Below are 286,553 nucleotides of genomic sequence, written 5' to 3'. Positions count from 1 at the left end.
CCCCAGCATTATTTATTTACAACACACAGCCGTGACCTCGGTGGTGGCAGAAGGGGACATGCAGCAGGCAGCCCTCCCCTTTAAACACACACACACCCCCCTTTAAACGCGTCACTCGCCAGGCTGGCTGGCTGGCTGGCTAGTGTTTGGCGGTGTGTGTGCGGTCGGACTGTGGTTGTGTTTCAGGTCTGGTCGTGTTGATAACGACACTCTTCGGACTCATTTCATCGTGGAGAGATGGGAATTTTGAAGAAATGCCTCTAAAAGAAATGACCCTGACGCTGCTGGCCCTGCTCGCGTTAGTGGCTGTCGGTAATGGTAAGTTTCATCTGAGCACCTCTCCGGCTTTTGTCTCGATGTGTTTTCTGGACGGGGCATCGCCTGTTGTCGCTCATCGTCATGGCGCGCTGTATCGGGGATTTGGCTAACCGTATCAAGCTAGCGTCGACCTCAATACCACGGTTGTTGTTTGTCCGATTCAAAAGTCACACTGTTTTGTTTGTTTGTGGTTGATTTTAGATTTGTATAGACTGCCGTGTGACTGGTCGTTATTGAACAAGTAGCTAAACCACAACAACAACAACAACATGGTGGTGTTTGTTTCGAGGCGCCAGCTAACGTCGGCTATCGCTAACTGGATAATGAACTATTTAAAGTTGAGTACTGGGCTTCGTTTGTGAGCTACAATACTTAATTAAACATAATTTTATTAGGGTGATAGGTACACCCAGTGGCGAATAATAACCTAGTCTAATAATGATGAAGTTATCTGTTGCTGTGACGCTAACTTAGTTACAAAACAATCTCTTGTTGGATAATGACTGCTTATCACTGTATTGTCTGGATACAACACTTTGTAGTGATCGCAGTCTGGTTAAACGTATGCAATGTGGTCAGTTTCGTCACATGTTGTGTGCTCTGGATCGAGCAGAAAGGAGTCGCTGAATGAAGGCCTAACCTACTTTGTGCATGAAATGTGTTTTTGAGAGTAAACACTGGCAGCTCTTCCATTGGTGTCCATTTGTAAGGAGTGAAAAGGCTGCTTAGTGGCCTCCAGCAGAAAGTGAATGCTGGCATAGGGTGACAACAGCCGTGCATTCAGCCATCCCAGACAGAAGTCAGAGTTGAAGTCTGGGTTTATTGTGATGGAAATGTAGCAAGTGGGTTCTTTTGAGGCGCCAGTTATGGGGCTGCTTCAGTCTGAAGCCTCCCTGTCTGCTGGGGCAGCTGATACCCAGCTCCACAGTCTCAGATGGGCATATGTTGTACTAAACTTGTGTTTGCCTCTACAGCATGTCTACTCCTCTTTACTCTAAACACTGTACTTTTTACACAAGCATTTTGAGGGTTTCCAAACCTTGTTGTTTGTATGCCATTTGTCATACCATGTTGCAACTCGCCACTCAACAGATTAACTAAGTAATAAAAAACAACTGTGTGCTAGAATAAATAGTCAGCCTAATCGCCTATTAAAGTGCATGTTGTGCTTTAAACAGTTGAGTCATCATTCCAAGAATCGTATAAATATTCCCCCCCGCTTAGTTTAGACAAGGGTACACCCAGGTGGATCAGTTAATTTAAAGCATGCTGGAAAGATTATCACACCTGAGTGGTGTGTTTGTTTGACTGGGTTGGTCAAATAGTAACAGTGAGGGGAGAGTGGGGGTGGGTGTGTGGCCTGAGCAGACAGGGGGTGATGATGGGTTTGTCCAGCTGGCGGGGTCTGCCGTTTAGGGGGCCCACAAGTCTGTCTGGAGCCAGTTTCACACCGTATAATGGATTACACCATGCAAGGACCGAAACCAGACAAACCTGAAATAAGCTGCGCTACAGCAGATTCCAGGTCTGTGGCGAGTGTAGTATATTTCTGTGAGACTACTCGCATGTTTTATGAATGTGTCACACGTTGACTTCATACTGATTTAGGAGTCACCATTGTTATCGGCCATATATGTCTGTTTGACGCAGCCTTCCTGGGTGCATTGAGCACAATAGCAATGTGATATGGGCACTGTCAACCACACTGCCGCGAGGTAGGGCGCGTCCCTCTCTTTCTCCTTTTCCCCCGCCCTCCTTATTCTCTATTTCTGTCATATAAAAGTCCTGGTGCTTTATCAGAATTTAGTCTGTACTTTTCTCTGTGGTCTCACTTCGGCTTTCACTTACTCACTGCCACCATCAGGTCCTGAATCAAGACTTAGTAGGGAATAGGTTTTGTAGGTTTCCCCGCCCTAGGTTAAAGGGAGGCCTTTGGTTCGATGCGATCCTGCTATCTCTTTAACTCTGCACTCACTTTTAGTAGCCCTTACACACACTATCAAGACAATACCAGAGCCTTGTCATTCCCTGATGTGCCACTGTGTAAAATCAAAGACGAGGCGACTAGAAAAAGAAAAGTCCTTATTTCTCAATTTGTTCTGAGAACTGCCTGTGCAAACACTGCTACAGGTGCCGTTTAATGTCATGATGTGCATGAGTTCAGGCAGAGGAAGTGTGAGCTATTCAGATTGGAACATGTGTACACCTGCCCATTAGTTCAGAGCCAAGGGAATGTACGGAAGACTTATTGTGTGTGTGTGTGTGTGTGTGTGTGTTTTAGATGGGTGGTGGTAATATTTCCAGGCTTAAGCTTGAAAAGGAGAAAGTTGTTTTTGTTTTTTCCCTAAATGTGTAGCCGTTGTCGAGGCCTGTTCTGGAGAGACGGATGTTTTGGCTGCTGGATCCCTGCAGCTACATTCTGATGATTTGAGGTTTCATGTCCTCAGTATAAAATGTCTGGTTATTCCCTGGGCTGGAAAGCTCTTTTCTTTAAAAAAAAAAAAAAAAATGTGTTTACCAACCAAGTTTCTATGTTGTGGCACTGAGACGGTCAGAGTCAGGTCTGGGGTGGTCTAGTTTTCCCTCCATAAGGACCAGTGTTGTTAATGACCTCCGTTGGTCCGGAGGCTCCGGGCCCTAATTGCTGCAGCAGACAGCGCAGCCTCTGACTGACCCAGCTCGGCCATTACTGATGTTTGACCACAAGGGATTATTAGCACCGCAGAGCCAGCAATTTCACCTTCCGCTGCCCACTTATCCATGCTGTTAATTTACTCAGAACATTTTGTCTTGGTTTAAATGTTTTTTTGTAGTGTATGCATCTGTGGTAAAGTGCCATACCTTAAATGTACTTAGAGTTGTTATTGTCACAGTACACCCAGACAGACCCTGGTAGCTATGTGAGTTCATGTCTATAGGGCTGAACCTGACACCCGCCCTCCCTTACATATCTCTTTGAAGAAGTGTTTGATTTGTTTTTTTGGCTGTTGTTGGAATTCAGATTAGACCGGCTCTGCCTTGTAATTTTATACTTTGAGGTGTGCAGTCTACACATTGGTGTGATCCAGGGAAGGTCACTTTGCAATAAATATTTTGCTTGGGGATATAGTGTGAGTGTATATCTTCTTACTAGTGCTTTAAATGCAAAACAATACAAAAGTACAACATAAACCTCCATCTCTCTGCTTTCTCAGGCCTCCATGTTGGCGATGGCTTAAACAAAGTCTGTGGGTCTCACTTTGCAGTTAAGTTATCACCTTTGCCATAAACTCCAATATGCGAAATGGCTAAATCTTTAAGTGGCAGATGTAATTTTATTTGGAGCATAAGTCTCTGTGACTGTCCCTGTGTATTTCCCTACATCAACACAGCGTGAAGCAGAAGAAGTTGTTTTGGTGTCTGAACATCATCTGATTAGGCATTGTATGTAAAATAAGGGTAGTCAGTCATTGTTTGTTTTTTCATACATGCCATTGTTATTAAGTTTTGGTTTTTTTAAAATGGTATTCATGCACTCTTGTCAATTGTCCTTTATTGAAACCATGTTGTTTCTGTTGGTTAGACAATCAAAGTATGGATCAACGATACTAATTTGTACTTTTTTCTCTTATAATGAGAAATATAATTGTTTTTCTATAAAATATGTTTTAATTTGGGAAGTTATTTGATCAAAGATTAAATTAACAACTTTTGATGTCAGCTTTTGGTACTTCAGGTTCTTTTGGTCTGTACCAAAACATTGTTGAGGTTTGATACCCTGCCGTAACAATAGCAAGAGTACAAACTTTTTCAACAGTTATATAAATACAGAAAAAGTAGTAATTGTTAAGTCTCTGGTCTGCTAATACTCAGGAGGGTTTTTAATCTCAAGTCGCATAGGCTCACAGTACTGCAACATACTGTTGCATTATAGAGGCGACATTGACCATTTTGGGAATTTGAGCAGCAGCATAAAATCCAAAGTGAGCCTGCACTCATACTTGTGTGGCTTTGAACTCACCCGAGGCAGCAGACAGGATGGGATGTAGCCTAGAGGGTGGTTGGTAGAGATAGTAGAAGCAGCCTCAGCCCCAGAGACTTCACTTAAGAATCAGATCAGTAATCTGACCCTGAGATGCAGACAAAGGTAATGACTTTCCTCCATCCCGTGTGTGTGCTCGCTCACACACACACACACTGTCTGGTGGCGTCTGCTTGTCTTGATCAGCTCTGTCTGGTATCTGTATGGATCTAATTTCAGCCAGTGCATTTTGGTAATGGTGCTCTGCTCCCCATACCCGACTGTCTCTGTCTGCGTCGCTTAGTCCCAGAAACCCACTGTGTTTGTGTAACTCTGCTGCCCTGCGGCCAGCACGCGTATGTTCCATAGACTTTATTATCTTACTAAACTAAAAGGTTCACCTCCTGTTTTGCCTGGGTTGCTCCGCATGAGTAGAGTGAATGACACATACTTGTATACACACAAAACGCCGTCATCAAGGTTAATGAGTAAAGGTTTTGAGAGAGGGACTGTGCTGTGGTTTAGTTGGGTCCAAGTTAAAGCGATGCTGGTCCTGTCTAAACATGAACGGAATGATAGAAACTTCACACACCAGCAGCTCAAAGGAGTCACTCTTTGCGCTGTGCTCGCCCCTTTTTCTCCAATGTTCCCTTTTCCTGTTATTTACCCCCTCCCGTAAGTCAAAGTCTAGACTGGGTTTTAATGACGGTCGCAGCTGGCCACTTGGGCAGACCCCAAGCGCAGCTGGGGGGCCCTGTAAGTCCCGCTCCTTATCCCCACTGCCCCCTCCCTCCATATTGTCCTGACCAACTTGGGGCCAGCCCCCATCCTGTCTGGCCCAGTGCAGCCCCCAAACATCGGGGTTGTTACTGTTAACCCTGGTCTGTCCTCTGTGCGCCACCCATCCCCCCTCGCTGCTCCACGCAGAAGTGCGCTCCCCCACTCCACTCTGCTCTTTGTTCATGCAGGGCCAGTCCAATCCCTCCTCATGTCGTCTTAATCTCCACACAAAGGACCAGTGTAAAGACCACCAATTATGTGGATACAAGAGCAGAGTTCACTCAAACTGCATACACCCGGCCTCCACTCGGATCCATGTGTGTTTAGGCTGGATATTATTCCTTCAAGTCTAGCTTTGTAACACTTCTGCTCTGAATCCAGTGAGATATGCAGAGCCCTGTGCACACAACACAGCGTATCAGTAAATGCCAGTGGGCCAGGAGGCATTTCTTAGATATTGTTTGATTTAGTTATGTGCCAGTGCCCTGACTTGACATTCACTTTTTAATTTGCGGTTTTGTGTTCACATTGAGCATTTATTTGTTGTTATGGGCTGGGTGATGTGAAAATATCACAGTTTGTATACAGAAGTTCCCCTCTTAATATTTCTGATTGTGTTGTAATAATGGGCAATGTAGCAAATCAATGAGCAGTTTTGTGGCAGGATTGGATTTGTGCTTTAACATGATGAATGACCATAATTTGTTAAATATAAGGGAACAGGATCACATACATTTCCCCCCCTAAAATGTTTTTTTATTTCTATCAATGTAAAAAATGACATTGTGTCAGATTTTGTCCATCTTGGCTACCCATAATGCTTGTTTGTGTGGAGCAGGCTACATATGTTATATTCACATGGTAGCCTTTAACAAAAGGGAAGACTTGTCCACAAACCAAACTCTTGGTTGACCACAAACCATCCATGGCAGACATGAGAAGGGAATGTGTGTGTTTTCAGCCATGTTTGGTTTCCTTCCTGAATTTCAGTCTGTAAATGTGTGTACCATCTGTCTTACCACACACGGAGTCTCCATGATGGACGCGCCTGTTCATTTCAGATCATGGTGTTCTTATCAGATTGCTGTTGTTGATTTGTCGCTGTATATTGGTACAACGTGTAAGTCGTAAGAAGTGTTTTACAGCCTTCAGTTTGAGTCCTATGAGAAAGATGAAGGACATTACATCTAGTTTACAGTAGTGTGGTGTGGACGACTGTTTCCCTCAAAAATGTCCGTTTTTCTTTTTTTATACATCACTCTTACTTTGAGGATGTTTTGATCAAAATGGCTCCTGTCTGGACTCAATAGATTGATTAATTTCACTTAGAACCAGCAAACATCAGGCCTAAAGGAGAGGAGCCTAATGGAAGAAGTTCACTGAATATGATGATGGATATTGAGCGTCATCCATCGTTCTAACCTGCAGCTGTTACTCCTGTCGTTCGTTTTATTTTGGCTAAACTATTTGCTCCATTAACGCTGCAGATTAGCACACGGCTTGTTTTTCTCTCTTATCGGGCCCGGCCTGCTTCACCTCTGTGTAATCTGCAGGAAATTCCATTTGCATGCAAACTGTGATGAATTTGGACACTCCGCCAAGACTCCCTGCCACGTTCCTGATAACCTCGTGGAGAGCAAGACACTCACGCAAACACCAAACGGATGAGAAATATTACTGAAACAAGTTTTCCACATTTCCAGTTACTACTTAGTGGACAAGCATAGACACATCAGCATACACGCTACATGCGGAAAATGCTCCCACGCAGAACGCAACCTCCCGGAGTTCAGTTTAATGGAAACCACTCCTATGACACAGGGGTTTGTGGTTTTAGCCTCCTGGATGTTGCATGCTGATCGTGTAATCAGTGTATCAGTCATTTAAAAAAAATGCTTGTATTTTATTTAAAAAATGTTAAAGAACTGAACTGAACAAAAGCTTAATCGTGTGACGACTCAGTTTGTTCAAGAATGTGCTCAAATCAGCTGACACCCAGTTGTTACAAACAGCGGAGATCAGTGAGCTCATCTGGTCAAAGAAACCCTCAGGATAAGACACAGAGGATTAGTGGAAGCTTGCCACTCTTAAAATCTTTTCTTTCCTCTGAGCCAGACATTGTCAGTGGTCCAACCGCTGCTGAGCCTCCTCTTCTTGAAGGAGAATAGGGATTGAAATTCTTCTCTGCTTAGTGTCTCCTCCTGTGTTTTTGGTGCGACGATCTTGTCTTCGCCAAGTCCAGTGTTTAGTCTCGAGTAGTTTAGCCTTTTTGTTTTTTGGCCTGTCACGCCTCACTCGCAGCCCTGTTGTCAGTACAGACAGTTTGTTATTTACCACTGACAGGGGTTTGGTTGAGCTTAGCTGCTTCCCTTGTTTTTCCCACGTGGAAACTAGCCCCACAATCACCTAGCCTTGCTTGATCCTGCTATGCACTCTTAGAAAACCTTGGAAGAAGCCTTTTGTGCTGACCTTACTCTAAATGAGAAGCATGTGTACTATGACTCAAAAACCACATTTGACTCCAAATCTAATCAGTTTGCAGTTTCTTCCTTTCTGGATTGCCCAACCAACTCTGGTTCTGTTTGGGATGTGACAGATTGTTGTGGACTTTCTGGCACTGCCCTTATTTGAGTGTGTAGATGGACTACAGTAGTTTTATTATGGCGGCGGCAGGAGTTCCATTGTGTCCACTTTAATAGGTCCCCGAGCAGGAGTGGGCTGTGTTCAATAAAACTCCTGTTTCATTAGCTTAAACAGTGGCAGCTCTCTGTCCGTGTGAGAGACGCGGAGGAGAGGAATGGAGCAGAATGCTGCATTGGGGATTTGGCAGGATCCCTCTACCCTTGTTGGGTTTCACTTTGTCTGTCCCACTGGGGCAGGTCCGTCTCCACCCTGCGTGTTTGGGTTCATCTGCAGTGAAGGATCTGATTTCAGGGCCGTCTGGCTACTGCAGCTCTACTCCGTGCTCCGTGTCGGCACCTCGCACAAAATGCCTACAACTGAATGGACACTACACGCTTTAGATCCTGTCTTGTAACTGTGGTGTTAGCTTGCCCCCTGCTGGACACAATGCGAATGTTAAATGGATGTTTTTTTTAACCTCATGGCTCTATCTGATCAATCGATATTTATTCTGTCTTCTCCCGCAGCTCTGCGTTGTAACTGCACAAACTGCGAGAAGACCGGCTTTGAGTGCGAAACAGATGGCGCCTGCATGGCCTCCACATACTACATCCAGGAGAAGAAGCAACATGTACGCATCTGTATCAACCGGGACGATCTGGTCCCCCCAGGACAACCTTTCTACTGTTTGAGCGCTGAAGGCCTGCTCAACACACATTGCTGCTATTTAGATTACTGCAATAGTATTGAAGTCCCCGGTAAGGCTCCGCCATCAAACATCAGAGCTCTTTCAGTTCAACAGTGGCACTGTTTCTATTTAAAGTAACCACCTCTGCTTCTCCATCTCTTCTGTTTTGCCCTCCTAGTCCCAACAAAGGAGGGGGACAGGTCAGCCTCAGCGAGCTCCTGGGGCCCGGTGGAGCTGGTGGCGGTCATCGCCGGGCCGGTGTTCCTTCTCTGTGTGCTGCTGATGGTCGGCGTGTTCCTATTCCAGTATCACCAGAGGGCCTATAGCCACAGGCAGAGGCTAGAGGTAGAGGACCCATCCTGTGACCATCTGTACTTGGCCAAGGACAAGACCCTGCAGGACCTCATCTATGACATGTCCACCTCCGGCTCAGGCTCTGGTCAGTACATGCTGCCCACTTAATGTGACATTCTGATGTAATGAAAAAAAAGTGTTCGACTTTGGAAAACAAGTTTTCTTAAAAGCCTATGTGTCCTTTCCTGTCAGCAAGCACAGTAGCAGAACAGTCTTCTATATGTCATTCTATAAATACAAATGCAACACTTAGTGAAAATGATCCTGACCTACAATGTGCTGAGGGTACATCCACCAAACCACACGTAGAACACAAGTCTACAAGGAATGTTGGATAATGTGTTTTTTGTCTCTACTTCCCTTTGCAGGTTTGCCCCTGTTTGTTCAGCGGACGGTGGCTAGGACCATCGTGCTGCAGGAGATAATAGGAAAGGGTCGGTTTGGTGAGGTGTGGAGAGGGAAGTGGAGGGGAGGAGATGTGGCGGTGAAGATCTTCTCATCCAGAGAAGAGCGCTCCTGGTTCAGAGAGGCTGAGATCTACCAGACAATCATGCTGCGCCACGAAAACATCCTGGGATTCATTGCAGCAGACAATAAAGGTGAGAATGTTTGTTTGTGGGCTGTGTGGAGACTTGGACACATTTCTAGACCCACCCACATTACGAGAAAGTGACAGTAAGAATAAGTCATTTCAAAGGAAAAAGGAAGTAAAGATGGTTAAAAAGGCATCATATTTCATTTGCTGAAGTTCTCTTTTGTTCTATCTTGTACTGCCCAGTTTTAATTTAAAGGCTGAGTCCTTGCCGCAGCGGCCCGGGGTTTGAATCCCATCCGTGGCCATTTGCTGCATGTCATCCCCCGTCTCTCTCCCCCTTTCACAATCTCAACTGCACTATCATTAAAGGCATAAAAAGCCCCAAAAATAGTATTATTATTGTTGGGGCTGCGGTCACAAAGACAACCGGATCACTGACTGTTTTTTTGCTCTCTTTCAGACAATGGTACTTGGACTCAGCTGTGGCTGGTGTCAGACTATCATGAGCACGGCTCTCTCTTCGACTACCTGAACCGCTACTCTGTCACCATTGAGGGTATGATCAAACTGGCACTGTCTGCTGCCAGCGGACTGGCACATCTACACATGGAGATCCTCGGCACTCAGGGTGAGATGAACTGTCACGCTAAAGTGCAGAACACAATGCATAAACAAATGATGCATATGCATAATACAGTAGTTATTTACATTCAGCGAGCACGTTGCTATTTCGGCTGAGCTCTCGAAGCAAATGTAATGATGTGTTGTTTGCTGTCCTGCAGGTAAGCCGGGCATTGCTCACCGTGACCTCAAGTCTAAAAATATCCTGGTTAAGAAGAACGGCATGTGTGCCATAGCTGACCTCGGCCTGGCAGTCCGCCACGAGTCCATCACAGACACAATCGATATAGCACCGAACCAGCGCGTGGGCACTAAGAGGTAAATGTTTCTATACTCATTCACTTAAAAGCACACAGATGGAGTTGTTTATTTATGTGGATATAGACCTTTTACCAGTGACGTATATTATTATCCAAAAGCATTACAATTTGGATTCCTTGAACCTTGAATTTGACTTAATAAGATAATTATTTAAGTAAAAATTCTCATTGATGACATTACTCATTGCTGCCCTGTGTGTCTACCTTTTTAGGTATATGGCTCCAGAGGTCCTGGACGAAACCATCAACATGAAACACTTTGATTCCTTCAAGTGTGCGGACATTTACGCGTTGGGCCTGGTGTACTGGGAGATTGCGCGACGCTGCAATGCAGGAGGTATGACTACAAACAACAGCTGCTTGTGTATATATACATACATTGGTCTAACAAACAGGATGATGAAACCAGAGACTTAAGCTTCCTCTTTGTGTATTGCAGGTATCCACGAGGAGTACCAGCTGCCCTATTACGACCTTGTGCCCTCTGACCCCTCCATAGAGGAGATGAGGAAGGTGGTGTGTGACCAGAAACTGAGGCCCAATGTGCCCAACTGGTGGCAGAGCTACGAGGTATTTCACACTCTATATACACCAACAGCTGATGAATTTCTAAAATTACATTCAGTGGCTGTATATAAAGGAAGTTGGGCAGGACATCCTGACTTGAGTACATGAACATATTTATATATATGAATATATTTCTAAATCAATATTGTGTGATGTTGGCAACAATGTTTGTGGTTTTGTTTTCAAAACGGGAAATATTTATGAAATGATAGATCATCACGTCATTATCAGTCGTATATTTTGGATGAACACTATTGTTTTGGTAAATCAAACCTATGTTCCCGTTCCTGCAGTCGCTGCGTGTGATGGGGAAGATCATGAGGGAGTGCTGGTACGCCAATGGAGCAGCCAGACTGACGGCCCTGCGTATCAAGAAGACCCTGTCTCAGCTCAGCGTGGAGGAGGACGTCAAGATGTGAGCGGCCAGGCATTGACCTCCAGACTACACTCCCATAGGAAACAAACACTAAAGACAGACTGCAAATGAAAACCCTGCCAGTTTTAAAGCCACACTCCAAGTTGTGACGAGGCCTACCTCACCTTTTTAGCCAAAACTACTGAGTCACCCATCCCCTTTTTGACTTTTCTCTCCCTCCGCCTCCCTTTTTTGTTCCTTGTGTCTTCTCCCTGTTCCCTTTGACATCCCCTCCTCCATGGGCCACAACACTACCACTGTTAATATCATCACAATCAAACCTCTTTCGGTTTTCATTTCCCATGGCAGGAATTATTACAATTGTACAGTGACGGGATATTTTTTGTTTGATCTTTTTTTACCTCTCTGAAATCTGTCCCGTGACAGAATTACAGTGTCCAGAAAAGCGGAGAAAGTTTTAAGTTTAAGAATAATAACCTTCACATTCTGTTGGCCATGCGACATCACATTGTGTTGCTATGAGTGTGTGTGAAGGGGGGAAAGATGCTGAAGCACTGTTTCTAGTCGTGTGTAAAAGGTGTCTGGACTACTAGCATGTTTCTAAGACACTAAGATGTCGTCTGTTATAGGCTGTAGCTCGTTAGACAAATCCAGTAATGGGACATTTGGTAATTAAGCATGAAAAGCCATTTTTTGCTTTTTGAACTTACAGAAACAAGTTGCACTCAACTGTAGCTTCCTCATAATGTGTGACACCTGCAGGTATCGCATAAAGGATGTGGTCCGGTCCTTGCGTTAGTTTGAAATTTGGCAGGGAAAATGTTTTGGGATAGTTTTACCCTTTTTTTTTTTATTTATTTGTTGATAGTTCTTATTTCATATTGATGAACACTGTGAGATGAGATGTGACAAGCCAGAGTCTAATATGATATGAAAATTAACGTTGTAGTTCAGACCAAGTCTTCACCATCTTTCAGAGCTTAGATTAAGGGGTTGTTGCATTCATTTTATTAAAATATGGATATAGCTATACCCCCGTGTTAGTGACGGTGATGACATTGTGCACACTGAGCAAATAAGAGGCGTATGAAATGGCAATGAAAAAATGTGTTTCTTTTTAAATATATTTTTGTGTTTTGTGTAAAGAAATCATGATGGGTGTTTTTCTTTTGACGCTGACATTAGACACTACTGATGATGGGTACATATGATTTGTATATAAAACATGCATTATTTTCCTTTTTATGCCACAAGTACCAGTGTGACATCTGAACAGTGATTTTGCTTGAATGGTACTTTCAGAAGTCTGTTTTGATCTGTCTGCATGGTTTCTAACTGTGCCAGGAAATGGACTGTCATCTGCTGGAATTTGTTTTTAACTTGCTCCTCTCATGGCAATTTGGTGGTACTACTGATCCCAGATAATTTTGCTGCAACCTGTTTTTGTTTTTTATGTATAATTGTTGGAATTGCTTGTGGAGTTCTTTTCAGAGCTCAATGATGCAGATCTGTTTCTACATAACGTCCTTCGGCGTGACATCTTTTTCTCATTGACACTGGAATATTTAGGAGTCATGTAACCTTAAATTCTGATTCTGCCAGAAATAAAAAAGGCTGCTGACCGTTCACACACAGGGAACATACGGTTAGATGTGAAAAGTAGTTGAGACGTTTTACCTTCAAAGACTGACATGCTGTAAAGTGAAACTGCATGTTTTCGTTCTACTTCTGCAGGTACAAGTCTGTCTGCAGACAAAACTATGAAAGTATTACACTGACATTTGTCACCGTTGGGCTCTGCACTGTTATGTCCACATGGACTTTAGTTAATGTTAGTTATGTCATCACTTGATCCAGAATCCATGTCATGTTCAAATCCATTTTGCATGCTGTCTCAAACACTGGGTCTTCTGCACTGAGGTAGATGAACTTAAGACTTGTCTTTTCCCTCTTCCTACCTGTTGTTTGCTTCCTTTTTTTTTTCGGGTCGTTTGCTGTGTACCCCAGAAATGTTGCTGCTACTGTTAACATGGGTGGAAGTTCAGCATGCAGATTGGAGAAGGAGTGCTGGTAGAGAAATAGGGAGACTGCTGTCAGTTGAACCAAAATTGTCAAAACACTCCTATTCATGTTTGGTTTGTTGCCATGGGTATATGACTATCAGACATCCTTTCATAAGTAATACTTCAAGATTTCAAAAATCATTGTGCAAATCTTTTCAGAATTAGTTGAAAAGTGTATATAGATGATATACAATAAATTCCTCTTTTTCTTATCTGTGTCTTCAACTGTGGTGCTCATTCAACATGAATTGTCATTGTCAACTGCTGCTCGAGTTATACATTTACATGCATTACATTACAGTTCATTTAGCTGAAGCTTTTGTCCAAAGCAACGTACAAAAAGTGCAAACAATCATGGAGATACAACTCCGACCAGCAATAATCTTGTAAGTACAATAGCTGCAAATAGGTACATTCGTATAAGTGAACACTGTCTTCAAATAAGCCAGTTTGCAAGTGCAACATACAGAAACAATAGAATACAAATTCAACTATTAGATATAAATAAGCCAAACCAATATAAGTGCAACATACAAAGAACAGTTTTTTGTTTTCTTCATTCGCCGAGGTGCAGTCGAAACAGGTGAGTTTTCAGTCTGCGACGGAAGGTGTGAAGACTGTCTGCTGTCCTGACATCAATGGGGAGGTCGTTCCACCATTTTGGAGCCAGGATAGCAAACAGGCGGGTTTTGTTTGAGGGAAATCTGGGTCCCACTCGTAGTGAGGGAGTGGCGAGCCCATTGGTCGACGCAGAGCGAAGTGAACGCGCTGGGTGTATGGTTCGACCATGGCCTGGATGTAGGAAGGGGCTGATCCAGTCACAGCACGGTAGGCCAGCACCAGAGTATTGAAGGGATAAAAAAACAAAAACATTTAGGATTAACGGATAGGTTCACACATTTTCAAGTCTGTTAAAAAACGGGTGTTTTTTGTAATCATTCCTCTGTTCAGGCCCTTTTTTATAGGGGTACTACACCGATTAGCATTGCACTGCAGCAGAACCAGAGATATCGTCTTCTTTATTTCATACATTCTTCTAGTCAAAACCTGGCACCTACATTTCCCACGACTGTGTATACATTAATTATAGCTAAATATCTTTTAAATGTGTATCCATTACTTTTAGCTAACTTACTAGTTCAACTGTTTATCCCTTTTATTTTAAGCTAACTATTTCAACTAATTATCCATTACTTTTAGCATACTATATGAACGGTTTATCTACTACTTTTTGGGGATTTTTGTACCTTATTTTTCTGAACATCTTTACGACCGTCGCCTTCATGTAACCTTTACAGTTATTTTCCCACACGGTGTCGCTTTGTATTTCTCTAGCAGGTTTTCAACAGGTGTAAAGTGTTATCTTCCGCCGCAAAGTGTCGCTGTTGCCTCCGCCATTTTTTCCATAATGTAAAATGTATTTAACCCATAATGCATTGCGCGATTGATTATACCCATGCATTTGTCACACATGCAGTCTCACTTAGTTATGTTTAAGACAGACTAAGTCTATTTTTAACTTACTGGCCCCACAGTTATCAGTTGTTTTAACCTGGAGGCCAGAATAAATCTCAGCGCTTTGACAAAATTCATCGCTCATGGTTTGGTAGATTTGTTTAGCTGCATCTTATGGTTTTACTCGGCCGACCACATAACCATCTATCACATGACCACAAAAGAGCCATCTCCATGACGAGCTGTCAAGCAGCTCCACTGAAAAGCAAACAAGTGGATCTAGTTTTGTAAATTTATTTAAAGAATAAAGATCATTATCAATTCTGCTTGAAGTTCTAAAAAAGAAAAGAAAATGAGCACATATTTAAAATGCATTTTATTTTCCTTTACAAGAAAAAAGCAGACAAAGAAATAAGATGAAGGGGGAAAGGAGTGGGAAAGCTGTATATAAAGAGATGCAACCTCTGGCGTCCTGAAAAAAATATGTACAATTCAAAATAATATCCATACAAAACATGCCACATACAATAAAAATTATCATTATATTTATTCATATTCCCTAAAAGTATCTCTGCTGTACAGATGCAACATCTTTTTATAAAGTAGGTGAGGTTAAAAAAAACCTTCAATTTGAGCAAACTTTATTAAATTATAAGATATGCAGAGAACTTAAAATTAAGTTTCAGAGAAGTTAAAAATTATTCAGGCTAAAATCCAGTGAGCGGCATAATGTCTCGTCATGGTCTTCCCTTGAAATAGAAACATACCAAAAAATATATATATCACTGCTTCGGATACTTGATCAATATCTACCACTTTAGAGAAGTTCTCCGTTATACTATGAGAGTGCAATTCATTACCAGGTTAAGTATGGGATTAACTTTGAGTATTACATCATAACATACATTAGGCCAAGAAACCATTTCACAAGGTTTACCAACACATTCACTTCTATAGGGAAGATATAAAAAAGCGAAACACTAACAATATTCTAGGGAATTCAAGATTTTCCATTCAAGAGTATATTAATCCAATTGTGACCGATTAAGGGACAGGTTTTGGTAATCAACAAGCAGTAGCATAAATAAAAATAAAAAGAAACACGAACAATATTACATAAATACAAATGCTATGCACCATTGTACTGCTTTACGCAAGAAGTGATTTTCATGTCTAATTAACGACGCTCCACATGAATCCAAACAGTTTTGTAATCACACCGGCTTCTCGTCGCAATTGATTGGAGAAGACCAGACATTGTTGTCAAACCTATTTTAACAAACTTTTCTCTGAGAGCTTATAGCAAAAACACTAATAGAAAAACAGGTAAATGCAAAACACTCTGGTTCATATACATAAAGATATTAGTTTGCCATTTTATTTATATTTATATACAGCTTTATCTTTGTTAAAATGATATCCAGTGGTTGATTTCTTTCAATTTTATTTCTCTACACTTTTGACTTTATTGATTACAAAGGGGCTTGATAAAGAGTTGCTGTCCCCTAATGCATATACTATATATACAGTTTGTACAACTTTGCATTTTTAAATCATGTGAGGTCTTAGGTTAGGGGAAGGAGGAAACAAAGTAGTATGGGAAGGTGGAGTTTTAGTAAAGCTCCCTTTAAAGACTTTTTTCATTCATCTTACAAAGAAATGAAAACAAATGCCCTTTTTTCCAATAAGTCTTTCCCTGCCATCAGTTCAGCCTTGAGAGGACAGTACCAGCACTAGAAAAGCACACTACAGGGGAAGTAGAAACACTGCAGGCCATACTCAGGCAGAGGAAGACTTACTACAGTAAAGTTTAACAACAGTCCACTAAATAATACAGAGAGGAAGAGGCATGATTCAAAGTTCAAGGTTGAGTTGTGGGGAGAATAAAAGCATTTCATGGGACAGTAGTCATGCATCCACCAGCTGGTTTTCAAGTGGAAATTCAATGTATGAAGCAACAAGCAAATGAGTAATTGGTTAATTTCGGACTCTGTAGTCTTCTTCAAAGACTGCATGTCCTGTGATCCTAGAGCCATTCACTCACACCATTACAGTCTTTAAGCAACTTAAAAAGGTGGATGTTATTGTGCTTTCACACAGCTGATAACATGGTTTTTGAGACGCATAAATAAAAACAAAACAAAAAAAGGAAAAAGCTACATCAATATCCAGGAGGATTTGGTGGCATACAAGACACCTGCTAAGCTTCTGATTGTGATTTTTAATGCAATATCTTATCAAAACTGTCATATATTTCCTCTGTATAAACAATTCATGAATAATAATTATGTTGGCTCATTATTGTAAATCATCATCAGCATAGAGTAGATAGCGCAAACCTGCTGCTTAAGATTCCCTGCTTGTCCGAGAAGGCTTAGCCCATAAAAACATTCCCCCTTTCCCCCCCGTTCCACAGTAGCAGTTAACAGTTTTTATACAAAGCAGTCACTTCCCGCTAAATCAATGAGGTAGACTGGGTCCAACTAACCCACCTTGGGACTCCACACAGTCAGAACATCTGGTGCCACTGGAGCCACAGATCAATAGCATCTCAAATTTTATATTAACTTCATCTTTTCTTTTTCCATCAATCATATGTAGTTCTTACACAGAGCCACATCAAGATTGTCTAGCTAGCCAATATCCGTGTTGTCTTCATTGATGACTTGATGGGAAAGTGCCTTTTCTGGGAGATGAGGGGGAGGTGTGGTCAGATGGGACAGGAAATAGGTCCGACTTAAAACATAAAAATGCATCATTAGTTCATTCTTAGTATTTTAAAATGGCTTTTTGTCGAAGCTCCAGGGGAGCTCTGCACTACAAGTATTGATATCTGAGGGTCATAATCATTTGGTAGATGTTGAGGATTGTTTTCCAGCCACTGTAAGATTATTGAGAACAGTCGAGGGGGGAAAGGGTTTTGGCTGAGGAAACGGTGATTCACTAGTCCAAACATGAAAGTTAGTCCCACCATCAAGCTGCTGTTGATGGAGGTGGTCGGTTGCTTTTATTGATTAATGCTCTTCAAACCTTTGGCTACAGGTGTCAACGCTTGAGTCTTTCAATGACGGAGGCCGGCCTTCCTCCACATCTTTCAGAACAGCTTATGCACTGGCTATGTAGGATTTCAAAGGCTTTGGCGCAGGAGTGTTCTGGCACCAGTGAGAGGGGAATTCTCCATTTTTCTTTCTTCTGGTTAGTTCATCCACTTTCGGCAATTCCAGGCTCCACAATGGCAAGGGATCTTGTGCTGATCGTCCTCAAAATCAAACTGGTAATCGTAGGTCAGCTGGAAGTAAGAAACGGAGGCTGTTAATGGCTGCTGAGACTTTAAAAATAACTTCAAAAACATACAAAAGGTAGTAAAATCAAGGGGAATGTGTAAGAGTGAGAAGAACTGCACCTCTTCTCCCTTGGGGATCCTGCGGCTGGAAATGATGATAATTTTGTCTTCTTTGTCAAATGTTACAACTTCTGCAACACAGTTCGGGGCACAGGAATGGTTGACGTAGCTGCAAAGGAGTAAAAAGAAAAGAAAAAGGCAGTTAAAATACATACTTGACCCAATGCTTTACAATGAGGCAACTAATCACAAGTCAACACTTACCGAGCTGGGCCTCCTGTCAGAGTGGCATCAATCACCTGCTCATTGTTGATGCGGAACATGTAGATCCCACGGTTCTAAGTTGGAAGAAGAAAAAAATAAAAGCAGAAAAAAGGTTGATACACTTTCCAAATAATAATCTTCTTGCGAGTTCTGAATATTGAATGTATTATTCCACTCTTTTGTGCATTCCTTAAATTTTAACCCAAAGAAAAGCTTTTTGTGTGCTTTGCATTTAAGTGTTAGATTGGCGTACCTGCTCCTCGTAGATCTTCTCACGGCGATTGGCTACTTCATTGCGTATGACGGTGCCAATGTACTCAATGACCATGGTGTGCTTCTCCAAATCCTTAGCAGCGTACAGACCCAGGCCCTGAATGCGGGATCGTGCCAGATACACGTTATTCTTCCACTCGGTCTTCAGGCGTCGATACTGGGACGACTTGGAGTGGACAAACTGCTTGCTGTATGGTGTGTTGAGCTCTCCAGTGAAGGTGCTCTGGTAGGCCTTTGACACGCTGGTGCTATTTAGAGTGTGAGGCCTTGGGACAAACAGAAAAGAAACTGTGAGTGCTCTCCAGTCATTTGTAAGATGCTTTTAGAAATTCAAGGTTCTTTGTAAACAACTGTACTACAAATAATTAGTTAAGATAGCTGTGCTTTAGTTTCTCGACTGCTTTACTTAATATTTAACATGAGTTAAATATTAAGGCACCAACTGAAAATCACCTTGTACTATTCGATTTGAGCCAAGCTCACTTTTGTGAATGTTGTACAAACTTTATTATTACTTAAATAATAAATAAACACTGTATTGTTATGCTTTGCTGATAATATTGCAGTAAGTTTCAAAACAAAAGTATTCACATTAAAATAAACAAGCCTCTTGAACAAGACGTCAAGCTTCAAACAAGTTCAGAATGATCACACAGGTTTTACTCTGCTCGATAACGTGCCAACCAGAACAGCTGTACTGTTAAGTTCACTGTAAACCTCTTGTGGCTTCGTGCTAAAATAATGCTGCTTTACCTCTTGCACTGTGTGGGGACTTTGGGTTCAGAACGAGCCGAGCCAGTAGGATTGATCATAAGAGGGAGCTCCATCAGAGGATGACGGCCGTATCGAAACTGGTAGTTCTGGCAGTTCTCCACTCCAGGCAACTAAACCACAACAAACACAACAACATGTCTGCTTGTGAAGTTTGCTTTAGTCTAGAACAATCAATCAAGTGATTTCTTTTCAGCTTTTGCCAGCTTTTCAAATACTGTAATGATTAGGCAGTTAAACTTAAAAAACACTTCATTTTATAAATGCACCAGAATTACATGATTTAAATGATTGGAATTAAATTTGAATGCACCAATTTACAAGTTTACCATTAAGAAGATATCAACCCCCAGTACTTGTAAATATTGGTTTGCAAAGTGCTTAATTTTCGACTGGGAGACAAAGACCAAATTAAACGGGGACACAGCGATACTGTTTCTTGCTACATTTTCTTACCGACTCAGTGATACGCATGACAGCATGAATAGTGAGGCCATACATCTCCTCTCCCTTGACATGTTCAGTGAACAGCTTCAACATAGATGAGTCGTCTCGGAGTTTAGCCACCTGCTGAACCACCCGCTCCCAGATTCCTAAAGACAAGGGTGGTGAATTAAACACGGCTCAAGAGTTATTTCAAGTGGACAAGTACAACACAGAGCTACTATGTAACTTAAAGTAGGAGTTGAGTATGAGTTCTTACCCTCTGGAGTAGTGTCACGGTACTGCAAATCCTCCATGCCATGCTCCAGAACACGCACCTCGAACAGGGGGCGACTGTCATCCTCGTTGATGCGGCAGCGGTAGCGACAGCGTTTGTTGGGCACACGCGTGCTCCAGTAGATGCGTGTGGCCTCATAGCCAACAGGGAAGATGGCAGTGGGTGAGTGGAAGTTGGCCATCTGGGATGGTAGCAACTGGCCAACAGCATGAAAGATGAGACCACCAACACGGAACAGGTGGATACGGTCACCTCGCTGTAAGATGCTGGCTATCTGCTTTACCTCATCACGCTCAATGTAGACGCGCCGTAAAACAGCAAACATGCTGAGTTCGTCTTCACTGGGGCCCTTTAGCTTATGTTGGGTACACAACATGGTCTTGTCCTTAAAGAACATGCACCGTGCCCGGATGGCGCAGGCAAAGTGGTAGACATTCGGGCATCGCATTCTGTTGCAGCTGTTTGTGGCACCTGTTTTCTGGCAGTATGCGCAAAGAGTCCGCAATCCGCGACGGAGTGCTACCTCCACATTGATAAGGGCACCCCCCTGTGTCTCATACACCTCTGTGGACCACAGGGCACAGTTGAGGTGCACCCACAAGTCCACATCAATGTTAAGCAACCGGGCAGGCCCATCTGTGGCTCCATCGCCTTCCTCATGGCAGAAGCAGCATTTACGTTTATCACGAGGCAGCCTGTCTGGTCGAAGAGTAATGCGGAGGCGTTCCATTAGCTCAGACACCTCACGGCTGCTTTCTTTCTTAGACCCACCCTTACGTATTGTGATGACAATCTGAAGACGTTTCCAACGAATCCCCTTCCATTTTTTCATTTTGGGATGTATTACCTCATCAGGGGAGAGAGGCCTGCGCTGCTTGACAGCCTTTGGGGAAGACTCAATGTTTGGAGAATCTTTAGGAGGTTGGGCTACATCAGTGGCCAAGTCCTCCTCCTTGATAGCAGGACTCAGACGGTCTTCAGTAGGAGTAGTAGGATCTGAAGCTGCAGAGGCAGTTTTTGGATCAGTAAATGACTCTGGAGCAACATCTTTAGACTCTGGAGCAACATCTTTAGATTCTGGAGCAACTTCTTTAGATTCTGGAGCAACTTCTTTAGATTCCGGAGCAACTTCTTTAGATTCTGGAGCAACTTCTTTAGATTCTGGAGCAACTTCTTTAGACTCTGGAGCAACTTCTTTAGATTCTGGAGCAACCTCTTTAGATTCTGGAGCAACCTCTTTAGATTCTGGAGCAACCTCTTTAGATTCTGGAGCAACATCTTTAGATTCTGGAGCAACATCTTTAGATTCTGGAGCAACATCTTTAGATTCTGGAGCAACATCTTTAGATTCTGGAGCAACATCTTTAGATTCTGGAGCAACCTCTTTAGATTCTGTGACATCAGTTGGTTGAGTAGCATCAATAGAAGGACCATCATCCTGTTCAGGCTCAGTCTTGATCTGGACAATGGTGGGACTGGAGGGAGTCGGGGATGGAGAAGTGGATTTTTTTGAGGGTTCAGCTTCACTGATTAGAACTGGGACAGATGGGGGACGATGTGGAGGGGATGGTGATGGGGGTGGAGATTCTTCCACTGGTATAGCAGGAAGGTGGCGCACATCCAAGTCAGAGACTTTGGTTGTGTAACAGTGCTGAGCCGGTTTGTCTTCTCTGTCTGGGAATTCCTGAGAGAAAAATGCACATATGAGGTCTACCGCTTTCAAGAAATATGTAATGATTAATATGATATGATTAAAATTAATAATTCACAAAGTTCTAAAAACTGTTATGACTGACCTGTTTAATAAGAGCCAGAATGTCCACTTGTTTCTTCAACGTACAGCCTGGTAGAGAGACATCAAATTGCCTGAGCCACTCATCCTGACTGGGTGAAGCACCATCTTTTGTACACAGAGCCCCTGCAAAAGATGACCATCTTAATATTAGTCTTTATTTATGGATTAATAAACATAAAAGTATTGCATTCCTGTTTGAGAGCAATGTAAACATGAGTGTGTCCCTAGCAGTGTAGTCACTCTACTAGAGTGGCAAAACTTTGTTTTTGAAGCGCAACTTTCCTCAACTCGCATGCTCAAGCTAAACGCAAAGGATTAACAAGAGGCTTAAAAAACAGGCCAAAACTGACATTTTGTTCCCTTTAATAGGTTTTCTAAATTAGAAGCAAATGGTTCAGGACATTTGTCGCATGACTTGGTGTGACATGAAAATGAGCCCATAGACAGTAAGAGGTTGACGTAGTAAATGCAACCTCACTTATTTGTTTGTGGACTATCACTATTAAGCCTCGACTTAGCCATGTTGGTGGAGATATTTTTAGGCGACTAAAATTTTACAATTAAGTTTAATGAACTGAAAACACACGATGAAAGCATTAAAGTTTTAAAACAAAAACATGGACAACACGTAAACTGGACAACATCATGGTAGCGATCACAAGGTAGCCCACCCTAAAGCATATCCTGCTTTATTGTCTATTTTACACTAAATGTGACGATAATTTACAAAACCAACATCATGCTGTATTGGAAAAGACAATCCAAATGAACAATGATCTCTAAATGCATACCCGACTGCTCGGGTCCTTTTCCAGGCCCATCCACTCCAGGCACGTCAGGGTTTTGGGGAGGGAAAGTCACTTCATAAGAACCTGGCATCCTAATATTAAGCAGCTGGGCCATGGCCAACATGACGTGGTTCAGTTTCTGGGGAAAAAAAGTCAGTTAAAGTTTGTGTTAACTGCATGAAAATAAAGAAAGGTCAAAACAGGGTGCAATGATATCATGGCTCAGTACCTTGGCTGCAGCAGAGGACAGTGTGAAGGTAACAGACACTTCGTTGTTTTTGGCCTTGTCCCATTGGTTGGATGTGGAAACTATCTTGCCATCGGTTGCTTCAAATGGTTTGTTTTCTGGGAATGCTACAAAAGAAAATGTATACATTAGGTTTTTTTGGCAGTTTGTATTTTAGCTGACATTTAAAGTGATATAAATGGATTTATTGGTAACAATTAAATTAGACTTTAATAATAAAACAATAAAAATACATATATGTATGTTTCGGTAAAACATTTAAAATGTTTTATAATACCTGGGATGGCAGTGCGAGGTATGAGGGGGATGATGGGGGATATTGCTCTCTCTATCTCCTCCTCTTTAGGCTCCCGTAGGTGAGGGAAACGTGGCGTTTCATCTCCGACGTTACTCTCAGGGGATGATGCTGGGATGATGCTTTCTGGAGCGTCCTCGTCATCACTCTCCATCCTGTTAGAAAGACATTTCCTACATTTATAGCCACTCGGCAACAAGAAATCCATTTATTCTGGTTGACTCAAGATAATTATCCTTATGTACCTGATGTCCTCATTCTGGTTATGTGGTGGAGTGGGGAGAGCTGCCAGAATGTCTACACTTTTCACCTCCTCTTTAACAGAATCTGCAGGGACATTTATAAAGTATTTAGAAGCAAATTACTGTTCAACTGCAGATCAAATTCAAATTCAATATTTGTGAAAATATTTATTTAAATCCAAATCCCTCATTGTTTACCCATTGGCTCTTCTGCTGTCTCTGTGTCTTTCTGACCCTCAGACAGCTCCTCCCCAGGAGTCACCCCATTCAGCAGCTTGTGCTGTACTGAAGGTGGAGGAGTAGGTGGCAGAGAGGATGGAGGTGTTGGTGGGTTGCTGAGGTTACTCTGTAAAGGCAAAAAACATTATCCCCATAAAACAACTTTGTTTTTAAAGACTTTGTTCTTGAAGTAGTATTAATTAGAGCAGCAACAATTAATCTAGAAAAATATTCTGCAGATGAATGGATAACAAAATGAATCGTTAAATTGCAGTCCTAGAATTAATTAGCAACCAAATGTTGTCACAGCCTGAAGCAGCTAACTGTTGATAGATGTTGTAGCTTAGTTATACCTTTGTGAGCAACTGAGAATAATAGTCGGGGATATTGTCCAGCACTGCATTTCCAAAAGATCCTTTGAGCTGGGTTTTGCCATTGGCTGGGCTGCTTCCAAAAGGGGCAAAGAGATCCAGACTGGCAGTGATTGAAGGCTCCATCAGAGGCAGTAGTGAGAGACCCTGCAGGGTAATTGTCCGTTAGTCTACCTGACTGAGAACCTCATCAAAACATCAATGGCTAATGTAATTCAGGAAAATCATTTTTTACATCCTTTTACCTGTTTGAGTTGCTTTATTAGGGCTTCAGCACTTTTACCAACTTCTTCCTTCTTATTTTTCTTCCGTGCATTAGGCCCTCTGTCTCCAGCTGCCTTATTAGTGCGCTTTGGCTTTTGAGCAGGAGCCCTTTTTGTTATAGACTGTAAATCCTGTAAGGGTCAAATAAAGGAATGAGAGGTTCTTTCCCCACCAACAACAACATGAAGAGGGCAAAAAAAAAAGCACTAAAAAGGAAAACATACCTCCATATTTCGTGGCGTCCCTTGAAGTTTTTGTTCCAGCATTGCTAGTTTGCTGTTAATGTGGCCATTGATTTCATTGTGGATGCCTTCAGAGGGCCTCTGAGCACCAAGCTGAAGGTTCTTGGTTCTCAGGAGTTTCTGTAATAGTTGCTGTCCCGTTTCAGTACGAGGGCCTTGAGTCCCAGGATCCCCAGCCATGTTTCCAGCATTAATAAAGCTAGTGTTGTTTGCAGAAGAAATTGCCTCACCCGTTGCTTCTCGCTTTATAGCCCCAGGATGAGCCTCTGGCATACCATCACACTGAACCTCCCTTGGTTCCTGTTTAATGTTCTGTAGGGTCATCTTGCATATCTCTCCTACTCTAGAGCCATGTTGTGTGTGAGGACCAAGGCTCTCTGTGACCTGCTGCAACTGTTGCTGGACATTCATGCCTTTCTGTGGACCATTGGGGATAACTGACGCTGAGTAACATGTTTCATTGCCTGATGTCTGAGCTTCTATTTTCATTCCTGGACAATCAAGCGGACTCTTGGCTCCAGGTGACCTGAGTGGAGATGCCTTGATATGGCTGTACGGACTCCCCCTTCCAGCCCTACTGTCAGCTATAGAAGGTGAGGAGACATGGGAGGAATGAGGTGAGGCCGGGTGGGCCGGGCTCATGCCGAAGGGACCTCTTGGTGAATATGCATGAGATGGAGAACCCTGCATGCGGCCTGCTGCAGCTGCCATTAGTACTTGTTGGTTCTGGTTAGGAGTGGGTGGGCGCATCCCCATAGCTTGATTAAATGGGTGCCCAGGAGAGTTGGCTATTGGCTGACGTGGAGATGTTGGTCTTACCATACGGCCCTGGTCCATGGGGGAAGGCGGCACTGGTACCTGGCCTCTCATAATATGTTGCTGCATCATCTCCCCTACTTGTGGCTGTTGTTGCCCAGGGACCATCATCCCTTGCTGCATCTGGGGAGCAACACTTGGTTGTTGGCCCAACATGCCCGATTGTTGCTGAGTGCCTACTGCTCCTGGCTTCCCCATGGCTCCATATGGCATCTGCTGCACAACCTGTGGCATCTGTCCTGGTGGCATGTGAGGCCTCAACTGACCTTGTGGGCCTTGACCCATTGACATCCGCAGCATCTGTCCCTGCTGGAGCTGCCTCTGGGCAATCATGGCCTGGATGTGCTGTATCTGCTGGTTTGGGGGAAGATTGCGTAGCTGAGGATTCTGAGCAATAATGGCCTGGATGTTGATAGGGGTGCGGATCTGTCCAGGTGGAACCACAGGCCTCTGTGCAATCATCCCTTGCTGTTGGGCTCTCATCATGCCCATCATGGCCTGTTGCTTTTGCTGCTGGGCCATTAGGGCTTGTTGTTGTTGTGGAGTATGGCCCATCACAACAGGCTGTGGCTGGCCAGGATGGTTCTGGCTTATGATCTGCTGCTGGATGTTGGGATCTTGTGGTTGCTGCATGGCATTTTGAACAGTTTGCTGTTGTTGCTGCTGAGATAAGAAATCAATTGGTTTCCCTTCCTCTTTAACGGTCATCAAAATGGGCTTGTCAACACCGATGGAACCTTGCCTCTGAAGAGTGAGTGGATGCTGTTGCTGATGTTGCTGAAGAACACCAGTTTGTTGGTTTCCAACCAAACCTGTTTGTTGCTCAGGTACAGATTGAGGATTTGATTGTTGCTGCTGGGTCATATAAATCTGGTTTTGATGCTGCTGCTGCTGTTGTAATTGTTGTCGCCCCAAGTCAGTTTGATGATCATTTGCAGGGCCTAGTTGGGACATCTGATTGGGTGTGGAGGGTCCACTCTGCTGTGGTGGAGTTCTTGAATCAGGGCTGAGGATCCCACCCTCTTTGGGGCCTGAGTTCTGGTTGTCTGTACATCCCTGTGGCTGGGGCGTGATACTTCCTGCTGAAGGCAAGGAGCCCATCTGTGGGGTAGAGGGTTGGGAGAGCACTCCTTGTTCTTGGTTGGAATGACTGATCAACTGTATTTGTTGTCTTTGCTGTGCCAGCTGCTGCTGCTGCTGAAGATGGGCCAAATTCTTTGCAACATTTTGCTGCTGCTGCTGTTGTTGCTGAGATGCAAGCATGCGTTGGGCCAGAATGTTCTGTTGTTGTGGAGTCAATTGGCCCTGGGGACCCCTGAGGCCAGGATGACCTGGAGATCCAACCATTCCCTGCTGACTCATCATCAACTGAGGCCTCTGTTGTTGTGATGATGCAACTGGTGGGTTCGCCATAATCCCTGGTTGAACTGCCATCATGGCTTGAGCATGGTTCATAGGTTGGCCTCCTGCAAGGTTCTGTGGCAGTGGAGCCACAGACTGGCCTCCAACCATTCCTTGTGGAACCTGCACCATGCTCAGCTGATTGGCCTGGTTGACTAGCATTCCCTGTTGAGCGTTTGCTTGTTGTTGGGCCATAAGTGGGTTTCCCATCATGCCGGACGGTGGCTGAGCGATTAAGCCAGGCTGTTGATTTGGGTGTGGTAGCGGTTGCTGGCCTATCATCACCTGCTGCTGCTGCTGCTGTTGTTGTTGCTGGAGCTTTGCCATCTGCATCCTATGTTGAAGCTGTCTTTCTTGGAGAAGCCTGGGGTCTGCACCTTGTATTCCAGGCCCCTGTGGGAAGAATCCTGTTGGAGCCCCAGGAGGACCTGGAGCCCTGGCACCACTGGCTCCCAGAGCTGCAGGAAGCTGGGGTTGGGGTCCACCAATAAAAGGCTGCCCTTGGGGCATCCTGACGGGCATTCCACCTTGGGGAATCACACCAGGGTGCTGGCCCATTACTGGTGTTCCCTGTTGGCCCATTACTGGTGTTCCCTGTTGGCCCATCATCATCTGGCTAGGCATCTTGGGAAACATGTGAGGAGGGGCCCCCTGTGCAGAATGACCTGGGGTAAGAATACCTGAGCTTTGCTGATGCTGTTGTTGCTTGCTTCTGTACTCTGCAATGAGATTGGTGTGCTCCTTCTGCTGCTTACGTACCTAGAGCAGAATAATAATGAACAGATATGAATTTCCATATCAAAATACCATGTTCCATTACTGTTGCAGTTTTCACATTCTTTAAAATCTACACACCTGGTCAAGCTGTTTCTGAATTTTGCTCTGCTCTTCAGTTACCAACTTTAGTTTCTCTGCATCTGCCTCAGCAAACTCCCTGCCAGCCTTCTTAGCAGTGCGTTGCTTAGCACACAGTGCCTTGCGTGATTTGCGGTGAACTCCAATTTGTTCCTCCAAAAATTTCAACTGCATTTGAAGTAACTGCTGGGTGTGAAGAAGCCATTCTTCATATTGGTGCTGTTCTGCATCATCTGTAACAGAAAGGTATAACTTACCACAACCATTTAAGAGTTTGGGGACAGCAATATAACATTTCCTAATGACTAAATACATTATTAACAAGAGGCAGTATAACAGTAGGCATAACATACTGATGATTCCTTGCACAAATTGGGGAGGGTTAGGTCTTGACTGGGTAGGATCACTTGTTTCTCCCTCCTAAACATAAAAAGAAAGCATTTAAATTAATCAGCTACATAAGACTTCAAATGAAAGTAAATTAATAATTACTGACAAGCCTGGGAGCATACCTTTGGAGGTCCAGATGTAAGTTGATTTGGATCTGTGCCCGGGGCAGAGGAAAGCCTCTGAGCAAGCAGAGAAACTTGTTGCCTGAAGAGAAAACAAATCAGAAAACATATTACTATAACTGCAACGTATTGAAGAATGGTTTGTAATGACATGTCGTTTCCAAACCATTGAGCAAAAAAGTAGCAAATTAACTTGATGTTACAACCACTTGATAGGGGTCTTGTGATGATAATAGATAATATTAGGATAATATTAATACTAGGGGGAGCATGACTAAGTTTTTTTTAGTTTTTTTAAATCATAAAATGATTAACTGTTGGAAGTGCGAGGATATAATAGTTACAAGTTTATCTGGCTGTATTAATACAAGACAAGGTGGCTAAACAACTTGCATATGCAGAGCCTAAAACCATTGGTGACCGATGTCGAAAGGGTATGTTTGTTTTTATAAATACAGACTATAAGACAGCCTAAGCTAAAACTTCCTTCCCATTAGTTGGATATCTTGTCGTATAAAAGTTTTATACAACAAAAATACCTGTTAATGCCAGGGGGAACAACCATTGGATCCTGTGCCAACACTCTCTTGATACCCTTAAGTGCCACCACCTTTGCCTTGGCAATGGGATCCATGAGGTCATCAGTAGCAAATTTGTCTAAATCTGCAATAAAAGAATAAGAATAAAAGTGGTTATAGTATGAAAATAACATCATTACGTAGGGCGATAACAAGCACAATAACTACTTTTGTTGAATGATATATTGTACAAGAAATAATTGTGATAAAATATGTTATAGCCATTTATAGATTAATAATAATAATAATAATAATTAGCATAATAATTCAAATATAACCTTTTAAAAGAGCAATGAACTTTTAATTCTTAAAGAATATTCAGACATTGGATTTAAAATATGAAAAAAAAACTAAAATAAAAGACTATAATAAATAAAATAGAATCTCGGGCTCTGTTAAACAAAAATGTAGTGTGCAATGCCCAGTCTTATAATGGGAGGGAAAACCCTGCAGTTAATTCGGGCATCATGTTGGCTAAAATGTTGGTAACATTCTTATGTAAACAAACATGTATGTAAACGCAACAGGCTTTATTGAGGTGAAAAAAAATTATTGCGGTCATGTATTGTACATTAAGTTGATAACGTAATTATCATAAACCTTAACTTAAAATAGCCTAGCACTTACCTTTATCTGGGAAGAAGTTGTTGACCAGAGGTGGTTTTACCCCTGGCTGCGGTGGATGACTGACTCCTGTATGGATCCCTGGCTGCCCCATCCTCACCATGGCTTGCTGCTGGGCCATGTTCATGTGAGGTGGAGGTGCCATTCCAGTTCCCATTATTCTTTGCTGCTGCTGCTGCTGCTGCTGCTGCTGCTGCTGCTGCTGCTGCTGCTGCTGCTGCTGCTGCTGCTGCTGCAACATGTGCGGAGAACGGGGAACCATTCCTGGCTGAGCCATCATTCCTTGGGGTGGTGGACGATGGTGATGTGGCAGCATTATATGTCCAGGTGCCTGTGGGTTTGGCTGTTGTTGACTTGCGAGGCCAGGAAAATGAGGCGCCATAACTCCCTGGTGGAGGGAACTGAGCTGCTGTTGCTGCTGCTGCTGCTTCTGTAGTTCCTTCTTCTCGTGCTCCAACAGATCCTGTATTAGAAGGGGAAGCTCACCATCTAAAGAGCTCTCTACCTTTGCCAAATCAACAGCAGGGGAGTGCTGTCCCCCTACATCAGGCAGCCCCAGCGGATCATCACTAATATCTGCATGTGGAGCAGCTGAAGGAAAAGGCAATGCATCAGCTTGTCCTGGCAGGGGGTACGGATGTCCCCCTAATCGAACTGAACTGAGTGAAGCCGACTGGTTTTCATGTTGTGCAGGCTTGGAAGATGGTGTGCTCCCACCAAGAAGCATTGACACAGCCTCTCCAATTTCATCTTTCACCACAGTCTGTCCTGGATGCAGCAGAGTCAGACCTCTGTCTTCTATTTTGATCTTGGAGGTATCAACAGTTTCTGCAGAGGGTGGCAGTTGGGTAGCAGACCCTCTTGCAGTGGAAGCAGCTGTTGTGAGACACTTCTGCCCTGGCTCCGCTTTTGTTTTTCCTTCCACTTTAACAAGTGCAGATCCAGAGGAAGATAAAGGCGCTTCACTTTCTGCTTCCACCAACCGCAGCTGGTCTGAGAAGACATCTTTAGGGTCTCCTTGGTCCAGTTCAGGGTCAGTGTAAGCCAGCAGGTCAAACTCATCACTGTTAAGCAGGTCGTCTAGATGTGGATCATTGGTCTCAAGGTTGTCGAGGTTGCCCAAGTCATCATCTCCTTTGTCGGGGTCCAAGTCTAGAGCCAAATCGTCCTCATCCTCCACACCTCCATCCCCTGGGGCATCCCCAAGCCCCTCAAGGTCAGGCTCTGGCAGCTCCTCACTATTTACTGCCGTGGCAGACTGGTGCTGTGTGACTAGGCTTGGTTGTCGAAGATGATGCTGCTCAGTGCTTGGAATGTTTGGAGTGGAAGCAGCTGCCGGGGGCTGCAGGTGGGGCTGGTGTGTTACTGGGCCTGTAGACTGCTGAGGCAGTAAAACTGACAGCCCACCCTGCTGTAACCTAAGATGCGAGTTGCTGACCCCCTCCGTTTGAATACCACCAGCTTGACCTATGGGATGTTGCTGCACAAAAGGTGCTGCCATATCTTGCTGCGGGACAAAGAGACGTTGTCTGGGCTGGGGTCCACGGGGCATAAACTGAGGTCGTAAAGGTAGTCTCTGTGAGTTGTGTCTCAATTCAATGAACTGTGGTGGGGGTCCTTGACCCATTGGCTGCATGGTCTCTCCTCCATGTCCTGGTATCATGGTGTGAGGGTTACTCATGCCTTCCATACCCTGGATGTTGACATTAGGGTTGAGATTGTGCCTTATGCCCATAGCCTCTATGCCAGGCTGGGGGAACCTCCTTGGACCTGGAGCCTGGCCCTGCCACTGAGGAGGGAATGGTGGACGGACAAACATGCCCTGAGGTCTGGTGGGCCCTGGTGGCCTGAAGGATAGAAACACACAAAAGAAAAAATATAATTCAATTTAAACATTTAGACAATACCAAGCCTATTATTTTATTAACTTTTTTAGAAGGGCTGGATGGTAAATTGTATGGTAAATTACATAGTGGGCTTCTACCTGGATGTTAGTTTAAACAAACATTGTGATTATTTGTGAATCTATCTGTGGTTGAAGTGGTTACCTTAGTGCACTAGTATCCATAATGGCAGGGGTTCCTAAAGGTGGTGGGCGAATGAGCTTGTCCGCCATGCCTCCAACAGCCATGGGCATCTTTGCTGCCACAGAAGCCTGAGGTCCAGGAGTAGTGCCAGCAACACGATCCTAAAGGATGTAATAATGGCAAAAAGAGACAAAGATAACATTCCTTTAATTTGTAATAAACGGTTGCATTTATACAGTGCTTTTATGCCAAACTCTTTACAATTTGACTCCCATTCATCCACATGCTCCCACACTGAGTGAGGTAGTGAGTGACAAAAAAAAGGCCCTGATCTGACCATCTGGAGCAATTTGTGGTTTAGAGTTTTGCCTAAAGACACGTCGACAGAAGGAGCTGGAGATCGAACCACAGAACCCTGTGATTATGACTTACACACAGCACCCCCGCTTACTTTGTTACTTTTTCATTTAACTTTCACCAGCCAACACTGAGGTCAAAAAACACCCTCAGCTATAAAATGGTGCACTTTAAATTGTTTTTTTCATGACCTCTTCAGCAGAGCAAGTATTTGTTTGGATTGAACACATGCCATAAAAAGGCAACTTCCTAATTGCTATATCTCACTGTTGAGCAATTCTGTTGTGAAGATGTTATATTTGTGAGGTCGACGGCATATTGCTCAAGGTGCGTACCTGTGGATAAGGTGGTGGTGCTCTGTGGGCCTTGTCTTGTGTAAAGACTCCCATCTCTCCTCCAGACCAGCCAGGGGATGCACTGCCAGCAGCAGCAGCTGCAGCAGCCTCCTTCTCTTGTCTAATGGTATTTCTCTGCATTTTTTGTCTGATTAAGAATTCCCGTAGTCTCAGTCGCTAAAAAAGAAAAGAAGAAGAATGAATTAGCAAAACACCTAGGAAGTGCACAGCATGATTGTTCAATGACTGAAACGTTGATACCTGTTGGTGTTTCTCCAGCTCAGAGGGGCTAAGGCCTACTAAGGCAGGGTCCTGCACTGCTGAAATTTCGGGCATTTCTTGAGTGCCTGGCAAAGCTGGCTGATGAGGTGCGTCTGGAGGCCGAACAGCTTGCAGTTTGTGAGATCCAGAAAGAGGTGGCACCCTGGAGCTGAAGACGTCTGCCCCCATAGTCTGTTGAGTTTGTGGCTGTTGTTGCTGAAGCTGACCCTGTAACATCTGACTCTGCTGTTGGGTCATTTGGAAGCCTCCCGTGTTGGGGCTGCGGCTAAAAGTAAGAGGTGCTGACGGTTTACCAGAGAGAGGGTCCCCTATGGAACTGTTGGTGGGATGTGGTGGAGGCGTCTGGTTAGGATGAGGTGAGCTTTTGTAACTTGCTGTTCCCTCCGGTGCAACAGAGGGGGGACGGGGGGGTTTGTGGATAGTAGCAAAAGGGTCTCTAGATTGTGGCCTTGAAGGTGGCTGAGAACAAGGGTCTGAGGATTGGAAACGAGGCGTAGCAGGAGAATGGACAGAGTAAGCATCATTGGAGAGGCCTCCAGGAGTGTGGGGAGACTGAGAGCTTCCCTGGGAATTTGGGCTGGAGGGCACTCGAGGGCAAAGTTCCTGTTGAGCTACAGGGTGTCTCTGGGGTCCAAGAGAACAATTGTCGCCTGACTGTGGCCTGGGAGTCAGTGGTGACAGAGCGTGGGGGTCAGAGAAAGGGTGGGAGGGAGACTGCCTGTAGCCTTCAGAGGGGTGACCTGGGGATGCTCCAGGATGCGCCTCACCTTGGTGCATTCGTGGAGTCATAGGTGCCTTAAATAAACCATCCCCACACTCCAGCATCCCAGCAGGAGAGCCAGTAGATAGATCAGGTCTTCCAACTGCAGAGGAGCGTGGAGAAGGTGCACTCATATCAGCCCTGTACTGCCCTGTGCTTGCAGGTGAGGAAGCCACTGCGGAGGGTGAAGGGGATAAACCATATTCTGGCCGTCCCATCCCTTGCTGGATTCTAAAAGGGTCTCCATAGTGGGTATTGTGGGGTGGCGAGAATATGGGCGACTCCCCAAGCCCTGCGCCTCTTGAATGAGGACTTTCTGGATGTCCGAGGGACTCCTGGGAGCCCTGCTGTGATTGTGGTAGATGACCCTGTTGCTGCTGCAGCTGTGATCTGAAGTAGGGGTCAACCTGCTGAGCCCGTCTGGGGGTTCCAGGAGTTCCTGGTTGCATGTCAAAGGGGCCAAGACTGGCTGGCCGTCCCTGAGGAGGACCCTGTGGGCCGGAAGTGGAATAACCTGAGGAAGAGGCCTGTAAGGGGCTGGCCCCAGCATGGGAGAAAGGTGTGGTTGGGTGAGAATGAGAATGGGGTGACTGAGGAGGAAGCTTGGCCAAGGGATCTGTCCGTATTTCAGCTGACCCGGGGGTCCTAACAGGCCCATCTGAGAAAAAGACAGAGGATGATCCTGAATCTGGAGGGAAGGGAAATGGGCTTTCTGCAGAGCTGGGCTGGGAAGAGATTGACGTAGAGCCTGAAGGTGGAGGGATCTGGAGGTGTAAACTGGGCCGTTCTGTCTTCACACGCACTCCCTCCGTCTTGACTGGCCTGCACACCTGACTCTCTGCCTGCTGTGGGAAGAGAAGAGGAGAGTACGGAGGAAGCATGAACAATCTGCACTACAACGAAAGGTGCAAAACCTTGCATTCACGTTGATAATACAAAAAGGATTGTGCTACTTTAATCACCTTCTGTGCCTTGTTGATCCTCTGAGCTGCTCGGTTATCTTTGGCCTTTTGCTACAGAAAGAAATTAAATAAGGAAAAAGAATATTAAAAATGCAATTTAAAATTCTGCATAACAAGAAAATATAAGTTGTTTTTTTTGCTGAGCATTAATATAGTAACAAACTGTTTGCTATGTACAAGATATAGTGGAGCAATGTCATCCTGAGCAGAAAATTAAGATCGTGTGTTTTGTAAACAGTTTCTCTGTGCTATGCTTAGGTAGCCGGTACATTTGAGACATTGTGTTACAGGAGAACTGCAGGAAACTATTGTTGAGTTAATACAAAATCAAATCAAAAAAATTTTTTTAAACTGAACGTACCAGATATGGAACCTTGTCAGCTGCCGACACCTTCCTCCAGACCTTCATGATTTGCTTACAGCGATTAGCCCAGTCTGTGACAGGAGAAATAATTAAAAGGCTGCTCAATATGTAACAAGAGATATAAACCTTACTTTGAAAAGCATCAGGTCTAATAATTAGGACTAATAATAGGTTGTGTCCATATCGGTATAGTATTTTTTCCACACTCACCTGGGTAGTCCTGTTTGAGAGTGGGAAAGTTGGTGTTGGCATAAAGCACAGGGGAAATGGTTGAGAGTTCTCTCAGCTCCTCATCTTTCTCCCAGCGTTGGAGACTGCGCTGGTTGTAGGACAGCCCATCACCCTCTGCCTCAGTGGGTGTCGGTGGGGAGGAAGGAGTTGCTGGGTTCGAGGGATTGGCCCATGGGCTCTCCTCACTTCCATCTGGACTGAAGAGTCCTCCTCGCTCCCTGTACACCACACAAGACATGTTATAGTCTTTCATGTGTCAACAACAATGGAAAAAAAATAAGTGTGTGTGTGCGCTTTTCTACTAGGATCTACAACATGAGTTGTTACAGAGCTACAAAGTAACAGTTGTTGTAAAATATAATGCACAAGGCAATTGAGTATTATTCCTACCGTATATCAAAGAACGGTGACTGAGAGAGGCCAGGAAAGGCATCCATCATTCCAGCTGAGGGCAGGGACCCTGCAAGTGATTTTCAATGTTTGAATGAATCCCAACCAAACTTCGCATAAACCTTACTTGCGTAAATATTTCTTACAAAGTCCACAGTCATACAACAAATATGGTTTTGAACTTCTAACTTTTAATTAGAGCTGCATCAATTGGAATTATCTTGGCCGATGTCTGATTTTTGAAAAGTCTGACCTGCCGATTGTGATTTTTTATAATTGACAGCATACAAACACGTTTGTAACTTTAATAGAAATGAAATTGTATGTTCATAAGTATATAGTCAAATATTTGTTATCCATCTAAAACTACGTAGTTATTTATACAAACCATTTATTAAATCAGTATCTATTTAGAAGAATGTAAAAGTGTGTGCATTATATTATATCCTACTCCCGCAGCCAGCGGTGTCCACACAGTGCAAGAGGAGAGGAGAGACTGTTGGCTGCTGGCAGAAGAGCCGGTCACTGCGATTACTCTGAGCATGCTGCATGGGAATGAATTACAATATAATATATTTCAATATATGTCTTGCTTTTTCCCTGATTGCTAGACGCTTTTTAGAAATAAAGTCTAGCGAGAAAGTCAACACGTTGGCATTTTGTGCGTTTGTGTGACTGTGACTATAGTCCGTTACTGTCTGCGCCGCATCTGAGAGTGATCGATCGATCAGTGCATCTCTAGTTTCAAAGACATGATTATCATGCAGACATGTCCTTGTACACACCTGAGAGGAGAGCTCTCTGCGGCAGAGCGCTACGATTGAGTTCTCCCTTACTGCCCTCCAAGATGGGCTTCATGCCCCCCAAAGAGGAGCCGTCTGACACTCCCAGAACCTTTCTGAAGAACTGCTCAGAGTCCTGACTCTCCACCCCTTGCGGAAGACCTGTCATGCAAGGACAAAAGCATGTAAGGTATAGCGTTACCATCAGGTATTAAATCTTTCTCTAAGTTAATGTTGCATACAGTATAGACCAAAGTATCCTCTCAGGGGACTACCTTCAGTTTTTTCTGCATCAGAGTCATGAGGATCAGTTGACACCTGGTCCTTCAGCGATGAGGATGGTGCAAAACCTAAAAAAATTATAATTTTAAACCAACCTGCAATTACCTCAAGACCATGACAATAAACCAAAAGCAAAGGTTCCAAACAGACACTCACCTGCACCTTCTCCCTGAGCCGGAGGGACAGTCAACTGCTTCTTGCTTGAGAAAAAAATGATCCTTCACCACACGATCCTCAGCTAGTGAGAGAAGCACAAAAGGTCAATAAGGTACTAACCTTTTCCACACCCAGTGTCACAAACAATTTGCATAGTTTTCATATGTTATAGGTCAAGTTAGTGTCATTACCCTCTGGGGCAGTAGTTTTGACCCCTGGCAGTGCTGGTAATGAAGGTCGGACAAGGCATGCGCCTGGCCTCTGCCCCGGAGGTATCATCACAGCTTTCTTACTCAGGTCTATTAGCGTCTTCCCAAAGAAAGCCTCCTGCAGAGAATTATCAACAATTTTAGACATGAACATTATGTACCCGGATACCATAAGTTTCAAAACTGTTTATAGCATGGGGTATAGAGAGATTTCAAACCTGGAGATAAGCTGGGAACATGTCCTCAAGTTTGCTCTTCTTCCGTCCTCGACGTTTCTTGGCCTGTTCCTCGCCCTCCACTGGTTTAGGATCCATTATGTTATCTGTGTCAGGATGAGGTCCTACACATATAATCATGCAATTCAGTTTCCCAAATGTACAATATTCACAAAAAACAAATGCAGTAACGCTGCACCTAGTAAAGGAAGGATGATGAGAGGGCGTTCAGACCAAAAACAGCCATGTGTTAAAAAAAGCAAGAGTTTGCATTGGTAGATGACATGGCATTGAGGCAAAAGTTAAGCCAGGATCAACTTTTTATGTCTTAATGAACATTACTTGTTTTGGCCTGAGGCCTCTACATTGGCACCCCTGCTGTGTGAATGGAATGGCATTTTTTCGTGCGAGTCTAATGCCAGCCTGAAGGAGGTTATATGTTCAATAACTGTTGATGTTCTTAAGTAAAGCACTGAACCCTCACTCAGTATTTATTAGAACATTAATGTTAGGTGAAATTAAATTCTACAGTCTGCTGTTGTCACCAACCTTCGTCAATGGATCTCTCAATTGGCTGTCCATCTAATGTAGTCTCTCCAGCCAACTGGGCAAAAAATTCTTTCTTCATCCGTGTGTGACACTTCCTTTGTCGCACCATGAAGCCTCCAATTCCTGGTACAATTTAGAAATAAATATTTGTTAATATTTTGTGGATACTCAAGAAATCTTTGTGAGTTGTTTTGTGAAATTCTGGTTAGTTTACCAGGCCTGTAAGGTTTCCGCTTTCTTTTTTTGCTATCATCAGTCTCCTCTGCTCCTCCTTTGAGACCCTCGCAGTCAGCCATGCCTTCAGCGCCTCCCTCTGCCCCTCCTTCTCTGTCAGGGCTCCCAGGGTTCTCCATCTTGGATTCACACTCCATGGGCTCCCCACAGCCTAGATATACAAGATAACATTGAGATGAGTCTTACATTAAAACAAAAAAAAGGGCAAAACCCCCCTGAAAAATATTAATACACCAATGGATGAGCGGAAAGTGTGCAAACCTTTTCCATCCTCCCCTTCTTCGACCTCCCTCAGATCCATTCCATCAGGGCCTCCTTCACAACACAGAGTGCCGAGCCGGGAACGACGCTGCCGTCTCTTGTGTAGAGGAGACATAGAGATGCTGCGAAGCAGGGACATACCCGACTCTGTCAACCACACACCCTCCAACCGGTAGAACTGGGGTTCTGTAAAGTGACATTTGTAAATATGAGTGACTTACAGTAAAAGCAAACAAAGGATGACCATGAGAATAAACATGATTGAACAAAATCCACTCACCTGGCTCTTTGATCTTTATTGAAGCCATAATGGCTGACTCTACTACTGTGAACAAAGGCAAAAAGCAGGTAGAGAAAGCCAAATCATGTTATCAGCAAATACGAGAATATCCTGTGTATATTTTTTGAAAGTGTAAACTTTGAGTGTTCAGTTCCGTTTTGAAATGGCGTCTTACCCACGGGTTTTGGAACATATGCGCTGCAGGATGTGCATGCAAAGCCCTCATCAGAAGCTTGTTCCACCTCATCCTCTGTGTACAAACTCTCACAGACAGCATGGACCCATCTGCACAGGCACACAGAAATAAATACATTGATACACGTATTTTTCATAACAAATCACACCGCAAATCAAAGATGTTATAGAATAATTCATGATATGAAAAATACATAAATAATCCATTCCCCGCTCGTCTTCATTAGCTGCAGTCTCATGAATACCTCAGTTCTGTTTCTGGCGTGTGCGTGTGTAGTTCTAATGAGCAGTACCCACCGATCGCAGTACTGACACTGCAGCAGCAGCTCCTCCTCCATGAAGTTCTCTCTGCATACTGGACAAGTGACGAGGCTGGCACAGGGGCCACAGTGGGTGTAGTTGTTCTGCCACTCACAGTGGAAACCCGGGGTGTTGGAACCACACTGCACACAGCACACACACCTGCACAGAAATAGTGAAGCACTTTGTAACAACTATAGGGCTAATCTTCAACATTTATAAAACAAAAATACAGAAACCATTTTAAGTGCTGCAACATTGTTTCTGTTGCTACAGAAGCAAAGGGAGGCAGAGTGATGGGCCTCTGAATTGCTAATGCAGGCTGTGTTATGTGAGTATTTTACATAATATGCAAATGTACATGTATTAATTTCCATTTGGCCCCATTCAAAGCTACAAAGCTGAATGAAACACTGTGCTCTTATGCTATATTTCCACTGCATGGTACGGCACGACTCACTCGTGTATTGGTTTTACATTAGAAAAAGTTGTGGATAGTAATCCCGTTACTTTTTCTGGTACCACCTCGGTCGAGGTTCCAAGCAAACTGAGCTGATACTAGAAAGTAGAGTTAAAACACTGCAGACCACTGATTGGTCAATTGTCAACAGCACGACACAGGACTTGCACAGACATGCACTTTTTAAATAACCAAGCTACTGTCCATAGTGGCGGCAATGTTTTAATTCACTCTACCCATTTTTATTTTTATTTTTTTAATGTCAGCCCGCAAAGCTACGGCATACAATTCAAAGTTCAGATGTTCTTCTATTTGGTTGCCGATGAAAGGATCCGGCGTGTGTCGCGTTTAAAATGATATAACAGCAGTTTCACGCGGCGTCGCAATGATGGTCAGCTAAGAATCCCGCCTACACTGAGGGGGTACTATCCGCAGTGGAAAATTAAATGGTGAAAAGTACCAGAGCCAAACCATGCAGTGTAAATTAGGCATTATAGTAAACATTTTTCTTACCATTTGCACTTCCAACCACCCTTGGGAACATTGTGCAGGGGCGGGTCCAAGCAGTAGGTGTGATAGCTGACATCACAGTCATCACATAGCAGCAGACGGGAGGGATCCGAAGCCTTTCCACACATCTCACACACAATACATTCCAAACAGCGCCAACCCTTACGGAGCATCGTCTTGGTGATCTACAGAAGATATCAGGTTTAATCTATATGGATTTTGTTTTTAAATGCATTGATGGAAAAAAAAAAAATTCGAAAAAAAGGATAATGTAATAATAATAATCCTTACTTTGCTGTTCACACAGTAAGGATGGTAACACTGGGCACACTGAGCACAAGCCAACAACTGCCCCTCCGCACCCTTTCCAAAACTGCCACACACGACACACATGTCCTATACAAACAGGAGACAATGAGACGGAAAAATAAAAGAGACGAAACAAAGAGTATTTGCATTGCATTTGAAAGTGTCAACTGTAATGTTACAGTACACCTGGAGCTGTACCTGAAGCAGGACAAATTTATCAGTGTTGGAGAAAAGAACAACTGTGTTCTGCATGGTGTCATCTTCCTCCTCTTCTTCCTCTTTACTTATTCCAGTGTCTGTGGTCATGCTTAGCTGTGAACAAGGAGATAAACAGTTATAAACCAAATTATGTAATTAAATGACAAATTATGAAAAGAGTGATTATGACCACATTATAAAAGAATGTAAAAAAAGTAAATTACAGCTCACCAAGAAAGCATCAATGCAGGAGGCCATGGCTTTGAGGCGTGACCTCCCACCACGCCCTCTCCCTCCACCACCTCCTCGAGGTCGACGCTTCCCAGGAAAACTATTGCTTCGCCCCTACAAGCCGAGGAGAAACCATTTCAATGTCAAGTCGTGTTGTGACAATGCTTTCTTAAAAACAACTAGAGTTAAAGCAAAATGTCCAAAGCAAACATAGACCAACTTGTAAATGGTGACCTCACCTGTTTGACCCGTGAGCGGCCTGGGGATCCTCTGCGTTTCGCCTTCTCTCTGTCGCTTCTGAGGGGTTCGAAGGGAAGCGAGTCATCAGTCTCAGTAAGCAGGTTATCTGTGTGTGAGCGGCCAGCAGGTACAAGGCCAAGCTCCATGGAGAGCTGAGCATCTGGTTCTCCTGGAGAGCCCAGAAAGCCACTGCTGCTCTCATCTCCATGGCTCAAGTAGGACATGTCATCCAGCAGAGAGTCCGGCTTACAGTCTTGCTCCTGTGGTTCCTGTTTTATGTCCTCATTCAGTCCTTCACCTTTCATTTGCTCATCATACTCTTCATCATCCTCCTCCTCCTCAGAGTGAGTTAGTAACCTCCCCTCCATTTCCATAGAAGAGAGGAGGGCCTCTTGTGTGTCTACTGATAAGGAAAGAGGAGAAGGAGATTGGGGGTCCTGGCATGGACTTCTTTCCTGCCTATTATCCATGGGCAAATGCTCCGTTTTGTCCACAGAGGCAGGAGAAGCTGGTAACTTTGGTGGATCCTTACTGAATGGTTCTGTGATAGGAGTGCCATCAGAGTCATTGCTTAATAACTCTGATGATACTTCTTGTTCCACTGATGGAGTGGCCTCTAGCTTCTCCTCCTCCACCTCCATATTTTCAGGAGCCTGCTGTGACACCAGTGTTGGTTCTTCTTTAGGGTTGTCAGCCTCCGTCTCTCCTGTGGGGTCCTGGGAGGGGGTGGCTTGAGTCACCTGGCTGACCGCCTCTTCTGCTCTCTCTTCATCAGCAGGTAGACAAGAGGCCCTCTGTTCTTTTGTTGCACATTCTACATTTGAGTTTAAGGAATGGGTGGTTATTAGTGTCAACGTTTCTAAATCTATCATTAGTTACGGCACACCATCATACAAATAATAAAGTACTGCTTTGTGTTCATTTTCAAATATGTGTACAGTGTGTTCCGAGTTTACCTGTGGACTCAAGTGGAGCAGCGAGCGCCTCAGAAGTCAATCCTTCTGTTGCTACCTGCGGCTCGTCCTGCATGATTTTCTCTCCAATGACTGTTGTCTCAACAACCGCAGACTCCACCCCTTAAGCCAAAAGTAGTTAATTTTCAGAGGCACATAACTCAACTTCATCAAATATGCTGATCTACTTAAAGTGCTACAATTAAAAACAACAAGAGATGGTGAAAAAAGTTGTTTTTTTATGGGCCAAGAAGCAGTCATAATAAACAAGGTGCATTCTTTTACTTGTCCAATAAAAGTCATGACAAGCATGTCTCGTAAGCTTTGTATTATGTGTCAGACTCAGACTTACCTAAGTCCATGGGTGTCTCTTTATCAGTTGTGGCTTCATCCTGACCCATCTCGGATGTGCCTCTGTCTCCTGGTGTCAGCTCTGATAAGTCTTTGTGCCTTTCTGTCACCAGGTTTGCATCTGTTTGGATTGTCATCTCCACCAAATCCATGTGTCCTTCAGTCTCCTCAGACGCCTCTCTGGTTTGCATCTCTGCTGTGTATGGTTTAATGACAGGCTGCTGATGTTCCTCCTTGCAAAGCCGGCAAATGCACTTGGCTTCAGGAAGCTCCTCCGGTAAAGCACACTCACTGTGCACCCATCTAAGACAATAAAGATATTTAATGACAATATGAGCAACAAGCCCACACAAATGAACGCTATTGCGCTTCAGCATCAAACTAACCTGCGGCACATGCTGCAGCATTGCAGAGTGACAGATGGGTTGGCAGTTTTGCTGCATACTCCACACACAGAGCTGCGGTGACGCTGGCAGCCATCGCACACGGTGTAGTTGTCGAACCACTGGGCCGATCCGGGCAGCCCTAGTCCATGGACACCACACTCCGTACATATGCGACATCTCTGACAAAATACAGATAATAGGTGTAAAATGTAAACCAATGATGAAAGAATCACATGAAAAAATGTCTCTTTCAAATATCCTGGTAAAGGTTCCGTTTTTAAAATGCAAGTAAACTTTTGGGAGGTAGAGCCATTTTCCTCAAAGGTGACTTACTCTGCATTTCCATGGGTCAGAGGGAAGAGAATCCATGGCTGGTTGGAGACAGAAGGTGTGGTAGCCCTTATCACAGGCATCGCATACCAACATTTTGGAGTCTTCTCCTGGTTGTCTACAACAATGAAAAATAAAGACCTTAATTTTAAAAATGGAAAATAAAGCTCAAGTAAAAAAGATAAATGTGTTTTCTTTTCTTTTTAAAGTAGCACTAAATCTGATAGGTTGCAGTTTGACTCACCTGCAAGTCTGGCACACTTTACACTCTGGGCACTGCCATCCTGCCCGCTGGATGGGCGTGGCACCAATCTCCAGACAGGCCGCATGATAATGTTGGCCACAACCCGTACAGAACAGCAAGTCTGTGAGCTCCCCTGCTGAGTCACACACTGCACACCAAGACTCCTCACCTGCTGAAAAAAATAAATGTTCAAATACATGAATGGTATTAGCACAATAACCACAAGATTGGAAGTGAGTAGACACTTTTTAAAAGATACTTGGTGTTTCGTTAAGCAAAGCAAGTATTACTTTTTGAAACTCTTTCAACATTTTAGCAAAGACAGATTACCACGGATTCCTTTTTCAATGTTCAGGTTACGCAGGCAGATGACGTTGTATGACAACAAAGAACATATAAATGTACAGTCCACAGTAGATCAACCAAAATCAGTATGGAGCACACAATTTGTCTTACAGGAATTCTGAGAAAGGGTTAAAGTAAGTAAGTAAAGCTTTATTTATATAGCACTTTTTAAAAACACACAATTACAAAGTGCTTCACAGACACACAATATAAAACAGAGATCTATACAAATGCTTGCCTATAAAAGATGGGTTTTAAAAGCATTGTACTTGTTTGATGATGTTTGAAGCTGGACATCATCTTTGTACTTAGGTCTTTCGTGAAGTTGACGATCGTTAAACTATATATTGTGAAGCCCTGAGATATTGCACTCAGGGATTTTTTAATTAGTTGAAAGAGTATCAGCAAAAAACTGCCTTTTGTGTTTAGTTCAATTTTTTAAATACAAGAATGTTGAAAATCACTTCCTTTTAATTCTACAATTTGGTATATTTTAGCAGTATATTGAAATCAACAGAAAAGCAGAATTGAGTATACTTTAATACAAGTTATAACAATAAATAATATTGTTATTGCGATAATCAACAATGTTATAGCTTTTTTTTCTTAATTCCTTATATCATGCAAACCTATTTGTAATGTGTGCTTAGCACACGCCTTGCTATGAGCATGCCCTAAGTAATGACAACGCAATTTTGACAAAGATATCTGGTTCTCTTACCCAACTCCTCTGCCTTGTCTATGTGCTCTGGACAAAGGAGGACCAACTGCTTCATGGACTGGAAGGATCCACTGGCTGCCGAGCAGGGGAAGTGGTAGAACCGCGAGCAGCCCTCAGCATGGCATTGAATGGTTGCACCCAGTCTTTTGCAGTATTCGCAAAGCTGGAACAAACCAATGATAACAACAAGTAAGATTTTGTGAAGGAAGCCTGTTAATCCCTATATTCTCCCCTGATACCATCCAATCCAAGTCTATGTGAACTTACCCGCTGTGTCCCTGAGATAACGGCCTTATCCACGTTCTCCAGCTCCTCATTCTCCATCCGTTTAACTCCCTCCGACCACGCCGCACACCAGTGATGAACCAAACAACCCCCTGTTCATTATAAAGCACGACATCAGTAATTAAATTCTACACTTCTAATGTATTTCTAGTAGATGGAACCTATTGTACGATTAATTTATAAATGCACTTATTGAATGTACACAAATTACATATAATAGCAAAATGTTTTGAGTTCAACCTGAGTCGTCAAAGAATGATGCCAGACATGGGGAATCGGAAAATCCAATGGAAGACAGGTCATCATTCCCGGGCTGTGGCAGTGGGGGAGCTAATGGCTTGAGGATCGTCCGCTCAGAAGATGGCCCAAAGTGTCTCAGTTCCCGCTGTCCATGCAGGCTCCGCTCCACACAGTTGCAAAGCGCACAGGCTCGAACGCTCTCACTGTGGAGTCAAAAAACAAAATTGTTCAAAACACAAATAGAGATTTGGTTGTTGGTGTTGCCAACAATTCGCAGCTGGTTGAGATATAGACCACAACACTGTGGATAATATAATTAATGGTTGGAATTAATAACTTACACAGGTGTGCTAGACGAGGCTGCTGTAGCACCAGACAGGTCTTCAGTAGCAGGAAGGGCTTTGGACTCCTCCTCAGATGATACAAACTGCTTCGAAGGGGCATTGTCATCAGCTAGAAAATGAAAAAAAAAAAAAATCACTTTCAACCATGGAAATAAGTGGCTTTCACTAAACTCATATGTATTGACCTGCTATTCTCTCCTCTAATAAAGTATGTTTATTAATTTTTAAAAGTATTTTCTTCTCTTTCAGAGCAAAGACAAATTAAGATATTAATAATCTTCTTGCAGAATAGTGTACAGTCATAATGGATGACGTTTGGACATGGTGTAACTAAAAAAAATAAAAAACATTACCTGTTGGTTCAGAGTCATTTTCTTCGCAGTTTGATTTCTGCTCGTCCATCCCCCGTATTGATTTTGACCTCCTTGACAGAGATCTGCTATTTAAAAACATAAGTAGAATCAACTTGTAAATGTTAATCAGAAATACAATAGTTTAATAAAAGATTTCACAGCGTGCAAACAGTCAGTGGTCATTTTATCTGATAACTGGCTATACCCGACATCAGGTCTGTTATCACTGCTTAATGAATGTAGAGAATAGATCTGATAATGTTATGAAAAAATTAGTAAATGCATAATATTTATATTTCTGCAGATAAAAAAAATAACAGCTAAGTAGTATGTAGGTCCCCACATATCAAACATATTTTAAAATGCCATTTTCATTAGCCAACATATGTTTATCATCATAAACAAATGTATTCCAAAATGCATTTTTCTTTTCCACAACATAGTACACAGTAGCCTCCATACCTATCCAAAAGCACTTTTCACATAAAGACCAACAACAAACAATGCAACCAATTAAACATGGCTGTTGTGTGCTCACTTTAGATGATTTCCTTGTGTTAATCTGACTAACGTTAGCACTAAAGCAACCGAGCTTCCTCGCAAACTCATGAAAATAGCGCGAGCGTTACAGGAGACAGATCAATCGGAAACCGCTTTAACAATTCAAGTTAGCATTTACCCAGCAATGCATAATCCAAATCGGTGAAACTGCTGCGTGAAAAAGCACAAAATGATCAAACTAAAATGGTGTTTTCCCCAAATAAAACAACCATAAATCGGGATACACAAAGAAAACACAACTTCCGTATGTAGAACTTCCTGTTGCAGCGGAGCTCCTTTCGTGCAGAACATTTGTCGCTCGCTTCATAGTTCCGCTGTGAGATTCACGGCATTAACAAAAATAATACTGTGAAACGAACAACGCATGACGGGACGGGCTCACTATGTCTCTCATCCATACAGTTAATAATATGAAGTCATGTTTTTAACGTTAAAATGCCATTAATAGACGACATTAAAAAAGGAGCCAATCGGCTTCGATTGCCAGGGTACATTTTACTTATCACAGCCTTGCCAGTTTGTGTTAACATAGTCGTGAATCTCCAAATGTTAGAAAGCAATAGACAAACCCGAACGCAATGCGAGGCTGTGTCTCCCGATATAATAGGTCTTAAAAGACAATAAATGAGACGGTGGCTTTGAAATATAGATCTAGCTGTGTTTCGTCAGTTACAAAACAAAAACTGTGCCACCATACTCAGTAAATCATCCTCTGAGCTAACGCACACATTTCGACATGTTTCCTATTCAATCTCACTGAAGCAGCTGGGAGCAGATCCCAGTCCGAGGACGGGTGCGCTTTTCCAAGTGATTTTAACCCATAGAAGCAGAGTTATTCGCAAATTAAGTTCAGAATGCAATTCATTATAACACCAAACCAAATACAGTGTGTATGCATCTTTGTCAAAATTATTTAGAAGTGTTTTGAATGCCTGTCCAGCCAAAGCTCCAAAAATAAAAAGCAACATACTTACACTATTAACCGAACTTACACCATTTATGGCGCTGCATTAAAACGCTGTTTAGCAAACAGCACAAAAAACTGTTAACGCCATAATGCAACTAAGCGGACGGACTAAATTAATTTCTCTATGAAGCGTTAACGTTAAATCTTCGTCACCAACGTATTCGCTGGCAGCAACACTAGAAACGCACTCTCCTCTCGACAACAAACTAACGTCAAATTCAAGTCCTACAAAACACAACTGGTACTTTATTGCAGATAATGAAGACACTAAATAGGCGATGTCTCCAAAATGAAGTTCGCAACGTTCAAAGAAAAAGTGATGACATGATGGCTAAGTTAACGTCTTAACACCCAGCTAGCTAAGTTAACGTTAAAAGTGTTAACGCTACAAATTAACTTTCACGGCGAACGTATTTGTTCTTATTGTGTAATGTTAGCTAATAGCAGCAGCTATTTGGTTTATTGAAAAGGCAGAAGCTAATTATATTTTACAATAGAATTATTGCAAAGCTAAGCACTATTCCTCAATGTAAACACCGACTTCAAAGGGTCGGTTCTGTCCAGCAAATAGCCATGTCTGTGACCCAGCGACAGGCTGAAACGGAAAAGCTAACAACAACCAATGGTGACGTAGCAACAAAGTGTCCCGAAGAGGCAAAACTACGAGAAATACACTCAATCTCATGCACAGGCACATGTACTTCTAAAATGTCAACCGACTACTCCATGACTAATACCTTGAACACAGCCAACTTCAAACATAATTCAACCTAAAGTTAGCACTCAGGTAACATAGCTCGTTCTCCAGCAAGTAGACATCTCCATCTGGTCGAAGCTAACAGCTAAATGTTCCCGATAGCAGCGCTAACATTACCCGGTCTAAGGTCAGGGTTGATGTGTCTTTAGGTATGTCTGTTGCAAGAAGTTCAAAGAGGCCATAATAAAAACACGCTCACCTCACAAAAACAATATCGTCTCCTCATACATCAGCAAAATCCAAACCGCCACACAGCTTCCCAAAACGCTGATGGTCGCTTCATTTTATGTACCGGACTAACGCTGCGGCTAGCCGGCTGGAGGGAGAGTGGGGGAAGTGCACCTCGACGGAAGGCAGGCTGTGCGGTGCTGTTAGCTAGCTCCTTAACTAGATGGATAGTTAGCTAGCTAACCAGCAACTTGAGCTTTGTGTCGAGTGGTCGTATACTACCGGGGAACTATAAATCACTGAGACAAGTCTTCAACCAGTCCAAACAAAGGCGCCACAGCTTCATGGTGTGGATCCAAAAAGTAACCAGGCAGCTATCTGGCTCCTTGCTTGTGGATTTAGCTTGAATGCTAACAGTAGCTAGCTTCTGCTCTGTTCTGGAATCTCGCTCGCGAGGTCGTTAAAGCTACTGCAAGTTTGCACAAAATAGTGCATCCGAAAACTACAGCACAAAACTTTGTTGACACGACAGTAAATCTTTTTTTTTTTTAGTTTTAGTCCACTGCAAACAATCATCTATCTAAATTAGCAGTTCAACTTTGCATGGGTAGTACCCTTGTATGGGTCACTAGCATCGCTTCACTTCGCTGAACTGCGTTGCGTCTGCATACGGCTGTTCCGCCAAGTGGCTAGCGGCTGCTAACAGAGTTAGCTAATAACAACTACGTCAAAAATTAATTCATGCAAAATAACGAGCAAAACATGTGTTTTCTAACTAGATACTAGCACACGGTGTTACAGCTTTATTGTAGCGATGAATAACTTTGTGCAAATGTGATATTTAGCACACAGCACACGATTTTAACCTGAAGAGCGCGGACCACTGAAATATGGTGGATATTAGATATTAGGTCATTAGATTTTCGGATCCATGGAAGCCATTTTTCATTAGATTGTTATGATTGTAGAACAAAAGCTACGTTGACATGTCTACGGATGAATGCATATGTGTTGACAATCAAAAGCGATTTAATTGAGTTCGATTAGGCTCTTATTTCTTAGTGCAAATTAATTTTGTAATTAACATAACAGATGTGTACTGTGCCGTTCATCGTGGTTGCTAATTACTTATTCCGCCCCTGTTACTGTACTCTCCTACTGTTACTATACTGCTATGCATTGCGCATTTGGCTGGAATGACTGAGAGCGATTGGGAAGAGACTATTTTAAACTACCATGACATAAAATAAATCTCGACCGAGTTTTCGGCAGGTTCACTCATAATTACTTAAATGCGCCAGAAGACCTGGCGATTTGTAGCCTCATAGTTTTGTCTTATTTCCGAGGCAAATAGTTACCATCCACCTAGGTCCTAGGTGGTATTTGACATTTTGTGTACGAATAATCAAAATAAAATAACTTTAAAACTTGTATAATATTGTGTTAGAAATGTTGACATACTAAATACTTGACAAGTGTCAGTGTCAGACCTTTCCATTTTTAAATGATCAATAACTATTTGTTCATGTAATACATGTTCAAATCTGGTTTTCAACTAAGAATAAGTATCAATCATAATAAATACTGTGGGTGAACATAATGCAGATCCTATGGGGGGCGGGAATGAGAGGTGGGTTATCAATAGGTTGCCTTATCGCTGTGAGACAATCACAGTGGCATGGGGGACTCAGGACGGATGGGTTCAACAAAGTTATTCTCAATTCTTAAATGTTAGCTTTTAGTTAAACTACTACTGAGTGACTGCATGTTGGATCCTTATATTTTGCATATGGAAACTTTTGTTTTATTTTTTCAGAAAGTATGGAACAACCCAAAATACGTTTTGGTGCAAAAGTATTTTGTTCAGTTCTTCCAAATCCTCTTATGTGTATTCTTCTGAAATCACGACACTAACCTCCCCATGTCACCCTTTCATGGGCCACACTGTGAACAAAAAGCCTGACGCAGTACATGCAGTAACACTTGCCTGTCATTGGAATGATCTTGTGAACTTACACAAAATTAGGTTGTGTAACACTCTGCCCCATTGTGAGAAGGTCACACGTTTAATCCACATCAGCTACAGTATATCTTCTGTCATGCCCTAGAGAAAAACTGTTACTGGTAAGTAGCTTATTTTGGATATAACTCAACACTTATAAGTAGAAAGGAGCATCTGCTAAACGTCTCAAATGTAAAGGTAATGTTAGTGATCATACCCGAATGCCTGACAATACATTGTGTGCTTGGTAAGCAGTGAACGAGCACCTGCTGCAGGGGGTGATCTGCAGTTGACCCTGCACTGTGAAACGTCTCTGGTAATGCATATGTGCAGAGGCATCTTGAGGCCGCTGAAGAGAAGAAATGTTACAATAATTCCTTCAACTGGATAAATGCAGATGGCCCTCTAAAGCTTCATGCAACTAAATAAAGAATTGTCTTTCAAATGCGACCTGAATCTAAAACTTGAATTATGCTGATACAGACCTAAATAATCTAGTTTAAAGCACGATGGTGGGGAAGAGACTAAAAAAAATGGTATCATATTGACTTAAGTCTTGTGTTTTTTGATAATTGTTAATTGGATTAGACAATAAATAACTGTTTCCTAAAGTGTTATATTGACTGAAAAATAGCCGATTAAATGTCAATTGCCACTTAAGGTCAAGGTTTCTATCACATATGGAGTGAATATGCTCTATTGTTTGTGATACAGAAACACTTGATTTGTTTAGGCATGTGAGGAAAATTCTATAATGTTTGGGAAGATGTTCTGTGGCCTTCAATTATTTTCACATTCATTACACACCCATTACAAATATCCACTGATGCATCCTTCTCTTTTTCTCATTAAATATTGTCATACAAACAGAAGTACATTTTGATCAGAAAATGTGTGCTTCTCAGTGTCTGAATGTGGGGTGTGCAGGTTTTAATTTTGAAAATAGGTTATTACTAGTCCCCCTGACAGGATTAGTTAACTCCCCATTCAGCTTTAGCAAGATTGGATTAGATTTTGAGACTGTTTAAAAGGCAGGGACTGATTGGCCGATGGATGTAAATAGAGGGTGGTATTAAGAAACCAGGCTTTTCCTATTGGCCAGTCAGCGGAGCCGGTGCTTTCCCATCTGCCTCCTGTATCTCAAGGATAATCCCCTAGAATACCTCCACAGATGTTTACAACAGAACATAAACCTGAAGAAGATACTACAGTTTGGGTGCTCAATATTTAATATGTTACAGTTGTATACCTTAAAGAGCACAGGGGGGAAACAGTGTAGGATGCAGTTTGTGGTTTGTTTTCTTGTTATCCTATCTGTTTTTAGGTTTATAGTTCTGATAACATTATGTTGAGTCAAATATTTGCTGTATTCTTAGTGCTATAAAATGACAAATTAATGACATCTCATTGTATTTACTGACAAATAACTACAAGTATCACAAAAGACAAATGAAATCAAGGTGTGTTGAAATACCTAAAGTAGTTATTATACGTACGAGGGCATTCTTTTGAGAAATGATATTAAATAAAATGCAAAGGCTTAATATCAGTTCCTCCACAAGGGGGTGTATAACCCTATACTGCATGTCCTGAGTATGGCCTTACACATGACTATAGCCTTCCAAAAGTAGGTTTGCATGACAAAATAATTAAACTAAATGTTTACTAGTAACTGGAGTAACACATTTGTATAATCACAACATTGTATAGTGCAGACTGGTAGACATAGAAAGTGGTGTAAACATGAAGTGTACTATGCCACCAACAGATATACATGTGACCCAATCTGACCAGTGGAAATGAATAAAACAGTGTCCTTTAAGATTGTAAGAAACTCGAACACTCCCTTGAAGCAGCTATTTGATAAAGTCTGTGATAAAGTCAAGGTGGTGGCACAGTGTGGGGAATATTAAGTACGTCTGGGCTTTTCATTAACCTGCCAGCCAGCTGGACTAGATTTCCACTAAGCTCTTGAACACTTGAACATACAGTACATAATACTAGGATCTTTTTGCATACGTCTCAAATGTTTCAAACTCAGTTTTGCTCAACAAGCAAAAGGCAAATCAGCTTAACAGACACAATTTACTCCAGAGATGAAGAAAGTGTTGCTTAATAAAATGACATTTTAATTTGTTTTACGACATGGCAACATGCGAGGACATACAATACATGTAGTGTAGGAATTATTATAATAAAATTAAACATTTATATATTATGATTCAGAAAGTACAAAAATAAAGATTCTATTGTTGTGGGAAAATTAATTCCTATCCCATTAGAATAATATATTTTTTAACATATATAACTGAAATAATTAAAAGAAATAACATGATGTACAAATAGACCATTATACAGTCATGGAATGACCATAGTTTACAGTAACCTGCTCAGATTGTCATCTCTTACAAAATATCGCTTAAGTATTAGCATGTATATCATTATGATAGATTATAAGGAAAACACAGGGGGGGAAGCAATCAAGCCATTCCTGTGCTTTTAATTTATTGAAAAAGAGAACAAGAAGTGTTAGTGTAAATGCCTCAAAGCTTTAACATTGAACAGTTCTGAGCATAGTTTCAGGCTTTTAAGGATAAAATGAGCTGGAGTCTAAAAAGATACATCCAAAACTGTACAGTAATCTAGCATACCAGTGCACATCTGATGTCTGCTGCTCTTCCATTTCCATCCTCAGAGCTTCACTCAGATTGTCTTGTTTGTTCAAAGTGCCATTATTCACATACACACCTGCTTTGTCCGTTGTGGTCAAAGTGCTACAATGAAATGGAGTCTCAGTGCAAGCTGTCTCACTGTCTGTGGTCTGCTGTCTGCTCATGTCCCCCCAAAGTAGCTGGTTGAATGAGGAGAGGAGTCGAACAGGTACAAATGCCCAGTGTGCAAGTCTGTGGTCCTCCACCAGAGCATAGCTGGATGCCAGCACCCCATCAACAAACACAGTTCCAGCTTCTGTCAAGGGTGCATACACTCCCACACTCTCCTCTACTGAAACTGAGATGATTCGAGATGGACGTACTTGACCCTGCGCTGTATGGATGAGAACACATTCTCCTGGTTTGGCTCTGCTAGCAAACTGAGCCTGATACTCACTGCTGTCAAGTCTGCAATGGGGGGCTAAAAAGACCAAGTGATGTGGAGTGAGGGCCAATCTATGACCTTCTTCTGTCTCCAGAGACAGAAAAGTAGACCAGCTTTCTTGATCCCGGTGCAGAAACAAGAGGACTTGGCTAAACACGACTTGGCCTGTTCCAGACAAGGCCATGACTCTGTCCCCGGGAGCCAGGGACGACAGGCTTTTCTGCAGCCCTCCAGCAACAGTCACCCGGGCCCAGCCTGGGAAACAGCCACCTTTTTCCACTGCAACAGAGTGATCTGCAGGAAGAGCAGCACAAGAGGCCAAGATGAATATACCTGTCCCGTCTTAAATGTCCTGATACACCATCCGGTGAAGTGATATCATTTGACCAGTGGTAGAATGTAGCTAAGAACATTTAGTATTGTATAAGCAGCCTACAAATTTAAGGTAATTGTACTTTACTTGAGTATTTCATGAAAATGTATACTTCTACTCCACTACATCCCAGAGGGAAATATTGTACTTTTTACTCAAATTTGTCTGACAGCTTTAGTTACTTTTCAGATTACAAATTCTCATAGCTTTCCTGGATGAAGTGTTCCTTGATGGGTTTAGAACATTGTCCTACTTCTTCAGCTAATTAAACTATTTAAAAACTGATTTTACGGACAGTTTACTGCACAATGAGTACCTTTACTTTTCATACTTAAAGTACATTTAGCTGATAATACTTACTTTTACGTAAGTACAGTTTCGAATGCTGGACTTTTACTTGTAGTGGAGTATTTTCACAATCCTATTAGTACTTTTACTTAAATAAAGGATCTGAATACTTCTTCCGTAACTGTATTTGACACCATGATTTTCTATAAAAGCTCCCTTCTTAAACTTACCAGCTTTTACTGAGCAGTGGATGTGATATTTGGACTCATAGTGGACCCAGTCAAAGCCAGCCTCCACAGCCAGCTGGGCGAGAAGACCATACTTCTCCGTTTCTCTGTCGTCCGTGGTTATATCCACGGCCCGGCCTTCATAGTGCAGAGAGCTGGCAGGGTGGTGGCCGTCCTCATCCCAAGCCTCCGTCACACGCAGGTGTACCCCTGGCCACTGGTTCATCACTGCGATAGCCAGCCTGTTCAAACTGTCCTTACAGCGCTACAAACAGAATGAGACAGAGGGAAGGTTGAAACAGTATTAACGGGTAAAACAGCCAATTTCACAGATAAATTGGTTTTGGCACATATGTCTTTCGAGAACTAACAAGAAATTGCTGTAAAAAAATACCACGGATATGTTTGAGGTCCTTTAGAAACCATTCGCAATTATTGTCCAACTGCAACATTTGCCACCCAGTAGATATCTTATCACAGTTCTTTTGAAACACATTTGAGGGATCCTTATCAAACATGTTAGTTTTTGTTATGAATTAAATCTTTATGTAAATAATTATGTAAAACATCTGTCAAAATATAATTCAATCAGAACTCTCAAATATCAATATCAGTACTGATTTTAAAAAGTATCCAGTATCAGTCGGGTCTCGTATAACATTTTTCTAAAGAAATGTGTAGGATTGGATCAGATAACTGGTTTGTATTAAATATTAAAAATGATCCTCTTTCCTAATAGCAAAATATAATGTACAAAACTTTCCAGTAGCCATTTAGATATATATCAAATATGTACTGTATTATACACTTAGTTCTTAAATATTAAACTATATATGGTTGTAGCTTATAGAAAGATACAATAAAAATAAAATAGAATAAATGAAAAGGTATTCAAAAAGATAAAGTCATAATAGGGGACTAATAGTAGCCTTTATGCGTAGGAATATAATTATTTTAATCCCTCTTTTAGTTTATTATTTTGCCTTTTAAAATGCATTGTTTGTTGGGGAGGGCTAATAAGTGTTGGGTTGTTGTTATGTGTATTATACTTTGAGTTTTGCTCTTCTATTTTTGGATTAAAAAAGTACATAAAATAATATAAATTTTGATTTTAAAGACATCGTTTATATTTTATCACTCTGCAGCATGTGCCATGTATAGTAAAAGAACCCCTCTCAAGTAGAAGTAACACTTGTAATCATTTACTAACAGAGCACAGCCTAAGTGTACAAGAAGTATGTCCAGTATGTAAGCCTACTGTACACCTCAGTGCACTGACTGATTTTAGTACAACTTGGAAGAAAAAGATGTATTTCAACACCATCTCTTTCTCCCAGGTTATGATTGTTTGCCTGCTGGCATAATCACACAATTCCTCCTCTAGTCTGCTAAAGGCCATCTCCACCTTGCTCTAGCAATCAGAGTACAAGAACAAAGCTACTGTAGCCAGTTTGACACATTCCTTGGCCTTTTCGACAGGGTGACAGAATAATCAAGGCCATTCTCTGCCTTTTCCAGTTTGTTCCAGGCATGAGTTTTCTCAGTTTCACCCGAGACATTTGATCAGAAATGTGCACAGTGACTCTCTACACCCCCGCTGGCCGAGATGTTACGAACTGTGTCAGCATTGTCACAAAATAGCAGGCTTAAAAAAAAATGATGGAGTCAGCAACCGAGGCGATACACTCATTATTCTCTCCTGTACGCGTATTTCTCTTGTGACTTGTGATGTGGCAGGACTTGTGGCCCTTTAATTGATGGAATAAAGCTTTTTTTTTGCAACTGAGTAGGGTTGGGAAAGAAAGTTATGAGGATGTGAGTGGGAGAAAAAGTTAGGGGAGAAGAAAGTAGTGAGGCGGAGGGCCGAGGTTGGGAGTAAAGACAGAGAGAGGGCAGAGGGGAAGAATGTATGGGCATGGACTTGGGAATGTGACAGCAAGAGTGAGAAAGCGAGAGGGACAGAAAACAAACTGGGTACATTTTTCTCGCAATGCCATTGAAGAGAGGCGTTTCATTGTCAGAACTACAATAGTCGCTTTTCCGACGGTGCCATTACTTCAGCAGGCGGGAATTTTGTATAGGCGACCCCTCAGAGTCGCCAAATGACGCACAAAGAGCGTCTTTCACATCTGGGCGAAAGAGGGGCACAGACACACAGACACACAGACACACACTCAAACTGGGCATCAGCAGGGCACACATATACGACCGCAGATTTCCATCACATACAATCACCCGGGCAGGGGAAGGAACACAGATTTGTATCCTAAACAATCACAGAAAGCCGCAGCATCCAGAGCAGAGCGACATCTTAGTGTCAAGAAACCCTGTGGTCATATTCAGCAGTGTGGCGTTCAAAATGTTTTGTCAAAAAGCTTTTTAAATCCTCTATGCCACCGGTTGTCTTTTCTACGCATGAGATTTGAATTTGGATAGCTATCCCCAGTAAACATTAAGGCATTCAAGTTTAAGTGGCACTCAGAACCTGTCATAGCTTAGTTTGATTTCCAATAACAAAGACTTTGGTTAAAGATTAAAAGGAAGTGTTCCTAAAGGGGAAGGCAATCTCTTTAAGAGGCAGTGTTGAATTACATCCTGATCTTCTTATCTCAAGAAAAGGGAGGGGAAGTATGGTTAAAACTTACACACTGTGTGGAACATTTGTCATTTGGCAGGTACGGCAAACAATGAATGATTTGATTTGAAGGTGCCATGCTGGGTGGCAGGATGTGAGCTGTAAACTGCTGCCTGTCCCTTCATGTGAATGTAGTTAATCAATCATCTAGAAGAGGGGTTGGCTTGAAAAGGTTCAAGAGACACCAGAGAGAGCATCCTTGAGTCAATCTGTAGGTTACTCTCGGCCCTGGATGCCCATTTCGTTGTACTTACCAAACAACTGTCACCGGGTATCACTAGGGTTAGTGGAGACAAGAGATCCAGTGTCTCATCCTATTCAACAGCATCCTTAAAACCTAAGATGATGGAACTGGATTAACCACAACACACCAGTCTCACCTTGGTCATGAAGCGGTCTGCGTTGGTGTTCTCTTCATCCTTGAAGACAATGTCTGGGTTGTAGTTGCACACAAGTTCATTGAAGCGCTCAGAGTTGCGTGTGATCTTGCCCTCTGCTCTCCCGCTGGCACCGAGGTTGTTTTCTGAGAAGTTGGGGAAAAACTGCTTGTAGTGCATGGCTGTGAGTTTCCTGGGCCTTGAGCGGATGCCGTACCCAGGGCCCGGTCCGCATCCCTGGACCAGCCATATGCAGGTCCACACAGCGAGCAGGCCGAGCTGCACCAGACGGGCCCACCAGGACTGCTTCATTGGGGAGGGTTGGGGCTCCCAGGAGTCAGTGGCTCACAGTGATACCCCAGGTCCAGGTGTGTGATAGCATGTGAATGAGGGTCAAATCTTGGTCCATTCCAAATCATGTGGTATTAGAGCAGATGATGAACAGGAAGAACAGGAACTTCTTTTTAATGTATTTCATCTGGATAAATAAAAGAGAGAAAAAGAGCTTTATAGTACAAAGTGTGTTGTTCTGACTTTACAATTGTACTGTTTTGATGACCAAAAGTTAAAGCTGAAATGAATGATCTGATGTTTAGAGTTTCTGAACTTTAGTACCAGCTATTAAAACAAAAGAAGACAGACTAGATCTTTAAGGTTTCTGTCCAAAATATATCGCCAACTATCAGCTGCTTTAAAGTCTCTTGTGAGCTCAAAGTCATCTTCATAGGTACCCGTCTAGACGCAGGTGTTTTTCTCGGGTTTCTGGTCACTTACCGCTTCTCTCTCCACGCAGTTCCTTTGACATTGCACACAAACTGACGCACAACGAAAGCCCCACGCACGGTTCCCTGCAGCTCCTATGGACGCTCCCGCGGCGCTGTCATCCTATTTGTTCATCCAGAAATGTCTCTCCAGAGATTTTTTTTTCTTCTTCTTCTCTCCTTCGTCCACCGTCTTCTTCTGTCGCGTTGCAGAGCTCCTGGCCACCTTGCACCAGCCATTGGGTCTTATTAGCGTCCAGACAAGATTGCCCTCCCTTCCTCTGCGCGCTCCCACCGCGACAGCACACGCCTCCAATTCAACCTTACAAAAGACATATGATTAGCCTACTTATGTTAACACAATGACCCCCACCCTCCAACCCCATTAAACATTTAAGGGTAGTTAAAGATAGTTTCGGAACTTTTTTCACATCAAACTGCAAAGTTAAATCAATTATACTTAACCCTGAATTCTCTAAAACACATTATAATTTAGAGCACTTACACTATATTTACAGTTTAAAAAAAAGTACTTATGTCAATTGAATTACTATGAACCAGAATGCCCTTGCTTCTGTCAGCTCATCCCACCCATCACAAGTGGATGGGTCAACTGTGATGTCCCTGTGCTGATGTTATTAATAGACACAGTTGAAGGTTAGGGTCTATGAGCGAACACAAGTGTTCAGCCTTGACACCCCTGACTGAGACTTACGGTGCTGCCTTCCTGTGTTTGGGGAGCCATCTTGACCCCCCTGAACCCTATGCACCCAAGACCTCCACCACTGGAAACACCCGCTGGCAACATCAACATATTATTTTTATCCGTCTCAGAACAATAGCTGGGAGAATCATAAAAATGTGTCAGATAATTCCAAAGAGGGGGAAGAAAAGAAAGAAATGGTTGTGTCTCTGACATGTGTAATCACATACGGAAGCCTAAATTAATGGCGGATTAAAAGGTCGAAGTGTGTCATCCTATCTGGAGCTTCCTGGAACTCAATGCATCACGGTCAGTTTCTTCACAGTGCCTTTGTTTCAAAGAATCTTTAGCCCACTCACAACAGCACTGCTGCGTACTTTCAGGGTGTTTATATGAATAGATGTGTGCAGATATGTGTCAGTACATATCTCAGTCTGCTGTGATTACATGCTAAAGATGCTTCAAGATGAAATCACTAAAAAAAACACTGGGCTCCAATGAGCACAGAGGAAATCTAAAAAGGACCTTTGAATTTCTCATACTGTGCCTGATCTAAAACAGCCCTTAAAGGAATACTCACCCCGTCTGGCAACTAAAAATTTAAGAAATCCTTCATCCCAAGTGCCATTAATTTTCTTAATTAATGTGTAATATGACCTGGCTATATTTGTTCTTACTAACAGCCTTTTTTTTATGCTGTTGTTTGATTAGCAGAAGACACATTATGACGCTGCTGGACAATAAAATGTATTGTATTGTATATCAGTTACTCACCATGAACCTTGAATTGAGAAAAAAACTTTCTTTTTCTCACATACCTCCAGAACTGGTGCAGTATAATCCAAGTCTTCCACATAAATACTACTCTGACGTATGAGGAGCACTTCAGCGCACGCTTGAGACTGTTTTAATGTTTCTAAAGTACGTTTTCAGTGAGAATACATTTAGAATGTATGTGATTATACTGTGCGAGTTGTGTGAGAGTTTGTAAACAGTTTTGATTTATTTTTCTGTTGTTAAACATGGTCCCCATTTATTTCAATTGATCAAGAATTAGAGTTTTTTTGGATTCTTCGTTCACCATGGACTCATGTGAGAAGAAAATTAAGTTTTCAAAGATTCAAGGTAACACAGGGTGAGTAATTGATACAAATGATCATTTTGGGAGTGGTGTTCCTTTAAAGATGAAGCACAGGTCACTGAGCTCCATGGTGACCATAGAAAGGCATCCTTGTTAGGGAAGTTTCCAGAAGATCCCAGGATGTTGTAGGGAGGGGTGGTAAGGCGAAGCTGCATCTTCCTGTCCTTATGATAAACACGGAAGAATGCTCAAGTCTGGCCCAAGCTACACAGATGAGAGATATCAGCCTTCATGACAAATGCAGGGAATTAATCAAAAAAAAAGAAAAGAAAAAAACACTTTCACATCTACAATTACCCGCAACAATGTTTCTCTTCAAAGTCGTACAAGAGAGGAGATTTCCATCTGACATGAAAGGGAAAGGAAGGAAGCAAACATCTGCGGGTTGGAGATGGGAATAAAGTCATTCTTATTCTTATTAGTTTTTATTTTGGTGCCCCCCATCCTCCTGCCTCCCCCTGCGTCCTTCTGGCTCTTAGCATTTCACTCCCCCATTTCAGGATGGGAGTACATGGCCGGGTGAATGGTTGGGTTTCCTGCAAAGCCAAAGCGCAGAAAGCGAGATCTTTCCTGCCAGGGTTAGCCTCCCCTGCTTTGTTCCTTCCAAATGGACGCTTGTGCTTGCAACTGGAGTCGTAGTCAAATACCTGCAAGCTGTGTTTTTCTTCTGTGGAGTTTTACTTCTGGACAGGAACAATAAAAGACCTGAACACATGCAGACGAGAATAAGATTAGGATTAAAAAGATCCTTTTAAAAGATGCAATCATTTAAAACAGAATTTAGGTTCTGAGACAATGCTAGCTTTGACATCTCAAGTGTTTGTCTTGTTTCTCGGAGCTGAATAGACACTCTGCAGGATCCACTTCCTTTAGATGGAGGCCGAGGAAAAGGAAAGTCAAGGAACTGACACCTAACCACTTCCCTCCCCTCTCCCAAACACACACACACTCAATGTCCTTTCTCTCTGCCCACCACGACAGCGCCAAACTGTCTCTCACCATGTTATCAGTGCAGGAAGAGGCAGGGTGGTGCATTCTGATGTGGCTGCACGCTGGATGATTCTGGGTTTATGTATTGTAACTTTGTGTTGGTAGTTACTCGCTTCACCTTTAGGAACACACCTATCCCTGCATGTGTCATGTAATGACTTTAGGCGTACCACACAGTGATGTAAAAATGTGTACACTAAGTCCAGGTTTAAGTTGCGTTGCTCAGTCTTGATTTGGCCTTTGAAAGAGAACATCAGTGAGCCGAGGTTGAGGCGATGCTGCACTGAAGTGGACAATAGACTGAGAAGGGTGGAACTTCCTGGCACCAGACAAGCAGGTCAAAGGTCAGGTATGATGCTATACCTCGTTTTGTGAACCTGACCAAAAAAAAAAAAAAGTTTTACATTGTATAGATAACGATACTGTATGTTCAAAGAGTTGAATTGAATAGAATATTGTGATATACCGCCTTTAAAATAACATCCCACCATTCCCCCAAAGTTACCCAATGAAACAAAGGCCTGCGGCAGTCAACTGTGTAGAGCAAGTGTGCCGCGAGTGTGCACGCAGGATGGCGGGCAGCTATGGCAAACGGACAGTGTGACCCATTATCAGTTGATTAGCGGGCAAGTCTCGCCTTTTCCTGTGAGTGGTTCTGTATTTGCGAGCGCACAAACGAGAGAATAACAGCCCCTAATGCACTTTGGCACAAACTTCAAACGGCCGACTGTCAGGAAAGCTAATCTGTGTCTTTTTCCCCCCCCTTCATTCTTATGTTTTGACAATAAAGATAGCCTATCTCATCCCATTACAAGCTGCCCGTCTCCCGCCTTGTCCCCCATATGCCCGACAGCCAGTCCAATAGTGTTACCCAATGGGACTGCTGGGACACTTTGATTGCACTGCTATCGACCTTTATATTTTTCTGCAGGGAGAGGTGCTATCCTAGTGTTTCCCCCAACTAAATCCAAGCTTTGAGGGATATGTGAAGTTGTTAAATGCAGTGTTTGTACACAATGTACTTTGATCTCACTTGTGACAGCATCGGTCTGCGTTTGTTCCAAAATTAAATCACAATGAAAAAATCTCTTTCAAGACTCACTGATCCCTATCCTCTCCCTCTCTCCCCCTCTCTCACACCTTATATCTGACTTATGTCACTTCCTCAGAGGATAACCAGTCTCCAGATGTGCAAGTAATGTTACAGCGACATTAGAGTTCATTTCCTTTTAGCAAAGGAAACACAGTGCAAAACAAAACCTAAACCAAATAAGCTTAATTAAAACATCCAACAAAACAAAACAAGAAATGCAAACAAAAATCAAGAGGGAGAAATTAATCAGATACGGAGTTTTCTTGAACTGACTTCAGAATAATGTGATGAGGAAATGAATAATAGGCAGGGAAAGGGATGGAAGAAAGGAGGTGGGTGGTGGGGACGTGAGGAGTGACTGTGAGCGGACGTCGCTTCTCCTCCTGATTTGCAGGATCTTTTATCTGGCGGTTGCATCAGAGTGAGGAAAGCGTGGGCTACGGCTGTAGTGGCGTCGCTTCTGGACACCGCTGACAGACAGGCCAAAATACGGCTTTCTTCTGCCACTGATTAAAGAAGTGCAACAAAAAGGGTGGAGGGAAGTATAGGACAGACACACTCACCAGTCACACTCACCCACCACATCAGATCACTCACAATGTAGTTACATTTCATGAAATGTAACGGCATCAAAGAAAGAGTTTACAGTAAAAGTCACCTTGATGTGCATTCGGAAAGGACACAAGAGAAGGTAGAAACATACGACGGCTTTTATTGCTTTCTGCTCAACAACAGCGAAGATTTAAAATTCTGTTAAGAAAACCTAATACCTCGGAGCATGTCAAAAGTAAACAATAAACATTACTGTATTTTCTTTTCTTTGAGAATTTTTTTTGTCTTAACCGTATCACATTCAACATTTTTAACAACTGTCAAAAACCCTAATAGTTGAAGTGAAGCATAGATCCCAAAATGCCCATAAATAGTAATAACAGCACATTACAAACTTTGAGTTCCAGAATACCAAAAGAAATTTCCAGAAAAAGTAAAAATAAGTAAACCTCAGAGTGATCGATTATATATATATATATATATATATATATATATATATATATATATATATATATATATATATATATATATATATATATATATATATATATATATATATATATATATATATATATATATATATATATAAAAACATATAATAACTAAGCAGAGAGAGACTCCCCCAACACAGAGGCTGGTGTTGGGTTTAAGAGACACTGTCCCCTGCTGGTCAAACCAACAGCTAATAACCTGCTGATACAGCAGCCGAGGCAAACAGTGACACAGGGTCACCAACACATTGAAGATGATGAGATTCAGCTTTTAAACATAATTGAATTTAGGTTATCAAAATATAAAAACTGACACCGAAAACGATTGCATGGATTGATGGTCACATTCGCTTTTTTGAAAACATTCCAGAAACTATTATAAGCTTTCACCCAGCGTAAGAATGAGATGAAAATATACTTCACAGAAAATTAAAAGAAAGCATAAAAGAAGATTTAGAAATGACTTTTGGTAAAGTTAAAACATGTGCGTTTACTTATAAAATATTGCACTTCCCCACATCAATTCTTAATTCACAGTTTAATTGGTCAAAGGCAGAAGTTCCTCCTAGCGAGTGTCACATGGCCTTTAAAAGTCTTACATAAGACAAAGTGTAAAGCTTTCTTTTTAGTGTATTTTTGTAAATGAATGAGTAATTCCCATACTCAGTAAACTTACTGTCATCTACCAATTTTTTTAAAACCCTGCTTAATGATCACCACAGCAAATGCTCCTAATTCTACTTGTAAACTGAGTTTGTAGAAGAGCTCCAACACTGAGCTTATTACTCGCATATTCCCTGTGTAACCTGCAGATCCATAGATAGAGAAGGTACTCTGTGTCCTATTTCCTCCCAATAACAACTTCCTTTCATTAACTAACATAACACTGGTTCAGACTGGACCACCAAACACATGGAAGTAAGAGCCCCAATCTTAAAATAGTGGTAAAACCAAAGAGGGGAAAGCGTGGGGAAGCCACAGAGAAAGAGAGAGCACTCAAGTGACCTGGAGCAGGAAGAGGAAATTACGTCACAGTTACAATGTAATATTTCAAAATAACTCTGCTGACATTCTCATGTGTCAACCGAACAACAGCTATCCACTGGATCCTCTTTCCATGAGGCATCAGGCTTTGTGGGGGGATTGCTCTCTTATTGTCCACTATGGCAGAACCAATATTATCCAATATGGCTTAAATTCCTTTTCGCCTTGTTCTAGTCATAACCATGTTACCATGCTAACCGCAGAAGATAACTGCACAAAATTGGACCCTGATATATTGCTCATCAAACACAGCTTAAAGTAAAGCTCCCACTGGACACGGTGCAGAAGGACTCGTCACCTTCTCCGGTTTCTTCACACTGGGCGAACCTGAACTGAGTACCAACTGGCAAAGGGACTGAATTGCAAGTGCCTTTAATCTAATAGGTGCACATTTGAAGTAGCCGAGTTTCTAAATGTCAAGAAAGTCAGTAGTGAGGAGGAAAAGTCATTGGATTTTAGACAGTCCACTGGCCAGGAGGAGTCTGAAGGGGACGGTGGAGCGTGACACAGTTAAAGGCAGTCTGTGGAGACCTGAAAAAGAAAAGAAAAAAGGATCTTAACATCACACACACAATCACAAGGTGGAGCACTTAACTTACAAAGCTAAGAAAAATAGTGATTTAGATTAAATGAAAGTCTATTAATCACAGAACAAAAGTGAGTTGGGAGGCAATGGGAAAGTGCAGGAGAACTACCATGGTGCAGAGATGCTATCTGTACTGTGAGGAAGGGGCCTGTGTGTATGTGTGTGTGCGTTTGGCGTGTCCATGCTCCGAGCGCTTGTTTGTGTTGGGTGGAGGGGTAGAGGGTGTGTGTGCGGTGAAGGGTCTAGGGCGGTGTGCCTGAAGGTCCCCAAAGAGACCTGACTCTCCTCTTGTCCCTTTACACTTTCCTGAAAGAATTGTATTCTTTCTATCTGAGGAAGAGAGACCAGCCCATGGGAATGGGGCCAAAGGTGGGAAAACTTATGACATGAGTGCAATGAATTTCAGCTCAACACAATGCCACAGACAGAAACATATATGCATACAAAAGTACTTTCACCTTGCTTCATAAAATAAAAATAAAAGTAGACTGACCAAAGGCACGGATGAGCTCTCTCTGCACTGCCCAGGTGACCGTCTTGATCAGAGATGCCGAGGTGAGACCAGCAAACAGCATGTTATACAGGAAGACGATGTAGAAGTTCCCAAGCCAGTTAAAGCGACCAAAGTCTCCCAGTAGATCGAAGCGGGTGATCCCTAACACAATGGAAGAGAAGCAGATTTTACAAACCAGGCCTCACCTGCAGCTACAGTATTCATGGCCTTCAGACGCCCTCTTGTGGGCATCACTAAAACTACAAGTACAATGTTGATTCAGCAACTCTTGTCATTACATACTGCTGTGTCCCAATTCCATACTAAAATAAACACTAATATATATCTATAAATATAAGATGCATTATTGTCCAAATGTATTAATTTTACAAGAAATCAATTCAGAAAAAGAAAGAGCAGACTTTTTTCCCCACAGATTTATTTCTTGTTTTTAGCATCATCTTTTTTGAACTCTCACAATTTAATTCAATGTTTCGCAGCTGTAAGTGGCTGATTTAATCTGTGCGTTGCCTTGTGGGACAATAGAGTAAAACAACAACACACTCAAATATCAAGCATGTTTTGTTATGCATCCTGAATGTTACACTATAAACACACCACAAACTCAAAACCTGCTAAGAATCAGTATGCAATATAGAATTGGGACATGGCTGTAGTCTTTTATAGATAAATGTCCTTACCAAGTGTGCGTGAGAAGACCGGCAGTGCTGAGCTCAGGATAAGCAGTGAAACGCAGTTTGCAATTATCTGAAAAGAACAGAAATGTATTATAGGTAATCTCTATGTTACTATAATGAATAAACACAGAGCATCAGTAGTGAGATAAGATGCAAAGGTTAGCCGTCATTTACCTGTGTGAGGTTAGTGTCCTGTGCACGAGGCAGGAGGCCAGTGAAGAGAGGAGAACTGTAGAAGCCCACCACTGAGGACACCATCAGGTAGCTGATATTCAATTTAAGGACAACATTGGAAAGAGATGGTAAATAATATCTATTATCTAAAGTAAATTATCGTTATGCGTTATGCGTTTTATATGTATGGATGTAACTGCATGAGTCAACATAACAAACTAATCAAATATCAAGGACTGACTGTAAGTGGCTGAGTCAGAGACACACACACACACACACACGCGGTTCAACGGCACAAAAGGATACAGGATAAGGACTACTTGAACTGCAGCGCCCAGTGAGCCGAACATGGAGAAGGAGGCCATCCCCAGATGAGGGTCCTGAAAGATAGACAATAAACAATGATCAGTGTACACAGATGATTGGCTGTGGCCCACCAAGCATGACATGTTCACAAGTTCTTTCTGAATGAATCCTCACCTCCATTCCTCTGGGCATGGCTGTGTCATCCAGGAGCAACTCCAACACATTAAAACAGACCATCAGTACACACATCACCTGAAGAGACATAAACAGTAATTATACAACAATTAAAACAACCATCTATGTTAATAAATGAGTCAAAACAGGCTGTGAGAATATATCAATAAATAAGTCTGTACCGTCAGTGCGAGGAGCATAAGCATGGCCAGTGGATAGCCCAGGTTTCTCTGCCACGGGGACGCTTTCCTACGCATTTCTGTGAGGAAAGCAAGAAGAATAAAAAGAGAAAAGGCACAACAATAAATGAGTGTACAGCAACAAATGACTTTACAATGCAATCACTGTGAGATGAGCCCAGCAGAGAGCAGCCTGTTCAAACAGTCTTACCCAGGGCAATGCGCTTGCTCCGGAGTGTTTGGTGCTCTTTTTTCATCGCCTCCATGTTCAGCTTGACCCAGCATGATGTCGTAGTGCCACCTTCAAATCAGACAACACACGATAGAGACAAAAGTCAAATCAGTCAGCTTTAAATTGAATCATCAGAAAATGGCAAAGGATTGTGTCCATGGTGAGGCACTCACAGTTCAGTTTCCTGGAGAGCGAGTCTTCCTCGAATGTAGTGCAGCTCAAAGTCTCTTCTACATCTTCCAACAGCTGAGGGGGATAAGAGACGTCAATCAATTTGGAAACTACAGTTCACAATCACAAGACAACTGTTAATGTAGTCACTGGGTCTCACCCGCGGTTTGACCAATAGGCTTCCGGTCACACTGAACATTCGGGACAACCCAAAGGGAGTGCACACTGAGGAAGGAAACACACAGATGGTGATATGAAAGTGTCATATGCTGTAGCCTTTAGCTGCTCAAGTAATTGTGATTAAGATACTTACACAAAAGCAGCAACACTCCAAACAGAGAGATGCCCGAGTACAGGTAGGGGAGGTAATACTCCCACAGGTCTGAAATTCAGAGAAGGACAGTTTAAGCAACTTTATAAAAAAAGAAAGTGTAAAACCAATAGTTACGCAGGGATATTCAGGTATTATGCATATGACTCACCGTAGAGGCTCTTCCTGGCTATGTTGTCGTGGAGGAGGGCTGATGCCACCCACACAATGCCCAGCACAAGCAGAGCCAGCAGCAACAGCAGCACAACAGCTTCATACACTCGTGCCATAACCCCCTACACAAACAAAACAGATACTCTGATGTGTTGTAGAGTTGCAACAATTACTCAAAATCGACTACTAAATAATTGGCTACTATTTTGATAATCGATTAACCGCCAAAGTAATTTTCAGGCAAAAATGGCTGAACATCTCTGGTTAAATAATATTACAACTGAATATCTTTGGGTTTTGGAGTGACAAAACAAAACTGTGAAAGACTTCCCCTTGGACTTTGAGAAACTGGGATGGACATTTTACACAATCTGACATTTTATAGGCCAAACTATTAATTGATAATTAGAAAATAATCGTCAGATTAATCGATAATTAAAATGAATAGTTACGTCTTTAAATGGTTATTAAATGGTTGTAGTCTAGAGGTGCCATTTGTAAGGGAATGCCAAAATGGGTACCTTTCTGGACCCTGCAAATCCCTCAGACTCTGTGAAGAAGTAGGCAAACGGCATGAGGAAGACCAGGGACAAATTGGAGAAAAGGAAAACTAGGTTCCACAATCCTGACAAGAGAGGAAGAGAGAAGTTCCACATGTTAGTTTTCAGTGCGAACATTCATTAGGGATACAATTGTTGTGAAGCAGTTCAGCAGTTCGACGAGTTATAGTCCTACCAACTCACATGTGCAACAAATAAAAAAAATAAAAAGTGAAAAGCTGAGATCATCAACAAATAATTTTGAACATGAAACAACTAATTACTTTACATCTTTAGTTGATCAATTGAAAATAAATAACTTATTAGATTGGAGTTAGATGGCTCGACTGAGGTAAACAGCAGCAACTGGGAACCATTTGAACAGGCACTGCAAACAGCAAGGTCACAGCCACTCTGTCCATAATAATTATCTGTTTGGACGCACGCCTGCAGTGTATTGATGAGGGGGTTATTAATAGTGATCCTTAAAAAGAGGAACACAACCTAAATTAAGACTTTCAATATGTTATGTCCATGGCCTAGGAAAGTTCAATCAATATTTGTGAACACAAGCTACTCTTCCCCCAAAGCCAGAGTTACTCTCAAACTTGTGAAGTCACCAAGTATAAAGTGTGCTCCATAGACAATGAACGGGAGATCGATTTTGTAGACCCCCGGCATGTTTCATTCTTTATACCCCAACGAGCTTGATGAATGCATGCATTTTGAAAATGGCCGTAATTCTTTTAATAAATCTGAACCATTTTTAGACGAACGTCAACGGACAAAGAGGCTTTGATGTTCTCTGCCTCTGCAGCCTGGAACTGCTTGCAAACAGATTTGCTGTTACATAGGCTGAACATTCAGTGAAGGGTTTGGGGGTTAATTCAAGTCGAGTTTGTAATTTCTTCCTTAGCTCGAAGCGTTTCCTCCGGTCCGTCTTCCTGGTCATATTACGTATTTTAGATGTTTGTGTGTCTTGTTTCAAACACTATGGCAGATATGTTTTAATCTCAGTGGGAATTAACAGATTCAATTATTTATTTATTTTTATTATGCCTTCTGCTGTTTGAAAGGTTTTCATGATTTTGAACCATTTGGTGTTGTTGACTAATAAAAACATTAAGATATACCGTGGATAAGAGATCCATTGAGCCACTGCATGTAGTAGCTCTGTGGGAAGGTGAGCAGCACCTCGTTGGACAGAATGGAGATGGGGAGAAGGAGCACAGCACACACTGCAACAGACAGGGTGAACGTACACAGCCACAGCCTGGTAGAAGCAGAAAGACAAGCCATCAGTGAAGTCATATCTGTGTCTGTGTTTAGTCTAACAGCACAGCCTAGGTGAAAGGCTACAGTGGTTAAGGTAATACAGTGCCAGCGTGTAGGGACAAAGGGCGAAGTGACACCGAAGTGTCCTCATCCCAACCAACAACCACATAAACACATAAGACAGGGCAATAAATCTACAGCTAAATTACCTCAGACCACTACCGACTAAGGTATGTGATCAATCATCCACACGGACACTAATAAGAGTGAGAACAGATTGCTGTGAATCAGTCAATTATTGAAGGTTTTCACTTACGCAATTTTGTTGACGGTGGCATCTTCAATATCATCTGAAAGAAAGTAGAGAAATAAGTAGTATTAAATCTGTTACAACAGTGATTCAGACCATTTATTTGTACATCTATTAAAGGGTGCACAAAATGGATTAATTTTTTTCTTAGCCGATACAATAACTGATAAATACCTGCTTCTCATGGACGACACCAATAATTTCAAATTTCGGTATTTTTCTGATAAATTATTGGCTATAATATAATTTTCATAATATTAAATTATATTATAAATTTCACATTATTGGCCGATAATTTATGGGCCCCGATATATAGCGTGCACCCCTAACATCTATGTTTTAACACGGGTAAGTTGCCAGACATAGACAATGTATTTGCTATAACTCTGAGCAGGGTTATTCAAAGTGAAATCACATAAAGTGCGGAATCATTAACAAATAGCAAGTCTGTGATACTACAAGCTGTCTGGGGCAGAATGTGTGTGTACTGTATATACATAGTCTCAATGGCCTCAGAAGTGGGGAGTGAGTGGAGGGGGGGCGAGCATGTTAGGAACATTCTGTTCAAGCAAGACCAACCTTCACTAGTGAAAACTGAATTACCTATGAGAAGGAAACTGCAAAGAGCAAAGTATTTGTATGAAAAGAGACCCATCTGTAAATGTTACTATATGCCCAATACACTGAAAACACCCCAACAACTGTGAAATATCATGCAACACATCTCTAAAACTATACTGTGTGAATTGCAACACTTTTTTATCCACAGTACATGCGACAGTATTTTCTTCTTGTGCAAATATTGGCACAGTTTTCTAATAAAAAACCCTGGGGAGGAGCAAAAACCAGTTCCTTGCAACTCATTGTCAAAAACAACTCAGTTGAGAGATATTGCACAATCGGCATTTAGCTGCAGGACACAACTGTTCTGCTGCTGTTGATGCACACATAACAACAGTGGGCTAATACATAGCAGGTCCTCCCCCTCAAAAAAAAAAAAAAAAGAGCTGGCCATCTCCCAGGTTTTATCCCAGCCCTGCCACAGTGGAGCAGAGACCTCACTAGTTGGACATCCGACATCTGCTTCCAATAGTGGCAAGTTATTGGATTTATTATGTTACTGGCAGCCCTGTCACCAAGCAGAACTTTAAACATTTTCTTAGTTTTAATAATAGAGAACATATTGTAGATGTAAGTACACGAGGTATGTTTCTCTCATGAAGATGCTTGTCGGCAGCAATTTGTAAATTGGCAAGACTGTGTTGACCAAAACATATTTTTCTCTCAAAACTCAAAAGTAAAACTGTTCGTGTGGAATTTTTACACCACCCCTCCACCACCATCATGATCTGCAGGGATACCCCCTGAAGACGTGCGTTATGTTACTATACAAACATTCTTCACCCCTGAAATGCTCCAGGCAAGGTCCAGAGCCTTGGGTTGAAATGTGCAAACCTGGCATTGTGTCAACTAAACCCATTATAAATCTATTTCAAAAATAAAAATATCTATGCATAATATAATATATTTTTAATAACATTCTTTAAAAGTGTGATGACATTAAGAACATTTTGTTTAAAAAAAAACAGTAAGGTTTGGGAAATGGGAGATTTTCATTTTATTGCTCGTCTGAGATTTAGCTTTAAGATGAATCTACAAGTAAGGCTAAAAGGAGACCCTGTTGCCTCCTGCATCCATATAGCCCCCACAAACTAGAAGAGCCTATTTACTCAAAATAGAAGTGTAGTGTTCGAGCAACACCTGTGCTTACTTGTAAAGTTTGGCCAACATGCTCTGTGGAAAACAATTCCAACAAAGATGTAATCAGTCTACTTGTCAACACCATCAATTCCCCTCCCGGCAACTCTTCATAAGCCTTTGATGGAATTCTTTCTCACAGAGCAGTCTTTGTGTAGTGCACCTGTTAATATCCAGGATAAGAGTGATATTAAAACTTACCTGTGACAAACTCAGCAGTCTTCTTGAAATGGGTAAGTATGAGGTAGGACACCATGTAAAGGCATGTAAACAGGAGTACACAAATCTGCAGAAGAGACAGAGGGGAAAAAGTAGATAGTTATTTTTTTGTTGCAGCCGTGTAAACAATGTCATGTTCTGTCCAATACTACAGATGAGCCAAACATTTATTTAGGTTGGCTCATATCTCTGATTTTGTATATTCTGATAAGTCTTAAAAGTGGAGGTGGGTATGCAGCAGCGTTACCAAAACAATCCAAAGAGATCGATAAAGCGTACGGTCGTGGCTGCAACAGATTTGTTCCTCATAGAATATTCTGGTTTGTTTTGTGCAGATAAACAGCCGGAAGTAATTTAATAAGATGCAAACAGCCAAAACACATTCACCATTCTGCCAAGGTCAAGAGAGGCAGATGGAGTCTGAAGATTACCACTTTATTCCAACAAAGAGTGAAATGTGTGACAGTGATAAACTAGGAGGGATTAAGGAGTAAAATACCAGTGACGGATCGGCCCCATGCTGCTTGTAAAGATCATCTTTTGACATTGCACTAAATCTACTAACGCATTTAGGCTAAACCTATATTCACTCCGCAATCTGTTGTCTGGCAAAGCTAAACATTTTATTCTAAACACTGAAGTAAATCCCTTGTATGACCATCACACAAAACATGAGATAATAGTTACATTAAAAGAAAGAACCACATATTGGCATCTTTCAGCTGAACTCTAGTTCTGTCCACTCTGACAGTCTGCAAACACCGAATCATTGCTGAAACACACATTCAAATAAATACTCTCAACTGTCTGAACCTGTCACGACAAATAAAGTTACGTTGTCAAAGCAAACAAATTGACAAGACACATCCCAAACATATCTGTGCTCAATGCCAAACTTGTGCTTCAAGTATGAATATACAATAGAGCGATAACAGTTCCTGGGCGAGGTGGAAATCAAAGCTAACCCTGTGAGTGTTTAAGTCTGACAGCTCATGTCCCACAAAGTGCTTCTTAAGCAAAACGATAATTTTACCAATTTAACGTTTTTACCAAAATAGCCAACTAGAAAAGACTAAAAGCCTATAGCGGCGTTTGCTGCCCCACAAAGGCAGTAGTGCTCATTTCACACCAGAAAACTTTACTATTCACTAATTACCCCTGCTGGACAAAAATGGGCCTTGCCGTCAAAATCAAATGGTTTACTCTCATTAGAATCGGAATCAGAATCAGAAATCCTTTATTTATCCCAAGACGGGGAAATGTACGTGGTTACAGCAGGCGTTTTAGGCTACGTCACTCTCAGCTCGTCTGGCTGAGCTGTACGTTGTCAGTTATGTTGAGGCCCTGTCCCACATAGCCGTATGACAGAAATGTATGCCGGCACATAAGAACATTTTTCAGAGTCCAAATACTTCCAACTTTTCATCGGATCGGAAAAGTGAACATATACAGATACGCATGTCTAACCTATTGATAGAGCATCACTTACTTATACAAAATGTATGAATGTATACAAAATATGGGCAACACGCTGGTGTACGTTGATATAAGGTAAGGTATAAGTAGTATTCGTTAAGAGCTCACTGTGTTACGCTGGGGTGCGTTGTTGAACGCTGAAGTTTTGAGCATGTTCAAAATTACGAGTGGATAACCTATTCCTACCCTATGTTAAGATGATGCCTGACGACGATACAGTACAGCTAGCGTTCAGCATGTTCTCCAGCATCAGCATGACGTGAACCAAATGGCACTTTTCCAGCTCTGTTGGCCAGACGCTCCGTTGGCCAGTCTGCGTCCTTCAAACGATCACAACTTACCCTTAACTTATATCAACCTATTGCCGATATTTCATATGCGCCAGCATACGTTTCTGTCATACGGATATGTGTGACAGGGCCTTTAGCAAGTTAGTATGTTGGTTGTGTGGGAGACACATTCACTCAATGTGTAAATTACACTTAATTTGAGCAATAACAATTACCATCTTAAATAATCCATTGGCATGTACTGTAGCATGCTACATATAATGTGCTAGAATGCTATGTTAGCATTAGCTATCATGGTACAGCTGAGGCTGAAATGTTGTACTTAATTTAATCCATTCAATAGTAGAGATGAAGTGCACCAAAGTGTTGGACTGACAGATGAATGAAATGGTGTTGCTAGATCAGAAAGCATGTCCACCTGGCAGCTCAGAGGGAGCCCAGTACGGGTGACAGCATGTAGAAGTTTGTCCCCGATGTAACAACAGCAGAAGCAAACAAAGAGAGAGTCTCTATGGAGAACCACAGAAATGTGACGACATACTTACAGGTGCAAAACCAGCGTCTTAAATGGATGCAAATATAAGCATGACAACTTCCTTGGAAGAACAAAGAGGGCCACGTCAAAACTATTCATGTTGAGAAAGTGTGCACTTACATTAGTGTTTCTAAGTTCATAACAAAAGGGTATTTCAAAATGGATCACTGGGACATACGGACATGGTCCAATAACAACAGAGTGGGGGTACGGGCATACACCCCTCCTCCTGTATGGCTCCAGGAAGTTGACCCACTTTAGAACATAAACAAAGCCTTGTTGTATATGGCTATGAAAGTATTTTATTCAAACTAACATACAATTTCATCTGTGGGAATGATCATCAGAAACATACCGGCTGCATCACACAAACACCAATGGCCTGTACAACTAATCAGCTCAGTCTATAAAATTGTTGTATTATGCAGACTAATTTGCTGTGGCTAATCCAACAAAGGGAAAACATAAAGGATGGGTTTTGGGTGAGAAATAGATGGAGGAGTAGAATAACACCCTTTTAGTCCACGTATGTGCAGACACGTGCAGATTCGCAATGTTGAGAGCCAGCAACACATAGCAGGCCACTGAGAGGAGAGTTTAAAAGAATTCAGCATCCAGTGGGACATCTTTGTGCTGAACACAAAGTCCCGGGGCTCAGAGTTCATGCAGAGCATTTTAAAATTCACAGAGTAACCTAAACATCTTTGTGCTGATTCAAGCAAAACACAATGAAGCTCAAATGTTTTCACATCTTGCCTAACCCTGTAGGTCCTGTAAAAGTTCAAAAGGAATGGGGGGTGGGGGGTGGGGTTTGGCAGTGGCGCAGCACATCCTGGCAAAATGTCTAGTGGACTCCCTAGTAGTGTTATTTCAGGGGCACCCAGCCTCTTGTTGAACTAAACACGTTCAGACAAAGCATGACGACCTTTGTTTATAAGTAAGAGGATAGATTAGGCAAGACCTATTCTAGATTTATTCAACAGCCAGAAATAACTTTAAATGTTGCACAGGCAAAGCCATCCTAATCCAAAAGAAGGTGGGAAGCTGCAGAATGTTTTTATCATTTTACTGGAATTTATCGTGCAATATTTGATAGCTTAGTGATATAAGATTTCAGACTGAACTGAAATTGCATCTAGGTAATTTTGTTCTTGAGAATAGAAAATGAATGACAACAGAGACAATGTGCTGTCATTTTTCCCACCAACAAAGCCTTAATACAGCAGCCTCTCCTTAAAAACTAAACTAAAACAAAGTAAGAACCAGATTTTATCCAACGCTCCCATAAAATTACAATCGTTGATGTCTCAAAACTCTTACAGAAAGTGATTCCTAACAACAGCAACTTTAAATATTCTAATAAGTCTTAACCATGTCTTTTAAAAGGTATCATGGTACTCAAACAACCTTTCTCAGGGTGACGTGACTTGATATCTTAATGCTTGCTGCTGCTGCTGGGTGTTCCATGTCTACTTATTATGACCTTTTATTCTGCTGAACATTGATCCTTCTTGATCCCTCGAGGCTCAGGGTGTAGGCTATGGGTGTGTACCGCTGGCTCTAATATATCTCACAATGACAATTTATTTAATCTACACCCGTTACACTTGCCAGATGCTCTGATCTAAGATGATAGACAATGTTGCATTAGCTCAAGTGAAGGCAGGCGTTTGACCTCAATCAAATGTTCCTAGTCATAAGCTAGAGGGCCACCTTTGGCCAATGTTTGAATTTTGAGCTGCGTGTTTACTTGGTATTGTTTCTTCCAACTAAGGTTTAGCCAATAGTATCTATTCATAATTTGTAAAACTAAAAAATATTTTGATTTACAGCTATCGGTCACCAACTGGTGCTACTGTGGGGCTTCTGACTAAAAGCTGTGTAAAGTCAAAACAAAAATACTGCCAGTCAAGCACAAAGTTTGACCATTTGTCAGTGCTCCAACAACATATTACTCACAGTACTATGATTATGTAAATAGAGATCATGGCAGGCGCTCTTCTGGCCTTTGTAACTTCAGTTTTGGACCCCCAAAATAGGGTCGCTGATTATAAGAATGAATTAAAAACACCCCCCTCCGCCCTTTTTAAATATCCAAATGGTTTTCAAATGTATTGGAAAAAGACCTTCAGCCGGATCAGTTTCTGGATGCTGAGACATAACATGCTCGGAAATGTAATATTAACTTACGTTATTTATTTATATTGTTTAAGAGAATGCATATATTAAGATTTTGCGATACGTTTCCTGTTCATTTAATTTGTGATTAGTCTTATTTTGTGTACTTATTTGTGACTTTTTCAAAATAAATAAAATGTATCTGAAAATCTTCTTTAGTTATCACCAATATCTTTTTTCAAAACATACGTGGTTTACTGAGATGCTTATAATTATTAAAAATAGATTAAAATGCAATATTCAAAAACACACAGCTCATGCTTGTCATTCTCATACTCTGCCATGTTATCGCTGCTGTGTCTAGCTACAGTATCTAGTTGGTCTTTTAATGTGTTTAACTGTTGTATCAATTGTATGCTTTGCTATGTGAAATACTACAACTGTGTTTACACTGCTGCCACGTACTCTTCTCTTCATAATGAGCTGACAAATGATAAGCTTGGCCTAAAGCCATTAATGACCAGAGATGCAGGGGCAGCTGAGGAGCCCGACAGGGAGCACTGAGAAGAGATGGTAAACTGGAGGCCAGCCAGTGGCTTAAGAAGGTGGGGTCGACTAATAGCATTAGGTGAAAGGGACAATGACAAAACAAGGGCATAAGATTACACATGGGTACTTTATATGTGGCTCGTGTAAAGTTAATTATACACAATTGAAAATGTGATTGGTACTAAGTGCGCTTTTTGACATGGGATTGTCTAGGAGATGTAATCAGCTCTGCCTGTCATACCTCATGTGGGCAGACTGATCTAGTCACTAATATCTTTACATTTGGAAATATCCTATACTGCCACTTACAAACTAAAATGGAGAAAGACAATTTCTGGTGTTTTGGAGCAAAGTCAGTTTCAAAAACACCTTAAGATTGCCTGACTATTTTGTTTTGGATGTTTTTACAATTGAAAAGTGATTTCACAGAAGAAATGTTTATTTGTCACTCAGTCCCATTAACTAACCAATATAATATCAGAGCCCAATATTGTTAGGTGTTGGAAACTGCAACACCTAAATATAATCTGTCGTTATTGATGTTATTAGTTACACCTGTGGTTTTGCTGCTAAGATGATAGATCTCTGCTCTGAAAAAGGCATTTGGCATTTTAATATTTCAAAATTCATCCATAAATATGCACCAGTTTGCTGGCCTAATCTACAGCTGCACAGGTTCTGCTCATCCTATAGTACAACTTGAGTTTTTTCTTATCTATTTACAGTTGAGCAAAACCAGGACAAATTGATAGGTACTACAGATTCTATGCAGCAGAAAATATGTTTAACATTGTCCCTTATGCAACACTGTATCAGCAATATCTGAACTGCCTATGCAATCTGACTGTACTTTTTTTTTTAGGGTTAAAGGTCAGTATCCATTTGCCTTGCTGTAACTGAACTGACCTTTCTCGTAAGTCTGAAGTTCAACAGAGTGTTGGTGTTGCACACAACACAGCACATGAAAAGTAAAAGGCCTAATTAACGGTGAAGTCGAACTAAAAAATGTGAAGCAAGATGATCCAAATCCAAACCATGGTAAACAGAAAATGGAGATTTGAGAAGAGGTCCGGAAAAACTCAAAAGGAAGAGCCAACAGATGCTGAGTAAGCTCCTTGACGTCACTGTGTCACCCCGTAGTGACCAGCTGCATAGGTGCATTAATTGTTTACATACGTTTAGCCAACTGCCTCAAACATTAAACCACAGAAGTCACGTTAAACTTATCGTTACAGATACTGTTACTCAATGCTGAAATTAGACTTTGTGAACTTAAATTGGAGAGTTGAGCAACCGCCAAATCACGGGAAACAGTCATTTAATTAAACTACGTGGCTTTCTTGTCCTGTGTGGCTGCTTGTAGTGTCAGATGCTTCATTTGCATAATAACCGACGGTTACATTAGCACAGCGTTATCGTTACTTACTATGGTCTCCCGGACACGGTTGTGGAAAAGTTGCTCTCTAACCGACACGTCGTCCGTTTCCATTCTCCGAAACCATAACAGTATCCTCAGGCTTAAAAGCGCTGGAGGGGGGGGGGGGGGGGGAATTGTTAAAAAGTTAAAACACGGGGCATTTTGTTAGTAATGCCGTGGATGTGTGGCTGTCTAGCCCGGCTGCATTTAAACTGCTGAGCTAGCCTGCGTGTTGCTAGCTTCACTCACTCTGATAAAAGACAAACAAGGAGGGGTCGTCAGGGGGCGGGGCCACATCGAGGGGAGGAAGCCCGGAGAGCGCTGCAAGTAGCTGTCAATCATCACTATAATACGTTAGCCTCATCGTCAACGTGTTAATGTTATTTATATCCAAAGGTGTGTGTACATAATTAACATGCCAGAGATGCCGATTTAAATGTTCATCATTTTGGGATGTGCACTCGTACAGTAGGCTATTGCACGTGCTCTATGTACAAGTAATGGAAAGATAATACATAATACATTTATAAATTGTAACAGTTTTTGCTGAAGTACATCTGTAAGTACAGTAAGTACAGTCCTTCTGAGGTACTAAGTCTGCTTTACTTGAGTATTTTCATTTTATGGCACTTTATACTTCTACTGCACTACATTTGAGAGGGGATTATTGTATTTTTGGAAGCACTGAGGCAAGTGAAAAAATAAACAATTCTGGTGATCCATTTTCTAATCTAAATGGTTTTCTCCACTGTGTTTATGACTTATGAACAGGTGAATAAAAGTACTTTTTTTTTCCATCTATGAAACCGATTTGGGAAAAAAGGTTTGGCAGGTGAATTTTGTGTTGTTGTCAAGTACTACTTTACTGGTGCTAATCTTCCGCCTTCACTCCTATTTAGAACATGTGGTAGTAGTGCACTTCAGGCTCCTTTGGCCGAAATGTATTACAACAACAAAAAACTTTTTTTCTCCTGTTCTTAAATGATAAACAAAGGGGGAAATTTAGATCAGATTTATAAAATGGATCACCAGAATGAGTTTTTCTCACTTGCCTCTCGAGGCTTCCGTATACAGTATATATGGACACTATAAAGCATATGAATTATGTTGCACAGTTATAAAGCAAAGTAATTAATCCATCAGCAGTTCAAATTAGCTCCACAATCACATTGCATTCATCTGTAAGAATAATCCAACATCATAATAATAACAATAATAATAATAATAATAATAATAATAATAATAATAATAATAATAATAATAATAATAATAATAATAATAATATAACACTGGCCATTCTGTCTGCACAAGAACACTTTCCTCATCATACTTATGTACTTTTGACTAAAACATTGTGGTATTGTTACTTTTACTTCAATAGGTAAAAAACTTGAATACTTCTTCCACGCCTTGTTTTTATATCGTTTTCAGGGAAACGTTTTAGGTTTTCTATGATATCTTTTCATTATTGATTATTATTCTGGGAATTTAATACAAGGCTTTAATTTGAGGATTAAGGTTTTTTATTTGTGTATACCTCTGTGTTTACAATACAGTATTCTTTAAAAGTTTTACAGAACCTATTGTCCTATTGCTCACACATGTCCCTTTTAGACCTTTTACCTACCTTATCTGTCCAGATTAGAGATCTAAATGTTGATGAGGCCACAGTGTAATTTCATAGTCATGATTCAAAGTCCAAATGTTGCAATAACATGCAACAACTTCAAATATGGAAAGGACAGGAAAGGATTTATCGGGATAAGGATTTAAAAATCATGGGCTCGGTAAGTAACCTAGTTTTTATTAGTTAAAATAAAAAATAAAAATAGATCTTAAATGTATTTTAAAAAGTAAGTACATTGAACGGTCAGTCAGCCTTTTCATTAACTGTGATTGGTTTATAGAGAAAGGTTGATGCATACCATTTCAAATTCTGACTTGTGATGTGTTTGCTCTCAAAAAACACATCTCATAACATGGACAGTTACAGCCTGCTATATTTTGGATCACGCAATGGCTTAAAAGGACAATGCCCATCATGAGCTAAAATAAATCCCTCTTATATAATATATTATTTAACCAGGGAAGAGATTAAAATTCCTTTGCCAAGATACCAGCTGCACACAGATCATAGACAACACTGACTTGTAATGAAAAAGGTAAAACACACAAAAGGGATGGTGGGACATGGGATCAAAATGTGAGATGTGATCAAAAGCATAATGTAAAATTAGCAGCCAATAAAGCACAACAACGAATGAGAGAAGGTGACATCTGGCAAATGTACTTAACATGTCATGTTAATACTGTTGCTTTGATTAACCTTAGTTTAATGGTTATTGTTTATTTGCTTTTATTCATCTTTTAGTATTAGTCAATCCTCACCTATTGTATTTTATTAATACTTGTTTTCTTGTGTCTGGTGTTATTCAGGGATTGTGCTGTTGGGTTTTCTATGATGTGGTTTTGTGTTTTTGAAAATTGAAATGTAATACACTCCTCCCTTCCTTAATTGCAGGTACTCATGAAGGATGACTAACATTCACCTGTACATGGACTGATCCACTGAGGCCAAAGGATGGTAAAAAGTGTCATGGTAGCATATGCCCTGTGGGCAGTCGGTGGGCCTTTGGGCCTTCACCATTTATATTTAGGCAGAGACAGCCACGCTCTGTTATGGATGCTGACCCTGGGAGGATTTGGGTTTGGCTGGGTCAGAGAGGTCATGCGCATTCCTGCATATGTTGGGGAGGCCAATCGAGATGCAGAGAAAGAGAGAAAAGCACCTCCCACCATGGTCCCCCCACCTGTAGGCCCTGTCAGATTTGTTGGACAGGTGTTTGTTGGGATCTACTTTGGCACTGTGGCTCTGATTGGACTGAACTCCCTTGGTTTCTTCTACTTGATCGTCCTGCCTCTATGTGTGGGTGCAGGGGTACATCTGGTGTCCTGTATTGGTCTGCAGACTTCTGATCTCCAGAAAACTTTGACTGCTTGTCTCATCACCTCCCCAATATTCTATGGCAGCTCTTTATCACCTCTCCCTATAAGCCTGGCTGCCAGTGTCACTGCTGCACAGCACCGCAGGGTCAAACCTCCACAGACACCCGGGAGCACACAGAAACTAGGTGAGATGATCTCACAAATACAACAACTCTATTGGATTTACTTTTACTCCATCATAACACTGTTTCTCTCTAAATCTTTAAGATCCATTAAAATTACATTTCCTTCTGTCTTTTATCCAGGTCCACGGCTTTACAGGCTCGGTCTAGCCTGGCTGGCCTTCTCTGCTCCGCTGGGTTACTGTATTTTCCATAACACCACAGCCACACTGTACTACCTGTCTGATTGTTTAGCAGCACTGCTGGATATTTTCTGGTTCCTGCCTTGGCTCAGAAATGTGTTGGAGTACATTCTTTTAATGCCTTATAAGCTCTTGTGTGTAATTACTGGAGGAGGGTACTATGATGACGCTTGGAAGAAGGTGCTGGAAATACTTCTCAAAGAATACTCTGAGAAAGAAAAAGAGGCACTGCGGGTGAGTAAACTCATAACTCTGGAAAGGAAACTTATTACATGAGTGTGTGAGGTGTGTACTGTGCATCAGTCTGAACCTTTTCAGCAGGTAAAGTCATTTCTCCGGCTTTGTCATAATCTCAACACTGTGTCTCTGGATATATTTGTGTTGCAGGTATTGTCATTGGAGGCAGAGGCCTCACTAGAAGACATAACTCACAGCTATAGGGAGCTGGCTAAGACATGGCATCCAGACCATAATCCTGGCAAGGATGCAGAGGCCATGTTCGTGAAGATCAATGAGGCTTATGAGGTTCTTCTACAACGGCACAAACCTCGTCGATTCATATAGTTTTCCCTCCATTCCTCACTGACTGACTATTTTTCAGTCATTGTTTATAATGTTCATGGAACATAAATCAAAAGCATGGACAGAGACTTGCACGGTATTTCACAGATGTCTGATTGGTTACTTGGTAGTTTGTCTCAAGCAGCACTTTGCTGCCACCTGGTGTTGCTACAGATGTAATGTCACCATAAACTATTTCATCACAACAATTGTACTTGTATTTTAACGTTTGTTTGCTTGCTATTAAACGCTCAACTAACACCACCAAGTACATATCATTTAATAATTGAATCCTGGATATTAAAATAAATTATCAAATGATGTAATATTCATGTAATAATAGTATATAGACAGATGTCAAAGAGAGAGAGAAATTGTGAAATAACCCGCCAACTCCATCCTCTAGCATTTCCGGATAGGCCTTGATAATAAACTGTCTGAATTTACATTGAATACTTTGATAACATGTAGCAGGCTTGCTGGCCATCTTGTTGCCAGTATGTCTTTATCCAAACAGATATTAATGCGCAGCAGCCTTTAATAGTCTTCTGTTGAGCCTATTAGTTCTTCTCATGGCATACATGTCATCACATTTTTACCACCTGTCCCCGGAGCTGACATGCATCGATGCATTCGACAATCACTGAATCAAGAGCTCTGTTGTACAATTATTCGGTCTGTATCCCAGCATGGGCCCGGAAGTTGTTTGGGATTCCCAGGTAAAAAAAAAAAAAAAAATCCCGGAGATGCTGTCGTCGCCTGGGAAAACAAACAGCCACCCAGACAATTAAAAAGGAAAACACCGATCGGTCGCCAGGTAAGGAGGAGGCTTGTGGACTTCACCGCGGCGCTTGGTAAGACCATCCATCGGTTTTTAATGTGGAAGTACGGCATGTTTTTGACTAGTTGGTGGGGTGAATGCCATTTGTCGTGTGGTCGGGTGCCATAGCAACGGCTCATGAGAAACATTGTATAGCCCTGGCCAGTTTGACGTGCTCGATGTCGGATGACAGTTCATGCGGACAATTTGGACTGTGGCAACTCCTGCAACAAATTGCCGTTGTGTCTAGCCGCTGTCTCGACCGTCCATGAGCTGATTGGTGTCATACATAACGGACCAAATCCACCGAGCAGCTAAAACATGGAGAAGAAGCATGATAGTTATTTGAACATGTAACGCAATATGTCTTACAGCACAGTCGCCCAGAAAAGATTGCCAGGCAAGGGTCGGCGCTGGTGCGCGTCCCCCTATTTTTTATTTATTTATCGCCGTGCCCTGGTGTGACTGGCGCGTCTCCCGGCTGCATCAGCGCCTGTTGCTCCCCATGCGCGGCCAATGCCAGGATATTAATTTTCCCTGCGATTCGTTGTCTCCGCCCCCCATCCCCACCCTCCCCTCGCCCACCCTCCCCACAGTCTCCTCTGTCCATTGTTGTTGTCATCCATTTGAGCAAAAGGTGCAGCACTGTACATCTGGGTATTTTTTCTGTCTATATTTTTTCAACATGAAAATAAACAGAGCATCACCTTAACTCTGGTCACATAAAATCAACATGTTCTCTGTCTGGAAACCTTGTAACTCAGCACCGCCAGTGTTGGAAATTGGTTTAGTCTCCATATCTCTTTGCACTTTGATGTTTGCTGTGGAGTAATTGCACCATGTAACCTACAAAAAAAAATGCCCCCATGATTAATTATTAGCCTATTACACGTATACAGAGGGTGGACAAAATAACAGGAACAATTAATAAAAAACCGCACAAAATAAATATAGCCTATGAACTTAAACTCAACAAAATGTAACATTTTAAGATTTGTGAAGCTATATATGTACAGTATATATGATATTAGATCAGAAAACTGCACTAGTTAGGGTAATGTACTATATATAGCTTTCTAACTTGATACATTTTTTTATCTGTATATTATATTGTAGTTTTTTATACTTATCTGTATTATTTTCCACTCTGGTTGTCTTCTTGTTCTGCTGTAATGTTAAATTTCCCTCCTGGGATCAATAAAGTTGGTTCTTAATATCTTAATATTGCATTTTGTTGAGATTACGTCAATAATGTAAGGTGTTTCAGCTATTTTGTTCACCCCCAGTAGTTTGAACTCCTCCTCCAACACTCTTGGCCATTACCTTTATAAATGTAGGGCCTCGCATATTCATTTGCTGGCCATGGTGCAGAGGAATCTACATAATACAGAAATAGCAGTGCAGAAGTTTATCAAATTAGTTTAATACAGTGAACTTATTGTTAGACATTTGGATCTGAAAGCATATAGTTATCTATTTCCTGGCCTTATTATTGTAACAACAAACAGCTGGTAAGTATATTTTATATGGTAAGCATCAAAGGTGTTGTTTGCGATTCTCATGTGAATAAGATTTGGAAAATTGTATCTTCTCAAAAATGATCATTTTGAATGGGAAAAAAGTAACATTAACAATCTGTTTTTAAATCATATTTCTGTAGGCATCTGGTGAGAGAATGAATGCTGATGACTGCAATGGACGCTCATATGCACAAGGTAAGTTTATATGTAAAGGAGAAACTATACATTTGTGTGCACAGTCTCAAGGCTTTAATGTTTACTTTAATAACATGGGCATATTTGTGTTTCAGGTAATGGAGGAGAGTCATCAACGGAACAGGATTTTTATGGCAGGTTGCAGGGCCCTTCAGTGACATCTCCAAACAGTCAGCAGTCCTCACCACACCGCTCCCTGAGTGGTCAGTTATTATTTCTTTTAATTGTGGCCACATGGTGTGTATATAATTCTTCATTGACATTATGACAGTAAATGTGTTTTTCCCCTAACTCTCTCTACACAGCAAACTCCATCAAGGTTGAGCTGTGCAGCGACGATGAGTCACCAGGTGCTCCACAGCCAGAGAACAGAGAGGCTGTGACGGATGATAGCGGGAGGGAAGACAGAGGGGACCCCATGGAAGAAGGGAGCGCAGAGTACCCAGGGGCAGGAAGAGACAGTGGGAGCATTTACAATGAGATGGCCAGTCCAAATGCTGCTTCACCAGGACCTATCCGGCTGCCCAATGGGAAGCTCCAGTGTGAGGTGTGTGGGATGATCTGCATCGGACCCAACGTGCTGATGGTGCACAAGCGTAGCCACACAGGTGAGAACAAGCCAGCAAGTCAGTGACAAGTATAAGCAATACTTCAAATGATTTACCTCTAAAATCCTCTGTCCATGCATCCATGTGTCCATAGGTGAGAGGCCTTTCCAGTGTAACCAGTGTGGAGCTTCCTTCACCCAGAAGGGGAACTTGTTGCGCCACATCAAGTTACATTCGGGAGAAAAGCCTTTCAAATGTCCCGTTTGCAACTACGCTTGTCGCCGGAGAGATGCCCTGGCTGGACATCTACGCACACATGCAGGTAAATCAGTGAGCTTTAAGTGCAAGACAACAGGACCTAACACATCAAACATAAGTTATGAAGAGTTTTTAATAAATCTACCTAATCATTTATTGAAACTGATGGATGCAGTTGTATCATAACAGTATTCCTTATTATGATGACGCATAATGTATGAAACAACGGTAAGCAGTAGAAGTGGGGATTCATTAGAACGGCCCCCTTTTGTGAAGTTCAGAGGAAATAGGTCTTCTTTACCAGAATGTTCTGTAAAACACATGACAAAATATGACATTTAGCCGTTTATGAAAACAGGAAATCCTGTGCATTCAATTTCTCAACACACATTCAACAGGTGTTGACACACAGTCTTGTTACACTAGGTCTTGTTTGGTGGATCTCCACCGGTCACAGGTTCATTTTCGAAGAAAAAGATTCTTGCAAACTGGATTCCAGCGAATTGACGTCAGTCTTACCGACGGTTTATTAAGAGGAAACGTTGCGGTGAAGGAATAGGCGTTGTCTGACGTCATTGGCGAGCAATATAGAACGATTTCAGGAATTGCCAATCAATGGGGAAATACATTCTCTCATACCTAGCCAATAATAAGTGGTTCTTTACTAAAAAAAGATCCCCTCCCTGTAACACAATATTAAACAACACTATAGTAGTTTACACGATATTTCTCAGCAAATGACATTTGATCAGCAGAATCCGTTGTCTAGGTAAAATCTAGGCCGTTTTGTCTCATTCAAATATTTCTTCTCTGAATTGCAGCTTCTTCTCCAACGGTGGGAAAACCTTTCAAGTGCAGCTACTGTAGTCGCAGCTACAAACAACAGAGCACACTCGAGGAACACCTAGAGCGCTGCCATAGTTATCTGAAGAGTCTAGACCACCAGACAGCAGTCAACGCACAGACAGCACAGGGTAACACATCACACAAAAATGACACTCACTTCCTAAGCTTATAAGTTTCTACAAGATTGTAAATACAAATAGATTGAATAAAGCATGTTTAACATATTTATACATATCATGAGTTAGTATATTGATGACAAAAGGCTTTCTGTTTTCAGGTGAAGAGTCAGTAAATATGGAGACATTATCTAAACCTGTGCTCGAGCCATCCAATGAAAAACTCCAGTTTGTGGATAGACTGGCTATCAGCATTACCAAACGCAAGAGGTCAACGCCACAGAAGTTTTTAGGTGAGCAATCCATGTTATTCATATTTAGTACGATTGTATAACCTATTATACATGCTATTCTATTTTTAATTTCAAGCATACGATAATAATGATATATCTTTAACATGATAAAGTACAGAAATAATAATTCGTACTCGTGAACGTGAACGTGAAATCTCAGGAACAAGTAGGAGATTTTCTTCAAACTTGGCATAAAAACGTCCACTTTGACCGAAGGACGAAATTGATTGGATTTTGGTGATCAAAGGTCAGGGTCACAGTGACCTCACAAAACATGTTTTTGGCCATAACTCAAGAATTCATATGCTAATGACAATTACACACACAACAACAATCACATGAAATACTAAAAGGTGATGATATTTTGGACAGACATGGATCTAGACTGCAATTTAACTGGTTGGCTGTAATTCTAGTTTATAATTGATATTCCTTTTCATAGGTGAAAAGCACATGCACCTTGACCTACCCGAAGCACCTTACGAATTGTCCTCTGGCTCTGAGAAGGAGGGGGACCTCATGAGCTCTCGGCCTGCCGGGGACTCTGCTGGGTTGGCTGGTTCACATCACCAAGGCGGCAGGGGTAAAGGGGAGAACCATGAGCCGCCTGCACTGTCTCAGCTCCATCCTGCCTTCCTGTCGGAGCTACGCACGGTTATGGGCTCCATCAAAAGCAACGTGACTCCTCAGGGCCCCCGAGCACATGGTGGAGGTGGGCTGGCAGCAGTGTCCCTTGGCCTGGCTGGGAGGGAGGCAGGTGAAGGCCGTGATGACCAACGCTCAGCCCATAGCCACACCGCCTCGCCCAACGGCTGCCCCGACTCTACAGACACAGAGAGCACAGCAGAAGACCAGAGCACAAGGGCTACAGCCCCGACAAGTACCTCCAACAACCACCACCTCCACTACCAAACCCCAGCACTGCCCCGCAGCCATCCCACTTCCAGCCCCAGGCAGGCCAAAGACTTGGAGTGGGAGAGAGCGTGTCCTGTGCCCCCCACCATAGCAAAGAGGAGCCCTGTCACACCCCTTTCTTCCAGGAGAGACTGTGCAGGTGTTAGACAGGGATGGCCGGCCTGTGCGCTCCTTCCACTGCCGGCACTGTCGCATCCTCTTCCTGGACCATGTCATGTTCACCATCCACATGGGTTGCCACGGCTTCCGCCAACCCTTTGAGTGCAACATCTGTGGCCACCGCAGCCAGGACCGCTACGAGTTCTCGTCTCACATCAGCCGCGGAGAGCATCAGGTGGGCTGAGGAGAGGGGATAGTGGTCGGACGATGAGAGGTGACTGTTGCTCTCTAAAGTTGTAGGCTCCTGTTTGTTCTGCACCAGATCAGTTGCTTTAAATCCCAAGTGTAAGTAAAAGGATTTGTGATTTTATCGTGAGATTATTTATTAAACTAAAGTGAGTGAAAAATCCTTTCACCGCACCATTTAAAGTTTAGTGGAGGCAAATTACATTCTATGATTGATTGCACTCCCATATCAAATCATCTGGCAAAACTACTGGTTTTGCTTCAAAAGTGCCTTCTTTGGGGATTTCCTCTTAACAAAAAAAAACTGGAAGGGAACTGGTGCTCTAAAATCTTGACTAGCCATCTTTTGCTAAGTGATTTTGTTAGCACCTTTTAGAGGTCATGTGCACAGGCAGTTAAGGAAAGCATGGCATGTACATTTTAAGTACTCTATTTGGTATGCTTAGTATGCACTAAGAGCTTTGTTTTTGTGGTTGAGGAGGGTACTTTGTGTCGTGTGTCAGGTAAGCTTAATATGCACTGAGAGCTTTGTACCTCTGGGTTTGGGAAGAGCTTTTGTCACAGACGAAGCACAGAAATGGATTGCCTTAACTCCTACAGTAGTACGCTGCTGGAGGAATACATTGTTTACAGCACGTGTGAAGTCACCTCAGAAGAGAATATTTGCAGCTGCACAGTGAGACTATCAGGACAAAGCGAAATCATGAGGGAAATGAACTTGAAAACATTCAGGGCCTTCAGGCCTCAGATGTAAAATAGGTTTTTGGATTTTAAAGTGAGTCTTAGAATACTGGTGCAGATCAGACCACGAGCCATGTAGTGTACAGTAGAGCCTGACTGAGATGGCCCAGGGTGCTATACCTATACAGGATTGCACTTTTAGGTTCCCTGCTTATATATGAACATCTTTGCCGAAGCACTTGATGGCTTTACAATTTTTTTTCTGTGATTGTTCTACTGCACTGATAAATCGCATAATACTCACAATAATTGATCATTTAATTTGCAACACCAGTGTATTTTTAACGGAGCTGGCCTTCTACAGAATCCCACAGCGTTGCACTGGTTCTGCGGTTCTACACTCAAGTTTGCTGCAATGTGTGACTGAGAATTAAATATCAGTTCAACTACACAAATAATTTTGTGGTTTTGCACTCAGCAGTTAAGGCTGAGATTTTAAACACTTTGCGTAATGTAAGTGAATTAACAAATTAATTATTTAAAAAGGAATTAACAAATCAGTTTGGATCTGTTTGGTTATCACTTGTGATTATCTATTTAGTGTTGTTTGTTTCAGCCTTGGTGTATTTAATCAGCTATATTCCAAATCTTATCCAGCATATTCCTCAAGTCCATGAAATGTTACCTCCTGCTTCTTTATAGCACCCAAATACCTTATTGCTACAGTATGGTGAGTTATCTGATAATGTTAATATTGGGAACGTGAATGAGACCAAACTCAGTATTCTTACTTGTTATTGTGGGTTTGCTGCTTCATAGTTTAACTTAATTTCCTTCGATCGCAGGCAAAAAATATACTTGAAACTGTTTGAGAAAAAAAGTAACCTAAAAATGCACTTGGTTTGATAAGTAGAGAAATGTGTGTGAATGGAATATAGCATGTGTGCTTGTCATTTTCTGCTTTTCCCTGAATTGTGAATTATTTTTGAAATGTGAAGTAATTTCAAGAAGTGAAAATGAGGCATGGATTTTTGTCTCCTTGTGTGGACTTTTCAATGTTATAAGATATTTTGTGAATGATGTAACATGACAAAACACTTTACCTCAAAGTTAAAGATGTACAACTGCCTCATTATTTCAACAAGTCATGTTGCTTTCCAAGATGTTCTTGCAGTTACAAACGCGTGCCCCTTCGATATTCTCAAAACTTTTTACTGTCAATAAAGTTGAGTTTATTGTAAAAGTGATTTTCTCTAGTTCGACTATGATGGCATTCACATCATTGTGCTTGTTTCTCACTAGAAGAACATTTTCATTCAGTTTCCCACGTCTCCTATGTGAAAATACAAAAAAAACAAGCAGATATTTAAGGTTTTATTTCACAAAAATAACACATTTTAAATTCCACACCATACAGGCTTTGCAGGTACTCACAGGACGCGACTGATATAGTGAGACTATTCCTTTAACTGTGCTTACTACTAAAAATATATTTTAATTTCTACAGCTGTGTCCATCGATTCATGTCAGATTATAGGATGTAAAGAACTGGGTAGCCGACTGTAATCTGTACGGTATATTTAGTTAACAATGAGAGAAAGGCTTATTGTTTATTACATTACTACTTGTCTATCCCCCGGAGACTAAACACCCCATAATTATAACAGTTGGAGCAGATTTTCTAGTGTTACTTAATGTAATTTATCAAAAGGTCCATGAATATTTTAAATAGTTTGCCTTCTTAGATGCAAGATGCCATGCCACGCAGATCCATGACATCTAAGAAGCCAAATCATGTATTTATCTTGAAACTTTCAAATTTAACTTTAGTTCATTTTCCTTTTAAAAATGATTTTACATCTTAAATTATTAATTACAAATTTCAAATTGTAAAAAAAACTATATTGTAAGCCTTAGTAAGAAAAGTAAAGATATACTTTTTATACATAAATAAAGTGTCACTGTATATTGAGTGTTAATACTTCAGAGATACGGGTAAGCAGTGAATTTCTGCTGAGAAATACATTTGAAATAGATAAAGTGTTAACACTGAACAGAGTGTGTTCATGTGACAGTTTTCAGGTTGGTTTCACCTTTTTTTCCTCTGCAGTGGAAATTCTGTTGTGGCTGCTCCTATATACAAATACCAGGTGCACTTCAAAAAGTACACAAACAAAGCCACCCCTATAGCATTCAGAAGTACAAATAAACCTAATATGTAACAGTCAAATATGTCTATACAGAGTATTCTTTCTCCCTTTGACAACACACACTTAGCAAGGTGCAGACCGGTGTGACCTTAAATGTTGTACTGAAGCGTACTGAAGGCGACTTCTCGATGTCTTTTAATTTAAAAGACAATTTTCTAAGCCTTGACTACATGTGTAATTCAAAACCACTTCATAGTGCAACTGTCACTAGATTAAAAAACCAAACAAGAAACAACTCACGAAAATACTTGAGCACTTGTTTGGGGGGGGTTACCATTTACAGTCTGCCGCTCACTGCCTTTAAAAACTGTTTACATTTTCAAAGGGTGAAAGAAGTTTATTTTTCACTAGAAGTACATTAAGAGTTGTTTATTCAGATTCTCACTGTCCTCTGAGTGACAATACAAAAAACAAGCAGACTAGATATTTAAGAGATTTATGTATTTATTTTTAAAAAATAACATATTAAATTTCACACCATACTCACAGGACATTACTCGATAGATATAGTGAGACTATTCCTTTTACTGTGCTTACTACTATAAAATAATTCTTATTTATACAGCTGGTACATTTAGTTAAATAATAAGAGAAAGGTTCACTGTATATTACATGACTACCTGCCTATATGAACCCCTCCAGACTAAAAACCCCATAATTATAACAGTTGGAGTAAATATTCCAGTGTTACTTAATGTGATTTATCAAAAAAGAGTTTGCCATGACAAGCCAAATCATTTATCTTGAAACTTTCAAATTCAACTTTTAGTTATTATTCCTTTTTAAAACATGTTTACATCTTAAATTAGTATATATATATATATATATATATATATATATATATATATATATATATATATATATATATATATATATATATATATATATATATATATATATGGATATACATGTATATAAAGTGTCACTTTTAATCTATCTAAAATAGTTTGACATTTTTGCACTGTGTATTGAATGTTTAGACTTAAAAAAATACAGGCAAGCAGTAAAATTCTTCTGAGAAAGAACTTTTGAAATAGGTAAAGTGTTAACGATGAATAGAGCTAAACTTAGACTGCTTTATATTCACGTGACATTTGGCTTCAGGTTGTTTTTCACCTTTTCTTTCCTCTGCAGTGGAACATTATTTTGTGGCTGCTCCTTCATACAAATTCCATGTGCAACTCAGAAAGTACACTAAGAAAGCCGCCCCTGCAGTGAATGACAGCATTCAGAAGTACAAATAATCATAATAGGTGCAGACCTGTGTGACCTTGAATGCACCCATCTGTACTATTGTGTATTAAAGGAGAGTTTTACGATGTGAATTCATTTTGATAGACCATTTTCTAAGTCTTGACTACATTTGCAATTCAAAACCACTTATTAGTGCAACCGTTACAAGTTTAAAAAACAAAACAAAAAGCTCACAAAAATACCAAATCAATTTATCACCGCTTCTGCCATTACATTTTTTATTTTTACAGGATGAACTAAGTCTGCTGTGAAACAATGCCATGTACACAAGATGGGGCTTTTCAATCATCGTTCTTTACTTTTAAAGCAATCTTTCTATTTGCAATGCAGCCACAGCTTCCCAATGTGTTTCTGTATTGTTTGAGCTCGTCAAATGTTAGGATGTGCTGCTCTACTCGCTTTTATATAATTGTAAATTGAATATATTTGGGTTTTGGGCTGCTTATTGGACTAAACAAGTATTCTAAAAATGTCACCTCAGCTCTTGGACATTATCATTACCATTTTCTGGCATTTTATAGACTAATAATCAATTGATTAATCAAATAAATTATAGATGGATTAATTAATTAAGGAAAGAAAATTAATAAATTAGAAAAAAAGTTGGTAATAGTGTAAAAACTGTATGTGATTTGTAATTAATATAGTCTAAAAGCGCAAAAACAGCAGTGTGGTCATTTTATCTCTTAACTTCAGACAGTTGAAACAGGTCATCTTCATCTCTGATTTGTTAATCATGAATACAGTTTACCGTGAATAAAGAGAGACAACTACTGCATGTTTCTGTGTCATCCACGTGCACTGTGACTGTTTTGAGGGGATGTTCCACAGCCAACACAAGAAAGGACGGGATTTCATTTGACTCACATGTGGTTTGTCGTCTATCTTCCACTGAGGGCTGCAGTAGGAGGACACGCAGCATCCGGGCCTTTGACTTTGGTAGCAGCCACTATGTCCCTCAAAACAAACTGTTGATGATGTTCTTTCACTGGACAGTCACTGGACCTCCCTCTGGGCCACATCTCATGGTTGTTCTCTCTGGTTTGGTCTTTGGGATACAGCAACGTGAACAATTGATCCGAGATCTTGTCATCAACAAACATTGTAACTACACTAAACACAGCTGCACATTGTCGACCATGAAACAAGCCGATTTCAGTTTTAAATTGTGTAAGAAGTTGTTTTATTTTGTCTCCCCTTCTTCTTCTCCTCACAATATCCTGCCACATAGTCTATAAACAGTTTGCGTTAGTTCACGTTACCTGCTAAATCTACCCAGGATGTGATGCTTCCTGTGTTTTAGCTAACGTTAGCTTAAATGCTGCATTTATCTACGTAGGAAGCGATTCAAAGCTTCAGGTAAGGTAACTTCAGTCGTTAACTTCACTGTTATCAACTGTTCATTTAACAGCTCTTAACGTCTTTTTTTTTTTAAACCGGTAGACTAACGTTAACCATGTTCTGGTAATGAATATCAAGATTGTACAGCTCACTTAAATTAAGTTATGACAATCTCGTGCAGCTAATGTAAAACCCATTATTCCTGCCTAAAATGTACTAATAACTGTTAGCTAAAAAATAAGAAGTTAGCAATTCAACCTATCTTCTTGTGTTCGCCTTATTTTTTATAACGTTAACTAATGTAACAGGTGGGTTGCTATTGCATTTGCAGAAGATTGTTTTGTTTTAAAGAGCCAATTTAAAGATTGTAATTCGACACTTATTCCACTAGATGGCAGCACTGCTCCTTAACGCTGACTTGATTTGTCAGCACGGCTCCGGGCAGCACTACTCAGCATCAGTGATGACTTATGACTGCACAGTAGTAAAAACACACAATGACTGACAGTTATGTGTTTAGCTTATACTTAGTGCATGTTTCTTCACACTCAACATGAAGGTTAATTCAAAGATGCTTTGGAAAACTGAAATGTAAATTGAGTTCAGCAGTCACATTGCATATAAAATCTACAACTCCCTTAGGTATGAGTAAAGGCTTATTAGTTAGCATCATTGTCTCAAGAAGGTTCTGTGTTAACACTCTCAAATATATCTCCACCCCTGCAGTAAAAACACAGGTGAAAACTCACACACCGTTTATACCTGAACTAATATGTGAACACAATAGTGTACAATTCACTTGACATACATCTTCCCTGCACCTCACAGTTCTTCATAAGCCACATCATTCATCTTTCTTCCAAACAATAAATCAAGCTGAAATCTAACAAACTTGTTTATATCCCAGAGGATTTTCGAAAAGAAATCTTCTGGCTGCTAGATAAACGTGTAGCTGGTAGCCTATCGAAATCATAAAAATTATTCTATCAAGCTAACGCACCCATTTGTCTTTTAGACGATCCAGATGCCAGAAAGGTTTATGATTAGCAGCCAAGCAAAACAAAGATGTCTCCCAATCTGCTGCTCACTGCAGCTGTAACCTGAATGGGCTGCAATATGCATGTGATATGAATTAATGCATTTATTGTGCCATTTCAATTATACAAAGAATGTGTTTATTTTTCGGCAGCTAAGTATCAGCCAAGGACACATTCAGGTGAACTTAGGGTGCAATTTATATTTCAGTGGTCTCATCTGCAATGCAATGTTGAGGGTTCAGTGTCATTCAGCATGTGTTTATAGTTGTAGCACCCCAATTGATGACATTTGCAATTTTCATAATTTAACTTTGCACTTTGGACACTGCCCATGTCAACAACGTGCCACATTTAATGTCCCTAAATTAAACACATTTGTACATAAAATCAGAGAACTTCTGCTGTGTAGCTCACCCAGTTCGTGTATTACACTCGCACAATATTCATTTAGGGGCCAGAAGGAACATTTTAGGGTGCAAAATGTACTGAAAGCTTACTGGCACAGTTTGTAGGACAGCTCTGGCTCTGGAAGTGATTAGCCCTCAAAGCTTGGGTGAGTATATTGTAGAGAGAGAGTATGGAAGCAGTATTGTGTGATTCTGTCTGTGTGTGTGTGTGTGTGTCTGTGTCTGTGTGTGCGCGTATGTGTGTCATAGAGAAAGAACTTGCGTGTGTTTTGAGAGAGAGAGGGAGATTGGGGCGGTTCTGTTATGCAAGCAGTTCTCAGTATGCATGTAGATTGGAAGATGTGTGGCTCCTGTGGTTGGCTGTCCCCTGTGTCACTGCCTTTAAAAAACAGTTGCCAAGAGAAATGTCTTCTTTACAGGCTTTGGCTGCCAGATGCTGGGGATAATGGATAGAACTGTAGAGGGAAAGATGGAGAGGTGTGTGCAGCCAGCCACGCGTGCATATTAACACACACACACATGCACGTTTGCACACTTTGTGGGCAGGGATCACCATAATGCTGAAGTAATGCGTGAATAATTCATTTTCAAGTCACTGTTGTACTACTGCCACACACACACACACACACACTGTGACACACAGGGGAAGTATTAGGACTTGTAAGTCATGTCACACTAAGTCGCTTTGAATGAGCATATGGTTTGGGCATGCTTACAGATTCCAGAGGTGCCACATTTTGTGGATGTGTGTAGGAGGAAATAGTTGCGTGTGTCTGTGCAGCTGTGAACCAACACATGGGGCGCCAGTGTGTGAATGCGATAGTGTGTCTGCGAGCGGGATAGCCAGTGACACAGGAATGTGTCATAGTGCCTGCAAGCCACTCAGCTCCTAAACTGTAGCAAATAAACATTCCTCGACTGCTGTGTCAGTGCTGAGCCCTCGCCCACTGTCGCTGTAAAACACAGCTTGTAATTAAAACCAAAAACTGAGCATTTTTCCTTTTGTTTCCAAAAGTATTACTACATTAGAGATAATGGCCCCATGTCTTCAGACATTTCTCAGTACAGTTTATTGACTCAAAAATGGCATGTTGTGGTCCAGATGATGTCAACGTGGGCCAACTGATAATAAAACCATCAGAATCATCAAGTGCAGATACAATAATTCTGACTTGCTGTGGTTAGTCACATTTCACTGTGTAGCACAATGATCTCACGTCTAGTAAGTAAGTCAGTAACTGTACAAAAAACATCATACATTTTGACAGTCTGAGATACATTAGGATGAAGATTAGTGTTAACATTGATACGGCCAGACACATATTTCTGTAATTTATCACTATTCTGTTTGATTTTAATAAATGCAGGCGTCATACCTGCTGACAGGTGAAATAATGCGCAGCCTTATTTTGTGTCACATAAGTTCCACCACAGTTTGGGCTCATATTTCATATGGATCTCAGAGCTGAAACGTTGCTGTACCCATACATTGTCAGATGTCTGTAAACATATTTTACTGTTGGTTGTTCTTGCCCAACGTCTGCCCCTGTCATTACGGCTCTGTTTACAGGAAGGCTAACAGTGTTTGCTAGCATATGATCTCCCCCAGAATATACAGTGGTTTAAAGTCGCACTCTGACGCACAGTTTTCCACCTAAAACACTTAATCCCTGTGGAACCGATTCTGACATGTCACTTTATCTGTTTGTTGTCTCTCGTCTGGTCTTGCCAGGTTAACCATTCACAGATGTGTGATTGGGGATTTTAACCCTTTCTTGTTGGATAACTACTGCCTGTGCAATCCAATTTTTTGGTCCCATGGTACTTAAAGCTGACCATTAAGTGTTTGCAATAGACTGAAGAGCACTTTTAGGTATTTAGTTAGAGGTGATGTTTCACTGCGATGAGGTGTTTATCTCAGCAGTCGTGGTTAAGAAAAGTATTAAATATCAACAAAATGGGCCAGCAGAGAAAAGGGCCGTCAAGCCAAGACAATCAAGAGGCCATGCTGTGTAAGTGCAGAGGGTGGGGAGTGTCGATAAATATATTATCACTGTGTGTGTTCGCACACAGGAGGCTCCTATTCACGACATCTTTATACACATGTGAAGAGTGCTGGCATATCACGAACACGCACACACACACACAAACACCACAAAGTTATATCCCTCCCACCTTTTACTGCAGGGCTCGCTCTCCATCTCGCTCCACAGGGGCACAGACCCTGACCACAGACATCATACTGATTGCTCACCATGGTCGAGTGGTCTGTCCACATTCCCACCCTGATTCACTATGTGCAGAAAACCCAACAGCGGAAAACAGTGGTTTGAGAGTGTCTGGAGGTTTGCGGACAGCAGTGAGTGTCCGCTGTGTTTCTCCTAACTCTATCCTCCTCTCATCCCCTTCGACTGCCCTGCTGCTTACCCCAGGAACATGGGAACAGTGGAGGGCAGACCCAAACTGATGTGTGTGGAATGTTCTGGACTTGCAGCGAGAGGATTCAAAAAAACAAAAAGAGGACAGTTGAGTGTGTCTATGCGTGCTTTGATGAATGTAACCTTCCCTCTCTCCTGTGTGTGACAGGTTGTGGCAGGCCGGTAGATGATGAAGTGATGGAGATGTTAGGAGGCCACAGCCATTGTGATGCTGGGTGGCTGTTACTCTAGAACTGCCATCTGCCGAAAAAGGTCAGTTGCTAGGGGACGATTCTCCTGGACCGTGTCTGCCTCCCAGCTGCCATCCACACACACACACACACACACACACACACACACACACTCTCACGTACACGATTGCCCACTCACACTCTTTTCATTATTTCCTATAAATCTGAATTGAATTTGCGTAAATTTGACCAAATGTATTGACCGCTATTAATCCACTCTAGTGTTCTGTAACTTTGGGTGAGGTTTAGTTGATTATAATTCTTTCTGTGTGTGATGAGGCTATAAATGCATCTTATTAAAGCCCTGTGGTCACTTAATGGCACCAAACAAATGCTTCAGATTATTACACGGGGGTGTAAGGGTGTTTCCGTCCTAACAATGCCCTAATTAATTGGAACTTGGCCCACAATCGAATGCTACAATGAAATGCTGAGGCAGAACGGAAATCAAATCAGTATTGTGCGCCAGATCCAAGCCATGCCACATTGTCTCTCACAACCACAGTGAGCAGCCTATCATTCAGTGCGGTGACCCAGACCCAATTCTGAATTCTTATCATACGCCCTTCATATTAAAGCCAACTCCACCCAACGGGCAAACATTTTTCCACAATTTAGCAGGAATTTTAATATGAAGCTGCTGTGCCTTCATTATGCCGTATAATCTTCTTTGCATGTTCTGTTGTGATTGACCTGATTATTGTAAGCAGCGCAATGCGGTAAAGTGAAAACTGTTTCCTTTCTCAAGCTTAAATCGTGAAGATCGGGGTTTTTTTTTTAAGTGACACACACTCTCAGGTCAAATGCAGGCAGTGTGGCTGTATTTCTCAGTGTCAACTTACTTAACCCCGTCTTTCTCCCTGTAGTGTTGCTGCTGAAGTTAAGGGTCCGATAAAGACGGCACCAGAAAGCTTATTGCTGATAAAATGGGAAAAAAGATTTCATGATCCTGGAAGGGAATTGACCATGTACCAATTAGTGAACCCCAGGACCAAAGTATTTTTTGACAGACAGTTCTGAAAGAGACAAAGCAAATATTGCTGCATGTTTGTTGTACTAACATTTTGATACAAGCTGCAAGTGGATGTCAATGAGTTATTATCTTAAGATATTGGCAATACAATAACTGACAGGATTTTGTGCTATCCATTTTTTTTCTTCTTCCGGTCACACTTTCCTGCTCTCCTTCTCTTTTTCCCCTCCTCACACTGTCACCTCCAGCCTGCGCTTCTCCACCAGCCTTCCATAAACAGTGACTTTTGTGCAGTGGAGCTGTTGTTTTTGTTTGTGCCCTTCTCACCATGGCTGCCTGCTCGCCGCCTGGCAGCCCCGTGTGTCAAAGGTGGCTGCAGCTGAACAGACTGTGGGAACAGCCGGTTAGCCTCCCCTGGTCCCCTGCTCCCCAACCAGAGGGGCAGCCATCAATCCAGCACTCCCCCTGCCCCTGCACACACAAAATGCCCAACCAAACACACACTCACACAAAAAGCCTACAACGCTCACACCCTCTCCCAATAATCCTCGGAAGCAATTTCATCTCGACTCGGGTGGCGGCCCATTGTCGCCAGCCCCTTCAATCTTTCCTTATTAACTCTCGCTTTGTCCTGCATCCGAGCTTCTGGACTCATCTCTCCTACATTCCGATCGGTGCTGCTCCCAGCACTCCCAGGCAACCTCCATTCGCTAATCCCACTGCCTCCCCCACCAGCCGCCCCACCCCAAGGAACTCTTACTGCTTTTTTTTCTCCAACCTGCCGATCACCTACTTACAGAGTAAGGTAGGGGCATTAACTCCATGGGTTTTCTGAAGGCAGAGCGTGAAGGCGGGGTGGGTGAAGGAGGAGGCGGCCACAAAGTGACTCCAGCCCAGACAATTAGAACAATGAGCTGGGCCTGTAGGGGGCTAACTCGCTGCGTCACGCCTGGACGGTGGGGTATTTTGTCAGTTTAATGAATTGTCCGTCAGGCCAGGGCCACATCGCAGGCTGCGCAGGGAGAGGCCAGCAGGGACCCAGACACTAAGTCGGTATTTATTACACTGCCTTTGTCACTAATTGAGCTAATTATCACTGACTCCTCAGCGCTCCCACAGGCAGCACCCCCTCCACTCACTCTCTCCACCAACTCTCCCACCTCACTCTCACGCCTGGGATTTGAACTCTGCCTTCCCTCTTCTTTTCTTGAATCTGTTTGCCACTTTCTCTTTCTTTTGTTTCTCTCTGTGTATCCACGATCACCTATTAATTCTCTCTCAAGCCAGGATTGTATTATTTTCACATTTGTGACCTTTTGCTTTCTCCTGACCTTTTCTCTATTTGTTTTTCTTTATATCGTACTTAAAGCCAAATCATGTGTTCGTCCGTCATCCAGTAATACAAGAGACTATTAGGGTTTTGAAGCAATCGGGAGTGTTACTATACTTTTTAAGTTTTCATATTTCTGTTTTGGTAGGCCGTCCAACCTCATGTGACCCCATCCTTTGCAGTATTTTGATTCATTTTGCTTTGTTTGGTTCTTTTTATCCTCTTAATCCTCCTTGGTCTACATGCTTTCTACTTTCTTTGAGATGCTGCCCAACTTCTGCTAAATGTATTAATTTATTGCTTAACCTTTTGCTCTCTTCAGGCAAAGGAGCCCCTCACTTTTGTCGTGTAACAGAAGATTTCTCATCCCTGTCCTTGGTAGTATGTCATCCTCTCTGCCGTTACAGCTACAACTTTGTTGCTCTGTTATTAGGACCCTTTGGTTTTTTGGGTGCGTGTCGGTGGCCTTACTGTGCTCTATCTGGATGACCTGGCTGCTCCTGTGCTGTGGTGAAAGTGCAAATCTCTCCAAACTCCTGTGGTTAGTCAGGTTGCCAGGGGCTCGGGGAGACTAAGTTTTCATTATTTTTCACGCTATTTCTTTATTTATTTCTGACATTAAGCAAATGAAGCAAAACATTCAAAGCGGTAAAGTCCTATACTGTATAAAATAAGGTATGTGGCTGAATAAGCAGGGGCCGTCTCTTGTGGTTGGGAGCACAGATGCAGGGATGTTTTGTGAGCCGGAGAAAGAGGCTGCTTTGGTGGTGGTAATAGGATTAGTCAAAGGACACCCAGGGACAGGCTTATATGTTCACTTGGTTGCTTGTCAAAACTATCTCAAACACAGACTACAACAGACATAATAGCATCTTTTGACACATTCAGGAGGGCAACTTAATTGAAAATATAGACTTTATTGTTCTATCATACAATACAAAACCAACTGGAGCCTAAATCTTTTGATTAAAATCTAAACACAAATGTCTTCTCTTACATCTCTCTATAACAGTATAAAAATGCTCAGAAATAAATATTTTGTATTTACACTAATAAAAAAAGAAAGTAAATATTCAGTGCATGAACACAAGTGTTTTTACAGGAAACAAGCAAAGACGTGATAATGTTCTGTTTCTAGTAAGAGTCGGTTTTGTGTCAGCTGCATTACACCAAAATAGAAAAAGGCATAAGATCAAAACATCTGCTAACTTGACACTAATGATAGCATATTCTCCAGCCACTGACAGGTGCATAAATCATTCAGCAAACCCACCAATGACGTCATTATAAATATATTCATATATTTTAATATTTACAGCATTTTGGTTCTTATAGCTGATACTCAGAATGATCTCTTCTGCAGAGGCAAAATAAAACGTGTATCTGCTGTTTACAGCCTAGCCTAAAGTAATACACATACGCCTACTTTAAACTTGGACCAGTTTAATGCTACACTCATGTATTAACAGGAGTTTTATGTCTTTTTGTTCAATGGACGTCTCAGAATGGCATTAGTTGCATGGTGAGATTCTGCAGGTCACATTTCATTTTTCTTTTTTTTTATATTGACCCCTCAGATTTGCCAAACTACATCTAGTCATGCCATGATATTCAGTGTATTGATAATACATTCAAATTACATTGCCTCAGTTAGATTTGTTCACTCGGTTTCTATTTTCCTTGGCGAACACCGAGCCCCAGTCGTGTAACATCAGGACCATCTTGTGGTAAGTTAGAGTGGCAAATCAGGATTGAGGTGTATTCAACTCTAGAGAAATCTAAATAAAAAGGGCAAATGTGGTGAGGAAATTATAAGTGGTTGGGCTGCATCCAGGGCCTAAGTACACAAGTTGGGAACGGGCGGCCCATCCCCGGAGATAATCTTCACACAGTTTCATGTGAGAGAAGCCAAACTTCAGCAAAAGGAAAACAAAACACTGACTTTTTTTTTTTTTTTTTTTTTTTTTAAATAACTCCCCTCTTGTTAGAGGTCTTCACCAGTTTATGAGAGCACATGTTTGTGGCTCTCTGGCCACAAGAACATCTGTGAAACATTGTGTCCAGTCTCTGCCCTCAGTGGGGGAGAAGAAGGCTCTGTAGTACCTGGTTACGGCGATCAATTCTCCACCACATAATTTCATCCCTTTACTTCTAAATCTATTTATCCACAGTGTAAACACTTGTGTGGATGATTTCCAGTCTACATGGTTGGTTGTAGTGTTTAAATACCCTCTTAATACTGTTAAGCAGAAAAAGGCGAGGAGCAAGTACATATACTCTCTCTATACCCTGTTCATATATTTGTGCTTTTCTCCCTCTTTCAAAAACACTGATTGATATTTTGTGTCGGAAAGTTCCCTGTATCAGTTTACCCGCCTTGAAGCTTCTCTAGCTTCTACCTAACATCTCAAACCACCTGCGTGCTAGTGGCTTTCTCAGCCAACTACCTCTTTTGCTATGAAGTTCTTCTTTGCCTTTCATATATTCCTAAATATTCACTTGGTGATCATAGACACTGGTGTAACGTTCGTGTACTGGTGCAGTTCAAGCAGCTGACATGACAGCACCAGTGGAAGGTGCAGTGGCAACGTTCAGTCACACTCTCAGTCCGGGTCTTTAACCCACGTCCACAGCAGAGCAGCTCACATCCGTCCAGGCCTGGAGAAGAGCTGTTGCATGTTCTCCCAGAAGTTCCCAAAGTGCCAGTTTTGCCATTGTAAGAGCAGAAATTTGGCGATTTCTCAAAATACACCAGGTCCATGGCAGAAGGGGGTTTGTGAGCCGAGTTTTCAGGCTCCAGATGTCGGGGGTCGGCTCTGTGAGAAGCACGGTTGCTTCCCTTGTTGGCATAAACAACTCTGGAAGCACCATCAAACCGGTCCTTAAGGAAGTCTCCCACTGTGCGGAAGCTGGGGAGGCGCATCCAACAGGTGCGCACGGTGCAGGAGCCTGACATGCCGTGGCACTTACACTCCTGACGCATCTCTGATGAAACAGTCTGCAGAGAGAAAGACCAAAGCCTACTGATGAAATCTTACAAAGTGGAAATCACAAATGTTTTTGAAACTTCTGGGAATTCTGACAAAAACAAGACAATTGTGGCATCTTTGAGTATAAAATTCTTACCATTCTGCCAGCCTCATTATTGTGTAGGTTGGTGAGGTAGCGCAGATCTCTGCCCCTCTCGCTGGAGTCCACAAACTCACGGCTGAACATCCGGCCAAAGTCTACATTGTCACTGCAGCCCCCCCAGTGCCAGTCTGGCCCTCCAGGACCTCTGCGGCGGTAATCGCATGTGCACGACTCAATGGCCCCTTCTGAGCAGGAGCGAGCCACAGCGTGGGTCACCCCTGCACTGGTAATGGCGAATAGAAATGCTGTCTCTCGGCAACCTGAAGAAACAACATCAAACTTCCATCAGAACCAATTCCAGCCTTTTAGGCTTGGCTTTGCCAATTTTTGCCCAAAATTGGAAAATATTTACAAACAAAGCCTTTTAAATGTGTACAAGAGATTCCATTACATCCTGGCCAAAATTGTCCAAATAGTGCCTGGTGAGAAAGACAAGAGAGGCTCACCACGATTGACAATTTTCCCAAAGACTGCTGGGCTGTGGGTGGTCGGGCAGTTCCAGCGGCGGTTGCGGAACTGCCACTTGCACTCCTTTATGGCAGTGTGCAGCCCAGCGGCGATGGCATGCAAGATGCCAGGATTCTGCCGAATCAGCCGGCGCTGGCGACGACTCAGTAGAGCCAGGCTCGGGTCCAGGACCAACTGCACGTTCTTGGAATTGGTGAGGAGGTTGGAAGAGGAGGCCACATTGACAATACCCCTGGCACAACAGAAGAACAAGGGAAATCAGAGTCAAGGAGCTGGCAGTTTATACATGTAGCTCATTCTGTCACCCTTTAAACTCTTAAAATGATGCGTCTACAGTTTTCATCATGTACAGCAGTGGCACAAACCGTCTCAAGACAATGAGGGGACTGTGAGTCTCTGAGTCACGATGCAGGTTTCTGGCTTGGAAATAACATGAAACTTGATTTTTATCTGTAAATCAGTTTGATCTGAACTAGAAACAATGACGCTTCAATTTCATTGTTAGAACTTGTAGCCATATTCTTTTGCTAAGTATTCAGCCTCTGCCATATAGCTGAGTGCTACGCTCACAGGAAATCCTTGCAGGTTTGCGTCTGCATTGTCCTGTTGAACATCATTCTCTTTTCTTTTCTGTTTATTTTCCATGTCCACTGTCCAATGTAATAAACCAAAAGCTGAAGAGAAGTGAGCTACACGTTTAGATTAGAGTGTCCAATCTCACTTTAAGATATGACCATCCTGCCAAAATGTCATTACACATTAAAAACTCATATTATGCAAACTATGCTTTATGCCAAGACTAGCATTTAACAATTATTATAACCATTCTGCTTTTTTATAATATTAATAACTCTAGGTTGCTTGTCCCTTTGCCACATGATATCAGAAAATATTCTGGTATTTGGCTTTATAACAGTTCGTATCCAAATATGGCACCTGCTCCTCCAGTTTTATACATATTTCAGATCACTGAACATGACTTAAATGCACTCATTTTGGTAGTCAGTTTTCAGAACAGTTCTAGTTTCAATGTTTCCGTAAACAGGCTGTATAATTTTCTACTTTATCTTCTGGCAATTTCTGTGATTTTGATTCACATGTAGTGTAATGGATGCGTCTCCTGTTACGCATTATCATCCGTAAAAGCGGGCTAGTCTTGGCCTGTTAGAGGGCTGACCCAGACAGTTGTGTGGTGAGGCCTGGGAACATTAATAATAATGTCGTCTTTTGGGTTATTTTTTTTCATTCCAATAACTCCGCGGTGTCTTTTTTTCCCTCCCTGGATGTTTTCTTGGATTTCAGCTGACATTTTAAATATTTGAAAACGCCTGATGTTGTGCGCAAATACTGTCCATCTAATGACACCGCATAAAGGACAAAAATATTTCGTTAAATCATTACCTCAACAAACCCAACCCACAGTTTATAGATTTTTAAACAAAAGCAAGGCAATATGCCCACTGACGCAAAACTATACAGATTCCATTATATTGTTGTTCTGCAACAAACTATTGTGGAATTGGACAGTTTTAAGGTTTAGGTCAGAGACGGATTTACAGTATTAGATCAACATGACCCTGGATAAGACCTCGAATGGTATTCAGCTATGAAATAAATCCATATTTAATTTATCCCACATTGGACTGCAAAATGTTGTCTCGTGTTCAAACCACAATGTCCAAATGACAGGGAAGTAGCGAGAAGGGGAGTAAATTAAATCCACCGCAAATAAAAGATAATCCTGTAATTATTACAAATGTAATTCGTTGTTAAATAGACAGTCTAATTACAATGAAAGGGCAATGCATTAAAATAAATCCCACACGCTTTAATATCATGCGGTTACTCTTTTTTTTTCAAAGGCTGAACAGAAGTTGTGAACGGTGCCAAAACTAACACATTATTTCGAGCATGCAGCCTGGAATGTGGCAGCCCAATGAAACACCGTTACACGGTAGCGCAGGGTCTTCCCGCCCAAAGCAGCGTTGAATATAAAGTTCCCAATGCTCGGATGCTGATAACTGAATGTATGTACAGTAGATATCTGGTGAACTCACCACCACCGGCCGCTGTTGTTGACGGCCCCTGTGCCTGAGAGCGAGGACACCAGCAGGATGCAGGCGGCTTTCACCCCTAACAGCAGCGCCAGACTCCTCATCGTGTCTTTATGTCAAATATGAGGAGGAAAATGTCAAATGCATTTTGCTCAGACAAAGTTATATAAGTTCCAAATATCTTTGACAGTGATTCATTTGAACAGTCCAGTATAAATATGAACATTTTAGAGCCTTAAAAAAAAGAAGGGAAAATAGCCTTAAAATAAACCATCAGCCTAAAAACAAGAAGAAATAGACAAGAGTCTGGCATTGCATTTCTTTTCTGCATCGCGGTTGCTTACAACAGATTACTTGTAATAATATATTTTAATCATTATGATCTATTAAATTATGATTAAAATGCTGCAAGGTGAATACTCACCACGCCACAGTCCGGAGAGAGGACTTGAAAGGTGAGAGAAGCAGTCAGCCCTAATTGACTTAAATGGATCTTGAGTGGAGACAGGTTGCTAAATGATGTGAAGTGTCCAGGAAGGATGCTACTGCTGCTGCAGTCCTCTTCACTCTGTCTCTCTCAGTGATGCTCTGCACGGCGCATTGAACGCGTGGGACAGTCCCGAAGACTTGATCCCCTCGGTGACTGATAGGCAACACATTCTTCTCTTATTGAGCGCTACGAGGGGAATAAAAAAGGGATTTGCTGCTCTCATCTCCCTCTGTTTTTTTCGGAGCCTTTTCAATAGGATTGGAGGGAGGGATAGTTAATGCTCTTCATAGGGCGCACAATGAATAAGGAAACACAACTGGGCAGAAAGGAGAAAGGAAGAGAAAAAAAATAGGGCAATCCAAAGAGTTGCGCATATTACTTGTGGAATCTCACGGTCATCACATAATCGATTCCCTTTAAATGTGTGCGGCTGCGAGTATTTTCCCACTGGCCGTGCGTTTGCTTCCACATCCAGTCTTGGAGAAAGGAGAAGTGCCCCTTGAAGCAGTGATGTGTTGGTACAGATGCTGTGGGTGCGCCCCGTTTGGTGCTCCGCCGCTGCTCAAAGCTGGTGTCACGGTGCAATACAGTTACAGCGGAATATGAGCCATCTAAAACTGCCCTTTTTACCCGGTGGTTGGATTAGCCTACTCCCTAACCGCATCTCCTCCTCCTTTCTCCAAATGCGCTCTAAAAATGTGCAGTGACTAAGGACATTTCTGTTCATTTCTTTTCCTTTTTAAACTAATCCCTTTACAAATACACCCTTGTTGAACATTATTTCACCAATTAAAAAATAACATGTAATTAAAACCTTTTATGAGGTTCTCTTAACAGGCTATATTAAGATACTAATTTAGATTAGGCCCAATAAACAACACTATTATCAACAGTCTTTGTAGCCCAAAACGCGCGTGCACGCACAACGAAAGTTGCATGAAGAAAGACGAAATAATAAGCTCTTAGTTGTCATATAACTCACACTGCCTGCTGGGCTACTTAAATGTTTTTTCGAGCGCAGGAGAGATGAAATATGTTCTCCAATCAGAAGTTTGATGTATGATGAACCAGGAAAAGAGGGGGACGAGTAAGAATAAAAACCATTCCAAACATCTGGCCTGCACACCTCCCTCGACGCACATGTAGCCCAGTGTAATCACAGCTTGAGCCACTTTGCGGCATCTCCATCTAACCCCAGACTAGGAGCAGGCTTCAATGTCCCCAAACTTCTCCATGTTGGTTCATGGGGGAATGTTTCATTATGTGACATTTATCTGCTAATTTGCATGTTCCACATTAGTCACTGCAGTGGTTTTAGTTTTAATAATCTCTCTCCCCTCCCCTCCTATCCATCCCTCTCTCTCTCTCTCTCTCTCTCTCTCTCTCTCTCTCTCTCTCTCTCTCTCTCTCTCTCTCTCTCTCTCTCTCTCTCTCTCTCTCTCTCTCTCTCTCCCTCAGATGACAGTAAAAGGAAGTGGGCTTTTGTAAAAAAGGATTTAATGACAGCCATCCTACGTTTATACTCCAGCCTTATATGAAGGTGCTCAAACGAGTTTCCTGGAGCAGTCATGCGACACCGAGCAGATTAGAGCTTCAATCCGGATAAAGGGGGCCTTTTATATACAAATCAACTTCAAATCACTTTTTAAGCCACTTAGATATACACGCCAAGGCAGAATGCTAATGCACTTTTCATTGCTGCAGCTTAGGGAATGGAAGGAGATTAGATGAATTGGTGTCACTATGCGAACCGTGTTCGAGGGGGGTTTTAACTTAATTTTATGAAAGTAGCCCACTGCACCTTCTCGATTCCAACAGCAGTGTCTCTTATTGTTTAAAGTCTGGTCGACAAAACATTTTTAATTTGTGAGAAAATTATATGAGTGATGGACCTGTTGATTATTGAGTATTGGTGTTCTTAATACGGATCAATATGCTGATTATTTCGATGCCAACCTGCCACAGCATCCTAACTAAGTCCTAACAGAAGGCCTGAGTATAGGCCTTGTCATTACTGAGCAGGAAAAACGGATTTGAATAGATAAGTGAGATGCTGTTTGGTATTCTTTAATATGCATAACATGTTTTAAAGACCATCAACCATCATCACATACCAATTTTAATAAACCCGTAAGTGTTATTTGCCATTTCATTTTTGTAGAAGCATGTGACGCCATAACATAGTAAATCATGACAAAAAAAATCCGACCTGTCACTCTCGTAATTTATGTATATAATGTTATACTCTGAAATAAAGACTTTAGAGTGACAAAGTGAAGTTGTTTCAAACACAACAATGAGGAACAGCCGCTCTGGTGGAGGTGGGAGGAAGGGGGACCACATGACTAAAAACAGTATTGTTGGAGGGTCTGTTAGCGGAGCCGCCTGCCTGCTGCTGCCTCCCTGTCGTACAGTGGAACCAGCAGCTCTCCCCTCCCCCCATTCATCATTTAACTCACCCCTTTATGAACAAAATCTTGTTTGACTTTCCATATTTCATTTCACTCCGCGTTCTTTCTCCTCAAACATTTAAGTCTATACTACATAATCTACCGACCCACCAATTAAAAAAGCATGTCTAAATACATTCATGTTTCTATATGCTATTAAATACGTCTATATAGGATCCAGTATTTTAGATTACCTACCAAAACGTGAGACCATTGTGTGCGGCTTGGCGTGGTGCTTGTGCGTAAAAATTTGGAGACGTCATTTTACGCTCGGACGAATGATCACACTCTCAAATGATACAATGATCAACTGGTGATCCAACTCTCATGTTGGTCAATATTTTGTAAACCGCCGCCTGTGGAGGCATCTCCTCCCCTCCTCTCTTTCTCTCACTCAACCCCCCCCCCCCCCCCCTCCTCCCGTTTACTCTCGCCCCGAGCTCCTCTGTTCTCCGTCTTCACTCTTCGGTCGTTTGGCGGTGCATCGATAATACCCCACTCTTCTTCTTTTTGTTGATATTCTTATTCAATACAGGACTTTATTACGAGTGTTTTAATGTCACGTCGCGAAAGACGCTTAACAAAATGGAGCTATCAAACAAACTCCGTTGGGACCAATTCCTGATTTTGGCAGCAGCACTTATGTCACCTGCATTAACGTGAGTGCACTTGAGAGCGTCAGGAGAGTTGATGTTGCATGCGGGTTCCTGCTACATAGAATTCGGCAAGAGTTTTGGGAAGTTACTGTGTATGACTGTATGATTTAAACGAATATTTAACATATTTAGTTTAAAAGTGAAACATCTGCCTCTGATTTTACAGGCTGATTTCCTGTAATATTGAAACATTACAATGAATGTTCACTGATTTTGTAGCGACATGTCTGAGCTTTGCCTCAAACAATTCAATACACTGTAAATCCCACTATTGTTATTTCTCCATAAGATTTATTTGGCAAGTAACTGTCTGCTTTTGGGACTTCACAGCTAGATGATCTGGTTAGAATTATTTCCCCCCTTTTTTAAGCAACATCTGTAAAAACTCTGTAGTAAATACGTGCAATTCATTAACACATGTTATTGCTAAGTGTTGCCGATTCAGCAAATCCCTTAGAGATGAGACATTGTTTTGTATATCCATCTTTAATCTTCCCAGTTTTGTATTTTTCTGATTTTTCTTGAGTATCCAAAACATCTTTCGAAATACCAGCTCTGATGGCCCCCCAACTCTCTCTCTCTCTCGCTCCCTCCCTTTCTCTCTCTCCCTCTCTTTCTCTCTCTCTGCAGGGTGCTGTGTAATGATATTCTCAGCCTGAAGGTGGCAGGAGATCCAGTGCTAACCCCTAACTCAGTGTGCCTGAGGCTGGCAGGCCTCAGTAAACGTCAGATGCGGATGTGTGTGCGGAGCCCCGATGTGACAGCCTCTGCTCTGCAGGGCATCCAGGTGGCCATCCACGAATGCCAGCACCAGCTCCGGGATCAGCGATGGAACTGCTCCTCGCTGGAGGGCCTTGGCAAGCTTCCCCACCACAACACCATTCTCAACAGGGGTGAGAGCAGGAGGCAAGCTAATGATGGGCGAAATGTGACCTGGGTTTATGGGGGGGTGGAGGTGTAGGTATGAGAGTAGAGGTTGCTCTGCACACAGACGCACGACTGTTTATCATTATCAACTCTTTAAATGTTTATCTGCTGCTCCCAGGTTTTCGCGAGAGTGCTTTCTCTCTGGCCTTGGTGGCAGCGGGTGTGGCTCACTCTGTGGCCTCAGCCTGCAGCATGGGCAAGCTGCGGGGGTGTGGCTGCGAGGCCAAGCGTCGCCAGGACGATGACAAGATCCGGCTGAAACTCACACAGCTGCAGCTGCAGACCCTGCAGAAGGGTGGAGTAGGCCTCGCCATGACACGGTCATTACCCTCAGAGCTAAATGGTCACCATGACGACCTGCCCGCTAACCTGCGCTCCACCCACCCCTCCACCCTGCTCAAGCCTATACCAGATGAGCTGAGCTCCATGCAGGACACGTGGGAGTGGGGGGGCTGCAGTCATGACGTCCGTTTTGGGGACCGTTTTTCTAGGGACTGGCTCGACTCCCGCGGGTCTCCAAGAGACATCCACGCTCGCATGAGGATACATAACAACCGGGTGGGACGACAGGTGAGTGTGCTTATCCACTTTGTCCTGAACGTTGCTCTGCAGTCTTACTTCTCACTGGCACGTATCATCCTTAGGGTCATTGTTTCATTTCTGATTTGTTACATCACTTACCTTTCTCTACACAGATAGTGACTGACAACATGAAGAGGAAGTGCAAATGTCACGGCACATCAGGGAGCTGTCAGTTTAAGACCTGCTGGCATGTGTCTCCAGAGTTCCGGCTGGTGGGTTCTGTACTCAAGGAAAAGTTCCTGTCAGCCATCTTTGTCAACTCCCAGAACAAGAACAATGGGGTTTTCAACCCTCGAGCAGGAAACGGCGCCAGCGGGAGCACAGGCGGACCCAACAGAGGTCGCCGTCGAACCATATCCAGAGAGCTGGTGTACTTTGAGAAGTCTCCTGATTTCTGTGACCGTGATGCGTCCGTAGACTCTCCAGGTACACAAGGACGCATCTGCAACAAAACTAGCTACAGCACAGACAGCTGCGGCTCGCTGTGCTGCGGCCGTGGACACAACATCCTGAAACAAACACGCAGCGAGCGCTGCAATTGCAGGTTCCACTGGTGTTGCTACGTGCTGTGTGAGGAGTGTCGTCTCACAGAGTGGGTCAATGTGTGCAAGTAGATTCCACTTCTCCCAGTCCCAGCTGCCTTTACTCGTCCTGGACTCAAGATGGCGAGCCTGTCCCTTCGCCCACTCCTTTTGTTCCAGCGTTTGTTTTGCTCCTTGTGTAACTCTCCCAGAGACTCTGTTTATCCCCCCCTTTCCTTTTTTTGGGTCCATCATCTGGGATCTATTTTCTTTGTAGCCGCTGTTATTCTCAAAATGCCAAGTCAGAGATTGAAGAGGTGACTCATGACATTTGTCCTGCCATGGTCTGTTTAGACGCTGCCCTCTCAGCCATGAAAACAGCCTATACCCAATCTTTTCTATCCCACAAAACTTCTAGTTCAATGTCTACATGCTGACTCATCTCATTGTACAGTAGCTGTGTATTTGAATGTGTATATTTGTAAATGTATTATTAATAATATTATTGTGTTGGAGCCTGTCTTTTTGGTTGTAGTTACTGACAGACTTATGCTGACGACTGGCTCAGGATGGTAAACCAGTGCTGTTAGACAACAAAGCAATTTATCTTACATTTACCTGCGCTCTTCTGATGATCTCACAGATGTTTACTCCATTTGTATATTTTGCTCCTGTGACTCAGACAGAGCAACAATACTTACTTGGGGGTCAGTCACAAAATCTTTCTAGACAAGTGTTTTACTAATAGAAGCGTTTTTGAGTTTTTTGAAGGACTGATAGATATCAGGACAGAAAGCACACTTATATACTTGTAAAACTCAATGGTAACGTTTTTGAGACGAATTCAGTCCTTCCTAACGCTGAACAACTAATCATTCTGATTTATTTACACCATTGTAACAATAGTAGTTACTTTCTGAAAGTGGTCGCTAGTGGTCATGTTTTTCATGAATATAACTGTGATGTGATGTGTGTCACTTCTCCTATGAAATCATGACGAGCTCTGCTTATTCTGCGCTTGCTTTTGTCCATTTCATCAGTCCGAGCACTCCTTAGATTCTTCCCACATGTAGAACATGTCAAAGTGAGAGATGGACCTGCTTTAGTCTTCAACTGATGCGGAAGGATGTGTGTATGTTTGAGTGTGTGTGTCTGTTGCTGTGTAGATGGGGGGGGGCGGGGGTCAAGTTCTATGCACTACAGGTTTGGGAGGTGAGAGCCTTTTTTATGACCACTTCATGCTGAGAGAAGGACTTTTTATGGCTGCAGGATATTGTTTCCTTAAAGTATGACTTTTATTACTGGAGAGAAGCATCAAGAGAGCAGAGAGTGGGGGTGATTATACCAGTCTTTGCTGTGCGAGCATCTGAGGGGATCATCTGTCCCAGAGTTCATAGCCAAGGAAGGGACTCGCTAAACCACGTGGGACGCCGTGTCCCTGTTACCTGGGAGACAGACTACACAAACGTAAACACATGCATGTGTTTATGCACAAAGACACTTAGATTTAGGAATACTCGTACTGATGCACAATCAAAAACATGCATGCTGGTGCACACATATGAACTGTCAGACAGAACTCCTGGTGACCCGAGACACTGCCGATTTAGCAAAATTCCCATGTCAACACCTGACTGAATTTATGATAGCTGCATTCCTAGACATCTTGGATGATCCAAACTCTGACAAAATAAGATTTAATGCCAATTAAGTGTTGTTTGTATGGACTTCTGTAAATATCCCTCAACTCCTGAGGAATGGCAGTGCCGGTGGCTAAATCGACTGTTCTGTCTGTTTGGTATTTAGTGAGGGAATAAAAGGGAGACAGCGACTCGTATGGAATGATAAAGGAAAAGGATTTCTGGTTTTTGCATTTCTTCATTCCTTTATCATTTCACCCTGGAGCTGCTGCGAAAGGGAATTTCCTGTCACTGTTTCTCCCATGTGTGAGACAGAGGTTGGTGGACAGCCTGGGATTGGTTTCTCTCTCCCTCTCTGCGCTCTTTTTCTCTCTTTCCCATTCTCCCCCTCATCGCTGCAGACATAGACACATGCATAGCAACACATTGACTGCCCCCCGAGTAATGACAACCAGACGACTGGGCTGAAATTAAAGAGAGGGAGGCCGAGAGAGGAAGTTAGGAGAGATAAAAGTTACCCACTTTGATTGACAGGATGATTATATGTATAAAGTAAGGCGATTTAGCATGTTTAGTTGGATATAACGATGGGGAGATAGATCCTTGCTGTACGTACAGCGGCGATGCAGAAGCAAAGGACAAATGGAGTATGGAGAAGGGGGTGAATAAAGTGTACTCTGTATAAATACATGCCTCAAAACATCTGCTTCTCAACTCCCCTTTCATTTTTGATGTGGGACAGGCAGAGAAGGAGAGCGGGAGAGAAAACACAAGGAGCCAGCTACCCAGAACATCAAAGCCCCTGCCCTCAACGCACAGGCCCTCATTAGTTCAGCTAGCAGAACCAACGAGACTTGTGATTGTGTTTGCTGGGGTGCACGCTGGCAGACACTTCAGAGAAAAGGCTCCTTTAAGTCATAGCTCCCGCACCCCACCTCTCCCTGCCACCGCCCGAGCCCGCTGTAACCCCCCTGTAACCCTCCCAAAACTCCCCGCGCACACAAACTCGGCAGGCTCCCCCACTATCCACTCCACCCCATAATCTGGTCTGCAGCTGCAAACATCTGCTCCCCTCTTTATTCCTCTGCCTTCACCACTGAGTTGATAAACACATCTATCACTGGACCGCTGACTGACATACAACAGAGAGGAAGAAGGAGACAAATGTTGGATTCACCTATGGCTGTGGGGCTGCTCTCAGGCGTGTCATTTAATCACACTGATGGGTTTTTTTAATGGTTAATGGGTTAAACCCACACCTAGTATAGGGAGGTTCCTTCCTAACTCTGACATGTATTTCCACCTGCAGAAAAAACATAAATGCAGTGGTGAAATGTAATTTAGTACATTTAATCAAGTCACACATTTTGAGATACTTGTACTTAACTTTAGTATTACAATTGTATACAACTGTATACCTCTGCTCCACTACATCTCAGAGGGAAACATGGTACTTTTTCTCCACTGAATCTGTCTGACAGCTTTAGTTACTTTACAGATTACAAATTTCCTTCCTGACCAGTGTAAACCATGTATCTCCAGATGTGGTGATGTTGAATGTTTGTGATAAACTGAAGGCTGAAGTGTTCCTTTATGGGCTGAGAAAACTCTCCTACTTCTTAAGCTAAATAAAGAACTAAAATTAAAAACTATCTTGAATCAAATCACAAAGCTACAAACATATGCTGATTTTATAGAATATAATGCTGTAAATTAAACTACCGAACAGTATATAAAGGAGTTAGGAGCACAACCTTCAACATCTACGGTAATAAAATGCAATATACACAAAAACCCAGCAGTAATTTTAATTCAAAAACATCATATATAATAGTAAAACACTGATAGGGGACATTTTACGTACTTTTACTTTTATAATATAAGTACATTTTGCAGATAATACTTGCACACTTTTACTTGCATAAAGTTTTGAATGCAGAACTTGTACTTGTAGTGGAGTATTTTCACAATGTGATATTTGTAGTTTTACTTAAATAATGGATCTGAATACTAAAAAATCAGTACTGAAGGTTAGAAACCTGCTATAATATTGATTCAGACAATGTTTTGTTGCCTCCTGTCATCTCATTATCTTTGACACAGGCCAGGAAGTATCACTTGGCATCCTATTACAGTCAGCCATTTACTTATTCATTAACATGATTCCTGTTTTAATTATTCAAGCATGTTTGCCTACAGACACCCTGGTACATTTCATACTGGTTTAGTTGTTGGCCTCCTGCTGTAATACTACACAAATAAGATGTAATCACATGCAATGTCTTTTGTCAGAAAGGAGGATATTATTTGTGAATAAAGCTGGACACTATTTGATCTAAGGTTAAGTCTCAAAGCAGGTCAATGCTGATGTTGCACACAATTGTTCATGTTAAAGAGACTAAACTAAATTACAGTTGCCCTGCAGCAGTGCTCCTGGCTTTTAACAAGTCATGGCAAACGTGAGAGGTGCTCTTGAGAGTCCAACTATCGCGAGAATACAACGTTTCACACCCGTTGCTTATCGCGAGACTTTTATCCAGTCCTCTCCTCTGCTTGAATCCAGCTGGTAGCCTGCCTGCCGTGGACGGGTAAGTGTGAATGAGATGCAAATGTTGAAAATGCTCAAAGATGTATCCAAGTTTTAAAGGTGACCGCAGCGTATGTGTCACTGTTTTCACGTCTTGTAACGCTTTTCGGTAAATTAACCGCCGTTAATCGACGACATCAGGCCGACTGGTGCGCTGCCTTGTCGTGACTGTACGAGGGGGATTACAGCACACAAATTGACCCGGACAATTATCTTCTTTCAAATGTGAAGACGTGGTTTTGTCGCTTAACTACGTACGAATAATTAGTGTTTTACGCTATTAAAACGACATATTGTCTCATTCAAATTCATCGCCTGCTTGGACTGCAGCATCAGGCGTCTTCCCCTCGCGTTATGACAGATGCACTGCAGCTGTAACAGGCTATGCTAGCAGCTACAGCCTGTGCATTTAATGTCAACGAATGGATCCGAAAACTGCCCATGTGCCTCACACTTGGCTGTGTGTGCATTTATTTATACTAATCTTTGAATATCCCTAAATTAGCACCAACAAATTCCCCTCGGGTAGAAAATGTTAGCACAAGTTGACAGTTGGCCTGTTAAAGGAGCCATACCAAGACAGTAAAGTACAATTCAAAGCCTCTCACCTTAAAGCTTTTGTTTTTACATTTTTTAATTTTCACAGGTTTTTTTCTTAAAGATCCTATATATAATGTCAAGAGACTGTGAAGGACAATTGCTTAAAAAGCCTCCAGGGGCTTGAAAAGTGTCACTCTCCATGCAGCAAATTACAGGAATAATAATTTCATTAATAAAATAACAATTTGGATGCATCTATAATTATAATTTCTACACACAGTAAAACACAGAGACATCATTTAGTATAGGACATATTTGACAGCAATACCAGCCATAAACACCCATCTGTTACCCAAGTATAATGGATCAGTCAGAGTCATAAGACACACACACACACATACACACACATACACACACATACACACACATACACAAACACTCACAAAGAGATAGGCTGTGTGCACCACACATTCTCACATCCTGAGGTTATGTGTGATTTAATGTAATACAAATTGTTACACTGGCATTTATTCAATTGCCAGCAAACAGCATAAAAGGTGGTTACTCTGCCCCACATGAAAGCTAATCCACATAACATCTAATATGGCGGTCAGTTTCCCCTGCTAGCTGCCGAAGTGTAGAGCAACAGCCTTTATGTCAGGTCAGCCGCCTGCCGAGGTGTGAAGTTTGCTTTTACTGGCTCTCCTCTGAGGTGGCTTCAAGCCCTAACGAGGTGGTAATGTTGAGAGTTGCTTTTGAAGAGCTACTGTGTCTCACCGCATGATTTTTCTTTGTGGTTTTGTACTTTCTATATATGGTTCACAGGTTTGTTTTATTGCTATATATGGAAAGTAATCTCTTCAGTACCCTGTGTTAACAGTTCTGTTGCAGTTGAGGTGAGAGCCGTCAGACATCATGGGGAACATCTTTGGGAATCTGTTGAAGAGCCTGATAGGCAAGAAGGAGATGAGGATTCTCATGGTGGGGCTGGACGCTGCTGGAAAAACCACCATCCTCTACAAGCTGAAGCTGGGGGAGATTGTTACCACCATCCCAACAATCGGTGCGTGAGGAAAGGGTTCATTATGGATAGTGTTAGGTGAAACATCTGTCTCTGAGAGGGTTTAACTCATTTTGATTTGCTTTTCATTCAGGTTTTAATGTAGAGACGGTGGAGTACAAGAACATCAGCTTCACCGTGTGGGATGTCGGTGGCCAGGACAAGATCCGTCCCCTGTGGAGGCACTACTTCCAGAACACCCAGGGTGAGCCGGGCCAGCAGCCTCTTTGATGACGCACATGTCGGCCATGTTGGAGTTAACAGGGTCCAGTGGCAGATCCTGCAGCACACACTCGCCCCCAGCACCTGAGGGCATATCTGACTAATGTTTTAGATGAGGTCATTTGAACACAGCCTCCAACTGTTTCAAATTATTATCAGCTTAGTCATGTTGAAAGCCTTGGCAATGAATAAACTTGGTTTAGCAATGTGTGTTTTTTTTTTAACTATGACGTCAGCGTATTGTTAAACGGTGAGATGAAAGTGATTCTGGGATAGTAGAGCTGAACCCTTAAACAAGACACTTATCTCTGCCTGCAGGTTTGATCTTTGTGGTGGACAGCAATGACCGTGAGAGGGTGAACGAAGCTCGGGAGGAGCTGATGAGGATGCTGGCTGAGGACGAGCTGCGGGATGCCGTTCTTCTCGTCTTTGCCAACAAACAGGTATAGCCTTCCTTGTGTCTCCTCTATGTGTTCAATTCTTTCTGCGCTTTTGAACGTACTCAGGCCTTGAGATTGACACACCTGATGTGATAAATGTTTTCAGGACTTGCCCAATGCCATGAATGCTGCAGAGATCACTGACAAGCTGGGCCTGCACTCCCTACGCCATCGCAACTGGTACATTCAGGCCACCTGCGCCACCAGTGGAGACGGTCTGTACGAGGGCCTTGACTGGCTGGCCAATCAGCTGAAGAACAAAAAGTGAAGGGTTCAGTCAGTAGAGTGGGGAAGAGCCTGGGTGTCAGCTCCAGGTTAGGGTTATAGTGGATCCATTGTGTTTACATGGAGAGGCTGCTGAAAAGCTCCCAGGGGGTGACTCTTAATGCCCCCTCCCCCGGAAAAAAAATACTTTTTTTATTTTGATTAATTTAATTTGTTTGGATATGCAGTGAGCGTTTTTAAATATTTACAAACCAATGGTGTTGACCCAAATGACTTACATTCTACATGCTAAATGCATAATTATTGGGATGTAATAGTATAATGTTACTGTAAAGGCATATGTATTTCCCCTACTTTGAAGTCTCTTTGACCTCCATCACCTTTTCATTTGTTCAGAAAACGTGATGATGTGGACTCATGATGGCAGAGCAACCATCCGATAATTTAAACTTAATGTAAATTATAAAGAATGTCATAATAGTATAAGTGGGAGTACTACTACTATCTCAGAATAATATCACATTGTTCGAACAGTATACTCATACAGGCTCAGATAAATGTAAAGTTTTCTGTTTCTGTTTTACCACCAATGTATGTGCTATAAAACTATTTATTTATTCTTAATTGTATTAGACACACAACTTGATGACATACTAGATAGTCTTAAACAATTTATATTTTTGTCAAGATGTATTTATTTATTCGTGAGTTTGTTTTAGTTTTTTACAAGTGCATCATATGGTTTCTCTCCCTTAATCGCAATGTGCGTTTACTACTAAGGCAGCTAGTGTAAAAGAAGCCCTGGTATTACTGTATATTACCGCTTCCCAATTCTGCATGGAGATGGAGAAGATCCCAGTACCGGCTTCTGGGCTTGTAAGAGCTGTGAACTACTGCAGGCCGCTGCTGTAAATAAAGATTTGTTCTTAGTTGACGTGCCTGGCTCAATAAGGGTTAAAACAATTTGTCTGGCGTCAGCGAGGTGTGATAGCTGAACTGATACAGATGACAGAACAGGTGCACTGTACCAGCTCTGTGGCTTAGGAAAATAAATGCTGCTATTGGCCTGTGGAGAGTGATGCAGCAGAGCATGTGATTGGCAATATCAGAGCGCTAACGTGGTTTTCGAATGTTTCTTTTTTAAGTCAGTTTGTGCGAGCAGCTGCACTATATCTGTCAAAAGAACTCCCATAGCCTGTCATCCTGATTTATTCATCCCTAATTGCTGTGACGTGTGTTTCTTGTGTTAACCTTATCTCTTTGTATTATGTTGCACAAAATAACTCTAGATGCATTATTGTTGTACAAAATGTAATGTCTGTTTGAATGGAGTATTTATTTATTTTGGACCAGAAGGCAAGTGTTGAATTTAGTGTTTTTCTTCATTTGCTAACTAGATTTGAGTGTTCACACAAATCACATGATTTGAAAAAATAAGAGAGAGGATGATAGTAATACTGCATCATAAGGCATGTTAATACTGTACAAGATCTGTAATAAAAGTGAATTATAATAGCCTGTTTCCTCAGACTATATTTGTTAGTCTAAATTACTGCTGCTGGTTGGAACAATGCTGTACTGATAAATGTTATGGATTTAGTGTAAAGTTTACCGAACGACCTTCTAATATGCAAAAGCATGCTTTTCTATGTCAGCGCAAATGTATATATGTTTATGTAACAAGAAAAGTATACCATGGTATTCGCTGTCAAATTGAAAGTGTTGTTGATACACCTGTAGATATCGGGGTCAGTGTGTTGGCAGATATGTATAACTGACAGTAGCTTGTGTGTGTGTGTGTGTGTGTGTGTGTGTGTGTGATGTGCCCTCTACTATGTTCGGTTTGGTGTGAACATTGTTTTTGTGGCCTTATATTGCCAGTGGTTTATTTCTCTTTGATAACATGTTTGTTCGTAGGAATGTCCAACATTCAATATCTCACCTATGATCTGTAACACTGATGCATTCACAGTACTGTGTTGGCTAATCATCCTTCTTTCAATGACTATTGGCAAATTTTAACTAAAAGAATACAGAAAAGCGAGACTGCAGAACATTCCAACCGATAAAGTTTATTCAAAAAGGAGCAAACTGAGAATGGATTTATTAAATATTATCAAGAGGAGGAAGTAAAAACAACACAAACTGGTGCAAAAGTGTTGAATGATTTAATGATTCCTGGCACTACGTCGATAAATCAATAAAAAGACCAAAACACAAATTGGCTTTGTGCTACTCATTTTTTTGCCACACTTGATTTTTTGGCTCCTCAGTTTTAGACCTTATAAGATGGTGCTTATTTATCTGTTTGTTTGGATCTCGGCCTTTCCCCATTTTGATCAAACCCCATTTAAAGATCATCTTCATGTATGATTTGAACTAAAAAGAATGCTCTCTTTTAATAATAATGTGATCTGTGATCTTGTTCTGTTATCTAAATGTTCTTATAATTACATCCACTCCTCCCTTATTTAAAACCCCAGAATATATTGAATAAAAATGTCCTAGATTTTGACTTCAAATATTCATTCATAGCAGTTGCCAACTAAGACTAAAGCCAGATTAGATAACAGCTTAATATTTGAAAATGTACTGGTGGACACAGGCTGGGAGAGAGCAGGTCGAATAGGTGGGAAGGACATGGATCTTTGTCGTCTTTCTCTTTTGGCCTTTTCTAACTGCTGCCATCAAGAGAAGTTTGGCACAATCAGGTAGTTTCCCTGTGGAATTGCAGCACTCCACAGAGAGAGTCATTTTGTCTGGGCCAATCAGAGGTCCATGAAGAGGAGAGTGCCGCTGTGTCTCCAGGGGTGTGACAGCAGTATGTGGGTCAGAGCTGCTCCCGGGGCCACCAGCCCCCAGGGCCCCCTGCAGGACGGCCACAATAGTAGCCCCAGGGCGGATGCCATAGCTGGGATTCCCACCCGTAACCGGGACGCCTTCACCCAGGGCACAGACACACTGGCAGCAGCCCCACAATCAATTCATCAATCTCTGAAGGGAGTGGCAACTGCAAAAGGCCACAACAGTCACCCCCACGGCTCGCCTGGGAAGGGACAGGGCCACCAGGGCTGACACTGAGGCTGACACCATGGTAGCGACGTGAAACTGCCAGACTCTGCATAAACCGTGAAATCGTCAGGCCTTCATTGAAGCCACTTTTCTTGACCTGACAATAGAGTATGTGAAAATAATCACTAAAACTTTTATTTGTTAAATTCCCACTGTCACTTTCACGTTATACTTATTTACTGAGCAAGAGTGAAACATTCACACTGACTTGTGTTTATGTAACTGGCTCAAGTTGTGAAAATGTCTTCCAACTTACTCTGTAATGTTGCTCTGTAAAGATTTCCTTCATTCAATAATCAACTGGACACATCTCAACTAATTTTATTAGAAGAGTTTGTTCTAAAACTTATGGGTCATAGAAAAATCATGTAAAAACAAACATGTAGGTGCAAACAGTGTCTGAGAGTCCTCCTCCCACCGGCCCTGCAGCAGCTCTGATGTCTTAGCTCTGAATTCTCTGTCTCTGTCTCCTCCTGCTGGACGACAGTTATGACTACAAGCTGATACATAGATATTGAATGTGTACTTAAACCATGCTACAATAAAGGGAACTTTATTTCTATAGTTTTACTATTTTATTTAGTGGCTTAGTGAACATAACAGATAGATTAAGAGATAAACATTACAATCACATTCTCATTGAAAATAGTTATTAATGATAATTGAATAGTCTCACTATTATTCAAATTCCCACATGGCGATACTTACAGACAAACAGCAACTGTTCAGCTATCTCTTTCTCATACAAAATAAGATTAACAGTACATGTGTCACAATCAGTTACTGATTATCCATCCATTAGGGAGTCGTCCCCTTTTCACTCGCAGCTCCATGTTCAGGAATCTTAGCTGCTCTGAGGCCATTTTCTCAAATTAAGCATTTTCTTGTTTAGGGTTCAGAAGTCACTTGACCATCTGACAATGTGCCCCATTGTGAAAGGCTGCTGCACACGCATCAAAGAGGTGATTAACCAGTTGACAGGGCTGCGGGGACAATACTGCTCTTTACAGGGAAAACAGTGCAGCCACTCACTGCACTGGGTTGCTGACTGGGAGACCACAACACTGCTTCCACATGCAGCAGCTGACAACATGAAACCAAAATAACTGCACATAAAGGGACATATAGGGTGCATGGTGTTCACATTAAGGCACGTGCAAAATGATTGGATCACAAGCATTTGTTTGCTGTATTAGAAGCTGCATCATAGTATTAATGTAACACAAATGCAACTTGGCATACTAAAGGTAAACGTGTTTTAATTAAAAATTATATTCAGCTTTATATTTCCTATGTAGACCTAATGTGTTTGTATTTTATCTGTTATTAAATATTCCACCTAAATATAACAGGATTTTCCCGTTTTGATGCTCAGTGCAACAATTGAGGATGCAGCGCGTAAAATAAAATGACGGACCAGCCTCTGATTGGTGAATACATCAGGCTCCTGGCCAATCACGTGCCCCTCTCTGGGAGGGGGAACCCAGCGTCAAAATAAACTGCCACTTGTTCGTTGTTTTCAGTTTCGCAATTGGCGCGATTTATTTGCTCTTAATATGTCTGATGTTGTGTACGAAGTTTATAAAGAAGGAGTTGCATTTCTCCTTCACTTTGACTAAATGATATTGGATTTTTCTCTCTCTCTCTCTCTCGTCTTCTAGTGACGGAGCGTGGGACCTAAACATTTTTATTTTTTACACCCATACTTTCCTACACAACATTGGCTCCTCGAAGGACTACCTAAACGTGTGTGATATGATAACCTTTAACTAAATAGATTCGACATCAACATGATGATCCAGCGGGGAGTCATATTACTGTGTTTGACATTATCATGGAGGCTACAAACAGCGTCACTCCAAACACATGAAGGTAGGGGAATTTATCATTTCATATCAGGCACCTTGTCTACCCTGTTAAATAGTTTCATAATAAGAGATGATTTGTTATTATTTCACTGCTTGAATTCACCTGTTGGTAGTTACTCGTCAGCTTTTACCTGCCTTGAAAGGTCACAGCTTTTAACTTGATATGTAACTAGATTTTCTCGAATAGTATAAGATATAATACAATGTGATAGAATAGAATAGAATAATTAACAAAGATGTAAACTACAATTGTCAGAGGTTAAGAGGGCTGCATTTAATAAACTATTCACCCTCATCTCTTGGTTTCTTTGTCTCAGATCGCACAGTACTTACTGTGCTCTCCTCCTTGAGAGCTTTTTTTACTGTTATTACTGGGCTCTTATCAAGGCCCTTAATGCAACAATATATCACAACTTTATATACTGCAAGTGATGACTGGCGGTAGTGGAGACAAAATAGCCTGAATGGTAATGATCCAAGTTGTAAAAAGCTACTGAGGACAATTGGTTCTGTTAATGTTGATATGTACAATCTGCAAATGATTGTTTTGTTTGAATGAAAATCCCTTATTGTCTTTTCAGAAGGTTATTTAGTTGTATTGATTAGGCAGGTGTGCTTGTGCATGTGTTTTGTGCATGCATCATGTGAGGTTTAAATGCCCTAATGGTAAGAATTGTCATGCAACTCTCTCAGATAAGCCGTGTCTCTTATATGTTTACTCAATAGACCCATGCTTAAGCATGTAAGTGCATGAATATATTGGTTATGCTGCAATCTTCCATTAGAACCAGCCTAAAACGTTGTTTATAGAGATTATCAACTTTTCTTAAGTGTTGCTGGAAGATTCTGGTTTACACCTCTGCATGTTCCCAATGAAGACAGAAAATGTGACTTGTGTTGACGGCTGCAGGTGCCTAATTTCTGCTGATAAAGGGCCATGCCACAATTTCTGTTGGTCAGTACAAGATGCTGTGCATGTCTCCTTCCGTCCACGATATTTCCCTTCCCTCTGCCAGAAAGTCCTACTCACACATGGCCCATTGTCTGTTGGTATGATCTCAGCAATGCAGACCCCTCAGACATACACACATACATACGCACATGCACACACACACAGAAGTCACTGTCTGTCACTGCATCACTCTTCAGTCACTGGGACACACTGTCCACATTTATAGCTTCATCACAATGAGGAACTTTGTCTGAGAAAAGCCCCTCTGCCTCGACCCTTGGCCTCCACTCTATCAGCCGCGGGCCTGCTCCATGTACCAGGGTTACAGCCTGCCTGTTTTACTGTGCTTCACATCAAACTCTCCATCCAACACAGCAGCACACACAGTATCAGGAAGACTCAGCAAGCCTATAAATACTGCAGGAACTAAATAACCCCAACACACAAATATTCACCATTTGTTCACTTTTAAAGGACCATACACGTGTTGCTGTTAGTTTTATCTCCTTTGCCAATCATTTCAACTGTATGCTATATTTTGGAGTTTTTATTTTCTGCAATTTCAAACTTCCATTGGTTTCCATTCATTTCATTCTGGCTTAATACAAACGTATATGATTAAAATAAATCAGCAGACAGCAACTATTTGAAGTTCTTTGAATTGTGTGATGCATCGCAGTCTGCATTAATCTTTTAAAAATCACATAATATAGTCGCATTTTAACGCAGTGCATCATGTTGCAATGATAATGTAACTCTGACAAAACATGATACACACTTGGTCTTAACTGTGGTGAATTACCCGATTCAAAAACGTTACAAGAGTCTGCTAATTGATTTTCAAGCGTTACAGAAATAAGCAGAAACCAGAAAGGAAAAATACATCCAAAAACACAAGGGCGTAGTTTGTCTGTGACATAAAGTATATGTGATCTATAGTAAATAGGTGAAACATGCAAAACCTCTGACATAGTTCTTGAACATGTAGTCGAGTAAAAGAACAGTTCTCTTCACCTGTCCTAAAATCACCCTTCAAGTAATATGTGTCTCTCTTGTATGTCAGTGGTGTGTCCCGGTACACAGAACGGACTGAGCTCCACAGGTTCTCATGAGATTCAGTACAACCTGATTAAGGACCGGTATGATGGCTGTGAGATCATCATGGGAAACCTGGAGATCACTCAGATTGAGAGTAACTCGGACTTCTCCTACCTCAAGGTAAAACATCATCCTTCCTCTCTCTGCCTTGTCTTTCACCTGATTTGTATGTACGAGGTGAAGTGTGCTCTTCTTCTTTTCCCCCTCCAGACAATCCGCGAGGTGACTGGCTACGTCCTTATTGCCATGAATCATTTTCAGGAGATTCCTTTGGGGCAACTACGGGTCATCAGAGGAAACAGCCTTTATGAGAGACGCTTTGCTCTCTCTGTCTTCTTGAACTACCCCAAGGACGGCTCCAACGGCCTGCGGCAGCTGGGGCTCGCTAATCTGACAGGTAAACAATAAAACAGAAGCATCCACTAAAGATGTCCTACATACAAGGTGTAAAATGTGCTTTTGTGAGATTTGAGGTATTCAAAAAAGTGAGAACAAAGACATTTAAAATCAACAGCACCAAAAGAGGTTGTGCTGTTCTTATTTTGTTCATTTTATGGGCAAAGTAAGATAGATGTTGACAGATCTTATAGCTGACAGTTACTCATTCTAAGAAAAATATTGGAAACATTTAGGGAATTCAGTCTCAACTGATACCCATAGTCAGCCATTTATTGATGTCTTTTTAAGTGGTATAAAAACTAGAGGTTGTGATTTATGGCAAGGAGAGCAGGGACACAGTTTTAGTCTCTCCTCCGCAATTCCCATAATCTCTGACACCCTAGGACAGCACTTTATCTAAGGTCCATCTAAGAGGCCTTTTTTTCATCGTAGCAGGAAAAGCACAGGAAACATTAACGATGTTCTAATCAAGTGTCTCAGTAAGCTGTGACAGTGTGCATGCACAATACTAGGACCAGGGCATTGTTGATGTAGCTATAACATGTATATGTTTATACATATGATACATACATACATACAATGATGATACACTACTGGGGAATAGTGCAGTTTGGAGCCCAATGTAAGATCTGATGATAAAAACTGATGTTAGAAAGAATTTACAGTTGCTCCAGTTTTCATGACATTGCTTTTATACAAGGATATCATTTCTCATCATTTCTTCACAGAGATTCTGGAAGGAGGAGTGCAGATTATCCAAAACAAGTACCTGAGTTATAGCCCCTGGATCTTTTGGCAAGATATCATTAGGGACAACAGTGCTCCTATTGACATTCAGTACAATGGAGAGAGAGGTCGGTGTTGGGATAGTCCTGTTACACATATCCCCATATTATCTCTAGATTATCTCTTTCTTATAAGTACTGCCTCTCTTTCTCTCTCTTAGGCCCCTGCCACAAATCTTGTGGAGATTACTGCTGGGGGCCAAATGAGGACCAATGTCAGATCTGTGAGTGTCCAATTGTTCTGTTTCCCTGATTTTCTCTCTGTATTTTCTCTCTCTTCTCCTCATTATTTCTCCACACTGACTGACAAAAATAAAGAAGAACAGAAAAAACAGAGAGAGGCACAAACAAAATGACAACACACACACATGCACTGTGTTTAACCCGTCTCTCCTGTGTGTCTCAGTGACTAAGACGGTGTGCGCTCCGCAGTGTAATGGCCGCTGTTTTGGGACGAGCCCCAGGGACTGCTGTCACATAGAGTGTGCAGCGGGATGTAAAGGCCCTCTGGACGTGGACTGTTTTGTAAGTACTCCATCTTTGATAAACTGAGTAGAAAGGCAGTCTTTGCAGACTCTGTACTGTAGGTTTTTCATTCTTCAGTAACAAAGGTGGCTGAAAAGAAGACTTTTCCCCAAACTGCTTTATCTCTTTTATCAAAAACTACTTTGCATCCTAATTTCAAGTATATGCTTCTAATCACATTTTATTTTACTGTAGAAAACATACTTGAACGTTGAAGTTTTTAAGGACTTTCCAGGTGAATTATTTTACAATTAGAAACTATGGGCGGTATTTAGATTTTCCAGGCAACTATTGGTTTCTGTTACAGTAATACTGTACAATAGTGTGGTTTGGAAATTCCCTTGCTGACACACTCTGCACATTCAACCCACTTTATTTTTTGTTATCAATTTACGGTTGGACAGTTGTGCGTGGGAACTGTAACCTAAACCCTCTTTTTTTTTTGGTTCATCTGATATTTGAGGCAGCTGCTAAACAGAAACAACTTGACATTATTATTTTTTAGACATTCCCTTATTTTCTATCTTCTGGGTTTTATTTTTTATAACAACATAACTTGTGAATACAAACAGCTGTCTTTAAAACCCAGGGTGCCTGGAGGGTAAACAAGACCGAGAGTCCAAAGCCAGGCTAGCAGCTGGTTGTAGGCCTACTAGGGACAGCAGTGCCTTGAGCTAAAGGCTAACTTTTAGTATGCTTTCATGTTCACAAAATCAGTGCTAACATGCTGATGTTTAGCAGATACAATTTTTAATCTTTCCATCGCCCTACGTTCTTTCTCAATTTGAACTGCAAAGAATGCCTTTACCAATCTCTTACAAGGAATTACATGTAATTGCCTGTGTGTGTGTGTGTGTGTGCGTGCTGTGTGTGTGTGGTGTGTGTGTGTGTGTGTGTGTGTGTGTGTGTATAGGCTTGTCGTCATTTCAACGACTCTGGAGCCTGTGTGCCCCAGTGCCCCCAGACTTTGATCTATAACAAGCAGACGTTTCAAATGGAGACCAACCCTAATGCCAAATATCAGTACGGATCCATCTGTGTCTCCCAGTGTCCCAGTAAGTGTTTAATCCTCATCGCGTTACTTTTGTTGCAACATGGAACAAATAATCTTCCTGATATTGCAAACCTGTGCCATAATGTTTTTGTTTTCGTTCTCCCTGTAGCACATTTCTTGGTGGACGGTAGCTCCTGTGTGAGCGTTTGTCCTCCAGACAAGATGGAGGTGGAAAGAGAAGGCCAGAAGCAGTGTGAGCTCTGCAGCGGACTCTGCCCGAAAGGTTGACGCTTAATACTTTCTACTTCTTTCACTGAGTTTATTTTTCAGTCATCAGAGCTAATGATGGTGTTTGGTCATCTCTGTAGTGTGTGAAGGCACTGGCGCTGAACACAGGACAGACGGTAGGACTCCACCAACATCGACAGCTTCATCAACTGCACCAAGATCCAGGGCAGCCTTCACTTCCTGGTTACAGGGATTCTTGGGTAATTCTTGTCCGCCCTGGCTGAAGGATCTCCCAGTGCAGTGATGTACAGTCAGCTTGTTCATATTATGTGTTTTTATTCTTCATAGAGATGACTTTAAAAGCATCCTGCCCCTGGACGCCAAAAAGCTGGAAGTGTTTCACACCGTCAGAGAAATAACAGGTTTGTATGTTCAGTAAAGTCTGTTGATGTTAATAATGGAATCATTAGGCTTGGTATTGGTTTTGCATCAAACAATGTTTGAGAAGGAGCGCTGAATTGAAATAGAATTAGTTTGAGGTACTATTTGGACATGGATACATGTAGACAAAAATACCAATAAAGCTCCAAGACACTCTCTTTTAAAACAATTAATAAGAAGATCGTCATGGCATCGTGACAATTGTTTTCAATTAATGTAAGTTCAATTCAATTAATGCCAATTTCCTTAGACTGCTCAATATTCTGGTCAAAGTTACATTCGGTCACATAGTTATACAGCTATTTATAAATATATACAGTCCAGAGCAATAAGTCTTGGACACATGTCAGCAGAGTGTGTGTTGTTATCCATCTAATAATATGGAAAAACGTCATTACAATATATGCAATGTGTGGTAATGGCCTCACGGTCACGGTGTTTGTGTTTTAATGTTCTCACTGTGTTTGATTTTCAGACATCCTAAACATCCAGTCGTGGCCCAAAGAACTGAATGATCTGTCTGTTTTCTCGAGTCTCACAACCATTCAAGGGAGGTCGCTCCACACGTAAGACTTGTTTACGCACACTGGTGTGCATGTTTGTTAACAGGACAGTTACCGGTTAATGTGTCAGCCCGGACGAAGTTGATGTACCCGAAAATTAAATCAGTAAAAGACGATAAAACAAATAATCTGTCAACAAGACTTTCTTCTATATGGACAGAGCAGATATTTAAACGGGATTGAAGCCACTATGATTTAATGTTATGTACATTAAGTCTGATTTATGCCTTAGGCTGGTTCTGAATGTTGTGTTCTTGCCTAAACTCATCTATATCTGTATTACATGTTAAGTGTGTTGCATAAGCATGTGTCATCCCTGCTCTCTCACACTCTACACCTCCTATCTGCTACAAGCTGCTCTCTGTGTTAATACCTGATTACACTGTGTGTGTGTGTGTGTGTGTGTGTGTGTGTGTGTGTGTGTGTGTGTATGTGTGTGTGTGTGTGTGTGTGTGTGTGTGTGTGTGTGTGTGTGTGTGTGTGTGTGATCCCTATAACACAGACCCAAAGAATGATCTGTCTGCTGCAGCATGCCGCTTGGCTTAGAGCTAAAACCAGCGTAACACTCGATAATTTAAGAATGATCTGTTTTCTCCTCCTCCATCATCCAACCCTCCAACCAAAGGCATTTTTCTCTAATGGTGATGCGCATCCACACTCTTACCTCACTGGGTCTGCGCTCTCTCCGGGAGATCAGTGACGGCAGTGTGTACATCAGTCAGAACAACAACCTCTGTTACCACCACACTGTGAACTGGACAAAGCTAGTCAGAGGCCACAGTGTTCGAATCAACAACCTCAACAATAACAGGCCGCTGGCTGAGTGTGGTGAGACAGAATAAACCTGCCTATAATCCAAATGAAACATGTCATCTTTTGTTATTCTTTTAAAAGAACAAATTATACTTTATACTTTGCCAATCTCTATATTAATTTATCACATAGGCCAATACTTTGGTCAGAAATAAAGTATTTCCACCTGCATCATCTTCTTTTCGTTTCCAGTTTTTTCTTACATTGTTGTGTGCAGTGGTGCAATGTAACTAAATACTTTTACTCTCAATTACTGTACTTAAGTTAAATGTTGCAGGATGCATTGCTATACTACTAATCTACACAGTAGTACACAGTAGTACATAACGTTTCTAAACTTAGCTCCAAGTTGACGAACTACCACATTAAAATACTCAATAAAACAGAATAATGTAATAATAACACTGTAGGCCTACTTTTAATGTTGATACTCTAAAGACATTTAGCTGATAATACTTCTGTACTTAAGAAACATTTTAAATTCAGGACTTTAACTTGTAATGGAGTATTTTTAGACTGTGGTATTTCTACTTTTACTTAAGTAAAGGGTCTGAATACTTGTTCTACCTCTGGCTGTGTGTGCAGTTGCAGAGGGCCGTGTGTGTGACCCGCTGTGTTCAGACTCAGGCTGCTGGGGCCCGGGGCCCGACCAGTGTCTCTCCTGTAGGAACTTCAGCCGAGACGGCACATGTGTGGGCAGCTGTAACTTTAACACTGGGTCAGTAGCTACATGTAGTGTGTTTATATTCTTACTGATGTTGTTCGTGTCTTGAATTTTATTTTTATTTTTTTTATACTGTCTCCCCAGAGCTCCGAGGGAATTTGCAGGACCTGATGGTGAGTGTGTCGCGTGTCATCCAGAGTGTAAGCCTCAGAGGGGGAAAGCCAGCTGTACTGGACAGGTAATTATTTTCTTTAATAGTAAACTGTGGCCCAAATGCCTTTGTATGTATTATATATACCCACTCATTATACTTTTGGGAGATTTGACTATTTTGTCATGTTTTATTGATGTAGTTATTTGTATACAGTCGTACCTTTACTACAGTACAAAGGTGTAACTTCCGCTGGGGATGGGGGGACATGCCACACCCTCACACACGCTCATAATCTTATTTTTAAACCTTTGATGACCCTGAGACACCTTCGGCCCAAAAATCTCAACAAAATGCTGACAAAGTTGCTGCTTTCTTCCATTAGGACATTGTTTTATCGACTCTCTGCCACTCCTTACCCATTATATAAAAAATCAACTTCAGTCGCTAATGGTCTACATCATTATTGGAATCAATCTATAAGTACTATACACAGGCAGTTTCCTGCACTATGTCTTGGTTCACTACAAGTTACAATTCTCAATGTCTCAATTTCTCCCATATTTTTCTGTTTTCCTTTTTTTCATTGCCAGGGTGCAGACAAGTGTGTGACGTGTGCCAACCTTCGAGATGGTCCTTACTGCATGTCCTCTTGTCCCACTGGGGTGAACGATGGACAGAGGGGACTTATATTCAAATACCCGAACAGGGAGGGTCACTGTGAACCATGTCATCACAACTGCACACAGGGGTGAGACTGGACTCAAAGTACATGTGTGTATTTTCATGTGTCCATCTGTGCAACAATTATCAAATTAATAATGTGTTTTATGTGTAACAGATGCTCAGGCCCAGGATTAAGTGACTGTATCGAGGCAGCCAGGCTGGCAGCTAGCAGGTAAGTGTTTCCCCCTGCTGGTGAATATAAAACATTACACAGCAATGTGTGTGATCTATCAACATCTCACTGTGAAAACACAGACCAATTAACTTCACAAACCTCTCATGTTGTTCCCAGACTTTCACTTTAGTCAGAGATTTCATAAACACACAAAAAAATTGAAACTGAAACTAGTGAGTATAGTGATATTTGTACAGCAATGTAACACCATGAAAAACCTTTCTATCTTTCACATATGTTATAATTCACATATGATATTTGAGTGCTACCAGTTAGTGCCTGTGACCTTTGACATCATCATTGAGAAGTTGTTATATCCTAGAATTCATTCACAAAACTAAACTGTGAATAATTAGCCACATTTCTGATGTTTCCCCCTGTATCCCTTGTATCTCCCTGCTTCACTCTGCAGTGGTCAGATTACAGGCATAGCTTTAGGAGTCCCGGCTGGCTTGATTTTCTGCCTGGTGTTGTTTTTCCTGGGCGTGCTGTACCACAGAGGTCTGGCCATCCGCCGCAAGAGAGCCATGAGGAGATACCTGGAGAGCGGAGAGGTGAGACTTTAGAGACCACCTCATGAGCTGCCTTTGCTTTGACTACATGCATTTGTTTTCAAAGAGAAAATCATCTTGGAAATATTCTTGTTGTTTTGGCAGAGCTTTGAGCCACTGGGTCCCGGAGAGAAAGGTACCAAGGTTCATGCTCGTATCCTGAGGCCCTCAGAGCTGAAAAAAATCAAAATCCTTGGCTCGGGAGTTTTTGGCACTGTCCACAAGGTGTTTATTAACCTTTTTGTCTTTGAGCACATCCACTGATTTATGTGCCATTACTTAATTACTTCATCACTTTACTTTATACATTAATTATGCCGTTTTTAAAGCATTTGAGAGCATGATAATCAGCCCTGTTCTTATAGCTCCCTCCTGTAGCATAACAAATGGATTTGTGATCGTTTTGTATGTATTTACCCAAACCTCTACATAGTTTTACTTTGAGACGTATACCTGTTTCACAGACTAATGTGAACTGATGAGACTGCTGCTGTACATTTCATTGTGTTTAAGGGTTTTTGGACTCCGGAGGGCGAGACAGTGAAGATCCCTGTAGCTATTAAGACCATCCAGGACAGCTCAGGCCGACAGACCTTCACTGAGATCACTGATGTGAGAATCAGAGCGTCTTACACTCTTGAAAGACGTTATAACACCACATTTTTCATTACAAAAATTCATAACAAAAATCTATATAAGTATCATAAAATTGTCAAAATTGCTCTCTGTGTAGCACATGCTGTCCATGGGCAGCCTGGACCATTCCTACATCGTTAGGCTGTTGGGCGTCTGTCCAGGTCCCAGTCTGCAACTGGTGACCCAGCTTAGTTCACAGGGCTCTTTACTGGAGCACATCAGGCAGCACAAGAGCAGCCTGGACCCCCAGCGCCTGCTCAACTGGTGTGTGCAGATTGCTAAAGTGAGTACAGTCAGAATTACAGACCTTTTTGAGCAACCAAATATAAAGAACAAGATGTCAGATTATATATAGGTGATGTATGTTTGTGTCTCAGGGTATGTACTACCTGGAGGAGCATTGCATGGTCCACAGGAACCTGGCTGCCCGCAACATCCTGCTGAAGAACGACTACCAGGTCCAGATCTCGGACTACAGTGTAGCAGACCTCCTTTATCCCGACGACAAGAAATACGTCTTCACTGACACCAAGGTTGTTATGACTCATTCAGTTTGAGATACACTTTGAATTGCTAAGTCACAGTTGAAAGGATTGTACTGTCTCTTCCAGTGATGTAAACAAAACAATCAGTATGTCTTGTCTGTAATTTGTGTCTTTATCCAGACACCCATAAAATGGATGGCACTGGAAAGCATTTTGTTTCGAAGATACACTCATCAAAGTGATGTTTGGAGTTATGGTAAGAGGCTGTGTGTGTGTGTGTGTGTGTGTGTGTGTAGTGTCGTACAGTATGTGCCAATAAAGTGAACTTTTGGCAGGGAGCTTCTAAATGTAGCATCTCTCTTCCCGGACAGGGGTGACAGTGTGGGAGATGATGTCATTCGGGGCGGAGCCATACGCATCTGTGCAGCCTCAGGAGGTGCCGAGTCTGCTGGAGAAGGGCGAACGACTGTCACAGCCCCACATGTGTACCATAGACGTCTACATGGTCATGGTGAAATGTGAGTGTGATAAAACATCGCACGAGTATGCTCAAAGACTTCATTAAATGTTCAATTAAATTCAACAGGCATTGCCTGTTGCACCGTGTTTGTTTCTGCTCAGACTTACTTAGTTTGGTTGCCATGTATTCAGTATTGTTTTTGTTTTTTTGGGACATCCATACTTTCTCAATGAAGTGAGATCAAAGCCAGTACTGAATGTAAACCTATAGTTCATTTTCTGTTTCTGTGTTGCCCAATTATGATTATGAAAGAAAATGAATGAAATCAACAAACAAAGTGGAAAACAATATTTGTTAACGGAATAAAATAGATCATGAAATAAGTAAAGGAAAAAAAACAGGACACATATAAGTAATATACGTTATCAAGTTAGTATTTGTACAATTTCAATGCAAACAAATACAATTAAAGTTTTAATCTACTGATTATAACATAAAGTAAATATATATGTAATATATGAAATATAATATAACATAAATGATCTAAATTGTTTCATTTCTTGTCTTGAGGCTGGATGATTGATGAAAACATAAGGCCGACCTTCAAAGAGCTGGCCAGTGACTTTACTCGCATGGCAAGAGACCCACCTAGATACCTCGTCATCAAGGTGAGGCTATCATCGTCACTGATTGTAAAGCTCAGTCTCTCTGGCGGCTTACTTAGACCTAAACCCTGTTCTTCCATGTTAATCTGTAGTTGGAAGGAGGCGAAGCTGCCTCGGTAGAGATCCATCGAAGGGAATCAGAGCGAGGGCTTCTGGATGCAGATTTGGAAGATCAAGACGAGGAGGGACTGGAGGACGGTTTGACTACTCCTCCTCTCCAACACTCTCCCTCTTGGAGTCTGTCTCGTTCACGGATTAATTCTTACAGGGTAATGAAATATACCTTCGATTTGAGACTTAGACTCCTTTAGGACCGTTGTGATGAGATCAGAGGCAAAGGAAACTAGCACATTAAAAGTTTTCTACCCTGATTTGTAGAGCGGTACCTCTCAGGCCGGACACGTTGGATACCTTCCAATGACCCCCAGTCCTGTGGACAGCATCCGCCAGGTGATACAGACTCACACGTTCAAAAATGAAGCTTCTCCTTTACCAGCTGCAACATTAAAGTGATGAACACATTAATGCATCAATATTTATAATTCAAGAATAAAATATATATTGTTGTGAAATTCTGACGATGCTAATACTTTTATACATAAGTACATTTTTTAATACACTTTACTTTGCAACCTTGTAACAGAGTATTTCTACACTGTGGTATTACTACTTTTGCTTAAGGAAAAGATCTGAGTACATCGTCCACCACTGCAGGTGATACAGTGGACAATCAAAAATCAATATTATGACCGAGTACTGCCAGCAGGTCGTTACGTCAGGAACTCAATAACTGTGTCATTCTGGTCCCACTGGTCTCGTTTCAAAATAATGTGATTGGTTTAAAGAGCTGCTGCATTAGTTCATGTATTTCATTTTCTGTCTCAGCTGTGGCTTCAAAGGACTCGACTGAGCTCGGTGCGGACGCTGCCCGAGAGGTCAGAGTTCAGGGAGAGCAGCAGAGAGGCAGAGCTGCGAGAGGAAGGTTTACGGACTGGGAGTCTTCACAGGGCCAGGTTTGGCTCCGAGAGGGGAACTCCGCGTATAGCCATCAGCCGGAACAGGAAACTCTCATCAGCATCAAGTCCATCCTCGTATAAGGTGTGGACTGCATGAGGAAGAGGAGGAGGTGGACAACTATGGCTATGTCCTGGCCGGGTCACCTGTGACCCCAGAGAGAGGTAAACTATCAGCATGCTGACTAATCATATTATCTGCTTGACTGTTTTGTAAATTATTTAAGTTACATTGTAGCATTAACAATAAATAATTAAGGCTTCTTCCCCCTGATCTTCTTCCTTTTACACATTCTGTCATGGCTCACAGTCAGAGAGTCTCTTTCTGGGCGACGAAACTCAAGACTCAAGAATAATCTGTCTCTCGTGGTGATGCATCCCTCCCAGGAGTATGAGATCATGAGCAAAGAGTCTGCTGCTCATCCTTGCTCGAGCAGCGGCCTCTTATCACTGGCCGAAGCCCCTTCTGTGGCCGTTTGTCGTAAAACCTCACCTTTACCTTCGCCAACCTTCATGGCTCTGTTACCTGTAGAGGACACAGCACGTGTAGAAACTCTGACACCAGTCTCAGCTGTAACGAGTAAGAAAGTAGATGAGGATTGTGGAGGAGGTGTTGCAGAGCAGAGAGACTCCACAGAGAAACATCAGCTCGCTGTTGACTCTGATACTGGCATCAGAGATGCAGATGAAGAGGCAGCCCAAGGGATAGGCAGGTATGAATACATGGACATCAGGCGATCCGACTCTACAGAGGCACAGCATCCGGAGTGGGAGAGACGTGGGAGTCAAACATCTGCAAAGAGTGCAGCAAAGGAAACAGACCAAACAGTGGAGGTGTTGAAAAAAGAGTTAGAGGAGGAAGAGGAAGAGGAGAATTATAACGCAAATAAACAACCCGCACTTCAGGGACATCTGAGCGGTATAGTCATGCCCAGGCCAGATGTGCTCACAGCTGGGGGAGAAATGGTGGAGGAGTATGAGGAGATGACCAGATTTGGAGCGGTGCCCAGTGGGTGGGAGCAGGCAGACTACCAGAACCTCCCAGTGAAGGGGAGAGCTGTTTCTGAGGAGATGGGCAGTGGCAGGTGTGCAGGGATCGGGGGATACATCAAGGTGTGTGCTGGCATGGGGGAGCCTGGCAGTAACACATCATTTGACAACCCAGACTACTGGCACAGCAGACTGTTCCTCAAGCCAGATGCTGTACGTACCTAATAATGCGGACTGGGACACACAGTAACGGTTGAAGTTACTTTAGTTCCTGTCATAAAAGTTTTTGTAAAGAGTTCCAGCATCCATCAAACTTTGAAAGATAAAAGTGAACAAATATGTACACCTGTGTCTCTTTTCACATTTTTATACTGTAAATAAATGTTTATGAAACCAACTGTGAGTTGGTACAGAACCACAAAATAAAGGTTAAGCAGGCAAAACATGTGGCGTTTGCTTTAAAATGTATGGTGAGGTATATAAAGTTTACCTCACGACTGTAACTGTGTGTACTGTTTTTGATTGATTGATTTGTTTATTTGAGCGTCCTGTACCATAAGGTGCCCAACCCATATGGGCTTTCAAGACACTGAACAGCAACAACAACTACATGATGAACGACCAATCATAACAGACATTTAAAAAAATTGCATTTCCACAACAAAAAGTATTATGTTGGATAATGTTTTCTGTCTTCTTTCACGTGCATTTTCTATACATATGTGTGTAACTTGCTTCATTGTTACAAAACTTGTGTAATTTGTAGCAGTATGATGAGGTGACCATGAGGTCCCATTTCTCTAGAACAGTCTTTTTGTAAAATATATTATAGCCAAATATGAATAATTACATAAAAGAATAAATGCGATTATTTTGCAAATATCAATTGATTTGTGTAGTAAAACAATAAAATTGACTTGAAAATATTAATTCACTTTATTTATTTTGTATCATGTTGCAGCATGATATATTGTGATAAGTAATTGTTGCACACCTTGTATGCGGTGACCATAGACCAGGGGTAGCCTGGTCGCTCGCAGGGACTATGTGAGTCTGTACATGTTCTAAAAATAGCACTAGTCACCATAAAGCTCCGTTTAAAGTTTGTATTTAATTGTTTTGCTGATAAAAAAAAAAATCAATAACACTTTATTTTAAAATGACAAGAAGCTAGCGGGAGCAGCTACGATGGGGCGCTAGGTGCGTTTTTTTTTACGCTAAAAATACGCTAAAAATAACTATTTTCACAATGATCGGGAGGAAGAATTATTTTTTACAACAGTGAAAGAAAAATGTGTATGTCTCATTTGCGGGGCGACGGTAAAGCGGCACATTGTGGAGAGACACTTCGGTACGTGTCACAGAAGCTACCATGCTAACTACCCACCTGGCAGCACTGCGGGCAGAACAAGCCGAGAGTTTAGGGACAAGATACTGTTTTCTCATTTGACGTAGGGCATTTTTTGGGGTCTGTTCTGTCCCAGGAGGTGGAGGGGGGTCGACCACTCCGTAGTGTACATTAGCCGGAAGCTGGCTCAGTGGGAGGTGGAAAAAGAGTGCCTCGCCATAGGGTGGGCGGTCGCCGCCCTGCGTTATTACCTCCTGGGACGCTCTTTCACCCTCTGGTCGGACCATGCCCCGCTCCAGTTGCTCCATCGCATGAAGGATGCCAATGCCCGGATCACATCACATCACACACACACACACACACACACACACACACACACACACACACACACACACACACACACACACACACACACACACACACATACAGAACTACAACAGAAGCATCCAATCACAGAGCTTTAAATTCTGTTTCCTGCTCTCTAATGGCGGCTGTAGCTAAATATTGCGCTGATGGGAAGATTTAGGATTCAGGGTCAATTTTGGAGGAATTCAGCAATTAATTTGTTTAAATTCAGAATAAATGACTTTAAATGCTCTACAGAGACACAGTGAATGTTAGATTTTCTTCTATTTTCTCAATAAACTCAATGGTAACAAATCTCTTTGCCAGCAGAAAGGTATTTTTAGTTAATAGTCTATTTATTGTAAATCATGAATTCTTCATAAATAGTGAGTTCCTACTCTTCCACACTTAATAAATACTTATGGACAAATCAGATAAAGTTTGGTACATAACAAGCAGCTGAAATAAGCTGTGTACTGGCGGACCCCGCCACATCCCGCTTGCTGAGGTGAGACGGAGGAAATTGATTTTAAACAAACAACAAAATAAAATGTGACTTAATAAGTGAGACATCCTTCATAGCTGACAGGATTCTCTGTTTGCAACTCTGGTGGAGAAAGTCTCGTTCCCAAATCTCGAGAGATCGACTTGTTTTGGAAGTCAGGGGTTTAAACCTGAGTGAGGAGAGTTGGCGAGTTTGTTGTGTTGTAGTACAGAAAGCGTAGTTTAGTGTTATCCAAAAGATTTGACATGTCATGGCTGGATGCAACGCGAGATTTGAGAACGAGACTTCTCCTTGAGCGATACTTAAGTCACAAGAACAAAAAGGTAAAGAAAATAATTGTATTGATGACTGCAGCGCACACCAGGGTGTTCCCGAGCAGCGTGGACGCGATCAGCACGCAGCCGGTCAGCGCGCGGAGGCTGAGCCCACAAGGTGCTCTGGCTCTGGCAAAAAAAAATAAAAAAATTGTAAACTTAAAGACATTTTTATTTTTGGCGTTTTATTATCTGGAGTTAAAAATGAAGCATGTTGTTAGAAAAGCTTGAAAATCCACAAACTGACTGAAGGAAAGTGAATCCTGACCTCTAGTGGACAAAACACAGCAACATGCACAATACACTATACATTTAATATAATATGCATAAATATACATCTAAAATACATATAGAAATATTTGTTTAATATATGAATATAATATGCATATTTAAATATTATGGTAATATACAAATATAAAATGCATATATTCCTTTTAACAAACATTTGCATGCTTCAAAAACAGAAAATATAACAAATAAGAACGGGGAGTGACACAAAACATCTTGAGTCTGGAATTATTCTATTATTATTATTATTATTATTATTATTATTATTATTATTATATTTCCCCATCACTTTATAAAAGTGTAAAAATATCCTACAATAATGTAAATATACTGAAAATGTTTATCAAGGAGGCAGACACATTAAATGTATATTTGATTGCTTTTTTATTTAGAAGTCATTTAGAGTGTCCAAATAGCCCAAAGTGTTTTGTAATGTGAGAGTAAAAGACATACACAGTGAAATTACATTTGCTTGATTTTATTTGCAAATTTATATATATATAAATATATATATATATATATATATATATAATTAAAAATATATATATATATATGAAATGTGGGAGAACCTGAGCACCAGGAGAAAACCCAAAATGAAAGTGAATTCATATTACTGACATTGCTCATCAAATTTTAAATGACATTTTCTTTTTTTTGGGCTATTTGTGAACAATTTAGATTGTCCAGTCAGTATCAAGTTTCTATATTCTATATTCTTCTTCTTCTTCTTCTTCTTCTTCTTCTTCTTCCTCTTCCTCTTCCTCTTCCTCCTCCTCCTCCTCCTCCTCCTCCTCTTCCTCCTCCTCCAGGCTGACACATCTCCAGCCCTCAACGAACTGTACATGAAGGATGCTCCATCCTTCTGTTGCCTGCAGGCACAAACTAAAACAGGATGGTGTAATGGTAATTTTTTTATCTTGTCATATACTGTCTTATTCTTCATATGCTCATCTAAGATTTGTCCTTGTTAGGCTGACCATTAGCGGTCCAGACCATAAGCAAGGAGGCAGAGGCAGGAGAACAAGCAAACCACAAACGTGGGCATTTATTTACAAGATATATATATATATATATATATATATATATATATATATAATATATATACATACATACATACATATATATATATATTTATATATATATATAGATATATATATATATTATATATATATATATATAATATATATATATATATAATATACATACATATATATATACACATATAGTATATACTATATATATATATATATATATATATATACATATATACATATATATATATATATATATATATATATATATACATATATATATATATATCTATCTATAGTATATATATCATATATCATCTAATATCCTAATAATATATATCTCTATCTCTCCTACTCTATCCTCTATATACTCTATCTCGCATCTACACCTCTCTATCTCTCTATCTATATATATATATATATATATATATATATATATATATATATACACAGTGTCACAAACCGGTGGTCACAATTGGGTAGGATAAACAGACGATAAGGACACCAAATGGCAAAATATATAAGGTATTTATTTGTAAACAAATGACATAACTTGCGCAGCAAGGTATGCAAACCAAAGACAGAGCCGAAAACCCGTGGTTTCCTGGCTCAGGCAGGGAGAGACCGCAGCATCGCGGATGCCGGGCCTTTTATGGTCGTGAGATGCGCTGCCCCCAGGTGCTCCAAATCAGGCAGTGTCCGTCTGATCTGGGATTCTGGGAGTCATTTATGGGAACTTGTTCTTATTGTCGCACCTTCATACATAACTATGCCCTTCTCGAAGCTCCATTAGGTGCTCTCATCCATGGAAAGAATTTGTCTTCTTCAAGCTCTGTGGAATGGACACCCGAGGCCGAGCAGGCTTTTTCTGACCTTAAAGTGGCCGTCCAGAGGAAGCCCACCCTAGGTCTTCCCTACCAAACCATTTACACAAGCCGTAGACGAAAGAGAAGGTTGTATGACAGTTATTTTACAGTCTCATTGCGACAGGCTGAGCGGCCTGAGGCGTATTTCTCTGCTAAACTTGATTCTGTATGTGGACGGCTCTGCTTCTAGAGACCCCGCCACAGGATCTAATCGTGTTGGTTTTTCTGTCATTGCAGATACTGCCGTACTTATGGCAGGCCCGCTCTCTCAGCACCTCTCGGCACAGGCAGCTTATTGCACTCACAGAGGCCTGCAAATTGGCAACAGATAATTCTGTAAATATTTACACAGACTCAAGAAACATTGCGCAGTTCTGCTTCCCAAAGCCCTCTCTGTGTGTAAATGTGCAGCACACACACGAGCCGGTGACCCTGTATCTCAGGGGAATCCCAGAGCGGATGCAGCGGCTAAAGCTGCTGCCCATCAGAAGGCAAATCTCATCGCCTTGTGATGGTGGACATGTGGTCCAAGTGGGTGGAGGTATTTCCGACGTCAAAACAAACTGCCAGCGTGGTAGCAAAGGCTCTTCTGACTGAGATACTCCCTCGTTGGGGCATTCCAGCCAGAGTATCAAGTGACAACGGGTCACATTTTGTCAACAAAGCTATAACACAAGTAAGCTCATGCGTGGGCATTGACCTAAAGACACATTTTGCATACCATCCAGCAAGTGGAGGCGCTGTTAAGAGAGAGAGAGAGAGAGAGAGAGAGCGAGAGCGAGAGAGAATGGAACACTCATATACAAACTGGCCAAATGTTGTGAGGAGACAGGTCTCCCATGGACCAAGGCACTGCCTATTGTGCTGATGTACCTGAGAATGTACATTCCACCCTTTGAAGTCCTGTTTGCGATCCCTCCTCACATTGGTGTGAGACTTCCAACCTCACCCCCTCCCTCCACTACTCTCGGTGAACATGACATGCTAACCTATTGTATCAAACTGTCTTCCACTCTCTCCTCTATCAGAAAACAGGTTGAAGCAGCCCTACCCCAACCGGCCACACAGCCACTACTACAGCCTGGTGACTGTGGTAGTGAAAGACTTCAGGAGAAAGAATTGGCTGAGGATAATCAACCTCACTCAGGTCGTATGATAGACAGACTGATTGAAAAAGGTTTGAACCCTCCAATTGCACCATGGAGTACGATACTATGTGCTGCATTTGTATTAACTATTCTGTTGACACCAATAATATGGTTTTGCCGACCTATAAAGTTTCCACACCTAGAAATCCCCACCACCACCATGTCTATTACCACGAGCTGACAAAAGCACAACACCCAATGATTCAACTCTGCCCCATTTTGGTGTAACAGCAGCCTGCACGATAATATTCTTTTTACTCCTAAAGTTCACCGTAAGGATAATTCAACGTTTACAACAATGTCCCCGCACCCGAGAGCAGAGACAGAGAGCACTGGGACATTATGACACAACAACACCCCTTTTCCTCTGCTGCCTATTCGTCACATTGACTAATCCGTCACAGGTAGATGCAAAACCAGTAACAATTACTCTCATTAAAGGCAGCTTTGAGCAGCAGCATCTCTTCTCACGAGGCCGGTCAACAAGTCACAGAAAGCAACGGAAGCTTCATTTAGAGCCGCACATTTTTAATAAAGAACGAGAAAGCCTTTTCGGACGGAGAAGGTCTTGAAAGGTGCAATGATGGTTATTGAAAACACTGACTTCTAAGACGAGAAGAAAGGTTCAGATGTGATCTCCACTCTCTGATGTTACAAAGTTAGTGTTTGTACAAACAGGATATGATTTGAAGATGTGACAGTTAATGATTTCCTAATTTTTTTACAGAAGTGATACTTAAAAATATAACCGGTGTGATTTTGAACAAAATGCTACAAATGTGCTCATTCATACAAAACTGTCAATAAAGATATTTACAAAAATATCAGAGATGTGATAACTCTGACTTTCAAATGTTGAAATAGATTGAGAACATAAATAAATAATGTTAAAATATATACTGTGTTTCCTACCATGGTAAATCATTGTTAATAATCATTGTGAGGAATAATTAACATTAACATGTGATCAGACAGTCTCTTCAAATATATTAATATTTATTATGATTATTATTAATAATGATAATATTATCATTAAAGGTGAACCGTGCAACTATGTTATTCAGGAAGTTTGTATCAAACAAGTATTATTCAGTACCCTTGAAGTAGCTCTGAGTTTCAAAAAGGTTGGTGACCCCTGCCATAGATGTATAAAGAGGAAGGCTGTGACGGATAAACAGCAGAAAATGAGATGGAGGCATGAGAAAGCGTCGGCGACGAACTCACGCGGGATTTGGTCGGAGGACAATCAAAGATGATTAGAGAAGTGAGAGATTTACATTTTTCGTTCAAATCCAGTTTTTTGGCTAATGGGTTTACCACAATTTATAGTGTGAAGGAGTTAGGATTTGAAATACCTATTGAAAAGATGAGGGATGCACTAATGTACTTTGTCCCAACAAAGTAATGCGAACTTTATGATGAATAGGTTGGTTTTAGATCTATATTTCCATAAATTAATTTAAATGTAACGTTTCTATTCTTACAGAAGGGCCTCTGGAGCTTTCCAGTCCATTGTGCCACTTCCTCATGAATTAAATCACTTAGGTCAGTGGGTAAGGGATTTATAAGTGTCTGCCATGCATTTTTGAAGCTGCTCTTATTTCCTTTCATGTTGGCATCGTTCCCATTCCTATTATTTCAATTTTGTTCCTAATAGCCTCTCTGAAACAAGAGTTTTAGAATGTATCCACTAACCGCCCCCTTTATTTAATCTACCAGTCACGTTAGTTTTTGCAAGCCTTGTTATTTGTGTTTTTTTAATATATGTAATAAAGACAGAAGGCATAAACGAACAGCTGTATATCAGCAGAATATCCTGTTGGCTATGAATACTCGTTCATGGTCTAATTTTAAATGCTGATATGATTTCAAATATCAACCTACCTTTTTCGGGTGTAACACTCAAAGCACCACGCTATGCAGGGAACTAGCTTGACGGCAGAGTGTGTCTTGGGCAGCAGGCGGGATCTAGAGATCGCAGGCTGCCTGACGGAGTCGGGCGGGCCGATGCAGAGAGCAGCGTGGTCCATCCAGTGACTGACTGACTGACAACCGCCGTGGAAAAAAGTTACTCTGAGTTCGCGTACACACTGCCAACATGTCTGGAGATGACGAGACACAGGAGCAGACCATCGCTGATGACTTGGTGGTCACCAAGTATAAGATGGGGGCCGAGATTGCCAATCGTAAGTTAAATGCAGCGTTAACGTGCCGTTTTGACTCAACGGTCCATAAGTATCAGGATCGGTCTAATGTTAGCTAGCAGTGTCAGCTAGTCATACCCAGGCAGCTGCTGTGCCATGTGCCGCATCAGTGCCAGTGGTAGATCATATTATGAAGCGGGCCTTTGTTCAATATGAATGAAACATAAAGTGTGTTATATATTTAGGTCGAGCTTTTCTATAAAGTAGCCCATATTTGTTTAACGAACGGTTGCTGTCAAGTTAGCCTGGTGAGCTAGCTAAGCAGCTATGTGGCTTAGCTATCTTACTAGCAAGTGTTAGCTAGCTGCAACTGCTAACGTAACGGATAACAATGACAAGTATAAAATTGAATGACTGTATGGGATTGTTGCAAATACTGAGTATCTTAAATTTGAATGTAAACAGACAGCTTATTCAAATGGACACAAATACAATTGTTATGTAACTTAGGTAACTGAAAATCTGAATGTCTTAAATTGTGTCATTTAAAGTCATAAGTATGCAAAGTATGCAAGTATTAGTTAGTTAAATGCCAGATACTTTATGTTAAATAACGTCAAATGAAAACTGTTTATTGAACTTTGAAGAACGAAACGAATTCATATAATCAATGTTAAGTCACCATCATAAATTGTAAATGTTACATGCTGTTATTATTTGGTGGTTGAAGCAAATGTATTACGCAATATAATATTTTCACGGCCACGTGCATGCATCATTATTGTGCAATTGAAATAATAATTGGGAGTTGTTGTTGTTGTAGTGTAAATGCGGTTTAAATCTAACAAACCTAAAAGCATCTAAAGTCTGTTTGCACCTACCTTTTTACTTTCAGTATATTAATATTTTGGCATTTTAAACACAAATATATAATTTTTAACTTGCATTAATCCAGTTAAAAGGCTTGCGAAGACATGCTTTGTTCAACAGTGCACCTTCACACTCAAAGGTTACACTCACTCACACCTATCAGTTGCCCAGTTCAACCACAGTCTTTATGTTTGGCCATCTGCCAGTCTGGGGATTGAACAGCTGACCTTTCAGCCACATAAAGTTTAAATACACCTATAGTAAAACCAATAACCTTCAAATGACTGCCACAGTTAATCAGTTACACAGATAATGTATTAGTTGTGCTAGGGAATCAGGCTGCCCTAGAATATCAAATTATCCCAAACTCTACAAAATAAATGATATGGCTCAATGTCCATTTTAGTGACTGGTCGTTTTTCATTCACAGTCCGTCTTTGGACTCCTGCTAGGTTGTGTAGATGATCCCATGCAGTAGGAGCTTCACACTCTGTGTCCTTGTGATTTTGTATTGTAGCTTATCACAACTGACCTACTTATTTGAAGTTAAGACATCTAATTTACTACTAGCATCGTGCTATTTCAAGCTGATATACAGCTGTCAGACAATCTGCCACATATTTATCTTCTACTTGATGTTACACCAGTTTAGTCAACATCAAATTAGTTGTTTACTGTGTAATTTGCTGTAAACACTCACAAGCCATTAAATTGAGCCTTAAACAGTGAGCAAGAGTCTTTCTTCATGTTAATGTTGACCAAACTGTCCATCCTGTCTACAATGGTGGGAGCCTGGCACCTGTTCATTTAATCACAAACATTTACAAACTATAATAGTTCATTATAATCGAATCAATGGATACAAAATTAATTGATGGTTTTTGATTTGATTGGACAAAAACTTAAAGATGTTACCTCGGACATGGAAAATTCAAATGTGCATTTTTCACTTTTCCGACATTTTACAGAACAAATGATTCATCGACTGACTCGGAAATAACAAACTAACTATAATAAAAATCATTAGGTGCAGCCCACTAAATGCATTTTGTTACCGTCCTCCCATTTTAACTTTGTCATCGCTCATATTATCTCTTGTCTTGCAGAGGCTCTGAAGACAGGTGGTTGGGGCCGCTATGACTGGAGTCTCCGTTCTCAGCCTTTGTGAAAAGGGAGATGCCTTCATCATGGCAGAAACTGGGAAAATTTTCAAGAAAGAAAAAGACATGAAGAAGGGTACGTCTTTTGTTGCATTTCATCAGTCACCATCGATGTCTGACTCGGCGCTCTCCCCTCATTCACACTCTTTCTCTTGCAGGTATCGCTTTTCCTACTTGTGTGTCAGTTAACAACTGTGTATGTCATCACTCTCCTCTGAAGAGTGACCCTGAAGTCATACTGAAGGATGGGGACATTGTCAAAATGTAAGCTACAAAATGTTTCCCTTTCCATCCTGTGTACTAGATAAAATATATCTTTGGCTTATGTTTTGCTGTTCTGTTTGTTCACAGTGATCTTGGTGTGCACGTTGATGGCTTCATCTCAAATGTGGCTCACACCTTTGTTGTTGGAGTGACCAAGGTATGTCACCTTTTAATTCATACCTGCACTGTTAGTTTATTTTCAACATCCATGATTTGTATGTAATTGACTTGATTACAGGTAAACGCACCATTAACAGCTTGTAACACTTTAAGTCACCTCTTGTAACTCTTAAATGTTCCTCCGGTGTCGTTTCAGGACAACCCACTGACCGGACGCAAGGCGGACGTTCTCAAAGCAGCTCACCTCTGTGCTGAGGCTGCTCTGCGTCTTGTGAAGCCAGGAAACCAGGTACAACTCGCCTACCATGACCACTGATTTGAGCGACGGCATCTCTGCCGACGCCTCGTCTAATAAGCATCATTATGTCTCTTCCATTAGAACTCACAGGTCACAGAAGCCTGGAACAAGATTGCAAAGTCATTCAAGTGCTCTCCTATTGAAGGTTGGTGTTTGTGATCATTTGGCCCCTTCAAGCTCTTTGTTTCCAAAGGTATACATGACATGCTTGACTCATCTTATTCCTTCAATGTGTGCAGGCATGCTGTCCCATCAGCTCAAACAACATGTGATCGATGGGGAGAAAACTATCATCCAAAACCCAACAGACCAGCAAAAGTGAGTTTACCCAGCAAGGGCTTCCTAATGCACTGACCTAATGTGAGTTTTAATCTGAGGCTGATCTTGTCACTTTGTTTTTTTGTAGAAAGGACCATGAGAAGGCTGAGTTTGAGGTGCATGAGGTATATGCAGTGGATGTTCTTATCAGCACTGGAGAGGGAAAGGTGAGAAATCTGTTATGAATTTGATTGTTTCTCTTCATTTTGAAAATGTATTTATAATGTAATGTTTTGCATTTCAGGCAAAGGATGGAGGTCAGAGGACCACCGTGTACAAACGAGACCCAAACAAGGTGTACGGCTTAAAGATGAAGACATCTCGGACATTCTTCAGTGAGATGGAGAGGCGCTTTGATACAATGCCTTTCACTCTGAGGTAGCATCTCTCATCTCCACATCAAATATTTCACATACTTTTCATTGTATCTAATTAAAGTCAGGTTTCACCTCATTATTCTTTGTTTGTGTCCTCAGAGCGTTTGAGGATGAAGCCAAGGCCAGGTTGGGCGTGGTGGAGTGTGCCAAACACGAGCTGCTGCAGCCATTCAACGTGCTGCATGAGAAAGAGAGTGAGTGGAACAATGAGGGGTTTAATTATGGGATTTGGTGACCATGACCAATCTTAAAGGTTTTTTTATATGTGAACAAAATGAAGTGAGGTCTGAACGTTTCTCTGAATCGTTGAAGATTTTAGGCCCAGTCACACTGAACTAGTGGCGGCGGAGCAGACTGCTGCGTCGCCTCACGTTGCCTGAATCTTGGCCAAAAATGTGCCTTTGGACACACCACAAAGACAACAGCCAACTAGCACATACGTTCTGTGCATGCGGGAGAGGAAATTACTCTCAAACAGCAGGCGGCAATAGTCTGTATTCTTCATTAAAAAAGGGAAACTGGAAGACCTGACGGTGAAATATACAAGCCGTTGTTAACATGCACACATTAAAACAAAGCAGCGTTTGCCGACCATTTTCACATCACTCTCGCTGATCACTGAGTATCATTGCAGATGGCCATGTTGTTGTGAAAATATCCGTGCACTGAAATGATCAGACGAGATGAAGATGAAAAATAAAAAGAGCCTCGGTGTGTGTCCTCTTGGCTCGCGTCCGTTTCTGTTAAATAAGCTAAAAAGCCAATCAGTGTTTTTTTTAAAAACGCCACAAAAACAAGGCCGACAGATGCTCACGACGGTCTGACATTAACCACGTCCGACGACATCTGCTTGGTGTGTCACGGCTGATTTTTTTTTTTTTTTAAAGGAATAGCCATTCGGGTGCCTGGTCCTCTTTTGTTAGAAAGACAAAAACTAAACCAAAATACTTCAGAGATGAGAGTTATCATCCATTGTCCGTCACAGTCTCCACAAAAAGAATTGCATTTGCAGCAGCACGCCACTCTCCTACTCTGTTTCTATCCTCTGGCCCTCAAAATGGAAACCTGTGACCATTAAACATATATGGCAACATGTAATGCAATAAAAAATATCCGTTAATAATAAAAAGAGTAAATAAAAGGTTATTTTATCATGTAAACAATTTCCTTCCTGTCTCATGGAAAATAACTGAGCGACAACTGCACTCTCAAAAGAATAGTGACCTTTTTCATTTTAATTTAAGTTATTGCAAAGTCATCCAGGACCAAACTGCATTGGCTTGTCAAATATGTCCAAGTGCACATTACTGATGGCTTTCTTTATAAAGTGAATTGCATAAAATGATTGTTGCTGGAGTTGTAAAATCCTCTCATAGTATTATAAATTGTTTGTGTGTGATCAGCATTAAAACTCACCTGTATTCACATGTATTGTTCCGACTAGACTTCCTAGATTGTATATCAGTCATTTTTATGCTTTCTTTCAGTTTGGGCACCTGTTATGTCATAACATTTCATTAACTAATTATTTCATTTATTTAAAAAGTTTCTCCAGCATTATTGTCCTTCTGCAAAATAATCTCTTAAATTATAGTGCCTATTTTTATAATTATAATAATACAATATAACTGATTGACGATGTTGATAAGAATCAACCTATGTCTCTTCTAATATGCAATTCTAAGGGAAGTCCTTATGAATTAGTTTGAACCATGCCATGTTAATCAACAGCACTAAAGTCTAGAGATGTCACAATACCAGAAATGTTGATATCAGTACTAGTGAAATGTAATGATTCTTGATATCGCAGTCAAAAACAAACCAATAAATCCAATGTACTTCAACATACACTTTAATGCCATTTGCATACTTTTTTCTTGAGGAAGTTTAACAGGTCAAGTGGGACCGTTTAATAATGTTTGAATCTCATCTTTGTCCAGGTGAAGTTGTTGCCCAGTTCAAATTCACCGTGCTGCTCATGGCCAATGGACCTCTGCGAATCACAAACAGTCTCTTTGAGCCAGAACTCTACAAGTCTGAGCATGAAGTGGAGGACGCAGAGCTGAAGGTATGAAGTGTTAACGCGGCATTCTCAAAGCCATTACGTGTCGATGTATTTTGTGAGGTTATGAAAGTCCTTTTTGTCTTTTTTTTTTGTCTTTTTAAAGACTTTGCTTCAAAGCTCAGCCAGCCGTAAGACTCAGAAGAAGAAGAAAAAGAAGGTGCGTTACAGGGCAGCAGGTTTTTTGAAATAAACAAAATGCATTCTCAAAATATTTTCCTCTAATTTCAATTTTCTTTTTTTTAAGGCTTCAAAGACTGTTGAGACTGCAACCGGACAGGCAATGGAGACTGAAGCTGCAGAATAAATTTCTCTGACAGACATCTGATGACCCAAAGAACAGACGTCATGAATCCTTCTGTCCCAGCTGTCTGAGGCACTTGCGGGCATAGCCGCTGTGAATACCTCTGAATCTAACTGATGTCAGTCTGGGATGATGCTGCTCCTAAATTCTGTCACTCCACCTATAACACAAACATACACACGTAAATCCCATTGTCCTTGAGACAGCCTTCTCCTCTTAACAGTGGACAATTCTGCTATAAAAGAGGATGTTTTGTACAAGGGCATAACTCACTGGAACATTTAACCATTCGACTGACTTTGAGCCTTTGTCCCTTTCTCCACAATAACTGTAGTGAAAGATATGGAAAATAAAATGAGTTTGACAGAGCGGCCACGGATGATGAATGCACAATTCTGTGTCAGCGTAATTGTGTTGCATATGGATAACTTCCTTGAGGTCATAAACCTGAAGCCATGCATTTTGAAATGAGTGTTAACTTGTCGTGGGCAAAATTGTATTACACCCATTTTGAACCCTGAAGTTGAAGCATGACATTATTATTATTATTGATTGACATTAGTCATTGTTGTTGAATTCAGCATAAATTCTGCATTTATACTTCTCTCGCTTAGTCCGTCTACTAGTACATTGTGTACACTTCTAGGAATCTACTGTAGGTTACTCAGCTACCAATTTCTAACACTGACAATTTAAGACCTTCTAGTTGGGTAATTTAACTAGTAAAACATTTCTCAGTTGTGGATGGTCTAACTTGCCAAGGGTTCAGCATTCAGTCTTCTGGTGCCACCATCGAGTCTGACAGTCTGTGTTTACATAAGAATTCCATACCTGTTAGATATATGGATGCTTTTGTAAAACAAATCCCAGTTTCAGAGACTATTTTTGGAAACATTAAAAAGCCACCTGACATCATTTGTGTTGTGTTTTTGAACTGCGTGTATTTAGCTGATTTGTCCTTATTTATGAAAGATTTTTCATGATTTTTGACTTCTATATGCATATACACAATGAAGTCTGTAAACTAAGACTGGTACAGAGTGAAAAGGTTGCTGGAATAAATGAGGAATGATTAATGTACATGAGGTGGGTGAATATGACGGTGTGCTTAGTTATATTTGACAGTGATATTTACATCTTAAAATATATAATTTACAAGCTTAGGAACTTGAGAGAGAACGCCAATAGTTGAACAACCAGTAAAAATGAAATGGCAACTTATGTTATCCAAACATAATTGTTAAGCACAGGCAGGGCTGTAGACTGAATTTTAGAAATGAGGTCATTATAAACATAAATATTCAGATTGATAGCTTCATTTACTTTCTGTACAAATAAAATTCCAGCATGAATGTCTAAAGGCTGTGACAAAGCCTTCACCTCTGCCAGGAATATAATGTTGAGTAATTCAGAAGCATTAACATATTTAATTTCTTGGAAAAGAGCATAAAAATACTTTAAATGCATATAAACATGATATGGACATGACTTGTTCTTAATGGTAGACAGGGCCCTACAGACAATATCTATTAAGCAATACAGTATCACAAATCACATTTATGAGGTGAGATTCTCTACTTAAATATAGGCTAAGTTATAATATATTATCAGAATCAGAAATCCTTTATTAGTCCCACAACGGGGAAATGTACATTGTTACAGCAAAATAACATGAAGTAAAGTGGCGATCACACGATAATTAAATAAAATAAGAATTAATATAAGTACAAAGTGGTTGAGTAGTTTATAAAAAATAATATTGCACATGGCAGTGATAATTGCACAACAGTGGAAAGGGCGTACGGTATCTCTCCGTGAGACACCGCGTGTGAAGCAGCGTATCGCTGAATGAGCTGCACAGTGCGGACAAAGTGTCCTGCGGGGGAGGGGGGACATGGTGTCCAATACAGATGACGTGTTATATATTATTATATAATTATTTTGTAGTATATAATGCAAGGACCAGCAAGATCTGCTGGACATGTACACAGTACATATTACTGTATACATGAACTGAAACAATGATATTAAAAGCAATAGCTTCATAAATCACAAAGTATTGTTTGTATAAGCTTACTTATTGTAAGTCGCTTTGGACAAAAGCGTCAGCTAAATGAACTGTAATATAATGTAATAAGCTTTTTTTTTTTAAACTACATTTCCCATGTTTGGTTACGGTCGAATAAAAGTGACGTATGAAAGCCCTATAAATACGTCGTCGCTAGAATTTGACGATCTTCGCGCACTCTGTTCCTTTGCTGTGGGTAAGTGTCTTTAGCTGGTATCACAATCCAGGTTAATCAGCGTGTTTTGTTATCAATCCAACTCATCCTTTGTATGTTCCCTTCTGTTTTCAGCCTTCCCGTCTCAACATGAGAGCTAAGGTTTGTATTTTATATCTGTATGATTAAATAATCATTGTTCGTAATTGTGCTAGCAATAGCTAGCTAGCGAGCGTGATCATGTCGACGGACCAGCACAGCACGCGCATTAGCTTTCAGCTGTTAAACTCGTGGTTCGTCATTTGTATGTCTATGTAGTTAAAGAGAGTACATTTGTGTTTTAAAAAATGCATTGGACTTTAACAAAAGTAATGTTGAATTTCTTTTTTGCAGTGGCGAAAGAAGCGCATGCGCAGGTAAGAATGCATGGCGCATGTTTTTCATGCAGTGGTCTCAATTCTACCTTTTTACACTCCGATGAAAATTATTTTAGTCTGATTGGCTCTTTTAATCATTATTACAGGCTGAAGCGTAAAAGGAGGAAGATGAGGCAGAGGTCCAAGTAAGCTGTCTTCTCCGCCATGGCTGTGACAGCACGTGTTGCCAACAACCAGTCGGTGAGCAGCTGAAGACCCAGGCCAGGGCCCTCCCGGTGTCAAGTCTGTCAGTGGAGCCTATATCAACCTGAGGCCGCTGGGCTGCAGCAGCTGATGGATGCTGGAGAGCTGATTAAAGACCTGCTGGATGACGGGCTTCTCCTCGGGGACATTCTGGACTCATAGTTCTTAATTCCTCAACTTTTGTCTTTTGTTTATACTGTGATTAAAGGTTTTGGTTTCTAAATAATCGGCAGCTCTTGTGTGTTTTATCAAAATACTGTCTAATCTAATGCATTACAAATTATTCATTGACCGGTTTAGTATTCTAATATTAAATGTAGTTTATTAAAACTAAAGTATCATAAAATGGAAATACTCAAGTGTTTAAATGTAGTTAACAAGCCACCATTGCAGTGATTTTTCCTATTATGACAGCCAACATGTGTGCTGTGAGGCCTATTGGAACAGTCTTCAAACTGCGCTGACACGCCTTCAGAGGGCAACTAACCAGTAGCAGAAGTTTAAGTGTTAAGTAGTCCATTACAAGTAAATGGTCTCCATTCAAAAAAAGTATGCAACAAAATGTATGGGTGAGCATAATGCAGAACAGCCACTTGACTCACTTTTGGACAATATTACTAATGCATTGATGGGTAAGAATTAAATGTTTTGTGGTGCTACTTTTAACTGATAGTTCTGGGCAGTTTAAGCTGCAGTAATGCATCTGATAAATTGTGGGCAAATTTTTCTAAAACATTTCAGATTCCATCCACATCCTATGACTTAAGTGGGTGTGTAAATACTATAACCTTTTTATGGAGCTTACTCAAGAAAAACAAGTCTACATCTGGTCTTTACCCTTGAAGGTGGCCATTAATTCATCCTGTACTCAGCCAAAGTGATTAGAATCAGGCTCTTGCTGGAAATCAGAGGATGGCATCCCTATTCTTTTACAACTTCATTTCCGTGAGCTGTCAGTATTAGCCTATATTTAATACATCACACCTAATTGAATCACAAGAAAAATGTCCCATATTCAAAGCAGAAATAAGAATTATGACACAAAACTGTACAATGCAATACTATATATCTTCTGAACAGGAGAAAAAGCACACCTAAACATGGAGTTGCAGTGTTCTGTTGTTTTAGAAGACGCATTCTGTGTCTGATCCTGTCATTCAGAGTAGCTCGATTGTACTCCGATAAGAAATGACTGATGCACAGTATCATCATCTGTAGCTGTAACTTGATTTATAGTCCTTTTGTTTTTTCATCCCCCAGGTGGTGATGATGTGAGTGTGTCCTGGCAAAACTCCAAGATCCTGTCTCTTAGCACTGACCTAAACAAAGTGGATGATGTAGGATCATACATAGACGATGTAACTTAAAGGGCACCGAATAAACACTGCTAACTCTGGCCTGATCAGTGAAAGCAGAATCTGTCTGGAGGCAGCATGGCCCAGCAAACACTTTACATTATCTATTAACTGTTTGGTTAAGGTAATAATAGTGGCACAATGATCTGAAGTCCTAGTCTTGAAACACTCCAAATAGCATCTGATGAGTTTGCAATTGCAGCCTCTGAAAACGTTAAGTAGAAGACGCAGTTTACACTCTTCTTAATACATAAATGCCCAGAAAACCAACATTATAGTACTCACATTACCCTTATTAAAGAGGCTGCCTTAAATAATTCACAAAGTCCCACTTATTATTAAACATTACATTGGGAAATGGAAAAGCATATTTAAGCATGAAAATGTGAATTGCAGGATTGATGACTATTTCATGAAGTCATCACCATTATGAACATCGGTACTATTCGTTGTACTTAAACACTTCTTGTCTATTCGATAAACAGTTTTTAATGCGGCCCTAAATACATTTGCATTGTTGACTATAAATCCATGTGAATAATTATTGGCAAACACCAAAGTGACAGCTGACTGTCTGGAGACCCAGATTGAACCCTGATGTTACTTGATGTGTATCATTTCAACATCACAGATAGACTCATCACCATGTGACGGCTACTTCTGCTTCTATAGAACAAAACAGCTGTTTTCATTAGTAATGTTGTTTCATTACTGAGATGCAGTGATGTTGCTGGTCATTATTGCTGACAGCCTTGCTAAACATGTGAACATGTGGGTTGTAGTTGCATTGTGTGGGCTTGGAGGCATTTTTGGTGAAAGGTTTCTATCACACAGACCAGTGAAGTATGACAACTCATGATGTTAAAGCAGAAAACATTAGACTTATTAGCAAACAAATAACATTTTACAGATGGTACAAAAAGATCTACAATGACTGGTTTACAGCCATTATACATGTCTAAATTCCAGTTGTAAACAAGGCACCTGACAGATTTGGAAATACAAAACTCCTGTGGCTTCTAAGTTGTATGAGCGGACCAGACAGAGGGTGCTACTTTTTTTCTTTCTTGCAGGAAAACGCCAATATTTTTAGTTGCAAACCAGATAGACAAAACATTGTAATACCAGTTTGGAGGTTTGCTATATCAACAAAACGGTCATGTGACAATCCTGTGTCGAGCTGGTACCACATCTTTACAATAACATTTCTGAGATAATGCCAAATCATTTAGGATACAAAAACAGCAATATAAAAAGCCTATACATGTACAATATAGAAGTATTGAATGTAAAATAACAAATTGCACAAGAAAGACAGCTCCTGAATGAAGAGAAGGAAATAGCATAAGTATAAATATCAAAATATACATGTCAAAATGTAGTTATAAAGTGAGTTGAAGAGAGAGAATGGTTGTAAGAAAATGTGGTAGTGTGGGACAAGAAAAAAAATGTTTTGCATTGGTCATTTGCGTGTATGCAGCCTATATCATTGTTGTATTGCACATGCTGGGAATCAGATAAACCATATTGCACGTTAGCTAATTTCATTGAATCTCATTTTCAAATTTAAAATCTCAAAATTGTAATTATATGTAGGCCTACAGTTTATGTGACATAGTTAGTGTCGCTTAACTGACTGAATGACTGTGTCTTCATGTGTCTGTTTACATAAAGGATCGTTAAAGTCTTTAGCCTCTGAGCAAATACAGTTATACTTGACTGTATCCAGGCAACCAGGGAGCCTGCTGTTTCAGTTGCCAAGCATACATGAAGCTATTAATGAAAAACGTAGAAAACCACCACCCAAATTGCACCTGAATGACAAATCCTAGGCTGGGCTAATGTAGAATGACCTGCATTTTGCTGGTGCGTAAACATTGCGTCGTGACATTTGGCGCAGATTCTGCCGCTTGGATTTTCTCTTGTAGAAACTGATCACCTGGGAAGATGATGTATGCTAATCGATAAAACAGCAAAGCTTATAAGCCCACGCCTTTCTGTCAACAAACCTGTTGGCGCTGTCATGCTCAATTGTAGTAGCTGCTGCAGTGGAGATGAGCGCTTGCGCATGCAGCAGGGTTTCACCCGGTTATGTAAAAAAGATAACGGGTTGAGCAGCTTGTGCATTAGCAGTGTCCGCAGCCTTTTGGACGGAGTGGTTCTTTTAGATGACACGGAGATGATAATGTTACTCTGAGAAAAAAGTGTCATTAGATGTATTTAGGTAAAATAAACATTCGTTCACTTTGCACATAAATCGTAATACGCTCGACTCCAAGTCGGTGCATGACGCCACAAGTTAATTATAGGGTTTAGGTTTCTACTGGATTTCAAGGGAAGGAGGGATTGAAGAAGAGCCCGCCCTCACGGGACTTGGGCTCTGCTTGCCCTGCACTGTGAGAGAAGCTGCACACGTAAATGAAACACGGAATAGCCAGCTTTAGTGCCCTGCGGAACTGAGGGGGACGGCAGTGGAGAGAAGCCGTGATCATGATTTAACCGATCGATTCCCGCAGTTTATCGGTGATTTATCGATGGTTTCTATATTAAATCGGTGGTAAGTCTTCAGTGGCGTTTGCCACTCTGTCGTAGACGCATTGAAGCTGAAAGCCAGCTGGAGACAGTGAAGTCAAACGAATCTTGCGATGCCAACCGCGGAGGCAGAGCCTGGCATGAGCGGAGACACTGCGTTTGCAGCCCCGGCCTTACCAAGCCAGCCCCCAGGTGAACGCGCATTGAGTGTGCTATGGTCGTTTGGAAAATGCCTCGGTGCTCTTCTACCGGTGTACCTTGCCGGATATTATGGCTTCAGCATCAGTGTTGTCCTTTTCGGTCTGATGATCTACATGGGATGGAAACACAGTCGACTGGAGAAAGTGATGAAGCTCAAGTCTGCCATGTACCTTCTGGAGAACGAGAAGACATTCACCACCGAGAAGGCTTTCAGAGCCAAAAGGGATTTACCTCCCTGGGTAAGCACTGGCTGCATGCCATTCTGCATGTTTGTATCACCTGTCACATCTGTTAGGTTGTACTTAACCTGCATCTCAGCTACTTTGCATCACTGTGATAGGCTCTCACGTGCATATTACTCATTAGTAGGTGCTTGCTGTTTATTTAGAAGCTCCAGACTTGATAAAGTGAACACATTTACTCATAAAAAGAGAGAGACGATTGCTTCATTACAACCCTCAGATAAATGCGTCCAAAACTGTCCTTTTTGTTCACAGTATTTTCTTCCTGTCCCAATCCAGCCCCATATTTAGACATTCCTAATGTGCAGTGCCTGGAGAATTAGTCTGAACTGCAGCCGCACTGAGGAATGTGCATTTAAATGTCAGATGAGAGAGTGGAAAGGTGGAAAGAATGACACTAGCATTGAGGAGACCTTACACTAAGTAGACGGCGAAATGCATGTCTATAATGAAAACATTTAAAATAGGAGAGATTATCTGTGTGTGTTTCCTTATCCCGTTTCACAACAGTAGCGCTGCCTTTGACCTTATCTGGCTCCAAAAAAGTGATGACTCATAAACATACTTCAGGGCAGAGGCAGTGACCAGGACCACCATATCTGGAGAGAGAGCACGAGAGAATAAACTGTGTGTGTGTGTGTGTGTGTGTGTGTGTGTGTGTGTGTGTGTGTGTGTGTGTGTGTGTGTGTGTGTGTGTGTGTGTGTGTGTGTGTGTGTGTGTGTGTGTGTGTTTTAGGGAAAATAGGTCTAATCTTCAGATCTCATGTCTCTGTGGTTTAGAGGAAGGGCTGATGTGCATGTGGTTGATGGTTTCCTGAAATTGTCATCTAAGTTTTTAGGTCGGTGTTTTCTCTCTATAGAGAGAAAACACCGACCTAAAAACTTAGATGAAAAGTATACTTGAAATTTAAATATGTAAATAGAAACATTACATAATGTTTAGGTATAAAGCCTGAGGAATTGTTTAAGCAATAATATCTTCTAATATTAAACTACTGTAAGAATGCAGAATCTCAAAATGACTCACGAAAATAAAACTACTCTATTAGAACTTTACAGCAGCATCTACTTCAGGTTATTCCACACGCCCAAAAACATAGTGCTAAAACAGTACTAAAATAATCATCTCAAGCATTTTACTACTCTGCTCAGAGCTGGAGGTCATTTTACGCAGCCACGTTGTATTTGAGTTCACGCCTGATCAATATTACTTGTCCACAGGTGAACTTTCCCGATGTTGAAAAAGTGGAGTGGCTGAATAAGGTATGTTTTCCCCCCCTATGAGACTTTCCATATGTGCAGCAGTGTATTTATTGGAACTAATTACTAAGAATCATCTGTTTCAACATGCTTGTATGATGATGGACTGCTCTGCTCCATTCAGCTGAACTCTTCAACAACAATGATTCCAAGATAAAGTGTTCATGTTTCACTTCAATAACTCCCACAGTAGCTGCAATGCCTCACATTTAATATGGAGATAACTTGTGTGGACTTTAACTGACCCGGCCCCCGTAGCAGACTCTCCATCGGAGCAGATTATCTGCCGGTGTAATTAAGAGGCAGAGAGAGTGGCTCAGATCATATCTCAGCACTCAGTCTCTGTCAGTACAGTAACCTCGCATCAGCACAGGCCAAGTGTGCATGTGAATACTAATAATACAAAGCGCCCTTCTGGAGAGAAAAATGTAATGAACTCAGTGACAGGAGCCCAGATTGTGGGATGGCAATTTGCTGGACTCCAGCCCACGTCTGGCTTCCTGACATGTGATCTAACTGCTCACACTCCTCAATTGTAAACAAACATACATCCGCCCTGAAACGTTCCCACCTTTTATTATATTTGATTACTTGTATAAGCTGCAAATAAAAGGAGCTGGTAAAGTCTGTGAGTAACGCACCTGCGAGGAGTTGCACTTTGATAAAATGTAATGTAACTGTATCATAAATATTATAGGACACTCTTCTGTAGCTGTAGCCATTAGCACTCCCAGTCTCACAGGACGTTTGGATGTCAGAGGGTCAGTTAAAAGACGCTGACAGGACTTTGCACCTCCCTCTTAACATCTCACACTGAAATGCTGACGATAACACCCGTGTGATCTGTGTGGAGTGAAACATTGATTCAATTCATCACTCACAATTGCAAATGACATTGCTCTTTCTGGAAAACCTCCTCGGAAATGATTGAGCCATGAAATAAAGCATTAGCGATTGTATTTACTTTATAATATTACTTCAGTGAGAGATGCACTTGATTCATTCATTTCACAACTGTCCTGCTGAATTATTGATGGTTGATCAATTGTTCACTGTTTAGCTTCCGTCCTCTTTTAACTGCAAGATAAACAGTCTGTCGTCATGTGTTTATGGTTCTTTGTTATTTTATATCATATTCTGGTAATGATTTCTTATTCTAAGTGTTTTGCCATGACTAAGGATATTTCCTTGTTACTCACAGAATTATATTACCACGGATGCAAACATGAACCACATTTGACGACTTGTACATTTGATTACTTGTATTTATTCATTACTTAATACTATCCTATGTATCTTATGTATAACAAAACATTGGATCTCGTCTGTCATGTAGATCCTGCAGCAGGCTTGGCCCTTTGTAGGCCAGTATCTGGAGAAGTTGCTGGTGGAAAGCATTGCTCCTGCCATCCGGGCCTCCAGCATTCATCTGCAGACTCTCAGCTTCACCAAGGTCAACATAGGAGACAAGGTATCTGAATGGCCTGTCATAAACGCAGCATTACTCTGTATATGTTCTACGACATGTTAATGTGAGTAATATGTATGTAGGTCTGGTAATGCAGGGCTGGTCTCACTAGCCTGTTAATTACAAGCATAAAGATTTAATCACAGGAAACGAGTCTTCATGTGCATCTTTGTTAATGTTATTGCATAAGTCTATCAGTCTTATTTCCTTTGTTTAATAGCAGCTGTTGTGTTCACAGGCTTTGAAGGTGGTTGGTGTAAAGGCTCACACAGAACACGATAAGAGACAAGTTATGTTGGATTTGTACCTGAGGTAATGCATCGCAGCTTTTGTTTTTGCCTGTGTACAAGTACGCAGTCAGTCAAGTCAGACACTGAAATATTCCTGAGTCACTATGAAGTGTCCAACACTTTACTACGGTGTATCCATGTCAGAAGATCATTGTTTACTTAACACAGCTTCTATTTTACAGCTCTTGTATCATCATTTTGTCACTGCTCTTCTTGCAGCTACGCCGGTGATGTGGAAATTAATGTAGAAATCAAGAAGTACTTTTGCAAAGCCGGAGTGAAAGGAGTCCAGGTATAAGAATACTTAGTAAGATAATCTTACATTTTTAGTGATAGTTAAGTGACCTGAAGACGTCCTTTCAATATTACATGTTCTCTTTGTAGCTCCATGGGAAGCTGCGTGTGATCCTCGAGCCTCTGATCGGAGACATGCCGCTGGTTGGAGCCATCACAATGTTCTTCATCCGCAAGCCTGTGAGTGTAGCACCCGTGAACCACGTCTGATTATGCACTGCATTGTTATCTGAGGTCAGCACTTACGTATTCATGAGTGTTATTTGTATCTGTGTCATAGAAACTGGACATCAACTGGACCGGGCTTACCAACCTGTTAGATATCCCTGGGCTGAAGTGAGTTTATATGATAGAGTTCTACGTGAATAGATTTCTGTTTCAATAAGGAGTGCCTGATTGTGGAGTTAGGCTGATGAAGTTTTGACATGCAGAAAAGTGTGGGTGGTGCACTTTGTGTGTCGTATAAGTGAAAAAACAAACAAATATTATATTAGTATTAGCGTTAATATTTCTGTCTGTTAGTGACAGATCTGTGTGTACACATCCTTAAAGGGTAAGTGTGGCGTTGTCCTATATTTTTGTTTTTGTCAACAAATCCTGTGAAAAGACCAAAACCAGCAGTGAATTGATCGCAACTTAACAAGGAGCCAAAGCCTGATATAACTTATTCCTGTGTGCCACAGAGCTTTTAAAAACACATAAATGAGTCACGCTGTTGCACGGGGAAACATGTTCCTCTCTTACGATGAACAGGGGCACTGTACTTTATATTGAGTCAATATACACACACACACACACACACACACACACACACACACACACACACACACACACACACACACACACACACACACACACACACACACACTGTCATGCTGCCTTAAATACTCAATAGAGCCCTCTTTTGTAAAAATGTAAGTCTTGGTCTCAAGTACCACGGACGGGGTAGAAAGTTATTTTATGGCACTTGTTGATAATAAGAAAAATATAGAACAATGCCGAATTATCCTTTTGCTTGTTCAACCTTATGACATACTGGTGTACTTGTTATGTAATTATTCAGTATATATGTTATGACAACATGCATTTATATGAAGGTAGTTTTTTAAGGCCCAATATGTAAGGTCAAAATGCAAACAATGTAGAATCAATTATGGTACAATTAAACAGAATATGAACATAAAGTGATGGTTTGACAAATGGGAATGATCAGATGAACATATTCAGTGTAATTGTATGGTGTCTGATTCTACACTGTGTGTGTTATGATCTTATGTAATTCACTTTTGTGAAAATACAATTAAAGCATTGTCAGAGGTGTACATTTATTGCTGCCACATCAGTTCCCTCTGGCGATGCTTTCAATGACAGTTTGTCATTATTTCTTAATTGTATTCCTCCTTTAGACGACATTAGCCAACATGATATCACAGAGAACTGTCCTCATCGTTAGCCAATGGGAGCTTCCTGTTGGTTCTGTTGCTGAGAACATGGATATCATGTTATTTATGCATGTTCATATTGTCAGCAGTAGTATATAGACTCTGTCTGTTTGTCTGTGTCCCTCCTGTGTGTCCCCAACATCGTCCTTGCATTCATTTGCAGTGCCATATCGGACACTATGATAATGGATGCAATTGCCTCTCACCTGGTGCTCCCCAACCGTCTAACTATTCCCCTGGTGGCCGACCTGCACGTTGCGCAGCTCCGCTCCCCTCTCCCACGGGTAACTGTCTCAATTATGAATGGACTGGAGAAACATGGATCCACACAGACTCAAACTGTCGCAGCATATAAGCTGCAAGCAAACACATAGCCTGAAAGTCATACAGCAAATTCACACTGTGAATGAAAAACATATTTTGTGAGGAAGCTAGTTGACTAACATTTAGATTTTCTTTGTGCATGTGTTTTCCTGCATGTGTATGCACATGCTAGGGAGTCGTGCGTATCCACCTGCTGGAGGCTGAGGACCTGACCGCCAAGGATACAATCATCAAGGGCTTAATCGACGGGAAGTCGGACCCGTATGCCGTTCTGCGTGTAGGAACCCAGATCTTCACCTCTCATCACGTGGACAGCAACCTGAACCCACAGTGGAGGGAGATGTATGAGGTGAGAGGAGGGTGGGAGGGAAGAGAATATATCCGAAACTGGGCTGAAAGAAACACGAGATATATGGCTTTGCCTTGATATTAAAGTGCTGCACTCCCCACCAGTTTGTGTGCTAACAGTTATAGCTTGCGGCTGGTATCCTTGCTTCATAGGGATTGCGTAGTTAAGCAGTTACGTAGTAAATATGGCAAACATTGATAGACAGTTCTGTGGAGATTGTATCTGTTTCTGTGGAAGCAGAAAGCTCCTGTGTCCGAGCAGCTCTTGCGAAAACTGCTTGCTCAGGGACACATTTGTCTTTCTTCGTGGTTAATGACATTTGAGCCACTGAATACTTATTAAATTACTAACATCTACCGAGCACAAAAAGGAAAAGTTCTTGCCATTGTGATTCTGTGTGCATGTCCTTGTGTTATTGTGCCATGTGTGGTTGTATCTATATTTGTATATTGTCGTGTGTATTGCGTATTTGTCCATTTATTTGTGTGTGTGTATGTGTGTGTGTGTGTGTGTGTGTGTGTGTCAGGTGATTGTCCATGAAGTACCTGGTCAGGAGTTGGAAGTGGAAGTTTTTGACAAAGACCCAGACCAGGATGACTTCCTGGGGAGGTAGCTTACTCATTCATCACTATGTGCTTCTCATGTCATTCCCATCTCTGCTATTGCCATGCTGGGCCACGATTCTGTCGAAATTTGATTAGTCTCTTTGATTCATGGCTTCATTGATTCTCCCTCTATCTCTCTTTATCTGTCTCTCTTTCAGGGTCAAGGTGGATCTTGATATTGTAAAGAAGGCCAGAGTTGTGGATGATGTAAGTAGTGTTATGCATATGTTAGACAAGTATTCACCATTACATTTAGCATATTTTCCTCATCATATAATAATCTGCCAGCACAATAATGTAATTAATTATATTTCCTCACTCTGGAAAACATCTGAGGAATTATGTTAGCATGTGACATTGCAGACCTCATGTGCCGCCTCGTGATCTGCTCTGATCTCACCGTCTCCATCCTGAAATCAGCCAGAGGAGAAAAAAATGTGTTGTTTTTGTAAACAGTGGTTCAATCTGAGGGATGTCCCGTCCGGCAGCGTTCACCTCCGGCTGGAGTGGCTCTCTCTGCTGTCCTCTGCTGACAGACTGAGTGAGGTTAGTCTAATGCATTAAGCCTAATGCAACTCAATGGATACTTTCTTTGCCCGATCAGGGGCAAGGCTTTGGGAAGTGAGGTGGACAAAATTGAAAGATCAGAACATTATTTTTATATTTTTATGCCATCTTATTTTTTGGGAAGAGAGGATGATGACAGGCAACAAAGGTTTCTGGCCAGAAGTGAAACCGGGAACATTGCAGTTACATGATTACACCCTGTGCCATCATATTTATTTAAGTGTCAAAAATCACAAAGTAAAAAGTCAAATGTTATTTTTGATCAAAATAATCCTACTATTTGAAGTTTAGTTTTACTTGAAGAAATCCCATAATCTGAAGTTAATAGCAGACGCCACAGCGTGAAGATTTCATATCTATTCATCATGAGTGTCCTTGTCAAGATACTCGTGAAAAAGAGCAATGACAATAAGTTACAGATTGGCAACATAAAACAGATAACACAAAATGTCACGAAGGTCAGAGTTAAACAACAAGTTTATTGTAATTTCATCGATAAAGAATCACATAAATGATTACACCCTAGAAACAATCCAAGGTGGCATGTCTTTCAGATTTTATGTTATGCTGTCACCTGATGTACATTGCTTTATTATGTATTATTATTATGAATCTTATTTTGCTTTATGTATTTTTGTCTCAAGGACAATACATTTAAATTAAAGACAATCTAAGAGCAATCTAAAAACATCAATCTAAAACTGTCAAACTGAATCAATAACACATTCTTCATCAACTTGTTATCAATAATATCAAAATATTACAATCGGTAGTGGCCCCTGGTTGGTCATTGGGCTTTTAGGGTCTCCGATCATTTTCCTCACAAGCTCTTTGATTCTGTTCATTGTTCTTCTACCAGGTCATCCAGAAGAACCAGAACTTGACCAGTAAGACGGCTGATCCTCCATCTGCCGCCATTCTAGCCATTTATCTTGATCAAGCTCACGCACTGCCCGTAAGTTCATCATAATTTAATTCTCTCTCGTGTGGTGTGCATGTAATTCTGGTCTGGTTACCCACATCGATGTATTTCATATATCGTAGATGAGAAAAGGAAATAAGGACCCGAGCCCAATGGTGCAGATTTCCATTCAGGATGCAACAAAAGAGAGCAAGGTAAAGATGCAACTTTGACCTTTTCTAAGTACATTGAACCAAACTCTGAGCACATTAATGAAATCTCCCTCTTTTCTGCAGACTTGCTACGGGACCAACAGCCCTATGTGGGAGGATGCCTTTACCTTCTTTATTCAGGATCCTCGCAAACAAGACATTGACATTCAAGTAGGTCATTATGAGTAACAATTGAACAAATCGATCAAGCTAGCTGCAAAGACTTAACATAAATTACTCCCAAGGTGTCGAGGTAATTAGTACACTAAACACCTTATTGATTTTCCATCGTTTGAATCAATTTTTCCTCTTATTGTCTGTAATTTCTGTAAATTACATTCGCCTCTCATCTTTTTCCCTTTTACCTCCATGGTATGCCTTTATCCTAACGCCACATTTTCTGTCCCTGTGTTTATCAATCAGGTGAAAGATGATGACCGTGCTCTGACCCTGGGCAGTCTGACCATCCCTCTGGCCCGTATTCTGGCGACCTCTGAACTCACCATGGACCAATGGTTTCAGCTGGAGAATTCTGGTTCTGCCAGCCGCATCTACATCAAAATCGTGCTCAGGGTTGGTATTTCACACATGAACTCTTTTTTTCTCCACACTCACATGTGTCAGGTACTGTAGTAAATAAGATGTAAAGCCCTTTATTGGCAAAAATCAAATCTGCTGAAGGGTCTTTCTGTGTGAAAGGCTTTGAAATCCTACCAGCTCACAAAGGACTGCATTGGCCTCAGGAAACTATCACCAGACACATGCTTCAGTATCACGCTCACAACCACCCTTCAAAACTGAGATCTCAAATTTAAACTCACCATCAATGGCTCTGTGTGTGTCTTTTATCCGTGGAAATTAGATCCTGTTGAACATTACACCCTGAGATTAAAGAATGTGGGATACTGGAGAGGTTATAGAGTACTCTGGCAACTCTTAACTCCTCCCCTTTGCATGCCTGAATTTAACCCTAACACAAATGAAACCTAAAGGAGATTATCTACTTCTTTCTGCCTCGTCTTTCTAGCCTTGTGAGAACAGAGAAACCTGCATTTAATTTAATGCTCAGCAGTGCCTCACCATTACCTGTTATTTGTTTCCTATTAGGTTTTGTGGCTAAGTGATGATGCCACACCTACAACTCCATCTCCTCGGCCTTTGGCTCCTGGACCCGGGATAGGTCAAGGCGGAATCTCATCAGAACTAAACCCTATGGGACCCGGTGGGTTAGGTAAACCTCAACCAATACGACCACAGCAAACCACACCCGACCCAGAGTTTGCAACTGAGGTAAAAACCTAGAGTCCAACACACACACACACACACACACACACACACACACACACACACACACACACACACACACACACACACACACACACACACACACTATAGTAGCATTGCCTGTCCTTGATGTTGCCTACAGGGAGTGCTGCGTATCCATCTGGTGGAGGCCCAAAATCTGATAGCGAAGGACAACTTCATGGGGGGCATGGTGAAAGGAAAGAGCGACCCCTACGTCAAGATCCGTGTGGCTGGAATCACCTTCCGCAGCCACACCATCAAAGAAAACCTCAATCCCATCTGGAATGAACTCTATGAGGTATTACCTTGGTTTAATGCTCTTCTACTCATCTGATGAAACGATTATGCTTTAGCTTAGATTTGATGTTTTTCTTCTATGATTTAGGTGATCTTGACTCAGCTTCCTGGTCAGGAGATCCAGTTTGAGTTGTTTGACAAGGACATCGATCAGGATGACTTCCTCGGAAGGTGTGTCCTGAGATTACGAATAAAACGTTCACAGTATTTCTGAAAGGAAAAGTATTTAAATGAAAAGAAAGATAAAGTATTGAATGAGTCCTGTCTTTGCAGGTTCAAGCTTAACCTACGAGATATCATCAGCTCACAATTTATCGATACGGTGTGTGACAAATAGTGAACAGATAATTTAACAAATAATATTTGTATTCATATTGTAACCTGGAGATTTCTGTGCCACTCTTGTTACAGTGGTACACACTAAATGATGTGAAGTCAGGCAGAGTTCACCTGATGCTGGAGTGGCTGCCCAGAGTCTCTGACCTTCCCAGACTGGAGCAGGTAAGACATTTACTCTCTTTGGTTGATCTTTTATTCAGTTTTCATTTGGAGGCAAGATACACATAATGTAGTATTTGCAATAAAACCAAGAAGCCTTTCTGAATACCTCTTTTTAAATAATTGCAAAAAGGGATAATAATACATTGAGTAACAAGTAATACAAAAGTATACTAGAAGGGCACTCTGAGAGGGCAGACCTCTGCCAAGGCCATGCCCTATTTTGCAATGTTAATGAAGGTGAAAAATAATTTGTGTATCCGCACCTTGGTTCGGATCCGCTCTAAAATTGTATCGGTTCTTCCTTGTCCCATGATGAAAATCGGGACAGTAGTTTTTCCGTAATCCTGCTAACAAACAAACAAACCAAACAAACAAGATAACCTGCATGGCTGAGGTAATAAAAAAATTAAATATATATATATATATATATATATATATATATATATATATATATTTATAAAATTACTAATAAAAAGGGCGTAATCAAATAGAAAAACTAGTAATTAGAACCAGCACCTTGGATGTGGAGCCTGATGATACTATCTTCACATTAGACAAATTATAGATTTACAGGCTTAATGTACAAGATCCAATATTCCCACATTTGTACAAATGTATCCTGTTGCATTCTTGGGGAGAAGGTTTTCTTGAAATGAGTTGAAAGTATTTCTTCAGCCACTTTCGAGTTATGGCTTTGTTGCCTGCAGCCAGATTGACACCAGAGTTAACATTTTCCGGGGCCCAAATTTAAAAACCTCAAATTTACGACATGAACTCTACCAGGAGTAGTTTTTGCAAGACTTCATGAACCTCCTACCTGAAAGTTCAACTCTAAAGTATGCTGAAGCCTAATATTAACTTGAGAATGTTTTTTTGCACTGAACGAGGACTGTGGCATCTTTTAGAGAGGAGTTGTGCTAGGAAGGGACTGCTTCACAGCCAATATGGACCGGTGGAATGAAAAAGAACAAATGAACAAATCCAAACCTAACCTTTAAATGATGAATCTTGTGCTGTGACAGCCTGGTGCCCTTGTTTTTTTTAATTTTTATGAATTTGGTCGCTTTGGCAGATACATCAACAGGGTAGAGAACAACTTTCACAGTGAGAGACTTGAGATTCGTTAAGTCCTAGATAATAAACTTATCTTTGCAGATTATAAATGCTCATATCTTTGTTGGTAGTGTTGCGAAGGAAGTTTGAATGACAGCTTTTCTTATTGCACAATAAGTCTCACTCTTTTTCTCTCGCTGTGCAACATTTTGTGCCACTTCTTACAGATCTTGCAGTACCAGTCACAGCAGTCTTACCACAACAAGGTTGTGCCATCAACAGCTGTGCTGTTTGTGTATGTGGAACGTGCCCATGGCCTGCCGGTGAGATCATATCTATGTGCCCTTGGGGCTCGTTTATTGTGGCGTGTGTGTGTGTGTGTATGTGTGTGTGTGTGTGTGTGTGTGTGTGTGTGTGTGTGTGTGTGTGTGCACAATGGTTGCTTCTTGTAGCAGTGTTTTGCACAAGACACTGTAGTGTCCCAATACTGTTGCATTCTCATTTGTACATAACATAACTGGTGATGTAATGTGTGTTTTAAACTCTGTAGATGCTTTTGATTACAATGTTCGTATTACAATATTCTTTGCTTGTAATTTCAGTTGAAGAAGAATGGGAAGGAGCCGAAAGTCGGGGCTGAGATTATCCTCAAAAGCATTTCACACAAAACCAAGGTAGGATCGTGGCTTCCTAGATGAGCTTGTGAATGCAACAAAAGAAAAGTGCTTTTTGAAAAGTCATTAAATTCCTGTCTTCGTTCTTTCCTAAGATTTGTGAGCGTTCCACATCCCCTCGATGGGACGAAGCCTTTCATTTTCTGGTTCGCGACCCCGGAGATGAAACACTCACAGTGAAGGTGACCGTCATAAATATCAGCAGCATTTCCATTTTTTGTCTGAACTATGTAGCTGTAAAGCAGATCAAATGAATTCATACTATTTATTTTTGCATGAGAAGCAGTCTGAATTTTGGTTGTATAACTATGCATGGTTGTATCTAGCTCTCCCACAGCTGGGGCCAGGCCCTTGGGACCGTCACGCTTCCTCTCAGAGAGGTGCTGTTTGAGCCGGGCTTGGTGCTCGACCGCTGGATCAATCTGGATGGAGCACTGCCAGAAAGCCAGATACTGCTGAGGGCCACGCTCAAGGTACTGACAATATATCCTGCTTTCTCTACACTACCAATATACTGCAGTATGTGACCCTGTGAGTAATGTCCTGATAGTTCTGTACTGTATCACTTGTGTTTCTCTGTGCAGAGCCAACTTTGCAACTACACAATGAATACTGTACTTTACTGATGGTCCAACAACATTACATTACATCACAGTTCATTTAGCTGGTGCTTTTGTCCAAAGCGAAGTACAACAAGTGCAAACAATCATGGGGATGTGTTGAACATGTTGTACAGCACTTACTTAATTCCTTTACTGAATATCATGTGCTGTAGACTGAATGATAACAGATATCCTGCACAATGTCTCTCCACTTAAACTGTGTTTTGCTAAGTAGGTCAGCTTAAAGCTGGGGTGGCCAAACTATGGCGTGTCACAAATATATGCCTTGAATCTCCGCTCCCAAAATGTAAAACTATTCCTTTAACAACTAAAATACATTACCACCATATACACAGTGTATGTGGCAAGGTGTCCATCAACACAGGGGTGTTGAAAGTCATCTTGTGGATGTAGGAGATCACAGATTGATGCCTTATATTTCCGTACCAGTGTCTTACTTTGGATTTCCCCTTCAAAAGCAGTTGCAACACAGCCAACTTCAAGTCTTGCTGCTTAGCTAATCTGTAAAATGAAATCTTTATTTAGACATGAGATAAAAGATTATTATGCAGCAGCAATGTCATGATGAACTATGATCCGTATGTCTTGCAGGTCTTGGACACTCAGCTAGCGGTGTGTCGTAGGGCTCCAGGGGAGGCAGGAAATGATGGCGGAGAAGAAGTCATTCCCAGATGGGTTCCTTCTCATCTCGACCTCAGACGGAGAAGTGGATACACCATGTGAGTCACACATGCTGCATCGATGCCCCATTGTGAAGTCACTGCCTCGACTCTGAAGATAGCAGTTATCAGGGTTTCCTTAGTCGACTGTTTTCCTGTTTATTTGAGCCTTTTTTGCCTTAAATATTCAAAGACATCATAATGTTATTAATCCAATTTTCTACACTGTGTCTTTAGGGCTGAGAACGCAAACTCAGCAGGCCAGGTGAAGCTCTCCGTCAGCTACTCCATTGAGGAGAGCAGGCTTTTCATCACCGTTCACGCCTGCAGGTCTTTATATGATATACGTTCACTCTTTATCATCACATTTTTGACCTAGAGCTCTTGATACCAACACGTGTTGTGAATGTGATCCCACAGAGCCCTGGCAGCCTGCTCCAAGGACGGTGCAGACCCTTATGTTTCCTTCATCCTGCTGCCTGACAAGAAGGCTACCACCAAGAGGAGGACTGTCACCAAGAAGAGAGACCTCAACCCAGAATTCAGTGAGAGGTAAGAGAAACAAATGAGGCTAATGATGGCAAAGGAAGTGCGAGGATATTAATTGACTTCTCTCTCTTTCCGTAGGTTTGACTTTGACTTCTCTCTCGAGGAGTCCACACAGAGAAGACTGGACCTGTCTGTGAAGAACAGCGTCTCCTTCATGAGCAGAGAGAGGGAGCTTATCGGCAAGGTATATATCATCGTCTGAAATGCAGTTAGTTATTGCAGAGCCTCGCATAAATTCCTTGGTGTCGACGTAGTGATTATGGATGGACATTAAACATCATCTTTTGCTTTGTTCGTTGCCCGCAGTTGCAGCTGGACCTGGACCAAATTGACCTGAAGACTGGTGTCACACAATGGTAATAATTTAAACAGCCACTCAACAATATTGCATACAATAAAGTTGTATCAACAAATGTAAGGTCATATATTACTTTCTTCAACATTATTGAAACATCAAAATGTTATGCTTTGTGTTTTTCCAGGTACGATTTGGTTGCAGAGGCCAACTAGAGGAATCGCGGTTGGTCTTAAGTACTATATAATGTTAAGTGTTGCTTCTGTGATCTGTGATTTGTGTGTTTGTATATTCAGCTTAAATGAACATTTCCACCATACCTGAAGAAAAAAACGACGACATATCTGCTCCACAAAAACAGTCCATCAGTATTTGTGAAACTTTACATGTAGCTTATCATCCGTAAAGTGTTAACTGTGGTGAAATATTGCTGTCTTGGACAGATTCTTCAGTAGAATATTTTGGCTGAATAGATATTTGATAATAATGCAACTATGTTGCACAACCTACCGAGTTTATAGGTGTTCAAAAGCATGTTTAAGTCCTCTTTGAATTTTATTCAGAAAAAGGGCTTATGCTGTGGTCGATATCTTAAGGTATGATATGTTTTATGGATTTACAGCATCCAAGACAACTGAGAGAAATTGCTTAGAATTTTATTTTTTACAATTTTCAAATAATTCCCGAGATTACTTTGTTTATATACGTTTATATGATTGCCTTAAGTATTACACAATTGTGCATATTTTGTCAGTGTTTATGAATTATGTTCCAAAAGAAGTTTTATATGTTTTAACCAGAGCTCTATTAAAGTTGCTTTTATAAATCAAAGTATTACAAACCTAGACCCTCACATTTACCACTGAAAACAGAGGTATGATACTGTAAGCAGAGTCTAAATCACTGTGCTTTTATGAAGAGAAAACTTTGTAGATACTGAAAACACATTGCTGGTGTTCTTACACCCATGCTTCTTTGTGTTTGAACGTGTTTGTGGCGCTAAAGGCAACAGGCCGAAGCTGTCGGCCATATTTAGACTTAATTTTTCAAGCAAAACAGTTTATGACCTTATGAGAAGCAAGCTAATATTGTACGCCAGCAGTGGGACAGCTTCTATGTACCAACACTGTCACCTCACCACGCAGGGCTGGGCACTGATTTGTGGTGAAGGAAAGAAAGTAAAGTGTCAGAACTGAAGAAGAAAACCGCTGAGCTTTGACATTATTTGAACATATCATCATGTATCTGCTGGAGTTGTTGATTAAAGTTTGCACTCTCATGAACCAAACAAGTTTTGTGATTTATTGTTTTTGTAAAAGTTTTGTTTTACTAAATGTATACATGTATTACATTTCTGGGAGGTGTTTTGATTAAATGTCATACTCATATCTGGCCACCAGGTCGCGACAGAATGCAGACAAGTGCACATTTTTCAGTCCAGTTGTATGTGGGCTCACTGCCTGCAGATGTGAGAGGTGGGTAAAAAAAAGAGATGCAGTGATTGACATGTCTCTTAACCAATAGGAGCACCGCTTCCCCCAGCTAGGGGCGGGGCAAGAGCAGAAAACCTGCCCTCTGAGTGGAGGCAACAGCAAAGACTTTAATCAGGATCACACAACAATAATGAATGGAAACACGTCGTAGCCAAGAAAGTTGAGCAGCAACTCAAAGTAACAGTTGGGTCGGCATTTGAAAGTTTTTAGTCGCGAGGGGGAATCTGTTTGAAGTAATGGAGTGGCCAGGCAAATTAGAAATTACTTTCTGGAAGAGAAAGCAGCTGCACTTTGATTGTTACTTTTGAAAGTAAGTTTTTTTTTTAGGGGAAACTACAGTGGAGCACACTGTAAAGCTAAACTGCGTGAATAAGTGTAAATGGCATTTTGGGACAGTGATTCAAGACTACTGCACTGTCAGCGGTTTATCTCGGTTTGGAGAAGTGGATTATTTGGATTAATCCGTTAATGAAATTGTTGGAATATTTGGGAAATCTTTGTTTTACTTGGATTATCATCACTGGAAGAAGAAGCTGAAGGATTCAAGTTGACCGAAGGATACAGCACATCTGGGGGAAAATGGGTAATATAGAAAGTGTGGATGGCCAGTCGGAGATGAAGCATCACATCATGCCTCTAAAGGTCCCCATGCCTGACCCCACCGAGCTGGAGGAGAAATTTGCCATTGTTTTGGTAAGTTGTGATCATAGTCTGTCATACGTGGTCAAAATGTCAGAGATATAACAACTTTAAAATGTGGTTTTTATTTTAACTTGTTCTGAGTGCCTCAGAAACTAATCATTTACAGAATTCAAATTCAAAATAGTGCCACAATAAACATCCCCAATAATGGATAGTGCGTTGTTTCTGTAACAAAAGAGTTGTTTTTTTGCTCCATTGCTTTTTGTTACTTACATTGAAGTGTAGCCTTTCTTAATCGTCCATTATGAGCTGCTGATATTTTAAATGAAGCGACCTGTGCTGTCCCGCCCCTCATTCTCTGCCTGCTGTTCCCCCTCTCCTGTGGTTCTTTTGTCTCCCCTAAAGTCAGACAACTCAGCATTTGGCTGAAGTGGCAAACACTGAGCGCAGCATGATGAGAGGTAGCAGGGGGGGGGGGGGGTATTATACTGTATATCCTTGACAGAGCACATCTCGGAATTCTCCGTCTGGGTTTCTTTAAAGTTTTCTCGCTGCAGGCTAACCATCTGAAAACAGCATTTTCTGAATTCCCCCAAAACTCCCACACCCGAAGACTCCCTCCTCCTCCTCCCCCCCTCCCTCCCTCCTCCCTCCACACTCCACATCAGGCTGGAGTTGAGCTGTCTGAGCGCTTTGTAATAATGAGCACACAGTCAACACCCACTTTTACCGACTATCAACACAGTCAAGTGACTCTGTCATCCGACTGAGGACAATTCCTTTATTAGGGACTTAGTTTATTTTTGTTTTTTCCAGGAACAATCATATGGCCCTCTTCTAACTTCTGTGTCAGACCAAAGCAGTGGGTGCTAGTGAGTCATCTCCAGGGGTGGAACATTAGTTGATCATTCATTAGTAATTGATAGCCTAATTGAATAGAAGTGAATCAGCAACAACTTTGATCATCGAATAATAATTGAAGTCATATTCTATCTTTCATCTTTATCGTTATTCACTCTCAAGTGGAAATTTGATTTACAGTTGAGGGCAAAACACTTTACACTAGAGAGCATTAATCACAACAGTTACAGCAAACAACAGGTACAATGTAAAAGTAAAACTTTCTCAAAAGGTAGCTCTTTTTCTTGTTGATAACAATTACAACAAAGTTACAACAAAGTGAACCCTTTAAAGGAGTAGTTCAACATTTTTGTAAATTCTATTAGTACTTTCTTGCCGAAAGTTAGATAAGAAGAATGATACCATGCAGTATCTGTAGCTTAGTTCAGCATAAAGATTACAAACAGGTTGACGGAGCTAGCATTAATGGCACAATCATGGAAATACTCGGTTTTGGTTTGCTTTGGACTGAAATGTATTTTCCGTTTTAGCAATATCTGAGAGAAAAACGATGACTGCCACTTTGTGGAGAACTGGATTAGAGAACTGGTTGAATGTGTGCTCTTATTTAAATAGTTACATCAGGATGCCACCTTGGCCTTTTCACAGTGACACAGTTGTTGAAAATCCTTCAAAAGAGTTACTTCTTGTAACATTTAGTTGAGTAACATGTTAATCATGCAGTATTATTCACAGAACTTGTATTTGAGTTAAATATTTGAGTACTCTTTCCACCCCTGCTTTGCTCCACTCATATCCAAACAGAAACAGAAAGCTCAATAACATCCCTCCTACTTGTTGCTCTGCTGCTGTGCGAGTAATCCGGCACCTCAGAGTCACAGAAGCATAAAATACATATTTACAAAAATTCCAAAAGGTTCTTTTTAATCACAGAAGCTATACGACCTGTTTATTTTGTGTCAAACTGTGGCATGAAGGTTTCTCACAGGTACTTATTTCAACATAACTACACCCGGCCTTGATTTCCAGCTGTTTAAGACCTTAATTACAGCATCAAGCCGCAAAGAGCTTGGATTTTCACAGCATTGCTCAGATTCTCATTCTTAAACACTTTGTGGATCCTCCATGTTTCTGGAATTAAGCCATTATTTGCCTGCCAGAGCGATCAGCAGTTACAAAGTAAAGCCCTCATATGAAAAGACTAGCACAGCAAGAAGCTATTCAAGGCCTGCTTGTTAACCGCCGTGCTAAGCCTCAGCTATTATGACAATGTTACACTGTACTACACTGTAAGCGCTATTATGACAGCTCAAGTTGTGTGTCTGTCATGCAGATGGCTCATTTTAGATAAAGTTTTTCCATGTGATTTGTAGCCGTCACATTTTCCCATAAAGAAAAAAGATCAACATACATCCTGCTGAGAGACTGCAGATGTTTGACTGCCCTGCAACACAAAGTCAATCCCTGTTATTATGTTCAGCCGGGCAGAGCAGATGATTTCTATGCAAGAGGCAGTAGACTCAACATTTCAGTTGTACTTCTGACTGGGAATGTTTTTTTCAAGCGCTCTAACCCCACCCCACCCAACCCCATAGTAGCTCCAGATTTCCTTTACTTTGTGGGAAAGAACAACATGCTTGTATATTTTTGTGTTCTTATCAGACAATGGCCGTCTCTCTGCCCTGCTGGCCCCTTGTTGAGAGATGAAGGTACATCAAAAGCTTCTGTCTTTGTGGTTGGAGCTCTTCAGGAAGACAAGGCCATGGAACTGCTGTCTGGCTGTGACTATAAAGTATCATATAAGCTAAAAGTAGTCTTATAAATAATAAATACATTTGTTTGAAGGGATATAATTGGCTTCGTCACATCTTCAGAAATAACACACTTTCCATAAAAGGATATTTTGAATTTGGGTAAATTCCCCTCCTCTGGACCACTGCGTTTCCTGCTGTATGATGACATGCTGATGTGAATGGATGTGTTTGCATCTACGTGGTGGGACTGCCCTCTCCTCTCAGACGAAGCTCACAGACGTCCCACTAGACTGACAGCAGCCCATAATGATGTCATGGGTGCAGCAGCCTTTGCCAGTGTAGTAATATCTCAAGGCTAATGACTTTAACAGGACCGCTCCACTGTAGACGGTGGAGGGGAGCAGAGGAGGGGCTTTGAATTCTTCATGCGGTCTGCTAATAAAATGCCTGTGTCCGTACTAACCGGCAGCATGTGCTAAAGGCATCGTCTCTTTTGTCCAGCATCCTCAGAAACTCTGTCTTTTGTGGCTGGAAACAGCTGCCTGGCATTTTCCTTTCTTCGTTTTACAGAGGAAATTACATTGTAGCCAATGGTCGTTGTGGTTGGTTGGCTTTTCAATAAGAACTGTGTTCCTGCAGGCTGTTACTGGTGCATAACATGCCATTAGTTCAGCCAGTGATACCGATCTACCTAGACCTCACAGATGCACAACTTAGAAGCCGTATCTCTAAAATGATATCTTCGTCATTGTTAGCATTCTCGTGATGGTTTTGGCTCTCTTTCCCCTCTCTGTGTCCTTGCTAACTCTTACTTATCCTTGGCTTTGTGCAATTCCAAATGTAAGTGAAACCTCTCATTCACTCACCCACTCAGTGTTTCCTACCTTCCCATTCCCTGAATTCACTCCCACTGTGGGTCTGTCCTACAAAATAACATTCTCCATATGAGTCCTTATGAAAATGATGTGGGATGAGTGACTGCAATTTTCAAAGGTACACGCCTGGCCTGGGATCCTCTTTCAAAGTGCCGAGCACCAGTCCACCAACTGCATTGCTGCGGTCTAGTCTAGGCTGAGGCCACTGGAGAACGCAGAAAGGGAAAATTCCCTTTGAACTGGCAGTCTGCCACTGTTCTTGGTTGTAATGACTTTACCAACATTTTTAAACAGCACACACATATTTAGGAGCTGTTACGGGAGCAGCATGGGTTTATTTTCACCACTTGATTGCATTGGAAACCATCCAAACCGATTAGTCTGACTCAAACGCATCAAACATAGATGTGCGGTTGCAGCTTTTCTTTTGAGGTTCGATTGTTTAGGAGGGCTGTGTCACCATTAAGTAGCAGCAAATGCTGGGAAAACTACAGATGATAAAAAGTCAGTGGTAGTGAAATCTTACATGCTGACAATGTGACTCCAGCGCCCTCGCTGACATCACTGTTTCTTGATGGCTGAAGTCTAAAGAAAGCTGCCGTGTCTGATAAATGCCACTCAAGTGGAACTAATAGACTCAAGCTGTGAGATGTGTTTATTGGACATAACACCTAAATCATTTTTATTTGTTTAATGGCGGTCGCATTTTATTTATGTGCCTAGTATGTCTACCGCTCCCTTCTCACACACATCATCTTTTCTAAAAAGAGAAAATGTGTTTGTTACGTCACTTAAGTTGGAAAAGTTAAGTTGTGCAGATCTGGCCCAGCCACCCACTACTATGTCCCAGGAAGAGGGGGATTATGGGAGTCGATTGCAAACAGTGAACTTGGTTTTAGAGCGGCAGAGCAGGCGGGGGGGGGGGGGGGGTTCAGCACAAGGCTGTCCACCTGGCTCTCTCCACCCTCAGGCTACAATTCCCCAATCCGGACCAGGCTTTATGGGGAGTTTTAGTGCTTCTCTAACTCTCCTTGCAGTTATTTTGGAAAGCAAAGGTCAAGTTAAAGACCATGACTGAGCAGATATAACATGTCCACATATATCGTCCTTTTGGCAAATAGGATTATTTGCTTTCTTGCCGAGTGTTAGATATGAAGATGCCAGTGAAACTCTCATGTGTTGATGGTAAATATGAAACCAAGGCCAACAGCCAATTTGCTTTGCTTAGCATAAATACCAGAAACAATGGTCAAACCGCTAGCCTGGCTCTGTACAAAGTAAAATCCTACCGGCATCTCTAAAGCTCAATCATGAACATATTATATTTGTTTGTGTACAATACAGAAAGCAAAGTGTAAAGGTGAAAAGTTGTGTTTGGACATAGCCAGGTTAGCTAGTTTCCTCTGTTTCCCAATGCTAAGATAAACTAAGCTAACCAGCGGCTGACTGTATTTAGCAAACATGAAGTGGTATCTGCTATAAGTGCATTTAAAAATGAAAAATCCTAGCTATTACATTTAAAGTCAGACAAACCAACAGAGATAAAGTGCAATAAGTACTTTACAAGATACTTTTTAGGGACCGATTGGTTATTAACTCTCCAGCCAGAGAAATGACTAGTACACACGTTGTTTGTTTACATCCCAGAAATGTATATAGATCTGGATTTATTTATCTATGCAAAGAAACTGCATGTGTTTTCCATTTCTATGTAAGTGTTTTTTTGTTGCGTGCATTTGTACGTGTCAGTGGGGGGTTTGCATGCTGCTCTAATGCAGCTGCATCACGGCTGTAGGTTGGAGAAGTGGTTTCCTCCTCAGTACAATGGGGACTCTGTCAGTCAGTGTTGTTTTAGAAAGGGGGCCTCATCCCCGAGTGCCCTTTGTGCAGCTACACTCTTTTTACACGGACGCTCAGAAGAACTGCTGTAAACCCATTTAAAGAGCCAATGGATTATAGCAGCTACCTCTCGTACACAGCAGTGACATGATGTCATTATTTCCCAGGCCTTCCTTCAATGACATACAGTAGCATATCTTTAACTTCTCATTTCTCAAGACTTCTTCATTTTTACACTGAATGACTTCCTATTGGGAAACACAGGGGAACTTTTTATGACATATGGCTGCTAATGTGATTCAGTCATTCTCATGTGTCTTGACTTTATTTTGGTTTTAGTTTTTGTTCCTCTTTATTTTATTATCATCATTTCCCCATCCTTTACAGCTCAGGCTTAGATTTGTTGCCCTTTCTCTTTAACCGACCTTCTTCTTTTTAACACTGGCAGTGTGTCACAAGGCCGGCATGAGTTATTGAGGCATTCATGTACCTGCATTCCTGACATTCCCTGTGTATCCCTTATCCCTGCTTGGATGCACGGAGGAGAACAAACAGGATGTTCGCCACACAGGAATGAACGAGTACATCCGATTCGTAACCGATTGTAGTATTCATTTATAACTTAGTCCTAACGTCACTTATATCCTTGTTTGTGTTCACATTCCTAGATACAGTAAATAGAACAAATACAAAGGACAATGTAGTTATCAGATGGGCTTGCTGGAATAGTTTTATCTCTCTGTTGTTGTGGAACACAAACATCTATTTAAATAAGCTCATGTAAACACATTTGTATTTCAAGTTCGCTCACGTTTGAAGCTTGAGGAACATCTGGCATGAGAAGGACCTTGAGCTCACGACATTTCCGTCTTCATATCAAACTGTGACTTAAAGAACCCTGTGATGATAACGGTCACTCGCTTTAACCCAACTATCACAGCTTGTGATCTCTGCTATGTCACCGGGTAAATAAACGGATTAGCAAATGGGTCCTGGGAGGTAGTTCTTGATTTATCAACCAAAAAAAAACAACTTCCTGTTGCTTTGACTGGCGCTGGAATGTCCATTTGGTCTTGAGTAGTAAAGTAGTGACTTGAGGGAAAGTTATTTCTCTCAACAGAGTGACTCAGGGGTCACATAGTAAAAGACGTGAGTTCACGGGTTGAGAGGCTTCAGGCAGGAGAAGGGAAGGTTGTGGACGAACAGGAGGGCAGAGAAGAAGATCTGAAAGAACCCTGACACCACAGCTGTAAACTGTTGCCTTTAAATTCCTGATTTAATGGGGATTCAACACTCCATGATTTGTAATGTCACTTAGCAATTTGAAGATGTCCCCTTGAACTTTGGGAATAATGATAACACATTCACTGTTTTCTGACATTTTGTTGAGTAAAGATTTCACTGAAAGCAATTTATGTTAATTATGTTTGTATATATTGTGTTACATGCTTTCCTTTCACATGTCAGTGTGGTTTGGTCACTGACTTCACGTGTCCATGTAAATGAGGTGTGCCCTTACCTGTTATGCTCTTAAATCAGTCTATTTGCTTTGTAAACAAGGAGTGCTGAGCTCCATGAAAACTTTACTTTACTATTAGAAAAACATCTTGTCCTGTCTGCTTTCTGTCCCTCCCACCTCCAGTCTCTGTCTTTGGGAGAGCTGGTAGCGTCTGCTTTGTTGGCCTCCTGGTCTTCCAGCATCTTTGTGCAGGGACTCAGGCTTTGTTGTGATTGCCTGGTTCGGGTTACCTTGCAAAAGAGCGATAGGGTGATCGGATGTCTGCTCATAGAAAGGGTGGGCAGTGTTTTCTCACACTCTGCTCTGTCGCTTTCCACGAGGCTTACCTGAAAGCTGTAAAAACACCTACATTACATTCATACACACATAAACACATTGTTGGAGTGGATGTGCAAAAGAACACACAGATGCTTGTGTTACACGTAACAGCTAAGGTACAAAGCTGACTTTACTTTGATTTCCTGAAGAGTCGAGGAAGTCCCTGCAGCGCAGTGACGACAGCCCCTCATCCTGTCTCCCCTCATTGTGTTTCAATAGCAAGGAAAAGGAGGAATCCAAACAATAGCACTGACATTCATTAATGAAAAGCTGGTGTGATAGTGTGATTCACAATTACGTTTGCCATGAATTATGAATTACGTTTTACCTTCCTGTCCTTCTTAGCGTTTGTGAGGGTGGAGACAGTTACTTATTTCTCTTCTTTTCTTTTTCCCAGAGGGACACATTTATCTTGAACTATATCCAGCCACCTCAGGCATAATAACTGGTGCATCACTTTATTTTCTCATTGTGAGGGCCTGAAATATGCTTAAAGAAAACACAGTCATGCCAGGTCCCATATTCATAGTGTTTTCTTTGCCTCCTTGTTGGCTCTACTTCCTGACAGCGATCAGTGGCCTGGCTTTTTACAACCTCTTTAGACCTAACCTTCATCATTGGCTGGCCCAGTATTTTCCTTTTTGTGACCGGATCATTGAAAAACGTTCATAAATGTACTTTTCATATACAGCCGAGTTGCCCTGAAACAATACATGTCAGTGCTTTTATCGGGATTAAGAAATAAGAGCCAGACAAGAATAGTCTCTGATGTTATTATTGTGAACATTGTTTACCTCTGTGTTGTTCTTGAAAAGTATAATGCAGGCTAGATATCTGAGTGTTATCCTGGACTCAGAAATGTTGGCAGCCAAATGAAATCACTTACAATGTCAGCCTTTTATTCTCTCACAAGTAAAGCAAGAGTCACAGGATTAACGTCCAAACAGGATCTGAAATCGCTGATCCATGTTTTTATTTCCAGTAGGTTAACTGTTTATTTTCAGCCTTCAGCTGCTAAAGCTGTAACAAAAATATTACATTAACTCTTAACTCTCTAAACTGGCAACTAAAAGGTCAGAGTATTGATTTTTAAATGATGTTACCTGTCTGCAAATCAATTATTGGGTTAGTTCCACCATAACTTAAGCTTTCGTCAACACAGGTATCATTATTCATAGCTTTAAAGGAATAGTCTGACATTTTGGTCGGTACCACTTTCGATCTGTCTCTTAAAAATGAAGCTACAGCCTGGTTAGCTTAGCTCAGCTTAGCTAGCTTCATATTTAGTATACCGACATGAGAGTGGTATTGATCTTCTCAATTTACAATTATTCATTTTTTATTAATAATCTTTGTTTATCTGTTTATCTGGTTGTCTAAGATGTGCCATTGTGTAAAAAGTGTGACGTACATGAACAAATAAACTTGAGTGTGTGCTTTTAAGCTCAGTGCATTGTGTGACCGTTGATTATGTTGGTTTACAGTAAAGTCGTGTCGTATGTCCCGTCTTCCAGGACCCCACCCTGATGAGCCTCAACGTCTGAACTGCCACAGGCTCGTCCAGCGTTGTGAGCTCTTTAGCCACCCACTCCTTTCCCTCTGAGCTGATGACAACTTAGTCTGGCCTGTGTAAACCTATCAAAGTAGATAGAAAACTCAGACTCTGTTTCCAACCCACTGATAGAGCACACAAGAGGGAATCGCATTGAATGCATCTGCTTAGTTTGGTGCTTATAGGGTGTTTCAGCCTGAAAATGTGATTTATATGGGATAAGGCAAAGCAAAGCCTTGTTTTTTAGTATTGTGTCTTGCATTCAACTTTATTTATCCCAAGAAGAGCAATTCATTTGCAGCTTTACCCAGTTCGTACAAAAAACTCTAAGGCAAGGAGTCAAGAGATCAGCATAGATGGATCAATACGATGGACAACGAGCAGCAGTAAATAAAATGAGCCATTTTTCTATAGTATATGAATAACCAAGTTTAAGAGAAGAGTTCAGTCATTTAGAAAATGCTGTGTGTGTGTGTGTATATACAGTATATATGTATATATATATATACACACACACACACACACACACACACACACACACACACACACACACACACACACACACACACACACAATGCGTACATATGCACTTACATATACATAAATACATTGATCATAGCATAAAAGAAGTTGCAGCTACATCTTAACCAAACACTTCTGTTGCGTGCCCGGTAACCTAGGGGACAAATTGGCAATCCAGTGTCTTCAAAACTAAAGCGGCTGAGGAGATTCTGCAGGCAGGGCTCTAAAATGAAGTGTAATGTAGTTTGGTGTATTGCGGTGTTGTATCTTATCCTGACTGAAGGTGTGAAGCTGTGAAAAAGATCAGGGGGAACATCCCGTCACTCTTTTCCATTTGTCTCTCTGGGAGCCTCTGGCTCGAGTTTCTAGTCATAAACTGAACTCGACGCTGATTGTAAATCAGCTCGGATTAGGAAACTGTCCAGTTTAGTGCAGATGGAGATGCCCTATTGACTCTGATGTCTGAGGTGAACATGGGCTCTGCAGCATCCCCCTCTGTTGTGGGGGTCGATGCGTGACTTGAGCGCTCTGCCGAGTCCCTGATGGCACTCCTGGACTCTCCATGCCTCCTTAACCGGCAACCTGACCACCTCCACTACTTTTAACTGTTGAGTCTTTAAAACCTCCGTCTTCCTTTGTGAACGGCTCAAATGTCTCTCTGTTTTATGCCCTCTCTGTTGGCCAGTGTTACTCCTGTGCTTAATTCTCCTCCACACCTTTACCTCTAAACACTTCTCTTTGTTTGTGCATCATTTGTTAGCCCATGGTAACGTCTATACAATCAAAACATTCTCACACTGAAGAGGCTGAAACTAACAAATCTTTTGTCACCGTTTTACTTCCTTTCTGTAACTGGTTTGTGTGTAAGAGATCTCTATATAAAGAGCAACACTGGTTAATACAGTTTCTTTTAACAAGTTTAACTATATTAGAGTTTAATACGGTGGAGCTTTTCTTTCTCTGTTTGGAAACTCTGCCTCCTGTTCGGCTCACAATGGGGGCCTAGTGATTTGAGAGATAGTGGTGATAACAGAACCAGTTCTTCTGGTTGTGCAGGGTACTGGTGTTGTGTTATCCGGATTTTTCTCTACACAGCACCAGGGGGCATACGCTGATCCTGACCACCAGCCATTGTTAGCTAATTTCTATGAGGAAAAAAATAGCTCAAATGTCAAAGGATGGGAATGGCACAGCACCAAATCAAAACAAAGCGCCACATTGAATTCTTTGTCAAGCCAGTCTCAGGTCAAACAAGAAAGTCCTTGCTGCAGGAGAGCATATGTGGGCAACATGGCAACATAACAAGCACGGAACATTTTTGGAATTTCTGTAGTATTTTACCCCCTAAAATGGGCAAATGAATCCAAAACTATAAAGTGCCACGGCTCCCTCTCCCCCAAATAACTACTTCTTTTTAGCTTCTTATGAACACAGGAAGGGCACGATTGTATCACTGTGGGAGAAAGTGAAATGAAGTTAGCTTAATTGGGTTACTTGGCTCAAATTACCCAAATCTAGTCAGAAAGGAAACATTCCCTCTGCCTTTTGCCCTGTCTCTGCAGAAACCTCTTCTCTAACCCCTCTGTCATCCCAGCAATTCGTTTTATACCCGTGACATTTGTAGCTCCGCACATCTGCTCACAGTCCCACCTGTATTTGTTTACATTACCTGAGGCTCCAACTGACAAAGAGCAGAACCGTATTAAACATCAAAGTCTCGTAAGTGTCCTCATGGCTCATAATGGCAGGGAGCCTATTGCATTTACTGATCCTTTACTGAAATTCATGTTTTTATAACTCCAAATCCAATAACAGTGGGCAGGGTTAGATTTTATTTTGCTCCTTTTGTCTAAATGGATGAACATACAGTATGTGTGTGTCTCGTCTGCATGTTTTCCAATAATTCTGAATTACAGTACTACAAAAGGGGGCCCTGCTCTTTGCCTGTTTAGTAGTAGATATCTGGGCTTATTTTTTTGCCTAACGGTCAATCCACCTAAACTTAGGTGGACTCTTGTCCAATGTTTTAGTTCCACATACAGTAAATTAGGGCTGCAACAAATTATTATTTTCATTATCAATTAATCTGCTCATTATGTTTGTGAAGAATCGATTAGTTGTTTGTCTATAAAATGTCAAAAAATAATGAATAATCATTTAAGTCCAAATGTCGCATTTTGTCGGACCAACGGTCCAAAACCTAAAAATATTCAACTTACAGGGATATACAGACAGTACGACAATGAACATCATGAACTCAGCATTAAAGTAGTGTCAAGTCTCTGTTAATAATGCCCCAGAGACAGATAATTAATTAGATGGGAGATACTACTCTTCATTTCCTAGTTAGTGAAGTATCTCCCATGAGAGACGGAGGAGGAGAGAGAAGCCCGGGGGTCAGACAAGAGAGAAAATGTACTACTATAAACTACTACTATAAACAGAACCAATTCTGGACATCTGGTATGCATGTCTTATCTCTTGCGTGGGATTTATAAAGCAGGTGATGTCGAAAGCCCCATATGCAACATGTCTGCACTGTGCTCGCTACAGTTATAGCTTTGGCATTTCTATGGCATCTATCAACAGTTTAAGGTTGCTGCAGCTGTTTGTGTGTGTGCTTTGTAATTTGTGATCACAGAAATATTTTATTTAATGTGGAACTAGAGGTGCACTCAGAGAGCGCAGACCTCTCAGCCAAGGCCCATCTCGCAATGTTAGCGAAAATTAAAAATGATTTGTGTATCTGTCCTGTAACTCGGATCCGCTACAAAATATTCTGGGTTCTTCCTTGGCCCATGCTACACCCTTCCACCAAGTTTCATAAAAATGGAGCATGCTGACAAACAGACAGACAGACAAACCAGAAACGTACTCCTCTGTGTCAGAGGTCATTATTAGTCAGCTGAAATACAGAAGCACCATTTCTCTACCTCTGTCCTCTTTCCCAGACATCATGACTCACGATGTGCTGATAGAGTGAACAATGTGGTCGCCATGTGGAAAACGTATTTTAAAATACTCACACGAGTTGTTCCACCCTTACCAGTGGCTGTGCGGTTGTCATAGGAACAAGTCTATGTAATTTTCCATCCATCAAACATTCCACCAGTGGGAAAACGCCAGCGTGAGCATCAGGTCTGGTCTGGGATGGGATAACAGGGTGCTGCGTTTTACACGAGAGGCTGAGTTATAGCTGCAGGTTAGAAGTCAGCTGACAGGCCGTTTGTGGCCGGGCTGACGTGGTTCTGTTGATGCGGGTATAAATTAGAGGTCCCAGTGCAAACAATCCCTCATGACCCGTCAAAGGGAAATGCTGAGCTGATCAGTTTCAGAGGCTGGCGAGCTCCCTCATATTGTTTTGCTTCCTCATTTTTAAGATTTCCGTGTCAAGCTCTGTTTACAAGCTCTTGGCTCCGTCAAGAAATGTTATTAGTCAAAAGCTTGTGTCATATAGTTTGTGTGTTTTTGTGTCATGAGCACATAAAACACCTAATTGGTCTCAAATTGAGCTTTTAGAATTTCATTTGAGCCACAGTGAACCAGCTGCTTCAGGAGGTCTCGTGTAGGCATTCAAGTGTTTTATGGCTGGATTACATGATGGGTCGTGTAATAGGCTGTACTTTGATAGTGGCTTGTTGTGGTTAAAAGCAAAGTGTTGCCTGAACGACACTGAGACTCGAGAGTGCAGAGGAGATGCGGATCATCTCCTGCGGCAGGATGCTGAGTGTCAACGCAGGAAGTGAGGTCATGGTGCAAGTCCCCAAAAATGTTGCAAGTTCTCTGGTATTGGCGCCAGAGGCTTGTAAATCCCCAGTTACTGAACACAGTGAAATAAACAGAAAAAGGGAAATATGAGGTTATAAATAAAACTAATGCTTTACATTTTGTATTTTCAGAATTCTATGAACCTTCCTCCAGACAAAGTGCGGCTCCTCAGGCAGTATGACAATGAGAAGAAGTGGGACCTGATCTGCGACCAGGTGCATTCATAAACTCATTCATAAATAACAAAACCAGCACTCACAATGTACACACACCTGCTGTTATTACTGTACTCCTTCTGCACCAACACAGTGACTTCAGAGAACTGCACATTACAATGCTACCTCTGTTGTTTGTCCTCAGGAGAGATTTCAGGTGAAGAATCCGCCTCACACCTACATCCAGAAGCTACGAGGATACTTAGACCCTGGAGTCACACGAAAGGTGGGAAAGTACAGATGACCTTTCAAATACAGTGTCCACTTAAAGGGGAACTCCACTGATTGTACACGTCACAGTCTGTTCACAGTTGCACTACTGCATACTTGAACACAATACTTTACAATACTTTTTTGGCTGATAAAGTATTTTGGGGGCTAAAGGCTGCAAGTTTGAAAATGAAAACAAAAACTGGTGGCCTGTAGTAAAAAGTGAGGTTACCAGACCTCTGTAGCTCCTCTTTTCGGCTTGAGGTGAGCGTCTTGATGCTACATTTAGCAGTACTCGCACAACACACCTGAATCTTGGCAGCTGAGTTGTATTGTGAGTAATGTAGGCACAAACAAAGTATAAACAAGGAAGAAGAATGCATGGAATAAAATTACGATTCGATTTGAATTTTTATTAGCCTGTCCATTGTGAGTCCATCAACATTGCAAAAGTGTAATGGTGCAGTACTCGCATTTGTCGCATTTGAACAAAGATATTTCTGCCACAAAACCATTTTATCATGTGTTACAGAAGTTTCGCAGACGGGTACAGGAATCTACAAAAGTCTTGAGGGAGCTGGAAATCTCACTAAGGACGAACCACATTGGGTAATCAATACTTGTCTCTCCCATTTTTCTGGTCACTTATACAGATCTCTTTAATGGTGCATGCAGCTTAAGGAAAAAGAATAGTCCTTTCTGTGCTCTTGATGCTGCAGGGACCCAGAGCTGTTTCTGGTGCCCAGATATCCCCCATTGTTCTAACTTGCCAAGCTCTGCAGCTCCACTTCATAGAGCTGGTCCTCATAATGCCCAGATGGTAGCCATTGTGCTGCCTCGTCCACTCCCCCATAGTGTTGAGCAGGAAGCTTTGTTGTGTGTGCCAGAGGGGCAGGAAGCCTGGCTGACCAATGCTGAACCCACTGAAAAGCACAACAACACACACAAGGATATTTCATGTTTACACATTTCTCACATTTTAAAGCAAACAATCCTTTTCTATTGTGTTGTCATATTATGTCAGAGACATTCAACGCCTCTCTTTATCTTCACAGTTGCAGACAAGATCCTTGACTTTATAATCTGAAGTCACACAGATACTTTCACAATAAAAACCTGTTGCTTTGACTTACCACTGAATCCCCCAACCTGTAAAAAGACTTTGATTTTCCATAATATTTATTGAGCTCCAAGAATAACTCGTATTCTATTAGGCCTCATCAATAAAGCTCTGTTTAAATGCGTTTCCCAGATAGACTCGCAGGCAAAGAAAAAAGAAAGCTATTTTCAGAAAGCTTTTTGTGGATCGAGTGTAACAGATGCTGGTTTATTGTGTGTTTCTGAATCCTGATGTGTTATTCCAGAAATTGCCAAGAAAATCTGAAATAGCAACCGGTTGGAGAGAAGGAGAGAGGAAGGAGTGAGGGGTCAGAGGCAAGGAGGGAGAAAGGGGAGGGAGGGTGGTGGTAGACAGGAAACTGATGATCAAGCCCGCCACCTTGTCCACCCCCTCCTCTCCTTCCCTCCTGAACCCAATCTTCTTTCTGCTTTGTTTGCTTTCCTCAGTTCTTCTCCTCACCTCTCTTCCCTTTCCCTCCCTCCCACCCTCCCTCCCTTCCTCCCTCTGCTACTTCAAGGCTCTTGATTGCTTTTCCTGCCTGACTCGCCATTGGCTGACTAGCAGTCTGTCATCATAACCAGCAATCCAAGACTATTTTAAGAACCTTTTACCCCAATCCTATCCCCCCCGCTGTAGTTCCCTGAAGAAGTGGGGAGGAGGTGAAGGGGTCTGTGGGGGAGGCAGGCTAAATACTGTTGACTGTCGGGTTCGACCTGATCCCAGCTCCCTCAGCCATATGTCCTCCACATTCTTTCTCTCATCGCAATGGGAATTCCTTTGTTTGGAGTTGTTTCTCTCTCTCTAAAAAACTGGAGTTAAATGTGGAGGAAATCTGAAGCTTCGCTCTGGTTTACTTTCCATGACATTCCTGCCAAATTCCTTCAGTCAGGAGGGGAGACCCCCCTCAGAGCTGCCTTAAAGGATCATTCTGGTTTATTACAACTTGGGTCTTATTCTTCTAATTTCTGCAATCATGTCTATCAGTTATGATAACATTATAATCACAAAATCATTGCTGAGTTATTGGACCATGGTGACATTGCTACAACAAAAAGTTAGACAGTGAAGAAACACAAGCTGTTCGATCAGACAGTTTATAAACAACATGAAAGTTTAGCCAGATTACAGAAACTACTTTTTACGCCTCTGCGACGTCAACAGCCGCGGGCGTAATGTTTTCAGGTTATGTCTAATGTGTCATAGGATAAATAGGATTTTGTGACCTCGACAGTGCAACTGTGCAAGATACAGTCTTGAAACTTTGCTATGACATTTTTGATGACATACTATTCTGTGCCATTTTTACCAGACGCTTGTATTGTTTTCACCTTGTGACTCTATGTGTTTTATGATGCGGTCCTGAAGACATCTACTGTAGAAACTACCATAGAGGTGGTTTTGAATACTTAGCCAGGTGTTTATATGTCAGTCTGTCTGTGGACAGATGTTGTGACCCCGACATGATATAGATGTCTGGTTGAGTTTGAAGATGGGCGTAGTCCAAGCAAGGGGGGGGGTTTTAAATTAATCGGGAAAAATTGTTATTGAATCTTTTTATTTCTTCTTCTATCGACCCAAAAGCTGTACAGTGAAGCCCAGTAATCACCAGGAAAGTCAGGGGAGTTATGTATTTATACATACAAATATGTGTAAAGATGCATTATTAAACACAATGTTAATACACATCTACAGACACATGTGTCTCTATTTCTGTTTACTTCAACATTCGTGTAATTAAATATTTATCCTTTTATATCCATTATTAAGTCATTACACCTAATCATTTTAGTTATTATTAGTGATAGCCAAAAAAAACAACAAAAATATTTGAGTTGTTATAAACCAGGTTGATCCTTTAAGTACAAAAAGTCCCATAAAAAGGCTTTTATGGTTCTTAGAAATGACTTCAATCTCCCTTTTCTCACTGTCTCTCTTTTTATGCATTAACCGGTAAAATGCAATCCTGAAGGAAAAAAGGATAAGGGTGTGTTCTTGATTTATTTCCCTGTTAACCCCTCGATGTTCCCATGCGTCACAGGTGGGTCAGGGAGTTCCTCAATGATGAGAACAGAGGTCTTGACGTCCTGGTGGAGTACCTCTCCTTTGCCCAGTGTGCTGTCATGTGAGTACTTTTATACAAGTTCACTTTATACAAACACACACACACACACACACACACACACACACACACACACACACACAAACAGATCTCTCATGTATTTAAAAACTTTTCCTAAAGAACTGGGCTGGGCAGTGGACTCAGCTGCTAGGTTAACACGTTGTGTCCTGTAGATCCTGTAATAAGCTGCTTGTGCATCTAAAAATGTGCTCTTGGCAAATCGCACTCTTCGGATGTGTTTGTTTGCCTTGTTGCATACCTGCAAACTGAATGTGTTTCTGGGTAGATGCTATGTGGTGTAGTGCTGAGCTATACCTTGCCTGAATTAGACAGTATCTCTGTGCTGAGCTTTATCATGCAGCTTGATGACAGTTCTTGTGATAACCCCTGGCTCTCTACCAAGCTGCCTTGCTGACCTAACTCCCCCGTGCCTCTCATCTACACCCCCTTCGCCTCTGTGTTGGCTTGTCTATCTGCCTGTATGTGGCTCAGGTTGAATTTTGAGGGGCTGGAGAATGAGGAGGAAGGCTTCCTGGACAAGACTAAATCTTGGAGCAGGTCTATAGAGGATCTGCACCACACCAGCACCCAACCCTTCTGCAACACACTGGTGCGCTCTGCCCGCCAGTCTGTCCTCCGGTACGTATTGCTAAAGCTTCCCCCGCTGTTACCTGTTATTGCCTCGCTCTGCTAACCTTGAATGCTATAAACATGTATTAGCATGCAAGTTGTCTTGGTGCTGTTTTATTTCAGGATGATGTCTGAAAGGTTGTTGAGTCTGCTGACCTCTCTCCTGACCTCAATGCTCTGCACAAACTCAATCAGAGGAAGAGCTGTATCAGAAATACATACTGAAATCTTTGACCTTTTGCATTACGAGTCTCTCTCCTGCCTCATCTGTCCAGATGTGCGTCTGTACTGTCTTCAGATGAGTGCCAGCTGTGAGCTGCAGCATATGTTGGACAGTTGTCTTCTTCATCACTGAGCCACACACAGAGATGAAGGGACACAAGATGTAAAGTCTGATAGAAGTAATTCAAAAATTGTAAAACATAATCCACAAGAAAGGTTTCATGCTTTATAGCATTTAGATTAAGATTACTGCTGAATCTGTGTTAACTGTATGTGTCATGTAGCATGTATATGACTCACGGGACAATGTAAAAGACATTTATAAACTGCACAAGAAAAGTAATACTACATGCACATGATGAATGGGCAATACGGTTACATAACAGCAGTCTGTGTGCTGCTCTGTTGACAGCAGCAAGGAAACCAGGCATCTCCCATGATGCATCTGAAACCTCAAAAGGTTTTTGTGTCAGACCTCGTTCTCTGTAATTTTCTCTCTCTCCCGCTCTCTACGTGACACACTTAAAACAAGAGTCATATGAACACCAGATAACCTTTAGAAGTCAAATGAAACAAGCTATGGTTAAACATCACATTCAGAGTGAAACACAGAACCTCTACCAAATATTAACTTCTGCCATCCGTTGCAGCTATGGCACGGTTTCCAACAGCAAAACCATCAAGAACTCCCGCCTCGTGAGCCAGAAAGATGATGTGCATGTGTGCATCATGTGCTTGAGAGCAATCATGAATTATCAGGTAACACCACGATCAGACACAGATATGTTATAAACATGAGGATCATGTGTTTCCTGTGCAGTCAAGGCTCAATATATTCTTAGCTATTTCTGACCACATCCTGTTCTCTCTCTCTCTCTCTCTCTCTCTCTCTCTCTCTCTCTCTCTCTCTCTCTCTCTCTCTCTCTCTCTCTCTCTCTCTCTCTCTCTCTCTCTCTCTCTCTCCTTCATGCAGTATGGCTTCAATATGGTCATGTCTCACGCACACGCAGTCAATGAAATTGCTCTCAGCTTGAACAATAAGAACTCACGGTAAGAACTGAGGCCCTCTGTCTCCATATACGCAGGGCTGGGTCAAACAATAGGAGAAACCCTGCAGCCAGTTCATATGATATGCCTCTCATTCTCCATGGGGCTCAGCTTCTCTCTGAAGTCGGGGGTCAGAGGCGTATATACAGGCTGTTAAAGGAATGTTTACTAAAGAGAGATTAGTGGTAAACCGCTAGGGCTGATCACTTCATAATGAAGGCTTGGAGCGTAAACACTTAGAAAGCTATAAAGACCTGCCCTTGCTTCAGACTGCAGTATGGATTATAGATTTCAACTCCTGTGAATTCCACTATTTTCATTCATTTTGAGGACATGCATTGTAATAGTGTAGATATCATAAATAATGCTCTTTTTCACCTTTATTAGTGAGAGTAAGTGTTTGCAGTTGAGCTTTATATATGTGTGTCTTAACGCGTGTCCCCTTGTACAGGACAAAAGCCTTGGTCCTTGAGCTGCTGGCTGCCGTCTGTCTCGTCCGAGGAGGTCACGAGATCATCCTCTCAGCATTTGACAACTTCAAAGAGGTGCCCAAAGCAATGTTTTAATGGAACTTGAACCATTATCATGTAAAGTTGCACTTTTTGTATTTGGTGGTAATACAACCCTGTGAGGATGTGCAAAAAACACAAAACAACAACTAGCTGACATTAGATAAATTGCCACCAACTGGTGTGCATGGGGGCATGAAAGGACCAGTGTAGGGGGATGAAAGTGGAGGAGCTCTGGGAGATTTCATGTCGACTGAGGGGTGTAAGCAAAGCTCTACAGTGGCCTGTCTGAAGTCATTAGTCTCATTAAGACACCAGATGTGAGCCAACCTTGAACAATGATAAGGATCAACTCCCTGATGGGCGCCAGTAGACCACAAAGGTTTGCTTAGCCTCTCTGTTTCTGCCTACGCAGTCATCTCAACACCGGAACAAGACAATTACCTCGCAGTCGAAAAGCCCCAGAGAGACACAAGAGCTAATCAACCAACCAGTCAAAACAAGATGGTGTTTCTGTCGTGGTATTTTTTTAAATTATACATTAATACAAGGTGACAGGTTTTTGATATATCTCCAGAGGGCCACCTATGTTAACACAGCTGTGTTAACCACAGCTGTGTTAACCACAGCTGTGTTAAACACGCGTTACGTCCACAACAACTACTACTTCTAGTTAGGATTGTCAGACATTATTTTTTACAGTACTAAAAATATAGAATTGATAAAGAAGTGTTTGTTTTCCCCTCTTCTTCCAGTGTATTTCTGTGTAGGAATTTGGCTAAAATAAATATGTCCCATGTCTTTATCTTTCGCTGGATCCCTTCCCCTGAATTATGATAATAAGAAGAGGTTGTTGTTGCAAATGGAGGAAGCTGTCCTCTGTTTACACACAGCTAAGCTCTAGTTTGATCCTGGAATGTGTTTCATCATAACAAAATACTACATTATGCTATGACATGAGTTAATATAAGACAGTAGATACATGTAGGACTTCAGAGGACCTCTGATGGTTGTTTTGATATATAGATATTTTTATTGGACTAACTCAAGACAGAAACAAAGAAGATATATGATCTTGCTGACAAAGAGAAATAGATAATAAATTAAATAGTTACTTGTAAGGGAAAAAGATGGTGGTGCATTTCTTAATAAATACTTCTGTTTTCAATCACAGCTTTGATCTTCTCATGACACAAACCAACTTAATGTCTCCTCTCCACTTTACACTATGTGGAGGCTGCAGCTTTAACCAACATCCTTAATGGATACCTTAAATGATTAATACCCAAAATACACTTAATCTCTTTTTAACATTTTGCCAATGATGGAGGAGTTTTGGCTCCCAAAAGATAAAAGTAAAGTGCCATGTCATGCCACAGCGCCTCCGACATAAATCATCATATTTTAACATAAAACTGATTTTTAAAACAACTAATTTTGACCTTCCCTTCAGATTCTCTGAATGTTGGGCCTTTCGTTATTATGTTCAGTTTTTCACAATTAAAATTTAAATTGGAATTATTTTTTAATAATACTTTTGTCACTATTGTCTTTCTGCATCTTTTTGCATTTTAGGTGTGTAAGGAGAAGCATCGCTTTGAGAGACTGATGGATTACTTCCGCTGCGAGGAGGGAAACATCGACTACATGGTAAAATGAGCTTTGTTTTATGGATGGATGTATTCTTTTCATTATTCATCCAATTAAATATATTTTGGTCTTAATCTGTCTGTGTCCGTGGTCCAGGTTGCTTGCATGCAGTTCATCAACATTGTGGTTCACTCGGTGGAGGACATGAACTTCAGAGTCCATCTGCAGTATGAATTCACCAAGCTGGGACTGGATGATTACCTGGAGGTGAGGTGGCAATCCTCAAGTGAAGCCTGTTTGTACAGTGGCTGAAGAGTATCTCTAACGCTGATTCATTCTCCCTCACATCAGAAAAGTAAACATACGGAGAGTGACAAGCTGTCGGTGCAGATCCAGGCCTACCTGGATAATGTGTTTGACGTGGGTGGCCTGCTGGAAGATGCGGAGACCAAGAATGCAGCTCTGGAGAAGGTGGACGAACTGGAGGAGCACCTGTCCCATGTAAGTGCACCACCCAGTCTGGACCACCAACACAGCTCTCTGGGCTCTTTTATGAGATTGTTGTGGTTCGCCAGTCATGCACTTAACTTGCCTGTTTCTACGTGGTGATTAAAACAATCTACTCCCGTGTTTGCATTTCACAAGTGGTTCAACAATAATGACGGGGTGGAGAATGCTGGAAAACACTGTGCGTGAAACAAGCTTAATATTGTTCTTGTGTTGGCTCATTCTCTCTGGGCAGTTGCCTTCGTATCCCACGCTGCTTTGCAAAGACCTTCTACTCATAGAAAGGTCGTGGGCAGCCCTGACATCATTCAAGGAATTTCATAACAAACTCTGTTCTCAGGGGTCAGGAATGATGGGGGAGGATGAGGGTGAAGAATCCCTGTGAATTCCTGTGCAACATGTGTAATGTGTCCAAAATCAAAACTAAAAGCTGTGTCATGCTCCTGCTGTGTCATGCTGCTGGGTATATCTTCTTTCTTATTGATGATGCACAGTGTATAGGGCAGAGAGTGGGAGGGAGTGGAACTGGGAAAGATGCCCGTGCTGTGGATCAATTCTTGAATTCACCTCCTCTCTGTTGTTCTCTCCGTCTTCTTTCCCAGGTGACGGAGAAGCTGCTGGAGATTGAGAATGAAACAATGATGAAAGTAGCTGATCTGGAGAAGGTGGTCATTCAGAAAGATAAGGACCTGCATGCAATACGGGTAAGTCGGCAGTTGTAATGTAATATTGCTTTGCCTGCGACGCATCAGAAAGGCTTCCCTTCACTTCACTGTGTTTAAGCAAAGATCTGTTTCAGATGCATGTGGCTAAATTGCTAGGATTGCAAATTAGGTCAGCAGGAAACAGGATGTTTCTTTGGCATGTAAAGTCATTGTGTTGTGCTCTTTATCGCCCCCTGGTGACTGTCTAGGAGACGTACGAGTCGACCAACACCCAGGTCACCACCCTGAGGAGGATGATCAAGGAGAAGGATGCCGCCTCCCAGAGGCACGTTAACATCGAGAGGAGGCTGCTCGAGCTCGAACAGCAAGGCACCATCCGTTTGCACAAGAAGGCTGATGGAGACATTGCCATTGAGACGTTGGGTGTGGGTGGTGGTGTTGGCAGTATTGGCCTTGGGATCCCTCTGGGTGACATTAGGCAGCTGTCTTTGGGTTCAACAGCTGGGTTAACCGAACCAGGAGGACTCGACACGAGTTTACCACCTGCCAGTGAAGCCCCTCCACCTCCTCCTCCTCCTCCACCACCGCCTCCTCCTCTTCCCTCTGCTTCAGGTGACAGATCATGACTCACCGTGATTATGTCTGGTGACGCATATATGTGAAAGTTGGTTATAGTTCATCAGAGAAGATCTATTTTCAGTTCCTCTTCTTTGTTTATTTGTGCCAAACCCGGTGATGGGTCACAGCAGCGTGTTTCTACCCCAGACAGGAAAGGGAAATACAAATTGTTTCCTTTGTGTGTTAGTGTGCAGGCAGACTGTAGCAAAGGAGAAACCGTACATACTGCGAGAGGGCTTCACTAACATTCAACATTTATTTAGCAGAAATGTCAATAACATCTCCACATAGAATATAAAACACAAAGGTTACACAACACATAATGAAGGCTTATAAATACAATTTATTATATATATATATATATATATATATATATATATATATATATATATATATATATATATATATATATATATATATATATATATATATATAAGAACACACAGAAGATCAAAGTGAGGATGTAGTATTGATACAATGACACCAGTAAAGATTTATACATAAAATGGATAAATAAAATCCTTAAACTTATATTTTCTTTTCCATTAATTACAGGGCACGGTGCACCAGTCCCACCACCGCCGCCTCCTCTCGCTCCACCCCTGCCAGGCGCTTCTCCATCAGTTATCCTGAGTGTGGGTCTCTCAGGTGAGAGCAGATAACAATTACATTATAGTTATGCACTTTTGTACTACTTTGCTTTGTATTTCGCTGCAGGTAATAGAGCAAAAGATAACACTTTTATATGTTTGATTTAATTCTCGATTACAGCTATCAGAATCAAGAAGCCCATCAAGACCAAGTTCCGCCTGCCTGTGTTTAACTGGACAGCCTTGAAGCCCAATCAGATCAACGGCACGGTCTTCAACGAGATCGATGATGAACGTGTGCTAGAGGTAAATCAAGCTAATAAAACCCTGTAAACTTCAATATCATTGTATATCCATGATTAAATAACAAATTAAGTTAAAGTTAATGTTGTAACTTAATAAGAAGATGATTGAGAAAATGCTTTTACATACATGTAAACTGTCACTCTGCAGGAGCTGGATCTGGAGAGGTTTGAGGAGCTGTTTAAGACCAGATCCCAGGGTCCGATTGTGGATCTTTCTTGCACAAAGAGCAAAGTAGCCCAGAAGGCGCTGAACAAAGTCAGCCTTCTCGACGCCAATCGCTCCAAGAACTTAGCCATCACACTGCGAAAGGCTAACAAGGCCTCAGAAGAGATCTGCAAAGCGATAGAGAAGTACGCACTTTTCCTGCACTGTTTGCACCGTACACAAGATAGAACAAATGACTGATATTTGTTATGTTTACTCAGGTTTGACCTCAAGGCCTTACCCGTCGACTTTGTGGAGTGCCTGATGCGTTTCCTGCCCACGGAGAACGAAGTGAAGGTGATGCGTCAGTACGAGCGTGAGCGGCGTCCACTGGACCAGCTAACGGAGGAAGATCGCTTCATGTTGTTATTCAGCAAGATTGAGAGGCTCACGCAGAGAATGAACATCATCACCTTTGTTGGGAACTTTTCTGACAACATTAGCATGCTCACGCCACAGCTCAATGCGGTCATTGCTGCTTCTGGCTCAGTGAAATCCGCACCAAAGTTGAAAAGAGTGCTCGAGGTATGAAATGTTTATCTTTATTTTTTATATCAGCAGTGTTTGTATTGTTTGTGTGTATTCATTCTTTCTTCTGGTTTACTTGTAGATCATCTTAGCCTTGGGAAACTACATGAACAGTAGCAAGCGAGGCTGCGTTTATGGCTTCAAATTACAAAGTCTTGATCTGGTGAGTATTACGCAGTAGAATTTGGAGACAATTTCTAAGTGCTCAGTTTATCCCCTTACACAAAACATGCCACGCACATTCCCATTCATTCCTATTGTTACACAGCTGCTGGACACTAAGTCTACAGACAGGAAGATGACGCTGCTCCACTACATAGCTCTCATTTTGAAAGAGAAGTACCCTGAACTGGCCAACTTCAACAACGAACTGCACTTTGTGGATAAAGCTGCAGCAGGTAGGTTCAGATGAAGCATCATGAAGATATGTTAATGTCAGTTACAGTATGTTCAGTTAAAACAAGAACACTTCCACAGAGTAGTATGCTCATGTATTGTTTTATTGCTGTAAATAAAACATGTTCCCGTTCTATTGTGTACAAAAGTATCTCTGGAAAATGTGCTGCTGGATGTTCGAGAGCTGGGGAAAGGCATGGATCTGATCCGGAGGGAGTGCAGCCTCCATGACCATTCGGTCCTGAAAGGCTTTGTCCAGGCCAGTGACGCACAGCTGGACAAGCTGCAGAAGGACGCCAAGACAGCAGAGGTACCCAACACGGTCCTCACCTCCTCACCTCAAAACAAACAAACAAATGAAAATAGACATAAGGCAAATACAACCGATCATGACTGGACAGTGTTTACATACAATGCTTCCACTCTGGCACTGTCCTTCCCGATTCTAGGAAGCCTACAACAATGTGGTTAACTACTTCGGAGAGAGTGCCAAGACGACTCCACCCTCGGTGTTCTTCCCTGTGTTTGTGCGCTTTATCAAGGCCTACAAGGTGAGCACACTAAGCAGCATCTATGTATCTTTCCTCACTCCTGCACTGACAGGGAGCAGCTCTCTCTCCTGCTCAGATGGGAAGTTCCCTGGTTTCAGACTTGGATGTTGTCAGTCTCAGCGAGAGCAGGGCAGAGCTTTGGATGCCTCTGTGCCACAGGACGTGGCGTATAGTCCGAGGCCAAATAACAGGAAAGGCCAGCTGGGTCTGACTCCAGAGCTGCAGCTGTGGTGTTTAGACTGGTTTTCCCCCATCCTTCTCATTATCCCCTTTGCCCCCGGACAGCCTCGCCCGGCCGCACAACACAGCACACTTCCTGAGATTGTTCTCAGTCTGGATTTATGGGATCTGCTTCAGGAAATGTGCAACACAAGGATTTCTGTGTATGTGTGTGTATCTGTCTGAGTGTGTATGCGCAACTTAAAAGTGTAGTTCGACATTTGGTTACGACTCCAAGTTGGTCTAAGGCATAGAGGAGTAACGTGTTGGTTTGAAACAGTCACATAAATTAATAAGTGACTCAATTCAATTTGACAGCAAAACTAAATGACATAATATACTACGACATTTTTATACTACGACATTTTTATATCATACTACGTTATGACATTTTTAAGAATTGTTATTTAATACTATACTACGACTTTTTTTACATTTTTATGACAGTATTCAATGACTTTAATGCTAACATACACATTATTAAGTGATTAAATGCAACAACATACTACAGAAGTAACTTGCGTTCTTGCAGAGTTAGATGAGAAACCTCCTCATCTTTTACTCTCAGAAAGAAAGTGAATACGTGTAGATGTTCTCATTGCTTTAAAGCACATTTAGTGTATGTATAAAGTAGTTGCATGTGTTTGAAAGGTTCAAAGGGAAGAAAGATAAATAATACATTTCTAATGATTGATCATGTTCGTCAAAGTGTGTGTGCGCTTTTTTGTGTGTTCCACTTTTGACATGTTTTCTCTATCCTTAAAGGGCCACACACGTCTATTGACTTGGATTTATTTGCGTTTCAGTTTCTTCTCGCAATCTGGTCACATTTTTCTTTTCTCAACAGGATGCAGTGGAACAAAACGAACAGAGGAAAAAGCAGGAGGAAGCAATGAGAGAAAAGTTACTGGCTCAGGAGGCTAAACAGCAAGACCCCAAGGTACAAGTCAAAGTGCATGCAACTGAGCTGAATGAAAGCTCTAAAAACCAGATGTTTACTCAGTGCTAAATAAAGCTTTGTGGACAGTGAACAGTACAAATATCCTCCCCGCTGGTTCAGGTCCAGGCCCATAAGAAGAGGCAGCAGCAGCAGGAGCTGATCGCAGAGCTGCGCAAGCGGCAAGCCAAAGACCACCGGCCCGTGTACGAGGGCAAGGATGGCACTATTGAGGACATCATCACAGGTGGGCCAGACAACACCCTCAAAAGATTCCACGTGGGTGCCAGCAGCTCTGGTCGTCCCAGGTCGAGGATGACTGTGGTCATTGACTGCTCAGCTCCTTTGAAGTGCACCTTGTGCTACGTAGTCCAGACACCATCACATTTGGAGCACAGCACATAGCAGCACGACAGCTTCTAGTTATTCCATGACATGCTGTCTAGTTAGAAATGTACTGCACTAAAGCTGTTGAGCCTCAATATGTAGACAGTCAGACAGTTTGATTCCAAGTCTACATTCAATTTAGTGTACAGGATATTTATTTACAGGATCCTTCTTCAAAGTCACTATGTACAGATTAATTATGTGATTTTTAGTATCGGTTTTTGTTTGTAGAAAATAAGGACACTGGTCGGGATAATGCAATTGTCTCTCTTGAATCTTCCACTATAAGTCGGCAAAGACATTTTACAATCCTAAATATGGGAGCTTTAAAGAATAAAATAATCTGTATCTACAGCCTCAGGATAGCACATAACCTAACAGATGTTTTTGTCACGATAATTAATCAGTGCTTAAAATGTAATTAATATGAATGTTGCATTAATGTTATTTTTTAGTAATGTTAATAATGCTTCTATGCCACTACTATCAGAGCTGTTAACAGCCTTATGCAATTGCTGTCTTTCCAACATCATGTGTCCTAATCCGATAAGTACCCTTATTTAGCATTCGTAAGCAGTATACAAACATTTAATACGTGGTCTATTACACACTGTAATGTAGTGGTCTGTAGCTATAAGGACATTTTTAAGTGTTTTTATTATTTTATAGTATTTGTCAGGGACTATAACTTCTTCTATGAAGACATATTATTTATCATTAGATGTTTTTGTACCATGTTTTATGCAGCTCACTTATTGGTGCCCAAAGGAGGAGTTATAGTTTTTGACAAATACATTAATAAAAAATACTAACCACTACATTATAGTGCGTTTATAAACCATTTATTAAATGTTTATATAGTGTTTAGAAATACAAAATAGAGGGACTTAAAGTTAAGTGTTCCAAATCCTATTAAAAACTCCCTGAGGGTTTTATAGATCTGTGCTACATACAGAAATGGCACAGGTTTGTTACAGTCTCCTGAAAGAAATGTGAAGGTGGACCAGTGTCCCCCCTCCGTCCCCCCCTCCTCCCCCAGAAGGGAAGTGCCTCAGATGTGACATGTTTTCTCTCCCTCACCCTCCTCCCCCAGTACTGAAGAGCGTGCCCTTCACAGCCCGCACTGCTAAACGCGGCTCACGGTTCTTCTGTGAAGCCAACCTCTGTGACGACGCCAACTGCTAGCCCTTCCCCCCTAATGCCAAGGTTGTCCAGGTGTCTCTCGTACGCCTCCTGACCCCACTGTGCATGCAGCATGATCCCTGTCACCCAACCCCAACCTCACCACTACAACTGCTGTGAACTAACTTGGGCCGTCATTTGGTTGTTTGTGTTCTACTTTAGAAAACTCCTATCAGGCGTCTGGTGATAGGAGTCAGCCAAACCTCTTTGCCTGGTGCAGATCTCCAAGTTGTTCAGCGTGTCAACATATTTTGTGTGTGAAAAATATGTTAATACACACGCAGTACAATCAGTCACGACTGTGATTAAATTCTTAAGAGAGACCATGGTGCATGACACATGTAAGAGGCTGTGCATTTATATGGTATATTTCTTTCCTTAAGCTGAGTTCAACAATCTGACATAAAGAGGTTTGGCTAATTGACTGGTTTTTATCAACAATGCCTTGATCCATGAAACTAACTCGTTTGGTGTTGGTTTCCAGCTAACATGTGACTCTTCTTTCCTCAACCACCACTGTTCATTCTACCTCCTCCAGCTGAAAAGAAGATTAATGACAGTATTTCCCACTCCTAAGAGAGGGTAAGGAAGGTAGCCTGGCTGAAACCCGGCCCGCTTGGCCAGCTCCTGTGTGCTGCTACAGTGATGTCAGCTGCTTCAGCTAGTGCTTTGGATGCAAAAAAAACAAAAACAAAAAAATAAGGCTTCACAGCAATGAGATTTGCTTCACAACACAATAGTTAGAAATCCAGATTATTGAAGATTAATTAAGAAGCGAGTTACATAAATACAATACCACTTGCCCTAACCGCCATTGAAACAGAAACTTATTTAATATTTGCCTTCGAGATGAAGCCTTTGTGGTATTTTAAGAACATCACTGTTAAGTTTAAATGCCTACTTGTACCCTTAAGATCGCCATCATCATCGTCCTCACCCCCTCCTATTATGTGTTGCATGTTGTCCAGTGTTTTACCTCTCACCTGTCAAAAACGTCCGCCATGTTTTGTCTTTGCTAACTGTCATCCGCGGTGTGCTGAACTGCTATTTGGTCAACAGGCTCTAGAAACACTCAGTCAGATACACATGAACACAGTCTGTATACAAACACTTTTTACAGAGCTGAGAGGTTTTCTGTTACTTTAGGCACAGCCAGTTTGAGTGAAATTTAAAGAGCTTGTTGACCATTGTCCTGTAACGTAATAATAATGGCTACTTTTATTTTTACAGCTGCATTATTAGTGTTACAAAGTTGTCATAACTGCATTCCCAAAGCCTTGAATTTCACTGTTTTGTGGATCACTACTTCCAGTTGAAATGCAAGGTTATGGGAATGTGTCATTTAATGTTTGGCCTGTATGTTTTTATGCCCTTATTTTCTCATTTTATATTTCGAATACACAGTAAATCAAGTTTAACTGCAGAAGTTTTTGCAGATTTGAATGACATACACCAATATACATTATCAGTTTATTAGGCACACCCAGCTAAATGTAATGCAGTCTGATGCAACAGTCCTGCAACAAACCCTACCGTCAGGAAGTTTATAATGTTCAGCTTTTGTTAATTAAATGTTGTGATCATTTTGGAGGATGTTTGTGGCACTGTTGAGCTGTACTGCATTACACAGAGGTGTTTCTGTTATTCATCCTACCCTAATTTATATACATGTGGTGGACAAAATAATAGAAACACGTCACGTAATTAGGTGCACCTGATAAACTGGTTAAAACACAGAAAAAATAAGTTAAAGTAGAAGAAAGTTTGCAGATTGACCCCTTGGTCTTCTAACATGTGTGCTCCCCCCGCCCCGCCCGTCTCTTACCCCTCTTTCCATACCTACTCACAGATCTCCGAAACCAGCCTTTCCTGCGAGCTGACGCGTTGGTCCGGAGCGGTTGGAAGAGACCCTAAAACCACTTATTCATCACTTATACTCCCCTCCCCACTATAACCTCCCTCCCTGTGTCCCGATGGTCTATCTCAAACCTGAGGCTGCAGATCACAAAGACTGAAAGGAGGGACAGGACAGAGCTGGGTAATTTATTTATTTATGGAGGCCCTTTACAGCCACTTTAGGTGAGCAGGCATCATTACAGAAGCACAATAGGTCACTCCTGTCTCACTGCAAACACAAGACTTTCCCTGCTCTGTGCCACGGAGGAAGACGACTACGAAACAGGTGAGTTGAAGACTGGCAGACCACAAAGCAGGAAGAACTTTGCTTTTACTAACAAGCGCCTGCCAACATGTGGATCTTATTCCCCAAGACTTTTAATGTCCTCAGATTACGCAGTCGTAGCAGGATTTAGATTGAGTCAGCCAGGGGAAGACGCCAACTCTGCTGCTGCTCGGACGTTTGCCTTGAAGAGACTTGAAAAACCTTCCTCCAAATAACAGAGAAGCTTCGATGTTATAATGAGACATTTCGGGGCCGTTTCCTAACTTTAAGCCAAGTCAACACATTCAATCAAGATTTAATTTAGTTTTCAATCACATGTGTCTAGGAGGAAACACCATCCTGTCTACTGGTTCTTTTGGACAAGCTAGCCAAACCAAAATGTCTCCAATGTTTCATGTTGCTTAAGAAGTGCCTTTTCTTTGTGTACACAGTGTTATTTCTCATGAATCAGCCATAATTTGTTTATTTTACATCTGTCATTTGTTAAAGATTGTATTTTTTATTGCCTTGTTCTATAACATTAGTCTTATAATACTGACAACAATTTGCAGACGTTGAAATTTCCGGCTTTAAAGTCAAACAACAACTAGAAGGTGAGGGGAGAATGATTTTAAGATTACTCTTTTATTTAACTCTCTAGTACATCCATGTCTTTAAGCTCATAACGATTGACATTTCTTTGTGCCTTTTCCAAGTTGTTCTTAAAAAAAATGAATGTTATACGCCTTGACAACACTTTCTGTCACACTTTAAGTGACATTTGGGAAGTGACACATGTATGAAGAAGATTCCACATGGACTGCTGATCAAGGGCCCCGATGACGTTAACCTGCTATAGATGTGGTGATGGATGAAGGAGGTTTCTATTCCTATGAGGTCTTATGTTTTAAGCTTCTTTTGTTTAATCTCCTCTGTTTTAATAGAGATGAGACGTTTCCTCGTAACAGCTGTTGAAACTTACATGACATTGTCACAAAGGGAACGATAGATCTTTACACTACTTACATTTGGCTCAACATTGTATGATACACTATTCTCTAAATGGACATTTATATTAATGTACATTTAAATCAAGAAATTTACTTTTTAGAAGATATGATCCGTGATATTTCTATATTGATTGAAAGATGACACTTCCTGAATAATAAATAAGATGAATTATGTAAGTACAAGACCAAAGAATGTCATTATTGAGAGTATGAAAACAAAGGCTGCTCTTACTTTGATGAAGCAACATTCAAAACAAGTGATAATTACATGTTCATATTTTATTTCTAAAGGATTCTCGATGTTCACTTGTGACGTACACCAGCCAGAAATAATGAGCGATTGCTTTTCCTCTCCATCTCTCCAAATGACGGACAGAGCCACCGTACATTTCTACTATAAAAATCCATTTAATTTCTTATATCAAAAAGAAATAGAATTATAACAAAACAATCAGAACCACAAGTATCCATGTGGGCTTTCTCCACCAAAAGAAATTCTCCAACTCAAAAATGATTGTTCTAATTTACATGGTCAGGTGAAAATCTAACAGAGCAGGATGCAAAGAAAAGAAATGTGATGAATACTGTTAAGTGAAGGGCAAAGCCAGTTTCCTCTAGGATGGGTGTGTGAGAGCACCATGCAAAGTGATATGACAGGTATGGCTGAAGAGCTCAGTTAAAAGCATCGTGGTGAGCAGTGAGACACAGAGAGAGCAACACTTTTAAGACTAAAAACCAGTTTGACTGACAGACAGAGGGTTAGCGTTAGCAGCAAGGCAAATTAATTAACAAAGGAATGCTTATCAGGAAGCTCATCTGTCCCCTTCCTGGGAATGCACTTAACAATGAGCATTAACCGAAATTACACGTCCATGTAATTACATACAATTAAAGAATAAAAAAAAGAAGAAACCTCAATCTCGCACAGAAGTACGTACCATCAAACCGCCTCCTCGGACTTTCCTGAAAGTACATTTACAATCAAAAGACAAATGCAACCATTCTCAGCTAAATATTTGTCGCAGACTGTTTTTCAGTGATGACCGGAAATTCACAGAAGCTTGCCGTCACTCCCAAAAAACGACTTTCTAGAACAGTTTCAGAGCAAAATCCTGTCCAGAGAGTCCTGCAGTAGGCTAAAGCAAGGCCACGGAAATCCATCCCAGACGTTTCCTCCTGGAATGTGGACTTTGTTACAATCATCTTCATCCAGCACACTGCCATTGACTCATTCATTGCTGACACAAAGTATGTCGATTATACAATGATAAAAAAAAACAAAAAACAAAAACAGTTAAAAAGTACAGACTGCTATTTGTTACTGATGTTTGTATTCCTGGGTATATTTTCAAGACACTTTGTTAATAGGTTTATATATATGCAAATATATATATATAACTTTAGTCTGTGCAAGGAGGTAAAAGACAATCACTTGAATGTAGTTCTTTGAGACGATGCTGAGTCCTCCATGTGTACTCTTCCAGCAGCAAACTACACATAACGTGACAGACCGAGCCGAGCCAGCATCCAGGAAGCATTCATAGTGAGCGCTGACACTTCTCCTCTCTTTCATGAACAACAAAGACTTGGCAACGTTTTCTAGGATGGAACAATATTGTTTTTTTTCTCCCCTATACAATTCATACAAAAATAAAAAATTAAAATTGTTCCACTGCCATTTGTATCTCTCTATCTTTTACATTTGCACAGAGGTAGTGGCTATATGCGTGAGAAGGGAGGGAGAGTTGTGAGGAGGAGGTGAGCAAAATTAAAAAGAAGAACTGAATAAATGTCTATAAAATGTTTGTCACCAGAGGATTTTTTTTTTTTGTCAAAGAACAAAATATAATACTGCAATCACTTAAAAAAGTAGTCCTTCATTTTATACATTTTATACAGTGTTCTCGCTTTTTTTTTGTTGCTTTTCTTTTCAGTTGGTAAAGGCATAAGATGAAAGCGCTTGTTGGCTCAGCACTGGGTTGGGCAGGGCAATGTTGGCAGAGTTCAATCCATACCAAGCTCTACGCCAGCGGGTCGCTCATGTCCTCGTCGCCCTGGGAGAGAAGCTCCTTCTTTTCATCTGTGCTGGCCAGAGAGTTGCGGCTGTTGTGGGCGCCCATGTACAGGGTGGCATACACTGGGTTGGTGAAGTTGGTCGGCTGCAGAGCAAAGGAAATTACATGGTAACTCAAAGGGCACAAGAAAGGCACCGATTCTTTAAATGTGAAAGCAGCACTTACTGCCTTCTTTGCTTGAAAAGGTCAGGTCATTCAAATTCCCACAAAAAACTTTGGCTCTCAAAGAGTCTTTGTAGTTTGTTATTTTTCATATAATGTTTATTATGTCCTATAGTGGGTCTGCCTGCTCTGGTTCTTTGTTTAAGTAAGACAATCAATTGCTCCTGACCAATCAGTGGCACTAACAAGGTTTCAAAAGACCCTTCGTCTCCCTCTCTCTAGGTCAGCTGACGTCCCCATCCCCACACCACTTTGTTGTTTTTTTTGGTTTACTTTACTTGATGAACTTCAATTTGGTTCACCTCACTAAGTAACAGGTTTTACTGTGATCCTTGCAGTTTTCAGTTTGTCTACGTATATTGTATCTGTCCCTGCCAAATAAACCATAAATAAATAACTACGCCAGGATTTGACACATAACTGAGTCCAACACGTATGCTACCACAGCAAGACAAAACACTGAGTGTGTCTTCCAAAAACAAAGTTGCGGTTCCTCTGGATAATACAAAAGGCCTCTCTCAGAACACTTTTCATTGGAACTACTTCTTTATTAAATAACTGGAAGCACAAACGAAATTCCACTCTTCCCCATCTATTGAGGTGGCGCCAGAGGTTTAAGAAATGTTCAAATGTAGGTACATTGAGTCCTCAAACTATCTGCATAGCTATCTACCACTAGGATTAAGTGAGAAGGAATGTTATTTGAGAAAAGACCCTTTATATAAGGGTGCTTTTAGCTGTGTTACCTTGTCTGGGTCCAAAGCAAAGTCTGAATCCAGGAGCTCCCCAGCGTCATCGTCAGGGTCTCCTTCATAGATCTTATAGGCAGGGTTCCCAATCTCAACATTCATGGCTCCATTTGTCATTCGGTGGTGCTGGAAGCCCTTTGCACTGCAGACAGACAAAGACAAACAAACTCCTTAACTATCTAAGCAATTAAAAAGAAGCTCATGAATATATTTTTGGGAGAGACCTTAAGTTAAACAATCACAGTGGCGTGAAAAGTGTCACAACTTGGCATAAACCAGGTACTGACTCAGCACCAGCAACAAACAATTCACACAATCAAGACAACATATATTAAAGGTTGTCAAATGAGCTTTTGACAAAAGGTCATTTGATCAAATCCAGAGAATATACTGCAGCATGTCTATTGTGGAGAACGCTGGATTTCCACATTGCAAATATTCGGCTGTTTGCAAGCACATACGCATTTTTCATAGATGGACAGTTTTATGTTTGACTAAGCAAGCACATAGCGTAAGCCTAACATTTAAACATGTAAACAAGGGGAAGGTACGGAGATGCAAGAAGGACAAAACTGTTCAATTCTTTGTGCATCACCAGCAAAGCTACTTCAGATAAGAGTCAATACGTCCCTGTGTTGCTGGGTGGGATAATGGCAGGCAAGGACAAACAGATTTCTACAAATACCAACAGAGTGGACGTATGGATTGACAAACAGCATGGCCAATCTGACTGGATATTAGGGAAGGGAGGGGGACAGGATTTGTGGGTCAACAGGTAAATTGTGTAACCCTGTGAAGTTACCGCGAGGACTGAGAACGAGATTTGCCCGGCCATAGAGACCTGGGAAACAGGAAATAGTTGGTTATCAAAAGGTAAGGGAGAAAGAGAAGCTAGATAGCAGATAGTGTGAGGAACAGATGAAAAATGGAGTTTGAATCTAAAAGTCTTGTAAACCAGGACTCACCCGCGCATTCTCCGCTTGTGCCACCAGATGGCACCAACCACCAGCAGTGCCAGTAACAGCAGCAGAAGCACTGGGATGACGATGGAGGCTGTACCTGCGAGGGAGCAAATCATGTGAGCAAATAGGAGCAAAGTGCACATTTGACTTACAAGATTCTCCGAACTGTGTGACTTACTTCCACTGGAAGTCGAAGTATCCATAGAAGCCGCTGTAATTTCACATCTGTATCCTCTCCATCCCACAGGACACCTGGACACACAATGAGACAGAGTTACAGAGTGTGTGTGTGTGTGTGTGTGTGTGTGTGTGTGTGTGTGTGTGTGTGTGTGTGTGTGTGTGTGTGTGTGTGTACATGACAATTCCCTTAATTGACACAAAAAAATTGTTATTCTTATTATTAACATTTATTCAGGGAGAGTCTGTTGTCTTTTCAGCGATAAACAAATCTATTATTCTTCCATTATATCACGTGAGACATATTATACAAATGACAAAACCTAATAGTTAATGTAGAAAGGACCCATTCAGTGTCTGCAGTAAAGTCCATTTACACATTGATCTACATCTACACAGTATAAATGGGAATTGGCTTGAACCCTGTGTAGGTGAGTTTGAACGACAGAAAGAGAAAGTGTATTAATATGTGGGGTTTCATATCTTACTTGCACTGAGGCAGCAGTGTGCGAGTTTCAACTGAACATTGTCCATTTGAGCAGTAGTCCAAACAGGAATAGCAGCTGGGTTGGGTCTGACCGTTGGGACAGCTACACACACGGAGAAATAAATGTATTATGTTACTCAATAATATCGACTCAGAGTCCTGACATATCAGCATTAATGCCCATGATTTCAGAATGATCAAATACGGGCGCCATGTACTGATGCAACCTGTGAAGTGCATAGATTGATGTCTGGTCTTAGTCCTAAGCAGTCCGAAATATAAATTCACTAATATTTACAAATCCAAGTCCTATGAATTTATTTGCAGAGTCCACAGTGTACCTACCTGCAGGAAACCTCGCCTGAGGATGCCGTCAGACACTTGCCCGTTCCGCAGAATAAACATTTGTCCAGCTCACACTGGTGTCCGATGTACTGAGTGGGACACGTACAGAGTTTGGTGCCGTTGGAAGTTTGTAAGCAGGTTCCACCGTTGTGACAGAAGCCTTCACAGTTAGCTGAGGACGGGAAGGAAGACGTGTGAGACGAGAACTGTCATAGAGTCAAACGTTGTTCTGTAGGATCGTATTAGCAGTTGGGCTTTTTTCTTCCCCGAAACAATTATAGATAGCAAAGCAAGTAAAGTAAAACGTCTTCTTTTTTTCCTTTTTCATGAAGTACAATGGAAGAATAAATATTTAAGAAGCTGAGAACCCATACAGACTAGTTATATCATCCATTAACAGCCTACAGTGAAGTGAAACTCAGACAGTGTCTTCCACTTACTGTACTGGCACTGGTCTCCCAGGTACTCTGTCGGGCAGCTGCAGGTTGGCTGGTTGCCCATGTTGACCGTGCAGTTGCCTCCGTTCTGGCAGTAGTCCTGACAAGTGTGGCGGTTGCAGTTGGGCCCTGTGAAGCCCTTTGGGCATCTGCAGGTTGGGGCACCTGGGACAAGGGTAGAAAATAATAACAGTTAAAAGAAATTTGAGACAAATATAAATGAATACAACTACTACTGCAGATATACATTTCAACAACTGACGTCTCTTACAGGATATAGAATAAAATGGTTTTAGATGACGGTTACTAGAAATGTACACAGATTTGACACATTATAGATCATTAATCTAATGAAAACTCTAATGAAATGAGAGCTTTCACAGACATCAAAAAGGATGGTAGGAAATCATACTAATGATTTTCAGAACAAATAAAACGTGTTTGTTCAGCTGCCAACATGCTGGGAAATATTTATCATTTCACATCAAATTTGCCATAACAGGTTTATTCCACTTAAACACGTGCCTGTTAAAAACATCTGACCACAATAATAATAACCTCCAGACAGATTATAGTAGTCCCATTTACGTTTGTAACAAAACCATTACAAAAGGCCATTTACCTTTTTGAAATCTACACAACTGCATTCTTGCTGAACTGCTTCGTAAGGAAAGGAGATCCCGTGTCTCTTACCTGTATGAGAAGCAGTGCATGTGCCTCCGTTCTTGCAGTAGTCCCTGCAGTGGTTGATCTCACATCTCTCTCCGGTGTAGCTGGGCTGGCAGCGACACTTGGCCACCTGACGGGCGTTGAGGAAGCAGCTCCCGCCGTTCTGACACTGAATATCGCAGGGGCCTGTCGGGGGAGCTGTGGAGGAGCAATTCCATGATGAAACAACATTTAGTATACAGCATCTGAATGTAAAACCCCCCAGGAGTTTAATAAAGTGAAAGTAGGGTTGTTGCTCTGCTGCTTAGTTATCTGTATGTGTACCGTGTCTGCGGACTTACAGAATGGGGACTGGGTGGGGCTCTGTCTCTCCACACATGTGCCGTTATCGGCCACGTAGTTGTTGGGGCAGGTACACACCGGCCCACTGGGGCTGAGCAGACACAGCCACTCGCACTTCTTCCTGTCACACGGGTTAGTCACTGGTGTAGAGGGAGAAAAAACATCCAATCAGAAAAACTGCATGAAATGTATGAAACCTTAAAATGTCATGCATCGTGTGACTTTCAGGGTGCAAAATAACTCACTCTCCGGCTGCTTGTAACGGTGGTAGAGGACTATGTCAGTAGCATGGTTGATGCCTGTGGTGAGATTCTCCATGGGGCCTTTGCCAAACTTGTTGACCCGGAAGACAAAGTTATTGATATATGTGACCCCATATACGTAGTCCTCAAAGATATCTATGCTGAATGGATGGAGCAGGTCTGGGAGGAAAAGAAAAGACAAATGGGTAAAAAAAGAGAAACATCAGCAGGCCAGGTCCACATTTCTGAACTTTCTGTTTCACTCAGTTTTCTTTTGAGAGGAAAAGGAACTCAACTGTTTTTGATGCCAGAGACAGAAATGACAGGATCAGAGCCATCCAGACGAACACTGCCGATCACTGAGAGTTTAGCATCGGACCAGTAAAGACGCTCGTTGAAGTAGTCCACAGCCAAACCTGTTGACACAGAATGGAAGAGCCTTGGAAATAAAGACATATAAGATATATCTCCCAAGAGTAAAGCGGTCTAAAAAACAGGGAATCTGTCATAGTATGTCGAAAAATATGATGAAAGCAAGTCAAAGTAATGCAGTACTGACCTGTGGGCCACTGGATGTTCTCATGAACCAGAGTTTGTCTCAGAGTGCCGTCCATGGCAGCTGTCTCAATTTTAGGATGGTTGCCCCAGTCTGCCCAATACATGGTGCTGAAGGGAAACACAATCACAAAGCATACAACAGCATAAAAAGCCATGATAGAAATCATATATTTGATACGATTGCTGCACTGAAGCCACCATCAAAGAGCTCAGCACTCGCTCTCCTATCTCTTACCCTCTCTGTGGATCCACCACGATGGCATAAGGCTCGTCTATCATGCCAGAGACGAGGGTCTTGCAATGCTGGCCTGACATCTGAGCCACTTCGATTACATCTCGACCGGAGTCGGTCCAGTACAGGTTACCCGCCACCCAGTCCACCGCTATACCACGTGGCATCTTCAGCTCTTTGATCTGGATACGAGCAAAGAGGCGATCACAGCATGCCCATGTGACGTGCATTAGTAATATTATAATGGAGAGTTTGTGTGTCTGCACACATGTGACCAGCATTACCTGCAGGTTGGTGATCCTGCCCTCGCTTGAGGAGGATGATGATGATGCGGACGGTCCCGGAAGTTTATAGGAGGAGATGCGGCCCGTGTGCCAGTTGGTCCAGAAGATGCGGTTGGTCTTGACGTGCAGGTCCATCGCATCAATACGCACGCTGGCATCTCCCTGGAAGGTCTGCTCATAGCGCCAGTTGGGCATGCCGGGGTCCAGGCTTCGGATTTCATTGTCGTCGGCTATGTAGAGAATCTGTCGACTGCTGTTCATGCCTGGAAGGAAAAGAGAAAAGGTTACAAGGATGGCTATTAAAACTAAAATGAAGAATAGTTATGAGAGTTATAAAAAGAAGCATGAAGGGATAAGCAGCATATAAGACAGTTATGGTCCTCACTGTCAGCCTTGCAGGTGTCATTGATCCTGGTGAAGTACTTGTGGCAGCTGCACTTGTAGGAGCCTTTGGTGTTGTTGCAGACGTGGGAACACACTCCGAACTGCAGACACTCATTCTTATCTGGAAAATGTAGCCAAAGGAAAGTGATATTAAAAAGAAAAATATCACCTCCAAAGCGTTTAAATAGTTAATGAGTTATCATTTGTCAGGGCCAGTGTTCTGGTCGTGTGTACCTCCACAGGTGTGGTGTCCTGTCTTTTGGAAGCCTGGTTTGCAGGAGCAGAAGGAGTCTGTGCCGTTGGTGACGCAGTGAGCCTCGTCTCCATCACCACACTGAGTCCTGTTACTCCTGCAGTCATTTAGTTTGGTGTCTGAACACAAACACAAGTTATTTGATTGTAAAATTAAAGTAACTCTGCTAATGCTTAACATTTGATTTGTGTTTAGCCGTCATATAGAATCAGTTTTGACATGAGGCACCTGTCTTGCAGTTGATCTCATCAGAGCCATAGTCCTCACAATCGTTAAAGAAGTTACACCGCAGAGTGGAGCTGATGCATCTGCTGTTGGCACACAAGAACTCGTCCTTCTCACATGTGGGGACAGTGGGAGGGGCCTCTGTAGACATAACACCACACACACATACAGGTCAGCAATTTCCTTAATCAAAGTTTAAATAGAGGGGATTTCGCAGCGACTCCACAACTTACGGCAGTTCAGTTCATCCGAGTTGTCGCCGCAGTTATTGACACCATTACACCTCTTCGACAGTTGCAGACATACACGGTCGTTTCGGCAGCGGAAAGCTCTGGTGGGAGGACACTGGAACATCCCTAAAAGCCAAACAGAGGAAGAGGATAGGAAATAGGTCAGGAGAAAAGATGAAGGCTGACAAACATTCAACATGTGTGTGATTCAAAAGGCTGCACTCACTGCACTCTTCAGGATTCTCGTCAGAGTTGTCCCCACAGTCGTCCTCCCCATCACACTTCCAGGCGAGGGGTTTACACAATGTGTTGTTACACTGGAGCTCATCCAGAGGGCAGTGACGCCCAGCTGAGAAAAACAGGAAGAGATGTTTACTACTTCATTTTGTTTTTATGGTTCAAAAAACAAAAACAGAAAATTAGAATGTTGCAAATTAATAATAAGTAATAACATTCAAAACATCATTTAGACACAAATATACACTTACCAGCACTGCCACAGTTCTCCTCATCGCTGCCGTCCATGCAGTCAGGGTCGGCGTCACACCGCCAGCGGATGGAGATACAGTGTCCGTTTTTACACTGGAACTGGTCGTTGTCACACTTCAAATCACAGCCATTCTGAAGAAGCATCATAGCCCGCAGGATTAGCTTTTATACTTACAAATTAATACTGAACACCTACAATTCAACACAAGATATTATATAAAAGGAAACCTCAAACATTAAGTTTCTGCACCTCATCAGATCCATCAGCACAGTCATGGTCTCCGTCGCATTTCCACCTCCCAGCGATACAGCGGCCGTTTGTGCAGGCAAACTCACTTTCCGAACATTGCCGAGGCACTACAGAAGAAGAAAGACGAGATCACAAGGTCAGTGACAAAACACACGATTTAACTCCCTTAACAGTGAGCTATGTCTGATTTAGCCTTCAGCACGAAACACAGGACAAAGAACCACAGAGGGACACTGTAGATGCAGAAGGAGGTGATGTGAGAGAATGAAAGAAGCTCAATGATATTTTAATGGATTTTCAATATAACTGATTTAATTTGAGTGTTTTAGATTTGTTTCCATAGGTTATATTTCTGGTAATAATCAAAGATGGCATTAACTGTTAAATTCGACAACTTTTAGGTGGATGTCCAATCAGTGTTGATGGTAAATGTAGTTAATGGAAGCAATCCTTTCCTAAGTACATGTTATATTGACGGAGAAGGCTGAGGATACATGTTTAGGCTGTACACGGTATGCAGTGGTATCTAGTGGCAAAGGGGAAACGGTGTTATAAAATGTATCTATTTAGAGCTCAGCTTGCAGACTCTCACAGGTGGGTGGGGATCACAGCTGGACAGGAGCATGAGAGTGGAGAAACAGCAGAGAGGTGACATATGAAGGTGGAGTAACTTACCCCTGGCTCATGCCAACAGGACAGTGTGAAATGAAACAAATATCAGATGAAGTGAGATGCATCAGAAATGACAGAATGGATGTTAGTGACTTAGTATGCACAGTTAACAGATTAAAGACGCAAAGTGAGAATTCTACCAGTGGACAAGGCATGAGTGTAAGTGACACTGGACGAGGTGCGATAACAGATGCTGACAGTATACAGTATGGAGGCGTTGTCTCTAAACTGAAAGTGACACCTACTGCACTTGTCTTCGTCAGAGTTGTCCCCACAGTCGTTGTCGTAGTCACACTGCCAGCGGCCCGGTACACAGCGGTTGTTCTTACATCTGAACTGATACGGCTCACATGTCCTCTCAGCTGTACATCACAGGAAATGTTAGTCATTCAAATTAAAAAAGAGAAATAACTAAATCCAATTTGGAAACATCAGTGCCACAAATGCCTCTTCAGTGGCATTTTTTTAAAAAAGGAGACGATATTCTTACCACACTCCTCTTTTGGTTCATCTGACGCATCGCCACAATCGTCCTCGCCATCGCACTTCCAACGAGCAGGGATGCAGCGTCCGGAGTCTTTGCATCGGAACTCGTCCACACCACAAGTCATCTGGGCTGGAGAGGGAAACATTTGGAGGAGGTTACCTTTGAGAGCTGATTAGGATGACTCAGAATAAACAAAATGCTAAACACAATGGAAGTCTTACTGCAGTTGGCGGGCTCATCAGATCCGTCCACACAGTCATTGTCGCGGTCGCACACCCAGACACGAGGTATGCAGCGTTTGGTGATGGCACACTGGAACTGGGTGGGCGCGCACGTGACCTCGGCTGTGGGAGGGATTTACAGATTCATAGTTATTGTGTGAAATTAAGCATCAAAGTGAAATAATGGCACATCAGGGCTGGAACTGTATTACATATATATATGAAAAATAACTTCTACTCACGGCAGTCTTTCTCATCCTCTCCTTCTCCGCAGTTGTCCTGGCCGTTACAGCGGAAAATGCCTGGGATGCATCGGCTTGGGTGGGAACATTTGAACTGGCTGGGCAGGCAAACGTGAATATCTGCAGTGCAGTTACACAGGCAGACAAACACAGAAACAAGCAACAGATATAAGCAATAAAGTGCATCTTGCCCTGTCTATTGTTTGTTGTACACTACCATCACCAGATTATTAAATGTGTAAGAGTTAGTAATAAGTGTATACAAAAACATACCGCAGTTGGCCTCGTCCGAGTTGTCCTGGCAGTCGTTGTCTCCATCACAGATGTAGGCAGGGTTGGTGCAGATGCCAGTGCCACACTGAAACTGTCCCGGCCGGCATTTGAACTCCGCTGAAAAAATAAAAAAGAAGAGTCACAGTATGTCAGGATAACATTGAAAAGTTACAGCACAATATTCTTAACACTTGAGCTCCTCGCTGCGCCTTTTATGCTGAGTTCAGATCAAAGCGAATCACCACACAAGAATGTGAAAGACTCCTAATTATCTTTCACTTACGGCAGTCTGCTGGCTCATCCGACCGGTCACCGCAATCGTCCTCCGTGTCACATTTCCACCAGAAAGGAATACACTTGTCGTTCTTGCACACAAACTAGAGCAGGAAGAGGGACATTAATCAAAGTGATGATGGGGCATTACACCAGAGCTCCTCTGCATCAACAGTGTTGACGAAGCAGGAGCAAGCTACTCTAGCAATGGGCAGCCAGCCAGAGGTCAATAGACAATCATCAGGCATAAGCAGGTCATCAAACAAGACGCAGTGAGATATGAAAATCTACTGTAGTCATTCAGTCATATTCACAATGATGATGTTGTTTACACAGCCTCCTTACCTGGCTGGCTGTACAGTTAGACATGCATGTGCGCTGATCACTGGCCAGGTAGAAGTTGGTGGGACAGGCACACTTGTAGCCTCCTCCAGGAGAGAGAAGGCAGAGGTTACTGCAGCCGCCGTTGTTCGTCTGGCACGGGTGGTTTAACACTGAGAAGATGAAAAGAGGGGAAATGTTTTAACCTCTGACCGTAACAATATGTTTATTTTTAGCACAAGACTACGGTTATGATATTTGGATAAAAAGGGAAAATAATAATTATGTGTTTGAGAGTGTAAGTGTCTTTGCATTGTTATACTTCTAAGTACTAATACAATGAGTTCTCACAAAATGTGATTTAAAAATAACTGCTCATGTATATTTATCCAAATGGTATACCATATGTTCTTAATACAAATAATATGAGTCCAAGTCTTCATTTATTAAGTGCGAACAAAGTACCGTTCTTATTTATTTTTTATATAGCCAACACCTAGGCCATAGTGCTTTAACCAAAGATTTTATTTCACAACAACAAATACTGTATACACAGCTGGTGCACAACAATGTGTAATTATGTGTACTAGGACTGACTACTACATGCTTCTTATAGAGTGCGTCTCTCACCCTCAGGCTGGCGGTAAGGATGGTAGATGTGGATGTCCATGGGCCGGTGCAGGGTGCTGATCAGGGTGGTCTTGTTGGTACCCAGAGACTTATGAGCTCTGTTGATGGATTTTGTCTCCCAGTCGGTCCAATAGATGTGCTCCTCAAACAGAGTCATGGCAAAGATGTGGGGGATGTCTTGGCTGAGAACTGCAGAGTAACAGACAAACATTAAATCACATTGTTCATGAGTTGTTAGGCACAGTAAACCTGTCGTACTGAAGCTTTCCCACCGTTATCCTAAGTAATGAATTTCTATAACTAATCAGTTCTGTGACCAACAATCCATTGTTTCCTGATGAGAAGTGTACAACCACACTATACTAGTGTCTAATCACATACTTATGAGAAACTGGTAAATACCTGAATTTTCCCATTCATAATACATGTCCCACATTTCCATTGACAATGGGAACCCTTATAATAACAACAACAACATGGTTGTGATTTTAGCAACCAAACTTTTCTCAAACAGAAACCGTTAAATCTTGCACCGTTAATGTGAAACAGAGGCAGGGTGGGGTGCATAGCTACAGCGGCTCCACTGTGTGTTATGCAGTAGGTTCTACGCCTCATTAAGCATTACACTCCTATAGCACCTTTTCTGCTCCCATATTCTTGTAATTTCATGCGTTTGCTCTCGGTATTTGAGGCTGGTGCGTTATGGAAACACATTAGTTTCTGTTGTAAAACACAGCAATCCGGGTACATCGCACACGCAAGAACACACACATGAAGCACACATGAAGCACACATGAAGCACACGCAAGAAAGCACACATGAAGCACACGTGAAGCACACGTGTGGCACAAAACACCAAGTCATTAGGTGACCATGGTTTTAGTATTGGTTATAACAAGTAAGGTGCTTTAAACAACTAAAATGTTGTTATAATGTGATTGGACTAGTTTTACAACATCAGGGTTGAACTGTGATATAAGTTGGATTAGCACAAGGCGCCCTTTGGTCAGTCCTTATCTGAATGCAAAGTCTTGTCTTGTCTGCAAACACACACACAAGGCCATGCTGGTGTTTGTATGGTGTGTGTGTGTGTGTGTGTGTGTGTGTGTGTGTGTGTGTGTGTGTGTGTGTGTGTGTGTGTGTGTGTGTGTGTGTCTCAAAGGATGGGTCAATAACTCCCTAGACAAACTAGTGGTGGGCTAACACCGCAAGCTAATAAAAGACTGTCGCATGTTCTATTATGCAATGTCATTTTGTATGGATAGCAGTTTTCCCTCCTGCATGCTTCAATCCTCTTGGAACATTGTTAAATAAAACGCTCCGAATGCTGAAAACGTGTCGGGCACTCATAGTACAATGCTCTGTCTCACAATTTGATATTTATTTATTTTTTTTAAACACAAATGTACATGCATCTACATTCTTCATCTGAGGAATGATTGGCTGCCATAGCCATTTAAGTGTGTTGAGCAGAGCTTAGGGAATGAAACAATACAGACGCCCAGCTTTGCTCCAGAATTCTTCTGCACGCCTGGTTGGCTGACAATATCCACTATTGTAGCGAGTGTGCTAAACAACAGAGCGCTGTGCGGACGTCATACATGCTAGAGGCCTCACAGTTCAGAACAAAAAGGGCTTCTGTCCCCTGGGCTTGTGCTGCAGGACTCCAGCCCAGTGGGCAACAATCTGACCTGCCTGCTTACGCTTGGTGGCTCCCAAACAAGTATGTGAATGTATGCATGACTATTTGACAAGAGGAAACTCATTTGGACAGTTGACAAGCCCATTAGCCGGACAGAAAAACCTTAATGGGCTGAATATTCAGTGTCTGCTCTTCCTTGTTTCAGTACCAGTGGGTCATAAATTGTTTCACTTTTTACTGGAAATAATAAAAACACTTTAAGCTTCCTGGTTCACCACCAGCTTTATTTAACAGAGTAAATCAATAAATGCATAAAAAATGGTGCCTTGAGTGTATCTTGTGGCATTTGAGAGCTTCATGATTTTTAATTTCAATGTTTCTACTTACTAAAAATACTTAAAAGGCACAATGAGTAGGATTTGTTAGTTGCTGTTTGTAACACAACAATCAATGCTGGCCCCTCCTCTCAGGCTCAACGAGGGTTACGGTGTGTTGCCAGTGGTTGAAAGACTCAATATTTACTCTCATTTTGGACCGAGCTTTGTCTGCTTGTTGTTTTGCCTCGCTACATTTGCCTTGACACCGTGTCCGCTATTTTTTGTAGCTTCCCTTATGGATGCGTGCACCTGGTCGCTACGTACTTTATAGATTGACGCACCAGAAACACCCCGAACACAGCTAAATGAACAGAAAAGAGAAAGTCCAGGCTGAGGGCAGGATTTCTGCCTGGATCTTTGCATGAGTCTATCCATTGTTTTTTTTTTGTTTGTTTTTAGGAAAATCCTACTCATTGTTCCTTAAATCCCACATACATATCTTATATTTCTACAGACCAATATTTAGACCAATACATACAGTCCCACACATCAGTAAGCTGCTCTAAGCAGTAAGAAAAAGGTGACTGTGTCTGAGAGTAAACTGGTCTGTTACCTGTGTGTCTGTTGGTGCCATCCAGGCTGGAAAACTCAATATAGTCCTCTCTGGCATCGGCCCAGTATATACGGTCATTGATGAAGTCCAGGGTTAGCCCATTGGGCCACGTGATCTTATCCTCTACGATGACACTTCTGTTAGTGCCGTCCATCCCGATTCTCCCAATGTGAGGGTTGTCGCCCCAGTCAGACCAATACAGGTATCTAAGCAGCAGGGTATAACGATAGTGTTACAGTTACACTAAAGTCAATCTAAATTACCTTAAATTTCATATATAGCTCAGCAGTTACCATAACCATAATATAAGCTGTTCTTCTCACCCATAGCGAACATCCACAGCCACAGCACGAGGTTCCTTCAGGCCATTGTTGACCAACACAGTCCGGTAGGCCCCATTGAGTTTTGAAACCTCGATGGTGTCCCGGCCTTTGTCACACCAGTACAAGTTCCCACCAACCCAATCCACTGCCAAGCCATCTGGGTTACTCAGGGAGGTCCGGTGCAAAACCTGCCACATCAGTCGGACACAGGGTTAGAAAATGATAACATTTGCAGTCATATCATTTCATAAAAAGGAATAAATACTATGGTTAATGTGTTGGCTGGCTTAAAGAAGGGCGTTCCGATTTCCTCACTGACCTCTATGTTGCTGCCGTTCATGAGCATGCGTCGGATCATGCTGCCCTGAGTGGTGACATCGGTCCAGTAGATCATCTGCTCTGCATAGTGGAAGTCCAGTGCCACTGCATTATTCAGACCCTGAAACAGAGGTAGGGACAGAATTAACAGGCGAATAGAGCGCTAACAATAAGAACGTCACCTTGTTGTGTTTCAGTAGGTCAAACGGAGAGCCAGTGTGTCACACCTGTTTTATAAGAGTGTAGTTGGATCCATCCAGATTGAGTTTTCTCAGGTAGTACCGGTTAGCAAAGATCAAGTAGGGCTCCTCTTCTACAAACAAATACCAGACAGAAAACATATGTGTAAGGATAGAAGTGGTTACAAGCAACCAGCCAAATGCAAAACACACACAAACATGTCTTACCTGACGTGGACTTGCAGATGGTGGGGTCATTGGGACTAAGTTCAAAGCCATCCACACAGAGACAGTGGAAGCTGCCGTATGTGTTAATGCAGCGCTGAGAACACGGGTAGGTGGTTGTGCATTCGTCTATATCCACACATGTCTTCCCGTCACGTTTAAGCTGGAAACCAGGATGACACCTGCACTGAAGGGGCCAAGAGCACAGGAGATATGTCAAAGTCTCACTTCTGACCTTTAGTCTGGACCAATGACAAGGGCCAGCCTGTGCCTGTCACAAAACCTCTGTCAGCCAACCTGATACATGTGTTGTTCTTTTCACCAACGTAGAGTGATACTAATAGTTCAACAGTCATGGAATCCAGTTGCTGCTGTTAGATAAGCTGCATAAATAGCTACCAATATCATACGTAAAATACTTGTATATATATTATAACAGAGAGCACGAGTAAAAAAACAAGCTGACATCCAATGTGTTTGTCAAATACAGTAAGTGGCATGAGCATCATCTTACCACAACGTATGGCAAAAACACTTATTACTAGTCAAAAACAGCTTAAACTGTCACTTCTCATAAGCACATCTGTGTTTTAAAAGAACTCTCACTTCTACTCCTTCGCCATCATGTGGGAATTTGCAGGATGCTAAGTATCCACAAAGGAAGTCACACACATGCAAATCTGTGATGGTGAAGTTATGTACAATTTAATGTTGTGAAAATACTGAACACAGATGCACCAGCATGAAAGGGAATCCTTTTATGGTATAAATCATTTCTTATCATTTTCAAATTAAGCTCTGACCACAGCCTCAACACCACAGACATGAGAGTTCACGCAGAGTTCAAGCTGTTCTAATACTGGCTTCTTCTTTCAAGGAAGAGAGCCAAAACATGTTTTTGTCTTACATAACTGCATGCCTGAAGTGAGTGGTTCCCAACCTTTTTACTCACCATTAATAGCACCCCATTTGTCTGTGAGGTAATTGTTTGCCTATTAGACGCATAATTTCGTGGCCAATTAAAGTCAGTGAGTTCACAAAGTAATTTGATTTGCTTTAGTTTCTCTTGAATTAGCGTGAAAAAAAGGCATTAAAACAACCAATTAGATGGTTTACCTTGAAGCCAATCTTGAGGTCATCACAGAGCTGCGAGCAGCCACTCAGCTTACTGTTGAGACACTCGTTGATGAAGCAGTTGAGCTCATCAGAGCCGTCGCCGCAGTCATCATTGCGATCACACAACAGAGTCTCATTCAAACACTTCCCATTACGGCACATGAAGGCTGACTCGTTACACGTCCTCTCTGAAAACACAGACAAATGGCATGTTACATTAGTGTCACTTTGTGGCCTTTATGAACAAGAAGTTTCTCATAGGATTCATACGTCATTATGTTGGTAGAGAAAATACAATCCAAACCTGAGTCAGTGCAGCGTGGGTTCTTAGGAGCTTCATCAGAGCCGTCCTGACAGTCAAACTCTCCGTCACACTCCCATTTCTTCTGGTTGAGGCAGCGGCCATTGGCACAGCGGAACTCATCCGGACCACATGTTGGGTATTCTACACCAGAGCAAGAGCATGTTCATCATTAACCTCAACCTCAGTTGGTCCAAAAAACACGAATCACATCCTCTCACAATCTAATTTGGTCAGAATCTTCTAGCTTTCCGCTCAGTCTTCCTGCACAATCTCTTCCAGGATCACACTCACACACACACTTACCACATTCTGGGGATTCATCCGAGCCATCGGAGCAGTCGATGTCATGATCGCACACAAAGTGCTTGGGGATACACTGTCTGTTCTGGCACATGAACTCATTCTCAACACAAGTGCTGTTGGTGTACACTGGAAGTGGAAAATAACACACTTTGGTTAATGAACATGGAACTATGTTGGGAGGGTTTGTGTGTTTTTTTTCCTTCCTATCATCACAATATTAAGAGGACAGATTTTTCCAAGGGGTTGTTTTGTAATCGTCCCACTCACTGCAGCCAGCCTTGACACTCTCATCTGCTCCATCAGGACAGTCTTTGTCTCCATCACACTTCCAGCGTTGAGGCACACACATGTGGGAGCCGGGACACTGGAAAGCTTCAGGACTGCAAGTCTTGGATTCTGTGACGACATTATGGGAAAGTTACATGATGGTATCGCGTCTGGAAATCTTACACATAAAGTCAAATAGCTCCATCGGGCGTGGGAGAAAGTACTTTTAAATTGGCGAGTGCAAGTAATATGGCACTTACTGCATTTCTGGTCCTCATCAGAACCATCACCACAGTCATCAGAGCCGTCACACACCCAGTGGCTGGAAATGCAGCGGTGGTTCCCACATTCAAACTGGGTGGATGAACAAAATTTGTCTGCAAAGGATGGCAAAGAGAGCTCAGCATTTTGGAGGAATTATTACATTTAGTCGAACAGCAAGTTTTTCCATGTGGGGAACCAAAGGAAAAACAGTCAGTTTTCTTCTGGTAACATAAGGGCACAAGAGGATAACTTTGTAGACTGACCACAGTGAGTCTCATCAGCTCCGTTCTCACAGTCATTCTCCTTATCACAAGTCCAGCTCATAGGAATGCAGCGACCACTGGGACACGCAAAGAAGTTGACTGGACATTTAAGTTTCTTTTTATCTGTAAAACAAATGGACAAAACATATTGTAGACTCTCTGACAATTCAAGAAAAGCAGAAAGCATTTTAGAAGGAGAACAAAGCAGCCAACCTGGACAGTTTCTCTCATCGGAAAAGTCTCCACAGTCATTGTTTCCGTCACACACCCACGAGGACAGATAACACAGAGTAGTTTTCTCACAGCTCTGGAAAGACTCTCCTTTTACTCCCAGGCGGAAGAAACGGGCGCAATCGGTGGGTTCTGAGAATAATGGAAAAACCAAATGTAAAGAAATCTTAACTAATAATTTCCCTCCATGTATTCTAATTCCTGTTAAAGCCTCTTTAATAATATTTTTGAGATGATTAAAGTAGATTACTTACGGCAGTTTATTTCATCACTAGCATCCTCACAGTTGACCACCTGGTCACAGCGGCTGAAGTTGGAGATACAGCTTCCATCTTTGCACTGGAACTCTCCTACTTTGCACAGGGTCACTGTGGGATGGGGTTTTCACAAATGGGGAGCAAGAGGCATTTTGATTAGGTAAGACAAAACATTGCAGTGTTATGTGGGCATAACAATTAGAACTGTGCCAAAATGTGATATCAGGCAAAAGAGGTTTCTTTTTGTATGCCTATCAAAAGCTTAACTAATGCTTTTTCAATCAGATGGAGCTATAAAATGAACAAAACATTTTTTCTTACTGTTGCAGGGCAGTTCATCCGAGTGGTCACCACAGTCATCCGTGCCATCACACCAGAACTGGTGGCCGATACAGCGGCCATTCATGCAGCGCCTGTAGCCTTTCTTACAAATTCGATTGGCTGTGGAGGAACAGCAGTTAGAGCTAGCAGAGTCCTTTTTGCCTAATCTACCAATTCACTATTTTATAAATGAAACCGATAAGCTGTACTATATTATGTATCAAACATACTACATTTCCCTCTACCCCTAAGCTCTAAATGCACATTACTTTCCCTGGTAGTAATTTGTTCCTTGGCTATTCTATAGTCACATATTAGCCCTCGTCTACCTTAATGATCTAATAAAATGTATTGTATTTTTAAACTAATTCTGAACTGCTTTAATTATGACCATAAGCTAATTATATGCGAATGATCAAATATAAATGATGACCTGATACAGCTCATTGCTCACTAACTAATAGCCCCATGAAAGAACTCACCGCAATAGGACTGCTTCTCATCAGACTTGTCCTTGCAGTGGGCCATCCCATCACAGGTCAGGCTGTAGTTGATGCAGTCGCCGTTTCCACACTCAAAGTCATCCACACTTCCACATGACACGTTCAGAGCTGGAGAGGTAGAAACATTTGAATCTCAGCAACATTCAACCTTTAAAATCAAGAGGAAAATGTTGTCTATGATAACTGAAGACTTTCTCTTACAAGAGCAGGTGTTGTCATCCAGGAGTTGTCTGTCTCCACGGCAACTGCAGTTGACCCGTCCATCGGATGTGGGAAGACACAGGTCTTGGCAACCTCCGTTATTTGATCGGCAAGGAGAAAACTCACCTGAGTAATGTATGACACAGGACCGTTAGTTTCCTTGTGAAGATTTAATTTCTATAATGATTAAGTTACTATAATCTTTCACAAAGAAAGCTTGGCCATATTTAGAGTCTGTGGAAAGTTGGCTGTAAAAGATTAAAAAAGACTCTACAGCCAACACCAGCATGGCAACATGCTCACAATGACCATGCTAGCATGCTGGTGTTTAGCAGGTATAATGTTTACCATTTCCACTATCTTAGTTTATCTCGTTAGCATGCTAACATTTACTAATTAGTATTAAAGACAAGCACAGCTGAGGCTGATGGGAATGTCATTTATTTTGCAGGTATTTGGTCACGAGTATTGGACAAATTAAATTTTGAACTGCGGAAAAGGTAATCCTGAGCAGGACATGGATATCTGTGCCAAAATGTCACAGTAATCCAGTTGTTGAGGTAGTTCACTCACTGAACTGAAGTGGTGGACTGACCAACAGACTGACATGGACATCCCGAAAGCCACATCACTATCATGAATTAAAAACACAACAGCCAGCCTTTTGGAACATGGCCAAACAAGCCGGTATAACACCATTGACACTTGTTAGAACTATGTAATCAAGAGGAGCAACCTACACAAACTTTATGGTGACTTCAGTGAATATTACTTACAGCTGTTGGTGTCATTAGCCACAGCAACGATGCCCATTGGCTGCTGAGGGATGTCAGCACGCAGCACTTTCATGTCTCCTCCTGTGTATTTGTCCGCCCTAAGGACGGCCCTCCTCACCCAGTCAGTCCAGAAGATGTAGTCTCCATACACAGCCAAGCCGAACGGGTGAACAGGCTCATTCTTCAACAAGACCTGAAGCAGAAAAACTCTGCATCATTTCACAGAACACTCGAGAGTAAGTGAACAACTCGAAGCGGCCAAAGGAAAAATGAAAGGGATGTCTTACGTAACGGCTGCTTCCATCATATTCGCAGCGTTCAATCTTGTCCAGTGTGGCGTCAGAGAAATAAAGTTTCTCAGCACGGTGATCAATGGCCAGGCCGTTGGGAGTTTTAATGTCACTGCCGATGATGGCGAGCACATTGGCTCCATTCAGAGAGGCCCTCATGATGCTTGGAGCCTGCTCATTCCAGTTGGTCCAGAACATGAGACTGTAGTGGGAGCAAACACAGGATAAGCATAATGATGTGCAGTGGGAGCTCCCAAAATGACTTTGTATAAACGTTGCGGTTGACTCAAATAAATCTACTGTTCAAAAGAAAGAAGAAAAAAAAGACACAGTATTGGAACTGGGCCCTGATACAGTGCAGAGCACCAAGATTCAATATTAATGACTCACTCCTGACACTCGTCCAGCACAAAGGCTCTGGGGTGGTCTTCTCCCGACATAGTGACCACAGTGTTGCGGTTATAGGCCACAGAGCGGCTCTGGTCCACAGTGTGGCGAGTGATGGTCGAGGTGGTGTAACTGGTCCAGTAGAGTGTATCCCAACCACGGTGGTATGCCAGGCCCTCAACTGACCCTACATCTGTGGAGCAGAGAAGGAAGAAGTTGTCCCTGTGTAAATATTATGGACCCATGACGATAGTTTTTCACACAATAGTTCCTTTGTTGTCGTGCAGCCAAAGCTGTAAAAAGCAAAAAGCTTGAGAAGCCGTTTTTATTTCACTATAAAAAATATCCACTCTCAGGGGTGTTAGTGGGAGCTTTAATGAGGACCTTCAGTGAGAATTCAACAAATCATTAACCACCGTCATAGTTTAACAAGTTGCCCCCATGGTATACTCTGAGACTTTATTAAAGAGGCAGTAGTTAATTCTTTTACATTTATCCCCATCTTCCCACATCAGTTCATTAATGGTGAAACACTGAGCAAAAAAAAAGAGAAGGTAAAAAAGAAAGAGTGAAATGGACAAATCAGACACAGAGCAGAGTATGTGCCACGCCTGGAGAGAGTTTAAAGAGTCTGTATCATCCTGTCATTTCATGGCCGGCTGCCTGCACATACAAATACAGCTCCCTGTGGACACACATTCATGGTGACTTCTTGTTCTGGGAAGAAAACTGCCACTGGAACATCTTGAGTGAATTTTAAGACATAGGCCAGGGTAAAGAAGTCAGATGTGAAAGGCAAAGATAGAGCAGCTGCTCTCGATAGCCATCGTCCCTTTGTCCCCACTCATAGTACATGCTGTACAGTAGTAATATTTTTAACTGTGGTGCCTACATGACACACAACACCATGGAAAAGGACAGTGCACTGCAGCCGTACGGGCTTCAAGGTGTGCATCCATCTGTTCTTGGTCACACTAGCAACCACATTTATGACCACTTACACACAACAATAAAAACCTAAAGGCTCCACGCTGACTGTTTGCTCTTGGCTGAAAGTCAATAATTACCCTTTAATAGATGGTTCAAATGAATGACGAAGTGCCATAATCAACCTTAATGCAGGACAATTTTAGGGCTGAATACCTTGTTAATCAAACTAAATGCAGCTAAAAGACCAGTTTAGGGTTGAATCTGGAGTCATGCAAACAAAGACAAGGTTGTGTTTTTCATCCTAAACGATCGGGTGGTGCACAACAGCAAATGAGAGAAAGCTGTACTTGGGCAGCTAATTGCTTGGGTTAAGGGAAGACGACACACCTAAACAGGGATACATAAAGTTGGTCCAAGCCGTTATTATGTAATGATGAACAGCAGTCTCTCCTCCCCTTGCCTGAATCAGCTCAGCCCTTGGCTACTATGCAAACAGGAAGACCATTTCCACTTTGAACTAAGCCTCTCCGACGATCACAGGAGTAGCGTAGTACACCAAGTAACACCTGAGAATTACTAATCTTTTGTTACTGTTCATTTTAAGATTGTTTATTGCTTATTTCTTCCTTGAACAACTGAAGGGCATGTGAATGGTACAGTACTTCTTCTGCTGGTGACATCTACAAGGTTGCAAGTCTCTGGGGAGCCTCTATATGGACAAGATGCCTCCCGCCGCGGTGACCACTTAGCATCAAGTAGCATTGACTGCTTGTTAAGTGAAATGTCTGTTAGCAACCACTGGATAAATTTAGTCTACGGTTGCCTGGTTTCAAGAAATCAATACAGCCATAGAGTAACTGCTGCAATGACACCGCTCCGGTTTTCATTTCCTTCTTCTTTGGATTATTAAGGACATGCTGATGCAGACAAGGGAAAGGCAGTGTGCAAGGACTGCTCTTTAAGGTCATGCTTATTTATTTTTTTCTGATTCAAACTGGATGACAGTAACATTTTAACTGAAGTTTTTTCTAAAACTATTACTTGATTTCACTTGACACAGAGAAGGAGCGTATCATACCTACTCATATTTAAGTAGATATCATTTCTTCAAACTACTGGGATAAAAAGGTGAAGGTGACAAATCTCTAGAGGGATTCATCCAGACAAAGAGCAGGAGGAGCATGTGTGGACTCGAGGGGTAGCCGACTTCACCACTTGACTATCTCTGGGAACTTTAAAATGAATTCTGACTGTATAATGGTAGACTGCCCATTTTTGCACAAATGATAAATGTCAATGAAGAAGTCAACTGACCAGCGCAATCTTAATTGCTATCATAATAAGAGTACTAGCTATCTTAATGGAGTGTGGTCATTCCTGTGATGAAAACTATTTAAGACATGCACTGGAGCCAACTGCTCTGAAGCTTAACGTTAACAGGCCATTAGAATAATTACTCAATAGACTTTTATATTGTGAATGCATGGAGATTTTGGAGGAGAAAGCAAACAGCAGTGGCTTTGGCCAAATGAATATGGCGGAGGAATCTTTGATGAAGACCTTTGTGCCCTTCCTGGATGGACTAATTCTGGCGACTGGCCTGGTGGGTCAAACCCTGGTCATCACCATTCTTACTGGCAGGAGGAGGAAAAAAAGTAAACCGCCGCATGGTACAGACACCCTGCTGCTGGCTCTGAGTGCTGCTGACCTGCTGCTGCTGCTCTGCCTGCCCTTCCACACCTCCGCCATTACCCTGGGCTTCTGGCCTTTCGGCAGCTTCCTGTGCAAGGCCATCAGCTTCCTGGGTGTTGCCTGCTCAGCTGCTTCAGTCTTTACCCTGGCGGCTTTGGCTGTGACACGCTACGTTACAGTGGTACACCCCACCTGGGCGTACCGCTCGAGAATGCACCGACGCATAAAGTTGACAGTAGCTCTGCTCTGGGTCCCTGCCTCTGCCTTGGCAGCGCCGCAGTTTGCCTTCCGCACGGTTACCGCCTCCAGCGCCGTGTACTGCTTTGCCTTCCTTTCTGACTTCAGCCAGCTGGTCTACAGCATTGCCCTCTTCCTGTTCGGCTTCGTTCTACCACTGGGCATCATTGTACTGATGTATGCCAAGATCTACTGTTTTCTTCGACACACACGGCTTCTGGGAAATGCTCCTCAGCTGGAGCGCTACCAGAGCCAGGTCACTCACACTTCAGCTCTCCTGGTCGTGGTCTTCACTCTCCTCTGGCTGCCCTCCTATGCACTCATGTTCTCCTTCCTTGGAGGAAGCATAATTGTCTCACCTGGCTACAAAACCATTGCCATCCTGGCCAGACTGTTGGCATCCTCAGTAGCCGTGGTAAACCCTATACTGTACGGGTTAATGTCTCAGAAGTTTAGACAAGAGTTATTAGAGCTGGGGAGAGAACGCTGGGCAACGTGCAAAAGCTGTGTGATTGGTTGCCCTGATGTGATGGGCAGGGACATGGTACAACCTTTTGAGCTGGACACAACTTCAGAAAGAGGCCAAAACTGACTGTATGGCCAGAAAGAAAACACTTCTACCTCATTGCTCACTCAACGCTCGACTATAGCTATATATTTATATGTCACTGTATGGAAATGTATGAAAGATTACATGTGCAATACTCAAACTTAAATGCAATGAACATCATTGTTATGTATTAAGGTAAAAACTGTTCATGTGTGAACTAAAAACCCCATTACTCATATTTGTACTCGCTACTTACAATTTGCTTTATTCATTTGAAAAGTTACTATGTTCATTTGACAGCAGACACAATATGATCATATCAACATCACGTCATGATTCTATTAAAAGTTGATATATGAGAATACTGATTAATTGCCAAGTCTTATCTGGAACTAATACACTCCTCTTACCTCAGATGTATTAAATTATCCATCTGGAATAAATTCTTTAGTTGGTGAATGAAAAACTAGCCATCATTTTCACAATCTGTTCAAAACAACCTCAATAAACACACTAACCCCATGTGCTTTACTTGTTTTCATTCCTTTCCTATTCAGAATTCATGTTATGAGTACTGCTTGCTAAGAACAGCTTTGGGTCCAGGGCTTTTAAATGTAATGTTTTTCTGGATGGAGTTAACAACCTTCTCTTTAATAATTTAAAAGAGTATGGGATTTAAAAGACACTTCAGTGTAGAAACAAGAAAAAACAGTGTGTGTGTGTGTGTGTGTGTGTGTGTGTGTGTGTGTGTGTGTGTGTGTGTGTGTGTGTGTGTGTGTGTGTGTGTGTGTGTGTGTGAGTGAAAGTGTGTCGTCTTCAAGTGGCAGCCCTAAGTGATGTCAATCTACTCTAGTTGAGAAGCTGCAGCTGTGTGTACATACAGTGGATCCTCCTGGGTGCTTGTGTTGTCAAAATGCGTGATGATGGCTGTTTGAAGTGTCGAAGAGACGAGGGATAACATTCAATTATTAATGGACAGGATAAAAGAAAGGCAGCACAGCTGAAATATATGAAGACAGACAGAGCGGAGGAAAAGATTTGTGAAGTGAAGTGATGAGTGATGAAGATTTTATGAAGTGTTGAAAAGAATGACAAGGGATTAATGACTCCATACTTACTGTCCACCACAATCTTGCGGTCTGTGCCATCGTCGTTGATCTGCTGGATGTTGCCAAAGTGGATGTCGCTGAAGAAGATGCGGTTGGCTCCCTTCCCTCCACCACCATGATAGTCATAGCTGAGGGCGATGACATTCTTCATGTGGTCAGGGTCCTCAAACGGCTTTATTGGCGCGTTGAGGTTTGTCTCATCGGACAGGTGGATGCTCTTCAAAATGGTACGCTCCGAGTACAGCAGGTATCCGTCATAGTCACGGCAACCGCGGTTGTTCTCTGCCAGCATGCCGTGAGCACAGGCGCAGGTGCGTAGCCCGTTGCCGCGGAATAGACACAGCTGTTCACAGCCGCCGTTGTCTTTGCAGACGTTGGTGCCTGAGGAGAGTGCGACACGTTTATGAGGCGTGTTGTTAAAACAAATAATGCGCCTTGTTAAACACAATTACAATTTGATTGATTCCTGAGGGTGTGGATTAAGTTGGACAACATTTGTATCATTGGGTGTGTGTCATGCTTTGTTTTGTTGTGAGGACCAACCAATTCAGAACATTTTTTATAATAATATTAATTTTAAAGAAAATTGTGTTTAAGTTTAAGGAGTGTTTTCTGTGTTCCCACCTTGCTGTCTGGCCCTGTTAAAGACCTTGATGTCTTTCAGCTGTACACCAATGCCAGTCCTGAGCTGCACAGCATCTGTAGCATTGTCTTTGCTGCCTCTCTTAATGGAGCCATTTGCATGAGTCCTAAACAAAGGATTCTCAATTAACAGCACGATACAATATGACATCTTCCACATGACTCAAAAGCTGTCATGCATGGTTTGATAATAGAGCAATGGAAAACGATGGTTCAATGGTTGTTTCAACAAATGATTTAACCTCTGAACTGACCTGTCACTCCAATAGATAAATTCCTCAAAAACAGATACAGCAAACATGTCCATGTTGTTGTTGGCAAGCACCAGCTCCCTGTTCTCTCCAGTCTCCAGGTTAATACGCTCAATCTTGTCGGTCCTGGCATCGCACCAATACAGCATACCCCCCTGTAGAGACGAAGCAGAAATAAAACAGTGTTGTTTATTCAGCGAAGGTCACATTTACAAAAATGTAAAAAATAAAAAAGGTATTTGGGTCCCCTCTTAATTCATAAACACATAGATATTATAGAAATCATTCCAATGCCCAGATAGCGTCTTCACTACAGCATCTAATGTTTTGTTATCGAATACTGGATGTTTTTTATGTTTGATTTTAGGTGAACATCATTGGCAACAATTATAACTTGTGGCAGCTCTAAAACGAAATTATCAGTACTTTAAAATAGTTTTAAGCTACATATATCTGGCAGATAAAGTAATATGGGGGACTGGTATTTACAGAATAAACACAACTATTTTGAATTGTGGCCACATTTAGTAGAGTTAATGACATATTTCAATTAAATCTATGAGATCACAGGGCATATACTAAACATCTACTATAATAATCAGTAAAAATGATGGATAGTTCTTGTTGCATAAAAGAAAAGCTGACCGATGGTGCAGTCACAGTATATCTGTTCAAGCTAGCAAGGAATAAGCCACCAAGGTTAATTATGACAAATGTGTTTAGGAAGGTCTTAAGTGCTATGATGTCGGCTGTGGTCCACACCTCGTAGTCGATGGAGATTCCATTGGGCCAACTGATGCTCACGTTGACCAGCACCAACCTCTCAGAGCCATCCAACCTAGAGCGCTCAATACGAGGGTACTGACCCCACTCAGTCCAGAACAGATACCTGGACACAGGGACACAAACTCATTTATTTAAAAATGCATTTCATGGGAATTTAGCAATAGTTTTGTTTTTTTTAACTACATTGCAAGTACCTGAAGGCAGCAGTATTACACAAGGCAGACATTAACTGTTGGCAGGGAGACTTACCCTTTAACTGGGTGAACAGTGATGGCTCTGGGCTTGTCCAGGCCCTGGGAAATGACTACATAGCGGAAGGAGCCATTCAGCCTGGCCACCTCGATCACGTCAAAGCCCTGGTCAGTCCAGTAAATATTTCCTATAAAAGAACAGGGATGTAAATGAGCTCTGTGGTCCTTTCTGTTTTATGGATAAGTTAACTAAAATAAGATTTAAAGTCTGTCATGACTAGACCTGCTATCCAGTCGACGGTGATGCCCTCCACCCTGCCAATGCCGTTGGTGACCACATCTTCTCTCCATGTCTGATCTCTCTTGGCCCTGCTGATGGTGCTCAGGCCCATGTCCACCCAGTAGATGGTGTCATTGTCTGAAAACAAAGAGGTCTTTTGTGTCAACCTATAAATACTCCCTTCACTGAGATAATGGCAGCTTTAAAATATCACTCAAGCAGGCCATCTAGTTCCTCCTACGTCCCTCAGTGTCACTCACCAGCGTGGAAGTCGATGCCGACAGCCAGAGAGGTGCCAGACACGGGCACCAAGGCGTCAGATTTGTCTGCCGGGTCGAGTGGGATTCCTCTGATTCCCTCATGAACAGAGTAAAGCAGGAAAGAGCCCATGCCTGCACAGAGAAGGTGCAATATGTTTTTGTTTTTCAGGGCACACTGCATTCATACTGTATGTGTGCCTGTAGCTGTGAAGCAGTGTCTTACCTTCACAGGACTGCTGTCCAGTCTTGAGGCTGTATCCAGCAGTGCACATGCAGGCCCTGGTTGTTGGTGAGGTGGGCAGACACAGCTGGGAGCAGTCTCCATTGTTGTTACTGCACAAATTGATACCCGCTAAAGGGACAGGAGAAGGAGAGGATGATAATGCTAACATTTTATCGGGTGCCCATGCCTATAATGCATAACAAACTTATGTGTTTTAATCTTCTTATAGCACTGTATTATTATAGTTATAAGCACTCATGCATATTATTAATGCTTTAGAACAATAATCCTAACACATTATAAAGCCATTTTAAATTACATATAAAGTTCAAGTATCATAACAACTTGTAATGTATTACATCTGCCTATACCTCAGGATACTTCATGGATAATGCATTATAAAAAGACTATCATTTATTACAACTATGTGAATTATAATATACTAAAATCCTTGCAAAGAAATGTCAGTGAATGACCTGAAAGTATTGTGATACTTGACCATATAAGTCAGTAATAAATGCTTTATAATGTGTTATGATTATTCGTATTATACTTTTTGACTCCTTCCAGACATTATCAAGACGTAACATTTTTTGATATTTCTTACCTTTTTGCACATCCTCATCATAGATCCTCATGTGCATCATAGGGGAAGTGTTGTTTCGCAAAACCTTCCAGTTTCCTCCGTCCTCCTTGTCACATGTTCCTATCTGGTCAGTTCCCTGGTCTGCCCACCACATCTTGTCTCCTACAGTGATGGAAATTGATTTGTATCTTTGCATATAGTCCTTTTAAAATGGGACGTAACATAATAGAAAACAGACAAGATACATTTGAAATATCCTCTTTGTCATCTTACCCATAATAGCCAGAGCAGTAGCCTTGGTAAGTTTGCCTTTAACACCCTCCAGGATCTCCAGTTTAGTCCCATCCAGCTGACAACGGTTAATGGTGCCGTTTCCAGAGCTGATCCAGTAGAGCTGCTCTTTTTCATAGTCAATAGAGAGGCCTGAGTGGAAAGAATAATGATGCTATTATAATATGCTTAATCTGTGCTTTTACCCCGGAGAGTTAAATAGAGACCCAGTATTATTTCGCAGACAGTTATTTTTTCGCAGTAGGGGGTACATCTGCTCACCTACGGGTCCTTTTTGATCGGTGAAAAGTAAGGTGCTGTTGCTACCATCCATGTTAGCCATGCTAATGTTGTCACCATCAGTCCAGTACAGCTTTCTGAGGAGGGATATTTACATTATGTGACATGAAATTTATTTTCTGAAGCAGGGCAATGTTCTACGAAAGAAGCATCCCGGTAGGAGACACAAGAGGAACATCACATGAGGAAAAACTAGTAGTCCAAGACAGAAGAAGCAGCCCGGAAAAACAGGTGTACCTCAAAAACCTTCATCAAAATGTATTGTTGTAAAGCACATAGGCAGCAAATGCTCTTGAATTTATTGAGTGACTGGGGACAACACTCACCCCAGTAGAGGATGCACCACCAGACAGTGGGGCTTGTCTAAGCCCTGGATGACAGCATTTTTAAAAGATCCATCCAGTCTGGCCACATTGATCTGCTTCTTATTGGCATCATAGCTGGTCCAGAAGAGGTTTCTGGACACCCAGTCTACTGCCAGCCCGTGAGCGTTAGGAAGGTCTGGTAAATGTAACAACCACAATAGAAAAGGTTAGGGTTTAATGAAAAGTTCAGAAAGAGATTAAAAACATTGGAATTATAGATATTCCCCTAATCGTTCTCACCAGCAGACACAACAGTCTCCACCCCTGTGCCATTAATGAAAGCTCTCTTGATTGTCTGTGTTCGGACATCTGACCAGTAGATACGATGCTCCACGGCGTCATAGTCCACCACTGTCACGTTGTCTATGTCCGGCACAGTGAAGGAGATGATGTAGTTGTAGTAGGGGTTGTCAATGTCTACACCCCGGATTTCAATTTGACGAGCATATAGAAGGAACTTGCGGGACTCTGGGAAGAAGGAAAAAAACATGTACTGAGAATAAGAAAGATATGAATCCCTTCTTTTGCATTTTTATAAAGGATTTCATATTTTTATACAAATGATGGGACGGGTGAAGTTAGAAAGGAAGTATATATAAAAAGTAAGGCAGCTGTTGCTTAAATCTAGACATTTCTCACATGATCACACTTTCAATGTTAGGAACAAAGACTTCTCTGTATAGAAACCCATGTTCTCGTGCTCAGGTTTGTCCCATCTTTAGTCTTTTAAGCACACTGTGATTAAAAGTTTAGGCTCAAGAGGGTCAAACTGACCAATCAGTAGCATGTTGCCCTCGTCGAGGCTCGATTACGTCCCACATATAACTCCGTCTCGGTCAAAGATCCATGCAGCTTCAACTCATTTTAAGAGGTGAATGTGTCGAGTTCAGTTTGGCTGAGACTCTGCTTAGCACCCTGAAAATTCCTGTGTTGAATGGGAATGCATCAGATGCCCTCTAATCCAATTATCTTTATATCTGAGATGAGGATTGTTCTGTAGAATGCTTAACATTTAGACAGACACACTTGCATACATATTCCCACAGCTACCCCTCCAAACCATCATGAACCCGTCATGAAATCACACAGCACATCATTTGTGACAGTCTTTTATATGAAATGAAATGGAATTGAGAGTGAAGAAGGCCGTGTGGCGCAAACAGAGGAGTAGTAATTAGATCTTCTGTTATAAGAGATGACAGCTAATGACGTTGATGTCACAGTCGTGAGCTGAGCACACCATAGCAGTCGTGAGAAAAGATTAATGCAAACAAAGAGCCTGTCTCTTGCACCTTGGTAACATGGATTATATATGACAGCTTTGCATGCGCACACACACTAGGTCTGATGTTTTGTTTTAAAGTAGGAGAAAAAATCTGTAGGTGTTTGTGAGTATCTGCCCTTACCTTTGCAGGTGCGTTTGTCAGGCTGGAGCTTCATGAGGTGAGGACAGGCACAGGAGAAGGTCTGGTTGAAGTTGATGAGACAGAGGTGGGAGCAAGGGCCTTTACCATCGCTGGTGGCACACGGGTTAGGAGCTGAAAGAAAGAAAAAGATGGAATGTGGTGAAAGAGAAAGACAAAAGGGGATGTATTTCCTTTAAGGCTCCCACTGCAGATAACATGTATACATTTCCAAAATCATCTTTAAATAAAAAAATACATACAAGAGGCATCAGACTAAGCCAATAGTTCAGTGAGAGATGCTATTTCCAGAGTATCACTGAGGAATGTAATGGACCTCTCTATCAGAAAAAGACTGTCTGCCAGACCTATCAACTCCGCTTGTTGCCTCATCACTGTCATTGGCATTAGTTACAGCTGTCAATCAACCATTGCCTCTCATTACAAGACTAAGTGACTCTCTGCTGGCCACACAGCCTTGGGATCCCATAACCATTGGCTACTAAAGGTGTCAGAATACTGCACAACTTTTTGTCAATCATGTGCGCCTGTGAGATCAACACATGACATTTAAGTCTCAGGAGGAGGGTTTTATTTCCTACCCAGCCGGTGGGAAATGCCAAACAGTGAGGTGACTTTTTGATCAACAAGGCAGCAGGAGGTGTCCAAACTGCTGCCGGTGTGAGGAGACAACACGTCTCGCAGTTCTGAAAGGTCAGCTGTCTTTGTAGAATAGGAGTCGTGAATCAACACGGTCAGCAATGAACTGTGAGCTCGTTCTCCTTTGAGTTAAATCCAAACTCAGTCAGCCACAGTGACAGGCGGGGGTGATTCTGAGATATGGAGGCACTCTCTCTCTCTGTCTCTCTCGCTCTCTGTCTCGCTCTCTGTCTCGCTCTCTGTCTCGCTCTCTGTCTCGCTCTCTGTCTCGCTCTCTGTCTCTCTGTGAGTGTGTGTTTCTCTTTGATCGTTTATGCATATCCATTTAGAGTGCAACCTACCCTGGGGCTGTCTGGACGGGTGATAGACCTGCAAGTCAAAGGGCTGTGTGTTGGTGCGCTGGACTACGGTGACGTTGTGTCCTGTCCATTTGTTGGCTTTGGCCAGAGTGTTAGTCCTCCAGTCAGTCCAGTAGACCTCGCCTCCATACATGGTGACAGCAAAGGGGTGGGACAAATACTCATGACCCCGCAACACTTCAATCAGCCCGGAACCGTCGTACATAGCAGAGTAGATAGCGTCTGACCTGGAGGAGGATTAAGGCAAAGATGTATAATATTTTCATATTATGGGCATCATCTTAAGTGTATGCATGTTGCTCATGTTACAAGTCTGTGTCATGTGTGTCTCACATTACATAAGCAAAGCACATCTGCATGTTTATTAAAAAGAAAATAATGGCAAGCAACAAAAACAAAGACTGAGCGAGTGGGTGATGTAATGAGTGAGTGGGTGGATGCAGTGCAAGGAGAGCACTCTGTATTCAGAGGCTACTGGCAAATGCTACCTGGCATCAATCCAGACAATGCGTCTTTCCATGTAGTCCACAGTGAGTCCGTTGGGCCAGCCACCACTGCCAGTTTCCTTGTGGATGGTGCGTCTGCCTTCACCGCTCATAGATGCTGCCTCAATCCTTGGAAGACTGGCATCCCAGTCCGTCCAAAATAGAATACTGCCAACCAAAAACAAATCAATGTGAGGAGGGATTTTCACAGATGTATTTTAAAAGGGTGGTTACAGCTTCAGAATCCCTAGATATATGCTTTTTACCCGTCACGAGGGTCGAGGGCTATGGCCCTTGGGTGCTCCACCTCCCCAGCCAGCAGGGTGGTTCTCATTGTCCCATCCAGTTTGGCTACCTCTATCTGGTCAAGATTGCTCTCCACCCAGTAGATGTTTCCAGCAATCCAGTCCACAGCCAGGCCCTCCGGAGTAGCCAGTCCATACTGGATCACCACCTCAAAACTAGTCAGGGCTGAAAGGGACACACAGAGAAAGAGGGACTTAAAACTAGGAGTGTTTGGCTCTTTTTTTATGCATTTGACAACTGAATAGCAAGCTGAAAAAGGGAGCTTTTGTAGAATCTAATAGCATTTTAATGTTGTAATTCAGCTAATTTAGTGTAATAGCTTGGCTTATGTCACTATCACAGAGGAGAGCAAATCTCCAGCCAGCACATGTGCTTCACTGCAATAAAAAATAAGAACCCTAACACACAATACATTTTTCAGTTAGGCTCCAACGCCATCTTCCCAACCCCACTGCCCTACTTCTAAGAAAACAAACATGCAACACCAGATCTCCCACTCCATTTATTCTTTGCCAGAAATAACGGGCTCTCAGGCAGACTAAGTGCAAACCAAAATGTGTGATCATCTCTGGCTGAGGACGATCAGACAAGTTCTTCACAAGGCCTTCCAGTAGTAATTAGAGGGAGAGGGATAGGCCTTCTTCACAGTTTGCTTAAAGGAATGCTGGAGTTATGGCTGCCTTTTTGTGTGCATGTGTGGGTTAGGGTGTCTTTGTTGAGCTGTGTGCACTACACAGCGTATGCCAACAACTTGTGTGCGATTCTGAAATGGCTTCAATAACAAGCAGCAGGAGCTGATCTATGATATGGTCACAATGTCTCTGCTCAGGAGTCCTGTTTTTATGGTGAAGTTTGGAGGGCTGGGAACTGGAACTGCAGTGTGTTTGCCTCCTACGCTACATCAGTGTTCTGGCTGCAGTCACGCACATCAAGTACTGAGACAAATGGGAAGAGACAAAGCCTTCCGTGTGCCCCCTAAGTGCTGTGCTGGGAACACAACCTTGATTGGCAAGGAGACCTGGGGTTTTGGAGCAGGAAAGGCCGACCATGACCTGGCCATTTATTCAGGGTCACAGACCGCCGCTGCTGACCACAGACTCTTTAATTTCCCAGAGCCAAATGTTTTTTTTAGAGAGTGCTCAGCGGAAGTACATTTTAGAGAAATGCTCAGTCAAAAGCACAAATAGCATTTGTCATCTCTGAAGGAGCAATCCACTTTACTATTTCTATTTTCATTACAAAATGATGACACTGAAAAATGAACCTATTACTATGTAAATTACACTGTTATAAGTGGCTTTTTATTCCACCACCCCATGTATCTTTCTGCATAACCTAAAAATTACAGAAATCTGTAGCTAACTGGTTGCTTTACCTCCATTATCAGACAGTTTCCCACGGTAGATCTTGTCCTCGACGACATCAGTCCAGTACAGGGTGCTCTCATTGAGGTGGAAGTCCAGGGCGATGGTGTTCCTCAGACCTGGTACCAGCACGTTAAACTCCCCCTTGTTAAGCTCAATCCTTCTGATCTCATGGCGGTTGGAGAAGATGATGAAAGGCTTGAAGGGATCTGAGGGCAAATAAGTTGTAGCCGGAAAATTGTTAGTGTAAATCTCATCTTAGAAGCTGCTAACTTTCTAGAAACAAAAATATCTTCAACACCATGATTCATTAAATACTGTATATACGTACAGTAGAATCAGTGTCATAGAGCCTATTAAGCAAACACAAATGGTTTTGCTCTCAATCTGAAGCCAAACGTTTTTCTTACCAGTGCTTTTGCAGCTCTCCATGTCAGACTCCAGCTCCCAGCCCTCGTAGCAGGAGCACTTGACACTGGATTTCTCCTGCTCGCACTTCTGGCTACACTTGAGGTGTTTGGCACAGAAGCTCTGGATCTGGCAGGTCTTGTTGTCGGCTCCCAGCTCCATGCCCAGGGGACATGAGCACATGAAGCCCTCCCCAGGAATGATGCTGCAGTTGTGGCTGCAGCCACCGTTGTCTAATGAGCACAAGTCTGCAGGCAAGAAACAGATGAAAGCGTAGGACTCTATTTGTGTGTCTTTCTTCTCAATATGGAAGGTACAGGAGAAAAGAATCAGGTGCTCAACACATTTTCAAGTTGCGGTTTATGTAAAAAGGCTTTTGTGTGTAAAGTATATTTTACCACAAAGTTTCTCGTCAGAGCCGTCCGGACAATCGTCAGTGCCGTCACACAGCTTCTCAGCAGGCAGACAGATGGAGTCGTTGGTGGCACACATGTGGTGAGACAACTTGCACACCAACGCCTCGCAGTTGTCCTCATCAGAGTTGTCCTCACAGTCACTGTCGCCATCACACACCCAGGCCTTGCTGATGCAGCGAGCTGTCAAGACCACAAAATATACATTTTCAGCTTGTGTGGTTTCTAAAAATATTCATAGTGATCGGCTTAAGATAGGTTAAGAGTTTGGTGACGCCTGCATTTATACCAACAATCTGTTCATTCCATTGAAATTACTGCAATCAGTGGATTTGCTCAGGAAGGTAAAGTGAATTCAACTTTTGGTGAACTGTAATACTGAGCCGTTAACCATTGGCAAATCATCTTGAGTGCTGACCTTTGATAGAATGGAGAGAACTGGAGAGTCCAAAACAGAGAAAGCTTGTACCATCCAAGTTTATGATGGATGTACAAATATATTTTCGACTGCCAGTTTCTGTTGTGACCATGCACTTACTCTTTCATTCATTTATCCTCATATGTCAAAGAATAAAAACATTATTTTTTTAAATGTTCATCGCCTTAAACATCTGGTACTTAAGCCAGCTGAAAGCATCCTCACCAGAGTCCCTGCAGCTAAACTTGACTGCTGGGTCACACATGTGGGTCACACCCTCACAGTTGTTCTCATCACTCTGGTCCATACAGTCTGTGTCCCCGTCACAGCGCCAGCGCATGGGAATGCACAGGCCATCCATCCGACACTGGAACTCGTCTACATGGCAGCCGCCTGGAGGACGGGTAGCTGGAGAGAAAACGGCAGGACAAAGTGTGATAGTTAGCCAACAAAAAAGATGCAGTGTGCCGTTTATCCAACGTCAAAGGAGTAATAAAATACCAGTAAAAAAGTCAGCAACTAAAAAATAACTAGACCGGAATCACAAACGGAAAATTACACTTGCACAGACCACACACACACTTGGCCATAAATGGAGAGAACAAAGAATAGGCCATGCTAGTCATTATTAATGTGTAGGTATGCCGGGACGCTGGGTTAACAACCTGACTGAGCCAAGTCAAACAACAATGACACACACAGCTCACGGACTGATGTCACAGGCAGATTAAAGGCACCAATGAGGAAGTGGCACAATGACATCCCCTCATGGCAAAGGTCAGCACTTGGCACAGCTTAAGCAGGAAATGGTCCTGGGACCTTTCAGCACAAGACTACAATATACAGAAGGGGAAGGCAATAGTATTGCTTTTTTATTTCAGCTAATGACTTCCAGATGGCAAGAGAGCCCACAAACACACACACACACACACTGCTCATTAGACCAACAGGTCACGCTGGGCGCCGTGTTTGCATGCTGGGACTTGACAGCAGTTGGCTGCATTTCTGCATGTATCAGACAGTACACACAACATCAGAACACACAAGTGCGTATGTTTCTAGACGGGCTGAAGAAAGAGTGCAACACATAGTGCAATGATGCTGCATCAATGTTGCAAATTAGCCAAGCGTGGCCACCAGCTATTTTAAAACTCTAAAGATGTATATCCATATCACTGGCAGAGTCAAAACATCTGTGCCATTTGCACAAGCCCATGAAAGAGGTTAATTGTTATCTAACCACAAAACATTATCACATCCTGAACAGAGCAACAGAGAGGATTTGCTGTAAGTGATAAGTAGAAGCCAGAGGGCAGGCAGGGACATGCAGAGGAACCGGAACGGAGAGGAAAATGATCTCGTTTTCACTGTGACAACCTCTTGCAAACAGCCACATGTAAACACAGTGAAATACAATACGTATTGTGATGAGAGCTTGACTCGGATACAGCTGGCAAAAGTCGTAAAAAAGCAATTCTTTGAGCAGAGCTTTTTCAGTTTGGTACACACATTAATTGCACTTTACCCTGGTTGGTACAGTTGGCATGAGTCTCATCACTGTAGTCTCCACAGTCATTGTCGCCGTCACACGTCCAGTATTCTGGGATGCAGCGGCCACTGTTACATTTAAACTGGACACTGGAGCAGGAATGGCTGCAGCCTGCTTCATCACTGTTATCCCCACAGTCATTGTCTGTACATGAGCACATAAAAGATTTCATTTTCGGTTATTGGGTTATTTTAAAATGCAGATTCACAGAAGTTGAGGGAAGTCTAAGAAGATGATTACCGTTATCACAGCGCCAGTTGATGTTGATGCAGCGGCCATTGGCACAGGTGAACTGAGTCAGAGGGAAGCAGGTTGGGTAGGCTGAAGAGGGGACAGGAGAGAATATGTAAAAATCATAAGAATATTTGTCATCTTAAACATAAAACACGTGCCATTTGAGGAAAAGCAACAACAAGTGTTAGTTAAGACTCACCACAGGAGTCTGGTTCATCTGAGCGGTCTCCACAGTCGTCATCCAGGTCACATGTCCAGGAGATAGGGATGCAGCGGCCACTGGCACAAGGGTACTGATTTGGTGGGCATGTGCGAGCTGGCAGAGGAACAAGGTGTTATAAAAAGGTCCCTCTTGCAATATCCCTGTCTCAACATTTAACTAACTAATTTCTTTGTAATTTCTCTCTTAACCTCAACATAGATGCTTCTTCACATTCATATAATTATTAACTAATGATAACTGTGTTTGAAATACTCAAATTCAAAATTGTTGATCAAATCAATTATCGCCAAATCAAATCTTGGATCTTACAAACCAAAAGCCAAATTGAAAAACTGTAATGCTCTCTAAACTACAAAGACCTCTAGGTTTCTATATACCAGAGCAGGTGGTGTTGGATTCATCTTCATCATTGCCGCAGTCATTGTCGCCATCACACAGCCATCGCAGGGGGATACAGCGGTTGTTCTGGCATTTGAATCGGTCCGCTGGGCAGGTGTGCTGGTCTGGGAAAACAAAACAGTAACACTTCTATTTCAAAACTTGTTTTAATTTCTATTTCAACAACAAGCTACCTGGTTTATCAAAGCGTTCTGTGTTTAATATACTACACAGCCTGCTAAATAATCCTCACCCTTTTAATATGTCACTTTAAATTAAGTTTTAAAAAATAGAAACAACATCCAAGACACATATGAGTCCCTGGTCCTCACTATTGCCTGACAAAGGGGAAAGCTGGCCAGTGAAATTACATTCATATTAGGCAGCATGGAAAGAGACAATCTTGGAAAATGTAGTTTGTGCTCCGTCACTTTTCGTTAGCTAAAGGCCCTTAAACCGATATTTTGTGTATCTATGTGTTGCTGTTGTAACCATGACAATGACGCGGCACACTTACGGCAGAGCTCAGGGGCCTCGTCACTGTTGTCCAGACAATCGTTATCCCCATCACACTTCCATCGCTCTTGGATGCAGCGGTTGTTCTTGCAGGCAAACTCCCCGGGCTGGCACTGGGGTGGAGGCACGTAGGAGGGGTTGGCTAGAGATGAGATCAGGGGAAGGAGGAGAAACAGATGGGCCAGTGAGACCAGAGCCGAGTACCAAAACAAAACAAAGCCTTGGTGAGGTCTAGGTCAGCTTTTATCTCTCTTATAGTCGCAAAAATATTGTTGGAGGACTTTTTTTTTTTTACTTCTCTCCAGATTTGGCGAAGTGTAGTATAGTATAGCATGCAAATGGAAAGTGCTGCCTAGAATTCTTAAACAGCCTCAAATCCTGCTGAGTAATGAATTTTCCTTAACCCTCCTCATTGATCTTTGGTGAAACCTTTCTACTGGTGAAGCTGCTAAGTACCTTTGCAGGTGACATTATCGACATCCAGGATTTGATCGTCAGCACAGCCACAGGACCTGCCGTCAGGAATAGCCAGGCACAGACTGCTACAGCCACCATTGTTAACCCGACACGTATTGGAGCCTACAAGAAAATACAAACCAAGAAGAAAAGGTAGAATATAATCATTGTATTTTATTTATTAGCAAGTCCTGAGGTGAGAATGATTAGAAGAGAGATATACCTTGCTGCTGGTGTGCATCATACACTCTGATCTCAAAGATGGGTGGCCTCTCGTTCCGGAGTAGGGTGACTGTCTTAGTGACTTGGTCCAGTTTGTAGATGCTACCGCCACGGTACTCATTCCAAAAAAGAAATTGTTTGTAATGACATAAGCCGAAGGCGTGGTTAAGCTCCTGCCCCTCATACACCACCTGATAAATCAGGAAAGAGATAGAGGTTAGATAAATATTACCTGTGTTCCAACAAACTGAAACTGATATTTAAACGCCACAGTCTAAATATATTCCCTGAGCATTACCAACCTTTCGCTCAGTGGTGTTGAGGTACACCAACTCAATACGGTCGTAATAAGCATCCACCCAGTACAGGATGCCCTGGGGAATGTCCAGACTCAAGCCATTAGGCCACAGCACCGTCTTGCTGGTCAGGAAAACTTGGTGGTGGGAACCATCCATCCAAGCTTTCTTGATCTTCCCTCTGTTGCTCTCTGTGGGGTCCTCCTCCCAGTCAGTCCAGTACATCCATCTGGGAGACGTTTAAAAGCCGTGTGAGATAAGACAATTCTGTGAGAGCTAGAGCCGTCAAAATGTAGCTTTGATGTCTTTTGTCAGATCATCCCACGAAAAAGACAAAACAAAAAAGGAGAGAGTATCCAAAAATCCCTTGAAAACTCATCCACACACACACACACACACACACACACACACACACAAGTAACAAACCCTCAGACCATCCTCTCCCACTACATTAGAAGTACTGCACTGGCACACAGGTTGAATGCTGCTTCACCCAAACATTATATCTGGGTTAAGAACTTCAACATAGCATTTATGAGAAAAGAATAGCTATTAAAATAACAATCCCCTCCCCTCCAGTGTCTCACCCATGCTGGGGGTCCACCACAATTGCACGAGGGTGGCTCATCTTTCCCTCAATGAGAGTCTTGCGGGTCTGAGAAGCCTTCTCCAGCCTGGCAACGCTGATAGTCTTCTTAGGCCCATCATCTGTCCAGTAGAGATTACCTCCCATCCAGTCTACTGCTATCCCCTCTACTGTGTGAATACCTGCGATAAGCGAAAGAACCCGGTGTGAAAAAGAAACTATTAGCTGGCCAATTCAGAAAAGAGTATAAAGAGATTAAAGTGAAAATGATATGGAATAACCTGAATTCTTCCCTAAATTCCAGGATTTGGTGAGAGAGTAGAAATAAAATCATTTTATTCTTACCTTCCTTTAGTATGGTGTCTCTCTCTGTGCCGTCTATCTTCTGCCGGCCAATAATGTAGCTTGTGGCATCAGCAAAGTAGATGTATTCACTAGCGGCGTGGAAATCCAGAGCTCGGGGGTTCATTAGGTTCTCAATGGGAATCATGTACTCATCAGGCACTTTAGCGTTCATGTCCATGCCCCTGATGATTCCAGGACGACCCTTACCGTACACCAAAAACAACTCATGGTCTGGTTCTGCAGAAGTAGAAAAAAAAAACCACATTCTCAATGACTAACCGTCATTAATCCTGCCAGCAATTTGGTAACCAACATTACTTCATTGCGATCATCAATCGTTACTAACTAATGGGAAGGGGTTTATATTTGTCTAAATACATTTTTTCCTCAGTCTTGATACTTACTCTTGCAGGACTTTCCATCGCTGCCAAGGCTGAATCCAGAGCGACAACGGCACGTACGGGTTTTGTGGCTGTTGCTCAGCAGACAGATGTCAGAGCAACCTCCAGCTTTCCCGAACTGATCCAGGGCACATGCATTGCTGCGCACTAAGCCAGGAGAGAGGGGTACAAAACCAACAATCATGTTATGGTAACTGTTATCAATGGACATGGATCAAGGGAGTTAGCAGTCAAGCGAAGTGCCTTCTTTAATGAGTACCTTGAGGTTGGCGCCGCTGGTGGTACACATGCAGTGCGGCTCCCCGGTCGACGCGCGTCACCACATGGAAGTCGGTGTTGTTGAAGCGGTTCACTCGGATAACACTGGTCTTGGGGTTGAGGTTACCTTCGTCCGAGTTGGTGGCATACAGATAGTTCTCAAATACTGTCAGCCCGTACAGGTGCTCAATCTGAAATACAATGAGACAATAAAGCAGCAAAATTAAAAAAAAAGGATTGAAAACGCTGATGTTCTCAGTAGCTTGTGGTGCATAACTAATGGATTTTGTGATATTGTTTGTGTACACATTTATTTATCTTGAACGCTGTCTGGCAAATCCTGCATAATGAAACTTTCGTAAGAAACCTTTTATCAGTATAAAACATTTTTGACAGGTTCTTAAAATGTGAAAAAACCTGAGAGACAAACAGAGAAAGACCGAGAGACAAAGAGAGAGAGTTTGTGTAAACTTGGCACAGCGCAGCATAATGGCTCCACTTCCCTTCTGCTGTTAAACAGAGAGCGGTTTTACTTTTATAAGGGTCTAGTCTGTGCAGCTCTCTTCGACTGTCATAAAGATGTATGGGTTGGGATCATATTACCTCCCCCACCTCTCTCACATGCACCATCACTGCAGTCCTGATTTCATTAAGATCATTACTCCACTTTAAGTTTGAGCCAAGCTTCGCTAGGGCCAGACTAATATGTTTAGAGAGGCACTAGCCAGGAAAATCACACACTCCTTAAGTAATATCAATCAAGGCAATAAAATGGACTTATCCCCAGGAGAGGCGGGCTCTCTTTGTCTTGATATTAGGAGACAACTGGAAAACCGAACTGCCTATAAAGTTGATATTAAATCAATGATGATACAGATTTGGAAAACAGATGTTTTGTTTTATCACAGGGAAGACTGAAAAGTCAGTAGGGACTCTGGACTATAGCCGTTTGGTTTAACCTTTAAAAAGAAGCCTGAACAATCAAAAATCTATATTCTTGACTGCATCTCTGTGTACGTTTGGGTGTAGTTGATATTTTGACATCCAACTATCCTTCAAACATCCTCCTCACCAGCAGGCCCTGGATGATGGTGTGTCGGTTCTTTCCCTCGTAGTCGACCACTTCGATGTAGTCCAGGTAGGCATCAGCCCAGTACACCAACCGGTTGACCAGGTCCAGTGTGATACCATGGGGGAAGACAATCTTACTGTCCACCAGCTTAGTGCGGTTCTGGCCATCCATGTCACAACGTTCCACCCTCGGCGTAGACCCATAGTCTGTGAAGAACACTTTGCTGTAGCAGAAGATGAGAAGCAAAAACAAAAGGGGGGGTTCAGTAATGGTAAGAGAGGGAATTTCATCAATGAGGACATTATTGACTTAAAGTGGCAATATTGATTTAACTTATCATTATGAAGTAAATGTTAATTTCCCAATGTAAAGTTTATAGAATAATGACATCATTTGCATTTAGATTGGTGGCCTAAAGGGATCCCTTTCCCTATACAATTCTGTGTATCAAAATGCTGTGTACTGTGTGCAGTGTTGTAAACTCTTTTCCAATGAAGCTAGCTAGCACTAGCCAGCACTAGCTTGACGTCATACGCTCATTCGCATATTGGGGACGTCATCACACCTTCATTTACATAAAGCTTATAGAGTCTATGGTCAGTTGCAGCGAGGGAGAGACTGTCTGAAGAAGAGAGGGAAAGACCCTGTGATGTTGGCAGAGGAGCCGTGGACTGTGATTACTCTGAGCAGCATTGAGAATGACGTACAATATATTATATTTGAATATATTTCTTGCTTTTTCCCTGATGGTCTGGATAAGCTAAATGTGTAGCTAGTTGTAGGCACTAAGGAAAACGGAAAGAGATCCGGTTGTCAAAACAGCAACAGCTGTGCCAACAATGATAGCACTTGGAAACACAGGGGAGGGGGCGGATTGAAAGTTTTCTACTGCCACTTTAAAAAAAATTGGATGACTGCTATTTGACTTCATGTATCAATTTGGCTTGACATTACACACTATTGACCACAACCAGACCATTTCCAGAAGAATAAAAAGAGAGAAGTGATACTTTAGAAAAAGGGAACCATGTCAGATACCAGCTGGTCAGTATCAGGAACCAGAAACAGCCAACATGCAAGTGTTAATGTGGTGCAAAAGTATCCGTCTAGGTTTACTTCTGGAGGAAGTGCTTTGAATTTGACCGGCTGCTTCGTCAGCAGGTCATCTGAACATAAGACAGCATTTTCCTCTCAAGTGTTGCTAAAACAGTACTGAGGCTATTGTTAGATCAAGAAGAGTGGAGGGAAGAACAAACCCCATGGCCGGGTCCAAGGCGATGCCTTTAGGGTTGTACAGCTCTTGGTCCAGCAGGGTCACGCATGTCTGGCCGTTCTTGTTGCAGACAAACACCCGGTCGTCCACGTCATCCACAAAGTAGAAGTTTCCGGTCAGCCAGTCGATAGCCATCTGCTCCACATCTGAGGGATGCAGAGGAGAGAAGAGGAGAGAGAACAGAACCATTTTCAAAAAACAAAGCTTCATGGAAGTACAGTCATAACTCTTAGTCATATACCAGCCTCATTTCAAAAACCTCTCACTTTATGATGCCATGACCCTCTCCTCAAGAGTGCCCACACACACACTTGAAAAACAAAATAATAGCACTGAATTAATGAGCTTCTGTCATTTTCCTGCAATGCTGGGTCCAACAGGTTGTCCATTACCAGCACTTCACTTAAAGATTAAGGCAAGCAGGGCACGGGGAGGGAAAAAAACACAAAAAGTGACAGACAAAGAGTGAAAGGTGAGGCCTACACTTTCTAAACTGAACCTTTAAGTGGATTTGAACAATAACACAGCACTCCTGTAAGGAGAGAGGGAGACTCGAGACTAAGAATATACTGTATTATGAAATTCTTAAGTATGCATCGTTCCCACTGAAGAAGACTTTGACTATGAAGTCAAAGCCACGTAAACTAACCAACATGACACAACACTGATCTACTAACAAAGTGTTTCCACCGCAGGAAGTGCAAGAACTTTTTTAGTCATTCGGGAACAGTACTTATGTTTTGAGGGAAGGAAGCAGGCTAAAATGTTGGACAAACCCCGCACCAGACACCACTTCTCAACAGCTCAATTCACAAAATTAGGAAGTACAGTACTGGGTGTCACAATAAATATTCGAACATTTGTAATGTTTTTAATATAAAAACAGAGTTTTAGACTACTATTCAGAAAGAGCGAGCTAAATTTCAACAGCCAATAATAGGTAGGGTTATTACACAAGCCATGAAAAAAGAACAACTACGATTACAAGCAACATACACGCGTGTGACCATTTGAAGACTCAAAGTGTCTTAGTAAAGCAGGAATATCGTAAATGAGGACCGCAAAGGAAATAAGACTTTGGGCTTTATAGTGTATTTGTTTTCTGTGATTTTTAACGTATTTTATGCCTGCAGTGCAGCGCTGTATGCGTTTTAAAAATCGTCACATAAATTTAAATCAATCCATAAATGGGCATGAATTCTACATTCAGACATGTCTCGTCTTGAATCTACTGGAGGGATGAACACACCGTCTAAAGATACTTATTTTCTTGGTGTGTAGGCCACAACATAGGATTCACATCATTATTATAAGCAGTAAAACTTTCAGTGACCCCTGGTGCCATGTATGGCGGCATCTGCATTCAGTTCTCCACTCATTTATTTTTTCCTTAACTTATGCCACCCATCTGTACTTGAGGAGCCGGAAATGTAAAAGAATAAAACAAGCACAAGGGTTTTTCCATGACAGCCAAGAAACATGACACACAAAGCTCTGACATTTTAGGGATCAACTTGAAGATCAGTCAAAGTGACCTAAAATACACCTCTAACAAAAGAACTTCCCATTTTGTAACCCCACTGCTTACTAAGTTAACCTAGAAAGAGGAAGCTTTGCAGATGGCGACATACCCCCAGCATTAGGGGGATTGAAGTGTTAAATTAGCACTGGAAATATTTCTCACTCTCTGAGAACCTCTGTCCTGTATGAGACTGGGTGCAGAAATCCCAGACCGCAGGGAGACCCAGCTGGGAAGATACATACAGCCTTGTGTTTTAACAGCTGCCACCACACTTCTTTTCAAAGCAGAACACTGTAAACACACATACACATCACACAGGCTCACTACTCAAACATATAGTATCAAAGTGACCACACGTGTCTCTCCAGTTAATCCAAGAAACGACTTTGATGTAGGGGTATACGAGTGGGTTATAACACCATTGACAGTGAGTCTGCAGTCAGGCCGTCCTAGGGCTTTGACCATTCATAAAGAAAACATCTACGCTGGAGCCCCCCCAACAATGACAACCATGCTGCTCAAAGACATGGCCAAAGCAAGCACCACAAAAGAGCAAACACACATCTGGGCCTAATGTAGAGCCCCCCACCCCACCTACCAAACATACACAGAGCTTCAAAAGACTTGCCCCATATGGGACTTACAGTATGCATGGTGCTACAATATAAACAGAGTTGAGGAGAAAATGGGAAAACGTGAAGGATGGGGTTGTGGCAGTGGGCGGAAAAGAAAGACAGAAAGATACAGATGGCAAAATAAATCTACATCAGAACATTTAACATTCTGGTGTGCCTCCAAGCTGAAAATCATTTATTGACAGTCGGCAAAGGTAATGGCCATCTCACATCTAAAACGGGAAGTAACTGTAAATACATGAGCCAATTAAAAACTCCTAGTCAAAAGAACAGAGGGAGGGAGTTAAAACCAGACCAAGATGTTTCATAAACATCAGAACCAAGATTCTGACGGGGGAAGGTTTGTCATGGAATAGAGAGGGATAGTGATACTCCCTTTGGTATCAGCTCTAAAACCATACTCCTTTAAAGAAATCCAGCTGGAAGCCTAGCTGCACACGGCATTGATTAGACTCGTATACAGAGTTGAGGAGCCAGTTGTGCAACACAGTGACTATTGCGTTGTGCAACAGCGTACAACTAGTGGAACCCCTTTATCCAGAGAGCCAGCCAGTCTGTTGATGTGCTTACTCACTCAGCTTCTGGTAAGTGAAAAGTTTGCTGGGAAACTGAATGAACCCACCCTTTTCTCCCCATCCAACCACCCTGCCCTCGCAACCCCATTTCACTTCCTGCCCTTAACACCTAACAGCTCACACTACTCTGAGGAAACGTTTCACAAACTGAGGGGGTCTTACTGGCAACAACAAACATGCTTTCTGCCCAAATAGCAAAAGGTATTTACATACAGGGCCACAACCTATTTAGTTCTTTAAACTAGTCACACACCGGCGCCTAGACACAGGAATAGCATCTCAAAATCTGCACTTTAATGTTATTGCCTCTATTTGCACGTCAGTGCAAGTATTCCCATATTTAAATGTTAGTGAAGAGCAGAAAAATAATCGTCATCATGCTGCTTCCATAATCCTCCCGTGCCAAGAGTATTCTATTAATCTGTGCAAAAAACCTCTTTGACCTTTCAAGAGCACAGTTTGAGTGAAGCGATTTTGAATTTCCATAAGGATCTGACATATGACCTCCATTTAAGAGGCTATAATTCCTAACAGTTATGCCATTGGCAAATCTCTGTCTGCGGCAAGTGAAAAAGAGAGGTTATTGGCTGGATAGGAAGTATTGATAGCTGGGGTAATTTGACATGATTCCACCCATGACTAAACAAATTGATAAGAAGTTCTGGGTAGAAATGAGGTCCTTTAAGTAAGATAGACATGCACTTTTTGGACAGCTGAGAAAATAATGTATTACATCGGAAGGCTAGATACACATTAATATCTAATAAAAATAAATATAAATAAACTTGTTTGTAATAAGGCAGGATGCCTTCGATGATTTTCCCCATGAAACTATACATTTATAATCAGATCTCGACACATATTTACAAAGACCTTCTGTGAACTAATTTATTCTGGAAAAACCCCTGAAGAACAAAGGCTAGGAAGAAGGAGGAAGGAGGTCTGAAGGATGGGCAGAGGGACATGGGGAGAAGGGCCGGTCCCTGCTGAGGAGTTCCGCTCGGAGGGTGGAAGGGATGGGACAGGTAGGCTGCGCTTCCCTTTTATCTTCCCTGTTAGAGACTCACACATGCAGACAGTACAGGCCACATCTGGATCCCTCATCTACTTATCTGCCCTGCTCTCTTAGGCTCCCAGAAGCTATAAATCAACCGATTTGTGTGAACCCTGCACCAACCCCTCCCCCTGCCTTCATCCATATCCATCTCAGCCCAATCCCCAGGCTTGCCCGCCATGCTTTGAGGAGAGCACCTGAGCCCTGCTCGTTATAAAACACAGAATAGAGCTGACAAAGAACCCATGTTGGCACCAATTATATGATGATAATTTGTTTTGAAAGAGCAAGCTCCCCTTCAAGAACACAAATGGCAAATGGGTCAATCAAGAAGGACACACTAGTCAATAGCCACAAGGAAACCATACAGTTAGTGCAGCAAATGGCTTCTTGACTTGAGATCCACTAAATTAACAGGAGGGGTTTTTGCTCTCTTATTGCAGTAGAGAGGCCAGACTGATGCAACATAAAAATGTGGAGTCAGCCAAAGTACAAGTCCGTTTGCTCCCAGAGTGACTGCGAACAGCCAGAACCACAAACAGTCAGGGTTTACCAGTGTTTCATAGTTTTATAGTAAAGATAAAGGTACATCTTATCTGAAATTAAGTCTACTCTACTAACATTTAAGTGCATTTCAATGAAATATAACATTAACCTTCAGGGGAAAAGAGGAATGGTGCCATGTCACACGGCAAAAGACATTCATTTAATGTGTGTGGCTATTGAGTCAGAAGATGTGATGCAACACGATCTAGGTGTGTAACCACCACTTCTAAACTGCTTCCTGGTAAACAACAATAATAGACTCACTTTGCCCCTTCATTGTGTGAGCACTGAAGAGCCTAATTTAATAGAAAGCCTGGTTGTCTTATTCCAAACTGCACTTTCTCATACCAATATTAAATAAGATACCACTTAAATGCGATGTTTTACTGCAATTAAGTTAGTGCTGCGTCAAAGAAAAGACAAAAAAGTATTATGAAAAAGCTCAATTTTCTTATTTGCAGGTTGACTTAGATGTACAAGGGCACAATGCAAGCATTTCATATTCTAAAGTGTACACAAGTGGGACAGCACCTGGACAGACACGGTATGTAAAGAGTGGCAGCCAAACAGAAAAGAATGAAAAGTCTCAAATCAGAAAAGGTAATATGTAACTAAGCATTGGGTTCATGAGTCAAAAGGTATATGGGTCGGTGTGTGTGTGTGAGCCACAGCTATGAGCATGTTAAAGTGACCTGAATGGACAGGACATGAGACGGCCAGAGGAATGTAGAGGCTGTTCAGGCTGACATAACCCAACGGAGGAATGTAAATACCATCTGCATGACCACGCACACACACACACACACACACACACACACACCCTTCTCTCTCTCTCCCTCTCCTTTTATCATTCCCTTGTCACCTTTGTCTCCTTCAATCTTTCTCTCAGGGTCCGCTCTAAACTTCCACCCCTCGCCCGCGTTTACCTCTCAGACCACTTAACAAAGAGGTGGATGAAAAAGCCACAGTGGCAAGCCAACACAATGAGGGCGAGGCGGGATATGGGCAACTCATGAGAATGCAGTGAATCAACTGGAAAAAAAACAATTTTAGGACGCTGGGGTTCACTGAGCCTCGGCTCTGCCCCGGCTGTCAGCAGTGACAGCAGTTGCACAAGCTTCATTTGAAGTGGATATAAGCCGAGGCACTTCTAATCACGTCACAGGTTTTCAGGTTCTACACAACCGGCTTTCTCCACTTGTTTTCTTCACGTCTGCCATTCCATGCCGGGGGCCAATTCTCAAGGGAACGCTTCCCACACACACACACACACACACACACACACACACACACACACACACACACACACACACACACACACACACACACACACACACACACACACCCTCGCCTTTATGTTTTGTCTTCATTTCTGCCCCCATTCTTAGGGAGTAACGGCTCTGTCAGCCATGAGAATAAAAACAAACCTCGTCAGGCTTGTAATCAGAGATAAATAATGTCAGCATTATATGAGTAAGTCTCTCAGAGGTAAGTGTTCACATGCTCTGTATGTTAGTCTGTGTGTTGCCCAAAAGATGAGTCTGTGAGTTAAGACTATGACTATGCCACAGGCCAGACATTTCACTTGTCATTGTTTATCAGTTGTGGTCTATATAACGTCCGTCCTCCTACACACTCACACACAAACACACACACGTGCTATCTATCTACAACACCTTTCAGAACAAAATGTACAGTATTTGGGAGGACTTGAGAAGTAACAAGGACTTCTGTTGAAAAACCTAGTGCCAAATGTTACATATCAAAAATCAATGACTGATAACATTCAAATTCATTAAACAAGAGCGGTGGAAAAAAATTAATTTCCATGGTTCTGTATCGCTATGCAGTCAGAACATAAATCAGGCTACACAGTAGGCTACAGTTTGTCTCTCAAGAAATGTGCAGATGGATGCCTGAAGGCATGCTGCCAGCCTTATATGAATCATATCACTGTAAGTAAACTACACACTTATTCCCACCATGGGATGATTTAGTGGAGTGTCAGGGTGCCCCTGTTCTTCAAAGACAAACCTTTTGAAAAATAAAGCCGGACTCAGCATTTCTAGTTGGCACTTTTATGCTGGTATGAGCAGCTTTCGGAGATGAGGCCGTATTGCTTTACATCTTACATTTGTCTGAGCTAGCAGATGCAAAGTTGACCATTTGATTCCTGCGGCAAAGTACAGAAATTTCACACGGGGTGAGCTGACAACTCAAACCGATTACCTCAGCCTTCCTTGCGTGCTCTTATGCGAGGAATTCATTTCTCTTCTTTCTCTCATGCCTTCAAAGAACCTGACAACTTTTTCTCTGTCAGCAGAAAATACTATTTCTAAAAACAAAAGCTTTCTGTTACAGTCAGTCATTTTTGTCAATGAAACTAGGACTCACGATGCAGGCTGAGGGAGATGTTGATGGTGCGGATGTTAGTGACAGTCTTGAGGTCAGGGATGCTGGCACACTTCAGCTGGGTGGCGGCGGGGGTGTCACCCACATCTATCCAGCAGACGGTCTCCTCGGCATAGATGAAGTCCATAGCCATGGTCTGCTTGGTGGCAATGGAAGGCAGCCGGGACGTGGAGCCGCTCAGGGAGGTGCAGCGGATGTCATGGAGGTTAGCAATCAACAGCATTGGCAGACGATCTACTGGCTCTGGGGAAGGCAAATAGAAAAAGCGGACACAATGAGGGAAAGGGGGCATAAGGGGGAAGAGATAGGACGAGGAGATGGAGAGGAGCCATAGACCAATACATGTCTCTCCAGTAAACAAGCTTGTAAAACAAAAGGGGGGTGCCACACCATGCAGATGTGATCATCTGATAAAATACAGCGGGAAACATTGTTGACAGAGAAACAAATCAACTCTCTGTTTCACTATGTGTGTGTGTGTGTGTGTGTGTGTGTGTGTGTGTGTGTGTGTGTGCTCACCATTTTTGGCTTTGCAGGAGCGGTTGTCAGGCTGCAGCAGGTAGCCCTCGACACAGCTGCAGGAGTAGGAGCCATTGGTGTTTGTGCACGTCTGACTGCACGTCCCGTACACATTGCACTCATTGAAATCTACAGAAAAATAACACAATGTATTTATAGACTCAGTCAGTGATGAGATATAAAGAGATTGTGCAGCAGCCCTTTTCACAACTCACTACAGTGGGTGTACTTAGATACAAAAATGTTAAGCACTGGGTAAAAAAAGCAAAAGGTTACTACCAAACCCCGTAACATGCATTAATCTTCTCTCGAGGCGAGAGGTTCGATAACAAATTATAATCTTCTCTAAACGCTGCTGCTAGCAAATTCCAGTCAGCGAGCAGAAAGTCAGAGTAATCAGATGATTTTATGAATGTTACTTTGGCCAAATTAGAATAAATCTGCCAAATCACCCACTCACCTTTACATGTCTTTCCATCTGCAGCGACCTCATAGCCGTTGCTACAGTAGCAGAGAGGCCCATCATGAGTCACAGCACAGTGAAACTGGCACCCATTGGAGGCACAGCCTGGTGCCTGCTCTGAAGCAGAGAAAAACCGCAAGACATAAAAAATATGAAATACTGTGACGGGGGGGGGGGGGGGGGGAGGAGAATACATTCTGGACAACAATGGAGGTTAAATGAAGCCTGTTTAAGTAATTGCCTCAGGTTTGTGTGCAGATCAGCTTTCTAATGTTAATCTTAATCCCAATGCAATCTTCACAGAACCATACTGTCATATCCTTTCACATCTCCACTGGGGGATCAGATTGTGTGTGCATGTGTGTGTGTGAGAGAGAGAAAGTGGGGGTCGCACATGGCAGCATGTGTATTAATCTGTGCATGTGACAGACGAGATGGTTTGAATGCACACACGTTAGCGGGCCTCTTCTTTCCCGCCCCCAGAGGAAACTCAAGGACACATCCTTTTTGCAGGAAATGAAGGAGGGTCATCCACACATATGATAAAATATTTCATCACTTAGGTCATGTGTGCGTCCACCAAAATAAAAAAGCTGTGATCCGCACTGGGTGGGTCCTTGCCCACAGTTCAATAAACCTTTTACAGAAATTACAGTATGTGAGGGACATATATTATGCTGATCATGATCAGCTCTCATTCGTTTACATTTCTTTTAATTCACATGTGGAACTTGCCGTCTCTCCATTTCTGCTAGCTTTCATCTCTGAATTAAGATTTACGCTGACATGAAATATGACAGGCGCGTATTCTCATGCTGCAGTCCTAAATCACAACAACCCCTGGTTACCCTTTGAAGCTCCAGGACAGTGACCACAGCAATATTCTGTATCAGCGAGTAAAGCCAAAGCCTTCACATAAACTACCACCAACACATCCAGTGCTGATCTAAACGTCACTTAAAAGTTGAGTGAATAAGTTGAGAAACATTCACATTTAATCACTTACCAAGTGTAAACACCAATATAACAAAACAGTAAATAAAAGAGGCTTCCACTAGCACAAAGAAATTTACCTCGGCATCAAACAAAAAACGGTGAATGGTCATGGACGCACTATGCGTACAGTAGCTAATGATAGTGTGGCTGTGAAGAGCGGAGATTGGACCAGTGAAGGGCCCTTATAGCCTGTGGCACTCTGGGCCGCAATGACCCTTTTGTTGTGGCCCCACTGAGAGTCCCCAGCAAACACTGTGGCCAACATCGAATCCATTCACTGAGCCTGACGCTGCGAGTGACCACAGGCAACTAAAGGGCTACAATACCCACAAACTCCACCTCTGTCCAGGGTCATTTTGTTCCATGTTGCACTCAAGTGTCCATGTGTGGGCAATATAGACTAAATTAATATTGCACTAATTATCATCAACATTATATCAATAGCAACCTCTGATGATACAAAGTATTCAACTAACATCCATCCATTTCTAATGTGTTCATGAGAACAAAATCCTATAATTAAAAGAAAATTGTTTTCCCAAAGCTCTTACTTTGACAGATTTAGGTTAAATCTAAATTTTCCTTCCACACATGAGAAGCATACTTTTGTTACGATTAAATTTTATGGTGAGAATATGATAAACGTTAATCTTGATCATACTGGTAACTCTGTATAATAACCATCATTTATAAATAGTAATTACTGTTAAACAATTCAATTATAGTTAATGTTTCATTATTATTAGTAATGCTAATGTGTGTAATATGAATTCATTTGTTTATAAATTATTTATTGTATCATAGTTGATAAGAGACATTACTTACATTCTGATTACATCAGTAATCTATCTATATCTATCTATCTATATATATCTATATCTATATCTATATCTATATCTATATATATATATATATATATATATATATATATATCTATATCTATATATATATATATATATATATATATATATATATATATATATATATATGTTACGGATTCGTTAATGATTAACAAAGTATTAAATCTAAATAATGTTTATAGATACTTCACAAAGTATTTATTAACCATTTAACAAGGTATTATAATCATCAGTTGCAACTTTATAATAGCCATCCAAATAATGTTTGTAGGTGGTTTACAAACCAATTATTAACCCATAAGTGTTAAAATATCTGGTCCATCTATGTAATGCTTTTTATAAATTATTTGATAATCATTACAAAATACTTAATATAGTATATAAAAGTTATAATGTAACAATTTATAAAAGGCAACAATAAAATCTGTTAAAACAACATCAATTATAGCATTCCTAATAATTAGTAAACATTACTACTTATCACTTAATTGTTTGTTGACAGTAAAATAACTATTAACTTGAGTTCAATTAATTATCAATTTACCATTTATTAATGATGGTTATGATCAAATGTTACCCACGTGAAAAATAAATAATGTGTGTTTCCTTTGAGAGGGTCTGGGGGGAAAAGTTTCTGGAATGCGAGTCTGCAAATCCTTTTGCTTGTTCTAACCTCAGAGAGCTTTTGTAGTTGTACGATAGCAGGAAGAGCAGAGGAAGGGAGCAACGCGAGGACAGAAAATGTAAAGTGAACAGAAAACTACAGAAGAAGAATGCAGAAGAACGGGGAGAAGAGGAAGGTAGGGCAAACAGAAATGGAACCATAAAGGGGTTAAGGACTGGTTAGAAAGTTACAGCTCCAAGCAAACAAGCAACAGCAGCGTGTCAGACGTTTGACCAGGGGTTAATGAACGAAGCAAACAAATCACACAGTGACACACTGCATGCCTTCAGTACTAAACAAGCATGCCAAAGCCATTGATCCTGTTGCTGCATGGATGGCAACCCTCAATTTCACTCATCTATGGCTCTTTAAAAAAGGGAAGCAGTGAGAGTATAAGGCTGCTTGCCAAAAGACTAGTTTCATCAGAAGACATCTCACATTTGTGTGCACAATTAAACAGACTTCAATAACTCACTGATGCAAATATGAGGAATATATGATAATGCCAGCACAAGTTTCAGGTACATATGATACACTGTGCATATTTTGTTCATTTGTCTGGAACTAGTTTCTGGAACCACTTATGGTGGGCTGGAGTGTAGCATGAATAGCAACACAATATTAGAGCCAAGGAGAGAAAGTAAATTAGGGAAGGAAACAGAGACCAGAAGAAGATAAGAAAAACTGCTCTTTGTCCACAGCCAGTGCAGGATGGGTGCAACAAGATGACACAGGTTGATTGACAGGTTGTGGCGGTAGTTATACAACAAAACTGTAATAACTAAATGATTTCAGGAACATAACTTAACAAAAAGATCAGCTCATCTATCCATCAACTGTCTTGAGAACAATACGAAAAATCCCAAATGAAGCCTCTCCAGTTCAACATCCAGAGGCCATAATTGAACCACACACTCATTTTATAAAAGGCTATTCCAGTGTGTGACATTTAAAGAGAGGCAATTCCCAGGACATTCCTACTTTACCTTTGTGCTCTCACTGTCTGGAAACAAGTCTACACATGCCCCTGTCCTCTACCTGCAGCGGACAGAAGCCTACTGTTTTCTTACATGGCTCCATCACATTACCAGATTTCTACTTCTGAAATTGAATGGTTTGTGCATATTTGTGTACATTTTGTATGGATATACATGCCTTTCACATAATTCATTTGAATTATAGCATAACCCTAACCCTTTTTGACTAATACTTTGAGAATACCAATACTTATTTCAATTTAGCAGATCACGTTGCTCAGTTAAACACACAATGAGGCACCATCGAAGACCATTTCATTCTGTGAAACTACCAACTCACTATTTGGTGCGTTCCATCACATAGAGGTTGGTGGTTAATGCTGCATTGTTGAAAAGAGAGAAACTGTTGAGAACGGTAAATTAGATTTAAAGGAAATAATGGTGTGTATATCTAGGTATGCATAGGCAAAGCAATTGTGAGCATAAAAGTGTATTTATTGGCAGTTGTGTGGAGCTGCAGAGTCAAAGGGAGCAAAGTCACCATTATGCAAACACAAGCAGGACAGTGCCTTGAGTAATGAGCAAACAGTAGCTATCGTAGTCCCAAATAGTGGCAGCATGCTGACCCAGCTGCTGAACTCTAAACTTACGTAAAAAACTCAAACACACAAAGTACACACTGTGGCACACTAAACAATCCCAAACACACAACAGTTGAACTTGCCTGAGAAAATCAATACTTAGGCTTTCTTCACTCTGCAGCCCATTATGAGTCAAGAAATACATGACAGTTTCACAACACTTGAGTGTCTCTAAATACAGTGACGGGCAAAGACAATAAAACAGGTCTTGTCATGCGAGACAACTCTAACTGCAGCCAATAAACTCATTTAGGTCAAGACCCGCTCTTGAATAAAGATGGAAATGGGGTCTTACTACAGGCAACCTCAAGAAGCCTATGACTGATTCTCATTCCACAGTTAGTGGGAATGAAGGACAATGAAAGCTCACTGCATGCATAAACAATAGCATAAGGCCACAACAATAATCGGGGAGCCCTTTGAGACGCCGAGAAAAAGGGAAAAGCTCTCAAGAGAACTGCCATGACCCCATTTTCTCTTCCCTATCAATCAGTCGCTTCTGAGGGAGGGAGGCAGGTCTAATGCCCCCCCCCCCCCCAGAGAGAGAGAAAGGACAAACGCAGGCCTACAGATCAATGAAAAGACTCAACGTTCACCCATTTGACAGAAAAACAACATAACTGCCCATTGTCTGAAAAGGCTGCATTTACCTTTAAAAAAAAAACAGGGGAAAAAATGCTCTTTTAAATACAGGCCTGAAACTATACTTTGTGTTTTAACCAAAGGATGGCAGACAAAGTTAGAATAGCAAACTTGAGACACTGGTTTGGATTACTAAATCATATTGGAAAACATTCTTAACGTATGCCTTTTACATGCTCTTGAGCAAGACACCAAGGGCCAATCCCTTTTTTGAGTATGACTATACACACTTCCTTCTTTTGCAATCAAAGAAGGTTCTTATAGGGTAACATTGTTACCGAGCTCGCTCACGCTCTCCTCAGCGACATTAAGTGTATGGCACAAACTGTGGCTATTCTATGGCCAACCAATGTTCTGATATTTAAACTTGGCAGCTGACACACCTAAAAGTCTTGCCTCTTGCCCATCTTCTCACTAGTAAGACAAAAGCTTCTCAGGGCCCAAAGACAGCATAATATAGGCATGTTCTGGTTTGTTTTTACTTTGCTTTTGCAAAGACAACACAAACACAAATCAAGTGTCAGTTTAAGTGCTGTATCTGAACCTTGAGACCATATCGCATGTATCAACTTCGCCACCCGTCACAGAATCATCGAGTCCACCTGGTTACTCCTTTGCTATCATTCCTATACACAAGCCGTGCAAAACATTGCTACACACTATGAAAATGCTGATTAAAATTTATGTCAGCAAGATAAAATTCCTGCCTAGCCTTGCTACACTCCCCTTTCTAACCACTCTTGTCAACAACTTTGGCAGAATTACTTGGACACACCGACCTACAAAGTGTGCTTTCAGACATCAGTGCCCAGGTATACTTGCACAAGCCGGCAGTTTGTACAAGCAAACACTAGGATGCTTGTGAAAGGCCAGGCCTTTCCCTGAAAAGAGGGGCGCTCACAAACACCAATGCCAAAAGTTCTGGACACACTGCTGGTGTGTTTGTGTGCGGAGTAATGGGTGTGTTTGGGTGTGTATTTGCAAGAATGTGACTTTGAGTGTACGTTTGTGTGCATGTGTGAGTATATGCATGCATTACAAGCACATGAATGTGTAGGCGTGAGGATAGATGGACTTGTGTCCTCAGGGACAGGCAGTGCATGTTATGATTGGATGACATCATCCCTGTGTTGGGTAAAGGCTTGTCTCGCAGTGATGACCAGTATGTGGGATACCAACACACTCACCCACTCTGTACAACTGTCCACTTCAACAGCCCAACAATGCTCCTGCTCTTCTGAAAAAGCCATATCACACTTAAATGCTCTGACTAATGCACTACAACATTTTAATCTAATAACTCCATGTAGAAGATGTTATTCTTTATCTATGTATACAGGATGGTCCAATAGGAAAACTCTCTATTGCATGGGCGGTGAATAAGATGTAGAGATATTACATTGCAAGAAATAATGGAAATAGAATAAATTACATTAAAACACATAACATTTGCATAAATACATGTAAATACATAAAACACAGAAATCCCACAACAAATTAACCCTGAATATCTAACAATATTCAAATGTAGCACACGGTCTTACACAACAGAAGCTTTGGTTATTACGTTTAAATACGCAGAAGAGATAAGGTGATCCAAGATTATAGACGTCGTTTGAAAACCTGGCAGACCAACCCATGTTCCAGGGTTTCGGTTCACGGATACTTGATTGTAAATATTTGAATTGTGATTTGATATTCTAGCTAAGGGACTGTCATACGGAACAGCACAGTATGTCCCTACTATAACAAGCAAAATGGAGCGACAGACAAACGGGCGTGCACAACAGAAATTAAAAATATGTACCCAACACCAGTTATTGCAACTATAAACAGGCAGAGCTTCAGACAGCTCTATCTAAGGACTGCCTTGCTGAATACTGAGGCAATTCTCTGTAGGAAGCCGAAGTTTGCTCCTTTGTCTATAGTAACAAAGACCGACACTATGGACCCAATATGTTCCATCGCTCATTCTTCAATGGACTCTAATTAATAGTAGAGGATTTTGATGGGATTCTTCTCCAGCTGCATCCGGGCTGAACGCTCATCATTCCCACAGGGATTGGGGAAACAGCCTCATAGCTGAGCTGATTGATCATTTAATGACTTTTTTCCCCGAGAAAGAGAAATTCCATTGTAATTGCAGAAGCCAGAGCAGGAGAGCTCATTAAAGGGACTAATACAAGAGATTATTGGATAGAAAAAATAGTTTTGAATGGGAAGACAGTGAGATGCTAGCAAGAAGAGGCTGGCTGGTCATTTCTTATGCACAACAAAGATGATACAATTTCTTCTGAGTGTGTTTTGCGGGACATGAGAGTAAGCAGATGTGTGTGTGTGTGTGTGTGTGTGTGTGTGTGTGTGTGTGTGTGTGTGTGTGTGTGTGTGTGTGTGTGTGTGTGTGTGTGTGTGTGTGTGTGTGCTAGTGTGTTCGTTACCTCTGCAGTGAGGGCCCTCATCCCAGCCATCGGTGCAGTCTGGGTTTCCATCACACACTTTGCTCATATGGATACACACATCGGGGTCGAGGCACCCGTGTTCATTGACAGGACACTGGTTCACCCTGTTGTGTGAGCCTGGAAAACAAGATAAACACATGTAAGGAAAAACAGCAGTGCAAAGCTAAATACAGAAAGTACAACTAACAAATAACTTATGTACAGTGGTAAACCAATAACCAATTTAAATGCAACAATAAAAAAAGAACATTCAAAATATGTATTTTAAAATGTGTGCATTTGGCTTTATGAAACGATTCAAAGATAAGGCTGAATCCCTAGCTGCGGGCCCTTTAGCCCTTAAACTCCCTTAACTGCACAAGTTAGAAAATGTGAGATATGTTTTCATTCTAAAATCGTATTACTATAACCTTTACTTAATCAGGGAGTCTCTTTGAGACCAAGATATATTTCGCAGGACAGACCCGAGTACAGAAGAAGAAATAAAACCGAGATAAGACAGACAACAAAACACAGCCTGTGGATCAAACAAATGTGTCTTACACTGGCTGCGTTTGCAGAAGGCTTCAAGTTTCTCAATTCATTTATTTCCTGTTGTGAGTAGGGTAATATCATCAATCAGCATTAAATAGTCCATTTATAAAACAAGCCCTTAGATACAGCCTTGCATCTCGTACAGTATGATGCACAAGCGACACTAAATACGGTCTGTACATTTTGCAGATACCAAAGAACATTATTAGGAAATGACAAAAGTAAACACTGGCAACAACATATTGAATCTAAATGGGGTGTTGAGCATGGCTGTACTGTATAAGGAGAAGGTGTGGAGGGCATAGGACAGAACGTGATCTCCTCTGGTCCAGAAAAAGAGATTTTTTTCTTTTGCCAGCGTCACACCAGAACATACAGTAGATGCAGTCTCTTCCCTTCATTCTCTCCCACTCTTCTCTCTATCTCTCCTCTCAGCCCACACTGCAGAGCAAATCGTTTGCCGCCTCCTCCTCCTCCTCCTCCTCCTCCTCCTCCCTTTCTCTCTCTCTCTCTCTCTCTCTAACATCTGCTGACCCATTTTAGAAAAACACTAGAAGCAGAAAAAATAAAGTTCACCGCCTTCACAGAAAACGATCTGTAGAGTTCTGTGGGTTATGCACGGTGCACGAGAAAGGCTTTGAGCTACAAACCTGTTTCAGACGCCTGCTTCAGAATCTGACATACACAAAGTCTTTAGTGTCTGTATATTAAGCAGCCAAAATGTAAATCATTGGATCCGTATTTCTGCCTCATGCATGTTAAGTTTTGAGAGTTCTGAAGTGAGACTTTGAGGATAGAGGGTGTTGTACTGTAAGTAACACACATATCATTTACTTTTATTCAGTATGTAATGTCTTTGTGTCATGCACATCCAGTTTGAGTTGTGGGACGCTATTATCTCTTAGAGATAAGTAAAAATATCTCTCTCGTATTTTTGCAAGACATGCACTCAAATGAATCAAAGTGTGGATGTGCTTAAAGACTTATGAGGGAGAACATTTGCATACTTCTCTAAAGAATGCCACAACCATTCTCTCTAAGCTCTCTATCTATTCAAGGGATTAGTAACCACACACAGATCATACAATGTAACTCAGTTAAAACAAGCATCTTAAAGTGACAAGAGCTACCATAATGATCCCACCACAGCAGCCTGCGTGGAAAATGTGCCACATACGAACAGAGAATTAGCTTCCAATACATCTGGTTCAGGGAGAGAGAGGGAGAGCTCTCCCATCTGGGGGATGCTAGTATATTAGCAGCCCTCCCACAGCCGCGGTCTCTAAGCCAGCCCGATTTACATTCAATAAACTGGCAACCTGGGGATTTCTACATAAACTGCACTAACAAGAATGAACTGCAATGCACACTGGAAGCGAACAAACTGCCAAGGATTTATCATATGCAAACCTTTTTCTCTGAGTGTAAGTCATAGTAAAAGTCAGCTGAATCACTCCACAAATCTGCGTCTTTACAACTATGCATACATGTAAGCATATTTGACAAAAGCGATGTGTTGAAGATTGAGCAGATAAACTAATTACCTGACAGTGTGGTACGCTATACCAGGAACCAGGTGCCAACACAGTGCAGCAAACAAAAGACTGACAAGACAATAACTCTACTTTCCATCACACACACTTATACCTTTTCATCACCAGGCAGCAGCAGAATAACTTTTACTGCCAGCGATACACAACAGCCGGAAATAATTGTTTGAGTTCCACAACACAGTAATACCTTGGCAGGAGCTGAATAGGAACCAGCAGCAGAAAACTAGATAGAAAGGACAATATGGAGGATTAAATAACTTTGCAGGAGGGACAATGGAGATGAACCCTGTACTCCCTGCTCCAGTTTGGGAAGTTGTTGGCAGTGTATTACAATAAGCTCCCCTCATACTGGCAGTAGGCATTTCCTGTGTCATATGTCAGTGGAAGCAGAGCATTACTGCAAACATCTGAAGGGAAAGAACACAGTAGAACTTCTAACACACACACACACACACACACTTAAGTCTACAAAATAGTATTTTTTTATTCTGTAGCTGCTGACTTTTAAAACTACCGGTTCATTTACAAACTGTCGTTTTCTGTCATACGTTTCAGAGAAAGATGCAACACAGATGGTTTATTTTTGAGCCAAAAGGGAGAATGAGTAAAATCCATTCTGCTTTGGAGTACTTCATAGCATCAACTAATCTTTGCGACACAGTGAGCACCTCTCTTGTTTTAGCTAAGGGTGCTCCGATCAGCAGCACAGGCCGATCTGATCACTAGTCATAGGGTCTATTTAAAGCCATTTCTCCGCGCCTGTCAACAAGCGATTCGGCTCCTCTGCTCTTTGTATGTGTATGCGTGTCTCTCTATAAGTGCTGATCACGTAAAGGTTTCGGCATCTGGCATCTGGCACCTTTCACTGTCAAACTGAAGATTTATTTGTCAGTGAAGCAACAGCATGTAAAGCAATTCATCAAGCCTGCAGCGCCTTTTCTGAACTGAAAGATCATTACGTCAAAAAGTTACACATCCATGAATTTTGAAACTTCCCAGATGCATTCGGCTTTAAAGACTGTGTAGAAGTTGTTCCCATCCAAACTCTCTCCGCCCCAGATGTTGAGGATAACAAATCATTGAAATGGGTTGTTATTCATGTTAAGGGGATATAAACTGCATATTTACAGTCCCCAAACACTGTTGCTCGATGGAAAGATGCAACTCATGATTAAAAGATTCAACTCTTCTTTTCTCTCTTCTCTTCTTTAAATATGCTCAGCTTGAAAAAGGGAGACCATCGTGAGAACCCTCAGAATAACGTGCTCTTTGATGCTTTTGCCATATTTATTTGAATTATCTTTTCAATGGGTAGTTTGATATTTCTTTTGCCATACTCATGTTTATGGAAAGAAAGCCGACTCTCTGACTCTCACTAATAAGGACTAAAACAAGTTAGTTGGTTATCTTGTTTAATTTGGTCTAACTCTTTAGTTCGGAAGTAACTTATACAAAGTTAAGATTTGTTTCAGAAAGCCACTTTCTAAACTTTATTTTAACCCTTAATTTAGCTCCATTTAATTCTCAATTCACATGCTTCTGTGGCACTACGTTATATATTATATAATATTGTTATACAACTTATACAGTTATATTTGAAAACAAATGTAACACCTGCCCTGGAAATATTAAATGCTCAATGTTGCAGAACTAACTAAACTTTATAACTAACTAAAAATGTCTGCACTCATTCGGGCCTGTCATTCCAAAGTCACTAACAAGGGACTGTTGCTTTTCATGTTTAAAACAGGCCGACAGATCTTCTATCTCCATTTAAACAAAAGAATATTTCCAAAATGAAATGTATCCTAGAATTTACTGATCTGCATAAAGTAATTCCAAGCAATCCAGCAAATTGCTATGCTCTTGCCTCAAGTCAAACGTGCTTCCTCGTGCTCAACTTATAAAAAATACAACTGCTCGGATTTGTTGGAGACCAAAAGATGGATCATTGTAAAATGCTTTGCAACCATCTCTAAAAGTTCTATAAAACATAGATAACAGTATCAAATATATATATTATCTCCATCTGTTAAGGGCCACAGAGTAAAAAAAACGATTCCTCTCTCAATTCAGTGCAGACAAAACCACAAATAAGGTACCACAAAGAGCCGTGAATTCATGTGAAATAAAGAATTTCAAAATATGGAGATTTTACAGGGTCATCAGGTTAACACACTGAAAATAATACCTATTCTAATCGACGGCACATTTCAGTGTGCCGTCGATTAGAATAGGTATTATTTAAAGTATCATTAGCAGGTGCATTTGAGTTTGCCATAGGAGTGAAGGAATATAATTAACACAGAACAATATTCAAGGAAACCATAACACGACACTTCACTGAGATTGCAAAGATTCTTCGGTGAGTTCAGCAGCATTAAGGCCGTGGCACCCCAAGCCGATATCGGCCTTGTTTTTGCGGTGTGTCCAGCGCTGTCGTAATGTTTCGTCCCTGCTGACTCCGCTGGCAGTTTCAGCAGGTTGAATCGGCAACGGAGACCGACATCATGGCCATTTGGAATGAAGCAGTTGAAGACCAACTGATCAGCGAAATGAAATTGGAAGGAAACCGCTATTTCTAGTTTGTATATACTCTGTCCAAGTTTGTTTGAATGACGAATACAGTCATATACTGCTGATGTCGAGAGTTATTGCCACTCACGCAGGCACCTTACGTACGTGCTCGTTTGCAGTTGGCTGTAGTCGTTGCGGTGTGTTCAAATGCAACTTTTTGGTCAAGGCAAAGTAGTACTACTCACTAGTGCGTTAATGTCGGCTTGGTGTGTCAGGGCCTTTAGAGACAAAGAACTGAACATGAGAAAAAAGAAGCTTGGCAGTGCAGTGGATACCAGACAAATAAAAGAGGGGAAATTACATCCCTCACACCTATTACAGGGCAGAGTGAGGATAATTACATTATGGCACTAAACTGTGTGATCAGCTAACAGCGATATTAGCATATCATCACTGGGTCCTCAGGGATCTTAATTGTTAAAATCTTTCTCTGCTGTGTGATCTCGCCCTCTCAGCCTGTTATGAGAATCACATATTAAAGCAAAGAGCGCTGGGATTCATGATTAAAACAGTATAAACTATGAGTCATAATGCAGAACTTAGTTCCTGCCTTATTGAAACTCTTATTGCAGCATGCGCTCTTTGGAGTGAAATATGACTTTGTGCAAAGACAATATTACACATATCCCCTGAGCACAGTGTAGATTTAAGTAAGTAATGTATCACTACCCGTGTCACCTTCAAATAATTCCCCCCATATTGTGCCGTCATCCCTCGCTTGTGGCTCTGGGTTCCACTAACTTGCCTGACCGGCATTGGGCTTGTGACGTGAAATAAGGTCTCTCCCAATGTGTGCTTCCCTCCAACACCTCAACCTCTGGACCCCACCATCCCCCATCCTTCAGTTCCCCGTAGTTATGCAATGACCTTAAATTTGGATCCCCTGTCGATCTTTTGTCCTTAGCATAAAAGCCGGCTTTTCTTCCTGTTCCATGCCAGCCCCTGACTGACTCCCATAAAGTCTGCTGTCAGCTCGAATGAATATGTTGTGCAGGGTGACAGGCAGGCCTGCCCACTGACTAACTATCCCATCTCTGGAATCACACTTTACAGCAGCATGCACAACAAGCACATGGCTATGCAAAACCCCACTGAGGCAGCCACAGCACACAGGGCTTACAGTACGGCACATAGTGCTCTCACGGGAAGAAACCCTGATGCGCTAGTTAATTTCCCCAACATGCTTATATCCTATGTGCAATAATGGGAATTCAACCTTTCACTCAGTCTATTTATTAGATTTTCCTTTTTACTGTTACTTATTCATTGTATCCTGTTTGTTTTACTGATGCTTCTTCTTATTACACTATCCCCTTTGCTGCTGCAACACTTCACATTTTCCAGCTGTGGGACTAATAAAAGGATCGTATTTTATCTTACCATAGTCTTAAAGGATGAATATGAATACCAGCAACCTATATATATTCATCCCATAATAACACATGGTAATCAACAGTAATTTGCTCTGACTAAACTAGTAAGTGTTTGACACTGAAAAGATAGAGTCTCGGTGGAGTAAGATTCAAATCTGAATTTTTCCAGTAAAACCGGTCTGTTAAATGTGTTGCCACAGAGTTAACTGTCACTGTATGAAATGCACCGCTTGAACATTTCCTTAAAGTAACATACACAGAGACAGCAAGCAAAAACAAACCAACAAACCATCTGCAAACGGGGGAGGGGGGCTGTGAGGCAAGTACACCAGAGGAAAGACTGGAGATGAGATATGAGGAACAGAGATGACTTAAGTCTATCTTCTCCGACAGGAAGACAGTGGGATACAGGAAAGAAAGAGAGAGAGAGAAGACGGGGCGTGGAGAGGACAGCAGAGAAAGCGAAGTGGTGCCTGTGTGGCGTGAGAAAGCCCTGTGTTCCCTGTCTGTTGATAGGCCGGTGAAGCTGAGGAGGGCTCAGGGCCACAGACCAGAGGGATTTACAGGGCTTTGCTCCTTCCTCTGTGGAAGCAGTGTGTCAACCACTGCCACTGCAGACCCTCCTGACCCTGCATGGTGCCCCCTGCAAGAACAGCTACATGACTGATTATAGGCCATGAAAAGACACCCCCCTCGCCACCTCAACTTTGCTGTTTAAGGTCGTTTCTACAGTGAATGGGTCAGAGCTAAACAAAGCTATTTCCATCCTAATCTTCTTATTTTCTCCAATACAAAGGCTTTTCCTGTAGGATCATCCCATCTCCCCTTGTCTCTACCCCATCCCACCACCTCAGCAGTCAGCTGTTGCTGGTTGTCTTGGAGATGCTGCTGAGGCATGACAGTCAGATGGGCCGGACAAAGGACCAGGCTGGCGAGCGTCCAGAGGGGGTTTGAGGGCAAGAGATGGGCAGATAACCTTGTTGTGTGGCCCACGGTCGCCTTAGGCAGCTGCACAGAGATGATAACTCAATTTTCCCATCAGACCTCCCTACCAGCTTGGGCCCCAGGCCATGGCATCCACTGGCATGGGCCAGAGTGTGTGGGTCGAGGGACATGGTATGGTTGTGTGTTGGGAGCTACTTTCACCACAGTATCGCGCTGCTACATCAGACAAACTCTTTAAAAGAGTGTCCAGTGTGTTGTCCTGTTCAAAGCAAAGACATGAATCCACATGTCTACTGGAAGATTAACATGAAAGTGTGTGTCTGAATGCGAGGGTGCACATTTGGCTAGTGTTACATTAAATACTTTCAGCCTCTTCAGCCAAGGGTCCCTCTATTTCATTATGAAACTGCATTCCAAGGCATATCCCCTCAAAATTACTTTCAAGAATCAACAAGGTAAAACAAATGAATGTGTGCGTGTGTCTATATGTTGGCACTACCTCTACTAGCGTATGGAGACAAACTAAATGACAGCTTGACAGTACGAGTACAGGGGTTGTAATTTGCAAGTGTTAACTACTTTGAGTCATCAGCTCATTTTTCTCACCCTGAATGAAAGGGGAATGCACTGTGTGGGAAAAGAAAGGCAGTGTATTTGCATGATTGAGATGCAATTCACCCCCTGCTTGGAAGTCCTCCTGTGGACTTTTTCATGCTAAGTCAGGGGCTAAAAGTCTAACAGAGAATTAGGCACAGACAATTGTTGCACAAGGTTTTTTGATGATGAAAGGGATTCCTTCATGGCAAGCACTTCGCATGATGGAGAAAGTGCTTACATGCTAGGGCTTTTTCAAACATCTGTTCCCATTCGCTGGCTCAACCACAGTGAATGTGGTTCACGCAAGAATCATAATTGCATACAGACTTGGGATACAGACAGGGAGTCAGTGTTTTGTACGGCAACTGTTCCGACAGAGCTGTGAAATGAAATGAAACTTGTGACACAGCCCTTTTAATTCTAGCATCATGAAAAACTGTCACCAGATTGGTTAGAAAATGAAAGCTAGGTTTAATAATAAACTATTTAGATGCAAAAAAAGCCCTCACAACTCTCCATAACTAAGCCGAGAAGTCACAGGGCTGAAAAGAAGTCAAATAAAAGCACAGTTTTTATTTTTTTAAGTATCTTTTATGGAAATTCCAGGAAAGAAAACCCACCTTCTTTGATAAAAGTGCACAGAAAACCCAAACAACACCACACACAAGTAACCTTAATCCACATTGCCTTATCAGTCCACTGTCTGCTCAACATCTGGGAAGGAAGCCGTGTATTGACATCATGAGCAACCCGCATCATCACTTTATCTCTGCTAGATAGACGTAAGATAACCATTTAACAACATACCACAACTACCTGTAGGAACATTGAAAAGCAGCGGTCCTGCACAGAGCACCATCGCTGAGAGACACACAGAGCATATATTCTCCCGCCTTAAGGGCATGTGTCAACCACTTCCTGAGCCCTAAGCCTGGATGTAATTGAGGTGAAATGGCTAGTCTGAAACCAATTGAAGCCCCACAGTGAGGGGGAGTCAGTGCAGTCCCTGGGAGAGGATGACAGGGTCACACCTGCAGACAGGGGCCTGTACAGGCAGATTGCTGATGGCTATCTGAGTGTGTACTGGGGGCCATAAGAGGGAGGTGCACACTGGGGGTCTGAGGGCTTTGACGGCCCAACAGCTGGCATCCTGCCCAGACCCCCATCGATCCATTTCTAAGGACAAGTCATGCAGATTGATGTGCAAAAACATGAATCCACACACGCACCTTCCCATGACTCTTCTGTACCCCTCCAATAAGCAAGTCAACAGGCTAAAAGGATGCTAGCACGCAACATTGACCCTTGGCGTCAACTGCCACCTCAACCACAGCATGTCAACGCCTCATGTGATGCAATGTTACAACCCCGCGACTGTGGCAGAAGTCTGTCTTTAGCTCTTCAACATAATTACAGCCCAGATGAATGGTTTGGAAATGACAGGCAATTAGACCTCCAGACAGTAGGATACTGAAGAGTGCACTTTCTTCCAGCATGGGTACCAGAGAGGTGTAGATCAAAGATGCACACCAGACAAGAGCACACGTTTACAACACCCACCACTGTGACAGCAAGTGAATTCATGATCATCGTAAAACTAAAACAGGTGGTATTTACCATTACATTACATTTAGCTGACACTTTTGTCCAGTAAGTACATTAGCTTCAAAAAGGTGAAATAATTTTAAGTGCAGTACAATAGCTTCAATTAAGCCAAACCAACGTAAGTGCTGCAGACAGAAACGATAGAAACAAAATGAGCTACATTGTGCGGTTTTCATCACAACGCCTGAGGATGAGTGGAATAATACAGGCAGATTCTTATTTCACTTTGCCCTTTTCAAATGATATACGATAATGATATCGATTTAAGAAACAAAGCTCCATGTTGGCCGCATGCACTGGCTGCACCGTCAGTCTCTGATTTACACGATGGCCAGACTGTGGGGTGATCCCACACCAAGATCGGAGTATGGCCAACTGCCAGAGGAGGAAGAGGGGAGGAATACACAGAGGAAGAAAATGTTTGAGAGTACTCTTTGTAAACCAAGCCTGTAGTTAGTAATTAACTTGAACTGGAGATAATGTCGTAATTATAGTAGCATGCACCACTCTAATTCCCATCAACATTAACGCACAGAACTAGACTGTGGTCAGGGGGCATGTTGGAACACAGTCAAGAGAGCTGACTTCTTAATCTTAGTTTTAAAGAGCAAGTTTGACTGTGTTTGTAAACTCTGCGGCTGATAAAAGAGAGCTGTGCATAAAGGCCCTGTCACACAGTTCTGTATGGCGGAAACGTATGGCGGCGTATAAGATATAAATTGCATCAACACAAAACTTCTCCAGTTGATCCAGATTTCAGTCCTCTCAGATGGATCAATGTTAAGCCTTCCTTTATATATCTACCATTTCCATAACATAACATTTGAGAGCAGTCTTGTTTACAGCATGTCGATCTTATGATGCTTCCCGGTCGGAAGAAAACCAGGCTAATGACATGCAAACTGTTTCACCCCGTGCATGGAGAAAGAAAACAGGATAAAAAGTAAAAGACTTTTGCATTCCTCTGAGTCAGAGAAGGATTATAACCTTCAGAGTTATGCTCCTCCAAACTCTCTCGTCTCCATCCATGCTGGCTCAGGCCCATTCTGTCGCTTCATCTGCAGTGCTCTTTTCCAAACACTGCTCACATTTAATGGATGGATCAACTAAACGTCTGTGGATAAAATACAGTCTGGCTAGCTTTCATTGTGATACTTAAAAAGGCGCCTCGCCTTTTGACTGTGCTTGTTAGGCTGAGAACAAATAGCGCTGTACAGAGAAAAAGTGCATTAATTGCAGTAACAGATATTTATTATGACTGCCTCGACAACTCGTATGAATAGAGAAGCGCCTTAACTAAAAAAGGTAAAGTGACAGACAGAGAAGAGCCCATGGAAGCGGGTAATTGAGCAGAACATATCTCGATGTTCTGGTGAAACACCGCTCTCCATCTCTCCATGCAGAAGATGAATCACACCATTGTCTGTGTCAACAAATTCCATAAGTGCTATGGAAAATTCACTTAGTTCAATTGCTTAGAAGAAAAGGGCAGACATTAAATGACCACAGCTTGCTTGAGTGAATTATGTGGGTCACACTCATGTTCTGCAATTGTCGTTTACAATCCTGAATTTCCCTCGGGATTAAATAAAGTATCAAAACCACAATTGATCATTTTCTTCAATTTATTTTTGCTAACTTTGTTGTACAATTTATAAATAAAGAGTTAAGCTGTTAGCAGTACATTCTCATCTGTGTGAATAATACATAGAGGAGAGTGACTCATAGTGTGTCCAGCTTCACCTTTGTATTTTAGCTCTCAATCAGAAAAAGTCTAGTCACCCGCAGTTATTTCACACATCCTCAATCCCTAATCCTATGTGTTAATACTTAATTATATTTGTACCCACAATAACAAGTCCCTTAATGCTGGATGTCAGCTGCTTGTCTCTGCATGCCAGACTGTGAGAATCCTACAGGCATGACAGATGCTAGGTGTGGCACATGCAGACAGTAAAATCACCATTAGCGCCTGCGTTAAAAGAGAGGGAAGGCTTTTACTAGGGAGAGTTTATGGATGGAGAGGCTGACAGACGTGAGGGGCTGGGACCAGACTCTTAGGGACTGCACAGATCCCGCAAGAGTCCAGACAAGAGCAGACGCATCCATGAACATGCAGACTAAACACGGCCACATAATTAGAGCTATAATTCAGCAGAGCAGCCAGAGCACACACTGTGAGCCTGTGTCCTTCGTAGAAAGGGCCTAACCCACCCTCTTCGTCGGGCCCAAATTAAACTGTCTGAACATTGTGCCGTTGTCTCTTCAAAGCCTTTTAGAGGTAGTGAATGTGATGTTATATAACTTCAAGTGCACTAACAACATTGTGGCGACAATGGGGTATAAAAAAGATTAGAAAAATATACATTTTAAGAAAAGAAAGCGGAGTAAAACCAGTAATAGTGCTCAGTGCCCTGAACCAACAGCTTGCAGAGAACATGAGAGTTGAGGACACAAGCCTGCTGAGAGTTTTAGTCCTGACTATCATGTTGGCATACTTACAGATATCTGGTGATTCATCGGAGCCATCTGGACAGTCTTTCTCCCCATCGCAGCGCCAGCCTTTGGAGATACAGGTCACCTGGTCCTTGCATACAAACTGCTTAGAGCTGCAGGTCTTGGGCTGGTCATCAGCTTTGGGGGCTGAAGAAAAAACAAAAAGGAGGAGAAAGTTGTTGTGTCGTCACGAAAAGAAACTTTGGCTGGAAATACTGTTTAAATCACAAATACATTTAGAGAGAAATGCAATTCTCCAGCACCCAATCTAAAAAAATACCAGCATTAAAGTGACTATTCAATAACTATTCTCTTCTGTGCAGAATCTACATCGGAAATTTACAGCTTCAAGCAGCATAGATCTCAACTTAGCAGGGCAAAGCAACATGCAAGGGTCAACGCAAGTTTACAATGATGTTTTTGTATCAAAAGACCCACAGGCACACTCTATTCAGGAAAGAAATCTCCCCTACAAGTTTACAACCAACAGTGGTGCCTTTTAGTTCTGGGGTTTGTTTGTTGTTTCCTCTCTTCTTATGGACATCTCATTTCTTTCCGCTTTTTTTATTTTTATTACTCCTAAAGGTGTTTTTCAACTTTTACCACAGAGGCTCTTTCATGTGTCACAGCACAGACATAACTGGGCATTCAATCACCGCCTGACCCATGGGAAAGGGCAGAGTGCGGTAGTTCTGGGCAGTAAGTCAGCACAGATTGTTGAGGTGTACCACAGGCCGGCAGCACCACAGCAACGCTCATGACCCATCAGCAGTCTGACATGCTTTAACTCAGCCACACTCAGTCAAACGGAGATCTACCTGCACACTGTTGCATCAGTCTGTCAACACTGAATAAGTCATTAAGTGCATCTTAAAAGGGCTCATCCAAATGACAAGAAAAACCCTGGAACACATATTTTCTCACTCTTGTGGTGTCTAGACATGGAGATTTGGTTTTATTCGTCCAGGTTTAGACATGTCTGACTCTGAGCTTTCAATTGAGGTGAGTCAAATTCCAGTTGTGCTTGAACATCAGGTTTGTAAATGCTTTAAGCACTATCAATGAAATTCTTTTCATTTATTGGAGTGAAAAAACTGGATAAATAAAACCGAAACTATTTGCATGGCTACACACCACGAGGTGTGTTTTTTGTAATTTAAATAAATTGATCTAGAGTGTAAGTAGATTTTCAAGTTCATTAAATGGCATAATCCTTCACTGAAATAGCCACATTGAAAAACAACCTGAATACAAAATCAAATTCATTAAAATGAAATTCTATGGCAAAATGTTCCGTCAGTGTAAGGGAGAATGAAAATAGGTTGCCAAGTGAATTTCTTCCTGTTATGCGAGAGGCCAAAAATGTTGCACACAGTAAAAATAAAAACACACAAAGGCAATTTAAGGCAGGAGGTTGCGGTTACTGTACTGTTGTGCAGTAATGCTCTGGGAAGGACAGACCGACGGTCTCATTGTGATTCTCTGCAGGGACTGAGCCCTCTCTCGCCCTGGATGACTTGCCTCCCTACGTACTTGGCAGACAGAGAGGTGTTTGGGGTGGGCGGTGGGATGGGGGTGCACCGCAAGGGGGCTGGGATGTGACTGAAATCACAAGAGAGCATGAGGCTAGTGTCTCATTGCAATCACGTTCCTTTTGACCGTCAGAGTAAGGGGTTTAGACCCTGGTCTTTTTTTGTACGTGTAAGCACTAAACAATGAGACTTCTGAGTTCCATGTTTTTGTAAATACAAGTAGAAGCTTAAGGGTTGTAGGGATCAGATCACAGCTTTCCCTATGTGAACAACACCTTGATATTTGAGGAGATTAAGAGAAAGAGAGAGCGCTGGGTTTTAAAAAGCAGAGCGCTCACTCAGTTTTTCTCTCCACACAATGACAGGGGCAAGGCTTACAAAACTAAAGCCATGGGATGCAATAATACAGAGTCTGTAATGGATAAAGACTTGTTAATATTACTTCCTTTCAGATTACCAATGTCTTGGTACATTTTGTATGGTGGTAATTACACTTGATCTGCCTGTTCTTATATGTTGCCATTTAATCCGCCAAACAACCAACAACTACACAAACAGCCACAGTGACTGAGCTTAAATGAGCAAAAGCATCGAACCCGACGACAGGCTGCTATGTGAAGGCATACCGTCGATCTCTCTGGTTCCCCGTGTGAAGCAGCTGGGCTGAACCAGTTGTTCCCTATGAGTGAGCATAAAACTAGAAATAAAACATTGTGGGTTCTAATTTTATCATCCCTTTACACACCAGCATGAAATGACCGCAGAGGGGAGAACCTCGGAGCCTAATTGGAGGTTGTGGCAGAGGAGGGGTTAGAGACTGGCAGCCTTCCCCCTCAGCAGTCCTTTCAAAGCCCACTGAAATATCTCAAACAGAGATGTGAATTGTTAATTCAGGCTGCAAAGTCTCCTTTTTTCCCCAAAGTTCCTGCCAAAATGCTGACAATTTTTGGAGGGTCCAAATCAGGCTGGGATGTGAAACCATTTGAGTCCACTTTCACCTCCAAAGGGGAATGAAGAAGGCCTTTATGTAGTCTCCTGGGATTGGCCAAACAGCAAACACCAATCCCATTGAATCAAGGTACATACTCCACTTACAGGAGCTCCTGTAAGCCCAGTGTGTTCCCCTCCTGATAATGCCATTCCAACGAGAGCGTTTCCTGCCACAGCTGAAGGCAACTTGATCACACTGCTGTGACTAAATGGTAGGAAATCCTAGTGTTCAACTCTTCTGCCCACAAATGGGAGAAATATTATGTTTATGTTTTTTTAAAGTAATAATCTCATTTTCTGTTGCTTTTGATTCACTTTTAAAAGTAAGATCAGTATGGTATACACTTTAATGTGAAAAACTGCTCCCTCCACATTAAGATAACCTGAAAAACAACTGTCCTCTGGGTATCTGTTAGAGCAAAGAAATACATCTAATTAAAGAAGAAAATGAGAAAACTAACTTCCGCAGACTTAGTTAAAACCCTCAAGTGTTTTGAATTTCACACTATTACCCAATTAAGACAATTTTGGAAGCTCTACAAGAAACAAAGTTTTTATTTCTGAAGATAAATTACACGATGTACGAATAGCTTCATGTAAAAAAAGCTGTCTTTCACAAAAAAACTAAAGTCTCTCTGTCACTCTGATGTTGTTACAATATGTTACACTGACAGTGTATTTACTTTGAAATATCTTTACAGGCAAGTGATAAGGTAAAGGCATTAAATATGAATGCTGAGAAAGTCCTTGAGGAGACTGTGAGCCAAAGGACGCCTGAAGGCCAGCACTGAAAGTGAAGCAGTAAAAATGTCTCCAGTATTTGTCCATTAGTCACAGGATTAGTGTTTCTACTCAACTTAACATCCCATTCTCTACACTCAAATAAACATTGTACTAAAGTTGTGTTCAATGGTGAAATCCAAGAACACTGAGAAGTTTGTGGTCAAGAGTAGAAATCAGACTGTAGTTCTAATTTCTTAATTTTGAAATCATGGTGAACTGTTTTACTGACAAAAAAGCGCTAAAAACCAAAAATCTTTTTTTTGGTGCTCAGAGGGGAGAAAAGAGAAATATGCATGATTGTGTAAGAGAAGCTAAACTGACTTACAAGTTCCTCCACGATGTCGTCACTAAAAGATTCACGGAACAACTGTTTTAGTCCCGAGTTGAGACACTGAGACAGACACACACACACACACACACACACACACACACACACACACACACACACACACAAAATCACTCAGCAGCTTCCTAGTATGTGGAAGCCCAGTTTCCAGTTGGCTGACTTGGTTCGATTTTGAGCATACTGCCAGTTGAATGGAGCACACACACACACTGTATTTCCTTATGCAGGGCCACTGGAGCTCTGCGCTGTCTAAACAGTGCACACTGAATTGCCCCTCAGCACTGTGCATGGCAAAAAGCATTACCCACGAGTGAATGAGCAAATGCATAAAAACGTACAGAGAGCCCAGCTTAACTTTATTAAACAATCTCAAAGGCCGAAACCGACTCTGTGGGATGGAACAGGACGGGATGGTGAGTAAATGGTGTTGTGTCACCAATTCAGCAGCCAAGTGATGGAAGCCTCCAGACGCCATCACCAGCTGGGACACAACACTGACCCACTTCCCCCCCCTCTCCTCTCCTCTCCGATCTGTCTCTCAATATGGCCATCCCTGCTCTACAAATCAACTCCAGATTCATGCAGCACATTCCAGCACCTTCTAATTGATTTCATGTGTGTAGCTTTGCCTCAAAAAGACAATCTGTTACAGACGAGCAGCGAGATTCGATTCAACGACTTTGCTTTTGACTTCAGGGGGAAATTATTACTAGTTTCTCTTTGCTGCAAGACTTTGACTGCAATATCTATTGTCACACACACACACACACACACACACACACACACACACACACACACACACACACACACACACACAGAGAGAGAGAGAATCATTTCTAGACTGAGCAGTAGAGCACAGATCCTATTAAATGTTGTTAAAAGATAACAGTACGAATGACTTGAATGAGTAAATAATATGGACGGTAAATAAATGGATACAATGGCAGCAACAGGAGAAATAAATAAAACAAAGGACTGTTTCTCATCACCCATCTCTTCTCCCCTTCCAGATCTTCAGAGTAAAAAAATAAAAGCAAACAACTACAGTATGTAATTAGACCCCTGAGGTCAAGTTTGAAGTGATTACTCTGTGCTCAGTTTAGCAGTATTTCAAAGCAAGAATCCATGCATTATATATAACAATTAAAACCAAACACGGACCACAGGGAAGAGAATGAGGGCAGAGGAATGTCGTTGTTTTGAATGTTGTGCTGTATTAATGATTCACATGGAAGACAGACTATTTTTAACCAAAGCCAGAGCCTTTTGGATGTAAAATATAGAATGTTATTTTATTTTTTAAAAAAGGTAGAAAGTGTGATAAACAAGGTCTAATGTAAAGCCCTACCCTGGCCACTACTGTGGCCATTGAATGAACTTTTTCAATGGCCACACTGAGCCGTGACCATCCAGTGGAAACAACCACTTAGCTTTGTGTCAAACCAAGCCCCAGCCAAGCACTGGAGCACTTTAACCAGCTCACTGTGCACATTCAATGTCCACAGGCTATTCACATTCTACTCAACAATAACTATTTTCAAAGAGGTTGAACATGCATAAACAGCAGAAGACTAAGTTTGACTTAGTACCTACTCTTGTGGCTGAAAGCCTTGTTTTTGTGTCATCACACAACAAAAGGCTGCAGTGTTGACCTCAGAGGTAACCTGATGAGGCTCTGCAGGACGTCACAGGCCAGAGCAGTAAAAGACAACGCAGTAAAAAGACATTCACTGAGTGAGTGTGATTGATGAACATAAAAATAAATGGAAATAGGTCTCATGGTGCTTTATACAGAGTTCTTCCACACCCGTCCTGTCGTCTCTGCATAGCACAGCTCTGTGCACCCATAGAGGAAAAGTCAAACCACATTCAGCTGTAATGAAAACAGAATATGTGAGCTACAAAATGAAGGCTGGACCACATAAATTGAGGCATTCACAGCAACTGAGATGACTGTAAATCCTGATTTGTCCTCTGAAGCTACCAAGAAAGAAAACATCCAAGGCTACAGGAATAAGGTCCGAATACAGTTTGTTATTACATGAGGATTTACCTCAGCTGAAGGGGGAACTGTTTCTGTGATTTAATGAAAGTCGACCACTATGAATCCCTCATTAGATTCACTCTAAAGGAGGCAGGAGGGAGGAATGTTCCTGGCTCAATAATTGCTAGTGTGACTAATAAACAATACATAACTGAGTTGTCATCCACTTCACATCTTAACAGATGACCTCTTTGTTCAGTAGTGAGAACCTAAAACTTGACTATGTAATACATAAAAAGGTCTCTTGAATGTCCCTTAGACCTTCTGAAAAACGCAGCATGCACTACAATGCCAGCATTAGTGATTTAACTGTCGCAAAGTATGATTTTCCTACAAATAACAGGATATCACAATGGACTGGAAACTCAACTTTCAGTAGTTACTTTACTTTTACGTAGCAGCTGTGGACTTTGGCAAGCACTGTCGAAGTCAAAGACTACACACACCCTTCAATCTTGATAGTATTGTTGAGAACCACAGAGTACATCCAACTGAGGTTTGAGGTGATAACAGAATCAGACAAGGAAATACAAACAAAATCTTTTTAAATAGGGCGGGGCCGTAATTCAATATGATGATTCCATCATCATGATGATACTAATGTCTAGAGGATAACAACAAGCACATACTAACTCAAAATTCTCGAAAAAAAATCCCACTCAGTTCAATGCGATTAACAAACTGGACTCCAACTGGCAACATTACAGTCACAACCTTCTCTAACATTTAGGCTCCAGAATTCAACAGTGCACACATCTCAGATGGACAGGGTTCTCTCTAATGGTGGAGATGTGTGTGTAAAGGTCCACTTGGAACCCAAATGTTGGTTAAAATAAATGTGTGTGCAGGATTCATTCATTTAGCTTCATTGTTCAACTCCTGTGTGCCTGCAAGCAAGAATTCTGCTTTTGGGAATAAGTGTAGTCAAATCAAACTATTGTCTTAATCCGATTACTCTGTATTTGTGTGCCTAAATGTAGAAAACGTAACATATTTATTCATTATTTCTCATTAATTGCACTTGAAACTTATGTTCATTTTGCACTAAATTTCTTAGTTAAATGAGAAAAAAATTATTAAACATTAAAACATAAAACATTAACAATATAATATTTTTAAATACTTTTACCTAATGTAATACTGTTGGAATATTTGCATTTTTTTTAGCTGCTTTTTATTTTTTGCTATGTCCCAAATCTAAATATGTCCACAGTGCATTTGTAATGTAATGTTGTACGTGTTTTAGGGTTATAAACCCTTAAAATGTATGTGTTTTATTTTTCTTCCAAGACAATGAACGTAATAATTTGTGGACAGATACAGTAGTTCTGATACAATCCATCAAACTGGAACATATACCTGGTCCCTTACATAGAGGTACTATTTAAAAATGAATTGTGTCCATATCTTTGCGAAAACACAGATGGCATAAATGTTTGTCTCATGTACAACCACAAACAAATGGCTGACAGCCATTGCTGTGACTTTGATGAAAGTAAACAGCTTTGACATTTTACAACAGTCCATGAAATGTGAATCTTATCTCCTTATCAGATGCCTCCTTCTGACAGGTGTGAAAGCAACCCAGGTTCCTGTGATCAAATAGATTCTCCAGACGAACGCTCAGCCGGCATCATTTCCAACATCTGAAGTGTACATAAGCGTGACCCGGTGAAGCCGACAGGTCCACCACACAAAGAGCGGCAGCTGGGTCCGAAAACTAACAATCGGAGGGGGTCAGATTGACGCATCATTTGAGGAGTACACAAAGACAGTATTCTCACAGCTGTGCTAGGTGTCAGGCAAACGTTGCACCCCTTTGCAACATTTGAACAACTTTGTTTACCCTCTTTATGATGTGCAATGTGTCCCTTTGTAAATTGATGTGTTATGGTAATGTGTGTCATGTTCAAAAACATACTACTTTCTAAAAGAGGCATCATGATATTATCGACAGAAAAGGAGAGGATGTATGCATTGCCAGCCTGATTATATCACCAACAATAACCCAATGAATCTCAGAGAGCTGCATTAACACACACCCACACTCCCCATTTTGTTAAAGAAGCCGATCCGTTCCATTTTTTGGGTCTTAGGAGCTAAACAGGGTAAACAGTGATGTAGCGAGCAGAAAACACTAATTACAGCACACCCCTGCTATTCATAATCAACAAACACTCTTTCATCTGCAGTTTCACGCCTTCAATATGTGGCGAACAATACTGAGGACATTTATGTTAATCTGGTTTTACCTTCTTGTAGCAGTTGATTGCAATGCAGCACAGGAAGTAAGAGGGATAAAAAGGGGATCTTTTCTGCAGCTACGGTCAAGAATCCCACCGGCGTCTGCTATTATCATTTCACAAATATTTTCACTAGGTCAAGACCAAAATGCAAAACATGTGCACACAAGCTTTACATTAAATCTCACTCAGAAGCCAAAGAATGTTCTCAACACTTTGGCTATATTTCAATCCTACATATTTCTTGTTTCTCTGTAAGAAGACTCTAAATGGCTAATGGGGATTATCCGTGTTACGTGATAAGAGAGCAACAACAGACAGCCTCAGGTGTACATAGTTACAGTAACCACTCCCCAGTGACCTCCACTTGGAAGAGCTGAAGAGAGCAATCCAAGATCCATAAGCTGTTGAATTTGTATGAGGGATGCTGAATTTTTCCAGCAGATGTTTCCAGTGACAGATCTGAGGAAAAGGTAAAGCCAGGTCCCATTAAAAAGGTCAGGCAAACAGAGTGTATGCTCCTCAGGAATTCAACCTCTTTAGCCTCTGACCCACATTTACACTTTTCACCAACGGGATTCTTCTGCCTCTAAAAAGATTATAAAGATTGTATATGTAAACTCAGTAAATTCAAGTTATCCAACGTGGACGTCTTCATGGTATGATTCCAAACAATGAGTAAATATGGAGAATTTCCTTTAACAAAAGACCATTTTTCTACATGAAATGCAGAATGCGATTGTGTTTTTATAATTAGCGTTGCAACGAACAATTATTTTTATTATCAAGAAGCTGTCAAATATTTTCTTAATTAATCATTTGGACTATAAAATGTCATCATAATATCCCAGATCCCATGTTGTCTTCAAATGACTTGTTCTGACAGGACCAAGAGTCCAAAACCCCCAATGGTATTCACTTCACCACAACAAACATCACAGACAACAAAGACAAGCAGAAAACCCTCAGAGCTGGAACTTTAGAATGTTTTGGCATTTTTGAAAAGAAAAAAAGACAATGAATGAATGATCAAAATATTTGCAGATTCGTTGATTCATCATCTTTCAAGCAAAATGCTAAACTTTTGATGGTTCCAGCTTCTCAAATATTTGAATTTCATGTTTTTCTTTGTCTAACTGTTATGGGCCACTGAATATATTTGGGTTTTGGACAGTTGGCTGGACAAAACAAGTAATATGAATATGTCACTTTGGGCATCTGCAGATTAATCAATGATAAAAAACAACAACAGTTAGTTGTGTCTTAAATGTCAACAGTCATAAATTAAGAGCAAGCATCAGTTCAAGTTGTGTTCAGGTTTTTTCATATTCCCCGATATAATCAGGGCACAACAGGATTTTGTTAGTCTAAAAAGGATGACACCTTTAAGTGCCACAATATGAAACTCTACTTAATATAAAAGATCAATAACAAACAAGAGGTTGCTCTAACGGTTAACTATGGCCTTCTGATCTTCCTCTGAATAATCCTTTCTCATTTGTAAATTCATGCTGTGGCCCAGTAGTGATCCGGACAAATCCAGTCCAAGTGGCCGGACCTCAGGGCTTGTAACCACTCACTCATACCATTTCTACCCTTTTGGACCAACACTGCTGCAATGGGAGGCTGATAAATCCACTGTTACTAATTATGCAACGCATATTATATCATTTCCATCCCTGACTTCCTGTGATGTAACTAAGTGTCAGTTTCAGAGAGCATCCAAGACTGATTCTTGAAGTTTGTTTCGCTTCACCCGCCCTCACCCCCAGCTCTTCAGCTGGTCCCTCCCCCCCCTTGCAGTCACATCTAACTTGGATTAATGGTCTCCCTGTGTCCAGATGTTACATACTGATGGAGGAGGTGGGAGGAGCTTGCCCACTCCTGTAACATCAGCTATGGCTTTCACTCTGAACAGCCTCCATCCAAATCTAATGAAACTTACATAAGATCTCCCAACACAGAGAAGGGAAGAAGCTATTTTTATAAAAGACATTAACAGTAGCAGCTGGCTTTAGTGGCAAAATTAAGGTTTTATTGTGCTACTTTTCATTTAGGCGGTCGGATTGATTGACAAATATGTATCCATATACACAGCTGTCAGATCTGAGCTGGTCAGGACAGAGGACAACATCAGCACTAGAGCATGACTTGTTCAGGTTTACAGCCACAATATATAATGAATGAGCTACAATGGACTCCAGAAAAAAGATTCATTCCTATTGGAGCATGTGCTTTCTGGATCACCCCAATTCATAATAGGTCACACACCTTGTGGTCTGTAACCACAAGGTTAAATATTGAATGTGGCAAGATAAATCTGTAGGTAAAAAAACCTAATATGTTACATTTTGTACCTTCAGGTTTCCCTTCAAGTGCCTAAGAAATAAAAAGCAGGCCGGTTGCTCAACAGGTCTGCAATGAATTGTCACTAGAGCAATGGTGCATTTAATATCTCAATATTACTATCAGGGATTCGGGAGTGTTAAGGAACTCCCGGAACGTAACACGATCACTATTCATTTCACTACCACACAGTACCTGGCTGTCACTAATAAGTTGTGATTCCCAGGCAGCCACTGAGGCTACACGTCGGGACAAGCCGCGCCATTAAGATTACACCTTTAGGAGCAGACACAACTGTTGTTTTCATGTGCGAAGATTAACTGAAAACAAACATGAAAGCTGATCTGACCAATGTCTCCCACAGGTTTTATACGAAAGCCTGCTGCTTTTTTTTTTTTCTTCCCTTGAAACAACAGCACGTTTGGTTTGAATGGTAGCTATCAGCTGTAGCCATACAGACAATATACATGAGGGGTTGTATTTTTGTTGGAAAATAATACAGAGGGGATATAGCCATTTTGTCGCAGTCAATCAGAAAACATGTCGTTTTGTGGAAATGGATCGTTCATGCAAGTGTTGCTTTTAACATGCTGGGTATTCCACCAGTGAATAACCTCACTATCTGCCATCCTTGCAGGCAGGCCCAGTATGTCTACTCAGACAGGGGCACTGCAAAAAAAAAAAAAAATGAAAAACGTAGACTGATTTCAGGCCAAAATCAACACGCTGCTTATTTGTGCGGTATGATGAAAGGCTTTCCTAAATATCTATCTCTTCCTGAGAAGACTGCTGTAGGCACACAGTGTTATTGTGAAGGCAACCTATTTTCTGTGTTGGCTACAACTCTGGTGAACATAGGCCTGTGCACAGATGCTTTGCGGGGGGGGGGGGGAAGTGGTCATGCTTTCACGAGTATCACAATGCAAGATAACACAACAGGCGTCTTACCTACGGTTGCACCGTTAGGAGATATGATCTCCAAGCAGAGTATAAATCCCAAGTAGAACAACCTCATCGCCATCTCCTGAGCAATGCTCGGTGGCACTGCTGTTAGAAAGGAATAGAGGAAAAGTTGGCTGGATTTCTAAAACCTAACAACCCGATCAACCACCTCATCCGAACCCCTTCAATGGTCCGGGTGAGATTGTCCGTTCAGTTGCACCCTCAGCCTCTCGGTCAGCACGGTGTCCGCTTCAGACCGTCTTCAGCAATAAAAGGAGTCTTGCTACAGCCCGGCGAGGCTATAGACAATGCAGCAGCACAGTCATGTATATTTCTAATTGATTATCGGCATTCAAACATGATGCACTGGGTAACCTCTGTCTTTCAGTGCTTGCTGGGGTCTCCGTTCACCACACCATGCCACCAGAATCCTCCACACGTTCAAAAGCACTGCAGTAAGTCGCCGGCTCAGTTCAGCTCATTCCGTGACAAACTAAAAAGAAAAATTAAAAAGTAAAAGCGTTTTTTCCCTTCGGAGCGCCAATGCCTCCCTGTGCTTGTGGTTGCATGAGTGGATGGCGAATCTCAAGCTCCAGCACTGTGTGGACGAGCCTGTGACGTAAGCTCGACTCCTCAAAAAATGGCATAACTAAGCGGCGAGCACCGTCTGCGCATGTCCTAACACACCTCCTTTTCTCCTATTTCATGCGCTTTTTCATCAACCGTGGAGGTGGGAGAGAGAGGCGGCGCTGCCTGCAACTGGCGCTCTGTGATCAGCCATGTTGGTTCAATATTACTACAGAATCCTGATAAAAGAAAAACATCTCGTTACAAAATTAAATAATGCAAAGTCAAGTAAACCTGTGACACAATGACATCGATGTGTTTACCCCCCCAGTCAACAGTTATAGGTATGCAGCTGGTTAGTGGGTAATATCTAGGAAATGTATCAATTATCAAGACATTAAGACATATACAAATCTGTTTAACCAAGTTAACATGTTACAGCCTATACTATGCTTTATTTATTTGTTTGTCTCAATCATATTGTTGAGAAATCTAAAATCTAAATTAAACATGTGTGATTAACACTGGCTTTGTCTTCTCTCATGCTCACACATTCAGAGTTGCACATGTAGTCAATATAGAGAAGCACAGCGAGACAGGTACAGTTATGTGTGTGTGTGTGTGTGTGTGTGTGTGTGTGTGTGTGTGTGTGTGTGTGTGTGTGTGTGTGTGTGTGTGTGTGTGTGTGCTTAGGCCCTTCAACCCTTCAACCTCTGCATTCTTCACTAAATCATGCCCCCTAGTGGTAAATCAAAATATGAAATGGGTATGGTTACTATGAAATGGATATGACTACATGTTTTTGGATAAGCATGTACAATCGAAAAATAGTCTTCCCATCTTCAAGTAAAAGTAATTATTCAGAAAACAAATATATCAAACCAAAATAAAGTTCTACTACACACCAGGATATGCGTAGTTTTCTCCTTGTTTTTATCTGGTATACATTATATTTAATAGTGTCTATCCTAATATCCATGTGTGCGCTGGAACTTTGATTTCTTTTGGTTTACTGTGCTTCACCCTGAAACAGATGGCATCCAGGAGAGGAGCACTGCTGTGCACGGTGTATCTTCAGTTTTATGGACAGAATATGTTATTGTATTATATCTTTTATTGCTTGATTGACAAAGCCAAAAGTTATTAATCAATCTGGAGTTCAGATAAAGACCCCACCTACAGTATTCCCCAAACTATTTAACAAATTATTAATTAAGATTGCAATTAGATAAGAAATATTTCAATAAGCTAGAGATATTTTTAAAGTTAGTAAAGCTCCACTTTAACCATTCATTGTGAAAAG

At 41.7% G+C, this 286,553-nt stretch overlaps 15 protein-coding genes and 2 long non-coding RNA genes across 25 annotated transcripts; 10 read left to right on the top strand and 7 right to left on the bottom strand.

The window, feature by feature from the left end:
* The first annotated feature begins 98 nt into the window (after positions 1-98).
* On the top strand, positions 99-13,456 carry acvr1ba (activin A receptor type 1Ba). Its single transcript, XM_029435308.1, has 9 exons — positions 99-318; positions 8,248-8,478; positions 8,587-8,847; positions 9,131-9,361; positions 9,758-9,925; positions 10,080-10,236; positions 10,451-10,575; positions 10,678-10,808; positions 11,099-13,456. The coding sequence occupies exons 1-9, from the start codon at positions 255-257 to the stop codon at positions 11,222-11,224; spliced, it is 1,494 nt and encodes a 497-aa protein (XP_029291168.1). The 5' UTR covers positions 99-254; the 3' UTR covers positions 11,225-13,456.
* Positions 13,457-15,058: 1,602 nt separating this feature from the next.
* Positions 15,059-47,415, bottom strand: kmt2d (lysine (K)-specific methyltransferase 2D). Its single transcript, XM_029435267.1, is given in 56 exon segments — positions 15,059-17,988; positions 18,103-18,211; positions 18,307-18,380; positions 18,560-18,845; positions 19,333-19,463; positions 19,807-19,943; positions 20,054-21,755; positions 21,868-21,989; positions 22,658-22,793; positions 22,884-23,008; positions 23,179-23,351; positions 23,442-23,523; positions 23,637-23,784; positions 24,011-24,175; positions 24,274-24,423; positions 24,517-27,510; positions 27,607-27,839; positions 27,960-28,026; positions 28,119-28,200; positions 28,658-28,781; positions 29,324-31,167; positions 31,369-31,508; positions 32,040-32,216; positions 32,301-33,926; positions 34,044-34,094; positions 34,405-34,478; positions 34,618-34,856; positions 35,029-35,098; positions 35,814-35,972; positions 36,086-36,160; positions 36,249-36,267; positions 36,269-36,330; positions 36,440-36,575; positions 36,676-36,797; positions 37,222-37,344; positions 37,436-37,606; positions 37,717-37,902; positions 37,997-38,038; positions 38,172-38,281; positions 38,489-38,653; positions 39,465-39,646; positions 39,753-39,857; positions 39,969-40,082; positions 40,200-40,313; positions 40,439-41,253; positions 41,396-41,515; positions 41,745-42,046; positions 42,130-42,308; positions 42,463-42,577; positions 42,704-42,875; positions 43,770-43,932; positions 44,037-44,146; positions 44,295-44,497; positions 44,636-44,747; positions 44,992-45,077; positions 47,257-47,415. Coding segments are annotated over 55 exon segments (15,579 nt in total). The 5' UTR covers positions 45,041-45,077; positions 47,257-47,415; the 3' UTR covers positions 15,059-17,895.
* Positions 47,416-50,843: 3,428 nt separating this feature from the next.
* On the bottom strand, positions 50,844-57,763 carry dhh (desert hedgehog signaling molecule). Its single transcript, XM_029435316.1, has 4 exons — positions 57,217-57,763; positions 56,446-56,920; positions 53,434-53,695; positions 50,844-52,836 (listed from the first exon to the last, which is right to left on the bottom strand). The coding sequence occupies exons 2-4, from the start codon at positions 56,752-56,754 to the stop codon at positions 52,034-52,036; spliced, it is 1,374 nt and encodes a 457-aa protein (XP_029291176.1). The 5' UTR covers positions 56,755-56,920; positions 57,217-57,763; the 3' UTR covers positions 50,844-52,033.
* Positions 57,764-62,279: 4,516 nt separating this feature from the next.
* Positions 62,280-77,475, bottom strand: lmbr1l (limb development membrane protein 1-like). The gene is made up of 17 exons (XM_029435310.1): positions 77,210-77,475; positions 70,798-70,882; positions 68,845-68,878; positions 68,387-68,526; positions 67,236-67,339; positions 66,713-66,836; positions 66,544-66,612; positions 66,391-66,455; positions 66,233-66,305; positions 66,039-66,128; positions 65,831-65,907; positions 65,649-65,726; positions 65,475-65,548; positions 65,169-65,259; positions 64,998-65,064; positions 64,297-64,458; positions 62,280-63,748 (listed from the first exon to the last, which is right to left on the bottom strand). Exons 1-17 carry the CDS (start codon positions 77,270-77,272, stop codon positions 63,663-63,665), a joined length of 1,482 nt encoding a protein of 493 aa, XP_029291170.1. The 5' UTR covers positions 77,273-77,475; the 3' UTR covers positions 62,280-63,662.
* Positions 77,476-77,514: 39 nt separating this feature from the next.
* On the top strand, positions 77,515-81,220 carry dnajc22 (DnaJ (Hsp40) homolog, subfamily C, member 22). Its single transcript, XM_029435333.1, has 4 exons — positions 77,515-77,596; positions 79,722-80,331; positions 80,452-80,744; positions 80,898-81,220. Exons 2-4 carry the CDS (start codon positions 79,782-79,784, stop codon positions 81,072-81,074), a joined length of 1,020 nt encoding a protein of 339 aa, XP_029291193.1. The 5' UTR covers positions 77,515-77,596; positions 79,722-79,781; the 3' UTR covers positions 81,075-81,220.
* A 581-nt stretch (positions 81,221-81,801) lies between these two features.
* Positions 81,802-88,851, top strand: ikzf4 (IKAROS family zinc finger 4). Its single transcript, XM_029435298.1, is given in 9 exon segments — positions 81,802-81,925; positions 83,552-83,606; positions 83,702-83,809; positions 83,912-84,214; positions 84,309-84,476; positions 85,234-85,386; positions 85,536-85,667; positions 86,110-86,708; positions 86,710-88,851. Coding segments are annotated over 8 exon segments (1,719 nt in total). The 5' UTR covers positions 81,802-81,925; positions 83,552-83,566; the 3' UTR covers positions 86,926-88,851.
* Positions 83,554-92,476, bottom strand: LOC115010672 (uncharacterized). 3 transcript variants are annotated; one of them, XR_003832506.1, is made up of 4 exons: positions 92,335-92,476; positions 91,940-92,120; positions 84,271-84,460; positions 83,554-84,186 (listed from the first exon to the last, which is right to left on the bottom strand). It is a non-coding gene; the product is annotated as an uncharacterized LOC115010672 (long non-coding RNA). The 3 variants fall into 3 exon arrangements; XR_003832504.1 differs by lacking the exons at positions 91,940-92,120; positions 92,335-92,476 and adding exons at positions 84,714-84,722; positions 86,137-86,253; XR_003832505.1 differs by having other exon boundaries at positions 91,940-92,412.
* On the top strand, positions 92,342-110,623 carry wnt10b (wingless-type MMTV integration site family, member 10b). The gene is made up of 5 exons (XM_029435317.1): positions 92,342-92,431; positions 96,444-96,547; positions 108,709-108,971; positions 109,124-109,575; positions 109,701-110,623. Exons 2-5 carry the CDS (start codon positions 96,504-96,506, stop codon positions 110,199-110,201), a joined length of 1,260 nt encoding a protein of 419 aa, XP_029291177.1. The 5' UTR covers positions 92,342-92,431; positions 96,444-96,503; the 3' UTR covers positions 110,202-110,623.
* wnt1 (wingless-type MMTV integration site family, member 1) lies at positions 101,335-104,586 on the bottom strand. The gene is made up of 4 exons (XM_029435328.1): positions 104,486-104,586; positions 102,407-102,660; positions 101,955-102,220; positions 101,335-101,826 (listed from the first exon to the last, which is right to left on the bottom strand). Exons 1-4 carry the CDS (start codon positions 104,584-104,586, stop codon positions 101,335-101,337), a joined length of 1,113 nt encoding a protein of 370 aa, XP_029291188.1.
* A 3,580-nt stretch (positions 110,624-114,203) lies between the features above and the next one.
* Positions 114,204-119,043, top strand: arf3a (ADP-ribosylation factor 3a). The gene is made up of 5 exons (XM_029435354.1): positions 114,204-114,336; positions 115,756-115,938; positions 116,030-116,140; positions 116,476-116,600; positions 116,704-119,043. Exons 2-5 carry the CDS (start codon positions 115,791-115,793, stop codon positions 116,863-116,865), a joined length of 546 nt encoding a protein of 181 aa, XP_029291214.1. The 5' UTR covers positions 114,204-114,336; positions 115,756-115,790; the 3' UTR covers positions 116,866-119,043.
* A 2,392-nt stretch (positions 119,044-121,435) lies between these two features.
* Positions 121,436-135,994, top strand: erbb3b (erb-b2 receptor tyrosine kinase 3b). Its single transcript, XM_029435273.1, is given in 30 exon segments — positions 121,436-121,766; positions 123,778-123,932; positions 124,023-124,209; positions 124,940-125,065; positions 125,158-125,220; positions 125,403-125,521; positions 126,435-126,576; positions 126,685-126,798; positions 126,884-126,912; positions 126,915-127,003; positions 127,092-127,165; positions 127,660-127,750; positions 128,373-128,575; positions 129,146-129,278; positions 129,369-129,462; positions 129,969-130,126; positions 130,217-130,273; positions 130,689-130,830; positions 130,933-131,052; positions 131,341-131,439; positions 131,561-131,746; positions 131,841-131,996; positions 132,129-132,204; positions 132,320-132,466; positions 132,979-133,076; positions 133,166-133,342; positions 133,452-133,523; positions 133,959-134,183; positions 134,185-134,251; positions 134,397-135,994. Coding segments are annotated over 30 exon segments (4,386 nt in total). The 5' UTR covers positions 121,436-121,684; the 3' UTR covers positions 135,302-135,994.
* A 2,448-nt stretch (positions 135,995-138,442) lies between these two features.
* On the bottom strand, positions 138,443-142,984 carry LOC115010667 (myelin transcription factor 1-like). The gene is made up of 2 exons (XM_029435362.1): positions 142,806-142,984; positions 138,443-138,758 (listed from the first exon to the last, which is right to left on the bottom strand). The coding sequence occupies exons 1-2, from the start codon at positions 142,949-142,951 to the stop codon at positions 138,578-138,580; spliced, it is 327 nt and encodes a 108-aa protein (XP_029291222.1). The 5' UTR covers positions 142,952-142,984; the 3' UTR covers positions 138,443-138,577.
* On the top strand, positions 142,967-149,753 carry LOC115010650 (proliferation-associated protein 2G4-like). Of its 2 annotated transcripts, none has more exons than XM_029435331.1 (13): positions 142,967-143,107; positions 145,042-145,171; positions 145,254-145,359; positions 145,447-145,516; positions 145,676-145,768; positions 145,859-145,922; positions 146,017-146,095; positions 146,184-146,262; positions 146,340-146,473; positions 146,572-146,666; positions 148,413-148,540; positions 148,641-148,694; positions 148,782-149,753. In XM_029435331.1, the coding sequence occupies exons 2-13, from the start codon at positions 145,072-145,074 to the stop codon at positions 148,839-148,841; spliced, it is 1,062 nt and encodes a 353-aa protein (XP_029291191.1). In that variant the 5' UTR covers positions 142,967-143,107; positions 145,042-145,071; the 3' UTR covers positions 148,842-149,753. The 2 variants fall into 2 exon arrangements, with proteins under 2 accessions (XP_029291191.1, XP_029291192.1); XM_029435332.1 differs by having other exon boundaries at positions 143,020-143,121; positions 145,057-145,171.
* A 1,311-nt stretch (positions 149,754-151,064) lies between these two features.
* On the top strand, positions 151,065-151,906 carry LOC115010671 (uncharacterized). The gene is made up of 4 exons (XR_003832503.1): positions 151,065-151,102; positions 151,196-151,222; positions 151,454-151,476; positions 151,584-151,906. It is a non-coding gene; the product is annotated as an uncharacterized LOC115010671 (long non-coding RNA).
* Positions 151,907-155,174: 3,268 nt separating this feature from the next.
* esyt1a (extended synaptotagmin-like protein 1a) lies at positions 155,175-170,966 on the top strand. The gene is made up of 31 exons (XM_029435281.1): positions 155,175-156,007; positions 157,232-157,273; positions 158,607-158,741; positions 158,977-159,050; positions 159,248-159,320; positions 159,413-159,502; positions 159,603-159,658; positions 160,928-161,048; positions 161,261-161,437; positions 161,964-162,046; positions 162,201-162,249; positions 162,499-162,588; positions 163,469-163,564; positions 163,654-163,725; positions 163,807-163,893; positions 164,146-164,295; positions 164,830-165,012; positions 165,149-165,325; positions 165,413-165,495; positions 165,598-165,646; positions 165,736-165,825; positions 167,106-167,201; positions 167,481-167,552; positions 167,648-167,734; positions 167,879-168,025; positions 168,767-168,894; positions 169,072-169,164; positions 169,255-169,386; positions 169,462-169,567; positions 169,690-169,739; positions 169,866-170,966. The coding sequence occupies exons 1-31, from the start codon at positions 155,681-155,683 to the stop codon at positions 169,891-169,893; spliced, it is 3,243 nt and encodes a 1,080-aa protein (XP_029291141.1). The 5' UTR covers positions 155,175-155,680; the 3' UTR covers positions 169,894-170,966.
* A 329-nt stretch (positions 170,967-171,295) lies between these two features.
* fmnl3 (formin-like 3) lies at positions 171,296-202,921 on the top strand. 5 transcript variants are annotated; one of them, XM_029435285.1, is made up of 26 exons: positions 171,296-171,864; positions 184,953-185,036; positions 185,182-185,262; positions 185,779-185,855; positions 188,405-188,488; positions 188,978-189,124; positions 189,988-190,096; positions 190,311-190,387; positions 190,836-190,929; positions 192,469-192,543; positions 192,640-192,750; positions 192,835-192,984; positions 193,593-193,694; positions 193,904-194,267; positions 194,829-194,921; positions 195,045-195,169; positions 195,317-195,519; positions 195,595-195,898; positions 195,984-196,064; positions 196,170-196,299; positions 196,447-196,607; positions 196,747-196,848; positions 197,915-198,007; positions 198,128-198,251; positions 200,112-200,155; positions 201,423-202,921. In XM_029435285.1, exons 1-25 carry the CDS (start codon positions 171,751-171,753, stop codon positions 200,147-200,149), a joined length of 3,123 nt encoding a protein of 1,040 aa, XP_029291145.1. In that variant the 5' UTR covers positions 171,296-171,750; the 3' UTR covers positions 200,150-200,155; positions 201,423-202,921. The 5 variants fall into 5 exon arrangements, with proteins under 5 accessions (XP_029291145.1, XP_029291142.1, XP_029291143.1 ...); XM_029435282.1 differs by lacking the exon at positions 200,112-200,155 and adding an exon at positions 199,485-199,597; XM_029435283.1 differs by lacking the exon at positions 200,112-200,155 and adding an exon at positions 199,485-199,606.
* Positions 202,922-203,132: 211 nt separating this feature from the next.
* On the bottom strand, positions 203,133-284,762 carry LOC115010607 (low-density lipoprotein receptor-related protein 1-like). Of its 2 annotated transcripts, XM_029435268.1 has the most exons (90): positions 284,690-284,762; positions 273,464-273,604; positions 261,757-261,894; positions 254,536-254,655; positions 254,076-254,204; positions 253,539-253,799; positions 246,796-246,958; positions 245,540-245,762; positions 244,469-244,658; positions 244,213-244,356; positions 243,809-244,045; positions 243,465-243,645; positions 242,884-243,106; positions 242,583-242,772; positions 242,360-242,482; positions 241,905-242,045; positions 241,387-241,512; positions 240,986-241,102; positions 240,793-240,873; positions 240,529-240,696; positions 239,229-239,411; positions 238,571-238,768; positions 238,175-238,420; positions 237,776-237,973; positions 236,361-236,565; positions 236,098-236,262; positions 235,592-235,836; positions 234,594-234,725; positions 233,428-233,655; positions 233,149-233,323; positions 232,805-232,899; positions 232,526-232,675; positions 232,274-232,414; positions 231,667-231,795; positions 231,444-231,575; positions 231,187-231,321; positions 230,962-231,091; positions 230,689-230,815; positions 229,930-230,081; positions 229,658-229,782; positions 229,043-229,414; positions 224,519-224,708; positions 224,126-224,330; positions 223,839-224,031; positions 223,063-223,188; positions 222,841-222,969; positions 222,359-222,478; positions 222,035-222,148; positions 221,763-221,912; positions 221,550-221,672; positions 221,283-221,399; positions 221,023-221,151; positions 220,756-220,881; positions 220,453-220,593; positions 220,149-220,336; positions 219,036-219,219; positions 218,856-218,941; positions 218,630-218,749; positions 218,311-218,498; positions 217,988-218,193; positions 215,416-215,604; positions 214,810-214,958; positions 214,475-214,568; positions 214,192-214,308; positions 213,919-214,038; positions 213,677-213,799; positions 213,459-213,584; positions 213,214-213,330; positions 212,297-212,403; positions 212,046-212,178; positions 211,784-211,906; positions 211,561-211,683; positions 211,331-211,468; positions 211,084-211,221; positions 210,851-210,970; positions 210,466-210,728; positions 210,185-210,363; positions 209,951-210,057; positions 209,688-209,807; positions 209,395-209,571; positions 209,149-209,289; positions 208,832-209,005; positions 208,142-208,303; positions 207,702-207,873; positions 207,358-207,459; positions 206,871-206,944; positions 206,696-206,789; positions 206,533-206,571; positions 205,728-205,872; positions 203,133-204,903 (listed from the first exon to the last, which is right to left on the bottom strand). In XM_029435268.1, exons 1-90 carry the CDS (start codon positions 284,760-284,762, stop codon positions 204,766-204,768), a joined length of 13,671 nt encoding a protein of 4,556 aa, XP_029291128.1. In that variant the 3' UTR covers positions 203,133-204,765. The 2 variants fall into 2 exon arrangements, with proteins under 2 accessions (XP_029291128.1, XP_029291129.1); XM_029435269.1 differs by lacking the exon at positions 206,533-206,571 and having other exon boundaries at positions 204,766-204,903.
* Between the last annotated feature and the right edge of the window lie 1,791 nt (positions 284,763-286,553).

This window comes from Cottoperca gobio, chromosome 7, assembly GCF_900634415.1.
Source record: "Cottoperca gobio chromosome 7, fCotGob3.1, whole genome shotgun sequence".
Classification (NCBI taxonomy): Eukaryota; Metazoa; Chordata; class Actinopteri; order Perciformes; family Bovichtidae; genus Cottoperca; species Cottoperca gobio.
This window is presented reverse-complemented; position numbering and strand designations above follow the sequence as displayed.

Coding starts and splice junctions, on each gene's coding strand:
- acvr1ba (XM_029435308.1), top strand. CDS start 255: ATGCCTCTAAAAGAAATGACCCTGACGCTGCTGGCCCTGCTCGCGTTA. Junction 10,237..10,450: donor CAGCGCGTGGGCACTAAGAG/GTAAATGTTTCT, acceptor CTACCTTTTTAG/GTATATGGCTCCAGAGGTCC. Junction 10,809..11,098: donor ACTGGTGGCAGAGCTACGAG/GTATTTCACACT, acceptor CCGTTCCTGCAG/TCGCTGCGTGTGATGGGGAA.
- dhh (XM_029435316.1), bottom strand. CDS start 56,754: ATGAAGCAGTCCTGGTGGGCCCGTCTGGTGCAGCTCGGCCTGCTCGCT. Junction 53,696..56,445: donor CAGACCGCTTCATGACCAAG/GTGAGACTGGTG, acceptor TTCTGTTTGTAG/CGCTGTAAGGACAGTTTGAA. Junction 52,837..53,433: donor CCACTGCTCAGTAAAAGCTG/GTAAGTTTAAGA, acceptor CTCTTCCTGCAG/ATCACTCTGTTGCAGTGGAA.
- lmbr1l (XM_029435310.1), bottom strand. CDS start 77,272: ATGGAAACGGACGACGTGTCGGTTAGAGAGCAACTTTTCCACAACCGT. Junction 65,727..65,830: donor TTATGCTCCTCGCACTGACG/GTACAGACTTAT, acceptor ATGTCTCTTCAG/GTGATGTGTGTACTGATGGT. Junction 65,065..65,168: donor AGGACACTAACCTCACACAG/GTAAATGACGGC, acceptor TGTTCTTTTCAG/ATAATTGCAAACTGCGTTTC.
- dnajc22 (XM_029435333.1), top strand. CDS start 79,782: ATGGTAAAAAGTGTCATGGTAGCATATGCCCTGTGGGCAGTCGGTGGG. Junction 80,332..80,451: donor CGGGAGCACACAGAAACTAG/GTGAGATGATCT, acceptor TCTTTTATCCAG/GTCCACGGCTTTACAGGCTC. Junction 80,745..80,897: donor AAGAAAAAGAGGCACTGCGG/GTGAGTAAACTC, acceptor TTTGTGTTGCAG/GTATTGTCATTGGAGGCAGA.
- wnt10b (XM_029435317.1), top strand. CDS start 96,504: ATGCTGGGTGGCTGTTACTCTAGAACTGCCATCTGCCGAAAAAG. Junction 108,972..109,123: donor CAACACCATTCTCAACAGGG/GTGAGAGCAGGA, acceptor TGCTGCTCCCAG/GTTTTCGCGAGAGTGCTTTC. Junction 109,576..109,700: donor ACAACCGGGTGGGACGACAG/GTGAGTGTGCTT, acceptor TTCTCTACACAG/ATAGTGACTGACAACATGAA.
- wnt1 (XM_029435328.1), bottom strand. CDS start 104,586: ATGAGGAGTCTGGCGCTGCTGTTAGGGGTGAAAGCCGCCTGCATCCTG. Junction 102,661..104,485: donor AACAACAGCGGCCGGTGGTG/GTGAGTTCACCA, acceptor CTGTTGTGCCAG/GGGTATTGTCAATGTGGCCT. Junction 102,221..102,406: donor TGGGAAAATTGTCAATCGTG/GTGAGCCTCTCT, acceptor TTGTTTCTTCAG/GTTGCCGAGAGACAGCATTT.
- arf3a (XM_029435354.1), top strand. CDS start 115,791: ATGGGGAACATCTTTGGGAATCTGTTGAAGAGCCTGATAGGCAAGAAG. Junction 115,939..116,029: donor TACCACCATCCCAACAATCG/GTGCGTGAGGAA, acceptor CTTTTCATTCAG/GTTTTAATGTAGAGACGGTG. Junction 116,601..116,703: donor TCGTCTTTGCCAACAAACAG/GTATAGCCTTCC, acceptor AAATGTTTTCAG/GACTTGCCCAATGCCATGAA.
- LOC115010667 (XM_029435362.1), bottom strand. CDS start 142,951: ATGGACCACGCTGCTCTCTGCATCGGCCCGCCCGACTCCGTCAGGCAG. Junction 138,759..142,805: donor GAGTGTTACACCCGAAAAAG/GTAGGTTGATAT, acceptor ATCCTGTTTTAG/TTTGTGCCTGCAGGCAACAG.
- LOC115010650 (XM_029435332.1), top strand. CDS start 143,020: ATGTCTGGAGATGACGAGACACAGGAGCAGACCATCGCTGATGACTTG. Junction 143,122..145,056: donor CCAATCGTAAGTTAAATGCA/GCGTTAACGTGC, acceptor CTCTGAAGACAG/GTGGTTGGGGCCGCTATGAC. Junction 148,695..148,781: donor AGAAGAAGAAGAAAAAGAAG/GTGCGTTACAGG, acceptor CTTTTTTTTAAG/GCTTCAAAGACTGTTGAGAC.
- esyt1a (XM_029435281.1), top strand. CDS start 155,681: ATGCCAACCGCGGAGGCAGAGCCTGGCATGAGCGGAGACACTGCGTTT. Junction 167,553..167,647: donor GCATTTCACACAAAACCAAG/GTAGGATCGTGG, acceptor TTCTTTCCTAAG/ATTTGTGAGCGTTCCACATC. Junction 168,026..168,766: donor TGCTGAGGGCCACGCTCAAG/GTACTGACAATA, acceptor TATGTCTTGCAG/GTCTTGGACACTCAGCTAGC.
- fmnl3 (XM_029435282.1), top strand. CDS start 171,751: ATGGGTAATATAGAAAGTGTGGATGGCCAGTCGGAGATGAAGCATCAC. Junction 192,544..192,639: donor AGGGAAACATCGACTACATG/GTAAAATGAGCT, acceptor TCCGTGGTCCAG/GTTGCTTGCATGCAGTTCAT. Junction 196,849..197,914: donor GCTTTATCAAGGCCTACAAG/GTGAGCACACTA, acceptor TTTTCTCAACAG/GATGCAGTGGAACAAAACGA.
- LOC115010607 (XM_029435268.1), bottom strand. CDS start 284,762: ATGGCGATGAGGTTGTTCTACTTGGGATTTATACTCTGCTTGGAGATC. Junction 214,309..214,474: donor GGATGAGCCAGCAGACTGCC/GTAAGTGAAAGA, acceptor TTATTTTTTCAG/CGGAGTTCAAATGCCGGCCG. Junction 213,800..213,918: donor AGAGGATGAGAAAGACTGCC/GTGAGTAGAAGT, acceptor TCCCTCCCACAG/CCGAGGTCACGTGCGCGCCC.